We start from the raw sequence: 219618 nt of genomic DNA, 5'->3' as shown, positions 1-219618 counted from the left end.
CTTTCCTTTCCTTTCCTTTCCTTTCCTTTCCTTTCCTTTCCTTTCCTTTCCTTTCCTTTCCTTTCCTTTCCTTTCCTTTCCTTTCCTTTCCTTTCCTTTCCTTTCCTTTCCTATTCTCCTCTCCTCTCCTCTCCTCTCCTCTCCTCTCCTCTCCTCTCCTCTCCTCTCCTCTCCTCTCCTCTCCTCTCCTCTCCTCTCCTCTCCTCTCCTCTCCTCTTCTTCTTCTTTTCTTTTTTTTTTTTTTTTTCCTTCCCTAGAAAGTAACAATGTTTTTTTCACTTAAAAAAATAAAGTAAACAGCACACTCTAAGAGGCGAGACCGTGAGACTGGACAGCATGTCTCCAGTGTGACAGACCAAAATTCTGTCAGCTGAGTAGAAAGGCCTTTCAGTTCACAGGTACTCAGTATAGCTGCTTATTTGTACCTCATGAACCTCGTGAAGTTCGGCAAGGAGACATACAAAGTACTGTACTGACACCAGGTCAAAAGAGGTGACCCTTCCCCTCTCTCTGTTCTGCAATGGTGAGGCCATACCTGGAGTTCTGTGTCCACTTCTGGGCCTCCCAGTACAAGAGATACATGGACATAGTGGGGAAAGGTCCAACGTAGGGCCACAAAAATGGTGAAGGGACTGTGACAGCTCTCTTGTGAGGAAAGGCTGAGAGAGATGCAGTTGTTCAGCATGGAGAAAAGGAGGCTCAGGGAGGATCTTATCCACATATACAAAGTGCTGAAGGACAGGTGCTAAGAGGACAGACCCAGGTTCTTTTCAGTGCTGACCTTTGACAGGACAAGAGGCAATGGGCACAAGCCGGGACACAAGAGGTTCATGTGAACATCCAGAAGCACTTGCTTACTTGTGGGTGACGAAGCACCAGAACAGGCTTCCCGGAGAGGTTGTGGAGTCACCTTTCTTGGAGATACTCAGAAGCCATATGGACGTAGTCCTGGACCACCTGCTCCAAGCTTGAGCAGGGGGTTTGGACCAGATGACCTTCAGAGGTCGCTTCCAACCTCAGCCATTTTGTGATTCTGTGAAATCTCATTTTATTCCCAACCTGTAACATAAAACTAATCTGGTTACAGTTCTTAAAGGGTCGTGCTACAAGGAAATACTTTGTACACACTGCAAAACTAAAATTTTACTTGAGGCAATAAATGGCTAGAAAAGAAACATTGCTCTATAAAACACAAAGTACAGGGCTACATGAAAAGAACCTAGAAGTGATAAAGTGTCTTTTTTATCTCTTCATGAGGCATTTTCAGACAAAGGACCTTTCAAATACTTAAATGTGAAATGTTGACATTGTCTACCTAGTATTTTACTGAAGGTATAAAGATATTAATATGGTATCTTCAGAGTACTTATATATGTATTTTAATGGCAATTCACTTTAAATGTCACCAAGGGTCAAACTTACACTCAGCATTCATACATATCCAATAACCAAACATTTTAGAATGTGCAGTAAGAGCCAGCCTTTCTCTGACCTCTTACCATTTACTGAAACTTAAGCCCTGCCCAAATATACACAAGAACTAACATAGTTTAATGGAATTTTTCAAAAAGATTCCTGCAGAGACTAGAGGCCTGGAAGCCAGCATAGTTCAGGGGCTGGCAATGTCTGTTTAGACTTGTAATAAAGAGAGGGAATACACAATCCAATAGCAAAAAGGAAATAAAAGAATTTCAAATATCCTCAAAGGATCCTCAATCTGATGGTTACATTTTTAGATACTACCTGTTAATACAGGCAAATGTGTTAGTAAATATATGTGCGCTGGACTTGAAGTCAAATAAAGGGCTTCTTAAGTTCCTTGCATGTCTTGGTTTCAGTTGGGATAGAATTAGTTTTCTTCTGAGTAACTGGCATGGTGCTTTGTTTAGGATGAGAATAATGCGGCTAACATGCTGATGTTTCAGTTGATGCTGAGCAGTGCTTATGCTAAGCCAAGGCCTTTTCAGCTCCTCACGCTGCCCTGACAGCGAGGAGGTTGGGGCTGCACAAGGAGCTGGGATAGGACACAGCCAGGACAGCTGGCCCTAGGGGGCCAGAGGGATGTGTCCCATACCACATGGCATCATGCTGGACAATAAAAATGGAGGGATTTGGCTAGGGGGCTTCTGTTGTTTGGGGTGGACGTTGGTCAGAAGGTGGTGAGTAATTGTATTATGCATAAATTTCTTTGTATATTATTATTATTATTACTATTACTATTACTATTATTATTATTATTATTATCCCCCCTTTCTTTTGTGTCCTGTTAAACTCTCTTCATCTCAATCCATGAATTTATATCTATATATATTTATAGATATATATATAGATATAATAAATAAAATATATATATTTATATATAAATATACACATATATATTATATATATGTATATTATATATAAATTATACATTATACATTATATTATGTATAATACATTATACATATTATACATATGTATATTATTACATATAACTTATTTATTACATATGTATATTATTACATATTATACATTATATTATATTATATTATATTATATATTTAATATCTTTTTATATGTATATACTTTTTTTTTTTTTTTCTGATTCTCTCCCCCAAGAGTGGTGGGGAGTGAGTGAATGGTTGCGTGGTGTTTAGCTGCCTGCTGAGTTAAACCACAGCATTCCATCAGACAAGCATAGCTTTGATGTATGAATCAGATGAAGACTCCTTGACTACAACAACCTGTAAGCCTTTTTCTTTAAGGAATATTTTTCATCCAAAAAATGGTATTCATAAAATAAATAAATAAATAATATAAATATGAATATATAACTGGTGCAGAAAAGGAAAACAGATTTAGAAAAGAAGGCCTGTGTGCAAGACAAAATATTTACATGAGACACAGGTATCTAGAACTACAGGAAAAGAAAACTAGATTTCATCTAAGAAGGAGGAAGAATACTCAGGCTGGCCAAGAATTCCTATCTTCTTCAGAATATGAAAGAAAATTGTTTTGGGAAACAAAAAAAATGTTCAGGAATGAAATTAATAATGATTTCTTCAGTTGTTTGGAAAACAGTAGCAAAACCATGAACAATAATATTATACAGAAGAAAAAGACACAAACATTTATTGACATACTTGCCACTTGTTTTAATTATAATGACATTGCACAGTTGGTAGGGGACATAGAAGCAGCTGAGGTATTTAATGGTTGGAAATAGAAAATAAGGTTTCATTAAATGCTTATGACATGTTTTTCATGCAACATACATATTAAAGTTGGAAAGGATTATTGTATTTTTAATTTTTATTTTTGAAGAATTGAGAGTATGAACTACTTTACAGTAAGCCACAGATCTGCTGTATCTGAAAACACTAAAGGGTGACAAATAACTTCTAAAATGTATAGATAATAAATTTAGATATTTTGGCATTACTATTCGGAAGAAGGAGGATCAGTGTTGTTGTTTCAATGAAATATGGAATTTCAATTACTTATTATGACGTAAATGGGAAAATATTATTACCAGTTAAATGGCCTGGAGAATTCCAGGGCTGTAAATTGAATTTAGTTGGACTTTTGTATCTCTCTTTTTTTTTTTTTTTTTCTTGAATCTCTTTTAACCCAAAGAAATCTTTAAAAATATTTAAACAATTCCTAAAGCTTAAATTGCCAGGTAATTTGCAAAATGGAACAACTGAGATAATTCCGTAGCAGAACAAATCAGAGCAGTGCTGTCACATAATTCCTAGTGGAAACACGTCTTCAGGAAAAGAACAGAACTTACTGACCTAGATCCGGTAATGTAACAAAGCCCAAAACCTTTATTCTAAAAATTACGATTAGCATGAAACAATGTTTGGAATTTGAAAGCACAAGCAGCAGTCTACAGCACTTCGGGTAGTATGTAATTAGCTTCTATGTTTTATGTGTGTGTGTGTGTATATATATGTATATACATATACACTGTGCGTATGTATGTGCATATCTATATGTTCATATATACAGAGAAAGAGAGAGGGGATAGAGTTGATTTCCCATTAGAATCAAAAGAAAAGTTATTCAAAATTTGAAACAAATGGAAAGATTAATTCATGTCATATGACCTTAGACAACATAGTATTTGTAACAGTATTTATAGCATAAATATATATATATATTAAAGATAATTGTAATGACAATTTTTAGAAAAAGTCCTTGATAAAAACAAGCTAGTAAAGCTATTTACTTTATGAAATTTCACACAGAAATCTGAAACATGCAAAGGCAATGGAAGTTGTTTTGTAATGTATTATTTTAAGGCTGTGGTTTTAAAAACACAAGTTCAAGGCCCATAAATTTACGAAGTGTGAATTGCAAATATGAACCAACAGGAAAAGGTCAGAATGAGCTAACACAGTTCACAAATACTATCTCAAAATTAACTAGATAACAGAAGGTCAGTTCTATCTGTTTCAGAGAACATTTTAATCTTTGTATAATTAGATAGTACTGTTGTCCCAGATATCAATGTGAAACGTAAAACTACACAGGCCCCACTTCATAGAGGACATGACAGAGAGGGGAGAGCTAGTGCAGGGATTCAAAAATGATGTGGTAATAAATTTTGCAACAGTATTCTGGGAAGACATGAGTGGGGAAAAACAAATTAATCAGGGGAAAGGATGTTACAGAAAATGAGATAGGAGCTGATGAAAGCCTTGTTGAGGGTGGATAAGAATGGGGGTCAGTATGACTTTATCTTGCTAACATACTAACTTCTTTTTAATTTATGTTTCTTTGCCAATTCTTGGCAAAACCACAGACCAAGCTTATCTTTTGGATGAAACATCTGGGTGAAAATGCATTACTTTTTAAACAGTTCTCAGGTTGTTATTAAGTGGATGGAGTACTTATGTTAATCTTTTCAATAAGTCATCATCTAAATAATACCAAGTTATTTTCCTACCATTTCTTTGCATTTCTACAATGCTCTAAGAAACACCCTTTCACAAAAATAGTAAGAGCATTGTTACTCGCTAAGCATTTCTCAAATGTTAAGTGTATTTCAGAGAAATGAACTTGGCACTAACCAGAAAGTACACAACTTTATTCTGTTACTATATATATTTTAAATTGAAGAAGAGATATTTTACAATGCAACTATACTTCTGAATAAAAATTTTGTATTCTTGACTTAAAATTTTGCTCTTTTAGTTCTGTATCACATCTGAGTTCTACGTTATTCAAGTTTTCACTGATTCCTGGCTATCGGGGGAGGTCCCAGTCGACGGGTGGCTAGCAAATGTGACGCCCATCTACAAGAAGGGCTGTAAGGTAGACCTGGGGAACTATAGGCCTGTTAGTTTGACCTCAGTGCCAGGGAAGCTCATGGAGCAGATTATCTTGAGTGTCATCACACAGCACTTGAAAACCAGGCGATCAGGCCCAGTCAGCATGGGTTTATGAAAGGCAGGTACTACTTGACGAACCTGATCTCTTTATATGAAAAAGTGACGTGCTGGGTGGATGAGGGAAAAGCTGTAGATGTGGTCTACCTTGATTTCAGTAAGACCTTTAACATGGTTCCCCACAACATTCTCCTCAAGAAACTGGCTGCTCATGGCTTGGACTGGCGCACGCTTCGTTGGGTTAGAAACTGGCTGGATAGCTGGGCCCAAAGAGTCGTGGTGAATGGAGTCAAATCCAGCTGGAGGCCGGTCACTAGTGGCGTTCCCCAGGGCTCGGTACTGGGGCCGCATGAGGGGATCAAGTGCACCCTCAGTAAGTTTGCAGATGACACCAAGTTAGGTGCGTGTGTCGATCTGCTTGAGGGTAGGAAGGTTCTGCAGGAGGATCCGGAGAGGCTGCACCGATGGGTTGAGGCCAACTGCATGAAGTTCAACAAAGCCAAGTGCCGGGTCCTGCACCTGGGGCACAACAACCAACCCCAAGCAGAGCTACAGGCTGGGAGATGAGTGGTCGGAAAGCTGCCAGGCAGAGAAGGACCTGGGAGTATTGGTTGGTAGTCGGCTGAATATGAGCCAGCAGTGTGCTCAGGTGGCCAAGAAGGCCAACAGCATCCTAGCTTGAGTAAGAAACTGCGTGGCAGCAGGACGAGGGAAGTGATTGTCCCCCTGTACTCGGCTCTGGTGAGGCCGCACCTCGAGTACTGTGTTCAGTTTTGGGCCCCTCACTACAAGAAGGACATCGAGGTGCTCGAGTGATTCCAGAGAAGGGCAACAAAGCTGGTGAAAGGTCTGAAGAACAAGTCTTATGAGTAGTGTAAGACTCCTTCTGCAAAAGGCAACCCCCCTTGATGTTTCCCCAAGAAGGGCAGTAAAGAGCAGCCGATGAGGTTGTAAATCAGAACTTTATTTGATTAACGTTTGAGAGACATGGGGTGCAGTGGGGTGTCACGGAGGCGTGCCGAGCTCTCTTTGTCCATAGCTGCGGGGCCTGTGGTTGTGCTTGTAGGACCATGTCAGGGTAGAGGCGGGGTCCCTGTGTGCTTGCTGCTCCTTCGATGGCTGTGGTTGTAGAAAGCTGCAGCAGCCTTCAGGTCAGTGGCCATGAAGTGACTGGGCAGAGGCGGGAAAGGACAGTGGCAGCCCTTAGTCTCCTCGGGGCTCTGTGATGGGGTGAGAAAGGAAAATGATCAAAAAGAGCAGCCCCAGCCCATGGCCAGGGGCAGGCGCTGCCTCCCTGCGTGAGACACTCCCAGCCCGACAGCAAGGCCATCCTTCCTGTGCATCGCTGACAGCCAAGAGTCAGCTGTGTTAGGCCAGGGCAGTGAGACCATAGAGGTGGGGAATGGGTTGGGGCAATCTTATCTGTCCTGGAGAGCGTGGTGAATTCTCCGTCAGAGTGCTGAAAGAGAGAGGCCAGGAGTGTGCCATGGTGTCATTCCCTCACTGTCAGCGTGTCCAGCTGTAAGACAGGAGGCGACAAAGAGAGCAGCCACCCCTGCCAGCACTGGAAGCCATCCTTTCCTCCCTGTGCGAGGCTCTCCCAGCCTCACTGCGGGGCCGTCCATCTCACATCTCCCTGACGGCCAGGGGATGCCCATCATAGCCCAGCCATGTCATCTTGTGGCATGCTATGAGAGTGTGGTGGGCTGTGGGTTGGGGATTGCTTATCTGTCCTGTAGAGCGTTGGCAGCTCTTCCTTCCAGCTGAGTTCTCACAGGCAGAGAGGGCAGGATCGTGCCATGGTCTGGTCCCATCGCTGTGTGTTTCTGGCTGAAAGAGAAGCAGCAACAAACGGAGCAGCAATCCCCTGTGACCATGGGCAGCCCCTTCCTTTCTGCCCAAGAGTCTCTAGTGTCTCACCGAGCCTGTCTGTGTCCCGTCATGCTGAAGGAGCTCACTGCCATCCTGTCCCGAACGTGTCATCGTCCTGCTTGCTGTGGACCGGAGTGGGGAATGGGTTGGGGCAATCTTACCTGTCCTGGAGAGCGTTGGCAGCTCTTCCTTCCTTCTCAGTGGTCCTTGGGCAGAGCCCAGGAGTGTGCTGTGATCTGGTCCCATTGCTGTCTGAGTCTGGCTTTACTAAGAGAAGGAACAAACAGAGCAGCATCCCCTGTGACCCCGGGCAGCCCCTGCCTCTCTGCCCGAGGGTCTCTAGCATCTCACCGAGGCTGTCCGTGTCCCGTCGTCCTGATGGAGCTGTCCCTGGCCTGATGGTGTCAGCTGGCTGCTTGCTATGGGACCGTGGGAGGGTGTGGGTCGGGGTGATGTTACCTGTCCTGGAGAGCGTGGACAAATGTCCGGCCCCGTGCTGGGAAGGAGCGGCCAGGAGTGTGCGGTGGTTCAGTTCGCTCAGTGTCCTGTACGGCGCTGAGAGCCGTTGGAGGCGAGGGCCTGAGGAGGGAGGAGAGAGGAGCTGAGTTCCTCTGGTTGCCTTTGTGTCCAGAGCGGAGGCTGGAGCCGCAGCAGAGGAGCAGGCAGCCGAGCAGCCTCCCCGTCAGCACGGGCAGCCATGGCAGGGCTGCCCAAGCGCCCAAGTGCCGCTGGGGCCAGCGTTCCGGGGCCAAGGCCGTCCCTGCCCCTTTGTGACATGGGGCACCCCCTGCCTGCTGAGCCATGGGCAGGGCAGCACTGCGGGGGGGTGGGGGGCAGCAGCTGATGCGGAGCCCAGGCCCGGGCCGGGCGCTGGACAAGGTGCCCTGGTGTTTGGGCAGGGCTGCGGGGCCGTGCCAGCAGGCTGTGGGAGCGTGCTGGGGTGCGGCTGGGGCTGTGCTGCCTGCCCTGCAGGGCTCGGAGAGCTCCCCGCCGAGGGGGAGAGGCCAGGAGCGTGCCCCGCTTCGGTCCCATCGCTGCCTGTGCGTGCGGCTGGAAGAGGAGAAGCCAGCAGAGAGGAGCCCCCCATTGCTGCCCCCCATTGCTGTGCAGGGGCACACGTCTGTTCCTGCCCACCATGGAAGCACAAAGGAAGAAGTAAATGAATAAAAACAGTGAAAAACCCAAAGCCACGGGTTCTGATTCTGGGGAGGGGAATCAAGTAGCTGCAGCAGCAAGTGCATTGAAATGAACTTTATTTCAGCTAAAGAGTAAAGTTGAGGAAAAACTAAGAAATCCCAAAACTCTACTAAAAGTGAAAGCAGCTGAAGTGGTGTCAATTTTATACATCATTTGCAGGGACACTTCCCTTAGAAGAAAAGATACTCCTAAAGGACACTCTGAAGGACATTGTTAAGATCAGTCTGACCTTTACAGAATCACAGAATCACAGAATTTCTAGGTTGGAAGAGACCTCAAGATCATCGAGTCCAACCTCTGACCTAACGCTAGCAGTCCCCACTAAACCATATCCCTAAGCTCTACATCTAAACGTCTTTTGAAGACTTCCAGAGATGGTGACTCCACCACTTCCCTGGGCAGCCTGTTCCAATGCCTCACAACCCTTTCAGTAAAGAAGTTCTTCCTAATATCCAACCTAAAACTCCCCTGGCTCAACTTAAGCCCATTCCCCCTCGTCCTGTCACCAGGCACGTGGGAGAACAGACCAACCCCCACCTCGCTAAAGCCTCCTTTAATGTACTTATAAAGAGCAATAAGGTCGCCCCTGAGCCTCCTCTTCTCCAGGCTGAACAAGCCCAGCTCCCTCAGCCGCTCCTCGTAGGACTTGTTCTCCAGGCCCCTCACCAGCTTCGTCGCCCTTCTCTGGACCCGCTCAAGCACCTCGATGTCCTTCTTGTAGCGAGGGGCCCAAAACTGAACACAGTACTCGAGGTGCGGCCTCACCAGAGCTGAGTACAAGGGGATGATCACCTCCCTAGCCCTGCTGGTCACACTGTTCCTGATACAAGCCAGGATGCTGTTGGCCTTCTTGGCCACCTGAGCACACTGCTGGCTCATATTCAGCTGACTATCCACCATCACTCTCAGGTCCTTCTCTGCCTGGCAGCTCTCCAACCACTCATCTCCCAGCCTGTAGCTCTGCTTGGGGTTGTTGTGCCCCAGGTGCAGGACCCGGCACTTGGCTTTGTTGAACTTCATGCAGTTGACCTCAGCCCATCGGTGCAGCCTATCCAGATCCTCCTGCAGAGCTTTCCTACCCTCAAGCAGATCGACATACACACCTAACTTGGTGTCATCTGCAAACTTACTGAGGGTGCACTCAATGCCCTCGTCCAGATCATCGATGAAGATATTAAAGAGGACCGGCCCCAGCACCGAGCCCTGGGGGACGCCACTAGTGACTGGCCTCCAACTGGACTTGACTCCATTCACCATGACTCTTTGGGCCCGGCTATCCAGCCAGTTTCTAACCCAACGAAGCGTGCGCCAGTCCAAGCCAAGAGCAGCCAGTTTCTTGAGGAGAATGCTGTGGGAGACAGTGTCAAAAGCCTTGCTGAAGTCAAGGTAGACCACATCCACAGCCTTTCCCTCATCCACCCAGCACGTCACTTTGTCATAGAAGGAGATCAGGTTCGTCAGGCATGACCTGCCTTTCATAAACCCATGCTGACTGGGCCTGATCGCCTGCTTGCCCTGCAAGTGCTGCATGATGACTCTCAGGAGGATCTGCTCCATGAGCTTCCCTGGCACTGAGGTCAAACTGACAGGCCTGTAGTTTCCCGGGTCTGCCCTCCGGCCCTTCTTGTAGATGGGCGTCACATTTGCTAGCCGCCAGTCAACTGGGACCTACCCCGATAGCCAGGACTGATGATAAATGATGGACAGTGGCTTGGCCAGCTCCTCTGCCAGTTCTCTCAGTACCCTTGGGTGGATCCCATCAGGCCCCATCGACTTGTGCACATCTAAGTGCCGTAGCAGGTCACCAACCAGATCTTCGTGGATAGTGAGGGCCACATCCTGCTCCCCATCCCCTTCCACCAGCTCAGGGTACTGGGTATCCAGAGAACAACCGGTATTGCCGCTAAAGACTGAGGCAAAGAAGGCATTGAGCACCTCCGCCTTTTCCTCATCTCTTGTAACTAAGTTTCCCCCCGCATCCAGTAAAGGATGGAGATTCTCCTTAGTCCTCCTTTTTGTGTTGATGTATTTATAGAAACGTTTTTTGTTATCTTTAACGGCAGTAGCCAGATTGAGCTCCAGATGAGCTTTGGCCTTCCTAATTTTGTCCCTGCACAGCCTCGCTACTTCTTTAAAGTCCTCCTTAGTGGCCTGCCCACTTTTCCAAAGCTTATAAACCCTCTTTTTCCTCCTAAGATCAAGCCACAATTCTCTGTTGAGCCAGCCTGGTCTTCTTCCCCGCCAGCTCGTCTTTGGGCACGTGGGGACAGACCGTTCCTGTGCCATTAAGATTTCCCTCTTGAAGAGCGCCCGGCCTTCCTGGACTCCTCTGCCCTTCAGAACCGCCTCCCAAGGAACTCCACCAACTAGTGTCGTGAGCAGCTCAAAGTCAGCCCTCCGAAAGTCCAATACAGCGGTTTTACTGGTCCCCTTCCTGGCCTCGCCAAGAATAGTGAACTCCACCATTTCGTGGTCACTCTGCCCAAGACAGCTCCCGACAATCACGTCCTCCACCAGTCCTTCTCTGTTTGTGAAGAGAAGGTCTAGCAGGGCACCACCCCTGGTAGGTTCACTAACCAGCTGCGTCAGGAAGCTATCTTCCACGCTCTCCAGAAACCTCCTAGACTGCTTTCTCAGGGCTGTGTTGTGCTTCCAGGATATGTCAGGGAAGTTGAAGTCCCCCACGAGTACAAGAGCTGATGATTTAGCAACCTCTGTCAGCTGCCTGTAGAATTCCTCATCCGTCTCCTCATCCTGGTTCGGCGGTCTATAGCAGACCCCGACCAGGACACTAGCCTTGTTGTCCCTGCCGATCCTAACCCAAAGGGACTCGACCTTGTCATTCCCAACCTCGAGTTCTACAACCTCGAAAGACTCTCTAATATAGAGAGCCACACCACCACCCCTTCTATGTTGCCTGTCCCTTCTATAGAGCTTATAGCCAGGCATTGCAGCACTCCAGTCATGAGACTGGTCCCACCACGTCTCCGTGATGGCAACCAAGTCGTAGCCTGCCTGCCGCACGATGGCTTCCAGCTCCTCCTGTTTGTTACCCATGCTGCGTGCATTGGTGTAGATGCACTTCAGCTGGGCCATAGCCTTATCCTCCAGCCTAGCCATTGTTCCCCCTGGCACAGCCCCAACAATCCTAGCCTCAGCCCCATCCCCCTTCCTACCTAGTTTAAAGCCCTCTCAATGAGGGCTTTAAATGCAGAATTCTGCCTGACGTCGTGCAGGGGGGCTCTGCTGAAGCCAGCAGAGTTCCCCATGCAGTGGGTTCCCAGCCCGTGTTCCTGCAGAGGGCCAGGCTAGAATAAAGCAGGCAGGTGTAATGGGAATGAGGGAACGCTGCCTGGATGGCCTGCTGCCTCCCCGTAAGGAAGAGAAGGCATTACTATACAGAGCGCCCTGTATTTTCTCCTCCTTTCCCTACCCACAAATACTAAACCTGTAAGAGGAAGTCAGACATTTCTTCCCCAAGAAAAAGAGGGGGAAAGTGTGCTGAAGGGCACGGCACATTGCAGAGAACAGTGACCGATCTGGGGGCGAGAGAGGCTGCAGCGCGCAGTGGGAGGCACACGCGAGGCTGTCCAACTTGGCCCTGGGCCCCCCTAAACAAAACTGCTGTCAGGGACATTGCAGCTCTCTGCAGGGGTGCTCCTGGCTGTGCCAGCCCCGGGTTTGCTCTTGCCTTGCCCCTCAGGGTGCAGCAGGCTGCAATTTGCCACGTTCTTTGGCTTTCTGTCTGGAAAAAGCATTCCTGGCCCGGCCGTGGCTGGAGAAGCAGAAATCTTAATGACTTTATCGGAGCGTTGCCCGAACAGAGATGACTGGAGATGTTTTTGCGTCTGCAGGGGGAGTCCCTCGTGGCACCTTTGGCCCAGGCTGGGTCAGCTTGGGCACCTCCCCACAATCTGTGGGGCAGAGGGGGGAATGGCAGCCCTCCGGGGGGAGGCTGGCGGTGCTGTGGCATGCACAAGGCTCAGGCGGCTGGAGCGCAAGCACGCTGTGCAGTGGCTGCTGAGCCCCTTGTACGCAGTGAGGTGCCGGGGGGTACTGTCCTTGCAAGGCTCTGCAGAGATGTTCCTCTGAAGCACGTGTGGCTGTATCAAGCCTGCTGTTGTAATCCAGTTAAATTTAACTGGAGTTAAGTCCAGTTGGAGGTCGGTCACTAGTGGAGTTCCCCAATGCTCAGTACTGGAGCCAGTTCTCTTACATATCTTTATCAATGATCTGGACGAGGGGATCGCGTTCATTCTCAGTAAGTTTGCAGATGACACCAAGTTAGGTGCGTGTGTCGATCTGCTTGAGGGCAGGAAGGCTCTGCAGAAGGATCTGGAGAGGCTGCACCGATGGGTTGAGGCCAACTGCATGAAGTTCAACAAGGCCAAGTGCCGGGTCCTGCACCTGGGGCACAACAACCCCAAGCAGAGCTACAGGCTGGGAGATGAGTGGTTGGAGAGCTGCCAGGCAGAGAAGGACCTGGGAGTGGTGGTGGATAGTCAGCTGAATATGAGCCAGCAGTGTGCTCAGGTGGCCAAGAAGGCCAACAGCATCCTGGCTTGTATCAGGAACAGCGTGACCAGCAGGGCTAGGGAGGTGATCGTCCCCTTGTACTCAGCTCTGGTGAGGCCGCACCTCGAGTACTGTGTTCAGTTTTGGGCCCCTCACTACAAGAAGGACATCGAGGTGCTCGAGCGAGTCCAGAGAAGGGCGACGAAGCTGGTGAGGGGCCTGGAGAACAAGTCCTACGAGGAGCGGCTGAGGGAGCTGGGCTTGTTCAGCCTGGAGAAGAGGAGGATCAGGAGTGACCTTATCATTCTCTGTAAGTACATTAAAGGAGGCTTTAGCGAGGTGGGGGTTGGTCTGTTCTCCCACGTGCCTGGTGACAGGACGAGGGGGAATGGGCTGAAGTTGCGCCAAGGGAGGTTTAGGTTGGATATTAGGAAAAACTTCTTTACTGAAGGGTTGTTAGGCTTTGTATTAAGCTGCCCAGGGAAGTGGTTCAGGCACCATCCCTGGAGGTCTTTAAAAGACGTTTAGATGTAGAGCTTAGGGATATGGTTTAGTGGAGGACTGGTTATTGTTAGGTCAGAGATTGGACTCGGTGATCTTGGAGGTCTCTTCCAACCTAGATGATTCTGTGATTTTGTGGTTGCAGATCTGGATATTCTTCTGTTTCATACAGCATGAAAAAAATAAGCAAAAATCAGTTAGGTTGGTTGTGTGTATTGAGAAACAGAAACTCCCTTGAGTGCAAGAATGTACTTACCTGTACAGTTTTGAAAAACTAAAAGCAGCAAAATTCTTCACTCTTTGAAACCTGAGCTATTTACATTTGAAAAGCAGAAATGCAAAAAATATGGAACCCTTTCATTACAATTTTTACAAAAACACATTTCACAGCAGGTCGAGACATTACAGGGCCTCTATCAAATGTTTTAAGCATCTTGTGGAATAGTTAATTTGTATGGTGTGATAGAATTCTGCTTCTAAAGAAATGGAATTGCACACCCATCGATGGCAGAGAGAATCTTAATTCTTTTCTTTGCTATTATTTATGTGGAGGAAATTTGAAGGAAGGGGTGGAATATATACTTAGAAAAGTGTTGAAGACAGATTTCTAAGGATAAGTAGTATTTGACAAGCATGTTGGAATAACTACTTGGACAAAAACTGGAAGAAACTTTCTTGTTTTCAAAAAAGCTCACAGAACAACTTCATTATTAAGTAGTTCTTCTTTAATGTAACATATGCCAGGGCCATTTTTTTCATTTATTTTTTTTCTTTCAAAAGCTTTTATTTTCATGAACATTTTTTTTTTTTTTGTTTAAATGTAAGGAGTCTCATTTATACTATTAAATTAATGTTCAACTAAGATTCTTCCTTGCAGTCAAGGTGCCAGGAATTCAGCTCTCACCTGCTATTTTGGAAAAATATTTTCTCTCAGGCATCTGAAGAACTTCAAATGAGTTTGGTGCTTACATATTTAGGTCTTATTTATTTATTTATTTACATTAAGTCAGACACACCTTTCTAATGCTAACATAAAGATAATGGAAAAGGAGTTAGGGTTTCAAAGGCTTTGAGAACTAAAGTAATAGTTTATCTCATCTTTTGCTGGTCACTTAGAGTACTTAAAGCATAATGCTCATATGTAGATACTGATAGTCTAGGATTCTTATAATGCTCTAGTAGGTGAAAAATTAATTCTTCATTTCTGCTATAAATGTAGATTTATCAAAGGATAATATCTAGCTGTCTAAAGCTGTGGTTCCATGTTTACTTTTGTACTTCATATTACTGTAGAGTACAGGCTTGAGTCAGTTCAGACAGCAGGGTACTTTTCCAACAGTGCTGTTGACTTAGCAAGAGCTAGTGGTAGAAGTTTTCGGATGGCAAGAAGCCTGATGCTCTGATTGCTGTGTGTGCAGCAGTCAGTTCGCTTCTCCTCCCTATTTCCCTGCAGGGCTATGCATGGATTAGTCTCTTGAGAAGAGCTGGCCTTCTGATCATAATATCAGACTTTCCCTACGTCATCACCAGAAACAAGTGCCCTTAAAGCACTACTTCACTGCCAGGACACCATTCAACACTGCAAAAGCAATACATCATTTTTACTTTCCCCGGAGTGGTGACTGCAGCAGCAGAAGCATGGATCCTTTCCTGATGATAGCAGTTCAAATTCTGATGCAGCTGTATTGACTCTCTCTGTGCCAGGAACGAGCCATCTCGTTCATTAATGGTCATATACAGGCAGAATAGGCACATACAGAGATGCAATGACAGCAGGCTAGGCTACCCCAAGCCTAGAAATTCTTACTATAGTGTAGGGCTTTACATGAAGATTTACAGCTACTTGCATTTGCACACAAGAATCAGGAGAGTCGAACTGTGATTGATGACCTGTAAGCTATTTTCTGCAAATTCACATTTGTTGTTCTTCACAGCTTTGTATCTTGAATTGAAACTAAGACTCATCGTTCCCCATACCTTTTTTTTTCTCAACAACTTTTTTTCCTTATTTTTTGCAAGAGCAGAACTCCTGACATTTGAGGAGCACAGTTTTGAATCACTCACTCCCTGACCATGTATACAGATGACTCCCTGCATTGTTTTCCAGATCCCAGAACTGCAATTTGATTGCTTTCTAATTGCAATTTAATTGCATAATAATTGCTACTTAATAATCGTTCAATGAAGAAAATACAAGGAGTGATTAAAAAGAAATGCAAAACATAAAACAATCAAAATGCAGGCAACTATTTATGTTCAACAATTTATGTACAGTTTTAAATTAGAAGCAATGAGAAACATGTCGAAAAGTTATTTGCATGAATGACACTAAATTAGGATCTGTTGTCTCCCTCAAAGGCAGAGAGGACTTGCGGAGAGATCTTGACAGACTAGAGGGCTGAGCAAACACCAGCCACACAAAGATTAAACAAGAACAAGTTCCAGAGCCTACATCTGGGATGAGGCAACCCTGGCTGTATGTTCAGCCTGGGGCATGAGAGGCTGGAGAGCAGCCCCACAGAAAGAGATCTGGGGGTTCTGGCTGACAGTGAGTTCAACGTGAGCCAGCAGTGTGCCCTGGCAGCCAACAGGTTCAGCCAGGCTCTGGGGTGCATCAGGCATGGTACTGCTAGCCAGTCAGGAGAAGGGATTGTCCTGCTCTGCTCTGTGCTGGTGTGGCCTCACCTGGAACACTGTGTGCAGTTTTGGGAGCTGCAGTATAAGAAAGACATAAAACTATTAGAGAGAGTCTCCATATGAGGGCTACAAAGGTGGTGAAGGGTTGTAGTGGGTTTACATGGCAAGGTTTTTGTAGCAGGGGGCCATAGGGGTGGTTTCTGTGAGAAAGATCTAGAAGCTGCCCCATGTTTGGGAAGGGCCCCATTGTTTTCCAGAGCTGAGCCAATAAGCGATGTTGTTTTGCGCCTCTGTGAGAGCATATTTAAGACGGAAAAAAAAAACGCTGCGCCACACAGCAGCTGGGAGGGAGAGAGCAGTGAGAAACGGCCTTGCAGGCACCAAGGTCAGTGTAGAAGGAGGGGGAGAGGTGCTCCAGGCGCCGGAGCAGAAGTCCCCTGCGGCCTGTGGTGAGGACCATGGTGAAGCAGGATGTCCCCCTGCAGCCCATGGAGTACCACGGTGCAGCAGGGTTCCACGCTGCAGCCCGTGGAGGAGACCACGGTGGAGCAGGTGGCCCTGCACCGACAGAGGCTGCCGCCTGTGGAAGACCCCTGCCGGAGCAGATTCCGGGCCGGACCTGTAGCCCGTGGAGAGGAGCCCACGCAGGAGCAGGTGACCTGGCAGGAGCTGCTGCCCGTGGGGGAGCCAGGTTGGAGCAGTTTTCTCCTGAGGGATGGACCCCGTGGTACGGACCCATATCTGGAGCAGTTCTGGAAGAGCTGCTGCCTGTGGGAAGCCCACGCCAGATCAGTTCATCAAGGACTGCATCCTGTGGGAGGGACCCCACAGCACAGGGGACGAGAATGACCGAGAAGGAGCGGCAGAGAAGAAGTGCTGTAGACTGACCATAACCCCCATTCTCCCGTTCCCCTGTGCCACTCGGGGGGAGGAGGTGGAAGAGGGTGGATGGGGGGGAAGGTGCTTTTGGTTTATTTTCTTTGTTTCTCACTTCTCTAGCTTGTTAGTAATAAGCAATAAATCTTACTATCTTCTTATGCTGAGTCTGTTTTGCCCGTTACAATAATTATTGCATGACTTTCTCGTCCTTATCTCAATCCTTGAGCCCTTTTCACATATTTTCTCCCCATTCCTCTTTGAGGAGGGGGAGTGAGATAGCGGCTGTGGTGGAGCTCGGCTGCCCACTCGAGCGGAACCATGACAAGGGTCTAGAGGGCAAGACATGAGGAGCGGCTGAAATCACTTGGTGTGCTCAGCCCCGAGCAGAGCAGGCTGAGGGGAGGCCTCATGGCGGCCTGCAGCTCCCTCACGAGGGCAGCGGAGGGGCAGGCGCTGAGCTCTGCTCTCTGGGGACAGCGACAGGACCCGAGGGAACAGCATGGAGCTGGGACACGGGAGGGGCAGGCTGGGGGTTAGGGAAAGGGTCTGCGCCCAGAGGGTGGTCGGGCACTGGGACAGGCTGCCCCGGGCAGTGGGCACAGCACCAAGCCTGATGGAGATCAAGAGGTGTTTGGACAACGTTCTCAGACACATGGTCTGATTTCTGGGAGGTCCTGTGTGGACCCAGGAGTTGGACTCGATGATCCTAGTGGGTTCCTTCTGAATTGGGGTATATTTCTGTGATTCTATGATTTAGTTGGAAGAGGTCATAGCACAAGTCCTTCTGCTGTCTAGACAGTGCCCTCTGAAGTCTACCAGTGTATCTCTTCTCAAGGGGCCAGGATATGAGAAGAGCTCTAACTCGGGGAAGTGTAAGCAATGGGCTTCAGAAGACAGGCATCTATGTTATCATGCCACAAGAGGTAACACAGCAGGAGTACAGGGCAGGTGAGATCTACTCACTCCTGTCACCTGATTTAGCTTATGCTGCTCCTCCCAGTTCTGTGCGGGAAGGGGAATGCATGCAGCACAGACTGCTAGTGCCTCTTGGCTTCGCTCCATGACTGCCTGGAACAATCTCCCCACTCCCAAACAGCATGTGTTCACTTTGACGTATCTTCACTCATGACTGCAGCTTACTATTCATCACTCCCACACTCTGCCTCCCCGGTTGGTTAGCCATTCTCTTAAAGGCATCATTTACTGCAGTGCGTGGCTTTATCCACACTTGTCAAACTCTTTGGACAACAGATGTTTTATCCTTTTATCCTCAGCTAGACAAATAAGTAACTCTTTTTCCAGAAGTAGTAACCCTCCTTCCACAATTACATCCAAAACAGGATTACATGCTCTTTTGGCCTGTGCTAATGATTGCTGGGTTCTGTAAATGTGCTCATGGCATGCAGTGTGACTCCAGAGCCTATGCTCACTTCTGCTGCTTGTGGGATGGAAAACAGGCAGTGAGTCCAGTCTGGGAGCAAAGAGAAGACTTTTCATGCTGGTGATAGCTATGCTGTGCCTGCATGTTCCTAAGATACAGGGATCACCTGTCATGGGAGAGGTAAGGGCTCTGCTCCTTGAATGAGGAACAGCAATTGGTCCACAGGGAAAGTAAACTGAAGGAAGAATGATTTGCTGATGATATGCTTCCTTTGCACAGTCCCCTAACAAAGACAGCAAAATAGGACTACAGGGAACAGGAAGAGAAGCAGAGACTGATGGCCCTGTTAGGGACATCTTTCACCTTCATTTTGAATGACATAACATTGAGCAATGTCATTCCAGGTGAGCAGAAATGATTCCTTGCTCAAGCCACGAATGATCTGATATTGGTATTTTGTAGCATGTCCTCAGAGCACACAGAAAAAAGTGAAATCTGTTATCCCAAGTAATTATTCCCCCAATTTTCCTTCTTTTAACTTAAGGCAAAAATTTTGTGGGAATGTTGCAGCTCCTGACCTTTATTGTTATCCTGAAGTGCTCATGTACTACACTTTTTTTTTCTTTCTCCAAAGATAAAATCTTCCTCATATTTTGTAAGTAAAATCTCTCTGCTCTAAGACCTAGAAAAAGAGTGGCTTATGCATTCTTGCTATTTTAAATTCCTCCAAAACCTATTATTGAATAACATTTTAGTTAAAGTTTTACCTAACAAACCAATTATCTGCTGACTAAACTTTCAACAAGACATTAAAAATACATATGATCTAATCATTCTACCAAGGAGTTCTCAGGCTTCTTTCCTCTAGATGAGTTTCTAGCAGTCAATCTTCCATGCCAGTCATTTTGCTTAACAGAGGAGGTTTAGGTTGAATATTAGGAAAAATTTCTTTGCTGAGAGGGTTGTGAAGTATTGGAACAGACTGCCTAGGGAAGTGGTTGAGTCACCATTCCTGGAGGTCTCCAGAAAACATGTAGAGGTAGTGTTTAGTAGCATGGTTTAATGGTGGACTTGGCAGTGCCAAGTTAAAGATTGGACTAAATGATCTTGGGGGTCTTTTCTGACCTAAATGATTCTATGATTCTATCAAAATAAGGTGTAGAGAAGACTTTTTGTGGAGGGACATTCTTGGCTAATCATGTATCTTCTCTAATTCTGAAACATCTAAGCAATAAGCTAAACAATTATTTGAAAGCTGTTGTTCATTCACATTTTCTATTAGCTAGCTGTTAGTCGCTATCTCACAAAGTTAACATTTTTATGAGCAAGCAATGATACATTGTCAAAATGGTATCATTTAATTGTAAAATAATTTTTATCCTTTCAAAAACATCTTAATTCCTTGGAAGTCATATGAGATGACAGATTGTTCTCCTTTAACTGTGCACAAATAAATTATTATCAGAAGCAGGTTGCTATGATCATGATCTGAAGCACCAGTAGCCACACAGGAAAAGATGCTCTTTTCAGTCAAACATTCACTGACTCAGGCATGTATGCATTAGTTCAGTCATGTTCAGCTGAAAGGAACAAATATACAGTTGCCAGTGCACACAGCTTTCAAACTATCAACATGTATCATTGAGCTATGATATATTGAGCCCTGGGCAAATATTAGAAAACAACATGATTTAATTTTCTGTCATGATAAGTGAGTTATATGAACGATTGTGTCTAATACTGTAATGTACTTTTGTTGATCGTACAACAGCAGCCTCTGTGTTTTTTGAAGCACGAAGTATTTTACACTTCATAGCAACAAAAAAAAAGTTGAAAGTGTTTTGCTTCTTAGAAGCCGTGCTTTTATGATTTGTCCCATTTGCATATCATCTTATACCTGACAGTCCTTCAGAAATAATTGAGAAACATCTACATAAATTACAGCAAACCTTGCAGCAATTATTGTTTTTTTCACTGATCCATACAAAATTAATTCTCTTGTATATGCAGGACTTTTCCTGATTTGCTGATGGAACACCGCCATAACAACGACTCTCAGTGTTGGGTTGGGATTAGCGATATATGATAGTAATGAATGCAGAGCCATTAAAGTACAAAAAGGTGTTAACATCCTGAGCCAGTCTTCATTAAACCTAAACAGTGTACCCCACGCTCGGCTTGTGGTTATGTGAGGGGGGGAGGGAGGGAATCACATTTGAATACCAAAATGGTCGATTTTACTCTCATAGCAATTTATTTTAGGTAGATTGAAGGCTAACCTGTCTCAAAACTCCCTTTGTATTTTAATAAAGGTTTAGGTAAGTTATTTAGAAAGCGTGTGAAGGGATTCATGTGAAAGAAATCGGGATTCAGTGTTTGTTTTTTTTTGAAGCGCTGCCTCGACTTAGACTGCTATTGCTCGATGCCCAGAATGGAGCATTTCATATTTTGACAGGATCTGTGAACCAAATCGCGCCCGGTGCCCCCAGCAGCTGCCTCCTCCCAGCTTTTCTCCTCAGCAGGGCCCCGACCCCCCCATTCCCATTCCCCTCTCCCTCCTCCGCGCCCCGCCCCGCCCCGCGACATCACCTCCGGGGCGGCCATTTTGGAGGCCGGCGCTGGGAGCCGGAGGGGGCGGGCTGGGGCCCGGGCCGCAGCGGCTGCTGACAGCGCCGGGGGGGGCGCCGCAGGGCCAGGGCCGCCAGCCGCGGATCGCAGCCCTCGCCATGTCGGACTTCGACAGCAACCCCTTCGCCGACCCGGACCTCAACAACCCCTTCAAGGTGAGGCACGGCCCGGGGGGGGGGGGTCCTCTGGCGGTGCTGCGCGGCTCCGGGGGGGGCAGGGGCAGCGCTGGTGGGGGACGGGGGGAGCCGCCTGGCGAGCTGGGGCCGCCCTGTTTCACCCTCAGTGCTTCAGCTGCGAGCGTATAAATCGCGCTTCAAGCACTTTATAATTTCTATTTTTGTTTTTTTTTTTTTTAAACCCGGCGTGGTGTCTGCAGGTGCGCGTGGGTGACGCCTCAGGGTCTCCCCGCCTGCCGGGGCGCCCCACACAGCGCAGCCCTTCGCCCTCAGCCGGCCTCCTCCCAGCCCCGCAGCCCACCTGCCGCCCTGCCCGGCTCCCCAGCTGCTTCCCAGGAGGCTCGGCATGGCCGCCCCGCGTCTGGCGAGGCTGCTGTGCTGCGAGGCACGGCTGGAGCAGGCGGTCCCTGGCTGGCAGCTGAGGACCGTGCCCTTACTCCCGCAGCTGTCAGGATGAGCTGACCTCCTTTGCGTGCCTCCGCTGCTTACCTGCCCTTTACCATTTTGAATCCAGTTCGTCTTAATTCCTTCAGCTCCTTCGGTAATCGTACTTCTTTCGTACTTCGTTTTTATATCACGCCGAGACTTAAGGCACGCCAGTGTGTGTAGGCTGCCAGCAGGAATAATTAAGCCGTGTAGAAATTGAGCTGTCACATTTCAGCGGTACTTCTGTACAAGCAGCGGCTGGAGGCACGGGGTGTTATTGTGGACTAATTTATTTGTTGTAGTCTGTCTGCCAGTTCAGTTTTTATGGATGTAGAATTTAGTGAAGTGTATTCGTCAGGCCAGTCGCCGTGTTTTCACTTCGTGTTTCACGGAGTGCACTGGCGTTCAGGAGGAGCAGCAGCCCAGGCACTCAGATTGCCACCAACGGTAGCTTGGACAGGCACCAACAGCTCTGAGCACTGTTCTTTAAGTACCTCCTGGCAGCAAGCACCAAAAGGTGTCATTGTTCTAGAATATGTCTTCAGCAACAAAAGCATGTGATGCTTTTCCTCCCTTTTTTTTTTTTTTTGTGGAAGTGATGAAAATAATACATAGCAAATTTATTATGTACAGATACCCAAAGTGGAAACAGGGATGGAAACAGTATAGTTGCCCTTGCATGGCTCATTGGCCCAGGTAACTTGATCTGTGTAGTGTTTTTGAGACATAAGCTAGGGACCTGCTTCAACCATACATACATACAGTTTAAGGACATTGCTTAAAGTGCCACAGCTTATTCCCACTTCTCTTCAGGGAGAGATTTCTGTTGTTAGGCAAAATCCACACTCTTGTTTCTCATCTGCAATGCATCGTGATAGAAGTACTCTAAAACAACTGCTCTGTACCTTGAAGCTCCCTGTTAAACATAGTTCTGGATTTCTTACTTGCAGGAGTAGTTTTAGGAAAGCTGTATGCTTTTTCTTTCTTGGAAGGTTCTTTTCTTTTCACTTCTTTCAGTCTCTGCTACCTTCTGTCTCATTCCTCTGCCCGCAAAAGGTAACGCTGCATACCTTTACTCATCCACTTATTTACTTCAAGGGGCAGAAGGCCTTGTGTGTAAGACAAGCCTTGATTGTCATCTTGTTGGCATGACAACATTGAAATTAATGTGCATCTGGATTTCAGTTTAGCCTGACTGTGTTTTAAGGTGCTTTACACATAGAACCAGTATTTCCAGATGGACCCTGACAAACCCAAGTCATGTTGTCTGAACACTTTATTCAAATTTATTCATATTATTTGTCTGTGCTTGATAATTTTATGGATGAAGAGATTAGTTTTTTTCCTTACATTTGCAGCCACTTCCTGTGCCTGTGTAAAATAACAAACCAGTATGGCAGAGAAAGGAGGGAGGGGCATCACATGGAAGAGTTGTCGCCAAGGTTGAAGACAGATACTGCTTTCTTTTAAGTATTTTATTTTTACTAGTTGTCTGTGATCTACTTGTGAGGTTTCCTATTACTTTTCACATGCCTTTTGGTAAAAATTTCAGCAGTTTCTTTTTTGATGTTGAGTGGAGAAAAAAGTGTTCCGGGGGAGGAGGGATGGAGCACGTACAAACATATAGTTTGCTGTTGTTTTGGGTAATTAATCCTTTTGGAAACATAAAAATAAATTATATTTCTGGTTTCATATCTCCTGGGAGGAAATGAATTTGGTTTGTAAAACAGAAATTCTTGCTTCAAGTGTTTGCTTGCTTAGATTGATCAGGAAATACCATTGATTTTGAGATGACAGCTATTTAACCTCTCGTTTTAAAACAGTACCACGTTAAAAAACAAAAAACCTCAAGATGAACCCAAAGGCTGTTATGCCTTTGGTATTGCGGTATTCCTCTATAAATAGCTGTTCTCCGGATGGTGTACCAACCAAACCAAGAGATGTTACAATTTGAAAGACAAAGGGTAAGGAAACACACAGATGCGTAGCATTCTAATATTAAAAAGATCACGTTACAGTTGTGCTGAAAAAAGTGCACTCATGTTCCATACAGGTGAAAATGTGGTAATCCTGCTGTAATTTGATGCACCAGCATTATATAGAAATATACATTTGGTGTAACCTGAAGTATTGTAAATGAAAATGGTCTAATAATGAAAGCTATTTTGTTTCCTTCAATGAGAAGCACTTGTCATATATTGTGAGCACGAATTCTCACCCGTACCATTCTCACTGGCAAATGGTGGAGCCCCGGCGCACCCAGACAAGGCGAGCAAAGCCGGTCCGGTGATGGCAGCAGCGTTCAGCCAGGAGTCAAGAGTGCCAGGCAAGTCCACGGCGAGGGGGCAGGCCAAGCTAGGAAGTCAGTTTTGCATCAAGATCAGGTCCAGCAAAAGTAACTAGAGTCATCCAGCAGTCCCATGATGACCAGACAAGTCCTCAGTGATGACACAGTTTTGACCACGTAGGAGGAGCTTGAGTGTCCTTGATGTTCTGGCAGTTTATTCTTGGAGAGATGAAAATGGTATGAAATAAATTTTGTTTGACAAACCGTAGGTAGATTTCTGAAATCAGCTTAAACCTCTTCCAGTGTGGTTGTCTCCTTGGTATGCCTTTTTTTTTTTTTTTTTTTTAATGTTGTAGGATAGAGTATGGTTGTAGTCTTATCTTGGGAGATGCTACAGGTGCAAAGGTTCTGAACCTGCATTCTTGAAATCCAGTGTAGGTTTTTATCTACTCTGAAACCACTGCACAACTCAATTACCACAAAACATGTTGTGTTTTTTTTTTTTTTAATGTGAATGATACTACAACTAAGAGAATATTTTATTTATTTATTTTTGTTTAATTAAAGAGATGAATTCGACAGACCTTTATGGCCTGGCTGACAGACTGCAAAAGGTTTGTGCAATTGTCCAGACGTGGTTACTTCCGAGTGACTGTGGAGTTCAAAACTCAATTCTGTGATGAATTCTATCACTTCATCTGGTATGATCAGAGCTCTGAGCAGGTTTTTGATACAATAGGAATTGTGTTAGAACTGAAAAGTAAGATACATTTGTGTTTAAATGCGAGTGGTGACCTTCAAGTAAAAACTACTAAGTAATGTGGATGAGGAATCCTCTGTCTTGTTCAGTTACAGTGTGGAAGCACATGATCATGAAAACACTTGAAAGTATATAATGTTAATTATGGAAGTAGTTACTTTGGGTGGGATTGGGTATCCAAACAGTGGCTAACCTCCAGCTGTTGTTCCAAAAAGAGTGGGTCTTTCATTGCTCTGTCATGACTGCCCTTCTTTTGTGGATGTCTGAAACGCTCTGATATCTAAAAATGGCATGAGACGCCTGAGTTGCCACCACTGAGGTCACAGGATTACTTGAGTCACTGCAGCTAAGTATATGTTAGAGCTTAACTTTACTACAGAGCTGGTTCCAGTGATTATTTGGATATTGCACTTAATCTGACTCACATGAACACAAGTGAATCTTCTATCTGGTTCAGCAGGATGTACAAGCTGAAGGTCTGATGCTGAAGGTAGCAGTGAATTGACAAATGCCACCTTTTATAGCAGCAGAATCTATATAGTTAGCACCTTGCTGCTGTTTTTCAAGTGAAGCTGAAATGACAGACACTTGCAGCAAGGTAGGGAAGGCCTAATCATTTTTGAAGGATCAGAACTTTAATTATTTGGAGAGTTGTGTGCCTACGTGCATAACTTTGTTTTCATTCTTGTAGATGATTATGAAATGTACCCAATTAATTTGTCTGATTTTATTGTCTGGTTTCCCTTCACGATTTCAAATTTTATAAATTCCTCAAAATCCTGCATAATTTAGTGCTGAAAATAATGATGTTGAAAGTGTCCTTTAGCTGCCCTATGTGATAGATAGATTTCAGGAGGGTACTTCAATGCTTTTATTGCACCATAATCTATTAAAACTGGAACATTTTTTAATAGTTATTAAATGTCACTTCTAGCTGCATACTTTTCAAATTTTCAGTGAAGTGTTAGAAAGCATTGCATTAGTATCAGTTTTGCATTATATGGAAAGGCTTCAGCATTACAAAGAAAAACATCCTTCCAGAGCTGAGGATGGGGGGGGTGTTGAGAATAGCTGAGACATGATGCTTGTGTTGTGTTCATGTGGCAAGCTTTTGGTAGGAGGGTGCTGCAGGGGTGGCCTCTGTGAGCAGTGCCCGGCAGCTGCCCCATGTTAGATAAGGGCCAGTTTCAGCTGGCTCCAAAGGGACCCACTGCTGGCTTGAGCCCAGCCAAGAAGTGATATTGTTTGTGTCACTGTGAGAGCAGATTGAAGAAAGGGGGCAGGGGGGAAATATACTGTGCTGCAGCAGCAGGGAGAGAGGAGTGAGCAGCAGCCCTGCAGCCCCCAGGTGAGTGCAGCAGGAGGGCAGGAGGTGCTACAGGCAGGCAGCAGCAGTTCCCCTGTGGCCTGTGGAGGGGCCCCTGGTGGAGCAGGCTGTCCCCCTGCAGCCCATGGGTCCCACATGGAGCAGATCTCCACGCTGCAGCCCCCCCATGGGTGGAGGAGCCCCCGGTGGAGCAGGTGGATGTGGCCTGGAGGAGGCTGCGGCCCATGGAGAGCCCCCGCAGGAGCAGGCCCCGGGCCGGAGCTGCAGCCCGTGGAGAGGAGCCCACGCAGGAGCAGGGGGTCTGGGGGGAGCTGCCCCCACCCGTGGGGGACCCGTGCTGGAGCAGTTTGCTCCTGGGGAATGGATGGGCCCTGTGGTATGGAGCCGTGTGGGAGCAGTGCTTGAAGAGCTGCTGCCTGTGGGCAGCCCCCGCAGGATCAGTTTGGGAAGGACAGCATCCTGTGGGAGGGACCCACGGGGAGCAGGGGCATGGAGTGACCAAGAAGGAGCGGTGGAGATGAAGCGTCAGGGCCTGACCACAAACACTGTTCCCCAGTGCCACTTGGGGGAGAAGGCAGAAGGTGGATGGATGTCTAGAAAGGTGTCAAGTTTACTTTTAGTTTCTCTCTGCTTTAGTCTCTTAGTAATAGGCAACACGTTCCATTCATCTCCGTATGCTGAGTCTGTTTTGCCTGTGACAGTAATCGGTCAGTAATCTCCCTACCTGTATCTCAACCCTTGAGCTCTTTTTTATTGTAACTTCTCTGTTGTTTAGCTAGCCCTCAGTGTGAAACCACCACAGTGCTCTGTTAGGCATCCTGTACTTCATTGCAAGATGGGACTGCTGTGGCCTTCTTGGTTTCAGAGGTCAGGAATTTGGCTTGCTCAGTAGCTCAGAACCATTCAGAGCTCTGCTTCTATCAGCTGTTGTGGCCTACAATGAGCACTGCTTGAGAGCCAAGTGTAAGAAACCCCAGCTGGCTACTTTTGCAGTATCCTATTTAATATTTGTGTTCTGGCGGTCCTATAGTGGAAACCTCTTAATGCCATTTGTGGGGGGAGGGAGGGTGGAGGTAAGGGCGCAGTGGCTGATCAGTGATTGAGATGTTAAACTTGAAATAGTGAAAGAACTGTTCTGGTAGTTACTCAGCTTTATTAGAGGCAAAATAAAGACCATATCTGTACTTGCCATTAATTCCTCCAAGCATTACCTTCTAGGCAGTTCTTTCTCATAGTAAGTGGTTTTTAATCATAGATTAAAATATATATTGTTGCTGCAATGCATTAAGGCTTCCTTTATACATGTATTGTTAAATATAAACTGTTCGTACTATTAATGTAAAACTAGGATAGAAAAGTATGCAAATCACAATTAAATTGCTGTTTGTGAAATTCATGTCACTTTTTAATCTTCCTGGAGTTGACAATGATGAAGGGAGAAATAAAGCATGAATAACCAACAATGTTTGATACTGCATCAAAACACGAATATCTTCTCAAAGCTTGTCTGTGTGCAGCTTGTTGTGGCATGAGCAGGAAGGAAGTCTTCGGGGAGTTTTTGTTTGATTTATACTGAATCTTTACTGAACATGTGCAGACTGCAATTTTAGAGGTTTAATCTGGTTGAATGTAGATGCTGTTACGGGTCTGAAAGACACTCTTTTCATGTGCAGGCTATATTGTTTTCCAAGTCTCAGTTCTTAATTTAAAAGCTGGGAACCAACAGTTAACACAGGAGGAAAAAAAGCTTTGATACCCATTGCTGGCCAATTATAGTTATCTTCCTATTTTATTGTCAGAAGGTAAACTTTGTTGGAAATCTCCCCAAGAATGCTCAGGAGGACACATTGAAAGTGAAGTATATCATAGAGAGTTTTAACTGAAACAGCAGCAGCTTTGATTGCTCTCAGGAGCTCATTCCTTTATGAGGAGTGGTGTGGTTTGTGTTCTGTTTGATCAAGGTGTCAGGAAAACCTCAGGCCAATGAACGTAAGTTCCAGTCATTTTTTGTTGCTTTGTTGTTTAACTTTCTGGTGTCATCTAAGGAAGGACTCCACAGAGAGCAAGCAGGAAGTGCAACTGTTGCTGTCAAATAAAACTAGACAAATTCTTAGCAGAATGTGTATAATTAGTTATTATTCACATTTAGAAAAGGCTAATATGCAGTATAGGAAATAATTTGTGATAATAAACAGAGAGCCTATCTTGAAATTAAAAGAGTTTATCCTTTTCATGCAGCAAAACACAAGCTATAAGGTTATTTCATTGGGGACACAGTGATGAGAGATGGAACTAAACTGTTGTGGAAGTTTATATCATACTTAAAGATAGGTGTAAATCATCAGTTGTAAATTTAGACCAAGGCTTGGAGAAGAGGGGTTCTTATCTTTGGGACTGAAATACTGGAGCAGCCTTTTAGTAGGAGAATTACAGGTAAGAAATCCTAGCTGGTAAAGATTGACTTTGCTAGATTTATGGATCTAATCTCATGACTTCCTTAGCATGCATTTACCAGTTTGGATTCAGTCCTGCTACACTTGTTTCTTGCTTCTAGTCTGCATGCAGTCCATTTTTTGAAGATACCTTTGCTAAGCATGTTGAATAGTTAGGAGGATAAAACTGTGGCTCTGCCTCTTTTGCTCTCTGGGAACCTCCCTCCAGGCATAAAAAGCAAATGGGAAAATGCATAGCTAGGTGAATGTGATTATGGGATGGTAAAAGTTGGCACAGTAAAAGCCAGATAGAGTCAGTGACTGTTAAGGCGGGTAGGATGAAGTTATTTGTGAGAATCTTGAAGCAAGGGACAAAAACTATATATGGTGGTAGAGCTGAAGGTAGCCAGTGACTGATGTCTTCAAGGAAGATGATAGGATTGGTATAATCAGGCTTCATCTTGTAAGTGTTTTTGTGATGAGGGGAGCTGTTTTCTCAACGTGGATTGAAACCACTCTTGTCATTGAGAGATCATTCTTCCTTGGACTTAAGCTGAGCAAAGGCCAAAAATGAAGACTTGTAGAATTGCCTGCAACAGCTTATTCCTCCCTCATATTCTTCCCTCAGCTGTACTTAAGAAGCTATTTTTCCAATTAATTGCTTTCTATATTTTCTTGTTCTGACTTCATTCACCAAAAATAATTAATCCTCTTTGAAAATCCACTTGTATGTTCATAGTGGATTGTTTCTCCTTAATCTTTTTTTTTTTTTTTTTTTTTTACCAAGTCTAACCAGGCATACTTCTGTCAGTCTACACAGGTATTTTTTTCATGCTGCCCCATGATTCCTATGTAAATTGAAAAGCTGATAAAAACCTGTCACGTGCAAATCCAGTGTTATCTGTTCCCAAACAACATAATTAGTATATTCTTTTGATGTAGGACACTCCTGGTAACGTGATCTGAGTCTTGAAAGATATTTAGTTGTCTTGTTTACTTGTCCTTGTCAACTGGTGTTAAGAATTACCTTGCTATCCTGTTTTTGAAGTAGTTGCCTTTCCTGCCCCTGTTCTTTTCATAATACAAGTATTTTATGCATTTATCCCTGTTGTTTCCTGCAGTTTTTTCTCTATTTTCCTCTTTTTCTCTATTTTTTCTCTATTTAGGCTATGCAATTTTAATTTGGAATTCTTATTTTCAGTTGCTGATGTGCTGTAAAACCATTAGAATCCCTATCCAAATCGGTGTTTTGAGTGAGTGTTTATTAACTGTGTTTCTTGACCTCTGTTTCTACTTCCTTGGAAGCAAACCATACTGAACTAAATTAAACATTACGTGTACATTTGCTTAACATCAATGATGTCACTCATTTAGTTCCATTAAGGGGGGGAAAAGGAAGCTGAAGAACACTTCCTCAAATTTATTACATTGTAGTTCAGCCTGTTTTTTAACAAATTAAAGGACACCTTAAAGGGTAGAGGATTCCTAGTTCTCAGCTGACCAGCTTGAAAGAAATGCAAGTCACAGGTAACAATGTAAACTTTGCTGGTGGCATTGTTCAGAACATTTTCGTGCCATGTGTGCTATAAACCATCTTAGTCGTGGTGGAACAATGCTGGAGCGATTCCCAGTGAACAGTAATACAAAGAGTCATTACAGATTTATCTAGTTCTTTAGTCTTTAATTTGTTAATCTGTTCTGTATTAATGAAAACTGTTAGCTGATGACTAGTTTTGGTCTCCTAGACAACAGAGGTCTCTGTTCCCTTTAATTTGATTTTTTTTAAAGCAATAAAAACTTGCATGGAATGGATTGTTCTGCACCATTTCAGCCACATGCTCCCTGGCTAAGGGTGGGGGGTGGCTCAGGCTACATTCCTTACTTTTTTTTTTTTCCCCTTAACTTACCATTAGTTGGCTTTATATACCCTCTGTGTTAACTGGATATCAGTTAATTTTATCTGTGCCTGAATGATATGAGAGTAATTTGTTAACCTAGAACAGTGCACATTCTTAACAGTTCTATAAGTGCTCTTGCCATTGCCAATGTGAGATGTGTTGTGGGTTTATTTGCTTTTACTTTTTTTTCTGATTTCCCCATTCTTGATGTAAATACTGGGGTGCTTCTTGACTTTCAAGTAAAGTGATTCTAATCTTTGCTTTTGAGGTGGATGTTGCGGGATAGAGACTAGAAGAATGAGGTACAGTGAAAGTTAAGATGGAAAACAGTCAATTAGGTTGTGCTGATTTCTTAAAACTCCAGTCTTGTCAAATAATTCAGATCTTGAATATGTCATCTGAAATGTGTGACTGAGATGTCATCTGTGTGACTGCAATGCACCACCAATGGCTGTGGTATCTGGGTATGAACAGTGCACTGTTCTTAAATTCTGCTCCCTGATCGCTATGAGTAACAGTTAAACAAAAGGTCAGAAGCTCAAGGTGCTGGACCGGCAGGAGCTTCAGTGAGGTAAGACTGGAGAAAGAGGTATGAAGCGAAAAGAAGAAACAAGAATCTGAGTAAGCAAGATGAATTGCAGGGTTCTATACTGTAAGGGGCAGGCGCTGGCTGGGTGGCTGAGGAAAACTGGGTTGTGGCAAGGAGTTAGTGGAAGGGCAGGTCTGTTTTGGGGCAGAAATACTAGTCCACCAGGACATGGTCTTCTCAGTCTGGGGTTGGACCAGGCATTCTGTAGTTGCCCAGTTTAGTGGCTGACATCAGGTATTTAAAGTTGGTCCCAGAAACTCCAAATCTTACGCATTTTCTGGGAGTAACCCAATTTTTTATCACTGAAATCATGCAGGATAAGTGATTAAGGTCTCTGGATGCTTTGTGGTTCCAGTCATACTGCTGGTTTGTATATTATCTATTCCCTATCAGAACCTATCTTTAGGGATTTTTTTTCCTGTTTCTTAGTATTAATGAACACAAATAGCTTAAAAAATAGCGCATTTTAATAGTTTATCCAGGTGGAATATTGATTATAGAAAAATAAGTTATGCCAGCTTAGATTTAGTTATTCATGTAGAATATTCTGGTTCTATGTACTTTCTCGTTAACCACAAGGATATGTGTGTCACGGAATGTACAAATTTGATAGCACTCATTTAAATGTCACTCTGTGAGTATGTCATTCTGCAGATGTTTATTGTTCATTGTTCATTATTCAAACCTTGATAAACTGCTAAGTTAAATGTTTTATTACTCTGCAGCAATGAGTCCGGGTGTCTCACAGTTTTCTCACTGCATCTAGATGAGTTGGCATTTGCTGTGTTTTTGAAGTGAGATGCAGTGAGTGAAAGGTAAAAGGTGCACAGTAAATGTGCATGTTCTTTGGAATGTCAGGTCTAATCTTTTCAGAAAATTCTAGGAAGTGTTTTGAAATATGAAGTGTAGCTCCTGTTGGCATCACTTCTTCACTGCATTGTAAATGTTCAGAACAATAAGAGTCTAGCAGCTTAAATTTGAGTGTCCAGATTATGAAGAGTTTGTTTCTTTCCACAGAGGTATGTTTTCCTAGCATTGCAGAAGATCTCAGTGAGTAAGTATAGGAGAGAGGCAGTTCTCCATGCTAGTACTTGCCTCTCTCAGCTGTGAGATTACTTTTTCACTGTAAGCTCTGTTTTACTTCTACTTGTGTCTTCCAACTTGTGGAAGACACCAGCCCATGAACTTCTTCTGAAAGTCCAGACTGAGGTTTTATGAGAGCACAATTTGATCACTTCTGGCATGACGGTGTTCATTTTGTGTATTTCAATAGAACTATAATAGTTTTTGCAGATTTTTTACAACGTAGTGAAACTTTTTTTTTTATATGGAGCTGCTGTCCTTGAGGTCATTAAGTTTTTCTTTTTCAGAGCTACTGCTAACTTTGCAAACAATGGCAGTATTTGGCAGAAGTACGGCAATTGTTAATTCAAAAGGAGAATGGACTTCTGATAGAGGGCTTTTTGTAACTTACAATGTGTATTTAATTCTACGACTTACTTCTAAAACTAAAACTTTTGATGTAGTAAGCTTGTTTAGCTCAGCACAAATTTCCTGTCATTCTTTTGAGTCAATGTAGAATGTCATAAGTAGTATGTGAAGAGATTTAAGGAGCTTTTTTCCCAACTCTTCCCTGAAACACTTGGAGAAGAAAGTCTTTCTTTTATCAGATATTTATTATTGTTTGCATATCCTATTTGCAAAGGTAGACTGCTTTTCTGAATTTGACTTGACCACTCTTTCCTGCTTTTTGGAAATTTGCTGCTGTTGAGTGGTTATCTCTTGAGTCTGTGACATTCTAGTTATTTAAATAATTGCATTTATTGTTCTTCAAGGGCACAATCGGGTTGAGTTACTTGATTAGTACTGCATCAACGAAGCACAGGAGTGCTGAAATTTGCTTTTTAAGCAACCAAGTTCTAACTGCTATTTGAGTTTTAATAATTTTTGACCCTTTATGGCCGGTGGTTAGCTATCAATAGTTTCATATGTGTCTACAGTAGAACATTTTTAAGTATGTAAGAGGCAATTATTTGAGAGAATGTGTGGAAGAAAATTCAGAAAGCATGAATAAACATTAGAGCATTTTATTCTATCCTAATTCACGCTGTAGTTTAGAGGCTAGAAAAAGTGTACTAGGTCTGGCTAAGATGGAGTTACTTTTCATAGTTACTTCCATGGTGCTATTTTGTTTTTTTGACCAGAACACTGTTGATAGTGTGCCAGTGTTTCAGCTATTGCTGAACAGTGCTTGCACACCATGATGGCCTGCTCTGTTTCTCACTCTGCTTTTGCCCCTGAGAGTAGCCTGGGTGAGCAAGAGTCTGGGAGGAGACACAGCTGGGACATATGACCTTTCTTTACCAAATTGGTATTCTTTGCATGTTATGCTCAGTAATAATATGGGGAGAGGAATCCAAAATAACTGGCTGGGCATCAGTCTGCTGGTGGAAGATGGTGAGTAATTGCCCTGGTATCACTTGTGTGTTTTGTTATTCCTCCCGCTTATGCCCACCCTGTCCTGTCCTCCACTTAAACTGTCTTTTTCTCAACACCCACGCATTAATTGTTCTACTTGTTTTTGCCCATCTGGTTCTCTTCCCCATCCCACTGGAGAGGGGGTGAGCAACTGGGAAGGGGCTCAGTTGCTTGCTTGGGAAAGATACACCACCACAGTAAGGTAAAAGTTTTCAGATGTATAAGACTTCTTACAGTCCTGTGTTTTGAATTATGCAACTGTCTTATTTGTATTAACTTTGTTATAAGAGATTCATCTTTACTGATCTTATATGAGCAACTCTAGTAATTAGTGCCCGATTCAAGTGTCAGATTTCGTTTTTTCTCTTATTTATTATGATTTTTCAATTGAATGTTTCAAATGATTTGTAGTCAAATTTAGAGAGCAAATATTACCCTCCCCCCCTGAGCTTTCTCTTATTTTTATTGTTCATCTGCACAGTATTTTATGCCAGTCCTTCAATAAAGGATATGTTAGAAGAAGATACTCTGTCAGTCTATGTAAAACCTAATGAGGTTTTAGTTTAACCAGTGCATTCAAGTCTAGGATGGAAATGGAAAATATGGCTAACTTATTGGAGAGACTGTCACCAAGGTTGCTTTGTTGAAATCACATATTATTGTGTAAGTCAAATGCAGGAAAGCTGATTTTTAAATGCATTTAACTTTGCTTTGTATCCATTTAAAGAGAGGTTGATTTGCGTTCAGTCACTTTTAAAATACTGCTTGCCAGCTAAATGTGTGCTTTAGCCAAGAGTGGTAGCATTTTATATAAGCAGAAAGGCTAGTTTTCATGTGTGCATATGCACGTGAATGCAATTGAAATGTGCAACAAAGTTTTTAGATTTTTGAAGCAATGTTCTCCTTGCCTCGAGCATTTTAATAGCCGAAGTTTTTAAATTGCCTTACATTTTAATAAATTTGTGGCTACAGCTTGTGAAATATTTGCTCTCATTTGCTGGATTTGGTGTCATGGCAGTCCAGAGATGTGGTAGGAATGCCCCTGTGACTGGAGTGTTGTAAGAGAAGGATGCAGGCTCTTCAGGAAGGACAGGCAGGGGAGAGGAGGAAGGGGACTGTGTCAGTGAGAAGCTGGAGTGCTGGGGATGGGTGAGGAGCTGACAGCTTGTGGGTCAGCATTACAGGGAGGGCTGGGACAGGGGACATTGTAGTGGGGGTCTGCGGCAGGCCACCTGACCAGGAAGACCAAGCTGATGAGGCCCTCTATACATGTAGACAGACAGCAGCAGCCTCACGTTCAGAAGCCCTGGTTTTTATGGAGGACATCAGCCACCCTGGTAACTCTTGGAGGGACAGCACAGCAGGGCACGGGCAGTCCAGGAGATTCCTGTTGCAGTGTCACCAGTGCAATTCCAGGAGCTCCTGCATTGCACTGATGACACCTTCTAGTGATAGAGGAGCTAACAAGGAGAGGTGCTGTGCTGGACCTCCTTTTCACCAACAAGGAGGGGCTGGTGGGGAATGTGAAGCTCAAGGGCAGCGTTGGCTGCAGTGACCATAACACGGTGCATTTCAGGATCCTGAGGGCAGCAAGCAGGGAGCACAGTCAGCTCGCTACCCTGGACTTCTGAAGAGGCCAAAATCAGCTCTCCTGGCATCTTCTTGGTAGAGTACGATGGGACAAAGCCCTGGAGACAAGAGGGGCCTAAGAAAGCTGGCTAATATTCAAGGATTCCCACCTGCAAACTTAGGAGCGATGCATATCAACAAAGAGGAAGTTGGACAAAAATACTAGGAGGCCTGCATGGGTGAAAAAGGAGCTCCTAGCCAAACTCAAAAAGAACAAGGAGGCCTAAAGAGGGTGGAAGTGAGGACAGATAGCCTGGGAGGAGTACAGAGAAATTGTTCAGGCAGCCAGGGATCAGATTAGGAAAGCCAAAGCCCTTTTAAAATTAAATTTGGCCAGGGAATACAAAGGGCAACAACAAAGGCTTCTGTATGTATATCAGTGGTAAAAGGAAGACTAGGGAAGTTGTGGGCCCTCTCTGGAAGCAAAAGGGAGACCTGGCTATCCAGGATGTGGAGAAGGCTGAGGTACTCAGTGACTCTCTTTGCCTCAGTCTTCACCAGCAAGAGCACCAGCCACACGGGACTGGGAGAATGAAGAACTGTCCAGTGTAGGAGAAAATCAGGTTCGAGACCACCTCAGGAACCTGAAGGTGCACAAGTCCATGCGACCTGATCAGATGTATCTCTAGGTCCTGGATGAGTGAGTGGATGTAGCTGCTAAGTCACTGGCCATCATGTTGGAGAAGTTGTGGCAATCTGGTGAAGTTCCTGGCCTTCACATAAGAAAACTATGGAAATCATGAAAATATTGTATCTGTGCATGTTACAAATAAGCAAATACTGTATCTAAAGATCACAGAATCACAGAATTTCTAGGTTGGAAGAGACCTCAAGATCATCGAGTCCAACCTCTGACCTAACGCTAGCAGTCCCCACTAAACCATTTCCCTAAGCTCTACATCTAAACGTCTTTTGAAGACTTCCAGGGATGGTGACTCCACCACTTCCCTGGGCAGCCTGTTCCAATGCCTCACAACCCGTTCAGTAAAGAAGTTCATCCTAACATCTAACCTAAAACTCCCCTGGCTCAACTTAAGCCCATTCCCCCTCGTCCTGTCACCAGGCACATGGGAGAACAGACCAACCATCACCTCGCTACAGCCTCCCTTGAGGTACCTATAGAGAGCGATAAGGTAGCCCCTGAGCCTCCTCTTCTCCAGGCTGAACAAGCCCAGCTCCCTCAGCCGCTCCTCGTAGGACTTGTTCTCCAGAAAGATACTCTGTATATTTTCTATACATATGAAATATTACCCACTTTTCTATATTTCTATAAACATAATTTAACTAACCCTTACAGACTAAGTGGATTTCATAATTAAAAAGAAATAAATCTCTCTGCTCATTCATTCTTCTGTTCTGAAGATACAGAGAATCTTAACCCGAACTACAGAAATTACATATGTGGAACCAGGCACCACATGGAATAAGTACAATTTTTGTTTGTATAAAGTTAGTCTGTTCTATGACTGCAGGTACTTCTACAGAACCAAGCCTACCTACCCCTACCGCAGAAATATTTAACTTCTGAAGTTGCTTTTTCAAGCTAAACCTTAAAGAGCGTTCCTTCTTGTATAGTTCATTGGAGGGAAAAATTGTACGTTCTTCTTTATCTTACCAGTTTAGGCAGAAGCTCAAGCAGAGTACTTTTTAGCATTGTGGGGCATTGTTTCCTTGGCTTCTCTTTTTGAAATGCTTTCCCTGTTCCCAAAGGACTTCTGGATAGGGAATACTAAAAGTTAAAGCAAGTTTGCTCTTCTGTAGTGGTGTTTGTTGGGTGTATAGTTGTGAAGACCAGTGGTCAAAATAACAGTGTACAGTTTTTTTCCCTTCTCTGTTGAGAACTTTCTTCCTTATAAATGTATAGTGGATGAAGTTTGTGTATTAATCCAGACTTTTAAGAAGCTTGGAGTGGAATGATGCCACTTCAGGCACAGAGGAAGAGGTGGATACTTACAGACTTTCTTGATGAAACAAACTTATTTTTTTTAGATTAAAACAAAAGCTGAGTTTTCTATGATATAATGATTTCAGTGTTGGCTGGTTGCTTATATACATGTCCATACATTTACAGAACTGTTTTCTCTTCTAGGATCCTTCTGTTACACAAGTCACAAGAAATGTTCCCCCAGGCCTAGATGAGTACAATCCTTTCTCTGATTCAAGAACAGTAAGCATATTTATTTCTTAAGTATGCTGTTAAACTTTTTAGGTAAGACTTGTTGGGTATCATTTTTGGAGTTTGGAACTGACTTTGTAAAATATGTGAAGGGTTACCTAGAGATAATGGAAAATCTGTAAGGATGGGTATTCCCCCAGTCTTCGAAGGATTCTGTGGACTTGTTAAGTGAAATTTGATCTCTTACAGAATATCCTTCTTCCTGGAAGGGGGCTAAAACAAAACTGCATTTTTTCCCCTATTCAGTAAAACTTCTGGTAGTCTGTGCTTTGTGCTTTTCTGAGTTTTATAGCATATGGATGTGGCACACCAAGGAAGTATCTTGGTTTTGATTTCCATTTGACTAAAAGTTCTGTTCAGAGTGAGAAAAACATTACTTTAAGTAACAGTTCAGAGACTATGAATAGTCGTATTGTACTTAAAGGAGTAATTTATGTCATAGAAGCACAGTTGGCTTTTGCTTCTGATTTGTGTATTTTTTATTTACTTTGTGTTCATTTTTGCTTTTGGGAGAAAAATACAAAGAATGGAATGGAAAATTTGTGCTGTAACACTTCTCAGTGGTTACTTCTGATAGTGAAGATCTTGTGCAAGATCTGCAAACTCTATGGATGAGTAGTGTCTGCCAATATAACTTCCAGCAATCAAATACTGTGTTTTTCAAACATATGCTTATACTTCCTGTGGAAGATATTGGATGTGCTGATAGTGAATGTTTCTATTAAAATCTTTGTAGTGCTGTGCTATGGCTTCATATACCGTTATAGTTCTGTGTTGGAAGCACCCTTTTTTCAAGCATGTCTTGGATCAGCTCTTAAAGGCAGCATATTTACAACAAGCAGCAATATCAAATAAGTCCAGATTTTTTTCCTAACTCACAATATCACAAATTGTATTTTTTTTTTAGCCTGAAAATTTTCAAAATTGCTTTGAACATACCATAGGTCATAAAGACAGTACATTTTGTTTAAAAAAAATTACAGAGATGCTTGGACTTGTTTTATTGTTCATGTTTTTCAACATGTGGCTGTGTGGGAAAAGGAAAACTGAAGTATATGGTTGAGGTCATCTGCCTTCAGACAGTCAGCAGTACATGTAAAAGAAATTCTAATGGCTCATTACAGATGTTCACTCAAATTAAAAAAATTGAAGTATGGGAGGGAAATCTTGGACTCAGTGTTCAGATACAGTAAATAGGTGCTACGTTCATGTGAATAACCTGAAATGTTACCAAACTCATTAAAACTGTCTGTTGAATGAGCAACTTGCTTTCTGCAGAGAAAGAAGAGTTTTTGACAGATTTTTTTGTGCAAGGCTTTTCAGTGAAGTGTGTAGTCAACTACGAGTGCAATAGTAATCATGCCTTTAGACAATACTTCCCTTACCTTCCTTTCTGTTTCTTGTAATTATTTATTCCAAAGTGATAAGCATTTACGTGAATGATTTTTGATACCTGATGATGCACTTATAACACTGTGGTGGTCACCTGTCTTCTCTTACCACCTCTGTGTACAAGAGAAGGGTATATTGTGCATGTATAAATGCATGGAATTGGAATAGGAGAAGAGACAGTGGAAGTGGTTGCCTCTAATGAACAGAAGTAGGAAAGCAGTGTCCGTGAATGTTAGGCTTGTAGGATTATCATGTCTATTAGAGTAAGGTTAGAAACTGCTCTAAGCAGCACTCAAAACACACAGCAAAAACATCCAGATGGTTTCTGGAGGCTTTGAGTTGCTGCTGTGCCATGTTCTATCTTTGCTGCAAAGATTATCCATCTTGAGCAGTTTTACGAGGGTAATCCCAATTCTAATATTTGAAAATCATAGTGGCACTTGTGAGAAGTGCCTAAGAAAGGACTTAGGTTGGTGGTAGCAAAATATGCCCTGTAGATTTCTGTGCTCTTTAGGTTGAGAATCACTGTCTTGTGTGAGTTGAAATGATATTTATGTTTCAGTGTAAGTAACAATGCTAAAACAGTAACAAAGCTCAGGCTTTTAGGGAAGCTGAGAATGGTATGCTGCAGCTATAAATCCAAATTTTTCTATATATCTTAGCTAGTGGTAAGATGGCATCTTAGTGTATAGCACTAACACAGTATTTATTACTCTTAGTCTCCCTTCCCTCCAGGTTAATAAAACGTGCTGGACGGTACACATTTCTCTATTGCAAATGCAAACATAAATATGGATTTTTTTGTTGTTATTGGTGTTTTACCTGTGAGAAAGTGACTCAAAATTCTGAATACTGACACTGGCAATATTAGCTCAGTTGTGTTCTCCCTTTGCCAAGGGAGGTGCTTGCTATCGATTCTTTCTTGGTTATCAGGATAGGACAGGAAAAAAACACTTTTTTTTTTTTTTTTTTCCAGCTTGTCAGTGTTTTTCCCTTTTCTCTGTCAACTTACATCCTTTAAACCTGAAGGGGGAAACTTAGAAGGAAAATAATACTTTAGAGATAATGAGGAAAGAGAATTGGCATAGATTTTAAGTCTCAAGTGTCACCTACTTGATATCTGACATGAGAAATCTGGAGTCTTTTTTTCTTTTCTTACCAAATTTCAAATCCCATCTTATTTCTGATTGTTAAATCAAACAATTTTAAATGAATAATGTAAATGTCAGATGAAATAGCTTGTATCTTCAGTCTTTAGCAGTCACCATGGAGAGGACTTCTTGTCTTTTGTTATGTTTCTGAAAACAAGGAACAGAGGAAATTTGGCAATTATTATTTCTGCTTCATCATTTAATGAAATTACGGTTAAAGAGAAGCTCTTTTTTACTGTTAAAAGAGGCTTTTAATCTTTTCTTGCTTCTTAAAGTTTTGCTGGTGCATGTTGAACTTGTACTTTGAGCACTGTGCATAAAACATGCATGGACACATTAATGCATGTAACATGCACTTTCAAATTGAAGTATTAAAAAATTGACAAAAAATCATTAGACATGTTTTTCATAGAATCATAGAATCATAGAATATCCTGAGTTGGAAGGGACCCTTAAGGATCATCAAGTCCAACTCTTGACACCGCACAGGTCTACCCAAAAGTTCAGACCATGTGCCTAAGTGCACAGTCCAATCTCTTCTTAAATTCAGACAGGTTTCTATTTATTATTATTATTATTATTATTATTATTATTATTATTATTATTATTATTATTATTATTATTATTATTATTATTATTATTATTATTATTATTATTATTTAGAGGCATATTTTTCAGTAAGCTCCAGTATAGCTCCCCTTCTTCTGTCTTGCATCTGGACAGTGAATTTGTATGTAGTGTTTGTATGAAGTTTGAACATAAAACCAGATTGATCGTTTATACAGTTACACCTGATTTCTTTTCAAAACCTCCTCCCTCCCCTTCCCTCCCCTCCCCTCCCCTCTAACTCTTCCCTACTGGTAAGTACCCTACTTCGTGCTTATGGGGAGATCTGTTCAAGAGAACGTCTTTAGCAATTGTCTCTGGCCAGCATCTTCCCTTCAGAAAAGGTTTTATTGATTTCCTTCTTCATCCATTACAGCTGTGACAGCAAAGCAGTGAAATAAAAAGATCTGTCCAAGAAGCCCAGTTTGGGAAAGAGGTGCAGTACAGTGGGGCTGGTTGAATTTCAGGGTCTAAGTACCTTGTAGCCTCTGGCTGTGAGGGTCAAAGACCGTGGATCTGTGAAGTAGGATCTCTAAAAATGGTTGACTCAGTTCCCCTGGACAGTTGTCTGTGATGTTAAGATGTGATGGTATCCAGAAATGTCCAGAGGTCACAGAGTCATTAAGGTTGGAAAAGACCTCTGAGATCATACAGTCTATCCTTTAATCTAGTTCTGACAAGTCCCTCACTAAACCAAGTTTCACATCTACACATTTCTTGAAGATCTCCATGGACAGCCTGTTCCAAAGCCTCACAAACCTTTTAGTAAAGAAATGTCTCCTAATATCCAACCTAAATCTTCCTTCGTACAACTTGAGGCCATTTACCTTTGTCTTATTACTTGGTGCATGGGAGAAGAGCCTGATCCCCCACCTCACTACACCTTCCCCTAAGGTTTTAAATTACAATAAGGTCTCCCCAGAGCCGCCTTTTATCCAAGCTAAACAACACCAGCTTCCTCAGCTGCTCCTCATAAGACTTGTTTTCTAGACCCTTCACCAGCTTGCTTGCCCTAAGTCATTGCAGTCCCTGCAATACAGGTCTGAGTAATTAGTATTACACACTTAGAAAAGGTAATTGCTGATCATGTGTCTTTCTGCTAATGTCTCCTCAATCTTACCCATGTTTTAAGTCAGTCAGGTATCTCTCTCCTCTGCCCAAGTCCCCAGTAACACTTGGATGAATAATCAATAGCATTTGGACAAGCGTGACAAAATAAGTGCCGAGTTGTAGGCTGCAAGAAACCTCTGGAGGTCATTTTCTTCACCCCCCTGTTCAAAGCAAGCCACTATATCACGTTGTGTGGCATCTTCCCCTGCTGAGTTTTGAATGAATCCAGGGGTCAGTGGCCTAACTTGGCAGCGTGTTCCAGTGTTTGACAGTCCTTACAGTGATTTTTATCTCTAGTATCTAATCTGTTTGCTTAGTTCTAACAAGTAACAGCTCGTGTAACAAAAGTAACAACAATCCCAACAAGGCCCTGTGTATGCAGATCAGTAAGTGCATCTGTTTTCATTTCTTAAGCGTAGTAAATTATACCTTAATTAGGGCAGAATTCTATGGCATGAGCTTGATACGCCAGTAAGCCAGACTTTGCTCCTTTAAGTACAACATTACTTAGCATGTGCCAAGTTTTGTTTTCTAATTTTTGTTATACTTGATGTAGGATGAAGTCTTCCAGGCTCCAGATGGATGGATTGCACTGTTAGGTTTGAGGGGGAAGGAAGAGACGTAGAATCATCACAGAAACGTTTGGGTTGGAAGGGAGCTTAAAACCCACCCAGTCCCACCCCCCTGCCATAGGCAGGGACACTTCCCACCAGAACAGGTTGCCTTGAGCACTTCCACAGATGGAGCATCCAACACCTCTCTGGGCAGCCTGTTCCAGTGCCCCACCACCCTCTGAGTGAAGAATTTCCTCCTAACATCTAATCTAAAGCTAACCTTTTTCACTTTAAAGCCATTTCCCCTTGTCCTATCCTCACCCTTCCTGACAAAGAGTCCCTCCACAGCTTTCCAGCAGGTCCTCCCTGAAAGGCTGCAATGAGGTCTCCCCAGAGCCTTCTCCTCTCCAGGCTGAACAGCCCCAACTCCCTCAGCCTGTCCTCACAGGAGAGGTGCTCCAGCCCCTTGATCATCCTCATGGCCCTGCTCCGGACCTGTTCTAACAGGTCCTTGTTCTTGTGCTGGGAGCCCCAACAGCTGAATGCAGTGCTCCAGGTGGCGTCTTGTGAATCTTTTACAGCTGTGCTTTGCTATTTTAGACAATTTTTCAAGGCAACAACTTGTAAATACTTCACCACATGAGACTGTAAAGAACCTACTGTAAGCTAGCTAATACTCCAATAAGGACTTTTATTGGAATTGGTTTTGGACCTTTTTTTTTTTTATATAAGTTAGCTTAATTCTTAATCGAGCTCACTTCAGAGATAGTAATTAGTGCATGCCTATACTTATTCTCTATTGTAAATTAATGTAAAATGAATTTGTGGAATTTTATAGTGCCTTTTTAATAACTGTATAAAGAACTTTCTAGTTTGCTGCTTTAAACAAAACAGTAATTCACTAATAAGTGATTGTTTCTCTGACTTTATGTTTTAATTGAATTTATGAAACGACACTCTTTTGAGGACCCTGTTTGTATTAAGGCTTACTGTGCCTATTCTCTATTCTCTCTGCTTCTTGCTTGTTTGTCCTGCAAGAAATAAAGTCGTGTTTTTGTAATAGAAGGTGCTTTGCAGTGGAAAAGTCCGCTAACCTTGCATATTCAAAAGTGATTGTGCAGGCTTGATGGTAGCATACCATTTGGGAGTATATTAAGCAGGCAAAAGGAAGGTCCCACTGTCCCAAAATGAGGAGGACAGCTAAGAAAAACAGGACAAGCAGCGCGAAATCAGTAAAAACAAAAATCACAGGCCCTCTAGCCACGAGAGAAGAAGAAGAAGAAGAAAAAAGGAAAAGGATAAATTAAAGGTTGGTCAAATAAAATAGTACATACATGGTATAGCAATAAGCATCGGGTAGTTTGTGAACCTGTAGTACTCAGCCAGTGAGGCAACAGGAAGAATCAAACGTTGGGTAATAGGGAATATAAGGTTATGATGTACTTCTGTGGGGTGCTCCTGCTTGCAGGACTCCTGCCTTTGTAATCATGAATAAAATAGCTTCACAGAAGACCCTGTCTGAAAAAAAATATTGAGATTTTTTCTCACAGTCATGTATGCATTTTACTAATCTGCTCTTTTACTAGTGATTGTTGAACATTAGGAAATATATTTGGAAGATGAAATAAATTAATAAATTATTTGTGGATTAATGAAGAAGTTAACTGTTTTCTGGAAAAATTTTATGATAAACAACGTTTTTCCTTTTTTGCTTTCCTGTACCCTTTAATTACTATGTATGTCAGTGTAATAATAAATTTGTTTGCTAGTGGGACTTTTACTTAAGTCCGTGCAGTTCTCCAGATACGCAGTACCGTGCTAGAGCTTGAAGATATACCTTCTTTACTTTAAGGACTTCTTGCTTCTAGGAAAGTCTGGAACTGCACAACCATGTTTCCTTTTCTACAGCTGAATGATGATTTTCCAGGGCAAACTTCTGTTTGTTTCATCTTAAGCAGCTGTGGGGCTTTTTTCACTGCTTTTTAGCTTTGATTGGAGGTATAAAAATGGGTTCTTCAGTTTGGTAGGAAGACTTAGGGAAAGATGAGTTTAAAATGCTGTGAATGAAGTGGTTGGATGGTGTAGTTGTACTTTCTGTGGCTCAAAAATAACTACCTAGGAGAGTGTGTAGCCATTTCGATTCCACATGAGAAGAGAATTTGTGCTTTTTTTTTCCCTCTTGAATTCTTAGCAGATGGGGGCAGTCTGTCAATACACTTGTCTGACAGAGCCATGCATCTCATCACTACAGCTTCTGTTAAATCCTTTCTTAACTATTTTTCTGTGTAATTTCACTCTACCCCATCTGTGCATGCTGCATACCAGCAGCTGGAGAGTCTAGAGTGGGTTAGGTGCCAGTATCTGTCTGTGGTCATACTGTAAGTAGTAGTGGTCTGCCTGAGAGAGGAGGGATGGCACGCAACTGCATGTACCAGTGTTTCATGTGAGTTCTGGCAGTGCCCTGCCTGTGGCAGCTCGTGTAGCTGGCAGTGTTAGCATCCTTCTGTGGACACAAGGATATGTGTTTAACCTAGCTATGATCCAGACATGGAAACAGAAAAGCAGTAGCTGCATTTATCAGCCTGGGACGGAGAGCCTTCAGGGTGTCAAGGTGCACAGGGCTGGGCTCCAGCAGTAGGAAACGTCCCCAGGAGGAGGGAGAGTCCCAGAGGAGTCCCTACTCTCCATCCCCAGTCTCAAGAGTCTGCTGAGGTGGTAGCTTTTATAACATCCCCAAACAACTGTTGTCCCACAGCCTCTCTTGACTTTCTTAGAATTCCAGAATTCACAGCCCCAGCTCCAAGCTACTGTTTCAGTCTCATTTCCTCCATGAAGCACATGCTCTTACATAGGGATGGGAGGTTGTTTTTTTTCACAGTCATTACTATGTGCAGTCAAGCGCCTGCATGCATGGTCATGACTGCAGCAAGTCAAGCACTGTATAGATGATGGCATATAGTGAAGCCTAGCAAATGCAGAAATCTGAATCTGAAGAATATTCAATGTAATAGGTTCCTCATATTAATGTGGTATGTATGTTGTTGACTGGTGTCTTTAATTATGTATCTTTAATGAGTGTTACAATTGGTTCCTCTATTTATAAGCATATATACATGTTCCGGTCATTAGCAGCATTTCAGGCTGTTTTGACAAAGTCTCGTTAAAGGGTAAATATCTTTGAATAAATATCTTTGAATATTCAAATATTTTCTGGTCTGCCCGTTCACTTTTAAACATTATTACATGTATCTGTGAAAGGTTGATGGGCTCCTTACTGGAGACTGTAGGCAGTCATGCTTCTTAGTCTAGCAAGCATCTGCTTGTTGGTTAAATAATGCTTTTCTGGAGCAGGGTTTGTAAGTACCTTATGTTTGAAGATGATGACACTTGATCTACCTGATGTAGAGAAAATTGGAGGAGACGACAAACAGGATTAAGCAGGACAAGAAACAAACAAAAAAGACCCTCAAAAACTTTATTGTAAGCTGTTTTTTTTTTAATTATTTTTAATTTTTTTTATTGTAAGCTGCTCTGGTAATGACCAGAGACCAAATTGGCACAGGTACTTGAAACTAGATACTACTGTAACTACTGGTGGAATAGTTAAGCAATAGATTACGAGTTCCGAATTTGAAAACTGAATATGGTATTCAATGTGTGTTTATGGCAAGCAGTGCCATGCAAAAAACAGCTAAGCAGAATTCTGCACCATGGAATATTACCTTCTTTTACCTAAAGTTATAAATATCACAGGTAGCACATCAGATTACAGTTTATCAGTAACACGTCCTTTAAAACAACTAGATCAGTTCTTACAGACTTAATGAAAACATGTTTATTATAATAGGAGACTGTTTCCCTATAATTATCTCTTGTTTTCTTAGGCTCCTCCAGGAAATGTGAAAATGCCTAATGTACCCAGTACTCAGCCAGCAATAATGAAACCAACAGAAGAGCCACCTGCTTACACGCAAATTGCAAAGGTTTGTCTATAACTTCCAGGTACTGGATTCCATTTAATTATAGTTATATAAATGTCCTTCTGGAAGAACGTCTTTTATAAATAAGCCTTGCTTCCTACTGATTTATAGAAATTAATACTGCTTTTAAGTTATTTAATGTTTTCATGCAGTACCAAGTTGGTCTTCATCTAGAAATGGAAATTCTTAATTATATGAGATAGATGTGGAATATTTAGAGTTGTTGTTTGTGTTTTTTTTTTTTTAATCAATACCTAACAATGCCTGTTTTATTCAGGAGCATGCCTTGGCCCAGGCAGAACTGCTAAAGCGTCAAGAAGAACTGGAAAGAAAAGCGGCTGAACTGGATCGGAGGGAAAGGGAAATGCAGAGTCTCAACCAGCAGGGGGGTATGCATGAAAAAAATACTTTTTTAACTTGCAGAATTTAAGTTCTTAGAAACTGTTTTTGTTTTACAGTTACTTTTTGTTCTGTTTAACAATGCTTTTTTATAATCTCTTAAGGAAGAGAAAATTTATCTCATTTGGAACATTGCATGTAGTCAATAAAAAGCAGTGCATGCAGTCTGGCTTGTCCTGTGCAGATTTTTACAGCAACAGTTTTAAGTGTGGCCTTTGTTACATGTTACTCTCTCCTACCAGTTATTTTTATTTTAAGGTAATATCTAGGTAACTCTGACTAGAAGTGGAGCATTTTGAGGAAAAAGTAAAATAATTTCTTAAGTAGCATGTCTCCAGTTTGTCTTCTGTCATTACGTATAGCTGTTGAAGAACTTTGATTTTTTTGTAATGTTTACTTAACTTTTGCTATGTTACAGACATAATATTCCATGCAAATAGCAAAAAGAGTGTTATTAATTTCTGGTATGACACTTAGAACCCATAATCAAGATCATCATCTCATTCTACTACAAATTGTAACTGTGCTGTTTAGTACAAACAGTTTTTATACTGCACTTTCACAAATGAGAAGATATACTTACTCTTAGCTGAAGATACTATTCTGGAAAAGCATATTATGTGAATATTCCCTTTGAAAAGGAAGAACTTCAGAATGAAAGTAGAAAAAGACTTAAAAATACTGTGTGCAAGGTTGACTTTGTGTGGTCTTTTCAGTTGTATCTAGAATTCTGACCATTGTATTTCAACATCATTTCCTGGTGTTTTTTTTCTTTTCTCCTTTTGAAATTGAACATACAGTGGTAGAATTTCCAATTGTTTAGAAAATTCCCTGAGAATTTGAATTACTGCCATGTCACATGCTAGGGTCTGGGAATGGGGAACTGCTGTTCTTAGGAGCAGAATTACAGTCCCTTTATTAAACCATTTTTAATTTTCTCAGTATTTATGCTTTTCAATATTTTCATTAAATCTCTGCACCTTTCCTCCAACATAATGATTTCTTGGCAATTTTTTTCATTTCCTTCTTCGTATATTGCCCTTCACCTTATATCAGTAACTTGCACTGATGGTCTGGATTGATTACTTATCTGTTCCAGGCTTTAGTAACAGTTTTGTTCCTTTCATCTGTATCTTAGGCAATATAATACCCTGTCCATGTTTCAGAATGGTATTTTTACTTTAAATGGTATTTACTATGTTACTAGGTTCCAGTTGTTAACATCAAAGTTCTTGAAGAACGTGTGAAGAATCTAAAGGATTCTTTAGTAAGGCTGAACAGAAATGAGAGATCTCTTAAAACTTTAGAGTGTGTTAGGTTTTTACTAAATGATTGTGTAAAAATTGCTGGAAATCAGCAATTGTATGTCATGACTGAAGAGAAGAATACTCTTTTCCTTTTGATAGTTTATTTCTTTTGCACACTCATTGAAACTCCTTTGGAAACACTGTAGAGGTGTAGAGGAAGCACTGTAGAGGATTGCAGGGCAGGGTCTTTTGCAGCAGTACTATATTTCCATTCAATTTTAAATGGTGGCTGCGTATAGAATTGTAGAATATTCCAAGTTGAAAGGGACCCACGAGGATCATTGAGTCCAACTCCAACATGTAGGACACCATCTTCACGTACAATCAACTGCAGTTTATTAAAGCTTATTAAAGTTTATTAAGCTTTATTAAAGCTTAAAGCTGGTAGGTCTGCTCAGCTCTATGCCTGTGCAGCGTTGTACGTAAGCTGGTTAAAATGTACTGCTTCCTATTTCAGCTAGTTCATTTGCATATCTGAAAAATCCATTTCTCTGCATGAAGCTAATTTGTAGGTGTCTGCATTCATACTGTAGGCAGGTCAATGAAGTTTTGTTAGTAGGCCTTGAGGCAGTAACGTGTTAAAGGAAATAACTCTGAGCTGGGTCTTCGCGCTTATCTTGGAAAATGAGTATCTAAAGATAGTAATACCTAAAGTATCAAGCCATCTCATCAAGCTGTCTCTCAGTCTTTGTTGAAATTTTTGAAACCTTTGCCACTGGGTTGGAAAAGAACATTAAATGCTGTTCTTAGTAACTCAAATTATATAATGTATCTGAACTTTTCTATGACTCTGTCTTGAAACTTTTAGTCCTGACAGAAGTAACTATAAATTGCAGAAAAAGATCTGAATTGTTATCAAATATCTTTCATACAATAAACTGCAGAGTAGTTTTTAATGTGGATGAGCTTATTAATTGATTACCTTTCATAGGCTTCCTCTGAAAATGCTCAGCTCTTGGTATAGGTCTAGGTCTAGGTATCTAAGTCTAGGTATAAAATCTTCAGTGGAAGAGACAGTAAACTCAATGGGTACTCACTGTTTTGGACCTTTTTGGACAGAACTGTCAGCTTCATCTTGTCTTGAGTGAGAGGAGAAAATAATTCAATAATACAAATATGTAAGATTTGCAAGTTTTCTGTATTTTTTTTTTTTAGTAGGCAAACTGCTAGGAAAGCTATGGTTAAAATAGAAATTCCAAGCAAAACTATGTCACAATTTCAAGTAGTAAAGGGTCCTTTAGGACCCTTAGGGCCCCTGTTAGTCTTTAGTTTAGTTTTGGAATATAGTGATTAATGTATCTATTGAATCCAGTATTTGAAGTGCTTTGTTAACAGTTACCTCACCTGAATCTGAGTCTGCATGGTAGAACGTATCTACTCACCCTAGCCTGTGAGTAGATCAGTGTGCTGTCTGATACTGTGTTGTCTTTTCTTGTGTCCTTACTCGGTCTGAAAACTTTATAGCCATACATATTGGTGCTGTAGGATATACTGTACTGTAGTCAGGAACATTTAAATAGCTGCCTTTCTTTGTGTTTACAGGCTTTGAAGCAAAGCTTTATCTGTAAACTATACTGGGAAGTAGCTAAAAGTGTTAGAAAGATACCAGTGTTAGAAATATCAGGATTCTGAGAAGAATGTCATTTGTTCCCTAGTCTCTGTGTTCAACAGAGTGAGTGTGTATGGTGGGACTTAGGAAAATGTGCATTTAAAAGTCAAATAACTCTGAAAATTTGTTTTTCTGCCCAAATCTGCGTGTTTTCTTAAGGTTTCTCTTTTCTTATCACTTTATAGAAATGATCAGATACCTGCTTAGTGCTTTACAACGATACTTTCCTTAATGTGTCTGCATTTTATCATATTTTATTTCTGAAGTTTGTGTGAGGACTGCTGATAAAACTCTTTGAGTTCTGCTAGCTCAAGCTGTATATATGCTTGTGGAACACTTGTGCATAAAACAATTTGAACAAGTGCAACGTGTATCACTTTCTAGTATACAGAAATAAATGCTGTTTTATAAGGCTCTTTTTTTTTTTTTTTCTGATTTGCAGGTAGAAAAAATAACTGGCCACCTCTTCCTGAGAATTTTCCAGTGGGTCCATGTTTCTACCAGGACTTTTCTGTAGACATCCCTGTAGAATTCCAGAAGACAGTAAAGATTATGTACTATTTGTGGATGTGTAAGTATTTTTTTTAAATAGAAAACAAATTGCCAATTCAAACATGAATTTGGGTTACTTTGGGTTTTGCTGCCTCTGTAATGAGATATATTTTTACAATATGATCTTAATAGCACTTTAGTTTATTTAAGAAAAAGCAGTGTAAGTAAATTAGCTGAAGAATTGGTCCATGTTACAGCTATCCTTACTGCACCAAACATGCCCAGAAGAATCTTCGTGGAGTTAATTTTGCTCTCATTCAGGTGCTGTGCTGTGGTTGGAGAAATGCTGAATGAATCAAATTTGCACATGAACATTTGCAAATGAAAAACATTTGTTTTGCCTGTCTTGTCCAGTGTGGTAAGAGCCTAACAAGTACTCTCAGACTGAGGAAATTTCAAAGATTTTGGTGCTCTGGTGCAATTAGTATATTTTTTATTATAATAAGGGGATGTAGAATTCAGAATTTTTCTGTATTTTTTTTTCAGGGCTCCAGATCTAGGAAACATGCATAACTTTACCTGTTAATCTGGTAGTCCCATGATTGTGATTGAAGCATGTACTTAAAACACAAATGAGCAGTGAGCATACAGTCAAGTCAATTCCACTTCATCTTGCAATATTCATTGCTGGTTCATTAATCTTTAAATAAGTAACTAAGACCGTTGTAGAATGTGAGATTAGTACTCCTAAATCTGATGGGCATTTAGGCTTTATGTCAAGTCTCACATTAAGGACTCCAATATGTTAAGGTACTAACTGTGTCCACTTGCAGGACGGAGTTTTAGAAGTGCCATATGTTTCAAGCACAAATTGAGTTGGGCAGTGAGAACTGGAATATTAATACCTAATTAACATTGATTATTTTTAACAGTATTATAACATGATTACGTAATTATTAATAATTATTACTTTCCGCTTCTTACAGCAGTAAGTAATGGAAGCAAGCAGTGATGTAATAATATTTGAAAATGCTGACTTCCACTCTCAAACTGACCATTTTTATTCTAGGTAGACTAAGATTTTAACCAAGTCCTCATGCTCTTCTCTTTCTTCAGATCTCTGACTTAGGGACTCTCTGACTTAGGGACTACTCAGGAAGGGGCACAATAAAGGAAGAGAAATACAAAATCTAATTCAGGCTAAAAAGAAATGGTTGAGTACAGAGCTCCATGCCTTAGGACTGGCTGTTAAATCAATCCCTGTGACTCTTCTTTCCCAGGAATATATCTACATGGTTTGGCTCATACTTCATTAGGGTGGCTGTGCTTCCCCAGTGGAGGCACTCATTACCATAGCAAAACCAACTGGTTTCTGCTTGCTGCTGTACTTCCTATCATGCTTCCTCTTTCAGAATATTCAAAGACTTGTAAGGCATAGGGGTCTGTGAAGATAATCACATTTGGATAAATCTAGTACTGGCTGCTCCACACTTTGTAAAGCAGGTTAGTTTTCCTGTCCCTTTTTAGCAGCCCTAAAAACATACCTTTCTATTTCTTGTATGTCTGTATTGGCTTGGTTAGTAGCAATCTTGATATCTTTATTCTTGGACATTAAGTATCTGAAGAAACTTTTTAACCTGTTTCAGATCTATATGTACTTTATATCATGAGAATAAAAAGCTGCTTGTATTCTTATTCCTGTGAATTCATCCATCTTTTCTCTGCTTGTATTAAAAGTCAGAGTTATCTGATTCTTTGATGTGGTTTTCTCTTTGCAGTTTTTTTTCTCAGTGGGGAGATCCATTTTTTTTTCCTGAGTGCCCCCACATGTTATTGAACTACAGCAGTTAAATGGTAATGGCTTCTGTCAGCTGACAATGGAGCTTTTCTCTGCTGTCTTGGTTTTGCTGCCTTTGTAGTAAGCTTGCTGTTAGAGTGGCAGTTTTCCTGTCTCTGTGGTACTGGGCAGTTTTCAGATCTTTGTATGCTGTTACAAATGTAGTATCTCATGGCTCTTGATTATTATCTCACACCAAAGAGTTTTTGGCTCAAAAGCCTGTGTTTTCTAGTTGCTCTCCCCACAGCCCAATATCATGTGCTAAAAGAACAGAACTGATTTTCAAAGAATATTTCTTATTTGAAGTTACAAAGACCTGAAGAGGTCTTTAATCTCATAGAAAACTTTTGTGGCATTTGGGTTTGTTACTTTTTGTAGTTTGTGAACACTTCCTTTTTCAATGAATAAGACCTTCGCAGGTTTTCAAAGACAAATGACCTAAACTACAGATGATGGTGGAAATATAGCCTAAGGGGTCAACTTTTATATATATATTTTTCCATTAGAAGACTCTTGGCTCATCTATTCTTGTGTATGAGGATACAATCAATAGTATATATGTCTGTCTGTGGTGATGTTTGTCTTGCCATTTCCTGAGAACCTCCAAGGATGGACACTTCAAAGACTCTTTCCAGTCTTGGTGGAAATTTTACTTGTTCTATCTGCTGTTGTTATGAGGCACACATTTACTCCCCTTAGTTATTTTCTCTTGAGTAAATTAGCATAGTTCAATCAACCTTTCTTTGTAAGTCATGTTTTCTAGAGTTCTAATTCTTTTGTTGCTGCCTGATAGATTTGGTATTTAGTCCATTCCTTATTCTTATGGCATTTTTATTGTGCGGCATCCAGAATTGGACATTGTGAACTGTGTCCAGTATTTTACTTGAAGGCTTAATATACTGTGTAGAGGGAAAAAATAGAAGTTCACATTTTTGTTAGTATGCGCTCATGTTCCTGCATCCTGTTACAATTCTTGCCTATTGTGCAATAGATTGTTATTTTCTGCTCATGGGGTTTTTTGTTAGTGGCATGTGGTGGCTGTTTTTGTCATAAGCTCATTTAAAATGAACAATCATGAGGTGTGTTGGCTGGCTAGTGGGCTGTGTATCAAGAGACATTCTTTTTTTCTAGACTTCTCTTAGGGTGAATTTCCAAAGTGAATAGTGAATTATGTTTGTGCTGACCTAAGTCTGTTTTAGAATCTATCTTTTCCTGTACTTTGCCCACATGTGAGGGATTTTTTTCCCCTCATTTCCAAAAAAAAAAAAAAAAAAAAAAGAAAGAAAAAGAAAAATCTACATTTTAAGCGTCTCTGATATGGTTCAAGGTTGTTGTCTTGTGGTGCTTCTCCTTAGGCATCCCATTCCATGTGAGGCATTCTGTTGTAGGCTGGCAGTGCAGCTGGTTCCTTGGGAGATCGGGGGGGGGAACAACCAAACACATGCATTTTTCTCAAAGGAGAGGGGGAAAAAAATGCTTGTCCACAGCTAGACAAGGAAATGGCTTTATTTTTCTGAACACTTGTATGTTCAGTGAAGTTATTGTCACTTGGAACAGTGTTAAGATGTGCAAATGCTTTGAGTGCTCTTTATATAAAACTATAAAGTTTTCTGCTTCTGGTCACTCTTAGTGGAAAATATGTAAATTTGTCTGAAGGAAACTATTTTGAGTTCCTTCAGCCTACATGCAATGATGTGTGCATTTTGATTAAACATTTTTTTAAACTAAGTTGATTCAGTGCTTATTTAAGCACTAGTTAAGATGGAACCAGTGTTCTTTGAATAGCCTTTTTTTCAGATTCTTTATAAACATGCCAGTTCTGTTAACCTTACCTTCCAGTGGAATGATTAAAATGTTTCTCTGGCCTTAAATAATTAGTGCTTAAAGGAACTGCTTGTGCATTCTTCTTATAAATATTATACTTCATCCAAATGTACAAGGACAGAAACCATCCTCTGAAATAGCAGAATCACTCCTGAATCATTGGGTATTGCTAAAAAGAGACAAATTCATTTTTATCTTTTAGCTGTCTGGCAGAACTAACTTCTGTGCCAGATAGCATGAAAGTAGTAGTTGTAGTCTTTCACACTACTGCTGTTTCTTTTTTTGTTGTTGTTCCAAGAGTGTTCCAAGAGTGAAGTATGTAAAGTCATAAGGCCGGTGCATTTACTTTAATTGAAATTAGATCATTAAGCTGTACCATGATTTTGTTTTACTGATAAATATATTTACTAAGTAGGTTTTTTTGCTTTACTACATGTAAGACACAGTGTTTGGATAAAAGATTTTTTTTTTTTTAAGTTCCTTTCAAATTAGAGCATGTACAGCACTAAATTTTGTTTGAATTTATATCATTTATAAGCTTTTCTCTTAAACTTAATAATACAGTAGATTCATATGGTAATATTAAAATTGATAGCCTGCATTTATAGAGAAAGTAAACAAACAGCATATTTAAAAAGTGCAAATATCTGTATCTAGTAGCTACTGTGGAAGTCTCAATTACTGCAGCAGTGGAAAGGTCTTTTTTCATCCTTTTAATATTGAAAATTAATTTTTATGACAGTTTTTTCTTCACCATATACCTGATAATAATTGATTTTTATTGTTCATTATTTTCACTTGGGAATATTGGCGTGGAAAGCCAGAAGACTGTATAAAAACAAGCTTATTGCAGAGAAAGGATATTAATTATTGTCAGCATGTTTATATTGTATTTAAAAATGCTCTGTTCATGTGTTACGATAACAGTTATAATAATTTCTTATATTAACATAATTTAATTAAGACTTATTTTATTGCTTTTTTTTCTTCTTCTACAGTCCATACAGTGACACTGTTTCTTAATATCTTTGGATGTTTGGCCTGGTTTTACGTTGATGCTACACGAGGAGTTGATTTTGGATTGAGTATCCTATGGTTCTTGCTTTTTACACCTTGTTCTTTTGTCTGCTGGTACAGACCACTTTATGGAGCCTTCAGGTAACAAGTTTACTTTGACTTAGGATATGTTAAAAATACATATTACGCTTGTTGAAATGCATTAACATTCCAGAATTTTTTAATTATTAAGACAGCGATTATTTAGAACTATCATAGAATATTCTTTAAAGCATTGACAGTTTTTACCATTAACATAGTATTTGTAGGAAATTAACTTTATTGGGGGCTGGTAACAATTTTAAGGAAAACTCACATTATATTCCTATCCCTTTGCACAAAGAATCTGAGCAGGCTAATAGTTAAGGGTATCTTAAATTTTTGGCTTCCTGAATTAAATTCATAAAACTCTGTTTAAAAATGTTTGTGTTAAGTGAACTGCAATGTCTGCAATTGCCATAGACCTAGATTCTTGAGTAGAGCGAGTATAAAATAATCAAATTAAATTTTTCTTTTCAGTTTTTAGCAGTATGTATTTGGCATACTTGTATTTTTTTTTTCATATTATTTTCATATTAGCTTGTGCAAATGGAAGTTAAACTATATGATTTGATACTTACATGGTTATGACTATATGACTCTTATATCCATATATGATACAATTCTTATATCCTTAAGGCTTAAAAACAAGGTGAGCAATGTGGGTGAGAACTGTGATCAACTGAAAATACAGAGAATATTTCAAGTGATAGTTCTCATTAACAGGTTATAAATCTGATATATCTCTCTTAGCAGGCTTTTCTGGTTTGTCTTGATTTTTATAAATATTTATTATTCCTGATTTGCTGGAGGAATTCAGAATGATACATTACTTTTCAAAATTTTAGGTTTTGTGAATCCATAGCCTGCCTTAGTGAATATTGTTTCGTTGGAAAAGGAAATCTACTACTTGCATTTTCAACTTTGTTTCAGTTGCTCAGCAGAAAATGAGATAATTATTGAACTGAACTGGTTGAGTAAATTGAAATGAAAATAAATTCCCTTCCACGAGAAATGTTACCAATAGCAAAATCTGGTTCCTAAATCAGTTACTAAACTAGTGATTTGTACGTTCTTTAGGACTTTGGTAGGATGCAGATCATGTGATCATTAGTTTTTGAGTTCTGTGAGGTTTTCCCTGTTTGTTTGTATTTCTGTTTTTGACAGGCTTTTAACACTTTTAGTCTTTCAAGTTGGCACTTAAGTAATTGAAATAGCAAGCGTATTTTGTATATTTTGCTTTCAAACAGCAGCTGCTTTAGTATTGTGATCTCCATTGTGTTTCAGGAATTCCATATTAGATTTTATTTCCTTTTGCAAGTAAAAGATTTTCTTCCCATAGTGCTAGTGCTGTAAATTTCAGTCTGAAAGTGGGGTACACTTCTATTCTTCATTCACTGTAGCATTTGTTAAGTCATTCTGTTCCTGGCTACTTGTAATCTTTTTTTTTTTTTGCTCTCTTTCAGGAGTGACAGTTCGTTCAGATTCTTTGTGTTCTTCTTTGTATATATCTGTCAGTTTGCTGTACATGTACTTCAAGCTGCAGGATTTCAAAGATGGGGAAACTGGTAAGTATTATTTGTCTGACAGACAATATACTAGACTACAGAAAACACAAATTTCATACAGCAACTGCAATGTGTTTTTTCAAAATACATATATATTTTTTTGTTTTCACTGAAATTTTTAATTTTAGCACCCAAAAAGGCATTTTTAAAGTGCTCTTAATTAGGGAAAAATGGTGAATATGTGTGAAGTACTGCTGTTATGTGGCTTCTCAAAATTTTATTGTACAATGTAAGCCACCCAGGACTACGCTTTTATCTCCTCTGTTTTAGTGGTGTGTAGAGATGTCATGTGATCTATTTTTAGGATTAAAAAAAAGGAAAACTTAGAGAAAAATTAGAGTAATTTAGACATAATATAATAGTCATTTACATGCTGTTTTGTATATTCAGTTATTTGTAATTATATTAATATACTTCCTACTTGCTAATGAAATTTTCAGCTAAAATTTGAAGAATGGGTTAACATTGTATTCAAGTGAATATGGTGCTCTATCTTAGATACCATTTGAAAAGCTTGTTTGTATGAATCAGCTCAGAATTGTTCATTTTTCTTTATTGCTGCTTATAAGTGTATAGCATTTACCTGAAGCTTTTATATATATATATAACTTTTATTTTAAGCTTCAGGGTGTAATATTTAGATTTTACATGGAAAAGCTGTTAGGAATCATACTGTTCTTGGAGGGAAAAAAAAAATAACCAAACAAAATAGAATTAACTAAAAGCATGGTTACAGTAGCCAGATGATATGATATGGAGAACTATGACTGGCTGGCAGTACTGGATCTGGGTAATGACCTTTCTCTGTATCAGTGACATTTTGCTGCAAACTTCCAAACATTTGTACAGCAAACAAAATAATATTGTTTTAGAATAAGAGTATAAGGAAAAACCCCTTTTCACAATTTTTGCTCTCAAATCCAGTGTTTTCCTTTTTAATTGAGACCTTGATTGACATGGGGGGGGAAAAAAAAGTAATTTTAGAGGGACAACTTGCCACATATGTGGAATATGCTTTTAACAATACTTGGCATATGGTTGTGAAAAGTATCCAGATCATCAGAAGACGTTAGAATTTTGTTTAAATTCAGTTTGAATTTTGGATATTTGTGGTGAAGTCCAGTTAGACATCAGATATATCAAAGCAATTTGAAGCAGACAGAGGAAATTTTTAAGGTCTTTGGGTTTACAGAATATTTTTGCTCTTTTCATTGGAAGAATCTTTCCTGTCTTGATGTTTTATTTTCCATAAGACAACCTGTTTTTGTGGTTTCAAATTTGATACTGTACTTCAGTGGTGTTTCAGTTTCCAAAAAATTGAGAGATGTCAAAGATACAGCGATCTTGTAGCAGGTTAATCTGATCCTCTCCTTTCCAGTTTCAAAAAATTATAATATTAATCCCAATCAACAAACCATCACAGATTTCCTGACTTTTTCTTCAAAAATGTTGGAAGTTGATTGGGACCAGGAGGTTATAAAGCTTCCCTTTGATTTGGATACCTGTTGTTAAGTGGCTCCTATGCTGTGCAAAGTAAAGTTTTTCTTTTCTCCTTTCTTCAGTGGATGGATTTCGTCTCTTACTGGTCTTAATAAAAGTATTCCAGTTGGCATTATGATGATAATCATAGCTGCACTTTTCACAGCATCTGCTGTGATCTCATTAGTTATGTTTAAAAAGGTAAGTTACTTATTCCACTCTTCTCTTTCTATGTTTGGTATAGATTTTGTTTCCCTGCTTGGGAGAGCTACGCTCAAAGTAACGGGTATGACATGATGTTCTTAGGGTCTGCCTTACATATTAACATTTGTGCTTCTATAGTATTTTTTTTTTTCTTGAGCTGTTATTCAAGTTAAATTCAGCTGTTCTTACAATGCAGTTATTTTCTGCAAACTGAGATGGGGAAGAGTAAGTTCAAGTAAGTTGGGAAGGTAAGCCCACAGTGAGTGGGATAAGTGAATTCACTAAGGTTGTAGCTGTAGATATGAGGTTGCAATTTTCAAATCTGTGGTAGTTAATTCATCAGTCTGAGTGAAATACAGTGTGACTCAAATGACTGCTAAATTTTGGATGTTAGAATCATTGCCACTGTTCTATTTTAATCATTGATTAAAATCAATAAAAGATAGAGATGCCTTGAACCTCAGAAAAGCATTTGTATTTTTCTCCTGAAATTGATTTTAACATGTTGACAGTTAATGATTACATTGAATAAAACCTCAAAGTTGTGTTTTTCCCGTGGTTCTTTTTTGTGAATTCCCATCCAGAAGGTCCACATTTAAGATAATAACCCTGCTAATAGGTTTTTGATGTTGCTTTGATTAAATTGAGAATTCTGCATATGATGTGCTAGCAATTCTAATAATTCTATCTACCTCACAATTATGATTAAAAGTTTTCACATACCCAGGCTCTTCTGTCCTATATACAGTAAGCTAGAAATTATAAGCATAAACTGTAGATTTCCCTTCTCCTTATTTGTTTTCTGTATAAATATCCAGGGATAGGAGAAAGAAAGAAACAAGAATGTAGAACTTTTTTTTTTTAACACTCTTTCTACCACATGCGTCTGGATTATTTAAAAAACCCTGCATACTCAGATGTGGCATGGAAATTGTTTCGTTTCTAACGAAAAAGTTACAACCTTAATCCGACTGCTTTACAGGGATGAAAAAGTTTTTTGACAATTCATTTTGTCAGCTAGTTAAGGAATTGATTAGCTATGAATTTTTAATTCTTTTTTTTTTTTTTAGTTTTAATGCTCAAGTAATTGGAAGTTACTAGGGATTTGATTTTTTGTTGTACTATAGCTGTGTATTGTTTGAAGGCTTTGTAAGCCATATATTGTTCAATATCCATGCTTATTTTGCAGAGCTATTGATCATCACATTAGTTTAGCAGACAGGTATCAGCATTATTAGCATGTTTTATACTATATTCACTAAGAGTTTAGCTTACTAGGTTCTTGTAAACATGTAAATCAGATAAATTAAAATGTTTCTAAAAAATTATGTAGAAAAATATTTGAGGGTGTTATTGACACAATGGATTCAAAAAAACTTTTTTGATTTTGTGTCCTGCTGACATTCTCTTAACCTGAGCACTTACTAACTAACTCAATGAGTTGGCCAAGCTGTAGACAAATTGAGACAGAAGATGCTTCTGCAAGCTATGGTCCCTGTGTAATACTAAGGCTGCAGTCTGTTTGCATATTTAAATACGTTGTTTCAGACAGTAGGTACTGTGCATGTAGTAAAGACCTATGAGATTCCGGTGAAACAGCAAAAAGCTACAAGTGTTGCTACAGCTGCTATTGCTGCTGCAGTGCATGCAGCAAAGCAATGAAAATTTGTAGGACTTGTGGAAAAGAATTCTGTTAATTCATTTGCGGACCTTCCCAAACACAAACAAGCCAGATTTCTCCACCACAGACCTCTGCTTTGTGTTTGAGACTTTGCTGTTAATTTTACTAAGAAATGGAAGGGTCGGCACACCTTATTCACTGCTTTCACACCTCCCTAGGTGCATGGTCTCTACCGCACAACTGGCGCTAGTTTCGAGAAAGCACAGCAAGAGTTTGCAACAGGAGTGATGTCCAACAAAACTGTACAAACTGCTGCAGCCAACGCCGCATCAACAGCAGCAACCAGTGCAGCTCAGAACGCGTTCAAGGGTAACCGAATGTAGAGAAATGCAGAAGTCATTACGGTTCTCTTTGATTGTTCTTTATATTCCGGTCACTTATTATATTCCCTAAAAGCCTAGAACAAAATACACACAGCATGTTTGTCTCTTCTTCAGCTGTGCATGGGTAAAATGGGAAATGTTTGGTTTCTTCTATTATAAATTTATTTATTTTTAAAAAAGATAATTGTTCTTTGCCCTTCTGTTATATGTTGCTATCTCTAACATAGAACCTTCCGTATCTTATGGGAGACAAATATTTCAACAATTGGCCTGAAAATGAATTGCAGTATTTAATGTTCAAATAAATACATTAGGAATTTGGAGTTTTTTTAGTGGTTCACTCTTCTGTTTTTAAACTTCAGGAAAGCACTTTGTATCAATTATATTTGCTTGTAATAACTGTTTTCCCTATTTCTAATGTAAGAAGTGGGGTAGACTGAGAGACGTAGTAAGTTAGGTTTGGCTGATACTTCTGCAATTTCAGCTGCTGCTGCTGGAGTACAAATACAAGTAGGGTAAATGTAAATTCTTTCCTTTTTTTTTTTTTTTTTTTAAGATAAGTTTTTTGATATAAACCTGTAAGCTTGCATGAATACTGTTAAGTTACTCAATCATGTTTAAGTAGTGTTTTGGTCCAGAATTTACCTGCACCAGTTTATAGGTTTTGTTTATATCTATTTTCATGGAGTATTCTCTACCTGTGAGAAATGACAATGGTGCATAAACATTCTTTGTAACAGGATGTGTAATGCAATGTACAGTTTAAGGAAGTTAACTGATGGTTTAAATCACAGACCTAAATGATTATATATTTACTATTTTTAATTTCAATATTCATTTCTTGGAGTAATCATTTTGCTGGGAAAGAAATGAATATTGACATTTCGAACACTAGTTTTTTGCCTCACTCCCTTCTTTTACATGCAGTGATATTTTTGTTGTGCTTGAGGTTGTTTTTTTTAAGTAGATTTGTGTTTGAAAGTGGTACTAAATCTCTAGCCTTGTCAGTCACTCTGTTTACTGCTTGTCCAAAAGTCCAAATATACAGTATTTAATTTTCTAACAGGAATATTGTCTAAAATCAAGCTTTTGAAGCAATGGCATTTAACAGATACTTGAATTCATTTTAACATAACTCAGCCATCTCTGTGATTTGATTTAAGCTGAAAATAAAAGCTTCCTAACTATTTTGAGTTGGAAAAGTGAGAAATATACATCTTTCACAAAGTCAAATGTTAACGCATTGAACTGAAGGCCTAAGAGGTTAAATTGGTGCAGTAGAACTGAACAGTCAGTCATGCTACATACCATCACAATGTTCTAGAGTTCAATCAGGTCTTATTATAAATGTTTCTGTCCTTCAAAGGTTATCTGATATTCCTTGATTGACTTATGAGTCTTATGCATAGTATTTGGGCTGTTCTTTAACTTTTTTTTAGAAAGGATGGACCAAGTCATCAAACTAGTGAAATATCACTGTAGCTGAAATTAATTCAGCTCTTAAGAAGAATCACGATTAGTGAGAATCAGTCGTAAGCTTCCGAGGCCCCTCTATGTTCTGAATATGGACTGACCTTCACAGATTAAGTCTTTTTCATTACAGCGTATTTATAATAACACAATAACATTAAAAAAACCACAAACTTATCTCAATCCCTTGATCAGTATTACCATTAGTCTGCATTAGCCTCCTTTCTTTTATTAACTTATTTAAATCCAACCTGAATTTGGATAAATGTAGCAGTTTCACCTATGCTGAAGATCATTTTAACAAATATACTTTCTTCTAAATATTCTCTGCAAACTTAAAAGCAGTTTGGTTAGTTTTTACTATACAGGGGCTCTAAAATTTTACACTACTAGACACTCTAGCATTGAACTTAAATTTGCGTGGGATGTTATTAAAAGCTTTTTAGACAAAATAATTCATTTTCTCTTGAGAACAGGTACCACACTTCTAGCAGTACATGATTGTTCTTTTCAAAATCTTTTTAAATTTGAGTGTTTTATCTAGGAACTGTAATATGGATTACTTCTGAATTTAATTTAAACAGTTCTCTTGGATAGCTCTTGAGTATGAATCCCAGGGACAACATCCTTGCAATTAAATTCAAGTTTAAGATTGCATAATAGCGTACATTAGCATAATATATTATGGAGGAAAAAAACAAAAAAAAAAAAAACAACTTTCAGAATAAAACCTGAATTTGGCAGGTAGATTTTTTTTCCCAAATATTTAAACATTCTTTGAGAAAACAGATTTAATTTTCAAAGTCTACTGAATGCTGATTTCTAATGTCATGGGTTAAATAATACAGATTTAAACCTCATATGTGAAATTCAGGATTCACGTACACATGATTTGTTAAACCAGAAGTCTCTGACACTTTGCAGCCCAAAAGGGACAGAAAAGTTTGAGTGTAGCTTTGGCAACAGACGGCTGATGTTTGTTAAAATATTTTTTACTTAACTAAAATGAGATTTTACAGTCTCTTATTAACTATCAGAGTATGGCATCCACTTCAGTTGTCATTTTGTAGTATTGTGGCAAATTGAGTACAAAGTATGAAGTTTAAACACTGGAATGTCAGTAGTCATTGATATGTAATTTAGGAGTTGGTTTTATTTATCTGGGGATGTTTGTATATTTTGTAAATTACTAACAATGCTCTGCCATCCTGGTGAATGTCATGGTTCTGTACAAACACACTTCTTCTGTCCCTCTGTTGCATGTCTGAGTACTTCAGAAGTTTTGTATATTTATTGTATTAACACAGTGTCATAGAATAAAAAAAATACTTTTTTTCCTGGATTTTTGCTCTGTATAGTTTTGAATGAAATAGTTTTTTTTCATTTGAAGTTCAGGATGACACACAGGGCGGCTGATCTATGTAAAAATCTCACTTGTTTTTTGTAATTCTGTATATAAATGCTGTAATTCTGCTTAAACAGGAAAGTAAAATGTCCACTATCAAAATTATACAGTAAGATAATCAGAATTAGCTTACTCAGATATTATGAAGAACGTTTAAATACTTGCAGCCTGCTTACTTGTGCTGTAAAGTTAGAGAGTTAAGATTTAAACATGTTCTGTCATTACTGAATGAAATTCTGCAGCTATTAAGTGAATCCTAAAACATTGTTGAAAGTAAAATGAAGTTGCTGAAAACAGCATTGGTTTGGTACTGTCTGTTTTCCTAATTTCTATTGAATTGACACTTCTGTGTCACTGCTGTCTTGTTGGTTTTTTTTTCCTTTCTTCCTGAGGCACTATTTTTTTGACATGATATTAGCTGTAACACTCACTCTATAGTACTGAATTTATTTCCCAGTTTTCCTTGAAGGGCAAAATGAAATAATTTAGATCACCGTGCTGTACTACTACATGCACATATCATGTAGTAGTGAAGTTCTTCATTAACTTAATCCGTTTCTTTGTAATTTACAGATCTAGGGTGAGAGTGGCAGACTAAATGAACAATTTTTGAATTTGTTCATGAATTTGCTCTATGTTGGGGAAGCAAGCACACACAGCAAACAGCACAGAGCAGAGAAATGTGTTTAGAAATAACTTGGTGATACTTATGGAAAGATACTTCTGTCACACACAAAAAAAAGTCATGCACCTAGACCATTCTAATTATAAATTATGAAGAAGGCACAGTGGATCACATAATCAGAAAAGTAAGTGTTAGGTTTCACTCAGTTACATTCAAAATGTACTACTTAGTTTGTATTTTTCCATACAAATTAATTTTATGCCTACAAATAGCTTTTATTCTCATCAGTGTAAAAAATTAAGAAATAGTTCAGATATCTTATCTCAGCAGCAGAATACTAGTTTAACTTCATGCTAGGCTTAAACTAGATACCACGTCTCACACAAGTGAGGAAAAAAGCAAGTGTTGCTGGGAGGTATGACTTTAGGATCATGCTACTGTACATTGGGTTGTGCGGAAAAAAAAGAAATTAATTGTCTAGCTATTTAATGAAAGCATATACGGCTTATCCAAAAAGTTACTTTCATTGGATGACTAGGTAGTCATACGAGGACAACACTTCAGCACAAGCAGTTGCTGTGGAAAGCATCGAGAAGACGAGGTTTTACTCATTTGTATCCCATGTTTCAGGAAGGAAACCTTCAGCTGGCAAGATGAGAAATTTCAGAGACTGATTTTGATGTTGAAGTTGGAGGTTGAGTTATTAATAGGCATTGTGCCTGGAACAGGGCTAATGTACAACCTGGTTTAGAGTCCAGTTGCGTGTGACCATTCACTCAGTTTTTCTGTTTTACAAATGTGTCCATTTAAAACTGGGTAGAATATGCTGGCTAAAGCTCAGTCCATTTTGTTTTTTTAAAAAGAGCTGTGTCTGACCAGTCATGCATTGTCTGAGCTGTAGTCATCGCACACATGCCAAAGCACATGTTGCCATGTTGTAGTACAGGGCTGTTGGCTTTTCTGTGCATGCATTTTTGATACTCAAGAGAAAAAATATATATCCTGTTTTGGGTAGTGAGGTGATTTTTTTTGTCCAAGGTAAGCAACCAAACAGAAGTAGTTGGATCAATTGAGAGTAGTTGGAATAATGCAATTGAACTTTTCTTACTAGCTTTTCTCAGAACAAAATAACTACTGATCTTACTGCAGCAGAGTGGTACTTCAAGCTGGTTAGGGTGTACTGATTGCTACTCTCTCAGAATTTCACTTCTGTGTGGATACTGTAAATCAAAGAAAAAGACTTTGAAAACAAGTTTTCAATGAATCATAGGAGCAGGACAATGTCTTTATACACCTGTCTCTGGGTTAATAATATATATTCACTTTCTCAATGCATCTGGAACTGAGGAAACAATTTACCAGAACACAGCAATCTATGGGAATTCACACATTTTAAGAATTGAACTCCCCATTTCCCTTTACATTAATTAATCACTTTGAAAAAAAAAAAGAGATTTTTGCTATACAAAAAGTACAGATTGCAATTTCTTTCTACAGTTTTTTGTTTGTTTGTTTTGTTTTGTAGAATGCATTGTGTATGTACATGTATATATATACACCTGCTTTGAAATCCATAAGGGTGTCTGAAGTAGTGATTCACTGAGTAGCGCCTATCCTCTTTTTTCTGGACTGTAGGTTTCTAAAAGATAAGGAAAATGTTTCAAGTTTTCATCAAGAACTACTTTTTGGAAGTTCGTAAAATGTCAGAAGCTCAGTTCAATCTAATTGATGTCAATGTAAATTCAATAGAAGTTGGCCTTAACAACTTTCAGAGAAAACAGACTTCCCAACTTTTCATTGAACTACCAAAAGCCACGCCCCTGGTTCTGCCATAAATTTGCTTAGAGTGCAATATATAACCTCTCTTTAGGGTTTGTCAAGTTGCAGGTGAAAAGTAATATGCATCATATCAAATGCTATTTAAAGGTCTGCGATTAAGCAGTTTTTGTTTTATAACTTTCTCTACCCCTCTTTTCATGAGAAAGGAGCTACAAGTGCTTAGTAGCAAAATGAAAAGCATCAGACGTATTTAATTAGAAAGTCTCTTTAATGCAACTGTATTGTATAATGCATAGCTACAGTTTCAAATCACATATTTTTTGATCAGTAGGTGGTAATAATGGTTAAAGTCAGTTAGAAACCTAAAACACTAACAAAATCACTGGGCTGGGCTCTTAAATGCTATTAAAGCTACAATTAAAAAAAACTTGCTCTGGTTAAGCATACTTAATATGTTTGAATTAAGATAGTCAGACTCTTGTTACAGTTTGAAAAACTCACATTTTAATTGAATTTCAGATTAAAAAGTAACACATTAGGTACATCATTCGTGCTAACAAATGTACATAGTGGTGACTCAAAGCCAGAAAAAACAGTACCACAAATAAACCATGGCTCAAAATCTCATCTAGCTGGATTGGCACAGCATCTCTTCCTGTAGAGAGTGGCTGTGGTGTATATGTTGCTGCCATGATCTGCTTTTGTTGGGATCTGTCTTTCCCTTGTTGTAGGCACCAGTGCCCACAGCTTTCAAGGGAGACTAACTCCTCTTCATTTATGACCATGAGTGGCAAGTGAGACACTCTGATGGGGGATAACAATGCAAAATTGAAATGATCAGGATGAAAAAAGAACTTAGACTCCAGAGAACTTTATTGAGTAAAATAGATACAAAGGTGATATAGACAAACAGTAAATAGCTCAGTAGCAATGTTTTTTGCAGTGCATAAATAAAGCACATGAAGAAACCTTGCTGAGCGTTTTCAGCTTTTAGATTGTATTTTGCCAGAGATGGCTGCAGTTTCACATTTCAATTGTCTGTATTACATAGATCTATTTTAGATCCCTCTAGAAGGTTTTTTTTTTTCTTAAATCTTTAAGCTACTGTTACTGTTGTATTCATCCTCAAACTCTGTAATTCTATTGAATTAATCTATGCTTAGTTTATCCACACCATCAAAACTTCAGCCACTTCTTCCCTGGGAAAGTCCCTTTCCAAATATCTTGTTTAAAAGCAAAAACTATGAAAAAAGACATTCCTGTTATTGCACATCTCACACAAATTTGTGTATATATATATATATTTAAATATGCTACAATTAAAAAAAAAAAAAAAAGTATGGCACTTTACAGAATATAAGTTTAAAAAGTTGATCAAACCACAGATGTTTGAAGAATTCTTCAATACCACAAAAAAAATTAAACTGAAGAAATTGGCACACAGGTTTTAAAGAATCCACAGCAAAGTCTTCTAGATCCTATGCAGTGCATATACTTTAACAAGCAGTTACACTCCGCAGTCCCCCTCATGAAATTTATTTAGCTTTAAGCTGAATAATCTTTTTTTGTTTTTTTTTGGGTGGTGATGGGGCTGGCTGGGGGAAACATCTTTGAAAGCTGCTGCTGAGGTGACATTCGGGAACAACTTTAAACAGCTGTCAAATTTAATGAGTGCACCCTACATCTGATAAACTCATCCAGAGAAAAGCTGCAATATATACCACCTTATCACTTGCTAGAAAAACAGAACCCTGAGAAAAGAAATTCTATTTTTTTTTCCTGTATTTCTTCCCAGCCTGTCTTCTATCTGTGCTATGTAATAAACATAAATATCTGTGCAAGTTAGTTGATCATGCTGCTGCACACCAGGGTGATAGCATACCAGAAACAAGCAGAAAAGCTGTTTTTTCTTGGTTACGAATGCAAACAAAAGCAAAACATGCCACTGAAAATAATTCCTTTGTGTTTTAAAACCCCAATATTAAAAATTTTAAGCCTGCTGTAGATCATAGCAGAGCTTGGCTAGTAATGTATAGTAAGGTTGTTCATGATTTACATCTAAAGCAAAGCAGTATATGCCCTTCATACCTTTTGGAAAAACTGACCTTATCCTGGATAATCAAGTGTTGAAGCCAAAGCAGCATTTTCCTCAATAATATAGTTTCAAGACTTGGCAGTGGCAACATTGACATTGGATTGCTACCCACCTAAGACAGGCTAAAACCGTAAATCTAATTTGTAATTCATTTTTCACCAACTTACAGGCTACTCTTATTCTTACTAGCCCCTCTTTTCCCATTACACCGTCCACAAAAGCACAACTGAGCTAATGCCCCAGCTGCAGTAGTGTGCACTCCAGTAGAGGGCTCAAGAGGAACACCGGAAGGCTGCGTTGTACCAGCCAGCAGCTGTGCTAGGCTTCAAGTACAAGTAACATGCATGCCCTTCACAGGGTACGTTTGTGTGTCTAGGAAAAAAAAACACGAAAAGCACAAGTGTGGACAGGGCAATATGGCTGTGGGTGTTTTTTATTTGTCCTCGGACACCGGTTTTCACTAGTAGTTTTGATATGTTAAACTAAATCTTGCTTTGTGCAGCTAGTTGGCATGAATAGTTTAGTTGCAGACAATAACTTTGTTGTTTTGTTGGTGGTGTTATGTTTTTAAAATGAAATATTAAGAATAAAATTACCCGTTTTAAAATCTAGACTATGGTGGAAGTGGGCTGCAGCAACAGGTGCATGCAAGAGGAGGCTAGATTAAAACAATCCCTTTTTAATATTGCCAGAAGTTAATCCTGGTTTTTGACCAGTGGCTCAGCAGTCACCTCTGCATCCATCTGGCATGTGGCTTGAACACGCACTGGGCACTGATGTGCCCTGGCTGGGCACTGAGGAGCTGAGCCTGCTTTGCTGCACAGGTCAGCCAGGCCTAGGCAGCATCTGGGGGGCACAGCAGGCACTGAAGGGGTGCTCCAACACTGGGACTGCTCGTGCTCGCTTGTTAGCTCATGGCTAGCCCTGTGCTTGCTGTAGTGGCTGCTGAAAGAGACTTGTATTTTGTGTCACCGGGGAGGAGCAGTGTATGGAAATTAGTCTTCTACCTGCAGAGTAACAATTTTTAATATCTATAAATAGCTAATGGCACACTTTGATAGACTGACCCGGCGATAAACCTGAATCTCTGCTCACATTCTACAGTGAAGTGATAGAGAGCATCGCTATTACTGGATGATGTGAAACATTACTACTAAGTAAGATGAAGAATCTAAAATTCACTTAAATTTCATGAGAATTACTTCTCACATGAATTCTTCCCAATGCTCATATGCCACAGTTGCATCATTCCTTTTTTTTTTCAATACCTTTAAGATTTGTTTTTATAAGTAGTTCTAGTAAGTGATGGGGACACCACAAGTAATGCAACCAACTGCCTTTGAGAAAGGAATGTCATTTGTGGCAAGGTCTGTTTTATTTCTGCTGATTTAGTTGGAAAAGGTTCCATACTACATGTGGTTTAAAAAATGGGAAAAGATCTTCCCAGCCATTTAGAATTTGGCATGACTTCCTGAAAAATTTAGATTTCTTAAGGACTCAGTTGGCTCTGGGACATGAGACATACTGATCTGTAGACTAGGAATGAAGTTTCACTGGCAAGAGCAAGAATAATACCGTTGAAGTCCAACATTTGATCTACGTTTGTAGAAGAGTCTTAAGCCCCATCCCAGCTGTTGGCATTCACAAGATAATGCTAAGCTGTGCTGTGGGGAATTATCATCTGCTTGGGATTTCAGGGATTTCAAATAAAAGCAGAGTCGCTGTAAAAATACTTTACTGAACATACGGTAAAATGGTATTTCTAACACTTATCAGAGTCAAGTGAAAGCCAGTGTAACAACAGCTTCTGTGCATAGTCTAAACCAAAATAATTTACCTGCTAAACAACAAGGGGCATGCATATTGTGTTGTTAGTTTCAAGCTGAAGAAAGGGATTCAACTTTAACTGCTTAAAGATTAGTGTAAACTGTCATGTCAGCTTTGCTCTCTCCATCATCTTAACACTTCCAAGAAGGCACTGTACTTTCAGGAAGTTCAATATCAAAAAGCACCTCAGTGAAAAATATGGTACCAAACCAGGTGGTGGTGAAATAGTCACAGATGAGGGGAGCCCTTGGAAACAAAGCCCAATTAAAATAGGCTTCTCCTCTGTATACGAAAAAATGTGCTGGCTTTCATTATTTTAAATCCAGATTCTTCAAAGTGACCAAGGCGGGCAAGGCAATCCGATCTATCAGAATTTGTCAGTCTTAACAATATCCCCAATGTATACATGATTCCTCACATCCCCAATCTGATTAGTATATTCCACAATGTCCTGATAACATAATGAAACTAAAAAATTCGCAAGTATTTACATTCTGCTTTCTTAGAATCCTTTATTTGATCCTCATTGCCCAGCAAAGAAGAAAGATCATTTCAGTAGTTCAGGGCTGGACTGCATGGGGCTCAATCACACAAACGGTGGAAACTGGTAAGTAGATCTCCTTATCCAGTCAATTATACTGAAAATTAATAACCAGGCACTGGTATTTTCTCCACTGGAGTTAAAGGAGGCAGATAAGGTTTTTTCCTTCTTCTATTTCTTCTTGCACTTTGTCACTGGATGTAGCAATTTCAGCTTGCGCCGAGAAGACCGCACAGACGAACGTCAGAACAGTGCCACCAATAGCAGTGTAGAAAGCCCAGCCCAAGGAGCAGTCTCCTAGTTTGTAAGCAGAAGCGTAATGTCCACAATAGCTTATTGCTTTCTGGCATCCCCAACCTGCAGGGTAAAGTATCAAGCCTAAGATAAGGAAGAGGCCTAGAAACAGAAACAGAAAGAAAAGACAGAAGATTAACAAAAGATAAGTTTAACACCAAATGAAACACACGTACAAACAGTTATGACTACTACTAACTGGGGGAAGACAGCTCTTTCATCCACCTTTCCTATTTGTACTTCCTTTACTAATTGTACTAATGCTAAATTGCTGTAGCACTTTGCAGCATTTTATTGAAATCTGGAACTATCCTACATTAAATGGATATATATGGATATACATATGATAATGACCTTGTTGTTAATTTTACTCTATGTATTCCTTCCCCGTCATTTGTTTTCACACATTACTGTTAGGTGTACAGAGCTTGCAAACATTTGAGCATCTCTATATACTGTTATACTTCCATACTTCAAATACGTACAAATGTTTGCATCCACTTAACAAATTTTTATTTAGCTTTATTTAGTCATTCATAAATGTTTGTCCTTTTCCTCTGGATTTGTCCTGTTTATTTTCTTATCTGGAAAAATCAGTCTCATAGAAATCTCCTTACATGTCCACATTAGGACGATGTAGAAAAATCATCCAGCAATTTCAATAAGCTTCTTCTGCAATGAAGAGACTCTGGAGTCAGCCACTAATGAACGGATGTAAGTATCCACTGCCAGTGTGTAGGTAACACTGGGCTCTTCTAAAGAGGTGATCGGCTGCTGCACTTACACAGGAACTTACACAGGAAAGAAAGTTTCTAGCAATGGAGAAGCGAAAGTCTCAGCTCCTGATCGTAATAAACCACTTGAACTTATTTATTGCACTTCTGGCTGGAATTAAAAAGCTCAGAGGAGATGTTTTGCTCATCTGATTGTCTCTCTTATTGATAGTTTTCTCTGAGGACCAATCTTTACCTAAGCAGTGAAGGGCTTCATTAGGAAATGAAAAGGTCATATTAGAGTCCCTATACACATGATGCATCTTTGTACAAAGGTTAGAGCTTTAATCAAAATGCCTAGTATGCTAGAGGTTGTCGTGCTTTCATGCAAACTCTGCTAAAAATCACAGCGAGTTAAAAGCTAATCTCCTTCCTACAAGGTACATAGCTAAACATCAAGGCAACGCATAGGTATTTACATTTGCTTTCTACTGTTTTCTTTCAACTTTTACTCAGAAGAACAGGAAGAATTACACAAAGCAGTTTTTGCATAAAGACAACCAATTCATCCAGAAAATGAATACAGCCTTCCAAATCACGTAAGTATTACACCTTATCTATTTGTCCTGCACTGTAAAGCCCTTTATTCAGCCTGGCATCTTGAGTATGATAGCAAGCAAAGGTATTATCACCATCTATAAGTGAGCTGAAAGTTGTGCTTTTTATTTGTGGCACTGGTTCATTCCTAGATTTCATCTTATACCAGACTTTTTACTGGCTGATGAAACAGAAAAGTCTTCTTGTTTTCTGTACTAAGAGATTACCAAGAACAATTGTTAAGACTTGTTCCCATCTTCTATGCAGCTAGAACAGCCCATTCTGCAGTACATTAGATTCCCTTAATTGTTTGTTTAAAGAAATTCAGCCAAATTAAAAATAATAATTCCTAAGAAAAGCTGAGTCCTTGCTAGTAAGCATAGAATATACACAAAATGCAAAAACATCATCCAACTGTGTGAAATTAATGTCTGTAAATGCCAGACATTTCACAGAAGTCATTAATCCAGTATTTTTCTAGTGATGATAGAACAACATCGGCATGAATGAACTAAATGCCACTAGTTTTGAGGGCAGCAAAATCTTCTAGTGAATGATACCCATTCTCTTTGAAGGGATTTCATCACTGTTTACATTTGAGAACCAGCGACAGATTTTGTGCAGTGTTTCCTGTCTGATTGGCCTAACTACATTAAGTGTAAAGCATTGCTTTATCTTGGACGGACCTGGATAAGCTGTGCTTTCATCCTGCTGAGCCCAGCAGCCGTTTCAGACTAAACACCCGCAGTTCCTCTCCTCAATTCATCACTAGTTTCCTGTTCAGCGTAACCAGCATGACTAAACAATGTATTTTTCTGACTGTACATTATTAATATGTTCCAGTTGCCATTTTCTCTAATGATCACAAGCCCTTTGTTAGTTAAAAATCACCAGCACTGAATTACAAAACCAGGCCTGAAATGCCACTGTAGCTGCTGCTGCCAAGGAAGCTTTTGACGTTCACCACCCCATCACTAACAAACCTGGAGGTCCTGCGTTTAACTACAAACTAGCTTCCGGCTGAGTCACGGCAGGACTGAGAAGTTACATCCACCTCTTTTAACCAAAAATAGAGTGCTGAATGACCCCTGAAAGCTACTGTTTCACGAGATGTATTGCCCTGGTTGAGAAGCCACTACCCAAAACTCAGCCACCACCAAAAGGCTGCAGAACTGCTGTCAAGTGTAGTCATCAGTACGTTACTGAATTCAGACCTTTTTTTTTTTCTTTTTTTTTTTTTTTTAGAGTACAGAAAATTCCTAAAGAAATGTTGAATGCAGCCCACAATTGGATAAACTACAGCCACTTTCTCAGTCAAAAAGATCTGGAGAAAATTTAACTGTGACCATGGCCACAGCCCAGATTTTCACCTCTTTGTCCCCATCCCCTCCAGGTAGCTAACTTGTGAATCACATGTTGGCCTACGGTAATAAAGGGGAAAAAAAAAAAAAAAAAAAAAAGTTTTCACCACTGAACCTCCTATCTACTCAATTTCAGTGCAGACACAGAGCTTCTGAGAACACACCTCTTCTCACTATCACTAATATTTTACATCATTCGTAATTTCAGTAATCCCTGGTTCCTACTTGTTAGGGAAAGCTGATAATGATTATCCAATTAAGCCAGTTCAGCACACCCACAACAGAAATGGCACTCCTTGACACCGACTATCAGCGAGCAGAGAGGCATGGACACCTCATCCTGTAACCAGCTCAAAGCTCCAAAGTGCAGCGGCGGAGCTGTGCAGGGTTCAAAGGTACCCTCCTGACTCTCCCTCCCCGTGGAGGCTGCCCAGAAAGGGAGGTTCGAGTAAAGGACGAGGAGGAACTTTGTCTGCTGCTTCCCAGTGACTACAGAAGGGATGGTCACATGCTGCAGAGCTCGTCTCAGCGGTTCCTGCAGCTTAAGCAGAACAGATGGAAGATTCTTAATCACCCAGCCCCAGAGCAAACCATGGTCTATGGCAGAAGTCAGCTCTTCACTGTCCAACCACCTGTAGCCAGAGCAGTAACTTCAGAGGCCAGAAGAAAACTGCTCTGTGCTTCTGGAATCACAGACACAGAATGGAGGAAAGGGAAAATGCCCACGTGGAGAGAACAAGGTCAGATGTATCAGTGGTAGCAAGGGCAGGATGTTCCTTGGAAAGCTAAGCTCTGCTTTACACATGAGAAATGGTTAAATGCAATGTGAATAGTTCAGTCTCTGCGTGCTCTCACCTCTATCCCAAGGGTTGCTGCACAACCATTTTAAGCAGCATGCAAAACCCACAGGGGTGTTTCTGTGGCTAATGCCATAGCCTTGATCTACATCTCACACACATGCAAGCAGCTGCAGTTGAGCAAAAAACAATTACAGGATAGCATCTGGCCAGACCGGTAAATTTTCAGCACTGATTTCTCATGCTAGTGTCCACAGGGCTCAGCCTGGCCAGGTCCCTTACAGCTCCGCTTAATTGTCTGAGTCTCTGCCTTTCCGTAGCCTGCTGCTCAGTCCCTGGGGCTCACCTGCCTGCATCTCTCCTATTTTTGTTACTTATTCACATTCCTGCAGAGCTTGGCAGCTCTGCTCATAGTTTCTGCCTCCAATAGCTGACAATATCCTTTTCACACAATGCATGCAGAGACAGGGAGCAAGGAACAAGCGAGATGACCCTGAGCAGCACACTGGCAACTGTTTCATCACGGCCATAGCCTCCCTTGAAACAAGAGAGAGGGAAAATGAAGATTAACTGGTTTCCAGTCATTTTTGGACAGCACAGGGCAGTGTAGGGGTACTTGGTTTTGTTTTCTGAAGCGCCCACAGGAGGATGGTGCAGGAGGGCATGGAGCCAGGAGCAAGTAAATGAAAGGTGGCAGCGTTTGTCCTGGAGCTAACCAGGGGCTGGAACAGGAGCCAAGTGGCTCGTCCTTGGCCTCCATTCATAATCACAGTGCACAGGGACACAAGACCACTTCCTAGCACAATCTCCTGATTCACGTAAAAGAATTTGCTCTCTGGATCAATTAACTCTTACAAGTCTTGAATTTGACTGTCACTCCTATGCTTGATACGTTTAAATATTCCTTCTGTATTTAATCCACATGTTGCAGCTTTATAAGCCGTTTAATGCTGTAAGTCAAGATTAAAGCACTTAAATTTTCATTAGTCATAGAAGTACAAAGCTCATTTCTGTGTTGTATAACCATGTCAGCATAATCTAATGAAGCAACAATTATCTCCTGTCGACAGTTTGCCTTAAGACGGATCTGGCAGGAGGACAGTAAATTATAATGATAATGATTTCATAATAAATCATTTTTTGCTTTTGTCCCAGTGTATCTGAACAGAAGCCAATCTTCAAGGCAGAATCAAGAGCAGAGAACAATTTTTTTTCCTTTCTGAAATAAAGTTTTCTGCAAGGAATACTTTCAGCTCCTGCCACTTAACATACAATAAATTAATTTTAATTCACAGCCAATCTACCTGTGAGTTACCGCTGCTTGTTTCTTCTGCTGGGAGGAACAAATTCATTCTGAAAACATGACACGAGGCTATTTTCCACTGCACTTCTAGGCAGACTTGCAGAGCTCAAGCATGCTCTGTTGAAGACTTCACCCCCTCTCTCTTAGCACAGCTGCGTTGCAGTGGGTGCAGCATTACTTACATTTTACTTCTTGTTAGTTGTTGCCAGCTCTACTATGCCTTTACTCTTAGGATTCCTTAAAACAGAGGTCTGAATCTAGGCTACGCAATGCAGTCAGGTGCTTATGAAAAACAGCAGAAGCCTTATTTAAAAAATCTTTTTATCCAGATAACTCATCTAAAACATCTTGTTATAAGTCTGTCAGCAGAGAACATCTTCCCATGTTTCACTGGAGGGAATTTGCCCCCACAATGTTATGTTATCAATTCCAAGTCACCTGCCTTCAAAAAGAAGCCTTAAGAAATAGAAAATTTAAATTGGATTTAGATTTTGTTAGGATTATTAGTCTGTTCCTGGTTACAACCTGGACAACCAGTTAAACACTAGCCCTTCTATGTTACAATTAAATAAAAGCAGCTTCCTCCTCCTAAACCACCTGAGTAAAACCACTTCTCATACTGAGAAATACCAGTATGAACATGACAGAGTGCGTTGCTGTGAGGAAAAGTTTCTGAAGACAGTTCAGTAATGATCTTCTGATATGAAAATCTGTTGGTTTTTTTGTTATTTTTTTTTTTTCTTTTTTCCCCTTCCTAAGAGCCTAGAACTGCAGCAAGCAATTGTTTCTGCTGGTTTTTACACTCTGCTGTACTGTTGCTGGGCTAACATCACTGGACACCAACAAACTGGTCAGTCGTGATGGGCATGTGTGTGTCACGCCGCATGCTGGGGGTGAGAGCTGCGCAAACGCTTTCTCATTCCATCCCTGGGATCAGCCCTCAAGAAAGGGGTTACGCAGACAGATGCCTGTTTAGATAAGTGGAGGCATGCTATTTAGTTTTGACAGTCTCCCGTGCAGCTGCTGTTGTGCCACATTAAACAACAGTGTATACTAACAAAGCCAATTTCCATTGCAAATCTTGAAACTATCTTCTCATTTCCTAGCAAAATGAAAAAAAAAAAAAAAAAAAGTTTTAAATGCTGCTGAAGAAACAGGAAATTAAGCAGCTGTGATCAATGAGGTGGCAGTGCAACAGGCCCCCACAGCGCAGGCACAACCCAGCAACAACATTATTTCAGCAGAGGAGGAGAAGGGTGAAGGCAGGGAACAATTAGCCTTGTTCAACACCACACAGGCAGTGTGGGCAGCAACTCTGCTTGTTCTCCTCCTCTGTACAACCACAGCAAATTATCGCTTTGGTGCAAGGGCTTGCCACCATCTAGGACAAATAAACCTGCCTTTATAAAATCGGGGCAGTACACTACCTTAACCCAAAGAGGCTTGTGCAGATGCAAGCAACTTCAGTGACAGCCACCACACAACAGACACCTTCATGATCACAAACGTTTTGGCAATCAGCTCTTAATCTGATCAAAGTCAGTGGGGTGGGCTCAGGGGAGCAGGTAGTGCCTGCAAGCTGCAGCCAGTGGGGCCCATGCCCTGTCCCCAACCTGCCACCCTCGGTCTCCCTGGATGGGGGCCAGCAGCCCCGAGAGCAAGTGGCTGGCAGCTTGCTCTTTTTCATGCAAAAAGCAAGGGGAGAAGCTCTGTGAGGTGTGCAAACAGGAACCTGAGCACGCGGTAGACGATGTGCAAGACAGGAGGTAGAGGGGAAGGCTACGGGTGAGATGCTGAGGCTCTTATGACTATTATGTATATTTTGCTACCCACAGGAAAAGCCAAAAAGAAGTCAGTTTATAAAGCCTTGATGTGGGTTGCTTTGGCAGAATGACAGCATATGGGGGATTCCTGTATGGGGTTTGGGGTGGCTTTGTTTTAATATTCTTTTTCCAATAATGGTATAACATTACTGCTTGGTATTCTCTCTAACAAAGTGCAGCTTGTACACTCCTGCTTTCAGGAGAAGAGGGGGACAAATTGCATCTCATTGTGTTTGTGATGACCCCACCCGTCACCCAAAAAAACCCTGCTCCCAGCAACTCGCCCAGAACCCCCTGTTCAGCTCCATCCTCGTGTGGGGCAAGCACAGAGGCGCAGCCACCAGGGCATCACGAGTCTTCAATCTGAGACAGCCAATAACAGGTTTGAAGCTACCACATGATAACTAAACTGTGGATGGTTAAATTCGGGAGGTTCCTTAGCTAGGAAAGGAAATACCAGGCAATGTCAAATGTTCCGTCCACGAAAAGCGAAGGAAAAGACCCAGCACGTTTCACAGCTCTTGCTGTAACCTCTTCCACCACTGTCCAACTGGCTGCTGCCAGTGCCCTCAAAAACATGAATCAGTTGTGCTGAATCAGCAGAAAGGGAAAGAAAAACACCTCGTGACCACGGCTCTGTAAAGGAGGCCGAAGCAACAATTTGCCTTGGTTTAAACAAAGAGGTGAAAGGGCTCCGAGACATTTTTTCATTCCGTTCCATTTCCTCGGTACTGACCCCGCAGTGCAAGCAGACCGCCCTCACCCCTCTGCCCGCCAAGGCCGAGCTGCTTTCATCTTTATTTTTCCTGTGTTCAAATGAAAGCACCGCCTCTGTTGCATTTGGATATTCTCCTGCAGGGTTTGCTGCCTACATACAACAGCAGCAGCAGCCTTGGCTCTGATGCCTGGAAGGAAATACCCACCACAAGGGGATCCCTCCTCTGTTTCCCTCCCTGCCCCTCGGGGGGCAGCCAGCTCTCTCCCAGGGCAGCAGGATGCAAGGGAGATGCAAAGGCGTTCCCAGCATCCTGCCAGCACCACTACAGGTAACAGACCTTTGTGCACACACGTGCCCCAGTGAAGCATTTCTCAGGGAGTCACATGAGGGCCTCACACTGAGCACCATTTGATGGAAGGGATGTATCTTTGCTAAAAACTCCAGCTGCCTCACTTTATCTGTGAAGACCTGAGCATTTAGTCTGCTGAGTGTCTGCTCATCCCTGTGAGCCCACTTTGGTAGCACGGGAGATGAGCTGACCTCCAAATCTAACCAAACACTGACATCTTCACTTTATTTCTTTAAAGTTACTAATACCGTCCCTCAGGCCCAACAGCAATTTAGCACTTGAACTCATTTTCCTTCCCTGGCATACTCCCTCTTGCTCCAACATAGCAGTCCCTTTAGCTTGAACTTTCAGCAGCCAAGCGTGTATTAGATGTCACGCTGGCATTTGGCCATGTAGGTTACAGGAAGCACTATACCGCAGACAGCAAGAGTGGTTCAGACCGTCAGGATTTCCATTAGAAATACCCTTCTTCCCCAACCTCCCTCCCCCGCCCCTTTTTCTTTCTTCCCACCCCAAGCATTCAGAGCTCTGGCATCAGAATAGAAAAATCCTAAGCCGAATCCAAGAGGAAATATGCTTTTGAAAAATGCATGCTCTGCACTTCAGAAAGACAAACAAGAAGTTCCCTTGCCATTGAGGACAAAACTGCTCTTGCTCTGCTTTGCTACTGCCCAGCAAGCCACAGCCTCTTGTCACCCGCAGGCAGCCACGTGAGTGCACACAGTGCTTTCCTTGCTCGCCAGCTTGGCCCCTTCTCTGACACAGCATCGCTTCTTGACAACATGCAGTTGAATATCCTAAACTTCTCTGCCACTACCACAAGTCTTCACATCACACTTGCCCCCACTGCAGCTTGCTCTCCTCCTGCTCCACCTCTGAGGGATGTCCTGGCTGCCCTCCCGCTTCCTCCCCACAACTCCCAGTGGCCTCCTCAGCTCCTGCAGCCAGGGGCAATCAGTCCCACACACACACCACAAATTCCCCGGAGCCCCCCGGCCACCCCCCAGCTGGATCCCCCCCACCAGCAGCTCCCGATCCTCTTTGCCTTCAGATGGTTCCCATCAGGCTCTGCTTGGGTCATCTTCCCCATCAGGCACCCGCCCACATGGAAACGATGACCAATACGTGCAGCATGCTGAACTCTTTCTTAGTGCATGAGATGTAAAGATGCAGCTGGCTTCAAAGCAGGTTTTGCATCTTGGTGTTAGAAAACTGTCCAGAAACCTCCTTGCATTTGAGAGTACAGCTCCTGCAGCTGAACTACTGCCCAGATTCTGCATTAGCATCTAAGAGGGACCCACAAGGGAACACAACCAGTAACAGGAGAAGGGATGAGCTTAAATATGAGTTAAAAATAATAGAGCATAGAAAGGAGAGAAGAATGAACAGAGGAGAGCTGAGAACAGAAAGCGCACTCACTGGGAAGAGGCTTCAGTGTTTGGGCCTGAGCAGGACAGGTGCCAGGGGAAGCCAGCCTCATACAACAAGGCGGGAGAACCAGAGGAAAAGCTGGACAGCAATACAAGGCGTGAAGTATGAAGGCAACCTCCACACAGGGTGAGGAGAGAAGAACACTGAAGTGGGATGCTGACACAGTCTCATGCAGGAAGAAGCTTTGTCACCTCCCCAGCCATGCTGCAGGAGGAACCACCGGCGGGCGATAGAGGGAATCCCAAACTTGCAGCATTTGGGCCCCAGAAGAGGAAGTGTGAGGAAGGGACAAAGGGAACTCATCCCTGCCAGCTCTCTGCCTCAAGACTGGGGGGCTGGTGACGTGCAGGGTGAGCCGTGGGGACAGCCCCATGGGTGAAGCCGGCTCCAGGCACCGCATGGCCTCACGGGCTCTTCCAACGGAGGTGCCAGAAGGCGAGGAAAGGTTTTTTATATCAGCAGCATAAACAACGTTGTGTTTGGCTGGCTTGGGCTGCATCCTATGCTACTCCCACCCTGCTTATCTTTCAGTTATATTACTTAGCACAGGGAAGTAACAAAGCCCAAACAAAGCTTGTAAACATACATAATCATTGTACATTTGTACCACAGTGTATCAGTAGAGGATCTCCAATTAGTTACTTCATAAAACTAGGTGTTTACTCTGACAATCTGCTTTGAATTGGTTCTTATCAACTACTGCATATTAACACGCTGCCTCTTCTAGCCCCTAATTCATTGATTGTAAAAATAGAATACTTTCCCCCAAAAGACATTTGAATGAAAGTCTCCATGGACTCCTTGCTGCTGGGTAGTAATTATCTATTTAATTACCTGGCTCCCTTCTCTGCACTCTATTGCAGGGAAAAGATTCTTTTCCAGATGAAACAACCTGCAAACATTTCCAAAACCAGGATCGCTGATTACTATTTCTACACGTCCAGAGTGAAAGGTGTGTAGAAAGATGTGCAGCCTGAAAACAATTGATACAAGGTTGTGCTCTATTACAAAGGAATTACAGGATTTCAAACAGCAGCCATGTTTTCTTCCTTTATAACCTTGCATTTATAATTTTCTGTAACAACAACAAAAACCCTCTGTGGGCCAGATATGTACATGGCTCCTTCCCACTGACCTAAATGAGAGTTTGCGCATTTGTCCAAGGGCCGTAGCAGAAAAGATGTGGCTTTCTGTTCTATAATTTCATTGTAGGCATCATCCAGGTCACAACCAATGTTGCTAGACAGAAAAGATATATCCGGTGTCTGTTTTTGTGTTTTCATGATGAATTCCAGGAATAAATTAACTTGGTGTATGTTTTTAATTATATTAAATATCCACAGCAAAGATATAGAGATTTTAAATGCGATTAAGTCTGCAAGATCCTGAGTTCCTGTAGATGACTCTACTGTGGGTGCATCTTGTCTTTGAAAATGAGATGTTTGACATACTTAGAGATATTGGGTTGATACACACTGATAAACAAAACGATTGTGTGAATTCTTTTCCTACTCTTATTTAAAAAAATAAATACATTACTCACATTTGAAAGAATGATCTTAAGTCTAAAACAATCAGGCAGGGCTGTATCAAGTTGTTCTCTGGCCAGGGCATTAGTCTAGATATCATAATCCTCATATGGATTAACCATGCCGACAGCTATCCTTCTTACAACATGCTTAAGTGTTTTCCAAAACTCAGGGACTGAGAAAGTTGAAATTAACAGCTGTGATAAGTCATAAGAAAAATACTTTCAACTAAGTAAGCAGATGCTGTAATGCTACTGGCACAAAAGTAGCAGTGGACCCAATAAAATTAATCTTGAGAAAACGAGTTGCTAGCCACAAGACGCCTGGCTGCAAATATTGGCAGGCGTATTTCTCATAGCAACAGTTTCAGTAATGCGACCTTTCAATTACCCAGTTTCATGCTGTGTCATTTATCTGAATTATAAGAAGGGAAGTGCTTCTATTCTCAGTGCAGCTCAAACAGGACTTCTCTATCCTCTAAAATATAAGAAATGTTTTGTCTACCATATTGTTCAATGGTTCCCTTTACAGGCACAGCTGGTCTGATAATAAAATCTAAAACGTTTTCTCACAAATAGATGGTCTCCAGAACAGCTCGCTACGATAAGAATCTACTTGCTGTTAGCTTTCATGTCAGACCACAGTCTCCTTGAGATGGCATCAGAACCATAAGTCTGGTTATCTTTTCAACAGACCCAAGTACGATGAGCCAAGATTTACTCAATGCCACTAACTGATCTCTCTCACACAAATACACCTCCAACAGAAAAGAAGTAATGTAATCTCTTGAAGAACAGGTTTCATGGATTATTTCTGAAGTACAGGGTAAGAAAGCAAGGAGCTAAAACCTTCTACTGGCTATAATTCACACTACAAAGACATTTGTTTGTCTCAAGGGTGACAAACACCCATCTGACAAATTCTGTAACCCAGGAACAATTGCATCAAGACATGTAATTTTTACTTAAAGGACATCCACCTGCTAATTCTCTGCCATCACCTGAGCAGCATGAGCCAAGAAAGGGATCTAACTCTAGCCCCACAGCACAAACGTTAGGTTACGGGTAACACCAAACAACCTGTACGCTTTCACACCGCAGCTGCATGAAGCTGAGGACGGCAAGAGCCAATGCCACAGTGCTTTAGGATCCAGCATTGGCCATGGTGCATAAAGATGGCTTCAGCCCTCGGGCAGCCCAGAGGGAGCAGCCACCTCGCACAGGCCCGAACGCCCAGCCCTGCCCCACCTGCCCAGGCACACCAACATGGAGGCCATGTTCTGCACCGGTACAGGTGCAAACCTGGACTCCTTATTCCAACAAACAAGACCAAACTCCTGGTTCTTGTCTACCGAAAACAAGTCATTTCAATTCAGAAAGTGGTTAAGAGCACCAACAAGAGGGGAGGCGGAGGTGGCTTTGCTCACTCCCACCTTCCCCACGGGTCTCTGGGGGCAGTCAGTATCAGCAGGGGACCCCTCTTCTCCCTCTGACCACCCCACACACTTGCTGTGCCATGTGGGCACCCACACACAGGACAGGCCTCCCACTGCTCACAGAGAGTGTGGAAAGCCAAGTGCTGGTCTGGCTGGGCCTTTCCAGCTTCAGTTCATGCTATGGTCGCTTAATCCCTGTCAGTCCAACAGAAACACGATATATCTAGAACCAGTACACCTTTTCAGGCAAAGTACAATGCGGACAGGGAAAAGAAAAGCTCGCTGGGCTCCATAATTGCTGCTGAGCAAATAGGCTGGCCAAAGGAAGGGTTTATTGTCAGGTATGACTTGTCAAAGATCATGTCCTTGAGGGAAGCAGCTTAGCATGAAATCCCGGAGAACAGGGTGTGTGACTGCAGGCTGCCACCTCCGGGGTGGTGGTATTTGCTCTCACCACAGACGTGAAGAGCCTGGAAAAGCCTTGGGTCTATGGAAAAGTTACTAAAGAAGCAAGAGGGAGATGGACTGCCTTAACATGAGAATTAACTTTGCTCTCTGCTGGTAACAAAGGAGAGAAGTTTTTGTTACCGAAAGAAATTCATGCAGAGGGAAAACACAGAACAGCAAACAAAAGAAACACTGGTCAGTTCATTTTGGCACACAACAGGCTGCAATCCTGCTGCCAATGTCAATGTATTACATGCTGTGTAGCTATAAATTTCAGCTGTGTTTGAATAAACACCAGCATATAGAATCGCTTTGGGTCTGTCTAATGAGATCTCCTTGTAGGGACTACAGAATTGGTATGTTTCTCCAGCTGAGTGGCACAAAAATTAAAATTGTTAGTTGCTCTCAAAACACACGTACCTGCAATCCCTTGTAGCAGTCCACAGACATTAAAAATACTTTTCTTCATAATACTCTGCACACACATAGTAAAAACAGACACAAATGCCACTGCGCAGAGGATCAGGATTCCCATAGCTAGGAAAATAGCGGTCGCCTGCCAGAACCCACTGGCAATCTCATTGAAGTTTTCGGCGTAAGGACCACAAAGTGTGTCTCGTCTAGAAAGCTGCATGTGGGAGATTCGTGTGCAGCGCCCATAGATGCCCAGTGTTGGATGGTAGGGCTCCTGTGATCCTCCTGTTCTGTTGTCCATGTCCTCAGAGCTTAGTGGCTTGGCTTTGCCGATCAGCCAGTCCGCACTCATGAAAGCAATGAGCTCTGCAAAAGCCACGACAATACTCAGAAGAGTCCATAGCATCGACCGACACGTTACAATGACATGACACATATTGGTGTCCAGTGCTTGTGATCAGTGCAGTTGGCAGTCTTAAATCCAGGCACGAAGGGGAAAAAATTAAATTAAAGCAGAGAAAAGGTACCCTAAGGAAATCACTGTTGCGGCTCTGCTTGCTCTTTCAGTTCTCTCACACCAGCCAAGATGAAATTTCTCAGGAGAAAAAGTGAACTGCTCAAAGTTTTGCTAGCAGTGTGGTCATTTGTTCTCGCCGTTTAGTTCCTCCTTTTTTCTTTCTCAGACGCTGAAGTACACTTTTCTCTCTTACTGTTCATACTGGCACATGACGCTCCGGGCTGGCAGGGCAGGCTGCAGGGACTGCCCACTGTTTGACATCACACACCTACAAGAGAGAGAGACCACATCATCAGAGAGAAAAAACCTTCGTCTCCACCCCCACACATCCCAGCAACAAGCTGGAATCTTGTGCGGGTCCAAACCGACTCACTGAAGCTCTCACAAGGGCCCGTCACACACAGCCTGCTGGAAACCTCCCCGTTTCATCCCAGGGGGGTGATAAATATCCCGCAGCCCGGCTGTACGTACACTACTATCTGCTCGGTCCCGTCCCACCGTGGCTCTGTGTCTGCAAGCGAGGTCTCCGCAGTCGAACTGTCCCACCCACTCCCCTCAGCACGCCCACATCATCTTCCTCTGCTTGAAATTACCAAGGTTGCTGGCAGCGACCCAGCAGAGCTCTCGTACGTGTTTAAGCGGTTTTGCAGCCGCGTAGCTGGGCTGAACGGCTGCCCTGCCCTGCTGGGGGTCTGGGCAGGAGGCACGGGGCGCACTGCGGGGAGCCCCTCGGGGACAGCCCCTGCCTGCTGGGATGAGGTGGTAACATAGGGACAGAGCCCGGACCTGAGGGAGGGTGTTGCAGAACTGGTGCACCGTGAGGTCCTCCTGCTTTAAAGCCAGGATTTTGCAGCAGTGAGCTGCCAGCAGGCCTGTCGCGTCTCATTGCGAATGGATGCTGAGACTGGCAGCCTCAGGGTGACTTGCACTACTGCTAATGTAAATCTGTGGAAAAATGTCCTGGTGACCTGGTTTGCCGGTCTGCTACAGGCTCCTTCGTGCCCTCCATCCACCCTTCCTGCAGCCCTCTGTGGGCTGGGACTACAGCAAGATATTCCCCAAGGGCCTTCCCTTTCTTCTGCCTTTGAACAGTAGCTGATGACATTCCCAGAGCTATACTTATCTTGGTACAAGAGGCAATCGGAGATCATTACACTTCTAACTCGGATCCAAATATCTTCCTTAAAATAACAGATGGATCAACACACATGCCTCTGTGCTTGAACTCAAAATGTGTCGCTTGGAAAAATGGGGAGAACAGGAAATGCACTCATGTTATCCCGTCAACGATGGGAGCACGGCACTTTCAAGTTTTACTCACACACACACAAAAAAGCATACCAGCATTCAACCAAAGGCAAAAAAGTGCCTCATTACTACACCTCTGCCAAATAGAAAGGGCTCAGCAAATAGCAGAAAAACAGACATTCTCTTCCTTTACGCTTTTTTTTTTTTTTTTTTTTTTTTTAGCTTTGTCAAAGAGCAAGGGAGTTGGTGTTCAATTTCTTAGGGGTTTTTGAGTTCAGTGGTTGAATCTTAGTCCCGCTGAATGCAAAACTAAAAAAAAATACACAATTTCAACAGATTCAGAATTTAATCCAGCCATTTTTACTCTGTTCTACACTAGGAGTAGTGATTTATACATAAGATCTTATCCACATTACTCTTTTTCTAGATCTGTTTCTAGATTCCTCTGGGCCTTGAGGATGTATGGAGCTAAGCTGCCACACCAACAACTGGATTTTGCCACCCTTAGTTCACTGTTACCACACTGCCTGTTTTTCTGATGGATGCTCCTGCTTCTTCCTGGTATTCTACATAGTGCTTAGAATACCGGGCACAATCTACAGCTTTCAGCCTCTCTATTGCTGCTAGCCAACTAGAGAAAGACATCAGAAAGCACCAAAAAGAGTGCACATCTGGCAATCAGACAAATAATTTCATAGGCTTTATTAGGTTAATTATGAAAACTTACTAAATTACATGTTAAGAAAAGGCAAAACATACTTAGTTGTGCTTTAGCTGTGCTGTGATAATAGCTCTGCTCACTTTACGTTTTTTCCCTGGAAAATCTGGGAAAATCATGAAGTTTTCAAGCAACCTGACACACAGATGACTCGAATACACCCTTTGTAATAACAGAGAACTGAAGTGTCAGCCTGCCAAAAAAAAGTTAATTCTCTCAGTATTTCCACTTTAAATAACAACTGGAATGTAAGAAAAGCATACATTCTTCTGATGTCAGCAGCACAATTAAAGAGAATTTAATAAAAAACATCTTTATTTTTAAGAAAAGTTCCAAAAAGCCCTAGAATCTGTATTTTTGTGCAAGCATTGCTCCTGTGTTAAATCCTCATCTTTCTAATTAAATCTGCTTTAATCAAGGTGCAAAGGACAGCAGCAGAACACCTATCACAGCTCTTACAACTCACCCTGTACCCACATAAAATAATAAAATACAGTTTATTGAATGTAGAGGAGAACAAAGTTCATGTGTATTTAAGTATGTACATAGAAACTTAATATGAACACAGGAAGTCATAAAGACATGTTTCTGATAGCAAACGTTGGATGCATGGTTAGAACCAGGAGGAAGAGTTCACACCATTACATTCTTTTCCATTTGAAATGCAAGCTCAAAAATACATTGTGGTAGCATTTTAAAACAAAGTACCTCCAGAAAAGTCACTGCATGAGTAGAACTGCCTGGTAAAAATGGTATGGAAACAGTGCCAAATCTCTGGACTTCACTGGAACTCAAACTTCCCAGTTCTGCTGTGTAGCAAAACTTCAAAGCATGTGAAAGTTAGTAAGTGTCACCAATAATGACAGTTCAACAGCACATACTTAGCTTTCAAATGAAACATTCAGAACTCAGCTTTTCCTAAGTAACTACCACTTTATTCTGGTATGAAAAGCATCTCCAGAGACACCCATGATTATTCACAGGAGAGCACCTGCATAAATTAGTTCTTGCACTAGCGATAATCTTGAGCGTGACTGCCAGTCCTGTACACCTCCTTTTATAAGGAAGAGGACAAAAACATGCAAGGAATACAGTGCACAGGTCAGAGGAGGGGCAGGGGGCATTTCTAACTCGTGAGACTTGGCAGAGAAAGGTTGCAGATGAAGCACTGGAAATAATTCACAGTTCAGTCATGCTTGTGGAGTCAACCTTTTCCTTCCTACATGCACCACCTTGACTTTCCAAATGAATTAACCCATATCTTCAATGACTCCAACAAAATGCATGCACCGTACACCAAACTCTCTCCAGCTACACACTGCATTAAATAGCTGTGCTTTGTGAAGCTGCCCTCCAGCATGCTGCTCACCCCTTTTTCTCCCATTTTTGCTTCACAGAAGTTCAAGCTAGTCTACTTTCAGGCTGAAAACTGGCTGTTTATTCCTCCTCTCAATTTCCCAGACCTTGACGAGTTTTTTCCATGATAGAACTGCATGTTCTTCACAGCACGCCACTCAACATCCACTTCTGAGCGACTGTCAAAATATTTGTTTTGACAGCCCATATTCAAAATATACAATGGTTGTTTAACCCCACTGGTATAAACTCACTCAAATCAATACTCGTTGAGGAAGCAGACTCCTTGTTTTAGGATCACCCCTTACTCTTTTGGGCGTGCCCCTGTTTTTACGGCCATGTTCTTCATCTGTGGGGGTGAGTTATTTAGTGCAGTGTGTAGCTGGGTTGGGTTGGGTCCCAACAGTCACCCCACCCCACCACCAGCTCCTCAGTTAGCCACTAGAGCTCTTGGATGCACCACAGAAGCTCTCTGAGTTAAACATGCATTGGTTTTTTTGTGTGTTTTGTTTTGTTTTGTTTGTTTGTTTGTTTGCTTGTTTTTTTGAGGGGAAAGGTGTTTTAAAATGTGGTTCATTTCAGCCAACCAGTTCATACTGTACCCTTCCAAAACCACTAAGGCAGCAGCAAACTGATGCTGCAGCAGGAACAAGGGGCAAAAGGACCTACAGATGGTTTTCAATGCTGATGTTAACATATCTGGAAACTTCACCCCTTCACCATCAGTCTCATTTACCCTGTGTTCCCTCAACCATGCTCATGGTCAATCTTGGCATTTAGTGAAGTTTAACAGTTAAAAGATGTTAGATCCTGACAGCATCCAATGAAGATAAAACTGAGTTCCTGAATGAAGGGGAGAAAAAAAAAAAAAAAAAAAAAAAGAAAGAAAAAGAAAACGTGTATTTTGGTTCCTTGAGTCTAACGAACAACTCTGACAGCCAGATATTATGCCTCAAGTTATACTTCCACATATGTCACTAAGAATATTTATCTGTTGCCTTTTACTACAGAACATTGCTATATGTTAAGGAAATAAATAACATCTAATTTTCTGAACTAGATAAAGAAACACACTTGCCTCCATTTTGCTCACACTGCCAAAACCAAGAAGTCAGAAGCTGATCCAAATTATAATATTTGAGTAAAAATTTTGATCTCAGAGATGTTGAGCTAGAGGGAGAGTTTTGCTCTGGCATACCATACAGATAGGAAGGAACAGCTGCAAAGTTCAAATCTGAGTCAATCACATACATACCACTGCTGTTTATTTTAAAAAAGGTGTCCTACAAGCAAGGCACAAGACTTGCAAGTACCTTCCAGAACAATGTAATGGACAGTGCTCAAAGCTTCCCTTATGGTTTTGTCTGGTGGGGGCTCATACTAAACCCTACAACTCAGTTTTCACCCTTCCCAGCTTGGCTCTGTCAGCTCAAGAGTGAGAATAAATCATCTTTAGATAAGTGGCTTTTGGCCTGGCTTAAACAAACAACTGAATGGAAGGCCACACAGATTGCTGAAACGGCCCCAGTTTGTAAAATAAATCCAGGCACAATTAGATCTTTTCTTCTAAAGGTTGCTATAGTCCAAAATACAAGTATGCAGAGGAGTTTCTAGACCTTGTTTACAAAACACAAGCTTGAGCATCTCATAACCCAAAATGTGCAAGTCCTGGAAGCCTGGATTCTGCTTCCTCTGATCATTGTTCGTTAGCACTTACAAACACTATGAGAATGCTTTGAACTACAAGAGTGGAAGTAGCTCCTATTTATATTGATTTTGCAAACTTGGTATTTAAAACAAACAGAGAGAGGCTCACACACTAAGGCGCAATCACTTCTGACTGTCTCCCCAGTCAGGTCAATGTGAGCTGGCACTGCATGCAGCTCCCATCCTTAGGTGTTGCTGGATAAGCACAGGGTCAAATGAAGGCTCACCCTGTCCAGCAGGGCGAGGCAGCCCTCAAACCACAGAGCCAGAAGGGACAACACTTCAGGAAGGAATGTGGGATGAGCATTAGGGATTATTCATTTTCCGGGTGAGTGGTACATTGCACCATGCTTTATTGTCCCAGGGACTGAAAATAAAAAAAAAAAAAAAAAAAAAAAAGAGGACAGAATAATCCACTGAGAGATAGTAGCTACAGAGTGAGAAGGAGGAAGAAAGGGAAGGAGGAAGAAAGCAAGAGAAAGAACAGTTGTCATGTGAACCAGTCCCAATGCCACTTCTCCTTCTACTTAGTCCCCTTGCAGGACCTGTGTTCCTGCAGGAGGAGTTGCCCAGGAGGAAAGGTCAAGCTCCTGCCATCTTCTGCATCTTCAAGCAGGCAACCAGACACTGAGCAGTGTTTCTCAAGAGATAGCACCAGGAACACCAACTCACATTGCTAAAGGGCCCTACGTACATTTATAAGTGACCTGCAAGCATAAGAGGAGGTACATTCATCTCAAAAGAGAATAGGGATGAGCATTAGTTCTTAAGGAAAGACAAGATGTCACAAAAGTTATGAGTAAGTTCTCTCTGCATGCCATGAGGAGCTCCGCTGTCACCAGTTTGTGGTAAGCAATGCATACTCACCACGGGAAACACCTGGGTCAAGAAGAAAGGGAACTTAGATACTTCAGTGTGTCATTGTTTTGCTTTGTTTTTTAAATGCAACAGATTGAGTCATCAAAATATTCAGTCAGATAACAGAACAGGAGCAGGTGCTTTAAAACTTAAGTGGTTGCACAACTTCAGTCAAACAGCAGAAAATAAGCAAAGGATTCCCTCCCCCTCCATCCGGCTTCATATTTTCATCAAATTATTTCCTACTAGAATAACACTCCTTAGGAGGAACAGAACTTTTTACCTGAAGAACAGAAAGCGAATCTTTGACTAGTCTTTGCTTGCAAATTAAAGAGAGCAAACATTTCCATATCATAAATATTTAACTGTTATAAGCCTGCACAAGCATATTAATGAGTGCATTATTGTGACAGATTGTTGAAAATGTGCCATATTCTGCTCATAGACAGACATGTTCCACTAGTAACAGACGGAATGCTGACAATACATCATGTCTCGATCCTGTTGGCATGATGTAAGATGTGAAATATAACAAATATTTTGAAAAATAGTTCAAACTCACTAGGTATCACAGTCAAGTCCATGTTTCCTTGTCTTTCCTTTGAATTACGTCTTGTTTATTCCACTCTTTTTCTATGAAAGACAGAGCTTGTAGATATGAAATCTGTAACTGAACTGCCTACCCCTCACGTGCCAAAAAGTCCAAATTCTATGTGTCAACAAGTTTAAAAAAAAACACTAACAATGACGGCTGTTCTCATGAGACAGTGTGAGATAGTTATTCCTTGCCACCTTGCAGGTAGGTTTCTTCCTATCACGCTGCAGAAAATGCCATCTAATTACAGGCGGATTTGTTTCTCAAATATATCACTGTAAAAGAAATGAGTATGAAACACTTCCAACTTCAAAAAAAAAAAAAAATCAGTTGAAATGCACTATTCTCTTTCTGACCTCATTAAAAGCTGTGGCAAAACTCCCACTGACTTTAATGGGGCCAATACATCGCTGAAAAATCACTAGAAGAATGAGAGTTTCCAAATTTTCATACCAGCTGCAGGGGAGATTTAAACACAGGACTCATTTCCCTCTTTTCTCATCCAGACAAAACTTTGCATGCTGCCCCCCAACTGAGAGTAGATCAAATAACTTGGATTTCCAACATCTCCCCTGAACTGCAAATTCTCAAGCAGGAGATTTGTTCCATCGCTCTGTATTTATTGATTTACAAAATTCCTTAAACCTACAGCCATTACATTATGTTTTGAAAACTTACTCAAGATCTTTTGTAATTCCAAAATTTATTAAAACTTATGAGGTAAAGAAAAGCTAATGTGTAGTACTTCCATTGTTGGTATCTCAAGAGAAAATTACACATCACATAAAAAATCATCACTAAGGGAGCAATCTTGGCTAGAATTACTGATAGCCTAACTGCTCAGGAATTCACCAACTGGGAGTGGAATTGTGAGTTTCCTTTCTTACTTTCCTCACTAGGTCACTGAAGTCTCAATACGCAAGATCCTCATCTGAAGCCCCCTTTCTTGGTCACCTGCAATGTTACATCCATCAAGCAGAGCCAAATATTCACTGTGGTATAATCACTTCTTGCAGCAACTCCTAAGTACAGCTTCTAAGGAGTTATTGTGTGTGGGGTGGGGGGAAGAAGGAACAATTAGGAGGAAGATGGGAAGTCATAAGGAAAATACTGCTAATTTTTGGTACCAAATAAAACCTTGCTGTTTTTGTACTAAGGGATTTTACCTTAAAAGGAAGCTAGGCTTTTGCTGTCCAAATAGTTAATAATTTGTACATGAGCTACAGCATCAGCCCAAAAAAACTTGGAATCCGTGCTTGTTGTAAAAAGCAATTCACTCCCATGAGTTCACTGTGACAGAATTGGAACTACTCTTCATAATTTATGAATATTGTATTAAGATATTTATTATAGAAATATATTGGCTATTGTTTAATAAGAGGCTGGTGAGAAAAACAGGCAGGAAAGGAAAGAATGACTTGATTATGCCATTTCTCAGCAAACTCTGGAGAACTGCTTATTAAAAAGACAATACTTAGGACAGGAAAAACCTCGTGAACACAGTAGATCAAAGACACGAGGACTGTGTAGGAAGGAACAGTCTTTCAAACTGAAGGGAAGAGAAGTTGTTTTGGACAAACAAGCTGAAGAAAAAGCCACCTATTGAAGGTGTCTGCTGAAGTTAGGCCAGCATGGGACACAATACTGGGCCCCCAATTTGCTTTTAGGCAAAGCAGATGCCCCTGCAAACAGCCTTGTTTCCTTACACAAAGCAAACACCACTATAATTAATTCTCAAAAGGAAGCTGGTGCTGTGAACACCGTGGTGAACACTTAGCAGAATGACTGCAATAGTCAAATATCTGCAGCTTGAGGACTGTACCTGAGGAACTGGAAGGATTCTGTGACTCAGGTTGTTCCAGTGTTACTCACAGCTTATGCTTGCAAACAATCCTCCATCTCAGTCCCTCCAGAAAGTCACATTACAGGTGTGGTCTGCTCTCCAGTGTCATGGTGTGCAGGGTTTCCACAGCGTGGAGCGGCCACACCTTCATCAGCGCCAGACCCACCCTGGATCAAGGTGATGCAGCTCAGCAAACTGAGGCATGAGTTACTGCTGGTTACTGCCAGGAGAAGGCACATCTATGACTCATCTGCCACAATTCAAAAATGCTTTCATTCAGTTTCATCTTCATTCAAACTGAAAATGAAGCATCCTTCAAAAATATTCAATATAGACGAGCAGTTCAGCACACTAATATGCAGAAAACGAAACACGTGCCAGAAACATCCTTCTGGAGCAAAACATTGAATTTTGACTGTGCACGAGCTGAGGAGAACCACTAGTGACTCAGGAGAAGTGAAAGGGGTCACGGTGGATCAGAGCCGCCATGTCCCCACACACACCTTTGTGTGTAGACATATGAATATCTGGACATCATATACAACAATAAACATGAAAAGGTTCATGAAGATTATTTTATCCAGTCTGGAAAAAAGGCAGTGTACTCAGAGAAATACACAGATATGATATCTCTGCAAACATCTACTGAACATGAGCTTTAACCAATGTTAATGACTAACTATTTAACCACAGCCAAGAGAGAATAGATGTAAGATGTTTCTGATACTGCATATTTCATAAATTAATAATTAAAGGAATGAAATGTTCAGTTCACTTTAAAATGGAGGCTCAGTGCAAAGAGCTTGGAAAAATCTAGACTAGTAATTCATATTCTGGAAAACTCATTTTAGACCAAGGAACTGGAAGAATCTGATGACTTATTTTAGTGACTGGATTCAATTTTAAAGCCAAGATTAGGCATACTTCTAAAAGCTGAGCCATGTACAATTCTGGCTTGCTTTGTGCATTATGAGTTGTTAGACTGGGGAATCATAATAATATTTTTCTGTCCTTTAAATGTATACAACTGTGAAAATAACTTTTAAAAGCTGAAAAGTGCTGGAGGAAAAAAACATCTGCATCCTTCTCAACTGCACTTCTTTGAAAATGCTCCACCATCTCTCTGATGATGTTCTGTACACTACAACTGAAGCTGTGCATGGATATGCACATGTGTAAGGCAGGGCTATACCTTCTTGCTATCTAAATACATAGAAAAAAATGAAAGGAAAAGGGCATCACTGCCATCACAGTTTTCCAATTATACAACTAAGTGTGTAGAAACACCGTGAACTAAACCTGAATGCAGCTATTGCAAATCCTGACCCTTTTGGATTTTGGTGTACTCCTCAGCATCATGTGTTGTGCCAACAGCTCTTCTTGTACCTCAAACAGAATCCTCAACTATTCCATCTGGAATCTGCAGCCTGGACTTGCTTTCTGGTGTTCCTCATTCTCCACTAATTACAACAAATGACAAGCGATACCAAATGAAAAGATCGTGTCTCCAGAAGTAGCTTCAATCCACCTCATCACTGAGATATAGTTTTGTTATTAACCTGATTTTTTTTCCTACCATACTCACTGTAGAAACAATTCCTATAGCAACATTCCACAACAGTCTGTCCATCCTATAAGGTAATACAAATTCACCTACTAAAAGACAAACTTACCTTTACAGCTGGCATGAACTTTTCTCATATTGTACTTCTGTGCAGAATATAACCTCACTCATAACACCTATAGGGGATGCTTCTGCCCCTGTGTGTAAGAGAATGAGGCTATTGGACAACAGCAGATACTCAACAAGGTTAGGCAAGGTCACAGGGAGTAGACTTTAGGACAGACAGCCTTTCTGTCCATTGAGTTGTGAGTTTTCTTTTTAAAGCTTTCACTCACATTAATCCTTTCAAAAGCAAATTCCGTCTACAAACTAGTGTAAACAAAGCAGCTGATTGTACTATTGCCAAAAGGTGTGAAGTCCTAGATTATGCATCCCCTTGGGAAATGCAAATAAATCAAACTCAAACCTACATATCTGAGGATCTCCCAATACGTGGATAGACATCTGTTATTTAGATCCCTGCATCTCATCAGCTTTAACAATCTGCCTGCTCTGTAAGTTTCAAGCACTTAATTGGATTATTAAAATGATCTTTAAATACACAATTACTGTTAGATCATGTTGTTACACTTCAAGATCCATATAAACACAGAATTCAGTGCAAAACTAAATGCACAATGTACCTTGACACAGGTCTATCCACTATCATATAGCTTGCTGTTTCAAAACAATTCAAAATGTGCACTGCATTCTGTAAATTGATAATGTGAATTCTCAGCATTAGCTGGGCCTTTAAAATACACAGTTACAATTTACATATTTTATCTTCTGTTTCCTAATAAATATGGTCCTAATATTTATTTTTATCCAAGTCATTTCATCATGGACAGAATTAAGTAGATCTTAAGTAAATAATTAAGTAAATAAATCAGTAACAGCATTTATAAAATAGAGAGAAAATAACATCATATAGACCAGACATTTACGCAAACATTTATCAGAATTTTACTCAGACTCGTATCTCACTGAACCACAAAGGTCTTTTAACATCATGCAGTACCAACATTTGCATACATTCCTGCTCACAGTATCTTACTCAACACATAATTCAGTTCTGTTCTGGAACAAACTTCCTAGTTTAGATAGCTGCACGTGTGTCTCTTAGAAAGCTCACCAAATTCTCAAGGTGGATTTTTCACTTCTAATACTGGCCTCAATGTCTGGCAATGAGTCTTTGCCTATTTGGTTATGTCAAGCCCCTAGAATTAATTGTTCAGAAAAAAAAAAAATATATATATATAATCAAAACCATTTGAGTATAAAATGGAATTTACTGAGCAACTATGCATTTTCTCTTTGTTTGTTTTTCCTTTTTCAGAATGCTTGGCCCTACGATCTCTCACTGTTGAGTAATAAAGCTATGAGATCGACCTAAATCAAGGTGGGTGGGGGATGGCAATAGACTACCTAAACGTGAAAAGGATGGAAACATGCAGGTGGAGAACAAAAGTTCAGCACTATCATCACTATAGCCTGTTTTGAACAGGGCTGTGTTTTGTTTTTAATGAAGCACCAGTTCATGTACTGAAAATGCTTTTCAATGACTGTTGTCCATTACTGAGCTTCAGATCTGTGACAGTACATAAAATCTGCCTATTTGACGTGGTTATAATACTCTCTATATAAAGTTCAAAAATCTTTGCAATAGTCTCTCCTTACAAAATAACTTTTTATTCTTCCTGCACAAAGGTTGAATCAGGAGATTTATTTATTTTTCATTAAACCAGAGAAAAGATAAGGGAACAATGAAGCTCTTGTTCAGCATTAACCAGTAAAAATGCTTATATAAAAAGCACAAAAGTTTCCTAGCAGATTAACTTCAACAATGGTCATCATCTCAAAGCACTAGAAAAAATAAAATCTGTTGCATATTCAACCACCCTCTCAATAAATCAAAATGGAAATAAAACATACACATCAAGCTCCTTGCCAGTCTGCAAGCTCTGTTGGATGAATAGTGCCTGCAACACATGCAGATCATCATCAAGCCTGGCATCTTTTGCAACAAAAAGACACAGCTAACTCCTCTTTCTTATTTATATCAAAGGTTATTGAATTCTACCTGAAATTATATATAAAATGGATTAATTTGTGTTCACTGAACACTACCTTTACAAAATTAAGGTGTTTTTTTTTGGACTGGGGTTTTGTTTTTAATTTTAAACTTTATTGCACTGTCTACAGCGAAAGTTAACAGATCAGTTGTGTGTTTTGAACAGGATACATTCCAGAAACACACTTGTTGGATGTATTTCATGTTGAGCTAGTTTTTCAGTCACCTTTTGCATTGGGGTGGGACAGACCTTTCCAGGTCAAAAGCAAATAAACAAGCAGGTTGAACTGATCGTTTTGGGTTTTTGCTCCTGGAATCATTTTTGTCTGACCTGACCTGTCAAGATAGCTCAGGAATAAGAGAAAAAGCTCCCCCAGCCTTTCTGTGGCGCATGGTCCATTTTGCAGCCTAGCCAGAGCATGCTGTAAGATTAAACTGGACTGACTCATCATTTGGATAACAATCTCATCTGGACTGAAGCTGTGAAAACACCATGACTTGAGATGATATCATCACTGTTGCAAAATCGAGATTCTTCTGCAGCTCCCCTGGAAAGAGGGTTTCACTGGAAAACAGAAATCAGAGACTTAGAGCTGGCAACTCCTGGGGACTTGCCTAGGGGCTGGCTGATAAATGTGTGCAACTGGGCCTGAGCTGCTGGCACCGCTGCAGGAGCCCCTATACAGCAATCTGTCCTCCTCACTCTGTGCCCTCACTAGGTCTGTTTGCCTTTTAGGACTGAGATCCACCTCAACTGCTGGCCCTCGTATTTGGAAAACATTTCTGAGTACCAGGATGTGTTAAGCAAAGCTTTTGCCACTGGCTTCATAATCTGCACTGCCACTGATGACTGGTTTTGCATTGCACCTTTTTGCAGCAATAAATTTAAAATGCTGCCTGAGCAGCTCTGGAAGTAGTGCTAGAGAACAGAGCTTGTCTTTTACCAAAATTTTCAGGTTTACCTCCTCTCGATGGGTAGATGCCTTCACAGAGTGCTGCAGGAGGAGAGCAGCAATTGTGCTCCTCCATGCTCAGGCTGTGCATCACTGACTACAAGAACACTCGCATTTGGTTACTGTATGGATTTATCCCATGAATGGAGAGTAACTTTGCTCCTTTTTCACTAGAATCACTAGAATCTGGGGTTGGGGGTTAACATAAAATTATCAGAAAAGCTGGAAAGCACTTTCAAAAGCTTGAGAGGAGTCTGTTTATCTAGGATGTGCCCAACATCTTGTCTCCCAACTGCAGGTTAAAATAAGAAACCACAGGAGTTCTGCAGCAATGTTGCTCTCAATGGCCATATGCTGGAGCCAGATAACACTTCCAGCACGTGTGCAGCCCTGATTCTCTTTGTTATTCCAGAGACACCATCTCTCTAAGGGCTTAAAAGCAATGAAATTGCAATGAAATATGCTGCAAGAACAATAACACATATAGCTCCTGTCCCCAGATGTGGAAAACCTTCTCTGTACCAGATTTTGGTTTCTTTATGAGCTGTTACAATAAGGCTGTATAAAAAAAAGGTACTTGAGAAATTGGTTTGTTTGTAGAAAAAGCAAAAAAAAAATACAAACAAAAAAACCATGACAGGTTAGGTTAGATTAGGCATGTATGCCTGAAATGTAAAACTAACATGCTGGTCACAGTTATACCTAGTAAAACAATCCTCTGCCTTGTTTTCAAACCAATATTTATGTTTAAGTTTTTTACAGGAAGCTATAAAAAGAAACAATAAGCAGAAAGTACTTAAACCACAAGCAAATGCAAGGAAGAGATAAGGTGAAATACTAAAAATAAGTCTGGAGCAGTTCTGAGTGTGGTGGGGAAGGAAAGTACCACTAAAATATGCAAATACGGTTAAAAAGGAAAATAAAGAAATAGGAATCAGCTGGTGAGAGGAAGAGTGCAGTGGAACAAAGCACACTACAGGAATGCACACAAAGATTGTTACAGTAACTCGCAGGGGAAAGCTATACATGTAAGACAAGGTAACAGCACCACTACTAGACTAAAAAAAAAAAAAAAAAAGAGAGCATATGGTAAAATATGAAGAAGAATGATTGAAATGATGGACATGCAGTTGTCTCTGAGACTGATGCATTGACTTGCTGCTGAAAGGCCCACTTGGAAAGCCTATGCTGTTCTGTAATCACAGCCCTGCAGAGCAGCGCAACCACACCACCACTTCTTGACAACACTGGGGAAAAATAAGCTCTGCCTGACCTGAGGCAGGTTTGACACGAGCAGGTGGCGTTGTTTCAGGCACCTCTCAGCTGCAGATGCTTCATACAAATCATGAGTACAAATTATGCAGGGACATGTAGTTTTATGATACAAATGTTAAATAATGACGTATTACTGACCTGATACAGAAAGCTGTAGAACAGCAGATATTGAAGTCTATGCAAAAGAATAGTCAGTGATGGCTTAAATTTTGAAAACTCTTGGAGAGTTTGAAAAAAGTTGAACAGAGATGACTGAAAAACCATTGCAGCGGCTTTTCAACATGGAATAATGTAGCGCTGAAACAAACAAACAAACCACCTCAGCCTCAACTAACGGCAAGAAACAGGACACCCTTAATTCTTATAGGCAATTTTTCTCAGCCTATGAAGAACATGAGATTATGAAAACAAGCCTGACCCTTTTCCATGGTGTGCTCCTTTACAATGAAAGGCTAAAATCCAAAGCTTAAACTACTTTTGTTGTGGTTATTGCTGTTGTTGGAAAAAAAGATCAAGAAGGGTCTTGGTACAAGCAGGCACCATTACCTCGCCATGCATCTTAAACTATTTTGTTTTCTGAAAATACCACTAAGACAAGTAGAGAAGAATGGTACTAGGGACAACTTTAATTAAGACTGAGACTGCTACACCCCTTTATCAGACCCCAAACAATCCAGTTTCCTAACAGTAAACTACCATTGAAACTCTTACTTATAGGACAGAGAAGCATTCAAGAGTTCAATACAGTTACTATGATTCACAGAAGATTTTCATCACACTGCAGTCATGCCCTTATGATCATTGAGCAAATATGCATATTGCTTAGAAGACAGGCATTATAAGAAATTTGGTTTTGAAACAGTTCAAAAATGACTGTTTAGCAGCACAATACTGTGACAAATGAGGATGACTTCTTCATTTTCTCTTCTGCTTTCTGAGATATCAGAAAGTCAGGCATTAGCTTAGATTTGTTGGTACTGTACTTAAGTAGTTGTTAATTGCTCAAAAACAAGTTATGTTTTTAGACTAATACAAATGAGGCATGGAAAAAAATAATGGAGAAAACCTCTATTTGCCTTTTTTTTCTTCCCTTCCTTGGGAGACATACTTATCATATTTGCATCAATACTGGAAAAACAGAGGATATTATAACACTACAACTACTGCACCTTCCTTAAAGCATCTACCCTGATTTTAAATACATACTGTAAACTTAGTTCATTATGTGAGTCAGCATATAAGGAGTATACTTCTTAAAAGGAACTACTTATATTTACCTTGGGATAGTGAGGCATTAACATAGAGCAAATTTTTATGTCTGACAATAATGCTACATGTACACCTAATTAAATTCATAGTCATGGTCCTACACAGTATCTCAGGGAGGCAAGTGTTATCCCAATTCTGATAAACTGTTATGCATGCTGTCAAACAAATGCACTGCAAAAACCAGACAGAGGGAAAATAAAGAAAACCCCCACCCACTTTTTTATTCCCAGCCACGAAAGCAAGACATTGAACTCCATTTGACTCCAACAGCAAAGCCCAGGCAACGCTCACTGGGGTGGTGTGGTGGTGGTGGGTGTTCCATTTTGTTTGATTTTGGAAAGAGTTGCTAGAAACATTCTGCAGTGACTTATACTGAATAATATTATTTAGCTCTCAGTTGAAATAAAATTGTGGCTTAAAGCACAAAACAAATAGAGACTGCGACACTGATCTTTCAGCTGGTTAAATGCTTTAATGCACCCCCTACAGTATTAAGACACAAATCCCTTTGGTTAGTGACATTGTTTGAATTCATTTCCCAGAAGAAATTAATATACAACATCAAGGCTGTAGATATATCAGACTTCTCAACTATCACATTACTTTTGAAATAGTAGATGTTTGCATAGATTTTATTTTTCTGAGCAGAAAGACTTCATAGGATATGTTTAGATATGCTCAATATCACTTGAAAATTCTAACTCCATTGCCTACAGTTTATGAACTCATCGTTTCCATTAGGCTTGCCTTGCTATTTAATCACAGAAATACAAGCTGCTTTTGAGTATTAACATGCATCTACAAATGTAATCTTAGAAACAAAACAACAAACTGACTCAGTTACTATGTTTTCACTTAGATTGTCTGGTATTCAGGAAGTTAGACTGATTAGTAATCATCTGAGAGAGCCCTTGAAATGATGAGTGACCTTTTAAAAGTTCAGAAGAATAAACATGTATCATGAAATCACTGGGAAACAGCTTCTTTAAGAAAACAGGTAGTGGAGAAACTTAGTTGAGGGTGAATTTTTCACTGCTTATCCGTCATATCCTGGTGTTAAGTTCTGACCATGACAAAGGCACCAGCCCTCTCCAAAAAACAGGGATGCTTGTTTTTCCTCTTCATAATTAAAACAGATACTTACATGATAGTCACATTGCTTGTATATGCTGTAACATTGGGAACATACCTACATCAAAAAATTCTTGTGCTGTGTTAAGATATTGCCAACTGGGTGGTTTCCACTAAGCCCATTTAGGAGAACTTTCTGAAAGAAAGACATCTGAGAAGACAACAAAAAAAAAATACACTAAGCTAAAACTTACTAAATAGAAGACAACCATTACGACTTCTCACTGCATGGCAGACACTATCTTAAGTAGAGGAGTTCAAAAGGTGTCCTCATAGAAATAAAAGTCAGTAACTGGACATGCCTATAGGAATTGCATACCATAAACAAAAAGAACTTAGTTCATATCAAGAGTTACCAATGAACTGACACCAATAAAGTCAAAGGAGAAAAAACAAAACTGCAGTAATATTATATTGATGCATTTTGGAACAGCTTTGTTGTTTTTTTCAGCCAGAAATGATAAATGGACAATCTTTTGCTGTATCTTGAGAATGTCTGTACTCGCTCAGATGTCCAGAAAACAGCAGACATACAGATTTGGAGTGTTTCTGGGTGAAAGGAAAAAATGAGAAGAGATCAGAATGGTCTCTACTTCAAAATTGCCCCATTCTCCTATTTCCAGTCGGAACAAGACGATGAATGAGCTTTTGTTTTTACTTCTGAGAAGTACTCGAAGCATCCAGGGATCCGGTCGTAGTAGTAACACAGAACATTACTTAGTTATTTCTTGAAAGTACAACATAAAGCGGCATGAAATCTGAAGGACAACACTCAGTAAGGACAAGTTCCAAGAAAGAGAATTCAAATATATAAACAGAAAGGAAGAACAGCTAACAGAATAAAATAAGTCACAACTAAGCAGCAGTCAAAATTATGACAAAGTGCAGAGAAAAAACAAAAAAGCTAAACTGAAGCTCTGCACTGAAAACTTCCAAATCAAGGATATTACCCAGCGACAAAAAGCAATGAGATTCCACACACTTTCAATGCATCCAATTCATCGGTTTACATTTTAGCAAAAGATGAAAAAAAAAAAAAAAAAAAAAAAGTTTACCAAAGATTTAGAGAAAAGGTGAAGGGAGGCCAGAGGACAGCAACAAGAATGTCCAGAGATCTTAAAAAAGTGAAATATGAGGGACGATCTAAGGAGCCTTAATTTATTTGAAAGAATAGGTCATTGATAGGATATTAATGAAGGTAAGTAGTACATCTAGGTTCCCAGAAACAGCATTCACAAACAGAGCTTAAATTCTGAATAGAAGGAGGTTTTATCTAACAAACAATTTTGTCCTTAAATATGACACACCAGCGGATTAGCATCCTTGAAACAAACACTGCTAAACACAGCCATAAGAAAACAAACAGGAAAAAATAAATCCTGTGCGGGGCTAGCTGAAAGATCACATTCAAAAATCTACGTACGGATTTTTTCTACCTTTCTCCCAGTTTCAAGTTTCAGCAAGAGCTACAAAGGCAGCTGTAGCTGTAGTAAGCTCCCATTGCTGGACAGAACTCCAGTAAGAATTGCAGGGTGATTTGAAAAGAGCTTTCTTTCACAGTGCAGTCAAACTTGAGACTCATGCCCTTCACACAGTCAGCCTATAAACTACAGGACAATAAATCAACCAAATCAAAACAGGATATGCGGGGCAGTTGCTGTGTTTCTTGAACACCTCCTCTGAGATGCAGATGCAAGACACCCAAGGGGATTTGCAGTTACTTCCAAGCCCAGGTGATGCACATGCTCAGAGCAGTCCAGAACTAATTATAAAGCTGAAACCCACAACACAATCTGCTGCTTGGCTTCCTGATGGCATTAGCAGTTCGCTGCAGGAATCTGCAAGAAAAGCTTTGTACACCACCACAATTCAAGGATATTCTTCCTGAAGTTATACTTAACACTAGCAGAGACCTTCTCCACACTTCACTCAATAATAGCTAAAGCTGCACAAAAAAAAACTACTTAAGTGCGTGTCAGAAGAAAAAATTAACTGACACTGTTGGTTGTGGGAAAAAATCAGTTTGGGTAAGGGTTCCTCCTTACAGCAAGGGGAAAGAAAGTTATTGCTGTTCAGCCTAAAACTCCAGCACAGATTACCTTTATCCACCAAAATTTAAGTTCTGTATTACTACAAAGATTGTTCAACAGTTTGCACCCTTAAAACACATCTTCATCGTGTACAACTTTGCCAAAATAGCAGTTTTGTCTGAAACTTTCCATGCCAGATGCCTGCCTGAGGCCAAATTTTCTTGCACAAGTTTCAGCCAAACAGTTTGGATGTTTCAGAAAATGAAGCCAGAAGCTACATTTTTCAGCATTAGACACTTCTGGTGGCCTTTTCTTCATGAAGGAAAGTCTTTCCTGTCAAATTTCAATTGCCTGTTTAGCTCAATAGAGAAGTAAGATCCGTAGTAGGGAATAAAATCTTCTGATTACATTAGCTGGTGTGTGGCACTGAGGGGTACACAACCACCCTGATACACCAGCTGCAAGCCTTACCAAAGTTAGTTTAGCAGCTCAAACTTCTGAAGACTGCATTGTCACTTTGCACACCATTCCCTCAGGCCTGAGTCCTGCCCAGAATGCAGAGTCACCATCCCCAGTGGAAAACATGTGGTTTCAATCAGCTGTGCACCGCGGCAGACCAGTGCTGGCATGCGAGCTGAAGACAGGGAGTCTTCTTCTCTCTCTTGCCAGTGACTGGGGGCTGCTTTGGAAGAAAACAGTCAAAGAGCTTAAAAAAAAATAGTAATAATTGTGTTTGTTTGTTTTTTGTAAATCACCAAACCATGGCTGGAGACTGGGTGGGCTGAGGGAATGAAGTTAGCTGCAACATGATGGGAGACTGGACTCCCTAAACAAGAGACAGAGAGGGGTTGTCCCAGGAACCCACCAACCAGCTAAATCAGGAAGAGCAGCTAGGTGTTAACAACAAGAGGTGAAAAAGCACCTGAAAGCATGCAGAATTTATTCCGCATGAGTAACCTAAAATCTGACATTTCCTTACTTACAGTTTTGAGACTGCCTGACAGCATTCTTAAAGCTCTCTAGCTTTGCATCTGCAATGCTACTTAACAGTGTCCACATGCGCTGTTTTGAAGGAAGGAATGAAATTAGATGCTTTAGCTGAGCCAGACTAGCAGGGAAGGCTAAAATTGACCTTTTACTTCCCAGTTCCTGGCTGCATTATCCTTCCACTTTCCTTGACCATTCTGGCAGCCACTGGATCCTTCCATGGGGTGGCTGAACCCACCAAAAAATAACCCAGAAGGAGGGGGAGGAAAAAACAAAACAAAACAGGGAACAACCACACAGGAATCTTCCAAACAAGCAAGTCGGACAGGCTCCCAGCAGAGATGAGAAGCCCCACAGCTGGAGGCAGGAAGGGGCAGGACCACACAACAGAGAGTGGGTAGGGAGGAGAACAAGACCTCCCCCTTCTTTTTGGATAATGGCCTTCAGCATCACAAGCTAAAGGATATTTATTTTAAAAATTACAGGATGACATATCAAAGTTTTAGCAGCAAAAGTAATGGAGTAATTTGGCTTACCTAAAGCTAAGCCATTATCTTCATTTGTAGACAAGCAACATTTAAAAGAAATTGCTGATCACCTTCTATCTCTTCACCCTTCCCCCCACTCAGTTATGGCTCCTAATAACAGAACCTTGTTCATAGTCACAACTCCAGAGTGACCCACTGAAATTATTTCACTTCAGCAGTGCTAAAGTGACTCATAGGCTTGTGTGTAGTATGCTCCCCACAAAGAGCTCAGCCTTACTGTTTCTCTCATAAATAGGTATGAGAGACTTGTTAGGCTCTGAGAGGCTGGCTAGGCACTGGTATGAGAGACTGGTTAGGCACTGAGAGGCTGTTTAACAACAGTGCCATTTTGTTTAGTCTTCCTTATCTTTCTGTAATTCAATCATACTGGTCGAATTGTACCCTACCCACTTAGAGATTAAAACTGGAAAAATCTATTTTCATTTAAAAAAAAAAAAAAAAGTTTTTCTGTGATACCCTTGTGATATCTGAACTTCTATTCAGATAATACAAAGTTTTGAAGAGTCTTGTTCTATCCTTTTTTTTTTTTTCTCCCTAAACAGCCTGCCAAGCCTAGCCCAACCCCAAACCCTGAGAATTCTTGCCAAAATATACATTTAAACCCAACCCATAGAAGGATTGCTGATCCAGCACTCAGCCGTAACAGGTGCTTTTGCAAGTAACAGCAGTCAGGTGGTCAGAGAGGAGGCAACTCTGCTTCTGGACAAGACAGTCCAGCCCTCATTCAGCACCAACACCGAGCAGCATGCTGCTGCGACTGGAGCTGGTGACCATGTGTCAGCACACCAGAAGCCTCTGGGTCTCACTACACCCTAGACATCCATGAGGGCACCCCTCTGCTTTGAGAGACCCCCAGTGTAGCAGAGAGATCTGGTGAGAAGGGATTCCCCTCCAGTCTTGCTCAGTGTCAGGATGCTAATTATAAATGAGAAACTACTGACCATGCACAACTTGCTTTCCCAAATGGTTCTCTGCAATTCAGCCCTTATTCCACAGATGTACAGATCCTGCTGTGGCTTCTCCCCCCTCCAGAATCCTTCTGACCAGAGCTGTGTCTGCATCACAGGCAGATCTGTGGCACGAAGCCTCCTGGAGTGGGGAAGGGATTGCCACATCATTCTCCAGCTACAGACTAGCACCATTCATCACACCAGTTGACACATCAGACTTGTGTGCTGGCAGGGCAGGGAAGGGGGAAATAAACAAAATCCCACCACACACCAAGTGGTCTGCCGCAAGAAATAAAGATTCTTGCATCACACTCTTCTTATGCTGTATGCAGGGCCTCTTTGGCGCAAACTCTCTTCCTGACCTCATCTACCATGATTATCCTCCAAGTCCTGCCTCCTCAAAGCTCATTTTCTCAAGGGAGCTCACCAGTTAGAAACTGCAGCTACATGTGCACATTTCAGGGGAAAAAAAAAAAAAAAAGAGAGAGAGAGAAAGAGAAAAAAAAAAAAACATGCACAGACTATCTAAGCAAGCTTTCAAAGAATGAGCTTCCAGTTGGTTTAGTCATCCAGTTCCAGCAATCTACTTTGTTTCAGCCTGTTGTTCTTATCTCCAAGACATTGATTTTATTGCAGGTCCTTTCTTGGGGTAGAGTACTTTTGAAATTAGAACAACAGACACAAAATCCTGACATGTGATTAATGAGAGAAGGCCTTTGTTGGAGGCTTCTCTGGGCTCTTGGAAGGTAAAATATACTTGCTAAGAACTCCCATCTCTTTCTAGACTGTCAAGTCCCAGATACTTCTGTTATATAGATTTAAAATACTTTTACTTTCCATAATGTGACTTCCTACATGCAAGATATGTTCTCTGAGTTTTAAAAAAATCAGCATGAACACACACATCCAAAAGTTTCAACTGAAATAGAAACCCTAATTAAAAATAAATATTGCAAGTGTATATAACATAGAAAAAAAAAAGTACATCTGTCTGTATGTTCACATAGCAAAGAACGCAATGAGATTCAGCTTCCAGTAAAGTAATACGAGCATTAATAAATTCTTATTTAAAAAAATCACCTTTTCCTTTTTCCCTTCAGGAAGAGTTTATACTAACTGAAGTCTTTTGGTTTTCAGATAACAGACAGGAAAGTATTTCTCCAGGAGAGATTAAAGGATTTAGGTAACACTGTATATACAATTAGAATTCCCAAATGTTTGCATCACTGGCAGTTCCTGCGGGTGCTGGAGGAAAGATTAAGTTTGATTAAATTGCAGATTGTGCAAGTTTATTTATGGACTCAGCTGTGAAATAGAAAATAAAAAAACTACATGAAGCAAAGCTATTACCTGTAATCTGTTGGTAAAATACCTGAAGTATTATTTTCAACATAAAAACATAGTTCAATATGAGCTTAGAAATAAATGAAATTCAGTGAAAGCACTACACTAGTAGATACAGGGACAAAAAACACTATTTCAGTCTGAGTCTGGAATATATATATTTCATTGGCTCGTTGGCCCAAATGCATTTCAGTTGTGTTTGTCACATGGTTCCAATTCACCTACGGACCTATTCAACTTCACTGGCATTTATTTACAGTACTAATTACTCATTAACACATGCATTTTGTAATGACATGGTTTTGCTAATGTAAAAATATTTCCTGGATAGTTTTGAAGCCTGACTGTATTCTAAGCCAGAAAACTAGAAGGTTAAAAAACTAAAATACTAAGAATTAACCCCTTGGCGATGTATTCCAACAAACGAATTGGGTGGCTGAGAGGGAAGGACATGGAAATTCAGAAGAACATCCCTTATAGTCCATAATCAACACTCTTTCCTGGCTGCCCAGGACCACCGGACAGCCAGCTGTATTTCCAGTCTTCACAGGGATCCAAATGTACTTTCTACTGACACAATAGCTTTCAGCCCTAATCTAACAGTTCTGAATACTGACCTAGAGTAAGCGTAAGTGCTTATCATCAATTCCAGGAAAGTCAGGATTTAACCTGTTCAACCCACTTCCCAAAATGCTTTATATGAAGGAGAGCATTCAGCATATTCCAAAGCTGTAGGAGAAAATCTGAGCTGGACTTGGATTTGATCCCCTCATTACACCATGTCACTGAGATTAATAAGTCACTTCTGTTCCTAGAAGAGTTCAAACAATCCAAAACCAAGCATTTCTTTTCAGCAAGTTGGATTTAGAGATGTTACAAAAGATCAGCAAATTAACCCAAAATGTATCCAATAGAAAGGCTGCAGCTTTTGCTGTTAACTTGGCTTGTAAGAACAACAACAACAACAAAAATAAAATTAAAATTTCAAGCCAGAGCATGAAATATTCCCAGCCTTTGATATTTTGTATTGTTTCAGCTTCTCTAGGCTTTTAAAATGTCATAAATTCCCTCAATGCCAAAGTTGCCTTTCCGACCCTCAACTCAGAGCATTGGTTTATGTGAAACACACTACTGAGTTAGCCTTCACCTCTCATGTCTAATCATAAATTATGCAGCAAGGCATACTTAGTAAACGCTTTTACCACTGCTTTAGCAATGGAGATTGAAAAAAGAATGCCAAAATGGGAAAAAGCACAACCACCATTGGAATATTCTCATACTCAAGACACATGTGAAGAAGTCTAAAACAGAACTTTCCTCAGTCACTCAAGTAACAGTCAGAATTTAGCCCTCCAGGGTCTTTCACAATATAACAGAGGGTGAAGAAACAGATTTACAAAAAAACAAAAAAAAAACAAAAAAACAAAAGAAAACAAGAAAATGATAGCTATAAAGAGACTTGTAGATATAATTGGCAAGAGGTGATCTTTGTGCATAGTACATTACAATGCAGGAAGCACTCTGGAGTGGATTAAACCACAATTTGATGCAGAAAGTCCCAAATTAATAGGTTTGCATGCGCCTATGTGAAGTTTTATGCAGTATATTTGGGGTATTTTCTCATCTCATTCATCTCATTCTCCTTAGAAAACTCCAGCAATAACAGACTAAAGTGCTCCTCCCTACAACAGATTTTCCTTGTTTTCTTTCCTTTTTTTTTTTTTTTTTTTGTAATGCCAATATCATTCATGTAACAGTATTTATATCCATCTCTATAAGCTTATGATTCTGTTTGTGTTTTTTGTTGTTTTTGTTTTTAATTCTCCTGAGTTATGTAATAAGCATACAAATGTGCCTGATTTTTGTGCCTTTAGCAGTGAAACTCTATTTTGAATAAACATTTTACTGAGTTTCTTAAAAAGAAAACCAAAAACCACAAAAAAAACTCTTGAGAGAACTCTTCTTGTTATGAAGAGTTCTCACAAGTTGAATTTCAATGGTTCCACATTCTGAAAAAGACCATTCACAGTCATGAAAATGACCCATTATTCTTTGACTGCAACCATCAACTACTGCTGACAAAGATGTTTGAAACAAATTTGAAAAGAATATTCAAGATGTACCAAATTCAGATGAGTTACTGCATTGCTTTCATGCTTTTATTAGAACATAGAGAGAATACATACTCTCTACTCTTAGAGTTAGAAGAAAGTAACCTAGGAAAAAGTATTTATAGTAGCTTGAGTAAAACTTCTACTCTAGTTAGTGCAGTAGGTTCCAGGAAAAAAAAAATCATCTAATAGAAATGTTGGTTTGAACGTGAAGTGAAAAAAAACAACTTTTAATTTCCTTTGTAGTTTGACATTATTTCACTTGTTTGTTGTTGGAGTTCATTTAAAAAAACAAAACAAAACAAAACAAAAAAAATGAACAACTATTTAGGTGTGGGTTGAATTGATTTTTCTGTTCTGTTTCACTGCCATTTTCATCATACTTTCCAATTTATGCCTACAAAGCTTCCTTCTCTATAGGCAGAATATTTAGGACAGAGAAAGAGAGGCATTACTATTTAATTCCCCCATCCTCTGTGAAACATCTCCCCCGTAAATCGCAATCTACAGGCTCCTCATATACAACTTTTGCTGGTCATCCTAACAGCAATAGAAAAGTCTTTCTATCTTTTAGACTACCTGCTGGCAAGTCAAAGATAATTCCTCATGCAAATAGCTGATGCCTAAAGTCTGATTTCTCTTTTAACTAGGAAGGATGCAAGGTTAATTTAAATGTTCCTTATGCTGTTTTGCAAGTTGTTGAAAGCTGTCTTTAAGCCAAGGGCTGCGTTCTCAGAATAAGAAGAATTCATCAAAACTTTAAATCTCCTCCTTTAGTAGTTCAGACGAGACAATGGTATCACGTAAATAAATAAAACAGAAAAATGCAGATCCATTTCATGGGTACTTTGGTGCTACAAAACCATGCTATAGGGGCCATCATACACTTCTGTAGAGGTTTTAGTTGACCTTTTTCTACCGGTATTTTAACATCGGCCACTGCACCACAACGGTAGCAAGATAAGACAAGTAGGTAAGATTTTGTTGGTGGATGCTCTCAACAGTCTTGCACACATTCAACCTGTCTGCCTTGTAACACATCTCTATAACATATCCTTATGAAGAAACAAACTTCCATTGTATGATCTCCTTTTAAGAAGATTCTGAATGAAGCTTTAAGAAAAATGAAAAAAAAAAAAAAAACATAAAAAAAAAACTTTTTCAGTCTTTAAGCAAAGCTGTAAATTCTTTGTAATAATGTGCCTTTTCCTCTGAATGACAGTGCTACTGCTGCTGTCTGATTTATCTTTTGCAAAGCTCATCAGATGAGCAATTTCTGCTTGGAGCAACTGCAGAAATTCCCCCAACACTCCATTTGCCTGTCCTGTTGGTCATCTTCACAGCTGAGATCCATAACATTTAGCTATGGATAAAAGTAGCAAATGTCTCCAGTTTGTCTGGCATTGGAATAATGAAGGAAAATGATGACAAATCAATAAGGAAAACAAGAGAAATGGAGAAAATGTCCTACGTTTTATTTTGAGATGGAAGAAAGTATGATGAAAACTGAAAGTATTCAAAGAGTTGAAATAAGCAAGAAATTATTAAGGGCCTGTAAAAGATCACATGAACAACGAGTGTACATGTGCGATCTAACCTTAAGAAACAATTTTATTTCCTTAAAAAGAAAGATAATTGTGATTCAACGTTTGAGAACTATGATTTCACAGAATAATGCTCTGCATAATCATTTTACTTCTGCACAAATATTTACATTGTATTAGTGGAAGAGTAACCCATACTCTTCCCTCCCTGGATTAAAGCATCACCACCAAGTTACACAAGAAGTCACTGCTAACTGGAAACAGCTGCTAAGCCACTTGTATGTCTGTTGCTTTATAATACCCACTAATAACTCAGAAGGATCATATCTTACATCTGCTTCTCTTCTTTTCTACATCAAAGTCTTAACAGATAGCTTGTAAGTGAAGTTGTCATAGAAGCTAGGTCTTGAGGAGAGGCACAGAAAGCCATTCTGTGGTTGCTGCAGATGTTCCCCTCTGTACGTTTACTAATAGCTGCCTGCTGAGTTTTAACATTCCTGAAGCCAAGGTTTCCAGATGTCTCCTCCAAAATTAATATGGTCAACTGGGAAGTTTACAGAAGGGAGAAAATCTGAAAGTTTCTCTTTCCTAACTATTTTTTCACCTGCAGCCTCTGATAGCCACAGAGGAACAGTACGTAACATGTATTTGCTGCCTTACTACAAACATGCACAACAACGGTGTACCCTAATAATGACAACCCCACATCATAAATCACTACTTTCACATACCAGAGACAGCCCCTTAGGGTCATCAGAAGTGGTCAGGCCACCAAGTTGCACTGCCTCCTCCTCCTACTGCTATTTTTGCTTCTTCTGACATTAATGCCCATCACCTCAGAGATGTTAGCCATAAGGTCTGACAACATAAAATGAGATATAGAGCTCAAAACAATAAAATTTAATGAAAATTGACTCTAACATAGACTTTACTAACATTTTTCTGGCCACTTTATCCTACATTGCCCTCAAGCAAAGGCATGTACTTATTTTCAAAAGTCCTTTGAACACAAATGGAAAGTAAGACGCCTGATTCACACATTACAACTTTCAAATCATGTTTTATTATCAAATGAAATCCTGCCAAGTTTCTTTATCAAATTCATCAAATATTTTCCCCTTTCTCTTGAAGAATGAATGCAGCCACCCTATTCTTATTAAAATTCAAACAAAACAGATTGTACTGAGGAACCCAGCTACAGTGATTGCTGTGTTTTATTCAAGGGATCGGATTGCTTCCAGCCAGCACCCTTCAACAATGGCCTCTGAGTATGCATACAGGCATTCATTTTTCAGTGACAATTTTATGAAGATGTACACGCACAAAACAGGTTCCATGCAGGCGGTATTTACAGCCTTCCTTGCCTCCTGCCAGAAAATTTCTTCTTCTTTAAACAAAGAACTACGGCTTTTCCTAATGGAAGGAACATTTCTAAAGCCCCGGAAATCTAGCTGCAATTAGGTAGTATAAATCAAACCACAGTAATGAAGCACACAGATGACCCAATTTTCTAACCAGTGTAGCAGGAAGGATTTTGGAAGTATATGTAATAATTTTTTGCACTAGCATACAGTGTACTTTTATCTGTCACATAACTATTCTCCCTTCCTGGGGAAAAAAAAAAAATGCTTTGTAATTAAAAAAAATGAAAGAAAGCGGATAAAGACAAAACAAAAGGCAATCATATCCACTACAGCTAAAAGTCACAGTCTATTTGGGAAACAGAAATCATTCCAACTTTTAACAACCAAGAAAGACAACTCATCATCCAAAAGCCAGTATCACACAAGGTTAATCACTTCAACAATGGATAAAACTTCAAGATCTTGACCTAATACAAGTAAAGAAGGGCACAAATCAGGGCTTTTCACAAGAAATGGGGACCTGCTTCTTCCCTGTTAGCTGTTTTGGAACAAATTTATGTTTTGTTTGCATAAGCAGTCACATGCTTGTCTAAGCCTGTCATATACATCTATGATAAAATACTGATTTTCCAAAGTTTTAGGTTTTAAAAAAAAAGTTAATGGAAAATTCTTCATCAGCTTGATATCGGCTAGCATCAGCTGGCAAATAGCAAGTTGAAACAACTACAAACTCTTCTGGAGACTACTTCATGCATGATAGGAAGAGATTTGATGAAAGAACATTTCAGAAACAGTTTTGGCACAATATTCTTCTCCAAACAAGTATCGTTTACTTGCTGGTGACCAACATTCACACTGTTGCTGTAAGAGCATATCCATCAGCCTTCCATCTTCTCAGCACCACTCTATTCTCCCTCCCTTTATGAGCTAAAATCATCCTTAAAATGTGAGAGGGGATAATGGTAAGATTTATAGTCTGAGACAAGAGACTCTGCCAAGAACTACTGTTCTCTTATTAATCCCAGGATGGAAAAAGACAATGAACCTTTCACTCACTCTCAAGAGGAATCTCTCTTAACTTACAGATCTAGCTTCACTTGCCTGTCCCATCTGCAGTCCTAGACTACCACAGAACAGAAATTGTTCCTCTCACTACAGTCACAACAGTACCCTCTTTATAGGAAAAAGAATTATATATTGTTCCTGAGACCTAAAATTGTTTGGGTACTAATTATTTTTTGTAGTATGCAAATGTCAGCTTATAACAGAACAACAAAGAACTGCATTAAGCAACTCTGCACTTCAAAGGTGGCAGCTATGGGTACACAAAATACTATGCTGGAATACTGTGCTGACAGAAGCTACATAATTTATGCTTTCTACAACACTGCAAACTCCATAAGGGAAAATGGGAGAAAAAAAGCAGAAGTTAAACAACAGTGAAAGCCTTTTTCTGAATACCTCTGCAGGAAGGCTTTCCACTCAGCTAAGAAAAGCTGGAACCTACTCTTTTTTCGGTACTATTCAATATGCTGCACACAACTTTCAAAATGTCTATGCCATTTAGAATCTCAAGTTTCTCTCTTTTTTTTTTTTTTTTTTTTTTTTTTCTTCTGTAAAACAGCACTTTCCCCTTATCTTTTAGTTCTTTAGGAAAGAGAAGTCAGCTACTGAGGACTGCCATATTGCTCAAGCTGTATTCGTCCTTGGAACAAAGGGGTACAATTCAATTCACCTTTTAAAAGGAGCAAGCAGACAATTCTGTCCTGCAATAGATAGTAATAGTACTAGGTAACACTAATGCCAACATTTAGGAATTACAGATAATGATGATGATTTGGGACACTGCATCTTATTTTGTTAAAATTATGAAGACATTACATTAATCAGCATAGTTGCCATCAACCCTTATTGTGCAACTGCAAGGCATCATAAACAAGTCAGCAAAATGCTTTAGTAGCCGAAAAAAATTCAGTCTAGACTCTTATCAGAAGACGATCAAAATAATAACAATAACAGTAAGATCACAAAGACTTGTGCATCCATTTAATTACAGTAAGTTCTTTACTACAGTATGTACTTCATCACACTTAAGCAAACATCAAACCAACTCCATTCTATCACTGCTTAAATAACTTTTCCATGGCACAAAAAAAATCTATCATCTATGTTATCATAAATTTAGACTGAATAGCAAAAATTTTACTCAACTTTTTTCTAGACTGTGACATAGAAATATCAGACTGTTACGACTTTTAGGAACAGATTTGAGGCTGATTAGTTCTTTCTTATTCCTCAAATCACAGAATTTAAACAAATGAAGTCCTTTGTTGTAAACAACCCAAAACTACTTAAAAATTAAAACCAGGAGAACTGGACAAGTTTGCCATTCAACAGATTCTTCCATCTAAATACACTTATGTCTCAAAGAAAAAAACACTGCTTTTGGGCAATAACAAAAGGTCGGAGTTTTATCTACTGTTTTCTATGTCTGTTCTCTTTTTCACCAAGCATTTCTAAAACATTTGAGGCTAATAGCTTTGACATTTCTCTCTGGGCGTGTTTCTTCTCTCTGGACATGTTTTAACCCTCATAATCTGTACACTCCAGAGGTGAAAAAAAAAAAAAAAAAACACCTCAAATATAATGAGGTGAAAGAAATAAAACTACATGGTAATGTCCTAGGAAGAACCCTTTCACATGCTTTTTCCAATAGCATGCCATATTCCGTGAAGCTCTAAAAGAGTAATTTAGAATGAGGTTTGCTTCAACACAGACTTCACTGCTCACTAGAACCAACAGGAGTTTTTCACCTCTGGACTGTGGACAAGAGATGTGCCAGTTTTACTACAGATATGGACATATTCGTCCTACATTCAAACTTAATTGCATGCACACAAACATAACAGGAATAGCCCTTGAAAAAGCCACAGCTGTTTCTCACTTCAAGCATTAAATCCAGGTGGATCATGTAACGACTCTTAAAGTTGTGCTGATTATTCCAATCTGAGCACAGCCAACTTTTTAAAAATGCCTAAACCTGAGTGGATTAGGCCACCCTGGTTGGAAAATCTGACAAAATACATAACTTCATATAATTCCTGTTAGTTTAGACACATAGCAAATTGGTGGACTCTTACAATAGATACTGCATCATTGCACCTTCTGCAAGCTAGGAAACTGGACTAACACACACAAACAGTTAAAAATATTGAATAAATTTATGCAGTAAGCTCAAGTGGAAAATACACTCATTTTCTCTTCATCTAAGACTGCTACTCTGACTCTCTCTTTTTTTCTCAAGGACAAGAATGGAAATAGTTACAAGAAACTGAAAGCTCAGTTTTATGGACCTGTTTTGGAAAGCGATCCTTTTATTAAATATATGACATTTAACATAAGCTTCCAATGAATTAAATTGCAAAGATATGTGCCACATTTAGTATCTTCTGTTTAATCAATATGAATGCAAACTAATATTGTACCTTAGTGAAGGATGAGGTATAATTATTTAAATCAATACTTGTAATTTCATCACCTGGCACAGAAAACAAAGTTCCATTATCCAAATACCACTGTGCAGTTCCTGATGATATTATTTTCCTTTTTATTAGCATGGATAACACCACAAAAATATGCTGTTAGATGAATCTACAAGCATGATCCTGTAACAAAATATGCAACTATAACCGATATCAATCAAAACTAAGGGAGCTAAAATGATTTCCAGCTCTTGTGATTTTATCATGAGTCATATGTGGTGTTTTGCTTGAGTCATATATTTAAGAACCTCAGCAGTGGTGCCTACAATTACATTTTATGATTTCATTACTGCTGCAAGGTCGAAAGGAATCTGCCTTTTTACACATATGCGTGAAGCATGCAGGTGACAGCCTTGGTAAGTAACATGCCTGATTAGTGGGTACCAGATTTGGTTGCAAAAAAAAAAAAAAAAAAAAAGCAAGAGATTGTTACAAAAGTGCTTTTCATCTACTAATGATAATTCCTAAGTAACAATACGCTAAGACCCACATATTTGACTCTCTACATGTCTTCTTTGCCGTGTAGTTTCACTAATGAGAATTTAGTGAAATTTTCTTCCTTTTAGAGAAAAAAAAACACCTGTTTATCTGTTTGACAGTTTATGACAGAAACACTATGACATTCCACCCACAAAATAAGCTGGTACAAGTCAAAAACATAAAGAACACAGGCAAAGCTAAATTTTCTGCTTCCGGCCCTACCCTTTACTAACTCTATAGGCTTAAGAAACAATGGTCAAGAATAGACCACTCATGTCTTTTCTGTCCCTGAAAACTTTTTCCTTCCTCTCCCTTCACTTCTGTTCTTCTTTCCCATGCTTCTTACTCCTATGGTTTATATATAAGTAGTTTTGCTCATAAAGTTCTGAAAAAAATCTTTTTTTTTTTTTTTTAAGTAGTATTCTAGGGATAGGAAAAACAAAACAAACAAACAAACAAAACAAACAAACAAAAAAACAACCACTGTATCAAGCCCAAATAGTCAACAAATAAATTTAATAAATAGTAACAGTAAGAAAAAAAAACATTGGCAGAGCCTTTATTGTTTAAAAATGTTATTCTGTTGCATTATTTCAAGACCTTTCAAATGCTAATCAAGATACATACAGTATCAGATGCTAATCAAGATACATATAGTATAAGAATCAACATGGCCTAAGTTGGAAGGTGGTATGGAAAGCACAAAGGTGCTCGCAATACAAGCATACGTTTTAAAATTCAGCTCCTCTGAATATTCCAGCAATGATCAGTTAAAGTTAATAGAGGAACACTGAAAAAAGCATTTCTCCTGTCCCCATTTCCAACACTGAAAGTGTTAAGAAAGTTCTCTGCAAAGCAGATTCAAGTAAGCATAGATTTGAGAATTCCATAGAGTTTAATACAGTAAGAGATTCAGCCAATGACGAGCTCTGAGAGTACCCTGTTATTTGCTAAAATAAGCACAATTGTGCTCTGGCTGCTATTCCTACAAGCATCTCCATCTGGCCTTGGAAAAATGGGGAGAAGTGTGATGCAATTCCATGGTACCCACATCCTCAAAGCCCAACACTCAACACCTAGTTCTCAGCAAGCTCTTATACAAGTTGTCTCAAATTAATTGCTTCACACACAAAGACCTGAAACTGGCTCCCTTTAACATATGTTAATCTAATTGATCCCTATGAGCCTCCAAACAAACCTGTTGTAGCAGGGAGCAACAAGGAAAGAGATTTTACATACCTGCAGCTGGGCTGTTAGCAGAATAAATGGACTGCACCCCACTCAGTGATGCTCACTGAAATCCAGTTATTAAGCTATGAGAACAAGCCCTAAATGAAGCTGGTGGCCTCAGCTACTGGGTTGGGCTTGAAGTGTCATTACTGTCACTACAGTGATTGTAAGCAGGGGACATTTCTCTAGTCAATAAGTTTAACAAACCTGGAAGAAGGTACAAGAATTACAATCACGACAAAACAAAAAGAAACAAAAATAGATTTTTTCTATGACACATTACACGAACAGTTTTTAGCTAGTATGTATTAAGAAGAAAAAAAATGAATCTAAGTCCCTGTTTAGATTCAAAATATTTTTATAAAACGGGAAGTATTGCAACAGATGAGAAAACATTGTTTACACAGAATACTTCAGTGAATTTAAAAATTTAAATTGCACATAACATTTTATCCAAAAGAGAGAGAGAAGGTAGAACATAACGATACCCAGCACAGTATCAGCCAGAGCTCCACAGACACTTATGTCTGTGTCTCTGCACAGTCATACTCTCAGTTTCAGATGGAATTCTCATACACCTAAGATATATGCACACAGATTTGCAGAGTAGGAGCCAAAATATCTTCTGTATCATCAGCATCCAGTATAAGAAAACTAACACTTCATCATAAGTTTTGGATCTCTAAGCCAGAACATCTCACAGCCTGAGAAAGAAAGCAAACCTGGCAGCCTTCTTCCAGTGTGACAGATTCATCTCTTGTACAGCTAATTTCTCTTCCTTTCTACAGCCTAGTTTTAGAACAACAGTTTCATGAAGCTCTTTGCAAAATATTTTTGCTGTGTGTCTTCTATGCTTTCTACCTCAGTACTACGCTACCTAATTAACTAGGGCTACTGCTGTACAGAGGTGACACCACCACCCCTGTGAGTTCCTCAGAAACTCTTGTAATACCCTAAAAGATCACAAGCCTCAAACTTGGACACCCAAGAATTTATTAGCTCACATCCTAGGGAGTGGGAGATAGTAGGAACAACAAACATTATTTAGCTTGTGGGAGCCAGGGAATTAAAAACTTTTAACCTTTGTTTCTCTAAGAAATCCTTATCTACTGGCTTTTGTTGGTGGTGGTGTTTCCTTTCATTTGCTATTCATGCTCTTCATCTGTTTCTCTAATTTCCACCAACCCTTGTGAAATTCCACAGTCACCTTTTAAAACAGGAATGTTTCTAAAAGCAGAGGCTTTGGTGTTCATAAGTGAATGCAGAAACTCCTCCCTTCTCAATGGTATCGCTGAAGACGACCTATGTATCCATGTATCTGAAATCTTTTATTTTTTTCCCTCCTCTCTCTCGTCTTTCTGGATGTTTCCTGAGAAACCATCATAATTGTGGATACCTATTACTACATTTTCCATAATGTCAGCCAAGAATTCATCAGTTAAATAACTCTTTTCCTCCAATGACTACAAACGCTTCAAACATGTCTTAATTATACTTCATAACAACTCTGAACCAAACTCAGTCAGCTTTACAGTGTTACTGCCAGTAGCTAGAGCTATTTGACACCACAACAGGTAAAATTATTAAAACTGCTCCAATGTAATTAGATTTATCTTAAGGCTATTCAAATACCTGAAAATGCACAAGATTTTTGACAGGCTTCCTGTAAGTATGAAATTCTGACCTTTGTGTCCAGGTGCATGCCAAAACAGCACTGAGGTTCTACACACATCTTTGGGCTCAGAAAGAGCTTTTAAATTATGGCCTTCCTAGACAATCATGTCATTAAATGTCATTCCACATCAGTTTAATAAGGTTGATCATCTCCCATGTTTTTTTATGAAGTTAGTCTATTTCCTTTGAGCTTTTACTTAGCTCATTTTCATTTCTGCTCTGCCTAGACTGAACTCTTTCATAGTGAAGCCAAGGTTGAGAAGAGAAAGATCTTAATTCATCATGAACATCATTTTCCCCACTGACACAGTTCATATTTTTTCACTGGTTCATTAATAAAAGGCAGCTGTGATGTGCACAACAGTAATGCACACCCACCATGAGAGCATCAGAATATGACAGACATGAATGAAAACAAATGATGCTCAGACCTAGAACAACACAGTCATGTTTCAGACTGAAAAAAAAAATAAATATAAAATATGTTTTTGTACTTCTCATCCTAACTCCCACATCCACTATTAAAAGTGACACAAAAAAAAAAAAAAAAAAAAAAAAAAAAAAAAAAAAAAAAAAAAAAAAAAAAAAAAAAAAAACAGAAAATCTCAGTTGGGGGAGGGGAAATTACACCCAGCCACTGCAACTCCTCTCCTCCCTGAAGAATATTTCTTCCTAGCAGTCATGCAGAAAGAGAATATAGGAGATGATGGGGTGAAGCATACTGTCCTTCTCACTGCACCCATGGTGATGACTGGGGATGCTTTCTTAAACTTCTCTAAACTGAACCAAGCTGGAGCAGCATGGTAAGCTAGGCTGCACTTCTCCAAAGGACACCCAGGACTAGACTGGCTTTGGGCCTGGGCTATGAGGAGTTGGCCTGCAGAAGGAATCACAGAATCATACCTCCAAATTATCTGGTCCAACCATCCTCCTACCTCCAATATTACCCACTAAACCATGTCCCTACGTACCATGTTCAACCTTTCCTTAAACACCCCCAGGGACAGTGACTGCACCACCTCTCTGGCCAACCACTTCTTCCCAAAGACGGTATCTGCATATGCAGAGTACCGAAAATAAGGTTATAAAAAGAAATGGCCTACCTAGTTAAGGCTCTACAGAGTTGGCCAGGTGGTGTGATGGATGTGGGTAGCCCAAGGAAAATGAGACAGCACAACTTCAGTAGCATGACAGAGGAACAAGTTAGATCATACCTTTGAAGGATTAACATCACTGCAGCTTGAGATGTAAGCATTATTCAAAGGGAGAATAATTTTTTACTACGAGATTCAAGGAAGCATAGATAAACCAGTGCATGTCAGCCCAGGGTAGACTTACAGACGTGGTACAAAGCTGTTGTAGGAGAAGGGCAGGAAAGAGTCCATTCTAGAATGTCTGAGACCCCTTGTATACAAGTCGTGATAATGTAACCATTACTGCAGATGGGAAACCAAAGCACAGAGTCAAAGGGCTTACTAAATGTCATACTATGATATTAAGGAGACAGAAATAGAACCAACCCTGTCTTACATCATAACCACATGTTTTTTAAATAAGTTTGCAAGCCTTTTATATTCCTCCCATTTTCTAGCATAGAAAACATGTACCTATGAAAGTGTTTCAGCAGCTAATACTATACCTGAGATGAATGAACAGAACAAAATCAAGTTTTTCTAATCTGTACATATGCACACCCACCCATACCTAAACTTCTCTAAGTTTCATTTCTATAAAAAGTCATTAAGCCAAGATGAGATATAGGAAACATAACATTAAAAGAGTGCCTGTCTACTTTTATGTTTAGAATGATTTATTTAATTGGTCCTAAATGTTGGATTAGTGTTATAATAAATCAGATATCCAGAGTGCATGGCACAGTATTTCACACAGCACTAGGATTACCAGCACAGTAAACTTCATGCAATTTATTAGCATGCCTACTAGTACTGGACTGAGTTAGTATTTTTAGATTCCACCTAACTTTAAAATTAACATGAATATAATATTAGTGCAATTAAGTTTTACATCAAATCTTATGGCACTAACATTACACAAGACTACTGACAAGATGAACTGCTACAAGCAGACAGCAATTTCTAGAGAAAGAGATTGTAATATATTATTTTAGGAGACCACAGGCCAAATTCTGCTCAAGACTGCACTCTACATATGTCTATGCAAGACTTGTCAGCATATAACTACAAAAATGGTTTGAGAATATAAAGATAAACATTATTCTTTATGCTAAAAAGTTACTGCCACAGCTGATGTCTCATGTAGACTTCCTCTTTGCTAAACTTCTTCCTTTCCATAGACCTTTCTGTACCTAACATTCAAAGCTGGGGTTCAGAAAACTGATGTTTGTCATGGACTCTCTTTTACAGTTAATTCCAGGTCCAAGAAGTGATTAAAAAAAGTTGAGTTCCATCCTAAAAGAGAAGTGATCAATTTTTGAAAGAATTTGCTGACATGTAATGCAAGTTAAGGCACACTATTCCCGTTCACAGACTTCCTTTAATTAGAAGGGAGTATACACACAGCCTGGTGACTAAAAGAAGTAAAAATATATGGTATGAGGACTTCTCAATGGATAGTCATGTCATTTGGTCAGTGGTACTTAGATTCCCTTACATATTGCAACTACAGACTAAGCAGTATCCCTTCTGTATGTCACAAGCGCTGATATGCTAGCAGTCCTTCTAAAGTAGAGTCCCTCCAGCTGCCAAGAAACCAATCAACAATTAAAAATCTGTAATGAACAAAACCAGTCTGATAACCAACCATCAGAGGATGGGTTGGTGAAAATGCCAGGGAAGCAGACCCTGAAAATTGCTTTAAGTGCTTTAAATACAATGCTGTCTTGACATATGTACATGAAAGAGTAAGTTATTATCATACTCCTAACAGATTTGACAGTTTCAGGAAGGGATATGAACTGTATCCAATTTCCAGAGAAAAATATGCTCAACACAATCTGGAAAACTACTTGTATTTCAATAGATGTTTTCAACCTAGTATAGAATTTCCTTTTGTTATTCTCAGACTAAGCTTTTCCAATACACACGCACAAAATACACATTTATACACAGAGAAAATTATGTGGAGGGAAGGATTTTTTCCTCATTTAATAAAATCTTCAAGTCTTTGGAGACTATTCAGTTTTTCATTTTCTACTGCATTAAATTTTACCCCCAAAAGAAGCCTTATGAAAATATTTATCATCCTGTATTATTTGTCCAAGACATGGATTTAAAAGTGATCCAGCCAAGGACAATTGCAAACTTCTACAGACTAGACAAAACTATTATGCTTTTACTATAAATAAATAAATAAGATATGACATGAAAAGTGCAAAACAAAAGAAAATCATAGGCCTAAAGCAAATTTTTATTACAACACTACTCTTTCATGGGCTTCTTCAAGCTTTTTAGGAAGTATATATAGCATAAGAAGATACTCCACTACGGTCTGATACATTACTTCACTTCTTTCCATATCCCTCTCATTTGTGCCACTGCACTGAAAGTCAATCACATCCATTCACCATTGCTTGTTCTTCCTTCTAAATCCTTCCGTGTTACCCACGGTGCTCCAATTGCTTGGCTGAGGGCAGCTCTGCAATCACTTGATCACAACACAGGACTTGGGTCAGGGATTCCCACCCACAAACATCAGTTAATGGTTGTCCTTGATTAAATCACATTACCATTGATCTCATGCTGTTTTAAAATCAATGAAGTTGGTATTTTGGTGGTTAAATGTTATTTGTAAAAAGTTCGGCTAGTAACATTTGCTCACCTGACAGCCCAGGCCAATCAGTTCATAACTCTCAATGAATACTTTTTTCACAGTTTGCCTGCATAAATTTATTGGGAAAAAGATGTTTTTCTATGCTTCATTTCCACAATATATTCAGACACATGAGTTTGAACAGCCACTAACAGGTTATTTGCAAGCTTGCTTAGAGTCCCTAATGTCTCCCTCCTTTCAACAGCTTTGGAAAGTAATCTAACAGCTCCAGCAGCTTGAGCTAAAAAGGGCCATGAGGACATAAGAAAAGAATTCCTCTGTGGGACACGGAAAAAGGGTCAGTCAGTCTCAAGAAATGGAAACGGAACTACTTCTTTTAAGCAGTTTGGTTCTCCTTGGACATAAAATACTTGGCTCTGCCACTGAACCCTGTGCACTGTGCTGCTTTCTGTGCAAGGTATCCCTAATCACAACTGGTGTAGAACGTATGATTCAATGCAAATAGTGCTGATTCCTCAAAATCAGTCCTACTGAAGCTACACAGATTTCTTCTAATTCTTTCACTGACAGCTTATTCTTAAAAATAGCTTTTTCCAGAATTTACGATGGCCCTAAGCTATGGTTCCTAAGAAATGATAATGGTTATGATGGTTCCTAAGAATTGATTTGCATGTACAGGCCAACACATCTGCTTATCCTCAGACACATCTAGAGAGCACAACACAGTGATCCCACATTTTTGAAATAAGTCACTGCATTATAGTACGTGGTAGAAAGAAGGAGGGGAAGAGAAAGGTAAAAAAACAGTCTATCTAGCACATCTGAAAATGAGCTCAAACCCTTTTTAGTTCCAGCAGCTGCCTATAATGGAAAAAATGAAGATTGGCTGTTGCCAGAAAAGCGGGCAGTAAGAAATAACAGATGTGAAGTTTCAGCAACATCATTGGCCAGTTCAGCCATACAAGGGCTTCAGAGCCGGGGTCCCCGTCGGGCTGCAGCATTCTCAGAGGTGTACTCACATTTCGAGTGGCTGAACTATTCCTCTTCCTTCGTTGAACTTACTCGGTGACCTCAGCCGTGAATGCAATTGTCAGGAAATATTCATATCCTTGCCACCATGTGTGGGCTGTGGGTAAGGGCTCTTTGATTAAAGTTAAATGTTATATCTTCCAAAATCATTTTAACATTTCTGTTCTCTGTTCTTCCTTTCCCCTCACCCTTTTTTATTTCACAAATACTTAGGGTGAGCAGGGCAAAGACAAGTCCTTCAACACAAGATCTTATTACACTAGGCTCACAAAGAAAATAAGATCAAAGAAACCAATCTAATACAGTGCGTACATTTTTAAGAGAAAGGGCAGTGGGTGAAAAATGCCCTTCAAAGAGTCAACTCCAATTACAGAAGTCATTTTCAAAGAAGAATGAAGTTGTTTGACAGAGTTTAAAGGGGAAATCATGAACTCAATGTCTGCAGAATATATCACATCAAGAGCAACTTTTGTCAGCTTAATATGAGAGATTATGTGGACTTGCATTTATATGAAGTAAAATGGAAGCTATATTTAGGCATCAGGCCTTTAAAATGCAATGTGGATCACAAAGATGACTGCTCCTTCAGTGAAGCCAATTATAAAGCAACTTTTTGGAAAATATACTTCCAATGAAGACTGTGACAGCAGGAACAGCAGCAGAAATGAAGTTGGGCTATCATGTCCTTTGCAAGCCATTGTTTTGGAATGTTCAAAACCTGGTTGTAAAATGCAACTCTGAACAAGCACACGTTTTCATGCTATGTCTCATGTGGTGTATTTATTACTTTTTGCAGAAAAAAGCTGAAATCCCTCTCTGCACCTCTGCACCAGCTGCTTATTTTATTCCCTGTTTGCCCCTTGTGTTACATCTAGCAATTTCACAGCCACAGGACAAGCCAGCCCAACAAAGTTATCTGATGTAGTTTTCCTTCCCAGGTAGTTAGATTTTTTTTACTCAATCAGCTGCTTACCTTGAACTCACCTTGTGGCTGGGGGCTGATGCAAGAGAGGGGAAGGAACAGGCTGAAGCAGTACTGCCCCTTTTGGCATCAGCCTGCAGTTGCGTAAGTCCAGATGCAACATTAAACCATGCTCTGTACAGTATTACTAGCCTACTGCTTGCAGAATCAATACCCAAATGTCTTCAGGATTCCACATTACACAATAAGTCCCTGAGACTTAATATCACAGCATGAGAGAAATTCTGCAAGCACCGCAACAGCACCTGAAGGAAGCCACAGACTCTAAAACACAGTGAAAAATGCTGAGGCACGGTATCTGGAGCAAGCACCTTGCAAGCTACACAGACAAAAAGTTTAAGAAACAATCAACTTTCCTAATACCACTTAGCAAACTAATAATAGTCATGGAAATAGAATGTGAGGGTCATGACAGGCAGCCCTATCCTCTATGCCACACTCCTTCCTGCGGCCGCAATTTCTGTTTACTCACTGCTTGTGGCATGGCACCTCCATGTCAAGAGCTGTGCTAAGTTCCAGAAATAACAAAATTAAAATTAGCCCTTGTATTTGTTGCTCCATAAGCAAATTATCAGTTCAGCCTGGTTTACAGCATCTGAAAGTTCCCACTGACCTCCCAAAGAAAGAACTCCAAACCTTCTGATTTTCCTGGCTTCGAAACTCAACCTCTGTTTTCTTTTCTTTACCTTCAGAGATGAGAAAGGGGAAAAAGGCCCATTGCTATTTCTGTTTCTATTAAATTGAGGTGGGACGCAGTTTTAAGTTAGTGTTTTAATATCACCTTATAGTTCTCCAAAGGAGGAGCATACAAAGACCACTTACATGAAAAACAAAATACGGGCACACCACCTCCTCCCCCCCCACACACAGAAAAGAGGTAGCTCATATAGGAAAAGCAATACAAATATATAACTTCCTATTTACTCTGGCTCTTAATGAGAACAAGTAAAACCGGCAAGACTGGCTACAGCTCCATTTTTGATGGGGGGTGGAAACTGAATCTGTACTGTTATGTACAGAATACTTAACTGTATTGATATACACAAAAGCAAAAACCCCAAACCAAACACAAAACCACAAAATCAATTCCCTGTCCTGATCTGTATTCTGCTGTGAGCTCTGTGAGCTATGCTGGACTAACATACAGTGACCTTTCAATTACATCAAAACCATTAACATTTTATTAAAAATGCTTTATTAAAAACCTAATAAATAATCCGTTACATCATAAAAACACTGTCATGAGGCAGATGAAGTTCAAACATGGATAAGATGACACCATGAGCAAACTATGGTTTTCCTTCTTATGAGAGTCATCAGGACACAAGGAGAGGCCTTCAGAAAGACACTCGACTTCCTTTCCTTTACCTTGGTTTCTCCCAGTTGTTTCCAAGGCTGGAAGTACAACCCTTATCTTCCAAAACTAACTGGGACCTATGCATGACAGCTAAGTAAGTATTGTCACCTGGAGAGGCTGGCTGTTCAAAACATGTTGTTTTCACATTTTCCAAGTTTTAGATCTGTAGTTTTAGGTCTACACAGAGCTAATCTTATTAACCATGCAATTTTACCATCGCCACTGTATGTATCCCTCTACATAGGCTTTCCATCTGCTGATGCTGACAGTTGGTCTTTGTTTAAGTTAGTTTCACACTCTTAATACATGTGCTGGTATTTTTGTTATGTTGCTAAGCACTAGAGCACATTACTATAAAATTAGTCATAACTGTAAAGGTATCCAAGAAACAAATTTAAATTAATAAGGAGTGTCTTTTTTTCTTAACTAGCAACTTCTTCAAGAGCATCAAACTTGTAAGACTGAATACCTATATCTGCTGTTGCATAATGCTGCTTAAACTCTCTATGCTCTATCAAGGCCAGCCCAATTACCATACAGTACACAGTTTTCATCCCCACACTTCAGTTTTCATCCCCAGCAACTGCTATGAAAGTGTGGTGTATCATCTCACTGATCCATAGTATGAGCAAGGTTCCAACTTAAGAAAAGTTGGTGCTTCAGCTTTTTTGCATTCAACAAAACACTTAATCATCTTCTCAGTTTCTAAACAAACAGTATTTTAGCTATATTTTGATGACCCTTAAGCATATCCTCTGATTCTGTGATGAATCAGGGCCCCGTATCAGAGCATCCAACCAGAAAGGCTATGGTATTAATCATAAAATAACAAATATCAGCACTCTGTAAAGAAGGAAATGATTTCAGTTTGAAGTTACATGATTAAATGTCACTAAAAGATCACAAGTAACTTCACATGAACTATGTTGTTTATAAGATTACTTTTAAGCAAGTTTGAGTCACCCACAAGCAGCAGTCACAAGCAATTTTTTAGTTATTTTTAAAAACCTTGTATATTTTTTCTTTGTTTCCCTTACACTATAGGTACATTTAACTTGACAGGGGGATAGCTTTTGTTTCAGAATACCTGGGGCAAGTGAGTTCTGAAGAATGGGCATGTGGTATTAACAGAGCCCATACATGAAGAGGCACAGACTGGAATTCTTCCTTGTACACTGTAAAGAAACTTTCCAATAGCTTCAGCTTTTTGTGGGATCAAACACTACATACACCAGAGTGGTACCTGTTGGATTAACACACCTGTTTCAACTCAGTGGCACAGTTGTGTATTGTGAAACACTAAACTTACACAGAGCATGTATAAATGTGTCACACTGTCACACAGACAAATGAAGCCACATAAATCTGTATATGTGTGGGTACCTCAGTGAGGATGAGAGTGGTTAGTGAGGTTCAATATAGTCTGAATTCCTTTTTGCTTAGTTCTTTGTGATCCTGAAGTTTACTGTGGCTCCTAATAAGTCTACACTTAAGAGCAAGGGCAAAACGTGGATTTTTCTCTAGGCACCTTAATGTTGTTCAGTCTTCCTAACAACTCTGGTCATGTATTCACCATGACCAAAACTATCCTAGATAACTGAGGACCTTCAAAGTGAGCAAGGATCTGTAACATTTTAAGAGTACCAGATGAACTAATGTAAACGTCAGACTAACTTTTTAGGACTCTTGAATGCCCTGGAAGAAGAAGGAACGAACAAGTTTCATTCTGTCTGAGAAAAAAGGAAAAGGGGGATATAAAGTGCACAGGAACTATCAATTCACTCCACAAGTGCACCAGTGACACCATGAATACAGCCCTTTTTAGACCTGAGAACTGGGAGGTTAGGAAGACAGATTAAGACAGCAGGCAAAAAGGAAGTATGCAAAATTTACTGACAAATTCACTTAAAACTCACTTAGGTGCTTCTCCTGGTAAAATACAGGCAAAAATAAAAGGTGATAGTAAAATAAAATTACACAAAGGTAAATGATGTCCTGAACAAATGATGTCCTACATCAAAAAATTTGATGTTCCTTCAAAGTTTGAAAGCAACAGCACTTTAGATATTAAGAACTACTCAAATATAATTCTCAGAGGTCATAAAGGGCAAAAATGGAAGACAAAGACAAGGCAAGAATGTCTCACTGTACCACATTTTCTCTGCTCTTGGTCACCAGAGTCAATAGCATGCACAACTGAATCTGTGGATGCTAAAAACTTACGTTGACTGCCAACAAAATTGGAACCAAACAAGATTCCATAAATACAAAGTATTTCATGTGTCCTGGCTTGAGTATGGAAATCAGAGGAATAGAAAAATACGTTGTTCCAAATAAACATCTCTTGGCAAAAAAAAAAAAAAAAAAAAAAGTAGCTGCTTTTTAAAATATTTTTATTATTATTATTATTATTAAATATAATTAATGATTGGTGTATATAGCTCTGCACTTACAAGGCTCTCTTTGCCAGCCTAGCTCTACAGTCAGGGAAGTGCAAATAACATATTCATAAACACATTAGTAAAGAAAATTCACTTGAAAAAGTAACTGAAATCTTTAAGGTTCTTTCTCAGACTCCATGTTCCCTTTTAGTCACAGCAGGTACATAACTGGCACACAGAATGTAAAGGACCTACAAAATGATCTGTCTTTAGAAAGGACACCATAATTTTCAGAGAAAATTCGGGGAATTAAGAATCATAGACATAAGGTTGAGGGGTTAAAGAAAAAGAAAAAATCACCTTACGCTAATTTATTAACTCACCATTAGGTTTCCATGTATTATGGAACAAGATCTGACTTTATATGTCTTAGTGTATACACTGCCATGATTCTGAGAAGTCTGTATTTGGTATCGCTTATTTAATACAACAGGTCACGTTTATGTTACTGAAGCATAGGTTAAACTATTTTACTTTAAATAGTTTTAGTCATTCAAGTTCAGTATTTTTTAACTCACGGTGGTGGGTAGTGAGGAGATTTCATTTATCAAAAGCAGCCGTTGTCACTACCTCCTCTTTGCTTTCTTAAAATCAATGCTGAAAATATCAGATGAATACTCTGAATACAATTGTGGTGCTCACAAAAAAAGAGAAATATTTCAAAGGAATAGCCTGTTGCACATCCTCCAACCCTCAAACAGCAGTCAAGTTTCAGAGGTAGACAGCATGTAGAAATACTAGATAATATAATCCGAATTTCTTTTACTCACCAGTGTTCCACGTCCTTAGGTCTTGGTCAACCACTTCAGAAGGCTGGCAATACCTAGAGAAATAATTGACTTAAAATGTAAGAAAGGTACAGAGCCAAAAACATTAAAACAATATTTATGATTAGTTTCTAGTGGCTAGAATGGCACAACTCCACTCAAAAGAGACTATAAGCATGCGGGTAACATTTCACTACCATGACACTTCTGCTTTGCTAGAAATGTAGCATACTGGACCTCATTCCAAACCACCAAGTCTCTAAAAAAAAAAAAAAAAAAGCATGTGTGAAGAAGTAACACATGAACCACTAACCATGCTCAACATTGCATCTTCTTCTCTTCCTCTATTTTATTACTAATATGTGCCAAGTTTTGAAAATAAAATTAAAATGATTTGCATATAACATTCAAATTCATAACAATGTTTTAAAGTTAGATGTGACTTATGAAGAACTACAGAAGTTCCTAAAACAGTGAAATAAAATGAACTATGCAGCAGGCTCAACCCCTCAAGCTTAAGAAGCATACATCCAGACCCCTTCCACCATCACTCCATAGATATTTCACGAAACTCAGAAATGAGACATGTAGTCCCCTACCTGTGTTGGACTTATCCCTTTACAGACCTAGGACTGACTACCTGTGGAGCAGGTCTGCTGAAAGAAAGCTGGGGACCCAGGTGGGGAACAGGCCAAAAGTAAGCCAGGAGTTAGCCCCAGGTGGTAATATGGAAGGCCAAGAACATGCTGGTGTTTACTCTACAGGCAAAACTCCCATTAATAAGAGATTATTCACTCTTACCATCCCTCCTGAAATACACAACTAGAACACCACATAAGTTTTGGATACCCAGTAGCAAAAATTTAAAAAAGGTAATAAAATAAGCTGACAAGGCTAGGTAAGGTTGATTCAGTGATGCTGAACAAGATTTCCCACTTCCCACAATAATAACAAATTCTGAATATTTATACACACATCCACAGATGATATATGAAGAACCTCCCCATTTATACAAGAATAAACTGAGATGGAAGATCAGCAGACTCATTAGAGGTGTGATTTGGCTTTTGAGAATACGATTTTACAAGGGAAAATCTGCACAGATCTCCTAACAAAGCATGCTGCTGAGGGCAGGGGAAAAAATACTGGGAGCACTGGAGAGTCAAGTAAGGCTTAAAATCACCTCTGGATTCCCAGTACATGGAACATTCCACAAAAAAAAAAAAAAAAAAAAAAAAAAGTAGCTGTGATTATTCCGACTTTTCCCTTCTGTCTTAAAGGTAGTTAACAAGGCAATGAAAATACTGCAGAATTAGCAGAGACAGAGGAACTACATTTCATTAACAAAAAGGTCACATTGTTTTCCTTTAGACTCAAGCACCTAAATTCATGGTCAGTTTTAAGTAGGCAAAATCAATGGATTTCTATGACAATTACAATTAAATTGTGTTTTTAAGGAAGTTTCTTCACACAGTCCTGGCTCCCTAAGAAATGGATAAAACACAGATGGGAAAACAGGATTAGCCCATAGAGATGGCAGTAGAACAGCTTCCTCTACTTGCCTAATACACAGCAACTATTTTTCTCACCCAAACACGGTAACAGCAACAAAAACAGAGGAGAGTAAGTACTATATTAAAAAGAAGAGAGCCTTTTTTGAGAATACATTTGTGACAAAGCAAGAAGAAATGGCACACACCTTCCATTCTCTCATCACCACACAGGCAGTGTGCATTTTCATCTATTCCACAGATGGCCAACACTCAACCCAAATCCTCCCAAACAAATATGAATGAGAAAAACACATTTGTGCATTTGGTCTGTCTCTCAGGAGCTCTTTCCTATAAATTTCTAAATAGCTCAGATGGAGTTCTACAACAGTTGACAAAACCACATAAAATCTATTTCTACTAAATTAACCTTAAATTTTGCTGCAGTAATCCCCTCTCTCCATCCAAAGAAAATACAACATTCTTAATTTTTAGCTACTTTCTTATTTGCACAGAAAAATATTTTAGCGCAAAACATGGAGAAAGAGTCTTCTATACTGTATACCATGCAAAGCCATTGATCTAAACTTATTTACAGTTAGCAAGAGAAGCAAATAAGCTGGACACTGTTAACAGAACACAGCTATTTTGATAACTTCCCCTTATCACATACCCTGACTTTTTACACAACAGGAACAGGGTATACTCTGCCTCCCCAGCAAAAATGGAAAAAAATAATACAGATATATCCGCTGTATCTTAAAACATCCTTTTCAAGTAGCTTTTCTTTAGATACACTACTGTGTGATACTTCCATGTATTATACAACAGCAAGTATTCCAATCAAAGAAATATTTACTTACTTCAGGAAAGTTTGTATGACCAATTATGTCACTATGAATAGAAATAATTCATTCAATGGGTTCTTTGTCTTTTGCTATCAATGCAGAACAGTATAAAAAAAAAACATACTATTTTATAGGCGTCATTAAGGCTAGCTTCAGAAATAACAGCAAAACAAGAATGGGAAAACATTTTCTTTGGGGTTATACTATTAGCAGATTAGAAACCTCTAAATTAATTACAATAAACAAGAGAGGAAAATAACAGCTTATGATACATAATAGTTGTTGTTTTGTTTTGTTTTTAACATTTCTTCCCATGCTATTTTCTTTTCCACATACACAAGAAAAAAAAATTGCAGTTCTCCTTCTAGTATTTCTCCAGTATTATCTACCTAATTTGTTCAATGTAGATCATAATATATATCTACAGACACATAATTCAAAACTCAAAGCAGCATACCATGCAAAGCAATAAAATTTACAAGTTATTTCAACGAGAACAAAAAAAATCTCATTTTTTTTTACACTACAGAAAGCATTTCACCCAAATGCACCTGCACTGAAGTTTACACCTAATAAAACCCAGATGTACTCCAAATATACTGCTGATCCATGCTCTTAATTCATGTTTTCCCATCACACCACCTTAACCAAGAAAATGGTACGGCCTAGTTTTACACATCATTAAAACGTTTAAACCAAATACTACATTTTTATAATCCTAGCAATTCCCACAAAACTAAACAGAATAAATACAGCAGCATTAACAGACCTGCACTGTGAATGAAAGATCCCTCTTAGCCCATTACTTAATACAATAAGCACCTGAGATCAGTGAATTAAATTACCACATTTATTTAACAAGTCTGTTATTACTTACTGAAACAAAAGATATGCAAATTATTTTTAAGTGAAGTTATTCATTAAAGTGAGTTACGTCCTACAGTGTTTATTTCGCTTAAATTTAAAACCTTATTTGAAATAAATAATATGAAACATCAGTTAGGAGTCCGATCCCACATTTGCTGAAATCACTGGGAGTTCTTATCTTTGGTGTTAACTGTGAGGATAAAAAGACATAAATTGTTTACTTTCAGGGCTGTGTAAAAGCACTTAGCAAGTCCACTTTCACAACACACTTCCTAAGTCACATCTCCATGTCACAGACAGGGACAGCAACGCAAAAAGGCAAGTCACCCTCACACGGCAGCACTGCGAGTTACAGCATTGTCAATGCTTTGGACTTACTCCATTAAACACATCACTTCTGACAACTCAAGAGCAACTGAACACCTTCCCTCATTAAGACAGCCAAACTCAGCGTGCAGCTTTGCAGTAATCTCTCCAAAAAGTACGTGTCCCCAGTCACCACAAATGTCCTTGGCCCCATTTTGGACAGAAAGACACTCTAGGTGGCTGCAGCTCCGCCACTACCATGAGTGACAAGACAAGAAGCAATTGAGAAAGCAGCTCTATCACACTGCTGTCATGGGCACAGCGACAGAGATGTGTCCCATGGACAGTCTCATCACCAGGCACAAGAAGACACCATGTCAACTTGTAACAGTGGGAGCAAGCTGGGAACAGGCAGACCTGCAACACCACTCCAGTCCGGTCTGTCAGCTCCAGCTGGGCTGAAACAGGCTCCTGGGCTGACAGACAAGGGTGAGGAGAGGACCCAGGGGAGGCCGAGTGGTGATGACAAGGCCCATTAATGCCCTCGTGGGCCCTGACATTTGTTTTCTAATTAAATACTCTTACCAATAGCATGTTCTTCAGCAATGAACTTGAAACACTTGGCCAGCTTAGGCTATTCTTTTTCCTAAATGTCAAATGGTTTAATAAATAACAACTTCTGAAGAGTATTATTAGCATCCAAATTATTGCCCCAGATTACCACACACTGTGGCCTGCAAAATGCTAAGTTTACAAATAGTCTACTGGCAGAAGTGGAACAGAATGACTCCAAGTGAGACAGCTCAATCTTCTTGTGAAGGCCTAGAGATGGTAACCTTGGAGTTTTGCAAGCACGTGTAAGCAAACAGCACACCGTTGTATTTAATGGGTAGACAGCCCAGCACTGCCTCGCACACATGCACACATGCTCTTCAAATCAACGGCTGCAGGATTTGTTTTGTTTTCAATCCAGCATCTCTTTCTCATGCCAAAGTTATATTCAGAGTATCATCCCAGTGATGCAAACTGCGACTATTACAATTCAATGAAAACAATCAATAAAGTTTCCAAATGGCTTTACAAGATTCCTGCATTTTTGAGTACTCCTGCACCACAATCTAATTAGAAACCTGTTTTGTGGTTTCAATTGAAATAAGAAATTTCCTTAAGCAAAATCTTCCCCTCTTCTGACCCTCACCTCCCAAAAAGCAGAATCATTTTAACATTCAAATTCTTTTACATTTAAGACAAGGTTTCTAACAGAACATCCAAACACATAACCAGCAACCAACTTACTAAGGCATGAATAAGATTTTGCAAGACCTCAAAATACACTCTCAAACTCCTCTATGGTGCCAGGAAAACAGCACTGTATACCCTAAGCACATATTCTGTACTGGACTTATTTACAGGTTTTCCCCTCACAGTTTTTATTTGCAGAGATGTAATAATACATACACATTAAAAGTGACTTATAAAATTAAAGCAACCATAGATACTAGTGACGATTCTTAATAACCCATGTCCAGAGAAGGGCTACGAAGCTGGTGAAGGGCCCGGAACACAAGTCCTATGGGGAAAGGCTGAGGGAAATGGGGTTGTTTAGTCTGGAGAAGAGGAGGCTCAGGAGAGACCTTATTGCTCTCTACAACTACCTGAAAGAAAGGTGTGGGGAGATTGGGGTCAACTCATTATCTCACAGATAATTAGCAATAAGACTAAAGGGAATGGCCTCAAGCTGCACCAGGGGAGGTTCAGATTGGGTATTATGAAAAATTTCTTCTCAGAAAGAACAGTCAGGCATTGGAAGAGGTTGCCCAGGGCGGTGTTGGTGTCACCATTCCTGGAGGTCCTTAAGGAAAGGGTAGATGTAATACTTAGCGACATGGTCTAGTGGCAATATTGGTGGTGGGTGGACAGTTGGACTGGATGATCTTAGAGGTCTTTTCCAACCTTAATAACTTTATGATAACCTTCCACCAGTGTAAAGCTTCTTTATAATCATGAAACACTTCAGTGGTTCATTTAATAACCTTGCTAAGTCACAAAACCTAGAACTTGGACTAGTTTGAGGAGAAGGAACTTGCTTTGAGGTCAAGCTGAATGGCCCATCTGAACATTAGCCATCCAGTAGGCCTATCATGCACTCAGACTTTAAATTAAAGCTTAAAAAAAAAAAAAAAAAAAAAAAAAAAAAAAAAAAAAAAAGTACTGCTTAGGACACCAACATCTTTATTGTTCCTTCAAACTTAAGATATTCTATGATTCTGTTGATGTCTCAGAACTGATTTTCAGTCTTGCAGAAACAGAAGACGAAAACCAAATGCAATATTCAATGCAAAGAAAAAACAGAGACACTGGGCAAGGTTCCATGTGCCTGTCTTTAGTGTTTCAGTAAACTCTTGTTATTAAAACAAAAATCCTTACTCAAGTTTTATCTGCCCAGCATTCCTGCTCTGGAGAACATCCTGCAGTTTCTACAGATGCCTGAAAATTCTTAAGTCATCTCTATCCAGCTTGCTTTTCTAAAGGAACAAATCATAGTCACAAATGCTTCCCTCGAATACGCACACTTGGGCTTCCTAGCCAGCAGTGACTAATCTTTACAATCCCCAAAACAGGTATTCAACATACCAGAAAGTTTATGGCAATCAAAAGATTACTTCCTACAATATTTACTGAAACTCATGAAAAGGTGTTTGTCATGAAAAAGATCCATGTTGAATTAGGAAGAGAGAACAGCTGAACTGATCAAGGGAGAGTTGAGAAAAGATGCAATTTTGCCCTCTTTCACCTAGAAAAACTGAAAGTGCTAAAAATGAAACATAATTGTTTCCTACAGTTACTGTAAGTGGTTAAAATGTAAGAAAAAAAGAAGGCATATTGAAACAACAAGCCAATGTTGGAGCAGGAACATAATAATCATAAACTAACTGTGAATGTGTCTAAGTTGCACATTAAAATATTACTTCTATGCCATCAGAAATACAAAGATTCTACAGCAGCCTTTAAAGAGAAGTGGAGACAGAAAGTGTAGTTTTATGTCAGAAGTTGATGACATGTTAAAAGGAATTGCATACAGCCTGATTGCCTGCAATACCAAGGGAACAAACTTGAAAGCTCTTCTCATCCAAATATATATACATTTTTTACAATAAGTTAGCACACCTTCAATCACCTCACAGAAAGTATGTACTTAATACCTTAAAGCCACCCCAAACCCTACTATTAAAAGTGAGACACACATTGTAAGTTCATTTAAAATACTCTTCAAGTATTAAATGTTAAAATGCAGTTTCTCGTCTAAGCCTTGTCGTCCCTACATGGTTATGGAACTATTAGCTGTGTCCTGTTCTTTTGATTCTCAAATGCTGCTGACAACTGCATTTATTAATCTTTAATCTGCACAAGAGATCTATATTGAATAAATTCACGAAGTCATGTTTAAAGAACATGAAATACTTGGCCATTTATGTCATTCTAGACCAAGGCTAAAAAACAAGACATGGTGATATAAATATGTTTATTTTTAATATGATTAGCTCTTTTGTTTTTTGTGAAGTGCATAAACAAAGTAATATCCATGAAAAAAAAAAAATATTTTGAAACAAAACATGAAAAACTAAGGTCAAGCAGACCTCCACAAAAACAAAGAAGGGAGAAATTGGTCAGTTCACAAAGCACAAGCAAAACAGCCTTTAAAAATCCATAGGAAATATTTCTTTAAGGATATATAAACTCTGCTTTAGCCTTCATGGATCTCTCTACCAATTGAGCTAAGAGACAACACTTGACCAGAGCATTAACAAACATATATGAAAATTCCTTCTGTTCCCTCATTCTCTCAAAACATTGTGTTTTGCTATTTTGTTAGCAATGAATATTTTAACTGGCATTGGACACTTCCTTGCTAACAGAGTAAACCTAATGATGAATATGCAAGGTGGTGACAAGTTAAGGACCAGCCAACAAGGGAGTGAGATGGAAGGCTCCCATTCCAAACCCTTGGAAGGCAGGAAAATGCATCAGTACTAATCTCATGCCCCACTCCAGGTTTGAGGGCCAAGAAAATCTGCAAATGAGTTCACAGCTCTCTTAACCATTCAGTTTAACACTACAAGACCATTCTTAAAACTTCCACCAGAGCTCAATGACTTCCAAGAAACCACTATCAGACTCTGAAATAAGATATAATGTTGTCTTTTCAGTGAAGTTTGCTATAATTTAAGAATCAACAAATTTGTTAGGCAGATTCATGGTAGCACATTCTTTTCAGTTTATGTTGGACCAAATAACTTAAAAAAAATAATCTTCTATCTATAAATTACACATATTAACAATAGTTTCAATTCTGCAGCAACTGAAAACATATTTTTCAAGACATATGTGTGTATGTATGTGTGAGAGAAGGCAATCATACTGGGAAAAATTATGAATAGCCCAGCTTCCATGAGCTTTCTTATGAATTATGAACAAATTCCAAAAACATGAATCAGAAAATTCTTTACGTCTCATTGTCTGGTTGGTGCACTAATTTAAATCTGTAATTCTGTAAAGCTTTAAACTGTAAATTTGAGACCTTGTCTACTAACCTTTTCTCCTTAACTAGCTTTCTGAAGTCTGAAGTATTTGTATGGGCAATCTATCTTTTTAAGGGATTTTTCCAATGCAGGCTGAGTTTCAGAACACAACATGAGTGTATTTTCTTACATAATTGTTTTCTTATGGTATTTCAGCAATTGAATATTGATTCAAAACCTCTTACAGGCAGAGCTGGCTGCTTTAAATTATTGCTTTTGAAAACGCACAGATGATATGCAGCTACTTTACTCCCCAATATCCTTTGCAGCATTTAAAAGAGTTCTCAAGTAAAGGGAGAAAATTATACAGATATTACAGATATACACAATCTCTTTCATATTCATATACGTAATATATTCTGGCTCAACTCAGGTGGTCTCCAGAGGTTTGGGCTCTCTAGAAAGAGTGAAATATCTGAAACAGACATTTTTCTTATTCATTTATTAGCACTGTTTTCAAAGGACTGTTCAGAGAATGAAGCCCAAGAAAAATGCAAATTCTCCACTCCACACTCAACTAACAAAGCATCCAATCGTTCCCACTGAGCTCCAGTTCATTTTGTATCCACATGTAAGTGATTAAGAGTACATTGTTTGAAACTTAATTCCACATCTGTTCTTCTGTGGGACTTGGAAAACTGATGCATTTTTCTGATAATTGTTTGCAGAGAGGATAATCACAAGCATGTGTAATAGTATCCTAAAGTGTAAGGGGAAAACACCATGAATCTAAGATTTATTTTCTGAATACTTTTATTTCTTTTCTGAGTAGATAAAATATATATATATATTCTCAGATTAAAATGATTAATAATGGCTTGAGAAGCTATCCATTATAACTCAAAAAAAAAAAAAAAAAGCAAAGCCCAACAAGTGTGTGGTGGGTTTTTTGTTGTTGTTTGTTTGTTTTGTCTTGTTTTAAAACATCCCAGTAGTTTACCCAGAGAGCTAAAATCCATTTTGTGGTCTGTCAGGTAACTTCAAAAAAATATTTAAAAGTGGCAAAAGCAACAACACATAAAATACATGGCTTCTTCATGAAGCCATACAGTTATGAGAGAACTTTCTACAGTTCAGAGAGTCAGCATCTTGTGAATGGATCACACATTTCAGTGATAAGGATGTATTTTCTTTAGATCTCTAATGAAATACTGACAAGCACAGAAAAGTAGATAAGAACTCTTCACTGTTTTTGCTAATGTAAGTGCAGACAATATCAAAGGGTACTGGGGAATGTAAGGTTCAAGAAAGCACTTTTCCATGTGAGATGCAGTTGGATGCTAAATTTCTCATTTGCTCAAGAAATTACTGGAAAAGTTAATGAAAGAAAGATCCACTGAAAGTGATTAAACACAAACTTGCCGCCTTTGACTCAGTACATCCTTGAGATGCGGAACAATGGATAATACAAAAGCACCAGTGTATATTTACTCCGTTCTCTAGGCCACTGGCTATCACTACATACTAGGCTAAATAAAACTTTGGTCTACTTTTTTATTTATGGCCTTAGGACATTATATATATGTATATATAGGTCAAGCGAAGGTCCAAGATACTGGACCTTCACTTCAAAGCAAGTACAAGAGTGGCATTAACTGTAATGATTCAGGAAGAAATTCATAGGGATGTCATAAGGTAGCTAAAAACGCCTTTAAAAAAAAAAAAAAAAAGCTTAATGCTGAGCTTGAAGTAATAATTAGTCATCAATGAGGACATGTCAAAGAAAGGCCAAAATTTCAGTTCAGTCAGAGCAAACTGATGAGTCAGTTAAAGAAACCAGATACTGCTGCCAACTTGTACAATTTTATTGTGAACTTCCTGACACTTGATGATTTTGTTAGACTGCAAATGCCAGAGATACATGATTAGCTCACATTTTAAGAGGTGTTTTCAAATTTTTCTCTGTACTCACTAGGACTAGAAACATGGATGACATTAGAAGCTAAATTCACTTAAATTGTAGGATCAAGAGAGTATTTATCTTCTTTCTTTTTCAGTTTTCATTGTTTTTTTGTTTGTTTGTTTGTTTTTTCTCCTCCTCCTTTTTCTTTGCTGGTTCTGGCAATAGTGAAAACAAGGTTAAAACCCAGAATTCCCACATGTTGCCAGTTCTGAAACTCTGAAACACTGAAAAACCTCAGATGAACTAGATTAAAAACATGAATGGGAACTGGGTGGACTTCCTGAAGCAGAGAAGTAGAAAAGGCACAGGAGAAATAAAGTTCAACTAACAAACTAACAAAACACTTATAATGCATAAAAAGACACTATTTGGAGAAGGCAAAAAGTCGATCTTCTACAGCAAAGTAACTGCTGGATTTCAAAAGTTTTCTGCTAAGCAAAATTGCTATCTTGCATTAATTAATTAAGGACTTCAATTTAAAATGTGTAGGATAACCCACTCCATAAGTCAGAACAGACAAAAAGGACCTGTTGCATATGATAGTTATATATTGTTAATTTCATTATGTAACTTAAAGAATGCCACAAAGAAAAGATTAAAAATGCAGAGCATGTGATCAGACGGCATTGTGCTTTGGAAGAAATATTCCTACCAGATCTGTATTGAAGCTTAGCAGCTTCAACACACAAGTAGCTTCAATACACTTCAGAAGTAGTTTCAATACACTTAAAACACTAAAAGAATAAGCAATATTGCTTGAACAAGGACTAAAATACAACATATAGCCTTATTTTTACATCAAAAGGTGTCAGTTTATGCATGTGTGATTATCATACCAATCAATAACTGTTAATGTATCAACCCAACTGTATCATACCCAGCTGTAGACAATAATGACTGAGTTTTATTGTCTCATTTAATATAATTTAACACTTTAAAGAATCACTGAAGGCTCCCTGCTGGTCAGGTAAGATTAGACAGTCATTAACCATCTGCAGACAAAGATCAGGTGAACAAGCAAAATTCCCTCCCACACCTCCAACCATACTAATGCCAAGACAGCACCAAAGTTTTCACAACTTTCTTTCCATGTGCTCTAGGCACTGGAAGACGTGTACTTTTATTTATTGATTTATTTTTAAGTATGAGTATCCTCTGCCAACAGCATTTCCTAAAAAATTACAACTTTTTTTTTTAATAGTTACATGTGGGCATATGAATATGCTACACCCCTATATTTATACCCCAAAAATATAAACTTAGCTGCTTCAAAGATGTGTCTTTTTCTTTTCTTTTCTTTCTTTCTTTCTTTTTTTTTTTTTTTTCCCTGCTAGGGTGACCAAAAGGCTAAACAAAATTCAGTACACGGAGGAGTCCCACAGGTCCAATCCACTTTGTCCTTCTGTAATTGTACTAAAAGCTTGCCTGGAGTCTCTCAAGGCATCTGGAGTTGACACTTCTCCTATTTATCCAGCTAAAGAAAGGTCCCCTGCTTCTCCCCTGCCAATACCATGAAGAATTTAATGCATCAGCAGGGACTTGAAGCCTGAAACTCTATCCAGTATTTTCATAAAACGATTCACAGACTTGCACTGACTTCTTTTGACTTAGAGCAAAGGGTTTCCATGCAGCAATTTGGAACTAGATTAATCCACTCATTTCCAGCAGGAGGAGAGCAGAGGGAGAGCACTGTAACATACAACCACTGAACTGATTTTAACATACTGAGACAGAAGAGAAATCCCAATCGGAATGGCTTCATGCCTTCTTAAAAAGATTACAGCACCTATTTAATGCCTCCTGTGAAAAAAGTAAGGATGAACACCAAGCAACAGAACAGAAAATTAAGCTGGCAGTAAAACAAAAGGGGAACCAAGAAACATGAAGAGACTCTGCTTTTTACTTTACAAGAGGAAAGCAGCTTGGAACCAAATCTTACTCCACATCAACACTCCCTGTAACAACAAAGAACCAGAGGAGGAACCAGATCAAAGGAACGTTCATGAGCAAAGCTGAACACATTCTCTTTTTTATAACTAAAATAAAAGACAAATACATAACACAGAAAGAAACCCTTTCCTACCACATTTACTGATAAATTTGTCAAAGAAATGCTCATCCACACTTCCACTTTTATTATCCCATCCAGTATAATAAGTATCAGAAAGGCTAGTTATTCTGCATTTAGCTTTTTGAGAATGGACTAATTTTGTGAATAATTTTGTGATTAATGCCACTCCAACTTTTTTAAATTGCTTGTTCGTGCAAAATGGCATGTTCACTTTTTCTGAAACTTGAGATGTCCTCCATTAACACAGGACAAAAGGTCGAAGTGTGCAAAATGTGAATTTTATTTAAAGTACACAAAAAACCCACATAGCAGCTTTTCTGTAAGAAATCAGAAGTTTATTCCAGTCAAAGTAAGAGAAAACAATAGCCATCAAACATGAAAAGAAGTGACAGAAAATGAAAGAAGAGAAGATGGAATACAGGCATTTCTTTTACTTCTACAGTGCTTTTTTTAGCCACCAGATAGCAGACAGATCTACCATTCCTATATACCAAGTCTTATATAACATCCAGTCTTACATATTATAAAATGTCCTTTCAATTCCAGGGCACCTACTATTGAGATCCTAAAATTTATCTTCATCTTCCAAATTCTTTATCAAGGGCAACCTCAGTGACTCAGGATTTATCAAACTTCAGTCTCAGAATCATCAGAAATATCTGAAGTAATCAAGAAACAAGTTATATGTAATAATCCAGAAGCACAGCAGAAAATAATCGTATTACAAAGCCCTTGGTTTATGCATAGTCACACATTAATAATGGAAATTAGAAACTCAACTTGCAAGTAGCAGGAGGGCCATTCTCTAACAAAAGTAGTGATATGGAGGGAGGGCCATATCACGTACAAAAGGTATGCATCTTCACAAGTCATAGACAGCATAAATATTTCACAATCACTGAACACTCAGGAAGGATATTAATATCCCATAATACACACTAAAGTTTCTGCAGCTCTTTCCAGTTTTCTGGAAACAAAGTTCAGCCAGCGAAAAGCACATTCAGGATTGTGCATACATGTACAGCATTCCAGCTTCCCCATATAACAAGTCATCCACAGGAAATGCTCTTTCAAAAAGTTCAGTCAATTTTTGAAACGTCCCTGTCATGTCTCTTCTGAATAATTTACAGTCTTATTAAAAATACTTGATATGCTAACAGTGTTTTTAGGTAGAATAAACTCATAAGTATTCTAATGAAAGATTCCTAATGATTAACTAAAAACCTAATTGCACAAAAAAAAAAAAAAAAAAAAAAAAAAAAAGACAAAACAAACCAGACACTACAGACACTAGTATTAGATACTGTTAATTTCTGGGTATGTATTCAAGACACTTGTAACATTGCTCTTATTAGGCTATGTACTCTGGGTGTCCCTGCTTCAGCAGCAGGGTAGGACCAGATGGCCTCTGGAGGTCCCTTCCAACCTCAGCCAGTCTGCAGTTCTGTGAATTAATCTCTCATATTGCATTGCAAGATAGAGTACTTCTATAAAGCGTGTTCTCAAGTTTAAAAATACTTCAAAAAGCCTGTATATCTACAACAAGTTTTTATTACTCCTGCAACCTAAACAGTTTGCCTTTACTTAATTAGATACCATTTTGGCTTTTCCAATACAAGCAAAACAGTGTTACCTACTATACTTGCCATTTGAAGCATTTCAAAGAGGTGTAACGTTTATTTATTTATTTATTTTTCAATTTATTTACATAACAGTAGAAGCATGAACTACATTTTTTCTTCTGGATTTATTATTACTGTATACCCAATGAACACATGGCTACAGCAGAAAACCTGGTAGAAGGTGCACCAACAGCCCCCAGGCCGCTGCCATCAGGGCTTGTGGTGTGGACCCACAGAGCACCCCCACACTTCGTCACATAAGCTTGTTGGTGACCATCCCTCCAAGATTAATCTGTTATATAGATCCTACTTATTTTAGTCTTTTGTCACTGCTGTTCAAAAGCAGTTTAGATACTAAACAAGCTATCAGGTTTTAAACTCTGTCCTGCATAAGGCATGAATACAGAGACTCCCCTCTCCAGAACCTAGCTTGCTGAACAGATGTGTGTTTTAATACTTAAGGTGAAGGAAATATCTAAATAACCAAATGCCGGAACATTGCATATTGGGCAACATCATTCACTGAATCACAGATGAAGCCATCACAAATGCAAAGCCCCTGTGGTACTATTGATAAACTGGTTTGAATTCAACTTTTCCATAACTTTCCAGGAAAGCTAAGTGATTTTTTTGATGTATGGTGGAATCTATTTACAACATTTATTCAGTGCAAACTGCCAGAGTCCTGCTATTTCCTACAAAAGAATGGAGACCCCTGCCTTCACTTTATAGGTAGTAGTACCTCAGTGTTTCTGGTACCTTCCTTTGAGGTGCTATAAAATTTAACAGAACTTTTGGAGCCCACCCTGATGGCACCCTATAACAAAAAGTACAGATTTTGACTACTAGTAAGATACAATACAAATTAATTCAGAACTGTGCGCTCACTTAATTCATAATACATTCCCTGAGTTTTCTTCTTCTTCTTTTTTTTTTTTTTCCAAAGATTTTTCAAACATATTCAAATTAAATATAGATTTTGATGCAGTACTTTGTCCTCACCTGTACTCCTCTTCCTTAGGCACCTGCTTATGGTTGTAGATGTGGACGTGACTGCTTTTCCCACAGAGCAGCCAAATCAAAGGCAACCAGTGCCAACTGATATGACACAGCCGTGCTGCCACACAGAAAGACAACTGACTGGTAAATCGTACCTGGGAAAACAGTCCAAGTGGTCTGGCCAGAGCAGGGATAGCTGAAGAGTCTCTGGCAGACAGAGGGATTCAGAAACGCATACTCCTCATCCAGAAATTGCCTGCCTGCCCTGCTGGCTCCAGCAGAGCAGGAGCCATGTGTGGTTTCTGCAGCCTAAATTTCCTTTTCTTTGGGATAACAGCCTGAACTCCACCAGCAGTGGCTGAGGCCAGCCCCTCAGGAAATAAACATCTGGCTCTTGACATTGATACATGAAGAAAAACCTGCTTCTGGGTAGACAATACACAGATCTGTAATTCTGAACATTCCCAGCCTACATTTGACTTTTGGTAAAGTAAGGAACTTAAACAGCTAAACACACAGACTTTACACAGTAGACATCCTGAGATCTCACGACATTTAGCTCCCAACAAGCTTTTTTTGTTTTGTTGTTGTTGTTATAAGTAAGAATCAAAACCCTGTACATTTTCCAGGCTTATTTGTAAGGTTAAAAGCTTAGTAAAATTATTTACCCCATTTCTAAGTACTCACTGGCAACCTTAAAGACAAACAGTTCAGGATGGTGGCACGTACTGACATTAAGCTTGGCTCTCAAAGCTTCATGCCTAACATAATGGCTTCCTGCAAAGTCAATTAGAAGCATCTTGATCCTGAAATTTTTTATTATTATTATTACTTTTATCAAAGATCAATCAACTAAACACTACTTCATATTCTCCAACCATCAACATCACTTTCTTCGTAAACAACCTACAATGTTTCCATTATCACACTATATCACACTACAATCAAACTCCACAAATATTTACAGGCAGTTTTAAAAGCCTGATCAAAGAAGCTTTTTACTGGTAGTTGGTTGCCTCAATCACTTTTTTTGACAATTTTAAAAATTACATGCATCAATGATCAGGAACCTGTGAGGCCAGAGACTTCACTTCATATAGCCTTTAGTCACAGTTGGTGTTTTTTTGGTGGTATTTTTTTGTTGATGTTGTTGTTTTTGTTTTGTCGCTATCAAATAACATAAAGATGCATATCACATTTGGCTTGTTAAAATGTGTTGCTTGCAATTGTCATCTAGCAAAAAAAAAAAAAAAAAAAATTCACAGGCAGCTGCTGCTGACAAACAAGGAAAAGAGAAACCTTTTCTTTCTGCATCTTCAAAATCAGAAGCCTTATGGAAATTCTGGAAACTTTACATGTATATAAAACCAAAGTTGAATGTTATGCTACAAAAAGCATGTTCTTCATGACAATTAGTAATTATGTCTTTTAGGTTTAACGCAGTTTTGCAGCTCCAAAGTTCTTAGTAGTGAATTGATTTCAGTTCCTTTAAACCTTTATCTAATCCTATTAACTATCTACCACAGAATGATTAAATGATTAACATTCAAGAACCTTACTACTGCAGGTCTGGCTTCTTCAGTTATAGACTTCACCAAGGATTTCACCACCAGCCTCTTACTGTTTGTAAGGCAAAGCCTTGTTTACTGAGAACCTTTCAAAGTTTTGTTTAAAGTTTACAGTGCTCTTGTGAGACCCCACCTAGAGGGCTGTGTTCAGCTCTAGGGTCCCCAGCACAAGGAGGATGTGAACATACTAGAACAAGTCCAGAGAAGGGACACGAAGATGATCAAGGGGCTGTCTTCTCATATGAAGACAGGCTGAGGGAGTTGGGGCTGTTCAACTGGAGAAGAGAAGGCTCCAAGGAGACCTTATAACAACTTTCCAATACCTAAAGGTCTTGCAGAAAAGCTGGGTAGGGACTCTTTGTCAGGAACTGTAGTAATAGGACAAGGGGGAGTGGCTTTAAACTAAAAGAGGGTAGGTTTAGGTTAGATATAAGGAAGAAATTGTTTACTATGAGGGTGGTGAAGGAACTGGAACAGGTTGCCCAGAGAAGCTGTGGATGCCCCATCCCCAGAAGTGCTCAAAGCCAGCTTGGATAGGGTTTTGAGCAACCTGGTCTGGTGGGAGGTGTCCCTGCCTATGGCATGGGAGTTGAAATTAGATGGCCTTTCAGGTCCCTTTCAAAACAAACCATTCTATGATGCTATGATTCAAAGAAATGAATGCCAAAACAAGAAAAAGCTGAAGAGTTAAAAAATGAAGTCTGATAGGGACTGCCTGAAGATGAACATAAAGCACATCCTTTGTAGCCATAGAACAACAGATTCAACCTGGAAGCCACTCTGACTCTTCATGTTTGAGCAGTGATCCAACATCGCAAGGACAAGAAGAGAAGCCAAGGAGCTTCTTGACAGCAATTTTGGGGAATCTTAGACTGTTAGTGATGCAGCTGTCATCCTTCTGCCTATGTGGAAGGACAACCTTGTTCAAAACTTCTTTTAAACAATAACTTTGGAGGGATTTTTTTTTCCATTTGAAACATGGATGATCTTAAGTGAAAAAAAATAATTCAAACAAATTAATAATAAACTAAAATGGGAAGCAGAAAGAATAGAGGTGGAAGAAGGTTTTAATAACTCTTGAGGATAATAAAGGAGCAACCATCCTTCTCTAATTTCCAATTTTGTTAATGCTTATATAAAACAAGTTGAATATTTTTGTCTACATTTTAAAAAAGCTCATTATAAAAGACAGAATGCTAAGTGTGCTTAATACTCTTAGATGAAACATTAAAAAAAAAAAAAAAAAAAAAGAGACCTGTGTAGGAAAGCTGTGAAGCCAACAATGAGACCAAATAAATTTTCTATATTCCTACAGAATAAAAACAAAGCAAAACAAAAAGTTTTCATGGCAACTTTCAGTGTCCTATTTATCAACTGTTTCAGTGTCCTATTTATCAACTGATCAAGTATGTCTCTAAAATCATCATTAACATAAATAATAATATGAAAGGAACATATATTTAAGGCTCAGGAGTAAGAAAACAATAAATTCCTTCTAGTGCTTTTGAATATACTTGAATACAGCTCTCTTTCGTAGTGCAGCTATGCACAGTAAAGAGATGAAGGGCACTCCTTAAAAGAGAAGGGAAGAAAAAAATACCTTTAGTCCCTTATAGTTTACTTATTTTATTTATAGGTTGTGCAAATTACTACCACTTAATGCAAAGCATTAACTCCTAAGGGAAAGCATGAAGGACACATTTCCTTCACTTAAGCATTGGGGTTAGTAATATGTTTACATTGCCCCAAACAGCTTTTAAATTCAACTATTCCACCCCATTTTACAAAAAAAAGTACATTCATGTATTCAGTCAAAAGGATATCTGTAAATTAAGAATATTTTCCTGGTTCAATACAATGTTAATGGGATTTCCATTTGTTTCCTGTCTGAATTTTAAGGAAGGATTTTTTTTCTGATAAATGCATCTTTCTTATTTCTGCAAATTGCAAAAAAAAAAAAAAAAAAAAAAAAAGTTAAGGAATTATATTTGCCAGACCCTCACCCAAGTGAGTGACAGAAGCTTTATTCACAGACCTGCACACCACAAAAAAAACATCTTGCTGAACATTCTAATGTGTATATAGCTCGTTTCATGGGTTGTGGAGTTTAACCTAACGTTGAGTATTTTCATTTTCTTTCTTCCCAAATTCACAGACACATGAACAATACCCTGGCCACTGAAACCAATCACAACCAACCACTGCAGTGACTTCAAAAAGTCCTTTTCTACTGTTTAAGGCCGCAAGAAGAGTCTCCAGAGCAGTGATAAATCTCCACGCTCTTCTTGAGAGCCAAGAGCTTGAGCTCTCCTCTCTGGCCGGGAAAGGTGGGACAACCTGAACCACCTTGCAGTGAAAAACACATCTACTTTTCACTTCATGGCTAAGCACCCTAACAACTTGGTTGCCACACAGGGAGCAGGACAGCATCTTACTACTCCAATAATTTTGTATTTCCTTTTGTTTTGGTTTGATTTTTTTTGGGGGGGTAGGGAAGAGAGTGCTTCCGTTTATCTGCAGGAAAAGACTCTAGCATGGACATCCCTCCTGAGAAGTGTGAAACACCCACCAGGGACAGGTTTCTGCCCTGAACACCATCCTTGCCATTTATAGTTTGCTTCTTAGGAATATGATGCTGCTGAAACACACCCACACAGCTTCATCCAGCATTTTTACATCTTCACTCTCTGAAGCTTTTTAGAGCTTCAAATGTACATTTTTAAGGCTTATTTTAAAAATAATTTAAATGTGTTCTAGTTTCACACTGACACTGAAGCCTATAAGGGCCCATAAAGGCAGCTTCCTGCCTCAGTTCCCTCTCCCCCCCATACTTCAAAATGCCTGGGGACTCGATCAGAAATCTCTACATGACCAAGATTTCCAGCTCACCTCTCATTGCTGTCTTTTCAGAAGCTTTCTGTTCACCCTGCCACCAGCCTCCTTCAGCCACTTTCAGCTACAGCATCAGCACTGCTCCCTTCAGCAGTTCGTTGCTTCATTGTTTTCTCCCCACACTGTTATATCTTCCTCCAGGACCCATTCCACCCCTGTTTTCAAAGGGCTGTGAGAAGGTCTCTTATCTTGGTTCCTTTTCCTGTGGAAATTAAAATTTCTTGAAACATTACTCTTCCACACAGCAGCTGAGGAAAACTGGTTTTTATCTAGTGTGCAGTTCTTCCTCAGTTCTGCTTACTGTAAGCCACAGGATTTGATTGAGACAGATGGGCTGGATCATCCACCCCAGACCCCTCACTGAAAGCACACACAGGAAAGGAGCATAGAAAGAGTTACAAGGATGCAGAGAGCTTACAAGCAGCATGAGTTTTCTTAGAAAATCTGTTAATTGCACATAGACAAATTCCCCAAATCATTCCAGGCATATTGTATATATAAGCATTACTGACCGATTTTAAATCTTTTCCAAAATATATCCAACAGCTTAATGGTCTCAAGATTACACTAAGATGAGAGAAGGTATTTCTGGCTCTTCTTATTTTCATAGTGAAGTTTTAACCCCTGTGCAAATGGATGTTCAGAAAACAAAGGGTCTGGCTAAAGCCCACGTTTTTGAGTATTATTTTTAGCTTTCTTGACGCTGAAGGAATTCACTACAGGCTCTCTATGGTATGGAACAACGTTCCCACCAGTCTCTCTGTTACAAATTAATGAAAAGCTGGCTACTCATTCTCTGCCTAAAGGCATCTACCATGCATCATAAACTTCAGTCATGGGCACTGAAGAACAGATCAGTGTATAGCCTCACCGTAATAATCCAGCTGAAGCTCTCTGCTTAACATTCCTTGCAGCAAGATGACCTCCTGAGCCTTCTAATACAATTAATTCTCCTGTCCTCTCCTCCTCTCCCATTGCCAGACTTCTCCAAAAGCGCCATGTATGCAGAAAAAATAGAGAAGTTCCTTGTTCCTCTTTAAAGCACAGGACAGTCACGTTTTTAACTGCCACACTCTACAAAAATGCAATGTTGAGTTTGAAATAAAGATCAAGAACTAAATATTTGCAAAATTGTATCAAAAGGACTCAGTGGTGATCTCTGCATTAGAAGCCCTGCCCTAAACAAGACCTGTAAAGCACTTTAACTGTGTACTTTGGAACAATGCCTAGAAACGAGGCTACAAAGAACCCCTCCACACCCAAACCAATGCTCTTCGACTGATATTTTACAGCAAAGCAAATATAAAATGATAATAAAAATCACTTAGCTATGAAAGGAAAAAAAGTAACCTTAAACAACAACAAAAGTGCTGTATACTCAAAGTAAGATTTTTAAAAGTGATAAGCACTTGCTTAGTTCAATTGCTCCTGCTAGTATCAGTAGCATAGCTTTAAACTATTAGTGACTGCTACAGAACAATTCGATTTTGAAGCACTAAAAATGTTTAATTACAGTTTTAATGCTACTCTAAATTTGATCTATTGGGCATACAAACCTTGACAGTCAGAATTCTCAGTTTCTAAGTAAAAGGGACATTTAACAATTCAAAGAAGGAAGGAGCCAAGGAATTGTAACAACGTAACTTAAACACTGTGTGAGTTACTAGATAATAGCACAAGTGCAATCATTTGTACTACTTTGAAAACCATGTTTTAAGTCATCATTTATGACCATTCTGTTAGAAAGCATTAGCCTGCTTGCCAAAACTTGTAGTTTGCTTTCAACTTCTGTAACTCAAAACAACACTGACAAAGATGCAGGGGAAACACCCATAAAATATTTCCCCTTAATTTTAGGCTCAATTATTCATAGCAGGCCACATATTGGCCCAACTCCTTTCACTTGCTGACCTGGTCTTTATTCTGCTTTCCAGCAGACTTTCCTGTCCACTTTTTAAATTCTGTATGGCATGCAGCTCCAAGTAACATTTAGTAGAGAATGGCATGGTCTAGTGCAAACTTCTGTTGTGGAGCTGCAAACTGCACATGTGTCTTATTCTCCACACAAGCTAGCAGGCAGTAAGGAAAACCACACCATCCATTGGATCCTTTTCGCTGCTTAAGCTCTCCATACAATATATGAAAAAAAAAAATCAAACAAAACAAAGAGACATATTTCACCAACTTTTGGAGGAGTGAAGTCTGAATTATTTTAATTAAAATTTACAGTGTGTTTGGCTGCTAATGGAAAGCTTGCATCTAAAATAAACCCTTATATGGTAAAGAATTCCTCAGCTATGGAAAACTAATTAAAGTAGTTCCATAAGCTCTTGCTAATAATGAAACTTATTTTTGTCAGATTTGTCTTTTTCAGTTTATCAAGACTTCTGACAGCATATTTTATAATCTCTCCTGCACTTGGCCACCTATTTTTGTAAAATGCAAAGGTACCCTGCTAGTGTTGACAAGTCTGCCTTTCTGTCAATGGCTGTTATCAACCATATGTATGAAAAATTAGAGAGAGAAGCACTTAGAGAAGCCAGTCCAGAAAATTAACAGCTCATGGAGGGAAATGCCTTATAACGAGGCTGTATAAAAGACACTTACATAGCAGGTAGGGCTATGTGCTAAACACACTTGTTAATTCTTAATATGACAGAGTATGTTTTCCTCCTAATGCAGGAATGAACAGGACTGAGACATTTTTGTTTGGGCCATGTCTCACCAGCCTCGCTGCTGACTTTCTACCACCACGTCACATTCAAGACATTCATGTTTAGCAGAAATCTACTCACTTTTCACTAATACTGCACACTGCATAGTACTACTATACATTGTAAACCCCCAAAGCCATACATGCACTGTCCTTTCTGCTACTGTTTGCTCCATATAACCTCACTCCCCTGTGCAAGGCCAAAAGGGTACAGCATAGCCAAAAGGGGAGTAACACTGTGTTTGATAAATTGCAGACAGGCACATACTGCTGGCTAATGGTCAAGAAAGCCGTAAAATTGGACTGACAGGGTTTTGGGAAAGATTCTGCTTAACAAACTTGGCTCAACAAATTTGGGTCATGATTTGGATCCAATTCATAACCAGCCATAGATGGATGATTTACTTTGGAAACAAAACCAGGTGTTTGTTACTTTACATTCTGAAATAATTATGTTCCTATTTAACTGAAATTTTACTTAACATCTTGTTTCTCAGACACATGAGCTGTTTATCAACATATTTATTAAAGCACGATGCTTTAATAAGATTGCCTTCAGTGTTTTCAAATCTTTATATAAAGTAAAAGGAGAAACAATACAAATATACCTATTACAAGTGTATTGCAATGACTATGTACAGCATACAAAGAGAGGAACTTAAATAATATACTACTCATGGAAGTTTTCATTTTCAGAAATACGCTGGTTCCTTCTTAATTTATAGGTGTAATCTGTAATTCATAATAATTGCAAACAGGCATTAATAGGACTTCACAGAAAAAGAACCTCAGTTAATTGAAGAAATGTTGGCCAGTTTTACCGGTGGGAAAGTAAAAAACTATAGTGCCTTGGCCACCAGCAGTGCTTTCACAGTGTTGTGAGACTGACTGGAGCCCTGTCGAACTTTCCAATGCCAAACAGACTTGAAGTCTTCAGCAAAGAAGAAAAATCACCAAGAATAAGAGCACAGAGGCTGGCAGAATGACTGATGTATGGAAAAGTCAACAAGCAACCATTTCTCACTGAAAACAAAACAAAACAAAACAAAACAAAAAAACAAAAACAACCCCCACACTAGAGGGCAGCCGATGAAGTTGTAAATCTGAAACGAGGAAATGTTTGTTCTTCACAACCCATAATACTTAAGTTAGCAAATCATCGCACCAAGACCCCGGACACCCACAAAGCATAAATGGGCTCAAAAAAGAACTACATGTAAATTCTCAAATGACGGACGTTCTACTGCTTATTTAAACCAAACATGCTTGTGTGCAACTTTCAGCTAAGGCAGTCCCTAAAACACTAATTAAGGGACCCAACCATGGGAAAGAATCACTATACTTAATGCACTTTTTACTTTTTTCTCCCAAAGCACCTTTACTGGCTGCCTTCCATGAGAACATTGAGCTAAAAGGACACTTGGTCTGACCAGAATACAGCTTTTCTTCTTTTCTCATGAAGTACTGGAAAAAATGCCAAATAAAGGCAGTCAAACCAACATGTACAAAATGTACAGAGACATTAGAGTGTTATTCCCCTCCCATTCAATCCTCCTCCCCTTCACAAGAAGCATTAATTACCATTTCTGCAAACAACCTCATATAATGTATGACAACAGATTTAGACAGTTATGTATACGTATTGTGAGAAACAAAAATTACAGATGAGAAAAATGATTTTACTTCTTTCATATGTGATTTTATTCACTGCTGAGAAACAAGCCATGATCCACAGCTAGCTCTCAAACAGGAAAACAAATTAGGTACAACCAGATATAAAGGCTGAGGTTGCTTTCTGCAAAGAGGTTAAATACCAGTGCACTTTTAGAATGCTGTTCCAGAAATCAAGACTGGACAGGTGGATCTCATCTCCGGAGTGTTCCAGTGCAGTGCATTGATCTTACTCAGTCCAGGGTAGAAGTCGTTTAGACCAAAATTTCTGCTACCTTCTTCTCTTAAATGTTTTTTTTTTTTTTTTTTTTTTTTTTTTTTACTTTGTTTGTTTGTTTGTTTTCAGTTAACCATTACATTTCTGTCAAAATCTGCATCACTTCAGTTTTATCTAGAATTTTAGTCAAATCAAGTCTGCTGAAGAAACAGAGCGCTTCACTACTCTCTGACATAATATTTCCCAAATGAACAGTCATTCCTCTGGGATTAGATCTTGTTTCAGAAGCCAGTTTGCTTTTTGTTCCTTGAATCAAATTGCACCTACACTAGTAGAATCACAAATGGAACTAGAAAAGACTTCAGAAGATCATCTTATCTAATACTTACTGTGAGATACAAGCGAATATAGACAGTTCCTCCATGAAAATATTCAGTGTCTCACCAGTTTCTGGATATCTCTCATTTCAAAGGCTATTTCACAACATCTTTAAGTCATCTATTCAACAACTAACTTATACACACGTGTTATTGAGAATACGTAGAGCTAAACCACATCATAAATGCAGGGTATCAATCAGCTGCCACAGAAATTTGTATACCTTAGACAGTTCTTATCTTTCTATTATCCACCCCAAGTCATACTATCTCCCACTAGAGAAAGCAGAAAAAATAGTAGTATCTCATAGAACAGAATAAAATCATAGAATACCCCAGGTTGGAAGGGACCCATAAGGACCATCGAGTCCAACTCCTGGCACCACACAGGTCTACCCAAAATTTTAGACTACATGACTAAGTGCACAGTCTAAACACTTCTTAAACTCCAACAGGCTTGGTGCAGTGACTATGTCCCAGGGGAGCCTGTTCCAGTGTGCGACCACCCTCTCGGTGAAGAACCTCTTCCTGATGTCTAGCCTAAATCTCCCTTGCCTCAGCTTGACAACATTCCCTTGGGTCCTATCACTCGTGACTAAGGATAATAGGTCGGCGCCTTCCCCTTCACTCCCTCTCATGAGGGAGCTGTAGACACAATGAGGTCTCCCCTCAGCCTCCTCTTTTCCAGGCTGAACAGGCCCAGTGACCTCAGCCGCTCCTCATATGTCTTCCCCTCTAGGCCCTTCACCATCTTCATCGCCCTCCTCTGGACACTCTCCAACAGTTTTACATCATTTTTGTACTGTGGTGCCCAGAACTGCACACAGTACTCGAGGTGAGGCCACACTGGCGCAGAGCAGAGCAGGACAATCCCTTCCCTTGACTGACTAGCGATGCTGTGCTTGATGCACCCCAGGATACAGTTACCCTTCCTGGCTGCCAGGGCACACTGCTGGCTCATATTCAACTTGCTGTCAACCACAACCCCCAGATCCCTCTCTGTGGGGCTGCTCTCCAGCATCTCATCACCCAGTCTGTACGTATAGCCAGGGTTGCCCCATCCCAGGCGCAGGACCCAGCACTTGCTCTTGTTAAATTTCATGTGGTTGGCTCTCCAATCTGTCCAGATCTGTCTGCAAGGCCTTTCCACCCTCAGCCGAGTCCACAACTCCTCCAAGTTTATTGTCATTGGCAAATTTGCTCAAAACACCTTGTAGTCCTACATCCAAATCGTTTATAAAAACATCGAGGAGGATTGGCCCTAACATGGAGCCTTGGAGGACCCCACTAGTGACCATCTCCTACAAAGCCTTTCACTTCCCATGAGATGTGTCTCCTAACAACCCTCAGTGAGATGAAACAGTCACTTCCTTCAAATTTTTCTTGGATTTTCAAAGCACTTTGTTACAGCTGCTTTCTTAAAACACTCTCAAAATGTTTGTGTCCTTTAAAAAGAAAAAAAGAAAAAGAAAAAAGCTAGTAACCCTAAAATGTATACAATACTGTGTATGAGATATCACCACTGATGAGAAAAATAGCTACTGCCCTTCTTGCATGTGATATTCCCTGTTCATACATCCCAGGTGCTATTTGTTATTCAATCATAAACCTCAGGTTTTCTTTGGCTACACTATTTTAGGTTTCAACTCTTCTTTCAAAAAATGTGCAAACCATACCAACTTGTGCTCACCTTTTAGAATTTCAGTTTGCATTTGGATAGCCTTTAGGCTCTCTCTCCAAATTATCAGGATGGTGGCTTTTCAAACAACACTTTTCCACATGAGAAACCATTAAATATATTCTAGTGGAGGCACAGTACCATGTGTGAATTTTGGCTTAGTCAAAATAAGCTTATTTTGTGAGTTACCCTTCTCTACACCTTGTAAGCGATCATTTGATTCACTTCATTTGGAGATCACAGCTTGCAAATCATTTTTTGTCATCATTCAGAATTTATCTTAAATTTTCACCATGCTAATGCAACACCCTAGCTTGCTGCTGTTAACAAACATATTCTGTGTATTCTGCTAGTCAACTGCCTAAATAAAATACGGATCACCAAACAGAAAACACGCTGACCTATCTGAAATGCCCTCTTAGCTGTCAGTAATCCATCAATACTATACTTGGAGACCTTTTCTCAACTATCATAGTGACTTCATGTGGAGTTCCTTAGCCATTTTCTGGGGATGAGGTATGAGATAGCACAAAGAATATCACGTGCAGTCACTGCACGAAAAAAAAAAAAAAAACAATGTCAAGATATCTCATCCATCTACTGAACTTTTAATCTACAAAGCCAGCTACACTGCCAAGGAAGGAAATTAAAATTGTCTGACACCGTTTGTTTTTGATAAATATATGCTGGATACTTATAAATTTTAATCTCCCAGAGGTGCTTACAAAGCAACTGTTTAATAACTTGTTAAAAAATGTGCAGGGATAAAGGTTTTGCTCACTGGCTTATAATTTCCCCTCCTTTTAAGATTTTACTGACTGTCTTACAATTCCCTTCTTTTTGCCAATCACATTAAAAAAAAAAAAAAAAAAAAAAAAAAAAAAAGGTATGGAGTCTAGTTCTACATTTGCTCTTCTCCAATCCTCTAGAGAGTCTCCTCCTTCCATCCCAAAGACTCTCTTCAGACAAAAGAAGGATAACGCTGACTTTGGCTTGGCAACCTCCTAGGTCTTACATGAGTATGGTAAACTATTAAAATCAGTGAAAAAGCAAGATAAATTAATCAGAGGCTTAAACAGTATGCTGAGGTCCCTGGAGAGAACAAGAGAGGAAAATGATGGGAAACGACTTTAGTAAGGGTTACTCCTGGCCATCTAGATAGAATGAAATCAGTAATTTGTTGCTTAAGGGTAATCAGTAGGTCAAACATCTTCCAAAAATAAAACAAAATAAGGTTAGTAGAGTAAAAAATAACGTAGGTCAGTAGCCTTATTGCTTACCTTGAGAAGCATGTTAAGGGGTAATAAAACAGACTGTTTAAACAGATGTTTAACAATGCACTTCTGAATAACTCAGTAAACCCCTTTGGCCAGATTTGGGAAGCGGGGGCCTGCTCTCGGGAAGCGGGGGCCTGCTTGGGTATCGTCTTCAGCCACTCTGCTGGGAAAGCGCAGGAAGCTGGTGTCTCCATCGTTCCGGTCTGAGGCAGTTACTGCTATAACGAGAGGCTATTGTACTAATGGAAATCCCCTGTTAGCTCTCAATTTCAGTCAGAACTGTCTCTTTCCTGCCAAGTTCTCCCCAGACGTGTCTCAAAAGGCCTGTAGTTAGGAAATTCTCCAAGAGACTGTGAGGTAGCTCACCCTGTCAGGGACAGGAGACACAAAAAACGTTCTGACAGCTTGCCAGGAAACAGAGAGCACAAAAATACCAAAAAGGCTATTTTATTTTTTTCTTTTTAATTCTCAGTACCTGCCTTGAAGTAAATGGAAATGTCAGATTACCTAGAAAGTAAGATGAACGCTGGATCCGGCACATGAAAAAGACATTACACCTCTAACACGCATTATGCATCAATCAGCTAAAGCAACCTGTTGGTACTGCCAGTGACAATACTATCATAAATGCACTGATTTAAATATTTGTTACACTAACTTATTTAGCCTTCAAGGCACAGAAGAAAAGCATCAAAAGGTGCTTCTCTTTCTCTCCTTCTATTTTTTTTTCTCATTAAAAAAAAAATAAAGACAAAGAAGTTTTTAAAGGAAAGGAAAAGCTAAGAACAAGTGAGTGAAAGAGTCAAATATTATTTTCCCTGTTTATACAACACACACAATTTCTCGCAATTATGCATTCTGTTTAAATTTTCCATCAATGCTACCTGTCTTTGTGGATGTTGAGTTAGGTTAACACATGCATTGGAGCTTCAAATCTTCCCGTAGCTCAGAAAGTACAATAGTAGAGCCATTCCCTTCAGCAGTACTCACTCAACAGTAAAATATCCATACTTAAAAGTTTGATCAGCTTGCAGCCTGTAATTTTACTTGTGCACAGGTACTGCACAATTCCAGTTTGTCATGTTCAACGCAATGAAGGGACTTAAGCAGTACAAAACCCCACATCAACTGTTTGCGGTCAATATAGTAATATATCTTTACCAGTCATCAGAATGCTAGAGCCTTTAAGAGGCTTACCCAAAACCCATAGTTACAGCAGTAATTATACTTTATCATTCAAGAAAGACAGGGCTGAAATCAATCATACCCTTACCATAACATCTTAGAGTCATTCAGAAACACAGCTGGCAAGGACTGTGGATCCATGCTGGCAAAGATCATTCAGGTAAGCAGGAACTTACTGCAACTTTCACTGCAACTCAGATAATGCTGAAGAGGATCAAGTAATCAAGGATCAAGAGGATCAAGCTAAATACCCATATTAGCACCCAAACACACTGCTTTGAACTGCACAAATTATTTTTGACATATGAAGTTGTATATTAGCAGAAAGAAATGATTTTCCAAAGAACACAGCAGATGAAGGAATTAGATTTGACAATCTCTTTCTAGTTTAAGAGCAGGACAGAATCACCAACTTGCTGACTCAGCCTAATGCTCTCGAAGCGATATGCTTCCACCAATGCTTTGCCACACATCCAGGTACACAACATGCTGAAACCATGTGAAAAGACAAGTCAAATATTTAACTAAATAGCTGGCTTTCCCATCAATTAATAACATAGATCTACTATTAATGTGACAATAAAACATCCTGGAAAAGAAAGATGGTGCCTTGACCCACAGCCCACTTCATGTTTTCCTCTTTTACAATATATAGCTCTTCATTAGGTATTTGTTTGTACAGAGCTTAAATAAACACTTTGTTTAAACAGACCCTTCACTCCAGAAGGATGGTTCATAGCTCTCAGTTTAAACAATTACAGTAGTGCATACTTTACCAATGGATTGCCTTAGCGATTCACAGACTTGCAGAGGAAACATTATAGAAGCAAAAATTTCAGTGTTTAAACTAAACAAATGCAAACTGAGAAGTACGCATCAGCATCCAGTTTTGCTTTGTAACAACAATCCCAGTTGATCTGGTAGTACTTTTTCTTTAGAAGTTCCAAGAATAGTGCTCATTCCATCTCCTTTTTTAATGCTAGGATCATTTAATTCAAGACAGAAACACATTTACGTGGATTGAACATAGATGAATGTATTATTAAGACTTAGCCACAAAAGCCCTGTTTTCATATACATACAATATATTCATTAACCCAAGTATCATACATATACATGCTACATATGAAGTAAAGCAAACTCAATTAGAAAACTAATCAATAAAAACACAACATGTATTTCTGAATTATATACTTTCCCTTCTCAAACTGTTAATAAATTCAGTCTTCATCATCATTATTTTTATTTAGGATCCAGATTTTCAGCATTGATTGGTTATGTAAATACTTTAGAATAGCACCATAATTTTTTATGTTTTTATCTCAGTCAAAGGAGACCATATACATGTACTGAATATGTTACTTCCTCACAGAAATAAACCAAAAGCCAATAGCTCCCCTTCAGAAAAAAATAATCTGTATTCAAAAAGAAGATAGAAATATACTTTTGATGATTTCACAATACAGACTGGCACCATATGTTTCATTTGTTGCTTTTTTTTTCCCCCATTTTTGTTTTTCTTCCCTCTTGAAGGACTAGAGAAAGCTCTATTATGCATGAATTCTGAAAGCACAAGTCAGCCAAAAGTCACAAATCTCTCAGAATAGACACATCCATCTGTCATTTCACAGCAGGAGAACAATAGCAGCTTCAATATAGACACAACAGCTCACACAGTCCTCATACAGCCAGACAGAAAATCTGCCTTAGCTGATTGCTAGCTGCCTTTGAAACTCCAGACAGATGTTCCTGTGTAACACCAGGATCAATTTCTCCTCTCTTGTTTCTGTATTTTCAAATTCCTCATTTGTTCATAGCAACCAAAACATAGTCAGTTTACTGCATGTAATCTTTACAGAGCATTGGGAAAACCAGATTCCAGAAGCAAAAGAACTCAAAGCACAAAAGCACAGAGTACACTGCTCTTTAAGCTCAATATTTTTTACTGCTGGGGACTAATTAAAAGCAGACAATCTACAAAAGTTGGACAAAGACTACTAGTATTCTTACAAAAATTTTTTAGGTCTATGCTTGGCAGCCTCCAATGATCTTCGCCATATTTATTTATTTTTTAGAGATGACATACCACATTGGTTTTCCACTGCCCAAAATTCAACTTTTTTTTTTAATTATTTGATATATATGCAAAACAAAAGCTCTAGATGGAAAATGAATTATCTGTAAATACCCCAATTTATTCTTTGAATGATTAAGCAGGATAATTCGTAAAGCATCAGTTGTAGTTCATTTTGAAAAAAAGTACCAATTTACACATCTAGAAATAATCTTACCAGGCCCATCTGCAGAACCTTCATTTCAGTAGTATATGTGGATGTTGTTTTTTCCCTGACAGCCAGTCTCATTGAGTTTTGTTTACGCAAATTTGTGAAGTCGGCTCCTTCACAGTTCCCACACTTTTCAAAAGTAAACAGATGGATGCCTTTAAACAACAGGATAGTGACCATGTCATGTGCCCTGCTGTAAAGTTTTCCTCACTGAGAATAAGCCTCTAAAGCAAGCCTGGCTACCAGCAGTTGAGGAGATGCTGTGAAAATGTACACCTTGGAGCGACTTCAGAAGTCAATGGTTGGATTTAAAACTAAGCAAAAAACCCTCCAGCCTACAAGATGGAGGCTGACACAACACCATTTAGTTCAAAACTGATACCATCTGCATTTCCTCTTTTCAAGGGCCACAAGGACTGAGAATGGTGACGGTCTAGGAAAACAGAAAAAATATTGAAGCTTTGAAAGCAGGAATAAAATATTCTAAAGATAAAGACAGAAAATAATTATATGTAAATTACTGATAAAAAACATACTTTGTATAATCTTGAATTCCAAGGTTTCATATCAAAAACTTATCCATCCCTCTCAAATACCTCTGAAAACTTTCCAGGCCCTGGATGTAAAGTTCTCCTTACTGAAACCATCCCACTTTTTGAAGTTATAAAGGAAACTTACTTTCTTTTGACATCCCACCAAGAGTCAAATCCCACTTAACCAGCAAAGGCAATTAATCATGCATTAACTGTTCCTCCTTTAAAGCTTGCTGGATGGGGACAGTATATAGAACTTCAATAAGGATTATCTCAAATCCCAAAACAGAGTATGACAGAGCAGAGGTAAAAAAGGCACAGAAAACTCTTTTACAGGGGGGTTTGGTTTGGTTTTGGATGTCAGGAGTTGTTTGCTTTCTCATCTGTATAGAAGCCTAGAATAGCCCGAAGCCATGGATAGCACAGACTGAACAGAAGTAAGAGTGCAGCTGGAAAAGTCAAAAGGTAACAGCAAATCCAGTTCCTCACTGATAGCACCAAAAGTTAAGCCTGCCACAAAGGAAAATAAAAATGAAAAGCCTGCTTGTCACTTGTCTCTGAATCTGTTGATGCAGTTGGTCACCTTCGTTGTGCTTCATGCCATTCTGGAAACTGTATCATACTATAACGTACCCTACATCATCTGGTAAAAGGTGATTTCCTAAATTGCAGATTATTTTTAGCAAACCTGTAATTCATTCATCTTTCTGCAACGCAGGCTATGTTCTACCTAGAAACAAATTCATACGCCAAGAGGACCATTTCACTGTTTAGACAGGTAACTAAGGAGAGTCTATGCAAACTTATCCTATAAAGAAAACAAAGTTGGGGTAAACATTACAGTTCTTCTTTTTTCCTTACATAAACATCCACAGATCCATTTGAATGGGACTCATGCCTTCAGGAAACAGAGGACAGAATTAGTCTTCAGGTGCGGACAGCACATGGCAAACCAACATCATCCTCCTTTGTCTGCTCTTCACCAGTTTTCTGCCTCTCCTGTGCTTCTACAGAAATTAGATAAAATATCTGCAACACACTGGGGATTGAGACTGAAAAGGGAATGTGCACAACACTGAACTCGTGCTTGAATAAGGATCTAGTTGTCTGTCAAGTTGTACAACTGTTCTGGGCAGAAAGCTTCTAAGGACAATATTGATATTAAAATGAAGACAGAAGAGGTTTTGAGTTAATATAATAGAGTGAATGGGCATGACAGTTACAAGAAATGGTTTTATGATTAAAAAACATTTATTTTCTCCTACAAAAGTGCTCAAATTCAAATAAAATCTCTCAGTGGAGATGTACTAGATCTCTAGATACAGCAAGACATTTTAATATAGTGTTGGGAGAAATGAAGTCAAAATCTATAAACAGCAGGGTTGGAATAAAATTTGTGCCTTAAGGAAACATTTAATGTTGGGATCCTTGCAAAGAATACTCTTCTTGCATGTGCTAATATCATCAGTATTTCATCATACTTTTACCCAAAAGTCTCATAAAAAGTCATTATGTTTCACGTGTTTAGCACGCTATTTAACTGATGAACTTTACATAAACCAGTACACCCACTTGCTCACTTCTTTCTGGAGCCTAGTCCAGCAACATACCACATCATCCAAACACTCATTTTAAATTCACATGAATAGCAATCTTCTATTTGAGTTCGTTAGTAAACTCCATCTGCCAAGGTGCATTTGTAAGGCTTTAGTGTTTTCTTGAAAAAAAAAAAAAAAGGAAAAAAAAAAGAAAAAAAAAAAAAGGAAAAAAAAAAAAAAGGAGAGAGAGAAAAGTGTTCCCCAGACAGAAAGGTATAGACAGTATTAGGGCTGGCTTGTAGTCCTTTCTTTTATTCCATTACAGGAGACCAATAAAAAGATGAGTTAAGTACATATATGTTAAAAACCAAAACAAATAAACAAAAAAACGTATTCAAGTACAGCCTTAAAGAAAAACAAGACAGCAAAAGAAAAAAGAAAAAAAATAAATAAATAACACTTCCCACTGTAAACCACTGCACACAGCATTTATAGTTTCCAGATGCATAGAGATCGATCACAAACCTACCATCTGGGCTTACAGTGCACTACATACCCTGCCACTCTGACAGCTGGCACTGTCACACAGGAGCTGATCCGTTGTCCTTTGCAGGGAGTGTGACCAGCTGGCAGAGACTGGAAGCTCTGGTTCACCTCGTACAGGGGAATCACTCTGCAGTTTTCATTGCAAGTACCAAGATACTCACCAGTGCCACATCTGCCGCACATGAACCACTCTCTTCCTGAGTATAAATAGAGGGGACCCTCAAATACCTATACCCTCCCTGAAATGAATCAGGAAGACCCCTCCCAACGTAAGTTCTGCTCTGCCACCAATAGATGAAGACATGTGCAATCCCTGCAGCAGATGAGGATGTGGAAGAGAGACATCTGTAATCACTGGATCAGTTACTTAGTCATTGAGTATATCTCTGCGACACACCAAATATTTTGATAGGTCTCAGGAGGAGCTTTGTTTCTGGGGTATCACTTGCTCCTTGCTGCAGACAGCAGTGTCTTCTGCCAATGTTTTTCGAAGGTGTAGCCTTGTACCTGGAAAGACTCATCTCCACACAGCCCGTGCCATGTCTCCGAGTCACTCCTCAATCCAGAATACTACACACAGCGGCTACGGCACCACAGCTCTCCTCTTTTTGCACAAAGCACTACTTAAGATTTCCAAAAAAAAAGAACAGAGTATTTTCCTCTTTCCAAAACTAACATTACTGCTACTGTAATCCTGGAAAAAAGAGATACCCGGGGGAGAATCAAACCGTAACAGCAGAAGTTGTGAAAACAAAATGGCTTCCTTCCATCTGCGAAGAATAACCGCTGGGGACGGTGAAGAGGGAATGCTTTGAAGAGGAATCTCCACATTAAGAATTTATTTGGAAGTGTCAGACAGACAGTGTCCTGCTGTGCTTGTCCCCAATTATCTGGAAGTAGAAGTAAGATGGGGAGCAGATTGCAAAGCTTTGATCTGAAGCGGAACAAGGATGGTTTCATGACTTCAGTCATGTCGTGGCTGTTAGAGGCAGCCAAGACTGAGATCTGTTCCTAAAGCCTCTCATACATCTTACAGTCTTCTCTGTCCACTGACCTCCTTTGATCAAAATGATGAGTAGCCCCTTCTGCACCCAAAAGGAAAAGCATCTGGTAGAAGAAAGAGGGCTGGCTTGAAGGCTTGCAAATAACCCCAAGATTGCAGCTTCAGGAGCATTTGAGCCAGTTTGGAGTCTTCTTGCCATCCAAAAGGAAACAAGATGCCTTCCTTCCCTCTGTCACCCCTTATCCTCACTTTCTCCTCTTCCCTTGTATCAGGCTGCTTAGTTCAACCTCTTCCCCTCCTTTACACCAGCACTTGACAGACCCTCTTAGTAGGACACTACACTTAAAAGCTTGGATAGATTTCTTCCGAATTGGGGAAGGGGAAGGGGAAGGGGAAGGGGAAGGGGAAGGGGAAGGGGAAGGGGAAGGGGAAGGGGAAGGGGAAGGGGAAGGGGAAGGGGAAGGGGAAGGGGAAGGGGAAGGGGAAGGGGAAGGGGAAGGGCTGGTCAGAAGCAGAGGCAGGAACTTCACCCTGTGAGCAGTCATTATCCCTCATTCAGGTTTCAGGGGTGAAGACACTGGGCGGCACACAAGAGTGCTCAGTTTAAGTACCATCTGAAAAGACTGTTTCATCTACAGGATTTTAAAACACCTCTAATCTGTCTCATCTGCAGTTTTTCTTCTTGTATCTTTTGACAGAAGTCATGCTATGCATTGATTTCTGCTGATGACTCCAGACATCTCTGCTTTATATTAAATCTTCAGTAGTGAAAAAATACATGGTCTCGGTAATTGTTCACGCTAAGGCTTTCTTCAGTCACAGCACAACATAAACAGAAACTCCTTCAGATTTAAGAGACCTACCTAAAAATGTTATGTGCTTGCTTGTTTGTTTTAACTGACTGAAGAGCACAACAGCTTAATGTAAATAAAACCATGCACTCCTTCTTACTGAGTAACACAGGAACAGTTAAGTCCATAGCACAGCTTTTTATTAAAATAAAACGTCTGCAAACTAAGGTGTTAGGGACTAACGTGTTCCTTAAGGTCACTATGTGTCCTAAAGAGTTTGCCATAGATGTGTTCACAATATATTGTGTAGTAACCAGCAAATGGATATATTACAAATATGTGCACAAGATTATCCCATTTCAGGGACAAATGAATGTTTCACAGTTTTTATTGGAAAACATGATGCTTCCACAGAATATTTTACTTATAGGCTGTTGCTTTTCTCAAATGGAAAAATGTAAATAAGTTTAAAGAGTATGATAGTAACAGCTAATGATCTACTGCCTAATCTTTATTTATTTTTTTTTAGGACTCTTAAGATTACAGAAACGAAACAAAACAAAAAAATAAACCTGCATCTTTCATGTCCACTATGCAAGCACATAAGATCTCCTAAAAAACACATGTATTTTAAATTGTAGTTCAGAAAAAGCTTAATTAAAGAACAGGAATTTCATTAGCCTAAACTTATCTACCAGATAACTAATTTCCTTGATTATATCTGAACCCATATCTGATCACTTGAAATACGCCCCATGTGATAAAACACTTCTGTTATGTAATTTTTAAATCAGAAAGGAAAACAGTTATAAAATCTTCCTATTTACCACTGTTCTGAACATCACCAGATGCTTTTCAGTGGTCAAATGACGCCAAAAAATTATTTGCCTCATACTATCTGAATAAACCTACTTAAAGAAGAGTGCCACAACAATGTTATGGGTAAATGTGATGCCCAAGCTTCAGAACTGCAAGGGTGGATACCCTCTGAAACTAAATTATCTCCTCATAAGAAACATCAACAGCTGGCCACTATGGAAAACAGACTTTTATACTTCTAGAGTGATAACAAAGTAAATGGTGGTATTGGAAGAACCTCCTGTCCCAATCAAGATAAAGAAATCTTTCTTCAGATAAGACTTCATTTGCACCCTTCTTCAAAAGCAAGAGAATTGGCAAGCTCTTCTCTTAAGAGGGTGGAGATTCAATGACCAAAAAAAGAAAACCAACCACCCTTTTATAAAGGATTTCCAAGCTTTCAAGCAAAGCACCTAGTTATCAAAAATTTACCACAAGTGGTTAATACAAATACAGTAGTTCTTGTTGCAGATGAGATAATGACACAAAGATTCCAGTAATTCTGGGAGCAACAGAAATGCATGAAGTCATACTGCACAGAAAAACAGGCATATAACAAAAATAGCAAAAGTAAGCTAACAGCATTCAGTCTAACAACACACACCACAAGAGAACCACTGGCCACAACACATCACGAAGCAACCCAGAGGCACTTTTTATTGATCATTCCAAAAACATGCTTCCTAAAACATGCCTGCATTGAATACCATTGGAAATAGAGGGATGTTTTAATTCCCAGGGTCACAAGACATTGTTCATTTATGTTTCTTTGAGATAATCAGCAAGTCAAATAAAACAAAAATTAAAAAAAAAAAAAAAAAAACAGAAAAGTCCATCCTGTGTGCCTTTAGAAGTCCCGCTGCGTTGTTCCTACCCAACCACCACAGCAAGACTTACCTTCCTAGAAAAATGTGTTTTGTTTTTGCTCTTTTGTTCTTTTGTTTTAAATAGATACAACCAGCTCTCTTCTTAGAGAAGAAAAACCTGCTCCTTTTCCTGATTGGATACCACACAAAACTAGTCCTTTTCTTTCTAGCTCTCTTCTGCATGTCAATCTCATACTGCAGGTGTTGCAGAGCAAATTTGACAGGTTTCATGGTTTTAGTTAAGCTTCATTTGGCTACTATGCTACTTACACACTAAGTACAGTGAAGCTCAGTTCTCAGTTTATGCAGGAGAAATTCAAAAACAGTCCAGATTTTAAATCCATCTGCAATATATATGTATTTCTGTGTCAGTGCATCTGTCATCTGCGTCTCTAACAAGCAAAACTCAATAATCCTTTCTCTGGCAACAATGTGAAATAAATTAGATTCCACTATATTTCAGAAAATGTTCTCTTCAAACCAAGAATTCAGTCAATAAGTATAAGCCGCTTACAGCAAGTGTAACTGCTAAAATGATCAAGTTCTGACAACCCCCAAACACACACACACACTCTAGAGGGAAAGATAAAATCTATTGCTTCTTAATTGGCAAAATATTTAACCAGTCTGAACAATCACTTGAAGAGATGTTAACCCCTTGGTTCAATGTGTTTAAACATTAACTCTTTCAGTCTGCAGAAAGAATAAGTCAGTTAGCCTTAAAAAAACTATTTGCAGCCTTTGATGTGTAAATATATAGGATAGCCACTAGCAAATGAAAACATTTACATATGAAGTAACTTTCTTAAGGCTCACTTTAATTATCAACTAGGAACCAGGTGGTCTGAACACTATTTTTCATCCTTTATGATCCAAGAAACTAATTTAAACTGATTTTCTCAATTAAAGGCTTTACAATCCTACCGAACAACATCAAAAAATCCCTGAAAAATTTACCTGATGAAACATTTTAACTCAATTGCTGGATAAATCTCCATTTCTCGAATAGCAGAGATTACTCTTAGATTTTTTTTCAGAAGAGGATAGCCAATTTTAGAGAACAAAACCAACTTTTAAAAATGTATTTTTGACTATCTCTTTGGAAAAAAAGTAACTGACACATATTAGCACAGCTCCAAGTAAACAGTCTTAAGTGAGTACCCAAAGAAGAAGACATGTTGCAGAAGAGACAAACTTTACCTCTAATCCTAGCATTTTTAAGAAAAACAAGATCGCTTCCCTTTTATCTATGATAAAAACCAGCCAGGGATAGCAAGCAGTACATCTTCCACTGTACTGCTCATTGTACACTCCTTTTACTGGAGCCAACGGTTTTCAGCTCCTTGAAAATAATCAGGCCTTGAATACTCAGGAATGTATCACGGTGATAAACAAAGGATACTTCACATACTTCCAAAACATATTAACAAATACAGCATATTTTTTTCTGGTGCTATTTTAAGTGAACTTACCAAACTTACCAGCCACAGCTGGTAATTAGGTATGTCAAATTAACATCATGTTGCTTACGCTGGCTCTTAAAATTAGAATTTGGAGGGAGTGCACTTCTAAAATACAAGTCAAACAAGACAATACTGCAGCTGCCTACCTGCCTGCCCCACAGGCACCAACAGCTCAGCAGTCAGCTCTTTGCTGGGTTTCAGAGTTTCTTTCAGCAGTTCCTGGCATATGCAGAATGGCACCAGAAACCCAACACCCACCTTCATCAACACTAGTGGATAAATCCATAACCGTGTTTAAATCAGGGGATGGACATGGTACTTCACACTTCCTAGACTCTTTGAGCATCTTATATTATTAATATAAATAAATTATATATTAATATAAATATATATATATATTAATATAAATTATATATTATATAAATTAATATATACTTATATATTAATATAAATAAATACATATTTAATATATTAAGAAAATGTATGTATATACATGTACACATGTATATCAAATATGCCTAAATACAGTCATGATCATAAGCATAGGGACAAAAAAACGTAATTCCCCACTCTCAACTGCAGACACAGACCAAAAAAATCGCACAGAATCAGGCTCCTTCAACCATTGTCTCCCCTCCTTGTCCTCCTGACTCTGTTACTCTTAGAATGAGCAGTTCATCCTCAGTACAAGGGGCAGATCTTCCACATCTCCTCCTTCGGCTAGCTAGCAATTGTGACTGCACATGGTTTCCCCAGCCCACAGCAGGACATGAGGTTGCCCATTTTCCATGCAAGCTCCCCATCTAGAAGCCAAAGGTGGGTGAAGGTGGCACCTCTTCAACTGGATATACTTTGGGACTGCAAGGCAGAGCACACCTGTGTGTTCTCAAAAGAGGATCCAACCTTGGTAGAGATGACCACCACTCCTGAGCCAGGTGTCTCTGGCTCCAGTAGGAGGCAGTACATGAGCAACACCTTCCATGGCCTAACTCTGCCAGCCCCACCATTCCCTTTGACACCTCCAGTTCCCTTGTACTGACTACAAACATTGCAGGCACTAAGCTCAGGTGACATGAATGCAGTGCCTAATTTTTCACCTATACATGACATTTGTACATGGAATTTCTTTGAAATTGCAACCAGCACTTTAATGACTAACGCCACTGTTATATCAATTTCTGGCAGACTTCTAAAGAAAGCCATTCTGAAAACAAATTTATGGAAGAAAAATGAGTCAAGTGAGAGAAAGATTCAGTTTCCTTTTACATATGACTCATTTTAATTATTATCCTGCAGGCAGATCAGTTAATTGCAGGAAACTACTGATTATTCCCTCCTTTTCTTATTAGGTAAAAGTCTTTACATACTCAGATTAAAAATCTTAGCATGAACCAGACCTTATCTGACATTTCTAGGATTTTGACTTCATTTTGCACTTTGACTCTGTTTTTAATCTATGTTTTTTTGGCTTTTTTTTTTTTTTTTTCAAAATAATGGTAAGTCTACATTGCTCAGACACATCTTTTTTTTTTTTTAAACATCTGAAATCAGTTACATCAGTTAATAAAGCATTGTACTATTTTTCTTAAGCTAAGAATCCAGATGTGTCTCTAGATTTAAATCAATATATTACAAAGGCTTATTTCAGTATAATTCAGTACACAGGGTTTTCTTCAAGGCACTACATCTGATCAAGGTTTGTTTTTCTTTTTCTGTACCATTGGGGATCTCAAGTAAAGCTAATTTGTCAGGGAAGCACAAAAAAGAATTTTAATTGCTTTTTATTCCCCCACCTCTTTTTGCTTAAACAAAAAATGTTATGCTGAAAAGACTTAAATATCAAACAGAGTACTCTGTAAATGAAAGTATGCCAAAACCTGTACCTGAAATGGATGTACAATTAAATGACAACGACAACAGCTCCAGAAAGATATCTTGCTTTCTGGCCTTAAGAATTCATGAATTGCAGCTGGGAAGGGCACTTTAATATTTACGTTTTATTATTTTTGAAGAAATTAAATACATGTGTTGGTGTCTGAAACTGGAAATAAGACATGGCAGGTAAAAATAAAGCAGTCCCTGGCTGCCACGGTATATTGTCAAAGAGTACTATAACTAGAGAAATTATTTGGATTTACAGATGTTCTCCATTATATTAAGGTCTTCAAGACCTCAATTATTTCATACAAGAGAAATCTCCAAAAAAACTGTTCAGGCTTGAGAAGGGAAAAAATTCTAAACCACAGATTGCCTCTGATGTCACCACTAGTGGTCCACCAGGATGGTTAAACATGGTGATAGTGCAGCTGTGTGTAGGTGACCATGCCGCAGGAGGGGCTACCAGAAAACAAGCTCACCAGCATAAAAAGCACTGCTTTCACTTTTAGTAAAGTTTTGGGATTTTTTTAGTTTTTCCTCAACTTTACTCTTTAGCTGAAATAAAGTTCATTTCAATGCACTTGCTGCTGCAGCTACTTGATTCCCCTGCCCAGAATCAGAACCCGTGGCTTTGGGTTTTTCACTGTTTTTATTCATTTACTTCTTCCTTCGTGCTTCCATGGTGGGCAGGAACAGACGTGTGCCCCTGTGCGGCCATGTGGGGCAGCAATGGGGGGCTCCTCTCTGCTGGCCTCTCCTCTTCCAGCCGCACGCACAGGCAGCGATGGGACCGAAGCGGGGCACGCTCCTGGCCTCTCCCCCTCGGCGGGGAGCTCTCCGAGCCCTGCAGGGCAGGCAGCACAGCCCCAGCCGCACCCCAGCACGCTCCCACAGCCTGTTGGCACGGCCCCGCAGCCCTGCCCAAACACCAGGGCACCTTGTCCAGCGCCCGGCCCGGGCCTGGGCTCCGCATCAGCTGCTGCCCCCCGCCCCCCGCAGTGCTGCCCTGCCCATGGCTCAGCAGGCAGGGGGTGCCCCATGTCACAAAGGGGCAGGGACGGCCTTGGCCCCGGAACGCTGGCCCCAGCGGCACTTGGGCGCTTGGGCAGCCCTGCCATGGCTGCCCGTGCTGACGGGGAGGCTGCTCGGCTGCCTGCTCCTCTGCTGCGGCTCCAGCCTCCGCTCTGGACACAAAGGCAACCAGAGGAACTCAGCTCCTCTCTCCTCCCTCCTCAGGCCCTCGCCTCCAACGGTTCTCAGCGCCCTACAGGACACTGAGCGAACTGAACCACCGCACACTCCTGGCCGCTCCTTCCCAGCACGGGGCCAGACATTTGTCCACGCTCTCCAGGACAGGTAACATCACCCCGACCCACACCCTCCCACGGTCCCATAGCAAGCAGCCAGCTGACACCATCAGGCCAGGGACAGCTCCATCAGGACGACGGGACACGGACAGCCTCGGTGAGATGCTAGAGACCCTCGGGCAGAGAGGCAGGGGCTGCCCATGGTCACAGGGGATGCTGCTCGGTTTGCTGCTTCTTCTCTTTCAGCCAGAAACACGCAGCGATGGGACCAGACCACAACACTCTCCTTTACTGGCCACGACCACTCAGCTGGAAGGAAGAGCTGCCAACGCTCTCCAGGACAGGTAAGATTGCCCCAACCCATTCCCCACTCCGGTCCACAGCAAGCAGGACGATGACACGTTCGGGACAGGATGGCAGTGAGCTCCTTCAGCATGACGGGACACAGACAGGCTCGGTGAGACACTAGAGACTCTTGGGCAGAAAGGAAGGGGCTGCCCATGGTCACAGGGGATGCTGCTCTGTTTGCTGCTGCTTCTCTTTCAGCCACAATCACACAGCGATGGGACCAGACCACAACAGTCTCCTCCCTTACTGCCCATGACCACTCAGCTAGGAAGAAGAGCTGCCAACGCTCTCCAGGACAGGTAAGATTGCCCCAACCCACACCCCACCATGATCTCACAGCAAGCAGAAGACGGACATGCACGGGCCAGGACAGCAGTGACCACTCCGTCGGGACGACGGGACATGGACAGCCTCGGTGAGACGCTAGAGACTCGGGCAGAGAGACAGGGGCAGCCCGTGGTCACAGGGGGATGCTGCTCTGTTTGCTGCTTCTTCTCTTTCAGCCAGAAACACACAGCGATGGGACGAGACCATGGCACTCTCCCCGCTCACTGCCCTTGACCACTCAGCTGGAAGGAAGAGCTGCCAACGCTCTCCAGGACAGGTAAGATTGCCCCAAACCATTCCCCACTCCGGTCCACAGCAAGCAGGACGATGACACGTTCGGGACAGGATGGCAGTGAGCTCCTTCAGCATGACGGGACACAGACAGGCTCGGTGAGACACTAGAGACTCTTGGGCAGAAAGGAAGGGGCTGCCCATGGTCACAGGGGATGCTGCTCCGTTTGCTGCTGCTTCTCTTTCAGCCAGAAACACACAACGATGGGACCAGACCACAACACTCTCCTCCCTTACTGCCCACAACCACTCAGCTGGAAGGAAGAGCTGCCAACGCTCTCCAGGACAGGTAAGATTGCCCCAACCCACACCCCACCATGATCTCACAGCAAGCGGAAGACAGACATGCTCAGGACAGGAAGGCAGTGACGCTCCATCAGGATGACTGGAGATGGACGGACGTGGTGAGATGCTGGAGACCCTTGGGCAGAGAGGCGGGGGCAGCCCGTGGTCACAGGGGGATGCTGCTCCGTTTGCTGCTGCTTCTCTTTCAGCCACAATCACACAGCGATGGGACGAGACCATAGCACACTACCCCCTCGCGGCCTCGACCACTCAGCTGGAACAAAGAGCTGCCAACGCTCTCCAGAACAGGTAAGATTGCCCCAAACCATTCCCCACTCCGGTCCAGAGCAAGCAGGACGATGACACACTCGGACCAGGACAGCTGTGACAGCTCCATCAGAACAACGGGACACGGACAGCCTCGGTGAGACATTACATGCTATGGGCAGAAAGACAGGGGCTGCCCGTGGTCACAGGGGGATGCTGCTCAGTTTGGTGCTTCTTCTCCTTCAGCCATAATCACACAGCATTGGGACCAGACCATGGCACGATCCTGCCCTCTCTGCCTGTGAGAACTCAGCTGGAAGGAAGAGCTGCCAACGCTCTACAGGACAGATAAGCAATCCCCAACCCACAGCCCACCACACTCTCATAGCATGCCACAAGATGACATGGCTGGGCTATGATGGGCATCCCCTGGCCGTCAGGGAGATGTGAGATGGACGGCCTCGGAGTGAGGCTGGGAGAGCCTCGCACAGGGAGGAAGGGATGGCTTCCAGTGCTGCCAGGGGTGGCTGCTCTCTTTGTCGCCTCCTGTCTTACAGCTGGACACGCTGACAGTGAGGGAATGACACCATGGCACACTCCTGGCCTCTCTCTTTCAGCACTCTGACGGAGAATTCACCACGCTCTCCAGGACAGATAAGATTGCCCCAACCCATTCCCCACTTCTATGGTCTCACTGCCCTGGCCTAACACAGCTGACTCTTGGCTGTCAGTGATGCACAGGAAGGATGGCCTTGCTGTTGGGCTGGGAGTGTCTCACGCAGGGAGGCAGCGCCTGCCCCTGGCCATGGGCTGGGGCTGCTCTTTTTGATCATTTTCCTTTCTCACCCCATCACAGAGCCCCGAGGAGACTAAGGGCTGCCACTGTCCTTTCCTGCCTCTGCCCAGTCACTTCATGGCCACTGACCTGAAGGCTGCTGCAGCTTTCTACAACCACAGCCATCGAAGGAGCAGCAAGCACACAGCGACCCCGCCTCTACCCTGACATGGTCCTACAAGCACAACCACAGGCCCCGCAGCTATGGACAAAGAGAGCTTGGCACACCTCCGTGACACCCCACTGCACCCCATGTCTCTCAAACATTAATCAAATAAAGTTCTGATTTACAACCTCATCGGCTGCTCTTTCCTGCCCTTCTTGGGGAAAACTCGGGGGGCTTTGTCTTTTGCAGAAGGAGCGAGTGCAGCAGCCTGTGCTTCTTCAGGTGCTGGCATCAAGAGAATTTCAAAGCACATTACGTGTCCTAATCTAAGACCAGGGTCTGCAGGCATGGCTCTGGAAACCAGTGTACTCCCTCTTTCACCAAGGGACCACATGTGTACAAGAAAGGACCAATATTTAACACAAAAACCTCATCTGCTCTGATGGAACTGCTTGAGGAAATTCCCCTTCCTGACATGCACTGCGCACCCAACGTGCAGGCACCAGGGGTTGTGCTGCCCCGCTGCTGGAAATCAAAGAGAACCATGCTTTCTTCCTGGGAAATTAAGCACCTCTCATAGCTTTGCTGCACATTTCTTGCATGCAGCAGCCTTGCCACAGCCGGCCATCCCAGCTCACTTTAAGCCAACTTCTTCCTAGTCAGCTTGGCTACCTCCTGGTTACACACCTGACCACCAGAACCAAACTGGGACTGATTAAAAATAAATAAAAGCCCAGGGGACGGCACTACTTTTGCACACTCACACTCCCAACTCTTGTAGGGAAAGGTTGAAGAGATTGGGAAGTTTTGATCCCTATCAGCCCCATCAGGGTTTCAATACGGTGAGGCCTGGCAAATTGACTATATCAGACCACTCCCACAAACCCACCGAGGCAAGCGGGACATACTCACCATGGCAGAAGCAACTACTGGGTGGCTGGAAACATACCCCGTTAACCTTGCCTCAGCCTGAAACACTATCTTGGGCCTAGAAAGGCAAGTGCTGTGGTATCATGGTATACCAGAGAGAATTGCGTCCAACAATGGGAGTCATTTCCAAAACAATCTTGTCACCTCCTGGGCCAAGATGCATGGTATTGAGTGGGTGTATCACATCCCTGTTCACCCACGAGTCTCTGGAAAGTTTTAGAGGTACAATGGACTGTTAAAGACTATGTCAGGAGTGTTGGGTGCTGGGACATGGAAACAATGGGACATAAATCTACCATAAACCTCTTGGCTAGTTAACAATAGGGGGTCTGACAGCAGTCCTGATTCTGCTGAAACAAAACCCCTATACACGGTGAAAGGAGCTGAAGTCCCTGTAGTGCATGTAGGGAAGTGGCTGGGGAAGGCGGTGTGGGTTGCTCCTGCCTCGAGAAAAGGCAAACCCACTCGTGGGACTGTCTTCACCCAAGGACGGGGTATACCTGGTGGGTCATGCAAAAGAATGGGGATATCAAGTGTGTGCCTCAAGGAGATTTAACCTTGGGAGAAAACTAATCTGTAATCTAAGTTACACATTGTAGGAAGACATTGCAGGATCAACAACAGGTCAACTTCGCAAGGAACCGGGCAAGTGCGACAAGGAATTGAGCTAAGCTGGTGCTGGTGTCCAGACATCCAACTCTGCCTGCCCTGAGTGACCACTTTAGCAGTGGAAGACTAAATCATCAACAGTTCTTATGAACACTTTTTGAGAAAGACCTATAGAATTAAAAGATATACCTACTTATTAATCTGTTAAAGGACAAGGAACAATGGCGATGAGAATACTTAGATGCTGAAGAGTGAGGGACCTGAGAGTGACACAAATGTTATGGAATAAGGGGTGGAGGTTCTTCTGGGTCTGGCTGGGATGTTACCTTTCCCTGCAGCAGCCCATACAGTGCTGTGCTCTACACTTGTAGCTAGAACAGCAGTAGTATCACACCAGTGTTGTGTCTGCTGCTGAGCAGTGCAGGCACTGCATCAGGACTCTCTCTAACCATTCTAGGGGGTGGGCAAAAAATGAGAAAGGAACATCACCAGAGCAGCAGACCTAAACCAACCAAAGGGATATTCCATACCATATGATGTCACACTCAGCAATAAAAGGTGGGAAAAGGAAGAAGAGGGGAGGGGTGGGCTCTCGTTGTGAAAACGTCTGTCCTCCTGAACAAAAGCTATGTGCGTTGAGGCCCTGCTTCAAGGACGTGGTCAAGCATTGCTCATTGGTGGGAAGTATTTCTGCACTTCCACACAGACTTTACTTGTTGTTGTTTTTTTTTTTTTTTTCTCCCTTTTCCCCTTTCCCTTTTTCCCTTTAGTTAAAATAATTAATGTTTTTTTCCTTAATAATTATTTTTTCCTTTAATTAAATTTCCCTTATCTCAAACCTTGAACTGTTTCTTTCCTTTTTTCTTCCCCTCCTCACAAGAGGAGGGGAGTGAGAGAATGGTTGTGGTGGAGTTTAGCTGCCTAGCACAGTAAAACCACCACAGTACCTCAAGCCGCATGACTTCCTGAAATAATTCTGTGTTGAACTACAGTCTATTTTTTTATTATCTTTTTTTTTTTTTTTTTTTTTTTTTTTGGTGGGGGGGGGGGGGGAGGGGGAAGTTGTAACCATAATTCAGATCTTGATTCTGGACACCCTAAACCAAATAAATACACTATAGGGAACATTATTCAGTCTTCCATAGATTTTTTTTCTGGCTCTTCTCTGTTCACCATCAATATCTTCTTTGATTTGTGGGTAATAGCAGGGTATTCTAGTAGCAGTTGTACCAGTACCAAATAAATGACATAATCTCTGTATTATTTACTCTTTCTCAGAGCACCTTATTTTATTTATTTATTTTTTATATCAAGGGATCCCATTAGTCCTTTCTGGGCATACTGCTCTGTTGAGAGCTCGTGTTTAGCTTGTTATCCTGTGATCCTCCATTTGGAGGTGCCACATTTCACACAAACCATGTGAGAGTTACCTGTATTTCCTTTCTCTACAACTTTTGACTTGAGAATTGTCATTAGGTGGACTCAGCTTGCCAATCTACCCACAGCACTGTCATCTTCTGTTATTTTTCATGCCACTGGAAAGTCATTTCTTACCCTGCCATCACTGGTAATTTTTAAACTCACGTGGAAAGCTCTATGTTGCAGCTTAAATAAGAATTAATTCAGAAGTGTCCTAACGCCTCCCTTTGCCCAGGAAGCCAGGCTACCTGACCATGGGGTCCCCTCAGGCCTCATAAGCTCTGGTTCTGTGACTCTTCAAGGTCTGATATGAGAAATGTAATGCTTTGGTTTATGTCACCAATAAAAAGATCAGTGAATAGCCCAGCAGCTTATCCAGAAATCCAGCCAAACAGTGACAACACCATATTTACAGTTGCATTGGGCACCAGTCATTTAGCCAGGTCAAAGCTCATTCTTTGATTTTGCTTTCTTCTACTTTGTAAATAAAAATGTGTGTTGAAAGGTTAAATACTTGACCTAACTCTATTACATCTTTAACTATAACGAACTTGTTGCCTCATGTAAAAACATTACCAGCTTAATTTGATCAGACAAACTTTCCACAACCCCATAATTATAAATAACACTCCTCTCAGCACCTATTAATTCAATCCCATCACAGACAGACAGCGTGATGTCCTACCTTAAAGCTGCCTATTGCAGCCTGATGCAGAGGGTCAGGCTCAAGCTGCTGGCAACAGCAGAAGAGCCACTGATGGTTTCTGGTCTACCCCTGCCCACCAAGATCAGCATGCTCTTACCTCCTCAGGCAGCAACAGCAATCCGACCATTCACAGCTGGCAGCACAGTCCACCCACTCTGTTCGTACATCCAGCTGGCTTCCTAGCCTCTCTTCCCTAGCAGCCCACAAAGAAAACGCACAGATCCAGCCCACAAGTCTGTTGTACAACATTAAGTCATCCCATGTAATCTAATAAAATAGAGACACAGCACTGATGTCATCTTCTAGTCTCTGAAACATTGCCAGAAGTAAACAAAAAAACTGGGGGAAGAGAGGCTGAGGAAGGGGATACAAGTTACATTAACAAAGCAGGGAACTTGATGCTCAGCTTTTCCAAATTTTCTGGATGCACTTTTTTGGCCCGGGGGATTTTAAAGGATGCTGTTTAGTGGCTGACGTTACTAGACTGGAGTCTGTTTTGTTATAAACCTGTGAAAAGAGCTACGCTGTCTCTTCCAAATACTGAACAACACTATCTAATAAAATCCTTGCTGGTTTTGCATTCTCATTTACAGTTACACCATTTTTATCTAGTAACTCACCAACTGTAAAGCTGCAGTTTGATTTGTTCCTGATACAGTAAACTCAGCTTCCACAGACCTTAATCCAGGGATCAGGACAATCACACCCATGGGGCAGACTCTTGCTTTAAACAAGATTTGCAGCTGGCTCCCCTTTGTATAGATAGTGATCTATCACAACAAGCTAAAATGTATAGTTCTGATTACCTTTTTCCAGCAGTTTGAGTGCAACCCTGTATAGAGCACTGCTTTACACAATACAACAGTAAATTACCAACAGCCAGTGCCCAAAGACTTAAGTCACTTGTGAGGTGAAACACGATGAGACTGAGCTCTGAGAACACTGATTATTATCCAATCCTAAGAAACTCAAATACAAAGGATTAATGTGGATAAATAATAATGAAAAAAGTGATTTTTGCATGTTTGAAGCCTACTATAGATATTTAGCTGTCTTATGTAGGCATGTAGAACTTAGTGGGTGGCACTAGGAAGCATTATGAGTTGTGTGTCATGGTGGGCAAAGAGATACTCTGCAAATATCTGAAAGCTGTAAATCTGTTAAATCGCTGCATTCAACTGCTGGGGAACTGGCTTCAGGATCCAGAGGCCCTCTGGCAATTCTGTACTCTTTAATAATTCACAAAGAAAGTGCCTGGAAGTTCCTCCAGAGTTTTATGGCAACTGAAAGTGGGCATGGTGCAGTTACTGCTGAAAAAGAGTTGTAATAGTGACTACATCAGCTACACTGGTTTGTTTTTTTAACATTCCAGTTTCTATTTTGAATTTCTGCACATGCAGAACTAATTTATTCTCATATACATGATCATAAGTATATCTACTATATATAATCTTGATGGCTGAAAACCATACATTTCAATTCATTTCCTCTTACTCTGCATAATACCTATATAACCTTAAGTCAAATCTCCACATGCACTGAAACACGACCACTGCCAAATTGATATTCTGTCTTTCAACACTTTTAAGAAGAATACTTTTCTCTCAGTTTAGATCAAAAGATCCATATAAATTCAAAATACAAATATTCCCTAGCTAAAGGCTGTCAGCAGCTATTCCTAGATTTACTAAAACTTTCAGCATTAGCTCCTTTAGAATTGATACTGATATTTTACCATCAAGTTAGTAAGCAGAGTTTTACAAAGTAATGGAAGACTACATTTCTTAGGTGTCAGTCATCAATTGAGATAACTTCAGAAAGATCCCAAGCTCATATTAACATGAGCCCAATAGTGCATAATGACCTTAAAAAGAAAAGCTCTACACAAAATTAATCCCTAATCATTCCTGAAGAGAAAGAATTAGATGCAATGCTCAAGGCATTACTTAACAAACTCATTTCCCCCCCAAAATGGAATTGTTTCCTCCTCATTTTCACAACTACAGCTCTTCTGAAAGTACCTACATGTTTATCACAAACAATTCATGATGTCTTACTTAGACTTACCCTATCTTAAGGATTGGAGTTTTTTTTATCCTGTATTGTAATATATGTGTGTATATATATATATATACACACACACACACATATTGAATTAGACTTCTGTAAGTAACTGAAAAATTATTTTTCAATTCAGTTTTACAGAGGAAAATTCCTATTCACCATGTACTCAGAAAACCTAACCTCAGCTAAGTCAATATGATTAGTTCCAGCCTCTTCTGAGCAAAATCAAACATTTCCCAAACTGTGTCTAGTTTCAGCCTCTGAACAGTTGAAAGGCATGGCAACTCTGCAAAAGTGGAAGGGATTTAAACCAACGTCAAAAGAAGAACATTAGGTTTTCCCTCGGCTATTCTGAGATTAAAAGCAAACCAACATACACAACATGACTCTTCACTGGAGTATAGAAGTGGCCATTAAATGATTGGAGGCTTTTACGCTCTGACCATTTGATACCACACAGTGAGCTCCCTGCACTGTATCTCTTCTCCAAAGCCGTCGACATGCAGTCTCAGAACTTTGTTTTTCTGTAGAAGTCAGATGACAAATAAGAAAAAGTCTACCTAATCAAATCATTCATGCATTAAGAAAGCCTCCTAAGTCAGCAATGAGATGAAAGGATAGCTGTAAAAATGGCTAAGCTATCTTTGCCTTTAAGGACTAATTTTGTGCATTATTAGATAGTGTTCGTCTTTTTAAAATATTAACTGTAAATGCACTAACTTAAAAGCAGACAGTCACAGAAAACTGTCTAAAATTGTAAAGTCTGAAAGTGCCTCATATCTTTAAAATTTATCACAATTTATCACAGACAATTAATTTAATAAACCACACTTCATGGCTGTGTGCCACACCTCACCTGTTCAGGAAACATTGGAAACACCAGAAGAATGTATGACCACAACATGGTTGGACCCAGAGTTATCTGATAAGTATGTTGTGAGTGGCATTTATTAATTCACAAGAGGGGATGTAGTTATGTGGCTATGGAAAGGGAATGGAAAGAGCTCAGCTGTTCCTCCTGCTTAAAACAATCTGCATCAACATTTCCCTATGTTTTAAAACACAGGCTGTATTTGCTGTTTTTTGTTTTGTTTTCCAATATTGTTAATTGTCATTGCATTTGAAGTTTCCAATGAAAGATGTTATAAACATTATCTTCACATCAACCCTTATGAAAGAAAGGGAACTTTTCTACGAGCTGTATCATCACTAGCACCCAGAGTATACTAAGTTCCCAGAACTAGTCCATCCTTTCAAAATAACAGTAGCTTCAAATGTGCCTGCTCTAAGAAAAATTAGTTGTTTTGCTGTGTCTGGTGAACATTCAATGAAATCGAGCATCCACTTTTTTGGTTACTGCAAGACACACACCTTCCTAAAGATTCAATTGTAAATAAACGTGTATACACCTTCATACTATCGTAATGTACAAATCCTAGTTGACAAAACAGCTGTGGCATTATCTCTCACTCCATGACCAACACATGTCCCCTCCTCATATGGCCACACATCCAGTGGACAAGTACCTAGCCCAAATGCACGGTGGGACCATGGAGTCCTCATGAGGGCACAGTCTGCAATTCCTCTAGCTCAGTTCCCTCTCTGCTCATCACTAATGGGCTTCAAGAAATACAGGAGACAACATGACAGGGAAAACCACATTACTAAATAAAACAAAAGAAAATAAAAAAAAAGAAAAGAAAAAAAAAAAACATAAGAGGGGAAAAATCATGCAAAACAAGCCAGTCTAACTCAGTGAAAGGGTTAACTGCAGACCTACCCATCTGACTATTGCAGTGAGACTCCAGGTTCGGTATATTATGATCAATATTCATTGAATATTTTCAACAAAAGTTTCCAGCACATGCTCAAGAAGTAGTGAACTTTAGCAATAATTAAGCTGAAATGTAATTAAAAAACAAAAATGCTCTTAGAAACTGGGAGATTGGGAGAGGACAGTCTGGTTAGTCTAGGTCAATGTAAGACAGCTCATTACAGCATTGCTTTGTGATCAGAGTATCCTATTTAATTTTAACATAACTTAAGCAATTTTTAGTACTTGACAGGAAGAAGTTCCAAAGAAAACAATTTCAGTATACAGTTACATTGACACATACCCTACATTTTCTGCATTTCAACCAAATATCACCTTGTTTCTTTAAACTCACTACTCTCAGTCCCACTTGCTTTTCAGTTCAAACTGCATGGCTGCATACTATTAAATAACATTTTAAAGATAAAGCTCAGTGTTTTTTCTGCTGAAATTTCTAATTTGGGAAGCAGTATGCTGAATGGGGGATACTGTGATATGTATATCTGCCAGTATTTTCTTTACAGATTATTGTCTTGAGAAATAGTATATTAGTTCTGCACAAGAGTCAACTCTGAATTTTAAAAAATAATTTAAGAAGTCATGTCAATTATGGCCAAATAACACTTTTTTAAAATGTCTAATCAACTAAATTAAGACTTCATCTCTGTATGTAAGACTAGAAATACATTCCAGAAGATAACTATGTAACAAGTAATCATTTATTTTTATTATAACTATATTAAATAAAAATTCCAATGCTTAGGCACTTGCTTTTATAGTATTTTTCAGACAGCATGAATGTTAAAAACTGAACTGTTTACATATTTAAATAACTATCTACCATATCCTGGAACAAACAAATGTGTAGGTAGTGAATCTTCCAGCTGAGCTGAGCAAGAACACCAGTGCACAGAAAAATAAGTGAAAGGGAGCCAAAACAGTTTCCCTCTAAAGGCAAAAACTCATTTAACTGTTAAAAAAAAAAAAAAAAAAAAAAAGGAAAAAACAACCCACATAATCATTAGGGAAACTAGTTTATCTTCTATTTTTGAAAGGATATAATAAATAACAGATACAACTACAGCATGGGCCGCATCCAGGAAATCTGTGAGGTCTCTTGGACCACACACTCCCTCCAGAAAGTCACACATAGTAATCATGAAGCAACCCACTCAGGGCAATGCTCAGATCACTAACATATGGCTAGAAAAATAGACATTCCCCAAATGGTTACTACCACCTCAAGAACTACTACCATAGCCAGACTGAATAGAATAGCTACTGGCCTCTGCTCAGAATTTGACCCCCAAGTAATTCCAAAGCAACAAATTTGTGCATACACAAAGTCTTCTGTTGACTGCTTCATTTATTTTTTTAAAACTTCAACATGGAGAAGCCCTCAGAATTGCCAACCTCTCCGAGCCACAGTCGACAACCACAGAAGTGGGTGTGGATCAACTTGTTCCAGCCTACAAATTACAAACATCCATACATCTAAGCAAAAGGGAAAAGACAACCCAGTACTTCCTGACTGCTAAATTAGAGAAGACATATGAAAACTTTCACTCAATTACTGTTTCCCCTTGAACTGGCTGACAGGTAAGGAATACTATTGCAGTAAAACCACCCTTATAAAGAATCATGTGCTATCTTCAAAACAAAGTAGATGAAATAGGAGCCATTCAAAAAAAAAATTGGCTCTCAGCAGAGCCATGATCCTGGGAGGAGGGACAGTATACTGAATCATTTATTCCACTGTGAGAGCATGCAAACTTCAGAGGAAAAAAAAAAAAAAAGAGAGAGAGAGAGAGATCAAGCTTCTGCTACATAGACAGGTTTAGGCTGACTATATCCATATATAGCAATTTTCCTCTTGAAATCTGTATCTCAGTCACATAAAGGCCAAACAAAAATAAAGTGTGCACAAAAAAAGTTAAGATTCCAAGCTTAAAAAGTGGATATGCCTCTACCCATTAAGGACAATATTGAGCAGCAATTTTCATCCTTCTTGTGGTTCATAAACAAAGACTACACTACTTAACCATTAATGGAGTAACAGCATGTGCATGTTACAACAAAAGAAAATTTTAATCGAAACTAGATAAATGCAGAGCTACTGTAACATACAATTCATCCAGTATGAAAAAATAGACAGTAATATGCAAAACCAGAATGGTACTATATAGTCAAGAGTCTTTACAAAGTCTCCGGTTTTGAATGGCAAACAGAACCAGTGGGTGGACATATTTATTATTGTTTAAACAGGACAGTAGTTAGACTGCAAGAGCAGCAGACGGACTACTTCCACCATCTGGTAATGAGATAAACACAGATTAGAAGGTACAACATTTGTTTCTCACACAGATTTCAGAGTCCATGCTGAGCCCTTTGTGTTCACCTTCACACTCTCCCTTAGACCTTCTGCCTGCTCCTCTCTTTATGAGGACATTGCCCTGCAAGCAGCACTGTTCTAGACAATGGCTGTGAACATGTAGCTAGTGCTTATCTGTTACTGCTTTTAGCTACTCTTATCAATTGCCATTTGTTTAAAAAGTAAAACACTAACACTCGACCATACCTGTTTCCTCTCTGAATAAGGAAAAGTTTTGAGCTTCTGAGGCCTTGCAGGAAACCATGGGAAAGTAACATTATAAAACAAAACAGGTTAAAAAACAAAAAAACAAAACAAAACAAAAAAAAAAAACAACTATATATTTCTGAGAACTTGACTGAGGAGGGGCACCTAATGGTCTAAGCCACCCCACAAAAAATAGCCATCAGATAATTTTTCGCCTAGATTTCAAACTGGTTCACCATGCTACACAATGGGACTCTAATTACCCATTCTTTCTTTATCAGACCGACATCTGCCTGAAATGGGTCATAATGTCTGAAGATTTCAGAGATAACGTGGGGTATATTATGTGTTTGCAAAGACGGCTATGTACACTACTCCCCTTAGCTGATGAATGTCTTCACTCAGAGTGCAAGGCATAGATCTTATAACCTTTCACATGATCAGATACAGAAAAACACAGGTGAGTAATGAGAGCACAGGTTTTGATCAATCTTCATCTTTGTTCAGTCTTTATGGTCAAGAAAATTAGACTGGAAAGGGACATTTTCCAAGTTATCTGGCTCACTTCATGCAAATCTGAATTTCAAATACCCTCACTGCAGAATGTTTTTGTAGTCAGTCAATACATTGTATTTAGTTGTAAGAGCAAACATGAATGGAAAGTGAAACAATAAACATCAGCTCATATATATGTTATCCCCTGGCAAAAAAAAAAAAAAAAAAAAAAAAAACACTCCACAGACATAGAAGAAGATTCAGAATAAAAAACTTCAAATGGAAGATTCGTTAATTGGTTATTAAATTATTTTTATGACAACATTAGAACTTGCTGCACATATTGCTTTTACATCATTAGGAATCATATAGTAAAGAATAAAGAACAAGAGTGTCTGACAACTTTGACAGATAAGCCTTAATATTAATATTATTGCTACACTCAATTTTATCCATGATTATTACAGGAGGAAGGATGGTAGTAAAGACTTAAGAGTATCAATTAATTAATGATCTCCCTTCCATAATCTAACCTCCAGAAAGAATATTTAACAGTTTCCTAAAAATAATAATAATAAAAAAATGGACTAGTTACATAAAGATTTGGTGGAAGAATAATTTTTATGGATACAAGGTCTGAGTTCATTGACCAGTCGATGGATTGATTGACAGCAAGATAGAAGGCCTTTTTTGCAATAGTTTCTCAGCTATTTAGCTAAGCTTCTCAGCCTTTAGCAAAAGGCTAAATGAATATACGTATATATATTAAAACTATTTCATTTGGATTATTTTCATATATCATATCCAATGTATGAATCCCTTCAATATATTCCCTGATTCTCTGGCAAAGAACCCTGCATTACTTGTCAGCTAAAGGTAGGTATCTGAACAGTGGCTTCACAATACCTGAGAGACTTCTCAGAGGTATAATTAGCTAATGACATGGTCAAGCCTTCCCCTGTCCATACATGAGAGGTGTTTTACTACAGCAGAAAAGCTAGAGCACTTTCCAGTCCAAACAGAAGATTTATCTTCCTTTATCAATTCAGGAATACACAGCTGCAATGCTGCTGACTATGATTAAAAGTGTTTGGCACAGCTTTAATAAACTGTCAGAACAGAACTGTATTTGCTGTGTGCAAATACATCATCAGTTCAAACATTTACAGGTATCAGACAATGACATTTGAAGGTACAAATACTTTTGGGGTTTCCTACAGTTTATTCTTACGGTGGTCATAAAATAACTGTGCTGTAGTAACATTGATTAGCATTCACTCAACATGCAGAGATCAAACGAACTACTACATACAAACACCCCAACCATAACAAAACAGCGCTCACTGCTCTTTACAACAAACTTCAATAGCCTCACCTACACAAACCCAAATGTTGCCTCTCAGACCTCTGTGCAGTCCTGCCCTCCCCGCCTCCAAAACCGCGTACTTCAATAAAGCTCATTTCGGTATGTGAAGTGAACTGTATGGAGTTCTCGACCATCGTACTTCATCAGCATACGTGGGAACAGACTACAAAGGCTCAGGAAGGAACTTCCTAATACCTGCATGATCCTTGCCTTTGTAACTTGGCCTCCACTGCAGCAGCACAGGATAACCCGGGAATTCAGCCACTGCTAACATCGATGGCGTACAAAATGGGCTAATACCCAATATGAAAAACTCTCTATGGCAGCATAATCACTGCACAGGCTTTCCCCCTCAGGCAATGTTGCTTTCCCCCACATCTCAGACTACAGAGAAAAGGAGGATAAAATAGTTTATCTGGTAGCAGAAAAATAGAAGAAACATTCAGGTGGTCAGACACGAAGAAACTGGCAGATACAGTTTGGAAAAGAATGTGTTGGTAATTTAACCTTCATTGTCACCTTAGAAAAAACAGCAATAGTGTGTTAGTTTTGTCAATACTTGACAGAACAGTAAAGTATGCATGTGCAGCACATGGCTCCATGTTCATTAATGCCAGATTACCATCTGGTACATCACCATCTGGTACGATCACCATGCAGTAAAAATTCACCCCAGAGCAGGTGTGGACACAATCACTATTCTGTCACGTTTGCCAGAGCACAGGATATTGCACTGACGAGGACTTCGCGCCAGCTGCAGTAGGACAAACAATACCTGGCCTGGTATTATCAGTTATAGACAGACAAACAGTATGTGACATAGCAGAACACCTGCTAGTACAAGATGACTAAAATTTGGATTGACAAGGTATGTTTATGCTACATCTTTGCGTCATGTGGCTACACATTTTTGATGTGCTGGTTAAGTGCTCTTAGGCTATACCATTGAATCTATGATCTAAATCAACCTAGTAAACCAGTGGTTGTAGAAAGGTAAGTTGCATAGCATTCTTCTTCATCTACAGCTCTCTGTCCTGTTCAGAGATACAAGAGATTTCAATCTTTTCTCTAACATTGTAGGGAATCTCACATATTTTGTATTCACATCAGCAGTTATAAACGTACCTGTAATAGAAGGGAAACAGCCTAAGACATGCAAAACTTCCATAGTAAATAAAAAATTCACACAGCTCTTAGAGAAAATAAATCAGAAAAACTAAGCAAGGACGACAGGCATAGCTGCTTAGATTCCCTAAATGAGACAATATGTATTATCTCATCTGGCAGTTTAGCATGACTGAAATGAAACATAATTTGTAGTTGACGCCAACTGGCAGGAGACATACAAATGTTCATGGTAATTTTTGTGTTTTGTTAAAAATGTACTTCTGTCTTAAATTATAAAGAAAATGAACAGAAGGCTTTTGGTCCACAAAGTACAATATTTGCAGATGCTACTCTGAGCTTTTAACTCACAGAAAAATGTGTCTTGAGTTTTTACAATTTTAAAAGACAAATCTAAAATTATGCCAGGTCAAATCTTCTACCCAGTACCCCTGTCTCCAAAAGCAGCCAAAAGCAGATGTCTGGGGAAGAGGATAAGAATAGTGTAAGCATTTAGTCATACTTTCCCCAAATACTCTCCAGTCTCCAACAATTTGCAGCTCAGCGACTTTCAAAGTCAGAGGTCATGCTTATGTATTTAATAATCCTCTACAGACTTTTTCTTCCATTCATTTTGTCCAGTCTCCCTTCAAATCACTATAAATTTTCAGTATCCACCACATCCTGTAGAGTTACACAAGTTAACGATGTGTGAGTGAAAACAATATTCCTTTTTGCTGTTCTGAACCCAACACCTGCTAGCTTCACTGATATGCCCATTATTGTACTAGGAGAAACAATGATCCCTACCAGCCTCAGCATGCCATGCATGATTTTATAAAACTATCATTGCCTCCCCAGTTGTCTATTTTCCTCATTAACTTAACTGTTCTTTGTACAGAAGGTGTTAAGCATCTGCAATTGCCCTTGTAGAACTTCTGTAGTTTTTTCCTGGTTCTACTTGAACCTTCTTGACATGGTGGTCCAGAAGTGCAGATAATACCCAAGATGGACCCCTAGGATACAAACGGCAGATTTGTGCTCCATTCCTTTAGGAAAGAATTACAAAAACTAGATTCCTAACATTCCTTTTTTTTGTTTTGTTTTGTTTGTTTTTTCTTGACCTGTGACATACTCACAGAAACATTTATTACAAGTGTATGTTCTTATATCCAAGAGATAACAGTAGCTTAGAAGCCATCACTTTATAAGCAGAAGTCGGTCTGTTTTACAGCACATACTATTTCACTGCCCAGCTACTTGGTCTTATAAAGTATTTGTGCCCATGCTTGCTACCCTGAATAACAAAACAGTACTTACAAATTCTATCATGTCTTCTGAATCACATATGAACAAATGAACAGCCCTGGCAAATGAACAGGTAGATCCATGCACATCTACATTGGTAACTTCCCTCTGTTGTGTGAACAAACTGTTTATGTCCACCCCTTTTTTGTTGGTTTTTTTTTTTTTTTGCTTTGTTTTGTTTTGTTTTGTTTCTTTCTTTCTTTCCCATGCAAGAAGTTTTGCTTTTCCCCATGATGATAGCAGCTTGTCTTCCTTACAAACCTTTCTGAAATCTCAGAAACCCAAAAATCAACCCCATCTCTATTATCTATGTGCTTCCAGGTTTATGATGCATTAATTCCCCTTGAAAAATTCATGTTCTCTAATCTCATATTTATGCATGTGTCCACCATGCCTACTCCTTGGTACACACCACACAGACTGCAGGCACACTGGTCTGTGGTTCCCTGAATCTCTCCTGGAATCTGACCGAAACTGCCACACATTTACCATTTTCAGCCCTTTGTTACCAAAGCATTTTACAGAAAATGTCACGGCACATTTAGCAATTATTTTATTTCTGAGTCAGTACTTCTGTACCTCCTGTCAACATTTCAGATGGCAACTGACCTTCTAACAAGTCTCCCATGAAAAGGTACTCCCTTGCAGAAACTCCATTTCTTCCACCACAAACAAAAAAAAAATCAAAACTTAAAATTAGTTTTCTAGTATCACCTCACCTTCCCCAAATATTCTTTTTTAGTTCCCAATAATCTATTGGTCCTATGAACTTTTGAGAAGACTTTCTGCTCCTCTACTTATTCCTTAAATTCTTTTTTAACCTGCTTTCTTACAGATAATTAATTTTGCCAGAGTTTGTCCTTTCCGTTTTCCTCTTTCAGGCACAACCTATATTAAAGAACTAAAGCTACTACCCCCAAAACTGTATTTTTCAAAAAGCATTGACTACACAAATGTCTAGCATTAATATTACAAAAATAACTAAGGATGGAAGCCAACAGTTTCTTATGAAAAATGTTATCACCATTGCCTGTAAACTATCTGAAACACTTGAGCAGAAAGCAGGTTTCTCTCTGAGCATTAACATCTGCATGAACTGCTTTTCCCAATCTAAAGGATCATCAGAAGTCTGGTGAATTTTTCATTCCACAGATTCTTCAATACAGATGGCTAATTTAAACCACTTGCTCTACAATGAAAATACTTTATCTTTCTCTATGACATTTCCTTCCATGTAAAGGATAGCTACATTTAGAAAAAAAGTAGACTTAGCCAAAAACATCTTTCCTTTTGTAAGGTAGGGTTACCAAAAATATTTGTCCACACCATACGGAAGAATGACCTGAAAAATAGTGTCATCTTCAGTAAGAAGAGTGCAACATGCAACAGTCAAGCTGAAACAATAAGCAATAAAACAAACAGTGAGAATCTCATCTTAAAACACTTGTCCTCAGATGAGAATCTGCCTAAACATGAAAAAAGAGTTACAGTGCTGCAAAAACATTATTTCAGCAAATATGAAGAGGATCCCATTCAGTTTTATTCAATGTCATTAAAGCCTCAGGTCATATGGAGTCTTAATTTGGGCAGAAAATTTCAAAATAGATGTGAAGCAATGAAAGACCACCTAAGAAATGCATCTAAAATAACTGGTGTACAAGAAAAAAAAATCCAAAAACAAACACCTCTGAGGTGAAAGAATTGAGCTTAAAGAAAAAGCAGACTACAGCAAAAACACTAAGCAATAACCCAATAAAAACACTCTATAAGAAAAACAACTGTCTTCTCTGTCCAAGACATATGTAGGATGGTGTTAAACTACAACAAGAAAGGTATGAATTGGATAACATGAAATGAAAAAATTCCCATGGCAAGATGATGTTAGAGAGATTGCCGAGTCCCTTAAGAACAAGTTACATATAACATATATAGATGTTCCTAACTTGAAGCAGATGAATGGATTGGATAATTGATAAGTTTTTTTTCTATCCTGTCTTTTTGTGATCATTTCACAGAATATGACTCACCGAATATCCCAACTTGAAAGAGACCCACAAAGATCATTGAGTCCAACGCATGTCACTACACAGGACTACCTAAAATTTCAACCCTGTGTCTGAGAGTGTTGCTCAGACACTCCTGAACTCCAGCAGCTCAGTGCCATAACCACTGCCCTGGGGAGCCTGTTCCAGGTTCCTGACCACCCTCGCAATAAAGAACCTTTTCCTAATATCCAGCCTGAACCTTCTTTGTTGTAGCTCCGTGCCATTCCCTTGGGTCTTATCGCTCTAGACACTTCACCATTTTAACCTCCTTTGGAAGCTCCCTAATAGTTTTTATGCCCTTCTTATAGTGTGGTGCCCAAAACTGCATGCAGTGCTTGAGGTGAGGCTGCACCAGCACAAGAGCAAAGGACAACAATCACTTCCCTCATCATTTGCTTGGGATTTGAATCAGAAGCTCTTCTGTCCAGTGATGACAAACAAAAACAAAAGTTACAGAGCTACCTTGGAAAGACATGGTTACAAGCAGCCTGCTCATACACAAGCTTTTTTCATCCAGACCCTCTCCCTGGCCGTATCCAAGAAGCTTGTGTAAAGAAAGGAAGTCTAGGAGCACCCAAAAGCTGGATGAGTTTTGCCAAATGCATGGGCTTCCTTTCTCTAACCTCCTCCAGATATCCCTCAAACATGCATTGGAAGTAGATGCATGCTGTGCACGTGGGCATGTGCAAGAGTGCTGATGCATCCTGAAAGTAACAGATTGTGTGTTCACTGTGCAATGCATGCAATATGAAACAGCAAAACTGTATAAATTATGCTGATATGGGCTAGTCAAGCATCAAAGAATTAGAGCATTCCTAATGCTCTGTTTTAGTTTGGACTTCTACCCTTTCACGTTAACATGTCCCATTCTTGCACTGAGCGAACTCAAGAGACTGGATATTTCTGTTCTCCAAATTTGGCTGCGATAAAAGGCAAGCTCTAATTCAAGCTGTCAGGCCTGTCATGGAATGTGGTCTGGGTCACTTAGATATAAAGATTGGTTGAAGGTAATTACACTGATTTTATGCAGTCATGATCATGACTAATGACTGAATAAACATGTATGCTCAACACAAGCCTCATGCATATTTCTGAAAACTGGCTACCTCTGCTCATTTATCTAGTATCTCAACAGAGCAATCAGCTGGTCAGTCTGTGGAAAATCTTGCACTCCAGCTGTCATGTACTATGTCTATTAGTAGCTTAAAGAAAACCTAAAACAGAGAGAAAAATGAGATCTCAGTTAACTCTTGAAAGGTAAGTCATAGCAGAGCACCACTATCATGAGAAAAATCAATGCACAGAGGGAACAGGGAGAGGACATTGCATTAAACTTTGTATTGAGCATAAAACTATAACCTCACTATCATGCCAAACTTGGCCCACTACTTCATGTTGAACTCACAAGTTAAAATGATTTCTTAAAAGCACAGAAACAAGTCCTCAAATGACTGAATTTAAATTAAGATATATGCAACCAATTTCAACATATAAAAAGGTACATAAAAAAGAACATTAAAATATTTAGACTAGAACTTACATTTGAAATTTCCATTTAAGTGCTCTCATTTCTAACCACAATTTTCTTATAAACTTTAAATTACCCAGACCCACCTGTGCAGAATGATGGTCAGGTTTTATCAGTTGTCTCATCTGAATCACAGCTGCAATTACTAAAATTGTCACATTGACTGCACATACTTCCTGTCTTATTTTGTGAAATAAATTAGATCAATTGAAGGCTGAAGTTGAGAATTCGCTTAAGATGCTCTCCACTGATTACAAGCACTATTCAATGCACACAATTTATAAATAGTGAAAAAAAAACACTGTTCTTTGTGTGCAAAGAGCTTTCTTGAGACATTCCATAGAAATCTTGTTTCAGTAAACTTGCAGTGGTTTTAACACTGCTGGGCAGCTGAACTCTACTACAGCCACTCTCTCACTCCCCCTCCTCAAAAGGTAAGGGGGAGAAGGGGCTCAAGGTTTGAGATAAAAGGCAAGCAACAGGAATACTTACCCATCACTTATCCATAATCCTCACAGGTAAAATAGACTCAGCATAGGAAGATTACATTTATTGCCTATCTCTAGCAGACTACAACAGCGAGAAACTAAAAGCAAATTAAAAAGACTTTCTCCCATCCACCCTCTTTCAAATTCCCCCCCTCCAAGTGATGCAGGGGAATTGGGACTGCGGTCAGGCCCTGGTGCTTTGTCTCTTTGGTCATGGTCACTCTGTGCCCCTGCTCCACACAGGGTCCCTCCCACAGTGTGGGGTCTCTCCTGAACTGAGCCTGCGGGGGCTGCCCACAGACAGCAGCTCTTCAAGCACTGCTCCCACATTGCTCCATACCACGGGGTCCATCCATTCCCCAGGAGCAAACTGCTCCAGCACGGGCCCCCCACGGGTGGGCGGCAGCTCCCCCCAGACCCCCTGCTCCTGCGTGGGCTCCTCTCCACGGGCTGCAGCTCCGGCCCGGGGCCTGCTCCTGCGGGGGCTCTCCATGGGCCGCAGCCTCCTCCAGGCCACATCCACCTGCTCCACCGGGGGCTCCTCCACCCATGGGGGGGCTGCAGCGTGGAGATCTGCTCCATGTGGGACCCATGGGCTGCAGGGGGACAGCCTGCTCCACCAGGGGCCTCTCCCTACACAGCCCGCAGGGGAACTGCTGCTGCCTGCCTGCAGCACCTCCTGCCCTCCTGCTGCACTCACCTGGGGGCTACAGGGCTGCTGCTCACTACTATCTCTCTCCAGGCTGCTGTTCCCCAGCATTTTTTTCTTTTCTTTTTTCTTTGATCTCCTCTCCCAGAGGCCTAACCAGCATTACTCATGGCTCGGCTCTGTCCAGCAGTGGGTCACTTTCGGAGTCGTCTGGAGCTGGCTCTGATCTGACACAGGGCAGCTGCTGGGCTCTGCTCACAGAAGCCACCCCTGCAACTCCCCTGCTAAAAAACCCTTGCCATGTAAACCCAATATAAAGCCCCAGACATCTGACAGACTGAACTCTCATTTGCAGCACTTTGTCTTTTACACATGCTTTACTGCAAAAACAGTAACTATGTTTACAACACTACATATATATCACTTGTTTCAGGGAAAAAAAAAAAAAAAAAAAAGACTAAATGTAAAATTACTCTTTTTTATAGCTTTCTCTCCACAAAATTTGTTTGCACAGGAGATATCAAAGGAAAACACATGTTCTAAGATACCAACACAAGAGCACACAACCATTAAAATAAAGCTTCTCTCAAATATATTTGAAAGCATATAAACCCAGTGCATTAGCACCACCACACACTCTAGTAAAGAGGTCGGTTTCTGAGAAAGAAGGCGCAGTGCAAACTCTGAAAAAAGTGTTTACAATGATCCCAGATGTAAGCCTTGCAAACTGCAATTCACTGACCTATGTAAACTTATTTGGTTTTCAAATAATCTTCTGGTGAATACCATTGCAAAATCTATAAACACAGATGGCACCAACTGGCACCCTATCTGCAGTCTCAACAGAAGATCAAATACACAGCCTGAATTTATCCTCCCACAGGTGATTCTGTGAAAGAATCACAGGTGATTCTTTCCAAACAGGTTTATGGGATTACAACTAGAAACTGAATGAAGGAAGTTGTGCCACAGCTATCCATAGTCCCTGCTATCTCGCGAAGTCACACTCCTTGAATGAAACTACTTTAAAACCTGAATGGCCTTTAACAAACCACTGCAACATTTCAGTTCAGATGACATCCAAGTTATAATTGCTAAAATTAACATGTTCGCACTTTCTATTAGCAGTAAACTGAAAATAATTATCCTAAAGCAACATAACATACAAGTCTACTTTGGATCCAAAAAACTCTTGCAAGATGAAAAGGCCAATGACACACAATAAAATTTTAAAATAAATATCAATTGTACTAGTTAAAGCCCATTAAATGATTTTATCTACAAAACTTACTATTATTCACCTAGAACAAAGCAGCAGCATGCTGGTGAATTGTCATAAATGATGCATGAGAGAACATACAAAACATGCAATGTTAGATGTTTGCATAATGAAGGCCAATTAATGAACTCTAATGCTAATTCAAAACCAAAATATTTTCACACATAAGATTACACATACCATGTATATAACATGGATCTAACTATATCTCCATTCTTTAAAATGACAGTATTAAGGCAATATAACTTGAAATGTGACACTGACACCAATGACAAAGAAAGCCGTACAGCTGCTTTGGCAAATTTTTTTTCGTTAATCTTTTCTTCAAGAAGCAAAAATGATCTGAAAACCAATTTAAAGTACAGTTTCCTTGTGTGTTGGGGTTCAGTTGTAACTTAGTCATCTCAGATGGTTGCAACGCTATACATTGTTTTCTCCAAGACATTTTTTTTCCCTTTTGACAGCATTTCAGAGTTTATCATTCCAGAGTTTCTCACCAGAGGCCCTCAACCCTTAAAAAAAAACAAAACATGCAAACAAAAAGTATTTAAACTGATGCAAATAAGAAATGTTTCAAGGAACATATATTGTTGCAGCACTCTGCCCACACAGCTATGTTTAAATGTTCTGGATTCTCCCTTGAAGAGCTCACACCTAATTTGACCAGAGAGCTCCAAATTGAAAGTTTTTGCATGATTGTGAGAACCAGGAGACAAGGAAAATTGAAGAAATTAATCTTTACCAACAGACTGATTTATTTATGTTTTACATTTACAGGATTCTAGTGATCATGTCAACAGCACAGCTGTCTCTAATTATCTTCTACTGTGATTTATTGTGCTTGGTCATGGAAAAGGTAATTGCTCGAGTGCTACATGTATTCCCTAAGTTCAGAATTTCAGGTATATTCCTGATCTGCTCACACAGATTGGTTGCATTTGCAGCCACTTCCTTGAGTTTTGCAGCAAATTAATGCCTTAATTATTTTTTCATTATGGATTTATTTTCTTTGGAGCTACTTTCCACAAAACCTTCTCCTAGAAAAATACTTCTAGAAAAATTGATTATTTTATTCGCTGATTAACTGGTGTTAAAATGCTTATCTGTGATCTATGTCTGACCTCCTGAAGTCTGAACCTAGGGAGAAAATAAGACAATTAAGAAAAATCTCAGATCAGTGGTAAAGTATTTTCTGAAATGCATTAACTATGCTCAACAACGTAACATGAAAATGACTGAAATTATTTAATTAGAAGATTGTTTAAAAATAAAATAATAGAACTCCTATAGCTTTCAGAGCCATGAAGGTGTATTTCCATACCTCCCAAGCAACGTAAACAGACAAATAATAACAACACTAGTTTTTTCCTTGTCTTTACTAAGGCTGTAAATTCAAATTAATTCCATTTCATCTGTAGGTGCCACAATGATTTTGGAATAACACACCCTTTTAGTTCTGCATTTACGGGGAAAAATTTAGACACTATGACCTGGGAGAATTCTATCAATTTTTGTGAAAACTGGAAAACCAGAAGTTAGAAATGGCCCAGTCAAAACTTACCAGACTTGTCAACTACAATCACATCAGCAATTGCCTCTGTATCAAAGAAAGGGCTCTGACAGCTGGTAATACCTTCCAGCCACTGACCGCCTCTGTCCTCGCTCCCAAGCCAGTTAAAAATGCTGATACCCCACACAATTTATCCCCTCGTCAGAAAGGAGTGAAATGGGAACAGTTGTGAGTGAAGGGAGTCAAGGAAAGTGGAGAAGAAAGGGGAAAAAAGGCAAGATATGGGGAGAGCTCCCATTGATGGGGAGGCAGGAATGGGGACACAACAGCTTCTCACTCTTGCCCTGTAACGAGTTGGCTTGAAGGAAGAAAGTCCTACAAACTGGTTGTCACCTACCATGGAGAACCAGGAGTTTACTTCAGGCTAGGGATGGATTAAGTCAGCTAAGAACTTCCACCCCATGTTCAGCGCAGCCTCCAGTAACAAACACTGCTTTGCTTTCACTGGGGAGCCATCCAACTGGTACTGAGCGTGTCTAACACAGGAGAAACTTGTGGAAATACAAAGCTTGATGAATAGTCATTGTGTTCGTCAGATAACTCAGAAAAATCATGAATCCTACTTTCCATCTAATGATTATTTTAGAAACACTGCCTACAACACTGCAGTACACAAAACAAGACACTGGGTTTCTTGCCTGGTGCCAGCTACAGGATGACCCGCAGCCTAGCAAGGCTCTTCCAGGCTGTGCAGTGACCTACAGCACTTCATCTGTCACTGCCCTGCTGGAGTACACAGCACCACAAGCACTATGCACAACTACAGGCTACAACACAAAAATGGACCACAGCAATTACTGGCTTCCTTTCAGCCTTTGCTTTCCATACTCCCAACCCAAGCTTGCCAGCACAGCACAATCAAGAGCAACTTAGGTGAGTTGGAGGAACATGCCTTGATTGAGTAGGAAGAAAAGGAATATCATGTTCTTGTGCAGAAATCCTGTGTCCAGTCACAGTAGATAATGTTCTTAAAAACAATCAACCCACTATTGTTACTTGCCCAATATGTGGGTACATCCTCAGCCAAGCACGTCCCAGAATGCTTAACAGAAACAATGATTAACTAATAAATAAATAAATATATAAATAAACAAATACAGATAAAGTGAGCAATTTCCTAAGTACTGATTAAAAACACCCTATGACCAAGACAGAGAAAACTTGTGAAGAAAGCAGAGATGTAAGTAAAGCTGTAGTGGATGCAGTTAGCCTACACAATGAAAGTCAAGTAACAGTGCCACAAAACTGTGTCCGAGATAAAACCCTTTCATTAGCAATGGCTGTGACTGAGTAGATGCAGATAACCTGCATCTAACAATGGCTGGAAAAAAAAAAAAAAAGAAAAGATGCCAGAGATTAATTAGGATTATGCCTTTGTAGCATGTTTTATTCAGAGGAATAAACGGGAGTATTGATTTAGTGTCACTGACGGTTTCTAATAAACCACTCTTTGTGCACAGCAGATATTTAGGCCTCGGTGAGTTACAGTTCAGTGAGGTTTCCCCGACCAAAAGCCAACCTTCCCCTTGAAAAAAACAGGGCTTCTGCAGGTGTGAGCTTGTACAGCCAGAACCCAGAGCGGGACTGGGACGGAGCTGACAGTAAGATATCTGTAATGGTGCCTAGGAATGTTTTCCTAAGGACGCCAAACCTTTTAATTAACATATATAACATTTTCTTCCAGATGAGGTCAGCCGGAGCTTTTCATTGTTTCGGTTATTCCCCGTAACGCATCTCTCAGCGGGATCTGTGCATCCGCAGCGTCTCACACGCTCGCTTCTGGCACAGCACAAGCTCTCCGGGATGGGGCAGCCCAGCCACGCTACCACCACGGCTGCCGGCAGGACGGGCACTTGCCGGGACACAGCGCTGGCACACCCGCATCTCCCAAACCCCGGCGCCGAGCCAGCAGCCCTCTACCGACACTCCCGCCGTGCGCCCCTCTCCCTGCCCCGCAGGACCCCAGGGAACAAACCCCCCCCCAGACCCCTCAACAAGCATCGCCCTGGGGGGAGGCGAAGGGACGAAAAAAAAAGCCGCACGGGGGTGGGGTGAGCAAGGCGCCGGCACCATCCCCGGCTCCCCTTCCCCTTCCCCTTAGCGCCGGCGCCCTCCCGGAGCTCTCCGCCTCCATACCCGCCGCCGCCTCGGCGCCGTGCCCGCGGCCCCGGGCGCTCTCCCGGGGGCACGGAAAGGGAGCACTGCCAGCGCCCCGCTCCCTCCTTCCCTCCCTCTTTGCTTCCTTCCCTCCCTCCTCCTCCTCCGCCTCACCTCGGCCGGGCAGCGCCCGCTCCCCGGCGGCTCCTCCGCGCTGCGGCCCCGCCGCCACCATGCGCCGAGGGAGGAAGGTTTGGGATCCCGGCGAGCGCCGACCCGGCCGCCCCCAGCCGGAGGGAGGGAGCCGAGGCGAGGGGAGGGACGCGGCGGCTCTGCCCTGCCCACCACCGGCCCCTCCATCGGCAGCCGGGGGGCGCCGCCGGGCGCACCGAGACCGCGGGTGCCCCGGGGGGTTGCCGGGGGGTTCTCCAAATGGCCGGCCGTGGTACACCGGCAGCTTCTTAGCTTACCGACAAATTATCTGTAAATCTGCTATTTTCATTATAACCACTCCCCCGGAATCTTTTCCCCCTCAAAACTAATCGTTTTCACTCCATCTCCCTTACAAATCCCAGTTAACATTCTTCCAGTTCCAAAGAAGCACCCCGACAACACAGGCTTTTCAAGAAGTCTGAGATTTTTAAAGTGCTGTAAGACGTCTAGTCCTGTGTCTAAGAGCAGCGATCCGCAAATATCTGCAGAGAAAATTACTGTTTGGGCTCGGGCATGTCTCCACGTGCCAGTGCTACTCCCTGCTCTTCTGCCCTCATGTAATGTGCTGGTAGCTGCAAGTGGGTGACAGGTGTATAACTTCACGTAGCTCTTCTCAAAGTCAGCTCCACTTGCTAGATTGGAACTGGCAGTTGCCAGTTCCAATGGTAAGCCAGCCATTACACGGGTAAATAAAATAAATCACCCCGGGTATCTCCAGGCATACACAAACTGCAACACCAACGAAAAACTCGATTTGCTGCAGCTAATTCTGCTCTCCTCCTGGGGAAAAGCAAGCTCTCCTTTCACAGCTATCGGAGCGCTATCTTCCTTGAACAGTGCATTTGCTAGAATCTGTGTTGCAGCGTTGCTCTAACACCCTGACAGCACAGGGGGGGATGTATGAAGGCTGGGGCAGCCTGGGGCCACAAGGTCTTCATCAGGCCTGTGCAGAGGCACAGTGCATCTGACTGGGTCCAGTCATGGGCCTATGCCTTTTTAATTAGTGCCTGCTGCTCAGAAAGCCAACAGCCAGTTAGCGTTTTCCTGAGTGTGTGTAAATTGAGGAGGAAGAAACAAGCACAAATAAACAAGAATAATGTTCACGTAGCAGAGCTATTACAAACATATACAGGTATTTACATTTAGGAAAATGGAGCTTATGCTTTCATGCCTATGTTTATCTTCCAAACTTTCTTGCATTACTTTTCCCCTTTCTTTCTGAAGGAGTCATCAACTGCAACATTCTAACAAACTTGTATTAAGTATATTTTATCTTGTTACTATTAAAGACTCAGAACATTCATTTTTAACAAAATAAGGGTGTCTTTGTAAAACTGAACCCTCTGTGACCTCTGAGAGTAGCTACTTTAACATACAATAGGAGACAACTCAATAGGCCTGTCCAAAAATAAACATCTGTTTAAAGCATATTTTTACCCTAGAGACTTCAAACAAACAGAGCAGTTACACTGTTATTTGATAATACAAAATGAATGTAATAGATGTATTGATTCCCAAAAGCTATAATGCATTTTGCATTCCAGCCTTTGAGTACACTCTGAGCTGCTCTCTGCGATAGATGTTTCTACCACTTCTGGATCAGAGTGTTTTCCCAGACAGATAAAAGACCCATGCCATTTCAAAAGGATGTGTTAGAGCTGTGAGAGTCCATCAATAACGTCAAACAGGGGAGTATAAAAACAGCATTGCAAATACTCTTGTAGCAAAGATCAGGTTTCTTACTGATCACTAATCATCTATTAACTCCTAAAAAGATAAAGTGATTGCCTGTTTATCTAGTTAAGACTACCTATAATGAAAGGAAATAATTATTGTCATCCCTGTTGTATCAATTTATGAAGTTCCCTGTGTTTATAAAGACAGGCAACTGTGTGTGCCCAAACCACCTAAGAGTTTCAGTGTGATTTACAGAAGGGATAAGGAGTGATGTGCTGGCTGTTGTGGTGGTGGATCCAGTGGTGCCAGCAGCCTTTTCTTCTAACTCAGTATTTGGAGAAGAAAGGGAAGACAGACACTCCTGACTGAGTCTCCACAAGTAGGTCAGGGTTCAGACACACTTTAATGCAGTGTCCTCTCCTGGCTAAATGGAGACAGCTTCTTTGTGGAATGTGGTACCTGACAAGTGTAGCTTACAACAATCCAAAAAGCATGAAACCTCATGCTAGCAGCATCCCAGAGGAAATGTTCAAACAAGCTACTCAAAAATACCCATTAGGAGAAGTTATGCAGCCCTGCTGTCAGCTAGTGCCCATGTGCAGGCTCAGCAATAGGATATGTAATTACTTACAGGAATGGTGGCACCTGATCTTAAGAAAACAGTAACCCATCCAAAGAGCAACCATGGCTATGAACATTTTAATTTCGGCTGTCAGACAGCCTGGTCCCACGGGGTGCTGTCTGGTCATCAGCAGTGATCATTACACTTAGCTTTTACCACACTGCCCTGAGTGGAGAAACCTTTGCAGCAAGCTGGGTCTCAAACTGTGGGGCTGACTGAGCCTGGTGTTTAGGACAACAGCCAGCAGCAGGCAGGTTTCACCAGTAGGAAGGAACAAGAACTCCAAAAACACCCTAGGGCTGGGCTGCACTAAGTGGCCAGAGGGTCCAGCGGGTCCACAGGAGCATCTTACATGTGTAGCATCTAGTACAGCCTTCCTTGCCTTCCCCGTGGACATGAGACCTCCCTCCCAGGATGGTACAGAGCTCAGAAATTTGTCCAGGTATTTCTGTATAGGTGTCAAAACACCCAAAGCAAGTGGGCTGGCAGTATTAACAAGGCATGCACAGGACCAGCTGTTGATGCACAAAGTGTATTAATACTTGTACAAGTGTAACTCCAGCGTGTGAACTGGTGAGAGAGACCTACAGCAAGACATAGGCCAGCAAACAAGTATCCAGAAACAGGCCTACAGAGTTTATACCTACCACCAAGGTCTGGGACTCTGACAGATCTAACCATACCACACTATTTTATTTTTAGTTTGAAAAGGTTATTTATTGGAGTTGGTATGAGGAACTTGTTAATTCCTTCTATCAAAGCACTGAGGTATTAGCACTACTGAATTACAATATTGTCTTTGATGTGCAGATCTAAACATTTTATTTTGATTATCTGAAACCCAGCACAAACAAATAATTCATCACCAGAACTTAACACATATGCATTATACAAACAGGAAACTCAGACGTCAAACAAGCACACTTCGGATTAAGTAATATATTAGATGGAAAAGTTGATATAATGTTTTTTCCTCTTGCTTATACATGTAGATCTTCCCAACTGTTAACTTCATAGGCATTCATTTGTTTAGACAGTTTTTCTCCCTAAATATTGGTTTGTTTATAACCCCAGATAGTAATACCTGACATCATTCTGACTGGTCTATTTAAATTCTCCACAGACTGTTAGAACGAAGGATTATTTCATCCTGAAATTTCCTGAAATTCACCTGAACAAATACAGGCTTGGATGTGGCCCAAAAACATTCTCTGAAGGTTATAAGAATAGAACATAGACAGGGCAGACAAAACAGGATAGCAGAAAGTACAACCGAAGAGGCTATTACATCCAAATAACTAGCAAATAGCACATGGGTTGGAAAGCAGAATGGACACACTTTGGCTCAGAATGAAGCTCCGTGAATAGTCACTGGAAACTATTAGAAATTCTGGAGAAGTTACAAAAATGTCTATATGTTGCCTACAAAAAGCTAAAAAAGAACAAAGGGAATATCATGCACACATACTAGAATTAGAATTGTTAAACAGCAAATCAATCTTAAATCTATAATCTTTAGAAACATGCATATTACATATACTCCCTAATTTTATTTAGTTTCCTTTTTTTTTTTTTTTTTTTTTTTTTTTTTTTTTTTTTTTTCCCAGTGTCCCAGTGGCTGTTGTTCCAAAACCTTATCACTGTGGGAGACTGGAATAAATTGGAATATGGTCTGACTATAGGAACATACAGTAAATAATTTTGTGCAAGGAACATAATGATCAATGGTTGGAAGAAAAATGTTACAAACTGAACTAGTCTGGAGAACTCTGATGTGAATAGAAAACGAGGAGTTAAAGAGACAAAAAATAGTGGGAACTATAAGAAAGGGATGGCCCAACACTGGAAGAGTTGAGAAGTCAGAGGGAACAGAGTGAGGGTAAGGGTGTCATTTTGCTGTGATTTGTTTATTCTTCTCCCCCTGAAGTAAAGTAAAATAGAAGACATCAGCTGAGAAAGATCTCAAAGAAAATGCATCTTTCTCATGTAATACTTATTTTTGTTTACAGCTTCAGAAATCTCAGTTCCTGTTAGCACTTAGTTTTGACATTTAATTTTTCAGTATTTCATTCCTCTAGTGTCAACCAGCATATGGTGTTGTAGAAAAGAATCTGAACGCTCTATTCTGTAACCAGTGACAGTAGGGCCAAAAGAAAAAGGAAAAAATAAAAAATAAAAGAGAGAGAGAGAGAGGAAAAAAAAAAAAAAAAAAAAAAGACATTTAAAGTGTTTGAGTTTGGGAAACCCATCTGTTATAACTTGTTTTACTATAGCTTGCAGGAACCTTTGTCATGGATCAGACTCACACTGTAGTATAAACACAAACTGAAATAATGGCCTCCTGGCCAGAAATATCTTACACTCTAAGCAAAATCAGTCCAATGCCCAGACACAGGCAAACAGAAGGATGTTAAGAATTAAATAACAATAAAAACTACTAATCAGCATTTTTAGCAAAAGTATCAATGTGGGGGGAAAAAAAAAAACAAAAAAACTTCTACTCTCATCTTGGATCATTTGTAATACAGTGGACATTTTGGTAAAGATGAGAAGAGCCTGTGGTTAAGCTGGTAAGGACATTCAAAATCAGCACCTTGTGTTGAAGTTAGTAAAAAAAAAAAAAGAAAAGGGGGGGGGGGTTGTTAACCTGAATGGATAACAGCAGTATCATATGGAATCTATCAAGTTTGGAGAAAAGGAATTTATACTTCAGGCACAAAATGAAGTTTCTGTTAGAATTTTAGCCATGTATAGTCAGAAAACATCCTATCTCAAAGATACCATACAAAATCAGTGTACAATATTCAGACTGCGTGTGAAGACTTAAGGAGAGATCTGTGCGGTGTGGCAGAAAACACGGAGATGTTGTCTGCAGATAGAGTGGAAATGGGAGGAAGGCTTGGAAGGAAAGCCTGGGAGCTGCCTTTAACTGTTCTGATTTTGAGTTGGTGGCTTACCTCCAAAATATCGAGAGATATAACTTGAGATTTTTGTCTTTAGACAAAAGAGAAGGAAGTCTGGGGCAACTCTATACACCCTCACATTAGGAAAGTTAGTTTAATTATGTGGAAATTGTTTTGATACCAGAAACAAGTAAAACGGTATGAAGGACTTAGAGCTGCCTGGGAGAATTATGAAGATAATACTCTGAGATATGAAGCATACAAGGCAGCACCGCGCATTTGATTAAAATAAAAATAAATTGAAGAATAAGGTCAGTTAAATGGAGTACCTCGTAAATAGGGACAGACATTTAAGAAGAAGGCAGCAAGAGAGAAAACAAAGTCCTTTGGTAGTTTACTGTTGGCCCTGTTGAAATATTCTGAGGGCTCACATTTCAGTTTCTGAAAAAAGCTCAGAGTTTTGGGGGACAGTAGTTGTTAAAATAATTTGGGGACTCAGAAAGTGTGGTACAGGCAGGAATCCACCACTGTATTTTAAGGAGGTTGTAATTGAATGCAGACACTCAGGCTCACTGAAGGGATCCAGATTTATCACTGTGTCTAATCTGTATTTTTGAAACACATATTATTGTAAGAAGTATGAAAAAAAGCTGTCTAGCCAAATAAATGTTGCACTGACACAACAGCAGTAACAGCTGCTTTATCTCCTTTCCCATAATTTGGGGGTTCTATGACAGAATATTTTAAGTGCACTCTGAGGCAATAATTCATGGGAATTAAATTAGCAGTATCCTTTCTACTGAATCAAACTGAAATATCCATTAGGTATAAATAATTAAAGAGGCTGAGCTTTAAATATGACATTCATCTATTGAAATTCTCACATTAATACCCAGTTATGCTAATCTATTGCTCTTCTAATGTCTTAAAATATCTTTACACATCCTAAGGAGCACTACAAGAATTACATATAAAGTCAAATGATTTTAAGAATCTTGAGGCATATATACTATTGCATATAATATTTGAAATTACCCTATCAACTCATATATCCAGACCAAAAAAAAAAAAGCAGCTCTGATATGTTCTTCAACTACTAGATTATTTATCACTAATGAGGCATTTTCTAGGACTTTGTCCAAAATATCCTACAGTTCTACTGGCCGTGTTACAAATTATAAAAGGAAATAGTCTAGTGCTATTTCTAGGACTTATATATCCCAAAATTATTAAATATTTTTCATTCATCAGTGCTAACATCACTGGAAATAGGAAAGCTTTAAAGATTATAACACTGTTTAGTTTTACAAAGTAATTTACGACTTGAAGAAACTGCTTAAGAATTGGGAGGAAAAGTGGCCCAACTATCTGTGTAAATTCAGTAAAAAAGGCTTCTTGTTCCATAACCTAAGTTCTAGAATAAATGTTTGAAATATATTTTCAGAATAAAAATGGACATTCCCATGAGCAATCCTGCCCACAGAAGGACGCAGCCATGAGTCCACCACTACATCTTTCTAAGCTCTGTTTGGACTGGCTGTGAGACCCAGAACTTGTACAAATCCAATTAGTTAATGGGACTGACTACACCCACTGGCAGTTTGTGCTGTTTTTGAGCTAATTTCCAGCCTCACATTCAAGGATGAGTTGTGGATTCCTCACATATTTTGTTCTTGTCTGGATGCTCAGGATTTTACACACTCACCGTGGCAGGGCCAAGATGGAAAAAGACAAAAATGATGATGATGATTGCTTTTTGTTGGATTTCTTTTATTTGTTTTGTTTGTACAGCAGACTATCTCAGTTAGAGTTTCCATGACTTTCACTCCAATAAAGCTATTCTTACAGAAGATATAATGATGTCTTCCAGTGTAGAAGTCTGAACTGATATTCTATTTTCATCTTCCTTACTTGACAGGCATCTGCAATATAGTAACTTATGATGTTTTTGAAATCTTTTAATTCTTTTCTCATGTGGCTCTAGTTTCACTTTATTTCCTTTTCACAACTGTATTGAAACCCTTCCTACTTCCGAATATGGATAATATGCAATGATCACATCCATCTCCAAAATGAAACTAGAGAGCAGGTTCTATTTGTTACCTCTGCATTCTGTCAAATCACACTTTAACCTTTCCTTTCCTTTCCTTTCCTTTCCTTTCCTTTCCTTTCCTTTCCTTTCCTTTCCTTTCCTTTCCTTTCCTTTCCTTTCCTTTCCTTTCCTTTCCTTTCCTTTCCTTTCCTTTCCTTTCCTTTCCTTTCCTTTCCTTTCCTTTCCTTTCCTTTCCTTTCCTTTCCTTTCCTTTCCTTTCCTTTCCTTTCCTTTCCTTTCCTTTCCTTTCCTTTCCTTTCCTTTCCTTTCCTCAGAAGCATTTACTTTATGTTTTAAAGCTTACTGACAGTAAAATCAAACTGGAAAACATGCATGCAAGGACTTTTGCCAAGACTATATATTTTAGTTAAAACAGAACTCTGGAAATAAACAGAAAAAAAATATATGCAAAAAGAGTTGTTCTGTGTTTAAATTTGAGCTTCCCAAACTCTTTTTCCATATGCTTGGAGGTTGCCGTAAAATTATTACAAAATACTCAAGATTCAAAATCTTAACCTTTTAGCATCCAAACCATTTTCATTGAAATTAAGAGAATGTACTTCATTTTCCCCAAAAGTAGTTTGTATACACTGTATAATTTGAAACAATAATAATAATAATTTAGACAGTTTTAGCTGTTAAGAAACTGCTACAAATATTAATTGAAAATGATAATGTTACAGGTTAGAGCAACTCTGTTAAGGAAAATGACCGCAATGCCATTAACTCATCCTTGTTTTGTGGGGCTAAATCATGTTCATGTTCATGTCCTCACTAGATTAATAATCTGACATGTCAGATTTAAGTGATCCATATGTCCTATGTAGCCTGGGGGCAAACAACAACACATCATCATTTGGGGATGATTTTTTAAAGTGGAGGATCAAATATAATCAATTTCTTCCGAGTCATGTAGACTATACTAGAAGAAAATCTTTGTAAACTAATTAAGAAAATGTCTTTTTGACTTGAATCCTGTATTTTTAATATGGTATATTTATTGACTTTAGCACTGACTCACACCAAAAGGCTTCTCTTCTGTCAATCACTAATCACAATTAAGTACTTACAGTTAAGAGGATGTAGCAATTTCCCTGTAATGTGGCAAACTACAGCCTATAATGATATTAGCTTCCTTGGGACATGAACATGTGTTCTGACTTTTACAGAAAAAGTAATGTGAGAGTACAAAGAGTTTTGCATATGATCCTTTAAAAATGCAAAGGCTTTTATAATAAGAGATTTTATTGGGCAGTGCAGCACACAACACTAAAAGACAGTAGGCCTGAATGTTAGATCTTTTTGCAAATATTATATACTAAATAAACTTGGAAAAATGGACAACAATTTGCTTAAAACTACCTATCAAACTTTCCAAATTTATATTATTTGCAAGAAAATGTTTAACCTCAGAAGTTGCTCAGAGACCTCAGAGTTGTCTAGGGAAAAAAATTGGGTCAGCATACTTACAGTTATTCTAGTATCTGAAGTTATATATGGTAAGTATTAAAGTAATGGATTTTTTTTTTTTTTTTAATAATACTGTAAAGTAAATGCACTAATTTTTTATATATTTATTTATTTATTTATTTTTACATAACACATTAAAATGTTTATTGTCCTTCACATAGAGCAGAGCAGTGCATGAATTTCGTTTGAAAATACCGTGCTTTTTTTTTTTTTAAAAAATGGCATTTCTATAAGGAATACTTTAACTTTGTATATTTCCACTTAATAGTAGCTTGCTTTTGTTAATAAGCCACAAAACACTCATTGTTTTGTTTTTACATTCCATCTAATTGAGCTTACTGATTTTAGCAATAAAATGCCATGCTGACCAGAATGATGGCTATAACAAACTTTCTAAACAATTTTAATGACTGATTAAGCCCTGCTGAAGGATCCCAATAATTAGGATTTATGGTATTTCCCTGTACAGATCATTGTTATTCTCCAGTTATTCGCTGGAAGCTGAGTCCATCATTTTGTTTGAATCTCTATATCAAATTTATAGAATGTGGAACTCAGCCCCAACATAAAAAGTGAGATAAATAAATAGCAGTTTTTGCTGGTCTAGTGCTTGAGTATTCTGTACCACAGGACACTAAATTTTTCAGTCCTATGCTAAGATATGTTTTTCTCACTGCTTTCATCTTTCTTTTAACATAACGACTGACATTTTTGTAATAACTCCTTTCCCCTTATTCCTTATTTATCCTTCAGGTCTGTGTATCAGGTGTGTACCCATTTATGGGAGATCTGTAGGGATCTTTAGCTGACAGTTTTCCTTATTACATTATAAAAAAAACAGTTTTTGAATCCTTGTCTCTGAAATGGTTTGACTGGTCTTATGGAAAAAGCTATTTTTTTTTCATGGGTCTAAAAATTATCTGAATGGTAAATACTACTGCACCATCTCACTACAAGGGATTTAAGTTTCTCTTCTAGGCCATTAGTTTGAATATATATATGTTCAGCAGCAATACAGTTTTCTGATTAGTCAGCTGCGTTACCTTTGTGAAATAATCGAACAATCTCATTGCAGTTTATGGCCAATTCAAACTGCAGTGCAAAACCTGTTTCCACAATAGGTAACTTTGATAAAGACTTTTAATTGAAGGTTTCTGGGCTTACATAGTTACAAGCATTAAGACAGCCTTTTATTCCTTGAAGATTCTCACATGTGCTGGTAAGTGAGTATTAGCAAGTCACACTGCATATTTAATTATTTTGAGTAGAAAGTAGAAAAGTTTTAATTGCATTGTTATGTTTTTCATTTCTATAGGAATTAGAGTAGCTTCTCAAGAAGTGATGAATGATCCACATTAAAATACAAATGAAAACTCTTAGATGGAGATAACTACTATGGTGATTAGTACTAGGAATTCATGCTTTCATTGTTTGAACAGATAAGATGGAATCAAAATAAAAACTTGGAAACACAGTATTTTCATTTATCTGCAGATGGTACCGATCTTGCAAGGACACTGTAATTATTGAGAATAGTATGGAAAAAGAAATAAGAAATGAGAATTAAAATACCACAACTGATTAAAAATAAATGTTGTTAATTATGATAATTATAGGGCTAATAAACTCACGAGGAAACAGAAAGGAAAAAGTTAATTACAGAGAAAAAAAAAAGGCACATATTGACCAGGAGTGGGTTGCAAAGCAATTAGTGCATGTTTTTCCCTCAGTACCAAAGGACCCCTGAAGTACTTTTCTGTACTGAGTAAAGAAAATTCTGACACGCAAGGCCACATTAATCAAATTAACATAAAATCTATAATATTATATATCACACTTATTACAATATTAAATGTTATATCCACATATTATATATCACAACACACATATATATTACATATAATATAAAATATTATATAAATGTATTATACTTAAATATTATGCATATTATAATATTAAATGTATATACATTTCACTGTGTAATGATCTTGCTTAGCTGTTACCTACACCTTATGGCCTGGCATCATTGCCAAATTCAATACTGTAGCTCACAAAATGGTATATTGTGGATGACTGCACAGTAATAAACACATTAACTATACAACTATACCACTGAAACCTTTAAGATTCACAGTGCTGTTAAGTGAGTTAGCTTTAATAAAAAGGCAAATTTCTGTTAATTCTATTTGTCTAAAGATTTTTTTTTTCAGCAATTTCTTATTTGGTAGCTGGTCTCTGTTGTGCAAAATAGTATAAGCAAGTAAGCTCTGAAGAGATAAACGTAACCATAACAGGAAAAGACATACTGGGTTGGTTACATATGAACGTGGCTGGGACTTTATCTCCTGCTATTGTCGATTTGCGAAGCCACTGAATGACAAGTAAGCAAAGTCATACCTTAACATCAAAACTAGTTCAGTTTATTGTATTTCCTGGGAGATGTATTCAGCTACAAATCATTGGGGTGGCACTGGGAGAAATTTAAAAGAGGAGAATTCTTAGTATGATTTTGTGAACTAAGAAAAAGTAGACCTCTTTGTTCTGATGGAGGGCAACATTATGTTTTGTCAGGGAAATCACAGTGCAGCAGTGACACAGTCAGCAAGCACAGTCATTATGAATGGTCTGGGAAGAAAGGAGATGATAGATGACATACAAGGTCATTAAGAAATGGTTCCATACAGCAGCACAGACCAAGTACTACACAGAGAAAATTAGGATTAGCCTCTGGCTTTGGAACAGCAAACAAAGAAAACATTCTCATATGGCACATGTTTTTGCAACGACGTTACACTGGCAAAATTAACAAAGCAACTTTTTGGATAAAGCTGAAGCTTTTATTTATGTCCTCCATTTACTGTGTATATGCCATTCTTGTGGATTAGCATTTTTAGAATAGTCAGTCACCCTTTCATACAAGTTAGATATTTGTGGTTTTGGCTATCTGTTTGCAATTGGAACATCTGGTTCAGAGCCAAATCATGGTCTTTCCAGAATTGCTTGTAGGCCGATTGGACTTCAGTGAGCCCAGGTATAAGATATTCAGTAAAACAAACAGGGATCCTGTTTTTCTCAAGTTTCAGAATAACCAAAGAACCATTAAAAGGTTGGCCTCCATTAGTGCTATTATAACCAAAATAAATTAAGCACTCACTCATTTTCTAAAACATGATTTATTTCTTGACATTCTGATCATTGAAAATTTAAATCCAATGAATAAATGTTTTGTTACTGGGTCTACTAGTTCTTTTAAATAGTAAGTATCTTCTATATTTGTCATATAAACATTTGTTTAATTACAGATAAAGTATAATTGTAGAGGAGAATAAGAATCAAGATTCTCCTGTACTTGGGGAAACCTTTTTAAGATTACCATAAAAATGGACGCTCCATTCCACAATTCAAACAAATGGTAATTGTGGCTTGAGGCAGAGATCCAAAAGCTAAATACATATGAAGAGGTTACACATTTAGGCACTTAACAAATCAGTTGCAATGTCATTTTCTTTCTCCCCCACCAACACTCCCAAAAGGTTTTACAATGAAATTATTCTGTGATTAGAAACTGTTAAAGAAAAACAAATGAACAAATTAAAGTGTTCAGTTAAAACAGCTGTAAACAATTTGATAAGTAAATCAAAGACCTGGGGTCACGTGGTTGTACAGTAAGTGGTATTACACTCTGCATCTTTACATTGTTTTATTTTTCTCTTGAATGTTCATAGTAATCAAATGGAAGTTGTCTCTGTTACCCTATTAGTACATCCATTAAAATTCAGTTTCACTGTTCATAGTTTACCATCCATTTTTTTTCTCTAGCAATTTTATTTTTATGTTATAATTAGAATTTTCAGTTGGCACTTCCTTTTAGTTTTTCAGATTACTGTCTTTCTTTGTTTAAATACAGCATGCTTTACATACATAACATCTTTCAGAACAGTACCAAAAAAACCTCACCAGAGATGGTGAAGAATGCATAAATGAATGACCCTTAGACTCATAAATCAATAGAGAAAGTTGATATAATCCACCCTCAACACCAACAGCACATTCTGACTACTCAGCTGAAGCGAACAGTATCATCACATTTGAGTCAGAGATACAATTATGGCTGGAAGATTCCCACAGCCCTGCCAGATTCCTCAAGGGGATTAGCACTTGTCTGATTGCAGTATACAACAAAGACATTGTTAAAATATCAGTGCATCAATCAGGAGGAATTTGGAGACTTTGAAGTTTAAAAAAATAAAACAACACTGTGGGAAAAATAAGTAGTTACAATAGCTAAGTGCAGTTATGTTCACCTGATTTTGTTTGATGACATGCAGTTTGACTAGTATTATATTCTTAGCAATTTGTAGGTAACAAATTTAGAAATAACTTTTTTTTTTTTTTTTTTTTTTTTTTTACTTAATCAAATAATGTCAATAGCTTTTTGAAAGTAGTTCAGCTTTATGAGTTCATCTTTTTCCAGGAGAAGTAAACCAACAAAATATGAAGGAACATTAATTATAGTTCACTGTGAGTCTCAGAGTTCGGAGCCTGGGATTGCACTTTCCTACACTACAGCTAATTTTCCTACCTCCCAGCAGCTTATTTCACAAGGTAGATTTCACAAGAAAGTCTAAGGTGACAGACCTCTTAAGAGTAGCATGTAGTAATTGCCAGTATGTTCTCCTCTAAATCTCTCTCTGATTTGTAGGCAGTGCATAAATCTCAGCTGTATAACATTTGCTGATAAGAATGACAATGAACAATAACCACATCATTTCCAATAAACATAAAGTCTTTGTGCTGGAATTTACTGTTGCAACTTCTTTATAGTATACATACAGAAACGTACAGGCTTCTATTTTGCAAATTTACATAAATAGTTTCCATGTCACCATTTTGGTCCAGACCTGAGCTAAATGTTATATACCAAAGATGTCAATGATAGGAATTTACTCCAATTCAGTGTGTAAGATTTCACCAAAATCTTGCTATGATTTCCCAAGAAATTTGCACCAGCTGCAGGAGTGAACTTCTCAGAAATTCTTATGTACATCCACGAAATAGCAGTTTTAAGAAATGTTCCAAAGTCAGTATCTCCTCGAAAGCATCTCTAATACATTAGTCACAGAAGTGACTAAGGATGCATACATGCCACATGCACAGGTAATGTGAAGCACACATACTGAAAGCACAGAACACCATTTCCCATCACTGCTCTCCTTACTACAGTTGTTCCTACTATAAGCAAGTCTCATGGAATTTTACACACTTCCAACTGAGTTTGTAGTTCATGTCATGCATGATTAAGTCTTTCATTGCAAATAATCTGATTTTTTCAAATAGCATTGATGTCTTCCGATGTAATTAGAGGGCATCTTGACACCAGCATGAACTTGAACAAATCCTAAATGAGACCAAGCAGTGAAGCCAACTGAGTAACTTCCTTAGTTCAGAGTCCATGAACTTTGCAATAACCTCTATAAAAAATACATCCATCACTTACAGCATCATAGAAAGATGAATAAGCAGAAATCATAGCAGCTAGAAAAGTTAAGTGGCAGTGTGTTTGTTCATGTTCTGCAACCAATACAGGTAGTGGTCATGGGATGAGTAGGCTTATGAAGTGCTTGGACAGAAGTACGCTTGGACAGACATATTGTGCTCACAGAAGTTGTCAGTTTTACAGATGTGTATCTGGTTTTAACTGTCACCATATCAGAGGCTGAGAAATAATGAGCCTGTCAGGAAGAAATTACAGCCTGACTAGATTCAGTTTCTCACTCTGAGCATGAAAAGATCCAATTGTTACTGCTACATAAATATGCAGAAGCATGCCACCACCACATGCTTGCTAGAGACCAGAAATTAGAGAGAGAAAGAGAGAGTGAGAGAGAGAAAGAAAGAGAGAGAGAGAAATACCTTTCTAGTAACTGCATAAAACTTCTTACTGCTACAAACTAGAATAGCTCTGTCAGGTACAGTAGAGCTATATCAGCCTCCTAACATGAAGATCTTGGCTCTACTTTTACTATTTCTCTGAAATTTGGGACAACAGAACTGAAATCAGAGAAATCCTCCAGTGTGCATTCTCAGTGAAACATGCAAAACTAGGTGGTGTGATGAGAGCCGGAACTGACAAGGAAAAGGCCAGGTTATGAAGCTTTCTGTTTGTATGTGCCAACCGATAATGAAAGGTACATGAGGATATGTAAATACTGCACTGTTTGAAAATGTGTTCTGCCCTCAATTTTTTGTTTTACTGCCTTTGAGAGAAGAGGAATGAAGAGTGTCAAATTACAAAGTGGAATTCCTACTGCTGACCAGAAAACATTGGATTTCCTTGTTCAGACCCTAAGGGAAAGAACAGTAGCTGCTTTTACAGCTTTTTGAAACTTGATTTCTAAGCAGTAACATAAAGCTAAATATGAGCACATTTTAGAACTATAGAAGTCTATCTCGTTTACTAGCCAATATATCTGTACGGGCTTTATTACAGGCCTTCTAAAACCGAAATTTTATCTACAGCATTTTTTTTTCTCTAGGGTTTGTAACAAAAGGAAGTGGAGATTAGAATACTCTCACAGAGGAAATCGAGACTGTAATATTTTCAAGACAGTAAATTTTAATAATGATAGTTCCTAATGCTATTAGGTTCATTTTGAAACTAAAGTTCTAAGAATAAATTGGTTTGATATCTTTCTCTGGAGTCATTTCTAGCTAACATTTATTTTAAATGTAAACACACAATTAAGAAAAAAAAATAACATTAAAACAAGAGTAGAATAATTTTAATGTGCCTAGATAAAATAGTTTCAAGTTATTAACTGGAAGAATAAGTTACTCTTCTTCCAACATGAAATTAGCATAACAGTTATTGGCACACCACTTCTGCATATTAATGGGCAAAATAAGCCAATGATTCCACAACAAACAGACCTTTATCAGGGAACGGGAATCAAAGAGTTTTCCCTGACCTGAGAACATTTATAATATAAACTGAAATCTTTACTTCAGTTTTATAATTTTACTCACCTGGCTCATAATACAAGCTGGGATCATGACTGCATTCAGGTTGAGTGGTCAAGACCTTAAAGCAGGTTTTTCCAAAATGTACTATTATTTGCACAGCCTTGACCTCTATTTCTTACAATAGCCTCTCCTATCCTTTTTTGCATATGGGCAACTAAGACACACGGATGTTTATTAGTCCTTAGTTAATTCATAACTTCCTGATGTGCCTCACCTAACGGACAAGTCTGTTCAGGCTGCTATTTCCAGTCTGCCCATGGCCATTGCTACACCCAGTGCAAGGGAGGCCTCTGGAAAGCACAGTTGCACTGAGGGGCAGAGGGGAAGGGTGTGAGTGACCACCCCCTTTGGCTGCAGCCTTCACCTACACTGCATCCTGTGTAAATGTGAAACTGCACCTCCAAAACAGGGGAAATCTGCTCTTTGCTTTTAATCTGTTAGCACTTCTTGGCATGGCCGTGCAGTATTCCGCTCCTAAGACAGTAGTGCAAGGGCAGGATGCTTTGAGGCTGGTGCAGTTATGTGCACGTTTTGGGGACTAAGAATTATGGAGCTAAACAATGCCAGATCTCTGCTACATCTAGAGTTTTGTGATTATCAGTGCATTATAGTCACATGTGGCCTGGTTAATGAAATCAAAGTGATTTCACCAAGTGGATAAAAACAACACTTATATATAAAAAGAGGGCAGTGCTTTATTTGGGCATGCCATCAAACAAATGTTATTATATCTCATTAAGTAAAAGGATGGTTAGTGGCTGCTTCTAAATAGTCAGTCATCACTAGCTGTGGATACTTAAAAATACATTTCTGTAGAATATGAGAAGAAAAGCTGTTAAGAAATGTTATTATACCAAGACTTTAGCATCATCACTGCTTCTGAAAATAAATTAATATGGTGCTAGCGTACCAGTTAATTTCACTGCAGTATTTAGAAACAGAGCCCCAAAATCTGTTAGTCAAAAGTACAACAAACTTAAATAGAAGAGAAGCTTGCTTCTTTTGGATTTGAGGTTTGAATCAGATTCATCCATATTTGGTGTCTCTAGTTAAATATAAAATGTATAATTCACTGAATAGTACAAATATCCTTAATAGTATTTGTGGGTTAACAATTAGACTTGTCTCTTAACGCTGTACTCTGTATTACCAGAAAGAGAAACAAAATGCCTTCTTGCAGTTTTATTTTTTGCTATAGATGGAATAAAAATTTGAATTGAAAATCTTCCTTTTTGTAGGAAAATGCTCTCCCTTTCCTAAGAGAAAGAAAAATAATTAAAGATTACTTTCAGCCAGGTGTTTACTATACTATGGTCCTATTTCTTTATGTTAAATAAACAGAGAAAAAGATTGAGTTCTGAGGAGTTTTCCATATAAAGCAATGTCCATTATATCCCCATGCACTGTGGGCAGAAATGATTGTGAAAAACCCTGTTGTTAGCAAGTAATTACAACTAAAACCTTAGACAGATACTTTATACCTGTTGCCTCTAAGAGACAATCTCTCTCAGTCATTCAGTTTTGTAAATGTTTCTTCAGAGTGGGATATTTTCTAGGACAAATAAAGAGAGAAATGTAATTGTTCCACCCTACTCCCTCCTACATTTTTCAAAATCCAGCTGGGATATTTTCATACATGTAAGTCTTCTTTGATATCATAAACGTGCCTACTTTTTACTCAGCTATACCATTTCAGCTGTTTGTTTGTTTCGTTTGTTTGTTTGGGTAGGTGGAATTTATGGCAAAAGAAAATTATCATCAAATTCTTAGCCAGGCTTCTCCACTGTATTAGTCTTAGAGCTTTAGCTAGAAGCAGGATAATATTAATATATATGTTGTTCTTATCCATTTGTTTAACATACCATGACCATGCACTCTTCATTATAAAGTAAGGACAAAACAGATCTGAAGAGGCAGGCTAATTACTTTGTTACTACACCATGTCACTGGTGGGGCAGAAGTGTGTGACTAGAACAGACTAATAGCCACCTTAGGATTATTTCACACAGTACTTTATCAACCAAACATGACTTGTAAATTGGAATATTTGAAAAAAAAAAAAAAAAAGTGAAGGGGACAAGAACTAGATGGAAAATTCAGTACATCTGTAAGGGCCAGCTACCAGTATTTTCATGCAGTATTTTCATGGTTCTTGGGACAGCTATTTTCACAACCTTTTAGGCAGGCTCCCACTGCTGTTAATACATAGGCCAGAGTGAAAAAAAAAGAAAATGGTGATTGTCCAGAAATTCTCTGAGGTTTCATAGATAAAACCACGTGGGTGAGCAACATCAAGAACATAGAATCACAGAATCATTAAGGTTGGAAAAGACCTCCAAAATCATCTGGTACGACTGTAGTCACAGAATTATTAAAACTGGAAGTCATAAGGAAAATAAAAAGAAGTATTTGTTTTTACACTGAGACAACTAGAGTCAAGCTGGAACTGAAATGTACGTCTGCTACATGTTCATCTTTTCATCTTTCAGAGAGCCATTAAACTCTTTTAGCTAGTGAGGCAGGATAAATGCAAGGATAACTTAAGGGCTCATATGTCCCCAGATAAGTCGTTTCAGAGCTCTTTAACAAAGACCTCAGATTAAAAAAAAAAAAGACTCCTATTTCATGAGGGTGCTGTGAGTGTGAGAATGTACACAATAGGCTTTAGCATACTGTGTTAATAGGGCCATCAAGTGATGTTCCAGGCAAAATTTTAACTCCCATGAAATGATCTGGGGAGGCCACAGATGTCCTGATCAAAGTTTTCTATTCATTACTATGGGCTCTATGCCCAAAACTACTCAAAAAGAATTGCTGAATGCAGAACACAGCTTACTTTGTTTATGTGTGTATTCACTACATTCTAATTCCTTGTTTGCATGAAGAAATCATAAGAATGCACAGCAGAAAGCAAGACAGAGTTCTTTATTTTTATCACAGCCTTCAGTGCCAGAATCTGGCAGCCCAGAACTGTGGCTTTGGTGTAGTACCTTGTTGTGGCTTTTGAAGACTCATCCAAATAAGCACTGCATTCCTTAGATCCAAATCTAGTTATTCTGACCATACTTTTTCTAACTATAGTCCTGCAGAAAAAAATATAGCTGCCTGTGTTGCTATTGAGTTTAGCCAGAATTAGGGGATCAACATCCGGTAGCTGCTTTGATGATGGCAGCTGATAGTCACTTTTTAGAAACTTGGCAGCAGATATATCACTGACCTTTCCAATCTCTCTCCACTCCACCCCAGAAAAATAACACTCTCAGGAGGGAACACTAACACAACAAGAACTTAATGCATGATCCTCTTTGCCTCAGCTAACTGTGGTATGCAATTATCACAGGGGCCGTCACAGCATATCCATGGTTGCATGACTGACTCACTCTGCTTGCTTTGTGACAAATGTTTTCACTCTTCTTTGCAGCAGCTCTGCTCTGTGTAGATGAGCTCATACACACATTGTACAGCACCAGAATAAATCTGAGAACACTGGAGCCAGAATATTCTCTACACTGTGTATTTAACCAGCATCTTCCCACATAATAACCAAATCTGAAATTGAATGAGGTTCACCCTTTGTCTGCAGCTGACATACTAAGTAGAAGGAGTTAAAACACTCAGCTGGAAACCTGCTGACCAAATAAACAAACAAACAAACAAACAAAAAAACTTAGCTTTTTTTTTTCTTCCCTTAACAAAAACACTACTTTCCCATTACAAACCTCAGCCTATTTATAGCTAGAGAGACACAAAACCTGGGGGTGCACTTAGGGTGGGGCTGCAATGGGCTGACACTGGGAAGGGCTGGTCTAGGCTCTAGAAAGGGTCTTCAGGCTCTTCTCATCTATAGTAAGGATTAGGGCTACAAGTGTCAGAGCCCTGAGTCTGTCAAAAGGCTTGATGCTGAGCATCTTCAGCTGGAACCTCTCAGCCTCTGCCTGTGGGGTCAGGAGCCTCATTTCAGCTCAGCCCTGTGACTGCCTGAGCCTTCTTTTAGGGTTACCTGTCTCTGGCCCTGTGTTATGGTCTCGTCTCCAATTTTGTCTCTAGCTGTTCCTAGATGGATATCCTGAATAAGCCATGGAATTGGTCCTTCCTTTGGTAGACCCTGTAACAGCCTAATGAGGCACTGAGCTGTATCCTAAAGACACTACAAATCCAACTGTGTGGTTGTTGCCCTGGGCAATTCTTAGGATTAGAAGAGTGACAAGATCTAGGGGTCCAGCTGTGGTGGGTGCTGCCAAGGGCAACTAAAGGATTCTCCCCTTCTCAGGGTTCTTGCCTGAGAAGAATTTTCCTCTTGCCATAGCTTGGGGTCTTGAGTGAGGCTTAGCCTGTGGCTAGGGCTAAGGTCTTCAAGTCTGGAGAGCAACAAAGCCAAGGGTTAGGGTTGGGAGTGAGGTGTCCAGGTGTGTTGGGGTGGAATGGTGCTGGCAAAGGAGGAGTAGAATCTAAAAAGCATTATTTCTAGCATCTTTGGCATCTCAACCACAACCTGGGTCTTAGGTTAAGGCTCACATCCAGTTCTAGAGTTAGGATTAGTGTTGTTTAGTGCAGCAAGAAAGCCAGGGGACCAGTGAGATCATGTCTGCAACAGTGGTGTCAAAGGGGTAGGCTTCAGAAAGAAGCATCTCAAGGGCTCTTTCTCATGGACCTTCAGTCAGTAGGTCGGGCTAAGGCTCAACCCACTTGTCTCTCATGTCAGAGCTAAGGTTAGTGTTTTGAGAGAGAGAGACAGCCTCAGAGTCCAGTTGGAGGGATGCCTACTGTGGGTTGCCAAATGGAAAAGAATTCTCTCTTGAGATCTGCTACATCCTGGAAATGATTTCACATTCCTAGGCTAAGCACAACTGATGCCTGTGGATACATTTTGGATCACCACATATTGCATGACATCATATATTTTTCTTTGTCAAGTTTTCATTATTCAGACTGTTTTCATGCTGTGTTTTGAGATTCATTTTCTCATTTAGGTTTCCCAGGTCCTAGGATTTAAGACACTACTGCACACACAGACCACATGTCCTGGTGTGCAAGACTCCATCACGTATCCTTTATCAGTTGTTCTGCCACTGTCACCCCTTTCATCAGGACTCTTTGTTAAGTCTGTAATAGGGTGGCACGGGTCTAATAGGATTCTCCATGTAACTTCAAGATCATTTACTAATTTTTTAAAGAAAATATGGAAAAGCACAGGAAATCCCTTCTAGAGTTGCTACTATTAAGCCACTTGGTCAGGGAGTGACATGGGAGACATATTCCCAGAGGCCAACAGGGATAGCTAGTCAGCTGATCTTCAAATCCACACAGGCCCTGGTGGGTTAAGCACTGGGTTCGTCTGTTCAGAGATGATAAAGACGATTAAACTCAGTTTCATCCACAGCACATGTACTGACTTTGGGAAAACTGAATAAATTATTTTTAGGCTGAGTATAGGGCCTTTGACTCAAGAACAGGTCCAGGTTTCATGTATAAAGTCATTCTTTCCTTGTTTGTGTGGATTCTTTTGTAAACAAGTAACACAGAATGAATAACCAGCACGGACATTCTTCCTAAGTACGGTTACTTTTGCAAAGCTTAAATAATTTTTACAATATACAAACGGACACTTTCAAATTCAAAATCCTCAGATGTTTGCTAGATTAAGAATGAATTTTTACTTGGAAAGGAATGAAATAAAGTTTTATTTATAGAGCTCAAAATGCTTGCATTTTTGAATCTTATTCAAGTAACCACAAAACATAAAGGATGCTGTACTTCTCAATTTGAAACAACTGAACAGTATACAACTCGATGCAGATGCCAACCTGAATGTGCCAGCCAGCTGTTTTCTCTTCCTAACCCAGTTCAATTAAAATATTTTATGAAGGACCACCCATGTAAAATAAGTAGGAATTAAAATAAATAATTATTTGTAGCTGAGAAAATAATGAACCATTTGGCACCAAAATATATCATCTCTTTGTAAGGAAAAATTGGAAATATAGGGTGACTTTAATACTTAAAGACGACAGTTATATGCCAGAGACTCTTCTTGGTAGATGAATTTCTATCAACAAGACATTAAAATACACATTGCAAGACACAGAGAAAACATACTTACCTTTGTTGAGAACAAAGAACGTTGTTGTTCTTTAACCTTTTCTGGCATTAGCCAAGGAGCTGACATAGATGGGAGACTCAAACACACAAATTACTTGAGCTTTTGCAAGTTATCTGATGCTTCTTTTCCATAAAATTGACATCAGCATAATAAAAAAAGTACCTGTATATCATTGACCAAAGTTCCCATTCTTGTGGATAAGCCCACATCTTTCCTCATGTAATGGAATGGAACAGTGCAGAACACTGAATGACACACAGGAACATAGGGCAGAAATTCCGCTCTCCCTCTGCTCCCAAGTCCAGTCTCTTTTTATTGTGGCAGCCACATCACGTAATTGATACGGTTAACCCACTAAAATAATGTTATAAGTGGGTATTGACTGAGAACAGTCAGCTTTCCAGTCTTACATCTCTACTGATGTAGACACAGTGTGAAATAAATAAAACATGAAACATGGGACATTGGGAAGAAGATGAACAGCTGAACAGATTTTTGGAGAGCATTGGCTTCACTTCTACTTGCAGAAACACATAAAAAGTGGAAAAGGCAAGATAGATCTAAAATAGTGTAATGGAGCATCAACTGTATCAGAAAAAACAATATTAAATACATTTTTAATTTTCTTAAATTTTGTCTTTTCCATGGTTTATCTTTTTATTTAAAAAATACACAAATTCTGACAAGTCTCTCCCTTCATGAATTTGTTTGCTAACAATTACCACAAGTTTCCTGAGGGAAAATTGCAAAAATGTATGCAAAACTTCAGTGCAAATTACAGGACATAGTCCTGGACCTTGAGAATAGGCTATTAGATCCCCACTTTCTGGAGGGAATGATAGTTAGAGTTCTGCAGCCTCAGAACTTGCCTAGGGACATGGAGAAGCAATACCAGAACTTTGGACAGACTCCAGAGGTTTGAGACACTAAGAGAGCTGGTGGGTTGGTCTTGCATTAATTTGATGAGTAACTGAGAAATGTTGCTTGGCCTGGTTTCTCCATGGCTCAGAGATGAAAACAGTGTCTTCTGAGATAATAAAGGAAAAAAATCTGTGAAGAAAGGGTACTCACCACAATGGTAGGCAGTAAGGCCACACAGCTCACAGTCTTCTCCAACCCAGGTCTGAACATCTCTGAGGATAGGCTTCAACAGCCTCACAGTTTAAATATTTGACTACCCTCATGGTACAATTATTTTTATTGTCATATTGAGTTAGACCCCCTGTGTGCCTCTCATCTTTGTGAATCTCTGCCAAGTCACCAGATCCTTCATCTTCTCCATGCCATCACATCAGGCAGTTGCATCTCCCCTTCCTCTTTTCTTCTCTGTGCTAAACTATCCTATTTCTTTAACCCCTTCTCATTTGCTCTCCTCCACATGATCATAGTCATGTCCCTTCAGTATGGCAGATTTTTTCTTGCACAGGGAAGCCCAAAATATGTTTGCTTCAGTGCTGAATAAAGGGGAATAAACACTTCTCACATGCTGGCTACAGTCTTGCCCATATGGACAAACGAGGTTAATCTTCACCAAGGGACCACGTGGCAACTCCCCCTCTATTTATCGTCCAGCAGGACACCTAGGTTCTTTTCCTTTTCTATCCAGCCAGAGCCAAGCCTGTCCATGTGTTCAATTATTCCATCCCAAGTGCAGTTCTCTGCCTCCGTTGAACTT

General features: G+C 39.7%; 2 protein-coding genes across 4 annotated transcripts; one reads left to right on the top strand and one right to left on the bottom strand.

The window, feature by feature from the left end:
- Positions 1-20987: 20987 nt before the first annotated feature.
- On the top strand, positions 20988-62586 carry SCAMP1 (secretory carrier membrane protein 1). Of its 2 annotated transcripts, XM_084304782.1 has the most exons (9): positions 20988-21140; positions 37077-37154; positions 45861-45959; positions 46234-46345; positions 49714-49842; positions 54423-54582; positions 55986-56087; positions 57650-57767; positions 59610-62586. In XM_084304782.1, the coding sequence occupies exons 1-9, from the start codon at positions 21084-21086 to the stop codon at positions 59772-59774; spliced, it is 1020 nt and encodes a 339-aa protein (XP_084160908.1). In that variant the 5' UTR covers positions 20988-21083; the 3' UTR covers positions 59775-62586. The 2 variants fall into 2 exon arrangements, with proteins under 2 accessions (XP_084160908.1, XP_084160909.1); XM_084304783.1 differs by lacking the exons at positions 20988-21140; positions 37077-37154 and adding an exon at positions 43031-43285.
- A 6542-nt stretch (positions 62587-69128) lies between these two features.
- LHFPL2 (LHFPL tetraspan subfamily member 2) lies at positions 69129-196143 on the bottom strand. 2 transcript variants are annotated; one of them, XM_084304948.1, is made up of 4 exons: positions 196018-196143; positions 128008-128060; positions 82734-83512; positions 69129-69912 (listed from the first exon to the last, which is right to left on the bottom strand). In XM_084304948.1, the coding sequence occupies exons 3-4, from the start codon at positions 83161-83163 to the stop codon at positions 69656-69658; spliced, it is 687 nt and encodes a 228-aa protein (XP_084161074.1). In that variant the 5' UTR covers positions 83164-83512; positions 128008-128060; positions 196018-196143; the 3' UTR covers positions 69129-69655. The 2 variants fall into 2 exon arrangements, with proteins under 2 accessions (XP_084161074.1, XP_084161075.1); XM_084304949.1 differs by lacking the exons at positions 128008-128060; positions 196018-196143 and adding an exon at positions 83716-83743.
- Between the last annotated feature and the right edge of the window lie 23475 nt (positions 196144-219618).

Source organism: Netta rufina, assembly GCF_964035555.1.
Source record: "Netta rufina genome assembly, chromosome: Z".
Classification (NCBI taxonomy): Eukaryota; Metazoa; Chordata; class Aves; order Anseriformes; family Anatidae; genus Netta; species Netta rufina.
This window is presented reverse-complemented; position numbering and strand designations above follow the sequence as displayed.

Excerpts from the sequence above, each read along its gene's own strand:
- SCAMP1 (XM_084304782.1), top strand. The coding sequence starts at position 21,084 with ATGTCGGACTTCGACAGCAACCCCTTCGCCGACCCGGACCTCAACAAC. Across the intron at positions 37,155-45,860 it reads CTTTCTCTGATTCAAGAACA|GCTCCTCCAGGAAATGTGAA; the intron begins GTAAGCATATTT and ends TTGTTTTCTTAG. Across the intron at positions 49,843-54,422 it reads TATGTACTATTTGTGGATGT|TCCATACAGTGACACTGTTT; the intron begins GTAAGTATTTTT and ends CTTCTTCTACAG.
- LHFPL2 (XM_084304948.1), bottom strand. The coding sequence starts at position 83,163 with ATGTGTCATGTCATTGTAACGTGTCGGTCGATGCTATGGACTCTTCTG. Across the intron at positions 69,913-82,733 it reads ACTGCTACAAGGGATTGCAG|GCCTCTTCCTTATCTTAGGC; the intron begins GTACGTGTGTTT and ends TTCTGTTTCTAG.